General features: G+C 50.7%; 9 protein-coding genes across 17 annotated transcripts; 4 read left to right on the top strand and 5 right to left on the bottom strand.

Annotated features, from left to right (window-relative positions):
* The first annotated feature begins 3,691 nt into the window (after positions 1-3,691).
* PITPNA (phosphatidylinositol transfer protein alpha) lies at positions 3,692-21,399 on the top strand. Its single transcript, XM_033171578.1, is given in 13 exon segments — positions 3,692-3,727; positions 7,984-8,014; positions 12,209-12,354; positions 13,351-13,442; positions 15,527-15,534; positions 16,630-16,704; positions 17,574-17,594; positions 17,596-17,658; positions 18,432-18,509; positions 18,834-18,944; positions 19,480-19,602; positions 19,851-19,920; positions 20,998-21,399. Coding segments are annotated over 12 exon segments (816 nt in total). The 5' UTR covers positions 3,692-3,707; the 3' UTR covers positions 19,899-19,920; positions 20,998-21,399.
* A 3,777-nt stretch (positions 21,400-25,176) lies between these two features.
* On the top strand, positions 25,177-38,519 carry INPP5K (inositol polyphosphate-5-phosphatase K). Of its 3 annotated transcripts, none has more exons than XM_033171572.1 (13): positions 25,177-25,245; positions 26,960-27,067; positions 27,552-27,660; positions 28,638-28,754; positions 29,819-29,994; positions 31,445-31,556; positions 32,283-32,392; positions 32,628-32,654; positions 34,072-34,261; positions 35,288-35,425; positions 36,501-36,584; positions 36,670-36,774; positions 37,042-38,518. In XM_033171572.1, the coding sequence occupies exons 1-13, from the start codon at positions 25,214-25,216 to the stop codon at positions 37,141-37,143; spliced, it is 1,410 nt and encodes a 469-aa protein (XP_033027463.1). In that variant the 5' UTR covers positions 25,177-25,213; the 3' UTR covers positions 37,144-38,518. The 3 variants fall into 3 exon arrangements, with proteins under 3 accessions (XP_033027463.1, XP_033027461.1, XP_033027462.1); XM_033171570.1 differs by lacking the exon at positions 25,177-25,245 and adding an exon at positions 26,482-26,774 and having other exon boundaries at positions 37,042-38,519; XM_033171571.1 differs by lacking the exons at positions 25,177-25,245; positions 32,628-32,654 and having other exon boundaries at positions 37,042-38,517.
* Positions 38,520-47,700: 9,181 nt separating this feature from the next.
* Positions 47,701-89,053, top strand: MYO1C (myosin IC). 2 transcript variants are annotated; one of them, XM_033171468.1, is made up of 32 exons: positions 47,701-47,773; positions 72,243-72,401; positions 72,714-72,829; positions 74,513-74,711; positions 75,075-75,155; positions 75,724-75,903; positions 76,091-76,189; positions 76,327-76,440; positions 77,492-77,563; positions 77,753-77,872; positions 78,120-78,205; positions 78,468-78,573; positions 78,981-79,061; positions 79,792-79,883; positions 80,576-80,670; positions 80,824-80,870; positions 80,998-81,078; positions 81,197-81,302; positions 81,673-81,790; positions 82,024-82,137; positions 82,233-82,309; positions 82,467-82,535; positions 83,384-83,468; positions 83,625-83,784; positions 84,920-85,003; positions 85,119-85,212; positions 85,305-85,360; positions 85,540-85,675; positions 86,022-86,092; positions 86,276-86,373; positions 86,979-87,078; positions 87,413-89,053. In XM_033171468.1, the coding sequence occupies exons 1-32, from the start codon at positions 47,726-47,728 to the stop codon at positions 87,437-87,439; spliced, it is 3,171 nt and encodes a 1,056-aa protein (XP_033027359.1). In that variant the 5' UTR covers positions 47,701-47,725; the 3' UTR covers positions 87,440-89,053. The 2 variants fall into 2 exon arrangements, with proteins under 2 accessions (XP_033027359.1, XP_033027360.1); XM_033171469.1 differs by lacking the exon at positions 47,701-47,773 and adding an exon at positions 68,149-68,225.
* A 2,152-nt stretch (positions 89,054-91,205) lies between these two features.
* YWHAE (tyrosine 3-monooxygenase/tryptophan 5-monooxygenase activation protein epsilon) lies at positions 91,206-107,157 on the bottom strand. 2 transcript variants are annotated; one of them, XM_033172423.1, is made up of 7 exons: positions 106,953-107,157; positions 103,879-104,078; positions 100,707-100,813; positions 99,778-99,984; positions 98,955-99,091; positions 93,737-93,780; positions 91,206-92,705 (listed from the first exon to the last, which is right to left on the bottom strand). In XM_033172423.1, exons 1-6 carry the CDS (start codon positions 107,014-107,016, stop codon positions 93,773-93,775), a joined length of 723 nt encoding a protein of 240 aa, XP_033028314.1. In that variant the 5' UTR covers positions 107,017-107,157; the 3' UTR covers positions 91,206-92,705; positions 93,737-93,772. The 2 variants fall into 2 exon arrangements, with proteins under 2 accessions (XP_033028314.1, XP_033028313.1); XM_033172422.1 differs by lacking the exon at positions 93,737-93,780 and having other exon boundaries at positions 106,953-107,156.
* Positions 107,158-110,833: 3,676 nt separating this feature from the next.
* Positions 110,834-115,536, bottom strand: CRK (CRK proto-oncogene, adaptor protein). 2 transcript variants are annotated; one of them, XM_033171621.1, is made up of 3 exons: positions 115,280-115,531; positions 113,687-114,225; positions 110,834-111,879 (listed from the first exon to the last, which is right to left on the bottom strand). In XM_033171621.1, exons 1-3 carry the CDS (start codon positions 115,473-115,475, stop codon positions 111,742-111,744), a joined length of 873 nt encoding a protein of 290 aa, XP_033027512.1. In that variant the 5' UTR covers positions 115,476-115,531; the 3' UTR covers positions 110,834-111,741. The 2 variants fall into 2 exon arrangements, with proteins under 2 accessions (XP_033027512.1, XP_033027513.1); XM_033171622.1 differs by having other exon boundaries at positions 111,737-111,879; positions 113,857-114,225; positions 115,280-115,536.
* A 5,330-nt stretch (positions 115,537-120,866) lies between these two features.
* Positions 120,867-124,966, top strand: LOC117059791 (zinc finger protein 883-like; the record flags this gene model as incomplete). The annotated part of the gene is made up of 5 exons (XM_033171620.1): positions 120,867-121,527; positions 121,781-121,862; positions 122,143-122,222; positions 122,754-122,880; positions 123,561-124,966. Coding segments are annotated over exons 1-5 (2,106 nt in total), but the record flags the coding sequence as incomplete, so codon positions are not given.
* Positions 124,967-155,731: 30,765 nt separating this feature from the next.
* Positions 155,732-161,529, bottom strand: LOC117060063 (dehydrogenase/reductase SDR family member 13-like). The gene is made up of 5 exons (XM_033172132.1): positions 161,087-161,529; positions 159,320-159,438; positions 158,410-158,533; positions 157,072-157,383; positions 155,732-156,185 (listed from the first exon to the last, which is right to left on the bottom strand). Exons 1-5 carry the CDS (start codon positions 161,217-161,219, stop codon positions 155,923-155,925), a joined length of 951 nt encoding a protein of 316 aa, XP_033028023.1. The 5' UTR covers positions 161,220-161,529; the 3' UTR covers positions 155,732-155,922.
* A 7,116-nt stretch (positions 161,530-168,645) lies between these two features.
* LOC117060062 (dehydrogenase/reductase SDR family member 13-like) lies at positions 168,646-176,128 on the bottom strand. The gene is made up of 5 exons (XM_033172131.1): positions 175,992-176,128; positions 173,979-174,097; positions 172,476-172,599; positions 170,664-170,975; positions 168,646-169,581 (listed from the first exon to the last, which is right to left on the bottom strand). The coding sequence occupies exons 1-5, from the start codon at positions 176,122-176,124 to the stop codon at positions 169,319-169,321; spliced, it is 951 nt and encodes a 316-aa protein (XP_033028022.1). The 5' UTR covers positions 176,125-176,128; the 3' UTR covers positions 168,646-169,318.
* A 6,722-nt stretch (positions 176,129-182,850) lies between these two features.
* On the bottom strand, positions 182,851-209,609 carry PHF12 (PHD finger protein 12). Of its 4 annotated transcripts, XM_033172566.1 has the most exons (16): positions 209,417-209,609; positions 209,186-209,273; positions 208,879-208,990; positions 194,518-194,590; positions 191,527-191,923; positions 190,781-190,901; positions 190,153-190,285; positions 189,884-190,048; positions 189,443-189,604; positions 187,582-188,389; positions 187,034-187,162; positions 186,288-186,431; positions 184,978-185,076; positions 184,591-184,673; positions 184,277-184,415; positions 182,851-183,760 (listed from the first exon to the last, which is right to left on the bottom strand). In XM_033172566.1, the coding sequence occupies exons 1-16, from the start codon at positions 209,480-209,482 to the stop codon at positions 183,378-183,380; spliced, it is 3,102 nt and encodes a 1,033-aa protein (XP_033028457.1). In that variant the 5' UTR covers positions 209,483-209,609; the 3' UTR covers positions 182,851-183,377. The 4 variants fall into 4 exon arrangements, with proteins under 4 accessions (XP_033028457.1, XP_033028455.1, XP_033028456.1 ...); XM_033172564.1 differs by lacking the exons at positions 209,186-209,273; positions 209,417-209,609 and having other exon boundaries at positions 186,288-186,434; positions 187,034-187,084; positions 208,879-209,009; XM_033172565.1 differs by lacking the exons at positions 209,186-209,273; positions 209,417-209,609 and having other exon boundaries at positions 187,034-187,084; positions 208,879-209,009.
* Between the last annotated feature and the right edge of the window lie 5,075 nt (positions 209,610-214,684).

Below are 214,684 nucleotides of genomic sequence, written 5' to 3'. Positions count from 1 at the left end.
CTTGATGGCAGAAAGTGAGGAGGAATTAAAGAACCTTTTAATGAGGGTGAAAGAGGAGAGCACAAAATATGGTCTGAAGCTCAACATCAAAAAAACTAAGATCATGGACACTGGTCCCATCACCTCCTGGCAAATAGAAGGGGAAGAAATGGAGGCAGTGAGAGATTTCACTTTTTTGGGTTCCATGATCAATGCAGATGGTGACAGCAGTCACGAAATCAGAAGACACCTGCTTCTTGGGAGAAAAGCAATGACAAACCTAGACAGCATCTTAAAAAGCAAAGACATCACCTTGCCGACAAAGGTAAGTATAGTTTAAGCTATGGTTTTCCCAGTAGTAATGTACGGAAGTGAGAGCTGGACCATCAAGAAGGCTGATCGCCGAAGAATTGATGCTTTTGAATTATGGTGCTGGAGGAGACTCTTGAGAGTCCCATGGACTGCAAGAAGATCAAACCTATCCATTCTCAAAGAAATCAGCCCTGAGTGCTCACTAGAAGGACAGATCCTGAAGCTGAGGCTCCAGTACTTTGGCCACCTCATGAGAAGAGAAGAATCCCTAGAAAAGACCCTGGTGTTGGGAAAGATGGAGGGCACAAGGAGAAGGGGACGACAGAGGATGAGATGGTTGGACAGTGTTCTCGAAGCGACTAGCATGAGTTTGGCCAAACTGCGAGAGGCAGTGAAGGATAGGCATGCCTGGCGTGCTCTGGTCCATGGGGTCACGAAGAGTCGGACACGACTGAACGACTGAACAACAACAACAAGGATTGAATGCCTCCTCCTTGCACAGAAGGCGGCTGCAAAAAGTGGCATCCCTGAAGGGTCTCCTGAGATTACTTCCAGAATATTAAAATTCAAGGTAAACTCACCTACCAAATTTCTACAGAAATAACACACCCATATTGACACAAGAAATAAAATACAAACTAGGTGACTGACACCCAGATACCCTGGCTAACACACCAACAACTGCGCGCCGCCTTAAGCAAACCAAAAGTAAAACCAGCAGCCAATATGCCCTTGACCAGCTTTGAAAACCTCCTCCTGACAGCAAAAGGGCACAGCAAGGAGACATGGCATTTGCAATACACAAAATACTGCTCCAAAACCCCCACAAACCCCCCTTGACACAATAAAAAAACAATGATGATGATGACATAGACACAGGCTACGAAATTAACCCCACCCAAAGGACTAGAATGTGGTCTAAGCCATAAGGTCATAATGACACATTATACAGAGCTTACTCTCAGCAGCCAGAAACCTCATAGCCAGATGGACCTGTCAGGAGTATAAACATGGATCACTGGCATCAAATTGTATTGGGAGAAGCCTTACCAGAAAAGTTAACCAATAAACTGAAACTGACACGGGAACAAATAAACAAGGATGCCTTCATCCCAGAATGGCTCCCCTTTATTACATACACAGCTCAACAAGAACCCACCAACAGCATGCACATTAATAGGGCTAACTTGACCCAACAATCCCCCCCCCCCACATAAACAAATCTCACTGCAGCCAACTAAAGACGGCCAACCACACACTGCCCCCAGTACCTCTCACTACCAAGGAAATATAACAAATAGAAAGAGAACCTACTCAAGTGATGCTGACACAAAGTCCCCACGCATACACTTAGTAACCCCCTCTCTTCTTTCCCAACTTTATCCTGTATACAACACTGTCTCACATCGAGTCTGTAGAAAAGACTCTACAACCTGAAAAAGAGACAATGCACATATTTTTGTAAGGCAAGAAAATCTTTAGTAAAAATCATTTTTTAAAAAAGAATTCAAGATCACCTTGTGAAATTCATCAGGTAGAGCTGTGGGCAGGAACCTTAGTCTCAGGGGTCAACTTGTGCCCCCCCCAAGCCTCTCTCTCTAAACTTTCCCCAGATCACACACCCACTTCCAAGTCCACAATTCCCTGCCCTGCTTTGGGCCCTCCTTGAGTGCTTTGCCTGACTGGACTCTGCCCTTGGACTCTGGTCATGTCTCTTGCTGGCACTGGACAGGAGGGGTGCGCATATGTGCAGAAACTGTTTAGCAAGGCAAATGCCCATTTTGCTTCCGGCCCCCGCTCCCCACATGTGCGCAGCCCTTAGACTGTAAAAGGTTCCTGAGCCAGAGATTCAAAACAGACAAAAGGAAGTCCTTCACACAACATGTAACTGAACTCATCGCCACATGAAGTGGAGATGGCCACTAGCTCAGGTTGCTTTAGAAGGGGGAAATCCAAGGAGGAGGAAGAAGAAGCCTTTCGATGGCTGTGTAGGACCTCCACCTTCAAGGGCAGTCTACCTCTGAATGCCAGTTGCTGGAGGGCAGCAGGGAGGCATATAACCCATGCTTTTATTCCCTCTTTATGGGCTTCCCAGAGGCACCTGCAGGAAGTGGGAGGCTGGGCTCCATGGCCTGATCCTGCAGGGCTCCTCTTTTGCTGGAATTCCCTCCCAGGGCTGTACTGGGCCATGGAGAGGGTGACATCCTGCAAGGACGAGGAGAAACTTTCCCCACCGATTATCAGAAGCAGCTGAGGAACAACCAGTGTAACCAGCCCAGCCGGTATAAACCAGGAAACCTAGCAACACTTGAAATGAGGATGACAGCAGCAGAAGGCTATCCCAGGCTCGCTTCATTCTCAGTGGAGGGTGGAGGGACCAGATTGCCCTGCCATGCAGAAAGGGCTGTCCCAGCTCAGGGGGGGGGGGGGCAGGGATCTCCTCCTCCTCCTCCTCCTCCTCCTCCTCCTCCTGAGCAGCTGAGCCAGGCTTGGCCAAGGGGGAGGGCCAGACTCAGCTCTCCAAGCCACCTTTCAGCAGCTGAACCTTCCTTCCTGATTACATCCAAACCCTTTTAAAAAGGGTGCTTCCCCCACCCCACCCAAAATATGGAAAAATTCCCACCAACTAAGTGATGGTTTGAATAGGCAGGTGCGGGGAACGAGTGCAAGTGTTGGTGGACTACAACTCCCATCGCCCCGATCACTGACTATGCTGGTACATCCACACATGACTTCCCCCAAAGGAACCTGGGAACTATAGTTTACCCCATCACAGAACTACCCTTCTCGGGATTCTTTGGGGGAAGCCGTGGGGCCGTAGTTTACCAACATGGGGGGGGGGACACTGAGCCCCCCCCCCCGGTTAAAGAGAAGTTGTGGCAGAATGAATGTCCGCTCTCAGTCAGAGCCCCCTCTCTCAGCGGCTGCTCTGTTTCAAGACGAAACCCCCACGGGGCTCCTTTGGGCCCCCACCGCATTCCGGATGGAAACAGATGGAGCAGGACAGGGGCGCGCAGTGGGGGGGGGCGCGCGCGTCCTTATCACTGGAAGCAAGGCGGGGCCGGAGTGCCTCTGAGCATACGCAGAGAGCACCGCCTCGCCTCAACCTTCCCGCGCTCCTCCTGCGCACGCGCCGCTCGCGCGCCCAGCCCCTCCCGCTTTCCCTCCGCGGCGTGACGCCATCGCGCCGGGGACGCGGCGCAGTGACGCAGAGGCTGTTGCCGGGGAACGCTCGTTCCTTCCCTCTCCGCGCGCCGCCCCCTCCCCTCTCCCTCCCTCCCTCCCCTCCTCCCCCCTCCCTCCGGCGCTCCGTCCGGGCCGCGCGCGGAGCCCAGAAAGAGGCGGACGGCGGCGGCGGAGGAGGAGGAGAGACGGAGCGCAGCCCCGGAGGAGCCCCCCAGGAGCCACCGCCCGCCATGGTGGTCGTCAAGGAATAGTGAGTGGCCGCCTGGGGGCATGTGGGGGGGGGCGGGCGACGACGGGGGTCTCTCTCCCGGCAGCCCCCTCCCTCAGGGAGAAGGGCTTGAGGGAGGTCGCAGGGAGTTCCGCAGGCGGAGGACCCCCCCCCCCCACTGTCCGGAGGGACGGGGGCTGCGCTCCCTCCCAAGAGGGGGTCTCTCCCTCTCCCCCCCCCGTGGGAGGGATGCGGGTCCGAGGAAGAGGAGGGTGGACGAGGGCGGTGAAGGTCACCCGATGCCGGGATGGATGGGGACGAGGATGGCGGAGGCGCGCTTCTTCCCTCCTGCCCCCCCCCCTTCCCGGCGCCCGGCATCCTGTTTCGCAGGAGGACCTTGGAAGAGGAGGAGGAAGAGGAGGAGGAAGAGCGGGAGGCCGCCGCCGCCGGGAGCCCCGACGGAGAAGCGGGCCGCCCTCCTCCTCCCCCCCCCGGCCGCCTGGGTGGGCCGCCTTCCCTCTCTGGCCAAGCGGCTGCCTTGGAGGACCGGCTCGTCCGGACAGGGCAAAGCAAGGTGCGGGGTTGCCGCAAGGTTAGCCTGATACGAGTGCCTCTTTTTTGCACCGTGGGGGTGGTTGCTTTTGAGTTGTCCCCCCCCCCCGGTAAGGTCACTTGACCCTGCCTGAGGTCAGCCTGCAAAACCTGCTTGGTATGGCCCTTCCCTGGGCCTCTGGCAACAGGGTCTCCCTCTTCCTCCTCCTCCTCCTCCTGGAAGACCTGCCTTGCCAGTGCTTGGGGGGGGGGGGGGAAACGACTTTTGCTGGTGCCTTCCGGGTGCTGGGATTTGCCAGAAGATGGGACAAACCCCTTGCTCTCCCTGGCAGCCGGCTTGCCAACATGGCCACAGCCATCAGATGCTGACAGGGCTTCTGTGGAGGAGAGCTAGATGCCGGCAGCGAAGAGCAGCTGCTCCTTCCTTGACCTGCCTGGAGTTAAACTTCTGTCCTTCTGCAGCGAGCGCTGTGTATCCGCAGTGTGGGATGGAGTTTGGGATGCCCTGCTGCTCTCTTCCTGCTCCAGGGTCCTGGCCACATCTTGCGGGAATGAGGCCCCACAGCACAGCGTTCCCTTTTCTTTCCCCAGGCCGAGCGCTCTGAAAGCGCATGGAACTTCCTGAAAGAGGTTTCGGACTAGAGCCTGTTTCATATATTGCTCAAAGTCTGCCTCACCTCAGAGGCAGGCAAACCCTGCAGCACAGCTTCTTCAAAGCCTGTGGTGGGCCAGTCCTCAGCTGTGGCCCCGAGGAAAGTGAGCCACGGCTAATCAGCTATGTCTGGGTCCAAAGTCTACTCAGTTATGAAAGTATGACTTGATCATGCTCCATTATAGGTTTCTAGTTGAGAGGGCTTTGAAAGAAAGCATTTTTGTTATTAAGGTGGTTTTACCTGTTTTCTGATTCCTTGACGTGTCTGGAAAATGACAGCTAGCTATGCAGTTTGTTTCTTCTGGACAAGTTAATGCATTTTGGCAGGTTGCTTGATGATGAACCAAGATTCTCCTGCATGAAATTGCTAATTGTCTCCTGTCTGTCTCGTGCAAACAGACACACATCTTAGCCTCAGGAGTCATGCTCTGCTGGCTCATCTTCTCATGCATTGCTTTATTCCAAATGCTCATAGAATTGGAGGGTTGGAAGGTATCCCCAAGGGTCATCTAGTCCAACCCACTTGCAGTGCAGGAATCCTAGCTGAATAATCCCTAAAAGATGGCCATTCAACCTCTGCTTAGAAACCTCTAAGGAAGGAAAGACCAATACCTTCCAAGGAAATCTGTTCTCCTGTTGAATGGCTCTCTCTGTCAGAAAGTTCTTCCTGATTCCCAAATTTCTTGCAATTTGAATCCATTGGCTTGGATCCTCTCCTCTGGAGCTGGAAAAAACAAACTTGCTCCATCTTCCATGTGACAACCCTTTAGATGTTTGAAGATGGCCACCATGTCATCTCTCAGTCTCCTCTTTTCCAGGCTAAACATACGCAGCTCCTTCAACCTTTCCTCATAAGACCCTAGATCTTGGTTGTCATCCTCTGCACACATTGCAGCTTGCCAACGGTCTTCTTAAATTGTGGTGCAGGACTCCAGGTGTGGTCCAACCAAGGCACAATAGAGCGGTACTATTAATTCCCTCGTCCTGGACACAATACTTCTGTTGCTGCAGCCGAGAATAGCATTAGCTTTCCCCCCTACTGCATCACACTGTTGGCTTGAGGTCCACCAAGACCCCAAGATCCTTTTCACATGTACTACTGGCAAGCCAGGTGTCCCCCATCCTACATTTGTGTAGCTGGTTCTTCCTTCCTAAGTTTATAACCTAGCATTTGTCCCTTCTGAAATTCACTTTTTTAGCTTGGGCCCAGGTCTCCAATCTGTTAAGGTCATCTTGAATTCTGATTCCGTATTCTGTGGCCTTGGCTACCCCTTCCCGGTTTGTTGTCACCTGCTAACTTGATGAGCATCCCCTCAATTTCTTCCTCCAAGTTGTTTATAAATAACGTTGAACAATAACAGGCCCAGGACATAACCCTGTGGCACCCCACTTGTCACTTTTTTCCAAGATGAGGAGGTACCCTTAGTGAGCACTCATTTTGATTCAGTCAATCACCTACAACAAATCCACTTAACAGTTACTTTGTCCAGTCCACATTTTACTAGCTTCTCTGCAAGAGTATCATGGGGAACTTTGTCAAAAGTCTTACTGAAATCAAGATACACTATGTCCACAACATTCACCTTGTTTTTGAGAAACCCATGCTGGGTCTTAGTAATCAAAATATCCTCCCTAAGTGCTGTTTAATTATCTGTTCTAGGACTTTTCCTGGTATTGATGTCAAACTGACTGGTTGGTAGTATCCTAGGCCTTCTCCCCCCCCCTTTTTTTTTTGAAGATGGGGACAATGTTTTTGTCTCCTTGTTCCCGTCTGCTGGTCTGTTATGACCAAGTTTAGGGCTGGGTTCTAAATATTTTGGTACAGGCTCCTGCTTTTAACAGCCATTCTGGAAATTTATTTCTGGCTCTGACCAAAGACAGAGAACAAAATAAGCCATTTCTTTCTTTGCTGTCCTCCTTGCCAGAAGCACAGGAAGTTACTCATTCCTCATCTTCCATGCAGACCATTCCAGGTGACTCTCCTCCCCTTTAGCTTTCATGTTTCCCTTTAGGGCACCTTTGCCCAAGACTGATTTGGTGAGGAAGCTCACTCAGTAGGGTGTCTTGCCCTCGACCTGCTTTGTGGACCACTGTGAGCTCTGCTGTCCAACTGGTTAGTGCAGAGGGGTCTCTTTGCAGAATTCCATACATCCCTGGACTCCCAACGCCCGCCATCCCAGTCTGTTGCCAGGTTGGCTGCTGGGAGCTGGAATCCAGCTGTCCCCGAAGGGCCACAGCAAGTTCCCCTTCCCTGGAGGAAGAGGGCTGGCATCTTTCAGGGTTGCTACTGGGTGTGCCCTGCATTGCTGGGGAAGAGAGACTGCCACATTTCGTGCCTGGAGCCCTTCCCCACTTGGGAGTCATTCCTGTCCACCCTGTCTTGACTTTTCTGGAGTTCATCAGTTGGCCTTGCCAAACATCAAGAGCTTTGCCAAATATTTAAGTTGTCCTAGTGTGGAGATTAATGGCATAGTTGTCTCTTGTTTTAGTAGAGGTAGACTTTGGTGATAGCTGCTATTGTGATGCTATCATCATAACACTTTAGATAAAGCAAACATCTTTGCTTCTGACGTTAATGTTTAACTAGCCACTGCATGTGTGTGTGTGTGTGAAACATTTGGGTTGGGGGTTTACACGTGTCTTCTTTCCTGCAAGTTCCTTGGTGGGGCTTGGACAGAGTCCATCTTGCTGTTCTAGTTTTTCTGTTATGGAAGTGACAGGCACATATATTCTCTCTCTGTCTTTCTCTCTCCCCCCTGGATTTCTGTGCAACTTTTCTCTGTATCCTGCCAGACTCGTTTAGTAATGTGATGTGCTCTTTCTCCGCACAACATTTGTGAAACGGGAAACTTCATTGGTGTTCTGGGAAGTCCTTGCCTGAGTTGCCCCAGGCTGCAGAAATGAACTCCCCAGCAGAGACAGCACTGGCAATGGGGGTGGCAGGCAATAGCGGGGACGGGGGGGGGGTGTCCTAGCTCCACCAGAACCCCTTGGGCTGTAATCCTCCAGTGGGACTCTGAGTTGTTGTTGACACTGTGCAAGTGATCCTGGCTACTGGACCTTTAGTGAACTTCTTTTGTCTCTTCTCTTGCAGTCGTGTTCTTTTGCCCGTGTCTGTGGAGGAGGTAAGTGCCAACCTCTCTGTTGCTTCTTTTTCAATACCTGCCTTAAATCTAGTCTTGGCTCCATTTGTGGCCAGTGCGAAGTGTGTTGTGGCTACTTAAAGATTAGCCCATTTCTGCTTTTGTAGGGGCCACATTGCTGCAAGCGGGGAGGAGGTGGGCGCTTAGCGCTGTGGAGAGGAACTTGTCACCAGTTCTGCAAGGGGTTGAGTGACATTGGACAAGTTTCTGGGACTCTCCTTAAGGTGTGAGGGCCTGGCATTTGTCTGCAGGCTTTATAATGCTCTTCTCCCTGTTTAAACACTCGTGGTCAGAGCACCCACAAGTTTCAAGTGTGTGGCGGATCTTTCCTCCAATCCAGTTCCCTGCTCCACTCCTGGCATCAGTTCTGGGTGGCAGAGTCTATAAGGTCTATCCAGGCTCCTGGGCTCTGTTGCCTGCCTGCCCTCCTCCTTAAGACTATTTGAATTATTAGGAACAAGCTGCTGACTAAAGAATGTTCCTGCATTTGCAGCAAGATTAGTGTGTGTTGTGTGAGGGCCTAACTCCCACCGTGCCATAAACTTCAGCCTGCCTGCCTGCCTGCCAGGGGCTTTTGAGTGGAGGTGGAGACATCCCTAGGATGCATAGCTTGTTATTCCCCTTGCTCTCTCTCAGCGCTTTGCGCTCCAGGGAAGTGCCAGGCCTTCACTGGGGGCATTGCTGGGTGTCTGCGGCAAATGTGCACATTGCACAAAAGTGTGTGTCATTTCCCCCAGCTTTTTGTTTTGAAGCACAAGTGTGGAGGGGGCTGCCAGCTTGAGCAGAGCTCTGGTTGACTTTCCTTCCAGGTCCATTTTTCTGCTAAAGCCCCCCGCCCCAACCCTGGTGATGGCAGTAACAAAGGACAATGGAGGCAGAGCTAGGAGAATGTAGGTCAGCCCAAGTGGCCTGAAGCACACACGTGCGACTTCTGTATCAGCTTCGCCCACGGAAGGAGACCCGGCTGGGGAGCCTTGCTGGAAGCCCTCCTTGCTCCTGGCCAGGTCTTTGGGTGCTGCCCTTCCTGGACTGGACGGGGCTCATCCTGGTCTTCTGACCCGGCACTCCTGGGGCACTGACTCGCTCTCTGCCTGGGTTCCCCATGTGGAATATTTGGAGAGTAATGCTGGCCAACCCTGTACGGTTGCTGCAGAGGTAACTGAGACAATATGTGTGAAGTAAATATGTCTGCTTGAGATCCCCACGGCTGCCTGCTAGCCTGCTCTGGCGCCCGGGTGGCTCCTCCTGAGCAAGGGCTGGCCTGGCCGCCTCAAGGCTCTGCACCTGCTGGGGTCCTGAGTCCTGTCCGGTGCTGCCTTGTCAGAATTGGGGCAAAGCAGAGCTGGGTTCATGTTTCCCAGAGTTCGGGTTACAGAGTGCCTTGAAGGGAGGAGGAGGAGGTGCTGTTCCCGACCCCTTGCAAGTGCAGCCTGGCCTCTTTCCGCTTCCGAGGCTGTGCCCCTTGGGCAGCCTGGCTTCGTGTCTCCCAGGACGGGGCCTGACAGGGAGCCCCCTGGGTGAAGCTCTCTTGGAGACCCTCTCCCTGCCTTGTGCCTGGTCCCAAAGCACAACTCAACCAATGCAGGCAGGTGCCATTTCCATTAAAGAGACCAGAGAGCCAGAGGACCTAGAAAGGCCTTGCAGGTGCGAGCTGAGAGTGGGAGCCGGGGGGGGGGGGAGGCTGGTCAGCAGCGGGTTCTCCGGAGTTGTGTAAAGGGATGCCAAGAGGGGGCGCTGCAGTGCAGGATTTGTTCTGAGCGGGCTGGGTGCCAGCTGTGCTCTCTCTTGAGCTTACAGAACATCTCCCCCCCCCCCCAACCAAGGAAAGCAATGGGGGCAAAGGGGAGGAAAGCAGGAAACCCTTCCTCCCAATGAGGCAGCTTGTTGTTGTTCAGTCGTTCAGTCGTGTCCGACTCTTCGTGACCCTATGGACCAGAGCACGCCAGGCACGCCTATCCTTCACTGCCTCTCGCAGTTTGGCCAAACTCATGTTAGTAGCTTCGAGAACACTGTCCAACCATCTCATCCTCTGTCGTCCCCTTCTCCTTGTGCCCTCCATCTTTCCCAACATCAGGGTCTTTTCTAGGGAGTCTTCTCTTCTCATGAGGTGGCTAAAGTACTGGAGCCTCAACTTCAGGATCTGTCCTTCTAGTGAGCACTCAGGGCTGATTTCTTTGAGAATGGATAGGTTTGATCTTCTTGCAGTCCATGGGACTCTCAAGAGTCTCCTCCATCACCATAGTTCAAAAGCATCAATTCTTCGGCGATCAACCTTCTTGCAGCTTAGGCAGATTAAAAATCGAATGTATCATCTCTCAGCCTACAGTCCAGTGGCCAAAGTTGGGTGTGGGGCTTGTAGGTGTCTGTTCTCTGTATTCTGTAGAGGCATTTGCAAGAGTCTCAATGGGGGAGGGGGACCTTTGTGGAATATAAACAGGATGGCCCATCTTTAATATCCAGAGGCGATTTAGGATTGGATCTAACCCCTCCCCCCTCCCCAAATATCAGTTGCTTGATGTTTTTGGCAGGATGTGTGGGTGTGTTCTCATCTGTTACTTCTAACATGGTGCCATCATTTGTGCCCACTCTCTGTGTGCCCCCCAAAAAACCACCCCCCTTCCTGCTTGTGAGCTGGAGGATCTGCCTTTCCCAGCTGAATGCAAAGCTGCTTCTAGGAGGATGAATGGCCCCCAAGGAGCCTGGCTGAGGGTGGGAAGGAAGAGGGCTGCTTTCACTACAGGGTCATGTCTCCTTGAGCACGGCACTGAGTCTGAGGTTTTAGCCCCAGCAGAGCACAGGGCCGCTGACCGCCAGGCCTCCCAGAGCGCGGAGCTGTTCCTGCTGGACTGAGCACCTGAGCTGGGCGGCTCCTTCCAGCTGCCACCCTCCTTCCTGCTGGGCACGGGGCCTCTTGCCCTCTTGGACACTTTCTCTGGCGGATTCCCCCGGGGCCTGCTCTTATTTAACACAGCAATTTGTCTGGGCCCGCTTCCTTGTTCCAATGGGATTAGGGGATCAGAAATAACAGGAAGATTAAGGGGTGAAGATGGCAGTCCAGCAGCCTGATCCTCTTAGTGCCTGAACTCGTAACTTGTGGAGCGAGAGGATGCAGGAGAGGGAGAGTGGCCGGAGAGTGCGTCAGAGCCGAGGACACGTTGCTCTCTGTCCCCAGGGGACCCCGCCTGGGAGACCCCACCCCACCCCTTGGGACAAAGCAACTTGGTCTGCCCCAGTGCTTGTCTTCTCTGCTCTCCTCTCTCTCTCTCCTCTGTGTATGTGAATGCCAGCCCTGCACTGGAGGGGCTTCACAACCGGGCTCACAATTATGGGGGCAGATGGCCTCAAACGCCTGCACAGCGTGGAGGTTTAGTGTTGGACTAGACTGGGTAGAGCCAGGCTCAAATCCCCCTAAGCACCCGGGCTGCTTCCTCTTAGCGGCCTAATCCTTTCTAGGGTGGAATGGGGGGCGCTGGGCACTTTGGAGGGCTGGATCAACCCCTGTGCCAAGGACTCCGCAGAGCAGGCCCTGCTTCCAGCCGGCGGAATGCCCCAGGGCTCTGAGTGCAGGCTCTGCAAATGCAGCACAGGCAGAAAAACGGACAGGACTGCGTAACTTGGGGGCCAGCACCCGACCCAGGTTCAGTCCCTGTCAGCATTGCCAGTTTAAAAAAAAGAGGCTAATGGTCTGCACAGTGTAAAGCAGTCAGGAACATAGGAAGCTGCCCATAATAATATTCCAATTAATACTTTACAGCATATCTGAAAACATAAAACATCAAGCGTTAAAAGCCTTCCGATACAGGGCTGCTCAGACCTTCCTCTGTCCAGTTTTGGGTTGCCTGTAGGGCTGGGTCTTGCTTATAGCAAAGCCAGTGGTCAGGGATGATGGGAGTTGTAGTCCAGCAGCATGGGGGGCCCACAGCTAAAGAGCACTGCCCTGCGCAGGATCTCTCCAGCCTCTTCCAATCATTTGCCGCATCTTTGCTTTGCACGGTGCTCCTGCTCCTGTTGCAAGGCACCTTGGATCAGTCCTGACCCTCCAGTTGAGACCCAGTGGGGTAGGCAGTGCTGAGCTGGCTGGACCAGTGGTGTGACCCAGTCCAGGGCTGCTTCCTGTGTCCCTGCCTACCTGCTTGCTGAATCTGCAGTGATGCCGTGATCTCCCTCCTCCTCCAGTACCAAGTGGGGCAGCTGTACTCCGTGGCAGAAGCCAGCAAGAACGAAACTGGCGGTGGCGAAGGGGTGGAAGTCCTGGTGAACGAGCCCTATGAGCGCGACGGGGAACGCGGGCAGTACACACACAAGATCTACCACTTGCAGAGGTATGTGGCAGAGATGCTGTGGGCAGGGCGGGTGTTGGCCTTGCTTGGTCTTCCTGGGGAAGGGGTGAACTCCACTGCTTTGCATTCTCTTTGCCTTTGGGGAGAGGAGGGTAGTTGACCCCAGGCTCTGTCTTGGGAAGAGGAAGGAGCCAGTTCTGAGCAGCCTTCCAAGGGAGCTTAAGGGGTGGCTGGAGGAAGTGCTTGTTGGGGTGGGTGTGTGTGGGGTGGGGGTTGGATCTTGGCCTCTCAAGGTGACACACAGATTCACCCCTCTCCCTTGCAGTAAGGAAGCTCTTCTGGGTGTTTGTTCAGCCCTAGTACTTCTGCTTTCCTGCATGTTGGGCTTGTGCACAAGGAAAGCAGTGGGTCCCCTTCCTGCTTCAGCTGCTGGGCAACCTGTTCTGGTGGAACTCCTTTTTGGTGGGGTATTGCTTTGATCCCAGCTGCTGTGACCTGTTTGAGTGACCCTCAGGAAGCCGGCAGGCCACAGCCAGGCACTTGTGAGCTGAGGTTCCTCATTGAGCCTTTCTGGCCTGGTGATGAGCGACTGGGGAGACAGAGAGGAGGAGTCACAGTTGGTGGGGGGGACAACGTGGGGAGTCCACAGAGAGGGGCTCCCTCTTGATCCCTTTACAAAGCAGCTTGCTGTGCAGTGAGCCCACTGGCTTTACCTGCAGCAGGTGAGTAATGGAGGTGGGGGTCAGTCTGAGGTCCTGGGCCTGAGCACAGCTGGCTGGGGGTGGCTTCAAGTCAGCTGCCTTTTTCTGCAGGGCCGGTGGCTCTTCTCAGCTTTGTGCGACCTTCTGGGTGTTGTTTCAGCCTTTGAGTGTAGGGCAATGTGTTTGTGGCATTTGACACATGTTTGCTGGCTGTTGCAGTAGTCAGTCTGAAGACCAGAGGCCCAAGAGCACCCTGGGCTTGTCTGTCTTTGGAGCTGGGCTGTGTGTGCAGGATGCTGTTCAAAGACAGCTGTCTTCTGTTGCTTGTTTCCTGCAGCAAAGTCCCTCCCTTTGTGAAGATGCTGGCCCCAGAGGGAGCCTTGAACATCCACGAGAAAGCCTGGAATGCCTACCCTTTCTGCCGGACCGGTGAGTAGCCTTGCGCTCTGTGGGGCGGGACACACACACACACACACCCCGCTCATCTATTTGGAAAAGTGCAGGCAGGGCTTTGGGGACCATTTGCACAGACGTTCCTCAGCTGCAACTGAGATCACTTTCCCTCCCTGGGATGGGCATCTGTCTGCGAGGGCTGGCCGGAGTTCCAGGGCTTTGGTGCTGGAGAGAAGCATCTGTTCTGCTTCCTTCTATAAACCACAACAGGGCTTGTCTGATGGATACCTGGGCTGATCCTGCCCGGTTGATCAGCCAGGCAGGACTCTCCCTGCTCCAAATCAGCCCTCGAGAGGGAGATTCCTGGGGATCAGGCAGGGCTGAGCGAGCCAGTTTGGAGGAGCTTGCGGAGGGTCCTCTTTGTGCCTTGGCAGGTGAGGGCGGGGCTGGAGCACTAGGGCAGCCGCTGGCTCCCTGGTGCAGTGGCCAGGAGGAACATCTGCCTTGGCAGCCCTGGGGGAAGAGCTTGGGCCAGCTGTCCTGGCGAGGATCACAGTTTGTCTCTGGCTTATCACATTAGCACTTTGCCTGAGACAGCGGGATTCCTGCCAGGGCATGGCCAGTGTGTCCTGGCACTAATTGGTGCCCGTTTCCTGGCCAGCATTTCACGGCTGCCCGACTGGCTTTCCTCTGGGCATGGGTGAGGCCTCAAACATTCTTGGCCCTCAGGGTCCCTTGGCCTCAGGTGCTTCCCCCAAACCACGGACTAATGGGCTTCTCATGTAGGGAAAACAGCAACTCTTGTTCCTCTCCAGCAGCTGCCAAGCTATGCACATAGCTCAGCACTTCTGTTTTCCAGGCCTGCCATGTTAGCGTTTTGGGTGGGAGAACGGTGTAGCCACAAGGCTTGGTTGGTGCAGGAGCTGCAGCCGCTACTCGTGCAGGTCGCAGGGGGCCTTGCTGCCTTCGCCCGAGTTTTCCAAAGGCAGAGAAGGCACATTGGGTGGGTGCCCAGGCTGTGGCCTCTTCTGGCCATGGGCCCTTGCATTGCTCAGGCCTCCCTGGGGGAAACATCCATTGCTGCTCCTGCCCTGGAGGCAGCCTAGTTGGGAGGGGGAGCTGTACCTCCACCTGGACTTGCGGCAGTGCTGCACCCAGGGCAGTGCAGGCCACACTTTGTGGCAGCTGCGCAGGGCTAGGGATGACTTAGTGGGGATCCTGGGACACTGCAGTTCTTCATTTCCTGGAAGAAACTAGCGAATCCTTGAGAGTTGGGCGGCGGTGCTCTGATTCAGGAGCCCTGCCCTGTGAACCTCCGCTCTCTGTTCCTGGCTTTAAGTTGGGAACGACACACCCAGCATGCTCTGGGACTGTGCGCCAAGGGAACTGCCTCTTGTCACGGTACATTTCCAGGTCTTCCCTTGTGAAAACTTGTAGGGCCAAGCAACCTGGCCGATCCTGAAACGGTGGCGTTAATTCCTCAGAAGTCAGGGGCGTTGAAACCCTGGCATCTGCCATGTGAGCTTCAGCTCCTTCTCTCAGAATGCAAAGAGTGGCAGTGGCTGTGCAGATGCCCGGCCTGTCACCAGATCCACTGTGCCCTGCCTGCTCATGAATAATGGAGCTCTGATAACAGAAGCATCTGGTTACTGGCAGCCGGGCGCTGGACTTGGTGTGCTGGTTTTGGTTTCCACACGGTGGAATGTGAAGAGCTGGCCTGGCCTGGGAGGGAGCTCTTTACCCCTGTGCAGGATTGGAGCGGGGAGAGAAGAAGAACGTCCCTATGCGCAAAGTGGAGAAGGCCTGGCAGGCAGCAGTCACCTGACCAAACTTATTCCACCTTCTCATCCAACTGGAAGCAAAAGGCAGCAGAGCCTCAACCCTGGTTCACCAGGCGCCTGGGACATTTCCCCCGGGGTGGTGGGCTGTCTTCTTCCAGAGGAAGCCTCTTCCAGCCTCAACAACCTTCTGGCAATCCATTTGCCCCCCCCCCCCCCCGGGCACCACTGGGCTACATGCATGGGGATGGGGGTGCATGGCAGAGTTCCCTCTGCACCTCCAACTCTTCTCTCTCTCATGAAAGCTGTCTTTCTCTTTCCATGTGCCGATTTCTGGACCAGTTATTACGGTAAGTGTGGCTCCCTCCCTCCCTCCTTCAGAGCGGAGGTGTATGAGTGATTGGGGGGGGGTACTGGGATGTCCCAGCCAGGTGGGGTTTGCAGAGGGACTGCACCCTCGTAATGTGGAGCCCCTGTTTTGCACACAAAATGTCCCAGCTGGCAGAAGACCCTTCTCTCTTGAACCCCTTGGGTAGGTGGGTGCTGCGCTGCTAGCCAGTCAGTGTGGGCAACACTGAGCTCGAGGGACCAAAATTCTGACTCGCTTGCTCTCTGCCTGTGAGCAGCTGCTTGACCCCTTCAGGGATGAACTTTGCTTCTTTGAATTCAGCAGTTGATATCCCTCCACAGCCTCCTGCCCCAGGCCCTGTTCTCATCCTGGGCCACTTGCTCTACCGGCCCTCCCTGTCCTATGGCCTTTGCCCCTTCCTCCGCTGCTCAGCAGGGGCCATTGGGGCCCCATCCTGGCCAACTGCATCCTGTGCCCAGAGTGCTTTGCTTTATAGACTCGGTGTCTCGGCCGGTCCTGGCTGGCCTTCGATCAGCCCCTCTAGGAAGTGGCTGCCCTGGCAATGGATTCCAGGCAGGGCAAAGAGGTTGGGGTGGGCTGGCTCCCTCCAGCTCTGGCCTGCTAGCCAAACCCTGGAGAGCCTCTGCCAGCCTTTGTCCTAGGGCAGGGGACCAAGGCTCTGACTGGCAGCTCCAGGCATTCTTTGAGGGCTCCAGTCAACTACACTTCACCCCCAACAGGGACTGTTTGTCTCTTAGCTGGAAGAGCACTGCAACATCTTTAAAACTCTCCATTCTCATTTTGTGAGAGATGAAACAGTGCAGGTTAAATGTTAGCAGGCACAGAGTTGCTGAGATATTTGCCAAACAACGTAAGAGCAAGTTTTCTCGAAACGTTTCTATGGACCTGGAATTCCATTGCTGTGATGTGATCCCAGCCCGTGAGAGAAAGTTGCCTGACTCAACTTAAGGAGCCAATGGGGAAAGTAGAGGAAGCAGACAGATCCGCTGCCCTAGGGTTGAGTCTGGGAAAGGTGTATGCTCCCACTTGCATTTCCTAATTCCCAGCTGGTAACGGAGTCTTCTCTCTTTGGCAGAATGAGTACATGAAAGACGACTTCTTGATCAAAATTGAGACCTGGCACAAACCGGACCTTGGCATGCAGGAGAACGTAAGTGCCCTTGGCAGGAACGGCCCCTTGTGGCTGCCTCTTGCAAAGAGCTTGCGTTTTGGAGGTGGCCAAGTGCAAAGAAGGTTCTGGCATGTCGCTGGTGTGGGAGCAATTCTAAGCCGGAAGCGCTTGTCCCCAAGTGGCGCCTCCCCATGCGCTGCTCAGGGGCGCCTCCAGTGTGTGCTGGGGGTCCCCCAGGGAGTTTGTGTGTCCATCTAAAATTGCCCCTCCCTGGACCACACAGGCTGTGGGGTGAAGTGTCCCCTCAGCCTGCTCTTGCGGGCACGGGGGGATTCTTCACTTACTAGCTTGCTTTTGGGCAGGGGCTCCTTCCACCTGGGGCAGGGGAGAGGTTGCTTTTTGGAGCCCGAGGCTCTTCATGAGCCACCCCTCAGCTTCTCCCATGTCTTTTCTTGCTGCTGCTGTGTTTATTTGATTTGTCTTACTTACAAAACTATTAATTCCAAAGCGATGTGCAACGGGGGTTGTACAAATCACAACGTAACAGTAAGAATGTATAAAAGCAACGAGCGGTATCCAACATTAGTCGTACGTGGAGCACCAAAGGAAATGGGCATAGTTAACTTGGGTCCATTCATTTCAGTTGGTTTACTCTGAGTAGAACTTGGTTGAATATAGCTTACTATAAATATTCTGCTCTTTCATAAAAACTGTTTTCTTGGTCATGAGTTTCTGTATGTTTAAAGCTCTTTGCTGTTATGTTCTTGTCCTGGGTTGGCTGCCCTGAAAGCTCCAATGCCTGGAGGTAGGGGGAAGAGAATCAATTCAAAGAAGAGCACTAAAAACTTGGAGGGGGGGCCCCACTGAGGCATCGCGCAAACCCTCCTCCTCCTTTGTGCTGCCTGCAGGTTCACAAACTGGACCCCAAATGAATGGAAGAACGTAGAAGCCGTCTACATCGACATTGCAGACCGGAGCCAAGTGCTTTCAAGGGTACGGCAGCCGAGTGCCAGAGCTGGCTTGGGGTGGGTGTCCAGGAGAAGGGCTCCTCTTGGGCTGCAGGCGGGGGGGGGGGCTTTGGGGGGGGGCGCGTGCTTTGCTTGGCTGGAGAAAAGCAGCTGCCTCTGTCAGGGGCTGTTTCCAGTCAGCCGAACTGGGCCTGGGCATAGCCACAAATAGCCACTTCAGAGTTGTCTGGCTGCCTGTGACCTTGAGCTTTCCCTCAGAGCTCTGCAGCGGAATAGCTTACAAATGAAAGAATTGGCTAAGCCACAAAAACCCACTTTAGACTTCTGATTTCTGTGGGCATTTTGTGTAGGCTTCTAGGAGAGCAAAAGGTTCCTCCCCCCCCCCTTTTTATTTGCGGGCGCTGAGAAAGGACCATAAATCCTAGCATAAATCGCTCTGTTCCCTTGCAATTGGCAGGGAGGCTGTGACATGCGTTGAGTGGAGAGAAAAGGGAGATGCTGTCCGTCTTCCATTCCCTGGGGGCCTTTTGGGATTAGGAGCTCAGGCCAAGGTGCAAATGCCCAGCTTGGTTGGGGCTTCTTCCTCCTGGTCCCCAGTGCAGGGAGCTACAAGGCAGCCTGGGATGTCTTGCCCCTGAGCAGCTGCTGCGGCCCTCAATACTGCAGCGGAAGGGGGCAAATTGGACTCCGCTGAGCTCCTTGCTTTCCAGGAAGCAAAGGAGACTGCTTGCACCCTTTCTTTGGAGGTAGGTATTACGTTCCTTTGCTGTAACCTGCTCCCTGTTGTATCTGCTCCAGGATTACAAGCCAGAAGAAGACCCGGCAAAGTTTAAATCCACCAAAACAGGGCGTGGCCCTTTGGGGCCCAACTGGAAGGTAGGTGTGGGGCATTGCGTCGTTCTGGGTGCTGTGGCCAGATGGCAGTGGTCCTTGGAGAATAGGGGGCTTTTGTAGCTGCCAAGTGTTCAGCTGCTTCATAGGTGACAGAAGGTGGCTCAGGACTGTCTCCCTTGAGACTTAAATGAGGGGCTTCCTGGCTCACAGCCGATACTGCAGACATAGTGGACCTGCTATTGTGGGCTGGGTTGCCGGAAAGTGTAAACATTGAGTGAGCGGAGAGGAGGAGAGGGGAGGGCTGGCCGTGGGGCTGGTTTGGGGCCAAGGGCTCCATTCTGGAGGACTCCTCTCTTGTATCTGCAGAAGGAGCTGGGCACGCAAGCCGACTGTCCACACATGTGTGCTTACAAGCTAGTGACGGTCAAGTTCAAGTGGTGGGGGCTGCAGAACAAAGTCGAAAACTTTATACAGAAGGTGAGTGAAAGGGCCAGGCGTGCCGCATGATTCTCTTGGAGCTGGAGCAGCCACACACCAACTGCAGGCAGGCAAATGAAGCCCTGCCACGTTGCCCTCCTTGTCATGAGGCCAGAGCAGTCAGCTCTGTCCTGTTCATCTCTGGATTGCTGTTGCTTTGCCTTTGGCGGAGTGCACACAGCTTTCCCTTTAGGGCCAGCCAAACCTGTGCCTGCCTCAGAATAGTTACAAGCCAAGGGCTGAGATGGCCTTTTGTGCCCAGCAAGATGAACAGGGCACTGTAGGGCCATCTTCCTTCTGCTTTGTGTATCGGAGCTCTCGCATTCTTGCGCTTGCCTGCAAGAGCTCAGAACAGTCCGTCGCTGAACGAGGCCAAGAATATTGGAACTGACTTTGGCAGGGAGCAGCGTGGTGCTGCTCCCTTGAGGGGAGTGGGGAGGCATGACTCAGCTCCATGGCTCAGCATGCCCTGCTGCACGCTGGCCGTGGACGGCTCTTGCGCTGGAGCTCTGAGCTCTTCTTCCTTCTCTTGTAGCAAGAGAGGCGGCTTTTCACGAATTTCCACCGGCAGCTGTTCTGCTGGCTTGATAAATGGGTTGACCTGACCATGGAGGACATTCGCAGGATGGAGGACGAGACGAAGAGGCAGCTGGATGAGGCAAGTGGAAGGGAGTTAGTCTGCTGGGTCTCATGTCCCTCAGAGTGATCAAGGACTGGGGGCGGGCGAGTGGCCAGCAGCTCTGCTTTCCTCGCCCCAATGCCTGAAGTTCTTGCTCCTTTTTGCTGTTGTGTGTGACATGAGGCTCTGCTTGAGGTCTCTCACTTCAGGAAATCTGCCCACTTGGTTGTGCTGCTCCCTGGCCTAATTTTGCAAAAGAACAAAAATCTCCTTTTCTCCTGCTGCAGATGAGACAGAAGGACCCCTTGAAAGGAACGTCGGCTGCAGATGACTAGCGTGGATTCCTCTTTTTGCACGGTATGTCCCCATCTTTGGAGCTGCCTTCAAAGGTTAGAAAACAGGCGGCGCCACAGATATGTGGGAATGCTTAGGAGTGTGGATGAGTATATATTAACTTATATATCTCATCCCAGCTTGTATTAACAAGCTCCAAACTTAGCAGAGTTTCATTCCCTTTTAAAACACAGCAGAAAATGGTTGCATAGGCTTGCTAAAGCCTCTATAAGAAATATATATTCCTGGTATATTCCCCTTCTTCCCTCTTAAAAGTAAAGGCACAACACAGTACTGTTTATAAGATATAAAAGAGTTTACTTACAGGCATCCTGAGTTATAATACAGTCTCAGAAAGGCAGGCAGGCTTAGATAAATGTATTTACATGTAGAAGCTAACTCCAAAAAGAAGCAGGCTTCACTAGGCCTCTCTTGGCTGGAGGCCAAGAGAGCATTCTGTCCCTGAGATGCTCTTCCTTGGAGAAGCGAATCCAAAAGAGAAAGATGGGGTCTGCTTCCTGTGGCTTTGTGTAAACCTCCCCAGGTGAAACCACACCCATCTCCAGTTACATAGAGGAAGTTGTCTCAGTCCAGGTAAACAGGAAGTTAAGGCTGGAGGACTGAGACACCTTCATGTCCACTCTAGCAATGTTGAGTTTGACTGCTCTGTGTTTACATCCCACAAAATATGGGGACAGGGTGCTTCTGGCATGAGCTGTGTTGCCCCTTCTTAAGGATCCTGCATTGGCTCCAAGCATAAATATCAAGAGAAACATATGTGCCAGTCCAATAAAGTCTTGGTGCAAATGTTCTTTGTGGGCTAGGCTGCAGGAGGGTTTTGGTGTGTGCATGGGGTGTCTGAGCGGAACACGGAATAAGTCTGCTGCTGGCTCTCCAGGACTGCACAGTCAACTGTACCCTCACTGTTGAAACCGTGCAGTGCCATCCCTGACAGAAAAGGCACTCTGCGTCCCCCCTCCTTCAAAATGACTGCCAAGATACTCAGGAGTGTTTAATAAATCCAGCTACCCGGCAGAGTTGCCCCACTTGGAAGATCGCTTTCAAGCCAGTGAAGTAACCCAGTTTCTCTCTTTCCTTCAGTTTGCAAAACAGCCAGCAGGAAGGCCCAGGAACTCCACCCTCTTGACCAACGGACCATCTCTGGATCAAGCCCTCCTATATCCAGTCAGCAGGCGACTTGCAACCTCCCCTAGCTAACTCTAGTGGCCCTTACTATCGTGAGCAAATAGCGAGTCCTCTGGTCCTGAGCGCTCTGGCCTTGGCACCTGGGCTGGAGGCACTTCCTGGGGGATGGCTTCACCTGTGACACAGCCGCCTTCCCCAGAAGAGTGTTCAGCCCCATTCCCATGTGGCTCTTTGATTTCCAAGTGACCGTTTTAGCTGAAATAGTCTTGTGATGTGGTGATTTAGATTTCATATGTATGTATATATCTATATTTTTCCTTTGAAACACTGGGATAAACTGCTGCCTTTGTTTCTTCACCTTTCTTTGTCCATTTGTGGAGATGGGAACTCAGTATTAGAGGGTGCCAGGCCAGCCCTTTTGCTCCCAGAATATCGCGGTGATGGGCAGGGCTCCTGGCAACAAGGAGCAGGGAAGATTGCTTCTAGCAGCAGCCTGGTCTTGAGGTGCACCTGCATCAGCCTCTGCTCCTTGCCCAGGTTCTGCCTGCTCAGCCCCTTCCAGGGTGGTCCTCAAGGCCCACGTTGCTGCTTTTGGGGTGGTGGGAGCAGGTGACTTAGTTGGCCTGCTAAGAGAACAGTCCTGGGAATCCTCCACCTTCCCCTTTACTACAGTAGACGAGCTGAATGGTCTCTTAACCCGACCACCAAACAAACTGCACAAGCAGAATCCCGTTCTTTGGTTGTTTCATGCTCAGGCGCTGCTTGTGTTGGGCGTTTCTGCTGCTCCTGAGCAATAAGGCCCGGAGCCCGGAGCAGTGGCACTGCAGAGGGGATGATCGGTCTCTCTGGGTTGCCAGGAGCTGCAGGTCATGGCCAAAAGCTGGCTGAGCTCTCTGCTGCTGAGGAGGAGCCTGTCAGTTGTGGGCTGGCAGCTGCTTAAGACAATCACAGGAGCAAGAGCGGGTTGAACAAGCACTTCTGGCTTCACTCAGGAGCTGGTGGAAGCAGAGCTGAGGCCATGCCTTGGTGTGGCAGCCTCTGCTCCCTTTCTCCCTCCAGAGCAAGCTCTGTGCCTGAAGCAGTGGCCCTTGCCACAGAGAGGGTGGGAGACAAGCAGGGTGACGATGGGCAGCTTGGCCTTGAGAGGAGGCAGTTTATCCCTCTTGCCCTCTTGTTTTGTCCATTTTTTGCCTTATCGATGTCCAAGTGCAATAAGCAATCTTGATCCGTTCTGGTCGCGCTCTCTTGACAGGTGCCCTCTTGGTGGCTTGAGGGGGCTTTGGGGGGAAGGGCTTTTAGCAAGCCCCCCAGGCGGAGCGGGAGACACGGCTCAGCACTGGGCCTGCCTTGCCTGCCTGAGAAAGAAAGAGAAGCCCAGTGGCTGGGGCAAAGTCTGTTGGGACCAGGAAATGTGTCGGGTGCTCCCTCCTCCCTCCCCTCCAGGGCAAGGAGGCCCCCTGGTTAATCTTCCTGTACTGTAAAATACTGAGAATTGGGAATTAAAACACTGAACTTTTTTCCCCTTTTGGTAATGAAGTGTAAGAGGATTCTTACGCTTGAATGTGTTAACTGTTTCTATGGCTGTTCTTATCACTCCTGCTGCTTAAAGATTTGTTTTTTAGCTGAGAGGCTTTGTATCTGGTGACACCACATCTCTATGGAAACAGATGGTGACATTTTGAAGGGCGGGGGAGAAAATCAAGGGAAGATTGTGGTGCGAAGGTGAAAGCTCTCATTAAAACACAAAGCTTTCCTGCTTAGCAGTAAGAGCGAGAAAAATGCAGCAAACTTCCACTGTGTGTCCTTGTTCTGCTCTTTGCGTGTTGCGTTTTTTTTTTAGTTTGCCTCCTGCTGAACTGTAGCTGAGGCACATCTTCTGAGCCTTCTCCCTGCCTCCCCCCGCGACGACTGACCTCTTTGTTCCTTCTTGGGAGGAGGGGGGAGCCCAGCAATGGGAGCAGAGAGGGTGCTGCGGAGGCACTGCGTAACATGTTGGGCTTCACCACCCAGACCCCACCCCAACCTGTTGGCTTGGAGGAGGAGGGTGGGTATGGTTGCTGAGCTGAGCTGCTCTCTCCAACACCTGCCTGGGCTTCCGTCTTTGGAGCCCAGTGGGGGGAGAGAAGCCCCCCCCCCCAGCATGCTCTTGCCTTTCTGGGCTCATCCTCTGCTGGCCTCTGCAGGAACTCCCTGATCTGTTTTGGTTGGTTCCTAGTGCAACTCCTTTTTATGGCAAACACTTTGTAGACTTGATTAGATGATCTTATTGTTTCTTTAATGTGAGTTTGTGCCTTTTTTTTTTTGTCTCCCAATCTTCCAATACGGGCATATTGGAAACAAATCTAATAAAATCATAGACAGAGCACTGGCCTGCAGTCTGGCTTTTTCTTGGGTGGGTGGGAGGGAAGGAAGAATGGGGTGTGAATGACTTCTCTTTAACTGAAGCAGGCAGGAAAGCTGTGCCAGCTGCTGTGCTTACTGAGCAGCTGGATTCCAGTAACCAGGGGGAAATACCTAAGGACGACACAGCAGTGCTTGAATTAGGGAGTGGGTGGGCTTCCCTGGTTGTCCTCTTAGAAGGCTACAGCGGAGACCATGATTTCAGTAGAGTTGGTGACAGCCAGGGGTGAATGAATCCCCTCCCAGAAGACGCTGGGAAGGCGGCAGGAGCCGAAGGAGCGACGGGAGAAGCGTCTCCTAGCCTGTAGTTTCCTGGAGGCATGGGAGGAGCCCCTGATGCCTAATAATAATAATAATAATAATAATAATTTTTTATTTGTACCCTCCCCAGCCACTCTGGGCGGCTTCCATCAAATATTAAAATACATTTAAAATATCACAGATTAAAAACTTCCCTAAACAGGGCTGCCTTCAGGTGTCTTCTGAATGTGACGTAGTTTATCTCCTTGGCCTCTGCTGGGAGGGCGTTCCACAGGGCGGGCGCCACCACCGAGAAGGCCCTCCGCCTGGTTCCCTGTAGCTTGGCTTCTGCAGTGAGGGAACGGACAGAAGGCCCTCGGCGCTGGATCTCAGTGTCCGGGCTGGACGATGGGGGTGGAGACGCTCCTTCAGGTATACTGGACCGAGGCCGTGCTCTGCACATGTTCTTTGGAGTCTAGGTCTCCCTTACCCGCATTTGCACTGGCGCTTGTGTGTCCGGCCCTGATTTATATATAAAGCGGGTGCAAGGCGAGGCTCTCTGCCTTCTTGGGAGCTCCTCTGGGCTTTGAGGCCTGTCGCTTCCGCCCCCGAAAGGGAGAACATGGAGGTTTTATTTCTCGTGCGGCCTCAGCCCCGCTGCTGCGTCCCATCCTGGCCCTCTGGGACAAGCCCTGTCCCCGTCCCCCAGCCCTGCAGCTCTTCTGGAAGCGGAGCGCGAAGCCTCCCCGGCCCAGAGGCGACCCGGAAGGCACGCTCGCTCGCTCGCTCTCGGAGGGAGTCCGTCGGGACAGCTGCGCTCCCCCAGAGATAGGAAATTAGCAGAAGGGACCATTTGGATTCCGGGATGGGCCACTCCCTAGATCCAATGGAGAAGCCATGTTTGAATCTTCCTCCCTCGAGTAAGAGCAGCGCGCGGAAAACGGTGGAAGCCCGGACCGCGCGGGGCAAGCAAGCAAAAGAAACACACGCACAAAGCACCACAGGCACGCGAACGCCCCGTCAAAGTGTAGGTTTTTATTTTGAGAGAAATACGCTAATTTTACTGTGCGCATCTTTAAACTTTAAAAATACGCGTCCCTGCCAATGAAGCCGCCGACCATCATTGCAGCAGAGCGGAAAGTCCTCTGCGCGGAAGAGAGCCGCTTGTTGCAACACCTCGAAGCAGGGTAACCTCGTGCGGATGTTGCGGGTTGGGGTTCAGGCCCCGTGAACAGCAACAGGCACCAGGGTCGCATTTTCCGGCGCAGCGACCGTCCAAACCCAAACTGACTTCTCTGGGCAGCTGCTTGTTTCTATCCGGAAGTGCAAGGCATATTGACACTCTGTAATTTTTTGGATAGCTCTGCATTCGCTACCCGTTGTTTGCATCACGTGCTCAGAAGGACGCGGCCTCTTGGCATCCCAGCCAATCAGGAGGCGCGCCGACCTCGTCCCCTGCCCCAATTGGCCGGAGCGGTCACAAGAGCCGAGCGAGCTCTTCCCTCGGGTCTCGCCCGCCTCTTCTTCCGCGATGGAGCCGGAGGAAGGACCGCAGCACCTCAGGTGAGGAAGCGGAGGGGGGACGGACCCATATTGGGATGGGGAATCTCCCTTTTGGCCCACGTGCCCCCGGCGGAGTGTCGAGGAGCCCCTGGGCATGTGCAGAGTTCGCCCGATCCTTCCTGCCCCAAGTGGCGCCCCCAGCCCGGCTGTTGGGGAGGCGAGGGCTGCTTCCGCCCCCTTGGGCTCTCCTGCCAGGAGGCGGGCAGCAACCCCTCCCGAAGGATTTCGGGGCCCCGTGACCGGCCCCCACCCGCCCCTTCTTACGGCAAAGCCCCCGCGAGGCTCCGGAGCGGGAGTTATGCTAATCGCCGCGGGAAGCGCCAAAGCCGATTTCGGCTTTTGCAAAGCACCGACTGGGATTTGAGTCCTTCGTGGGCCGCTTATTTAGCAGGTGCTGCGCCTGCTGCCAAAGGGGCTCCTCCGGGGGCGGGGATCAGGTGCGCCCGCCGAAAGGCAGGCAGGATCGGGGGCTGCCGGGCTGCCCGCCTGCCGGTGGCGCTTCTCCCTCTTCCCGCGGGTCGGGGGTCTGAAGTCCCAGTCGGGTCTTCCTAACCGCGGCCCTGCGTGGCACATCCGCTTTCTGCCTTTGCGGGGAACCTCCAGTAGATGTTGGGCTCTAGTTTCCAGCAAGCAGCGGAGTCGGTGCTCAGGGGTGATGGGAGCTGTAGTCTGGCAGCACTTGGAAGGTTGTCTCTGGGCTACATCCTGTGCCCATCCGGTCATCCCCCTTCTGGAGGGCTGACTTGGGCGGGGGGGGGGAGGCCAAATGTGTTTTCCCTTCCCCACACTTCTCTGACCACAAGCTAAACTCCCACAGCCACCTCTGAACCCCCAAACCCCTTCCTAGCCAGAAGCTGTGTTAATAAAAGCCTCCTGAGGGGGGTCACTTGTCAGATTTGGTCCCTGGCTTGGCAATCCCTCCATGTGGGGCACGTGCCTCAAAACCAGTGATTATACCTCCATGACACAGTGGCAAAAACATGTGATTGGCCTCAGTTAACAATAGCTTTTCATAAATCTCCAGGCTCCAGCGGCATTAAATCTTGGCGTGTGGGGGGTGCACCTTGAGGGCTTGCAAGGAGAGGAAGAGGACACCCCTTCCTGCCTCAGAGTTGCCTTCTGGTGCAGCTGACGGCTTCCTTGCTTAGCTTGTGCCAGAAGCGAGGCTTAATTCTGCCTACACTGACACTTCTCTGGCTGGGGGGCGCCTTGGGTGGGGGGAGTGGGGCATGCCCCTCTCCTGTTGGCCCCATGGCATCTTTGCAGCCTGAAGAACCGCTTCAGGACTTGCTCTCCGTCTCTTTGCTGGACCTGGAGGGCACCCCCTCTGCCTTCCGCAGCCGCTCTGCCAGCGTGAGTAGCACGGGCTCCGGCGGGCGGCTGCAGCTGCGGCAGCGAGTGGCACAGCTCATGGCTTGCGTGGAGGACGTCAGCTCCGATGACGAGATCCACGAGGAAGTCTCACGCACCATCGACGAGGCTTTTCTGATCTGTGGGAAGATGCAGAAGCAGAAGCTTCAAGGGATCAGGTGCCCTTCCCAGGTGGACCAGGCTCTCTCCAGCGGGGCTTTGGTCTTTTCAGAGCAGGATTACAGATAATAAGGCATGAGGAGGAGGGGAGAGAGAAGTGGGATGGTGAGGTTGCTGTGCCGGACAGGAGCCTGTCCCCACCTGTTTGTACTTCAGCTGCGCTGCCTTTTGTCTGTCTCTGAAGGTTGCACTTGGTGACTTGGAACGTGGGCACAGCTTCTCCCCCTCCTGATGTCACCTCTTTGCTGCAGCTCAACTTGCAAGACCGGGAAATGGACATGTATGTCATTGGGTAGGTATTTTGGGAACCAGAGCTGGGGCTCTTCTTGGGGATATCATCCTGCTCATGCCATCTGCAGAAGCGAGGAGGTGGCCTTCGTAAGCATGGTGCTTCTTGAGATCTTTTGCAGAAGGTCTCTTGCAGGTCTCTGGACATAGGGGGAATGTGGCACAGGTGAGAGATCTCACTTAAGAAAAGGTGCAGCCATTCAGGATTGTGTGGACTTCAAGAAAGAAGGCTCTTGGTGTGTGATTTCACTGAGTAGTACTGAGTAGTCAGTACTCAGTGTGCTAAGATGGTATCCAGTGATGCACCCTTGCTTCCTCTGCTTTCACTAGGGCAGGGTGCGCATGTGGATGCAGGTGATGGGGTTAAAAGATTAACAAACATCTTATTGGACAGCAGCCGCTCCTGCTCTTAGTGTTTCCCAATAGGTCTGGGTACATTTTGTCAAAATGAGATGTAAGATTACCTGGGTTAACTCTGGAGTGTTCAGTTTACAGGAGGTGAACTCCAAGATCGTGAATTTCCTGTCCGACATGGCCTTTGATGATCCGTGGAGTATTTTCTTCATGAATGTTCTTTCTCCTCTAAGCTATGTCAAGGTAATCATATTGGTTTGTCTATTGGTGGTCTCTGGCTTACATTCTCCTGATGAATATTCTGGCATGTGAGGTGTCCTGTCATTTGGGCGTGGCCCCGCCTCCTTCCTGACCAGCTGTCAGTCATAGATCTGCTGCAAGTGCCCCAGAGTTTGCATTCAGCATAGGCACGTTTGGGGGGGGGGCATTCTCAGTGACTACCCGCTCCTCCCAGGGACCCACCAAAGCAGAAACCATTCAAGGCTGGCATTTGGAATTAGGTGTTGTAGAATTGTCTCTGATGCAAGAAGTAATGTAGTCACAGTGGCTCTGTGCTCCCTCCACTGGTCTGGAGGCAATAAGTGCCTCTGAATATGGTGACTTGCAAGTGGGGAGAGTATTTCTGCTGTTTTCAGGTCCTGCTTATGGGGATCAGGTTGGCCACTGTGGGAAACAGGGCAGTGGGCTAGATGACCCCCTTTGACCTGATCCAGTTGTGAAGGACCTTCTTATGTTCTTTTGATTTCAAGAATGTTCTAGTCTGGTTTGATTCCAAAGGGCCTGCCAACCACCTAGAATTGCAGTGGCTGTGCGTTAAAATATATAAGACAAGGCTACAATTTTGCTGTTTCCTGTGCTTGGTCCCCAGACACTACTCCACAGCCAGAGTTCTGTTGAGCATTGCACTGGCTTTGGTGAGATGCTCGCCAGTGCCTTTATCAGGGCTGGGCAGGAAGAGGTTCTTGGTACTGCCTGACTTCCATTTATCTCAAAATTCCACCAAGAATGGAGGAAGCAGCAGCTTTCCTTGGCCTTCAGGGGAGATGCAGTCTCCTTCCTTTAGCCAACTGAGCAGTGTTTGGATTCCCTTCCCAGGCCTGGGATTTCCTGGGGCATCGAGCACCATCTGCTACTGGCTTGTGGTCTGAGAGCATAGAAGATGATCCTAACTTTTTCTGGGGGTTTGCTAGTATTTGTTTTTTTAAAAAAATCTCTTGCAGATATCTTCCATACGCATGCAGGGCCTCCTCCTCCTGGTCTTTGCAAAGCAGCCTCACGTCCCCTTCATACGGGACATTCAAAGCCAGTACACTCGCACGGGTCTCTACGGATATTGGGTAAGCAGCTCACCGTGTTTTCCAGGCATTTTAACGCCTTTTCAAACTGCAACTTAGTCTTGGCTTCTGCATGTTGTCTGCAGTGGCTTCAGTGAGGAATAAAAGAATGTATATAATTTTTACTCTTTTTACTAGAGTTTTAAAACATTTTGTCTGAAGTTATAAACTTGTCAAGGGCTACAGAGATTAATCTGTATGATGATGCAGGATTGGACCACATCAGAGCAAAAAGTGCTGCCATCCCTGGGTCTGGCAAGTTTGCTCCTTGCTTCTAAACCCAAAGTACAGTCTGATTCCTGGCTACCTGTTTAACACTCATGGTGGCATACTTCTCTGTAGTCCTGAGGATTCCACTGTCCCTTTCTTGTCTTCAAACAAGTTTGGGATTGTCCCGGGCTTTTTTTAAAGCTGAAACTCACTGGAACTCAGTTCCGACACCTCTTAGGTGGGCACCATTGCCATTATAAGAGAACAAAGGAGGTGTTCCTGATAAGTTCCAACACCTCCTCTTCTAGAAAAATAGCTCTGTGGTTTGACGAATATTTATGAATGGTAGGTGTTGCTTCTGAGATGTACCTGTAAATGGAAACCAGTTCAATGGAAACAAGTCTGAAAACAGCCTCAAGCGCTGTTGTTGTGTGATCTGGGGGACCTAGAATCATAGAATCTTAGAGTTGGAAGAGACCACAAGGGCCATCCAATCCAACCCCCTGCCAAGCAGGAAACACCATCAAAGCATTCCTGACAGATGGCTGTCAAGCCTCTGCTTAAAGACCTCCAAAGAAGGAGACTCCACCACACTCCTTGGCAGCAAATTCCACTGTCCAACAGTTCTTACTGTCAGGAAGTTCTTCCTAATGTTTAGGTGGAATCTTCTTTCTTGTAGTTTGACTCCATTGCCCCGTGTCCGCTTCTCTGGAGCAGCCGAAAACAACCTTTCTACCTCCTCTATATGACATCCTTTTATATATTTGAACATGGCTATTATATCACCCCTTAACCTTCTCTTCTCCAGGCTAAACATGACCTGATCTGCCTGTGCCTTGGCTTCTTATGTCTTGTAGGGAAACAAGGGGGGCGTCACCACTCGCATGTCTGTTTATGGACATACCGTCTGTTTCCTGAACTGCCACCTGCCAGCCCACATGGAGAATGCAGGGCAGCGGCTGGATGACTTTGAGCGTATCTTGGAGATGCAGCAGTTTGAAGGCGAAAAGATTCCCAACGTCCTGGATCACGAGTGAGTGGCAACTGAATCTGGCCGAGGCTGCTTCCAGGAAAAGAGGATCCAGCTTGGCTTGGCCTCTGCCACATATGTCATGTGTCCATTTAGTTTAGGGAGCCCCTCTGATAGCTTTGAACCCAAAGTGAGAGCACCCGGAAGACGGTTGTTTCATGAAGATGGTGGTGGTGATTGATTTGTTGCTGTTTCCACAAAAGCAACTCTAAAGTGGTTTACAAAAATGAACATTAAAAACAATCTAAAATGCTCATCAATAAAATGTGGATTAAATTCAACTTCTCCCAATAAAAAGCTGAGCAGAAGGCCACAAACTTACATATTTTTCGCTCCATAGGGTGCACCGGACCATAGGGCGCACCTTGTTTTTAGAGGAGGAAACAAGAAAAAAAATATTTTTCTGGTTTTCCTCCTCTAAAAGCCCTGTTTTTTTGAGGATCAGCTAAAAGTTTTGCAGCTTTTTTTGCAAATGGAAAAGCCCTGGTTTTTTGAGGATCAGCTAAAGGTTTTGCAGCTTTTTTTGCAAAGGGGGAAAAGCAAAGAGGAAAAGCCCCATTTTTATGGGGTTCAACTTACATTTCTGCAGCTTCTAAAGGAAAGGGAGCATTTTCTACAGTTTCCAGACAGATAATCTAATCAGCTAGTCACATGTTGCTGAGGAAACAAACAACCTCCCTCTGCAGCACATTCAACAATGGAGGGTGGGGCTGAAAGGGAGCCGGGACTCTTATCTCTCCCCCAATCTCTTGCTGATCAGCTGCTGAGCGGGGTCCCTTCAACACCCCTTTTCTCTTTGTAAAACAAAAAGCATGATCCTCTTTTGGCCCCTGGGCAATTCAGCTCCAGGGACCACCATTCGCTCCATAAGACGCACAGATATTTCCCCTTACTTTTTAGGAGGAAAAAAGTGCGTCTTATGGAGCGAAAAATACAGTACTTGATGCTCCAAATTCCCAGGAAAATAACAAAAATTTTGCCCAGCTCCTAAAAAGAGATAGCGTTTGTGGAATTTTGTAGAAGTCCATTCAAGGGAACAAAATTCCTGGAGGAAGAGGAGGTCCTCGAGCAGAACAGCACTTGGTCTTACTCCCAAGCTTGGAAGTCTTCCCTTTTGCTTTGAAGCACCTGGTTCTGCAAAGGGAAGGAGGGAAGGTGCCTGGACCAGAGAGGGAGGAGTCCATTTTGAGCATTGTTCTGGCAGCTCTTTTGGGAGCCATTGTGTCACTTTCAAGACCAAGTGAAGCTTCCTAATTGGGGGGGGGGGACCATGCAGTTCAAAGTGAGTGAGAGGACAGATAACTTTGCACAGTGGTGAAAGAGAATGGAGAGCTACAGAGCAAATGTGCTCCTGAGATATCATGTGCGGATGAATCTGCTATGCCTGCTGTCTGCCTTGCAGCTTTCTCCTGTTTTTTCACAAGCAGCTATTTCTTGTTTCTTCTCTGTGAAGCATTCTCTTCTGGTTTGGCGACTTGAACTTCCGGATTGAAGATTACGGCCTGCATTTCATTCGAGAATCAATCAATAACAGCCGATTCAGTCTTTTGTGGGAAAAGGACCAGGTACTACCTCCAAGTTCTGTTCTCTTCATTCCTGTGCAGGTGCCATCAGCATGGATCTTCTGCTTCCTTCTCTCTTCTGGCTTCCCCTGATGGAAGACCCTACCATTTCTCCTGCTGATTCCACCCACCCATGACTCGGCCCCCAAATGTCACTTGGCAACACATCTGTGAATATTTACATTTTGTTCCCATAATATTTTGCCTTATTCCTGGTCCATATCTGTTTCACAGTTGGCTCTAAATTTCCTCCTGGGAAGTGGTGAAACTTGCTTGTCCCATTCCATACTGATTTCTGTGGAGTAAAATGACCTTCATATGGATCTCCTTTCCCAAAGAAAGAAAGGCGCCTCTAAGAGGAGGCTGCAGAACTTCTCCTATGTAGGAGTGTCTTTTAGTTGGGCCTGGTTGCTGCTTTGCCAGTGTGATGTAGTGGTTAAGAGCGGTAGACTCGTAATCTGGTGAACCGGGTTCGCGTCTCCGCTCCTCCACATGCAGCTGCTGGGTGACCTTGGGCTAGTCACACTTCTTTGAAGTCTCTCAGCCCCACTCGCCTCACAGAGTGTTTGTTGTGGGGGAGGAAGGGAAAGGAGAATGTGAGCCGCTTTGAGACTCCCTAGGGTAGTGATAAAGCGGGATATCAAATCCAAACTTCTTCTTCTTCTTCTTCTTCTTCTTCTTCTTCTTCTTCTTCTTCTTCTTCTTCTTCCTTTCTTTTTATTTATTCAGCTTAACATGGCTAAGAAGAAGGAACCCATTCTTCAAGAATTCATGGAGGGGCCCCTGAAGTTCAAACCCACCTACAAGTTTGACCTGTACTCAAATGACTATGACACCAGGTAAATGCTGGTTACCCCCACAACACACACATCTCGGACGTATGACCAGGCTGGTGAAGGTGAATGAGCAGCCCACCTGAGAAGAAAGGGGGAGGCAGTTTGGGGAAGGAGAGAGCTGGCCCTGGACATCTTAGTCTGAGCAGGTTCTTCCTCAGTGTCTTGGCTCAGTCCTCCAAAAGAGCTCCAGTGGAATAGGGGTTTGGGATTTTTGCACTAATGTCTGTTTCTATTTCAGGGGGCAGAAGACGCTCTTTTGGTTTAAGTAAGGAGATTTTGATGCCCTCCTTTCCAAATCTTCAGCATTTTAGACTATTAGACTATTAGCATTTCAAACTGTTGCTGCTCTTTTCTCTCCAGCTGCTGGAGGCTGATCCTAACCTGCTAATTGGCATGATGGACCTGAAATAAAAAAGAGAGCCTCTTGCATCTAGGTGCAACGGAGAGTTTCCCCCACAGTGATCAATGGGGATGAAGGAAGCAGTTGTTCCCCAGCGTGATAGCCCTTGTGGATTCAACTTCCTTGCCTGCCTGCTGGGGCTCCTCAGAAGTCAGGATAGGAAATGCTTCTGCTGCACTTGCTTCCACAAGGCACAAAAGGGCTCTGCTGCCTGGTATTTAGTCCGCTCAGCTGCTTAAAAAGGGATTTGTAGGTTGCTCAGCTGCCCCTTGGGTAGCTTAATCCCTCCAAAGAGACCCAGGTGGGGAATGGAGTGAACGGGTCAGATCTTGAGCTACTGGTAACTCCAGTGGCAAGAACAGTTTAGTGCTGCCAAGCAAACTGTCTTCTTCCCACATCTTTTTATCATAGAATTATAGAGTTGGAAGGGGTCTAAAGGGTCATCTAGCCCAACCCCTTGCAGTGCAGGAATACTTTGCCCAAAGTGGGGCTCAAATCCATGACTCTGAGATTAAAAGCCTCATGCTCTATCGCAGACACCGGCAACATCCGGCCCATGAAGGCCGTTTTACCGGCCCACGAGCTGCCCGCCAACCAAGCTGTCCGCTCGGCAAGCCCCCCGAGTGCTGCGCTAAACCAGCGTGGCGCCTTGCTGGGTGCCACCAGAAATTGCATCTGTGCATGTCCAGACGCCAAAAATCACTTCTGCGCAGGCGCGGTTTTCGGTGTCTGGGCATGCGCAGACGTGATTTCCGGCATCGCTCTGCACATGTCCAGCCCATGGACACTCTCTGTGGGCCGGATAACCTTGCCAACACCTTCTCTATTGACTGAGTCCTCTGAGAATGACCAGGCAGCCCAGGCTGTATTTGTCTCCTGGGGTTATGACCATTTCACTCCGAAGAGACAGCAGAGCTTTTGAAAAACTACCCAGGATCAGGGCCAGAGATGCAGGTGGCACAAACTTCAATGTGGGCAAACCTCTCCTGAGCACTTGACGTTCTCATGACTTACCACGTGGGCCACTGTAAATGTAAAGCTGCCTCTAGCTGATAGCAGCCTGGTTAACACTTGGTTGCTGCTAGTTCATGTTGTTTTCTGATACGAAGTTGATTAACCTCCCTCTTTCTTGGTCTGCCTTTCTTTTAGATCTGCTAACGTACAGGTGTTGTTTGATTGAGCTAGAAATAAAAATATATTGTCCCCATAATGCCTCTGCTGCTGCTGCCATGGGTAGCAGCGTTGCTTCGTTGGTGTGTCCTCACTGCCTCCCCTTTTGCAGTGGGAAGAAGCGGAAGCCTGCGTGGACGGATCGGATCCTCTGGAGGGTGAAGCACCTTTTGCAGTTGGCCTCGGAGGCAGGAGAGATGCCAGAAGAGGAGGCCATTTCTGTGTCCCTGCACAGCTACATCAGCCACATGAGTTACGGCATCAGCGACCACAAACCTGTCACCGGGACCTTTGAACTTGAGGTAATGTTCTCCTCTCCCTCTCTTGGTCACGGCTCCGGTCCCTTCCATCAGAAGAATGGCTGGACGGATGAAGCCCAGCTACAGAAGACCTGGGAAGGCTTTACAAGCTTTCCAGCTACCCAAGGTAGTCCTGCTCTGTGTCTCAAAGACAGATCACAAACCATCTCATGGTTGGTGGAGAGAGAGCCCTTGCACCCGAAGTAGATCAACAGGATTGACTCTGCCTTTGATTTCCAGGCCCATTTAAACTCTTCTCTTCTGTAGGTGCTTGCAAACGGCAACTGGGTCAGCCTACTGATTTGGGAAGGTCTCCTGCAAAGCTGCCGCCCCCCCCCCAAAAAAAATTGAGGGTCACTCTACAATCTTTTTAGGATTTTTGTTGTTGTTGTTGTTCAGTCGTTCAGTCGTGTCTGACTCTTCGTGACCCCATGGACCAGAGCACGCCAGGCACGCCTATCCTTCACTGCCTCCCGCAGTTTGGCCAAACTCATGTTAGTAGCTTCGAGAACACTGTCCAACCATCTCATCCTCTGTCGTCCCCTTCTCCTTGTGCCCTCCATCTTTCCCAACATCAGGGTCTTTTCCAGGGAGTCTTCTCTTCTCATGAGGTAGCCAAAGTACTGGAGCCTCAACTTCAGGACCTGTCCTTCTAGTGAGCACTCAGGGCCGATTTCCTTGAGAATGGATAGGTTTGATCTTCTTGCAGTCCATGGGACTCTCAAGAGTCTCCTCCAGCACCATAATTCAAAAGCATCAATTCTTCGGCGATCAGCCTTCTTTATGGTCCAGCTCTCACTTCCATACATTACTACTGGGAAAACCATAGCTTTAACTATACGGACCTTTGTCGGCAAGGTGATGTCTTTGCTTTTTAAGATGCTGTCTAGCTTTTTAGGATAGCTTATCTTTTGAATGGCAGCACTTGAGGATGATTAACATTTTCAGAGTTGGGAGCATGAAGAGCGGCTTCTGACTGCTGCTGTTGAATGGGTGGTTATGGGATACAACTTATTTCCTTTCTTCCAGATGAAGCCTCTGCCACCTGTCCCACTGGTCAGGCTGCATCCTGTGGGCAACTGGGATGCTGAGCAAGATGCCACCGTCCGCTACTCCACAGCTCCTGAATTTCCAAGCAGTGCCTGGGACTGGATTGGTCTCTACAAGGTGACATTGCCACAGATGTGTACTGAGGGGGAAGGAGTATAGCTCAGCAGCAGAGACATGCAGAAGGGTCCTCGGTTTAATTCCTGGCTTCTTGAGCTGGGAAAGACCCCTGCCTGAAACCCTGGATTGCTGTTGCAGTCAATGTAGACCAGGCATCCCCAGCCTGCGGCCCTCCAGATGTTTTGGACTACAATTCCCATCATCCCTGACCACTGGTCCTCTTAGCTAGGGATCATGGGAGTTGTAGGACAAGACACCTGGAGGGCCGCAGGTTGGGGGTGCCTGGTGTAGACAGCAAAGAGCCAACGTACCAATGGCCTGGCTTCCATTTCCTCTGCTCCTTTGAGGGTAAGGTGTGCTGTGGTCATGAGAAAAACTGTGCCATTTTCTCCTGGTGAAGGAGAGGCCCTCCTGGTCCCTCCTGAGGGATACACAGGGTCAGAGATTTCCTTCTGCCCAGAGCGCCCACAGTTCCGAGAGGATTTTTGGCATCCTGCAGCCAAGGATGACTAAAAGCAGGCAGTGGTGGGTTGTGTGAAGCTGAGGTATCAGGGTGGGAGGGGGGCACTGAGCGACCTGGGCAAAGGGTCTGGTTCCTTAGGGGAAAGAACAGGCTGCAGGCCGTGTCCCAGAAACAAAGGCAAGGCTCAGAGACAAGAGGAGGCTCGTGAGTTTGGGCAAACCTCCTTGCGCCTGAAAGTTCTCATTTTGATGGAAGCAGCCAAAAGCCAGGAGACTTGGTCTTTGGTATGGGAATCTTTTGGATTATTTAGGCCTCTTCTTCTGTCTGTGTCTCAGCCTCTAAATACCACATGTGTTGCCATAATTTCCTTAGAGAAAAGGTTACAAACTTTGTGATAAATCATTGTGCGGCCTTGGATTAATCTTGCTTTTGCTATCATATTCCCTCATTTCTAAAACCTCGTCCCGCTCTTAGCAATACTGAAGTGTGAAACAGTTCAGAGTTTGCATCCCATTTCCTTGGCTAACCAGAGCAAATACCTCTCACACATTAGACAGGTGTTCGCTCCTCTGACAACCAGGTTGTGCTCAAGGCAGCTCTCCCCCCTTGCAGGTGACCTTCAGGCATGCAAATGACTACGTGATGTATGCCTGGGTGCAGGACAACGAGATTTCCTCTGAGGAGGATGCAAAGCAGGTGAGAGGGAAGTAGCCTGAGGTTACCACTGCTGGCTGCTTCGTTCCAGATGTTTTGCTGAATGCCTTTGCTTTATTCTTCCCAGGTCTATCTCAGTGCTGAGGAGCTTCCAGCAACAGGAGGAGAGTTTCTCCTGGGTTATTACAGCAACACAATGCAATCCCTGGTTGGCATCAGTCAGCCCTTTCAGGTATGGAGCTGATGCGCTGACTCAGTACAAGCCAGCTTCCTAGGTTCCTAGAACCCCCAGGAAGCTCATCCCTAGGTTCCTCGAATCACCTGGGGAAATGGTTCTCCTCTTTGGATTACCTAGTCTACCTCACAGGGTTGTTGTGAGGACAAAATAGAGAGGGGAAGAGAACCGTTTGTGCAGCCCTGGGCTCCTTGGAGGGAAGGTGGGAGAGAGCTGTAATAAATAATAAGAAACAAAAACAAAAAGTGTGATCTCCCCTTTCAGATTCAGCCAAGGAGAATGTTAGCTGAGAAAGACCTGGCCTGGGATGGAGTCAGCAGGATGCAGGAGCAGCTTTGTGATGAGAAACCACCGTGTGACTTTTGAACTGTGCCACGTGCCCCTGCAGCGGGGTCTGTGAGGAGGGAACCTCCTTCCTCTGCCTTAGAAACAGGCCTCTCTCTGAAGAAGCCTAGAAACGCAGCTGGGCATATGAGTCTGAGCAGCCCAGAGCAGCATCATTTCCTAGGGAATAAATAGTTCTATTGCTGTCCCAGGAAGCTGGAACAAGGCTGTGCCTACCTTCAGCAACTAAAGAACCGCGACTAATTGTAGTTCTTTCCCAAGAGGATCCACCTTCCAGTGGCCTAGCACAGGGCAGGGGGCACTTATTCCTGCTGCTTCCTTTTCCTAGGGGTTATTTTAGGAACCAGGCAATACACTGCAATATTAAGTAGTCAATGGTTGGTCTGCTTTTTAAAAACCAGCATTCCAGGATTCAGCTCCGTGTTTTTATGAAATGCACTTAGAATTTACTCGGGAGCTGAAATACACTTTCTATCGTAGAGGAAGAGACTGTGCAGTCAGTTGTGACATTTTGGTTGGTTGGAAATGAGTGGTCATGACAGAGCAGTGAAGGGGGGGGGGACTTGAGCAGCTCATGGCTTCTGTTATCTTGACTTCCAGCTGCCCCACTTCCTGTGGTAGTTTTGATCTCCAAGAGTTCAGTGCTTGAAATTCTGGAGGTAAATCTACATCCATCCAACCATCCATCCAGCTGACTTTTGCTTGGAATGTGGGAGTTCTTGATGGCCTGTCGCATTAAAAAACAAAACCTCAGCCATGCTGGCGATTCCACCTGGGGTTATTTTGAGCTGTACAACAGGGGAAGCCAATGTGGTGCCGTCCAGATGATGTTGGTCCCCCAACTCCCATCAGCCACAGCCAGCATGGCCAAAGGTCAGGAAAGAACAGGGGCAGGTGTTATCTCCCCCTCCCCCTTCTGGAGCAAGCTCCACAGTAACGCAGCCTTGCTGGCACCTTCCTGGGGCCAGTCCTCATCTGGATGCATTTCCTGCACTTTTGCACAATTTCTGTGGAACTGGCCTGTCTCCTTCAGCCCATGTTTCTGCAGTTTCTGGCTCTACTCAGCACTGAAGGCCCCTGTCGGGATGGGCTGCTGTGCTGCACTCTCTGCGGCCCACATGCTCATAAAGCAAGGCCGGCTAGTTCCCTTCTGCATGCAAGTGATGTGGAGGCTGCTGTTGGCAGCATGTTGTGTGTGGATATGACTTGGCTGCTGCAGGGATTCCCTTTACTTTTCTGCTCATGCCAATCCTTTGCACTCACGAGGGAGCGAGAAAAATATGGATGCAGCTGCCCTCTGGGCACTTGTCAGCTGCTCCTGTGACTAAAAGGTTTTCCATGGAGAAAAGGTGCCAAACTGCCAAGAGAATAGGAGAAACTTGGGCTGAGAGCCAGTGTGGTGTAGTGGTTAAGAGCGGTAGACTCGTAATCTGGGGAACCGGGTTCGCGTCTCCACTCCTCCACATGCAGCTCCTGGGTGACCTTGAGCTAGTCACACTTCTCTGAAGTCTCTCAGCCCCACTCACCTCACAGAGTGTTTGTTGTGGGGGAGGAAGGGAAAGGAGAATGTGAGCCGCTATGAGACTCCTTCGGGTAGTGATAAAGCAGGATATCAAATCCAAACTCTTCTTCTTCTGAAATAATTAGTGGTGGGTGTTATTGTGGTGGGCAGCCTTTGAACTCTGAGATAAGGCAGGTGCACCCACCAAAATCCTTCTGTACAAGCACTTTCAATTTGTCTTGTCTGAATTGCTCCTGTTGCATCTGGACTAGTTTCCATTTCTCCCAATGCAATTTCTGTTTCTGAGAAGGCGGCAATCTTGCTCTCTTCTAGACCCAGACGAAGTGTAAGTATGGGAGGTTTTTGAATGGGGCAGATTTCCCCGTGCCTGTTAGCAGATGAGCTTCAGTCACTGCCTAATAGATTTAAAGTTAAATCGTGGCAGACGGACAGCAGGATTCTTATGTAAATTGGCCCACAAGAAGGGCGTCCTGTCTGGCAAAGGCTGGGGCAGGAACTGTCTTGGGAGCCAGTGGTAGCAGGTGCTTTTCTGTAAGTCACTTTGTTACATGCGTGAAGATAAATTGAGAGAGGTTTTTTATTGTCTTTTCAGTAAACACCCTCAAGATACTGTCTGGGGTCATTGCTGTGACTGACATACTTTTTGTTTTAATCCTTCTGTTCGAGAGCTCCGTCTCAGCCTGGGAAAGGACTCTCTTCAGGAAGGGCCATAGCTCAGAGCATCTGCCTTGCATGCAGAAGGCTGCTGGTTCAATCTGCAGGTAGGGCTGGGAGAGTCTGAAACCCTAGAGAACCACTGCCAGGCAGTGTAAACAGTACTAAGCTAGATGGACCAGTGGTATAAGGCAGCTTCCTCAGTGGAATTTCATTTTCTCCCCTCTTAAGCATCCTGGCCACCCACTTCCTTTATTCTTTGCTGTGCAAGTTTAGGATAGGCGTCGTATTTGTGTTGTATCATGACATCATCTTTGTGTGTGAGAGAGATTCACCCCGAAAATTGTTTGGCAGTCAAGTATGCTCTGTCAACACAGAACATGATGTGGCACAGCATGTGTTCCATCCTTCCACTGTGCCAAAGAGTCTTGTGGCATAGGGGTCACACTTCTCCATACCGAACTGGTTCACAGTTAAATCTGCCATTAAATCTAGTCCTGGTGTTGACACCCAAATGGTAGGAAACATTTTTCATCAGCTTTGATTGGTTTACCAGCTTGCATCTCCCCTTGAGTAATTACTTGGCCACGTTTGCAGTTGATAACATCCAAGGTAAGAACTGTGGGGGGAATGTCCAGGCTGCTGAATGTGTATCAGCAATACTTGCAAGACTACCACTGGGTTGCTGTTGGTTTCTGGGTGCAGTTCAAGGTGCTTCTCCTACTGTTTTTTTTAAAGCCTAATCCCTTAAAGGGTACCTGAAGGAGCTCTGCTTCCTCCCATATGAACCTGCTGGTTCCTGGAGACCACTGTCTTAAGGTCCAGCTCCTGGCACCTCACTGTCACAGGTCAGGCAGGTGGCGATTTGGGACAGGGCGTTCTCTGTGCTGGTGCCTTGCTTTTGTGATACACTTTCAAAGGAGGCATGCCTGGCATCGACACTTTTTTTAAAATCATGTTTTAGGTACCAAGTAACAAGTGTATTTCCCCCAACCCCTCGCCTGTTATTTGCTGTATTTCGTTGCTGCTGCTATTTGTCTTCACTGCTTAGTTTGTATTGTGCTTCTATACTATTTTATTTTAGATGGTAACCTGTCTTGCAGTCCTTGAGGTGAATCACAAATGGTTTAAAAGAAGAAATATTAAATAAATGTTAACTCTGATAGTTACTCTGCCTCCCAGTTGTTGTTGCTGTTGTCTCTGTGCCACAAGGGGGCACTGCAGAGGACGCAGATTCTACTGAAAACGGTTCCAGCTGTTTTTCGGGCGTGGTCTCTCCTCTGGAAGCTCTTCTGGGCGATGGCAGTACAGAAGTCTTCACCATTAGCAGGGTGCGCCTGCCTTTAAATGAGGCTAGTGTGTCCTGAACCCTGGCGCATGCCTTTGCACAAGAGGGAAGGGGGTTGCTGGGGAGACGTGGAGATTATTGGTGTGAAAAGAGGTGGTCCTGCTCACCGCCATTGGCAGGGGACACACCTCTCTGGGAAGGCCACCCCCCCCCCCCCGCTTCAAACTTGCGATGTAGTGGGAATATTTTCATGGAAAGTTTTTTCACAGCTCAAAAGAGTCTGCTATGTTTTGGCTCCTATTGGCAAAGGGAGAACAGATCCTCGAGACCTACAAAACGAGACAGGAATCGATCACTTGCTTCAGAAATGCCAGTTCATAAATGTGCCAGGGAAAACTGCTGACACTTCTGAACTGAGTGGGTGGATCTGTCTTTAGTCAGCTAATCTCTCGGCAGAACAATGCTACTACCAGCGGCTGCAGCAGCGGAAAGTCGTCTAATTAAATCTTCCCAGCTTGTGGCTTTTGCAAGCCTTTGTGGCAGAGTGCAACATGGGGTGGGGGGAGGAAGAGGGCCTGTGCTGCGGGTAGAAGGAGATAACCAGGCGGGGAGCGGCTGGCTCCACAGGGCAGGCGCAGGGAGCCTGAGAGGGAAGAGATGACTGAGCCAGAGGCGGAGGGGAGGGAGACTGGAAAGTATTTGAGGAGAGGCTTGAAACATGGAAACAACTAGGCAACTTTTTAAAAATCTGCTAGGCATACAAGAAAACTGGGAGGAGTTCTCACATCTATCCTTCCCCCTCCCAGCACCGTTGGTCACTGGTTAATGAATTGAAACAATCCTGTTCATAGTTTCCTCCAAAAGCAGTGCTACAATGATAGGAAAGATTTGCTTTGACAGCCTTCTGCAACCTGGCGCCCTCTGGATAGGATGGCCTGCAGCTCTCAGCGCCAGGCATCTGGAGGGCACCAGTTGGCAAGGGTTGCTAAAACAATTTTGTGTTCTTTTGTGATCTACTAAGATGCTGTGAACTCCTTGGCCTGGCTAAGCTCCCCCCCCCCCACCCCACCAGTAGCACAGCAGAATCGCCAATGCAAAGCAAGTGAAGTATGAGGGGGGCGAAATCACCACTGAGGTTCACAATGCTGAGAGGAACAGTTTTGATGTGCGTGTTTAAAAAAGCTGTATCTGGGTTGCTACTGAAACGAAGCATTCTTGAAACAAGCAGAAGCGTCAGGGGATAAAACCTCCAACAGGGTTGGCGTTCTGGGACAGCTGCCAAGCCCCCAAAGCCTAGCCCAATTCACCGCCCCAGAGATGCTGGAGCAGCAACCCCCACAGCCTGCCCTCTGTCCTGCGGCACCATCAGCCCCCCACCCCCTGAAGTGGTGGCCATTGATACCCACCTCTTGTGCTGCTGGGGGGGGGTGTGTGTGGCAGAAGCTGCTGCTTGTTGCTGTCCCATTGCCTTTGGTTTGTCCACCTGACTGCGTGAGGGAGCAGCACAATGGGGCTTGGGCCTGGCAGGTGGCACCAGCTGCTCTTTCATGCTGGCATTCTCTGCGAAGCAGCAGCTCCTTATTGCCCCCCCCCACTCAACACACCCTCCAGATAAAGCTGCTTCCACACTGCTTCACTTCCTCCTTCCTTGCCTGCAGAAATCTTCCTACAAAGCCCTGCCCTACAAGCCAGTTATGGCTGCCTGCCAAGAAGACGGTTGGCCCCTGACCCGATTGATTGACAGAGGACTACACATGCCCTGGAGGCAGCAAAGTGGGCCATCAGTGTTGAGAGCAGTGAGACAGTGTTTCTGCGAATTCTCTTCCGCTCACAACCCTCCTGGTTTCAGAGCCAGAGAAAGATTTTGCAGCAGGGGTGTGTGTGAAAAAGTTGCTCTGTTCTCAGCTTCCTGAACTGTCTGTGAGCAGCAGCACAGGTAAAGTTGCCTCACCTGGCTGCTGCATGTTCGAGGCATGAGAGCAGTCTATGAGGTGTCTTGTGGGGTTTTTAATTCCCAGCAGGGGCCTGGAAAGAAGCCAGAGGGTTGGGCAGGGGTGTGTGCATGTGCATGTAGAGGGGGCAGGGGGAGTCTTTCCTCTTGGGACAGAGCAGAATGTTCTTTCAAGGATTTCTTCCCAAAGTGATTCTGGTTTTCTCCCACCCAAGCTGCAGCTCCTCTGTAAACACCCAGCACCGACACCAATCCGCAACTTTTTTGCACAACTGCTTAAGGCCTAGGAGTCCTTTTCCTGGCACTGCATCAGACAACCACAGACTCATAACTGTCTTTTGTTTCAGTCTTAGGTACCAAGCTGTACTAGGGAAGTAACAAGGAGTCATGGACTGATTGTGTCCAAGGGTTTTCTTCTTTCCAATTGCCAGGGGCTTTCTTTCTGGCCTTGAACTAGCCATTTCTCCTCACTCTGATGAGAAGTAGCCGGTGTGGTTTGCTGGGAAGAGTTGGAGAAAGAACAAGCAGGGAATGGGAGCCAGAGGGTGGGGGCACCACCCACCATTGGGAATGACTTGCAACAGGAGTTTTTGCTAACTACCAGCTATTTAGTGTAATCCTCAGAACCAAAGACAGTCAAAATCATCATCATGTGGCACGGTGTGGGGAGGGGGGGAATACACCCATATTCAGCTAAGAAGCAGAAAAACTAGACTCTAAGGGAACTTTAGGGTGACCAGGACCTTCTTAGGGAAAAGTAGTGGCTTAATTGTGTTAGCAGAGTTGGGAACAACCTTTATGTTAAAGTGGGTCAAATTTGACGGTGCTGCGTTGGGAGGCTTTGACATGATTGCGGCTGTTCAAACCTTAGTTCAAAATCAGTCCCTGCTCTTTTTCTCCTCTTAGGCAAGGAGGTTGAGTCAACTGTCTTCCAACAATTCAAAATCTGCAGGCTCCTTAGAGCTTCTCCTTGCTAGGGGCTAGGCAGGCTGGGGTGCAGGAGACTCTGGCTCTACAATTAAGCCCTTGCATTCCGATTGGTGGCTTCCAAAAGTGGGTAAAATGCTATGGCAAGGGGACGCCCAGTGTGTGTGTGTATGTGTGCCCCATGCAATGGCATGGAAGAATGACAAATACCTGCTGAGGCCAGCATGCTGCAACTGCCAGTGTGGATGAGGAAGGCCAAGCTCTCTCTTGGGCAGGAACAGCTCCTGCCAAATGACCCTTCCCTGCCTTCCCCCCCCCCCTCTGCCCGCCCATTTGTCAGATACTTGGCAGCTGCTGGCTCCATCAGTCTTCCATGGGCTGTTTCTCAAAGAAAACATTTGTCTGCTTTCAAGTTGCCTAAGTGAAATCATTTGAGGACAATACAGCCAGAGGGGTAGCAAGTGAAACATTGCAGGTTTCTTCAAACAGTTTGCTCCCCCTCTCCATCCCTTAATGCAGGCAGGAGCCATCCATGGTCAACCCCCCCCCCCATCTTGGGGATAAATAGTGGACATCTGCATTTACATAGCACAGCTTTATGTAAACAGGAAATGTTTCCAAGATATTTCGCATGTTTTCTGGACCCTAAAATATCCACTGATAAGAGCCATTGTTTCTTTCCCCACTGCTTCCTGCAAACTAAATTATGATTTCCTCGAGACGGCCCAGCCCTAGAGTCCCAGAACATTGTCTCCTATCTTACCTGATTATCCCAGAACGTGGACCAAGCAAGGCAATTTCTCTGAAGGGCAGGAGACAAAGTTCACAGGAGGCTGGCGGGACTCATCACCAAGAGGCAGTTACAGCCCTTGCGGGTGAATTTTCAGAGCAATCCCCATCAGGAAGCAGTTTCAGGATAACACTGCAGCGTGGGAGGAAATCAGTAGTTTATGTCCACCAGAACATTCCTTCATTCTCTCTTCCTTCAAAACCTGAATGGGGACTGACCAGGGGACCCCATCAAGAGGTGGAGGGCGGATGCAGCATAGTAGTGACACCCTTGCATTCTCAACTGCACTGTCAGCAATAGAAGTATATTTAGCTATTTCACTGGATGCTTAACTAACTCTGATTTCTGCAAACAGGTAAGCTGTTTAAATCATGCTGATGTCAATGGGAATTTGACATTACCTCTGTACAGGTTTCCTACCTAAGTCCACCAAGTTCAAAATATTTCCTTTTCCTCCTCCTCCTCCCCACTGCCCCATTGCATTAGGGATTATGCCACTCTCCCTGTTACAGCCAGTGACGCACCACAGCCAAGGTGGCTCCATGGATAAATGTAAGATTCTTCAGAACTGTGAGACAACTTGGAAAAACATGAAGTCTTTGAAAGGAAACTGTTATTTTATACTAGAAGGCAACTTTTCTCTTCTAACACATGTTTGATACCTGGGCGAGGGTGCCTCTTCCCACCCCGGTTTGGGTAACATACATGACAGCTGAGCTTCTGATACCAGTCTATTTTTAAGAGGGGTGGCATTTTAATCTCTGATTAAGGATTCAGTTGATTAATCAGATCAATTAATCCCAACTCCACCTTGAACCCTTAGCAGGAGTGATTCTGTAATAATAATTAGGTTCAACCCCAGAACAACAATTCTAGCACTAATACAAGCTCAATTTTATCAGCAAAAGCTGCAGATGGGTAGCAAAAGCCAACAGTAACAGCTGAGAGCTTTTCTTTTTCATATACCGTATTTACTCAGGTCTAAAGCGCCATCGAATCTATTGCACACCTAATTTTCAGAATCTTGAAATGAAAAAAAGGAATTGCTGGACAATGTAAATGTGCCGTCGAATCTAATGTACCTTAATTTTTGCAACGTAATTTGGTAAAAAAAAAGGTGAGCATTGTTGTTGTTGTTCAGTCGTTCAGTCGTGTCCGACTCTTCGTGACCCCATGGACCAGAGCACGCCAGGCACGCCTATCATTCACTGCCTCCCGCAGTTTGGCCAAACTCATGTTAGTAGCTTCGAGAATACTGTCCAACCATCTCATCCTTTGTCGTCCCCTTCTCCTTGTGCCCTCCATCTTTCCCAACATCAGGGTCTTTTCCAGGGAGTCTTCTCTTCTCATGAGGTGGCCAAAGTATTAGATTCAAGTAAATACGGTACATATATATTTCTGGGCATGCTCATCACCCCTCAACATTTAAAGTTTCAGCAAATAAGTTACAGTACTTAAAAGTACATTTTCCCCAAACAAAAATAAACTAGTTTTATTTTTGGATTGCTTATCTCTGGGGAATATATTTGGAAAGCTGTGTCCCAGCCTCCCTTTCTCCTCAGTGTGCTCTTTGGCTCCTTTCCACCTTCGTTCAGTTCCTGGTCCCCCCCCTCCCCCATTTTACATCTATTTCTTAAAACCTGTTCTTATTTTTTGTTTCAGCCTGGGTCTCAAGGCACATCCATTAAACCACTTCTGAAGGAAAAGAGAGATTCAAGTCCGCTCCATGTTTTTAGGAATAGGAGCAACTCTGTTGGCAAGTACTTCCAACTAAGGAATTTGCTTTGGAAATGGGAAACTTATTCTGGAAAATACATAAGCAGACTCACAAGCGGTGACACAGCCTGTTCTGGAAGGGGTAGTGTTCCTTCTTTTGAGCCTGAATGGGTTCAGATGCTGGCAGTAGCTGGGCTTTGGCTGCTGTGTCTGTCCTGGAGAAGGCAAATCTGGCCACCTTCATCACCCATGATGTCTCGGTCACATACCCTGTATTTCAACTACTGTAAACACTCTATCTTTGACAAGGGTTTTGCAGCTGGTGGAGATTTATAGGATTTCCTCTGTTCCCCTCTCCTCCCCTGCTGCTCTCCATTTCACTGACTGAAAAGGATCCGCATTTGATGCATTGCATATTAAAATGTTAGAACTGAACAGCTTCTTGTTTGGATAACTGTGATTACAAATGAAATCTGGCATGCCACCTACTTTTCTGGCAGGGATCTCACGTGCATTTAAAAGCTTCTATCTATTTATAGATATCACTATAATGTCCTCCAGAAGAAATTCCCAAGGTGGTTTACATAAAAACAGGCAGAAATTCAAAAGGCTATTTTTTTTTTGGTTAGCATTGAGATGTGGTGGCAGGCAAAAAGCGAGCATGTAGAATTTCTGCCTGTCATGGAACGGCTGATGACATATACAACCTATCAGATAAGGAGAGGGCAAATTGTTGTTCCCTCTCAATCAGTTCCCGAATTCTTTCTGAGCCCAGTTCATAGTGCTGGTTATCATCTCTAGTCCCAAGTGTTGTTGAGCCTGGTTATCCTGCTTGCCGTTCTGAGATCTGCTGGGAAGGCCCTGCTCCACATCCCTCCTTCCCCTCCAGCAGAAACATGGTGGGGGGCATGTTATTATTATTTATCAATTTTGTCTATCACCCTTCACCCAGAGACCTCGAGGCAGTTCACATGAAGGGAGGGTCTTCTTTGGCTGTGGCACCAGTGCATACTCTGGTCCTCCTTCCTCTGGGCGCAGCCTCTCTTCTCCCTGGCCACTTCACAGACTGGTAAAGACTGTGACGCAGGTGTTCAGATCGGATCATCACTGCCATGTATTTGCCTGCTGCCATTGGTGGCCTTTTTTGTGTGTGTATGTGTGTGAGGCTCTTTTTATTATGTTTCCACTGTTTTTTATTAATAAAACAGCTTGCTGACTTCAGGAGCCTTTGGGTGAAAAGAAGCACATATAATTTACCAAATTAGCACACAAAGAAAGCTTTGCCCCTTAGGAAGAAGTCTGACGGAAAGAAAGACACACCTGGCGCCAGCTGGGCAAGGGGGACCAGGAGGGCTAATGTACCCAGAGAATGACACAGGAGGGAAAGAGCCCTTCCGCTGCACTTTCTCGGGGCAGAACAGCCAAGGTCACAAAGGTGGTGCCAAAAATTGCAGATGTCCATCCAGGTCTCCAGGGTCCCCTGGGTCTGAGAGAAGAAACATTGGAGTTAAAAGCAATAAGCAAAGACATAAATTAAAGGCTCTTGGAACAGCTGAAAGGACGTGGAAACAAGTGCTTGAACTGCATTGTTGCTTGAGCTCACACCTAGGGCTTGTACAAACACAGGCCTCCAGTTCTTCCGCTGCTTGGCCAAGGAGGCTGTTTATTGTGCTGCTGCTCCTTCAGAGAATGCCAGGACTGTTCGATGTCCGCCGGCTGCAGAGAGTTGAAGACCAGAGACCGAGCCCTGGGAGGATGGAGCTGCGGACCAAGTTTATCCCCACCGGAGAAATGATCTGCCAGGTTGGTCAGGAATCAGGATTGAGGGGCTAAGCCTGTAAGCATGACTCTTCTTGTGCTGCCTAAACCTGCTTTCCTTTTCTTGTTCTGGTAACTTGGCACAGGCAGACACGAAGAAGGAGGCACGATTCAGGAAGGATTCTATCAGTGTGAGGGAACTGCTGCATTTATGGAAAGGGACATTCTAGCATGGCTTGTGAAGAGAATGAGGACAATACCCAATGACAGCATCGAGCTTTGAGAAAACTGGCCCTTGCAAGGCCAGAGGAAGGAGGAGACAACGGTGTCCATATTCCAGACCACTGGACTGATGCTATAGCAAGTTAAAAGCACTGAACACAGTGAAATCTGTCAAGGTAGTCAAGTGTCGGGGCAGGGGCATAAGGGGAAAGGCTCCAAGAGCTGTGTGGAATTAGCTGGGCTTCAGGCCGTCTCTATGTTGGTGAATGATTGGATCTGGAATACCATACATGTGAAGAGGAGGCATTTGCTGGTTTGGGCTTTACACATCTCTCCCAATATCTGCTCTGTTGCTTTAAATTAAGGTTGCCTGCAGGTTTCCCTTTGTGCAAGTGACATAGGTAGGATTCCAAACTCGAAAGAGGTCACAAAGGTTGGAGCAGACGCTGCTGGCTTTATTGGGACCTCTGAAAGCTAGCAGCCTGCGTTGCCAAAGGATGTTGGCTCTTAGCTGAATACAGTCCAGATGAATGATTATTGTTCTGCCTGCAGTTGATCTTCTCGTGTCTATTGTGGTAGACCATGGGCTTGGCTGTGGGGCACTAGTGGCTATACCCGATGTGGGAGCCACAGGGGAAAGTCTTCCTTGCCTTGTGCTCTCTGGCTACAAGATTTGGCTCTCAAGTTACCCTGGGACTCTTTCCCCACTCTCCGGGATGATCCTAGTAGGGCCAGGCTCTGTCGTCATGGCAGGATTTCTCTCTCTCCCCGTCTCCTCTTTGTCTCTGCTGTGGTTGTTTATCTCTGCCCTCTCAGGCAGCTTCTGTGCCCATGTGGTATCAGCCAATGCGCCAATGTGAAATGACAATGGTTGTGGGGAAGAGGACTCAAGAGGGCGGGTAACATTCTGGGCTGCCACAGCCTGCTGATGGAGCATATGGTGACAGCCGCAGGGTTGGCTTGCCAGTAATGTAGTCTAATGGCAGCAGTTCCACCCATGAAGAGGGCGGAGGCTGCTGCTGCTGCTGGCAGGACACTTGTGGCAACATTGGAAGGCTTAATCTGGGAGTAGCTGGGAGAATGCCATCAGACTCCCCACTCCCATGTGCTGGAGCCTGTGCATTCTCTTTTGAGCTCCTGGTTCTCCCTTCCTGCTCCCTTCTCCGAGTCTCTTGCATTCTCCTCTAGCACCGGGCCATCTTCTATTCTGCCTCCCCCCCCCCCCCGCCCTGGCTGCCTTTATGGATTGGTTAAGTACAAGATTAACTGGGGTAAATGTTTTCTACATGCTTACTTCCTCAGCATTCCCCATCTGTAAAGTAGGCACGTTCCCTAGAATGCCTCCTATCTCCCCTTTAGCTGATATGCTGCACTAATATGCTGCACTGCACTGCTGTTTGTTACATACATGTGATCTTGTGTGTGATGTGACTTGATGTGACGGGGTTCAGAGTAATGGAGTCTACATGCACTCTTAGTTCTTGCTTCATGTAGGTCAGTGGTGTCCAAACTTTTTTCAAAAAGGGCAAATTTGATGAAGTGAAGGGCCATGGGGGTTGACCAAAGTTGCTGGCCTATTTTTAGGACTGAAGTTGTTGAGGTTTTTTTTTAGGATTTGACCCCAGGAAATAAACTGCCACAGGGGCCAAATTAAACTGACCGGCGGACCGGATTAGGCCCCTGAAACAGACTTTGGACATGCCTGATGTAGCTGACATATTGTTTTTTGGGGGGGCTGGAATTCTCTGCAAGGGTTCGAAGCAGCACGGCTTTTTTTGAGTCCATTAGGTCCTTCAAAAAATAACAGAAATGTGCAACTGTTGGTGACTTCAGGGGGGGGGGTTGAAATCCTTACTAGGCCAGCAACACAGAATTTACCTCTTAGCTGAAGTGCTGTGGGCAGCTCTGACATGGACCCGCAGACAGTCTTCTACTATTCTGAATATGACACTCGAGATTCTTGGGGAATAAGAGCTGTGTAGTTTGAAGAGCCTGCCATTGTGAGCATAAATGCACTTAGAACTTTTAAATGTCCTGTCTCCAGATGCTTCAAAATAAGAAAGTATTTTATTATTAAAATAACCCTCTACTACTCTATTAGCTGCATCTGAAAACAGGCAAGACTCAATCCTACCAGAAGCCAATCCTACCAGCTACCCTTACGTTGGAAGCTGTCTTATCCTAAGCTGGACTGTTAGTCCTTCCAGTGCAGTATTGTCCGTGCCCTCACTATATCCCCCATCATTGTTAGAAATCTGCAGAGCTTCAGGCAAAGTGAGCAAATAGGCGTTACAGGGTATACTCCCTTACAGGCTAAAGCTGCATCTGCCCCAGCACTGGGCACCTTAACTGGCAGCAATTCTCCAGACAGGTGTCTCTTACAGTTCTGTTACCTGAGACCTTTCATTGGAGAAGCCCAAGCCTTAACCCACAACCTTTTACAAACAAACTGCGGACTTGCCAACCGCCGGAGCCTGACACTTTGTAAACTGGTCAGATTTGCAAGCAGGGCTGGCTGGGCTCAGATGAACCACAAGGCAAAGGCAAAGACTGCTGGTGGCGGGCAACTGCAAAGGGCAATTTTTGCAAGGGAGTTCCCCCTTCCAGTGTATGTGCAGTGCGACCCGCAGCATATGGATAAATCCCACCGAAGGTCTCCTTGGGGCTTCTGCATGGCAGCGCCCTCATCCATTTCCTAGGTCGGAGTTTGCTCTCCTTGCAGTAGTGGGCACCCGGGAAGGGCAGTTCTCTCCTGCTTTCTTCATGTGAGCAGAGCAGGTCCCGAGCTCTCTTCCTCCTCCAAGAACTGACAAATGTTTTTGTTGTTGTTGTTGTTCAGTCGTGTCCGACTCTTCGTGACCCCCTGGACCAGAGCACGCCAGGCACGCCTATCCTCCACTGCCTCCTGCAGTTTGGCCAAACTCATGTTAGTAGCTTCGAGAACACTGTCCAACCATCTCATCCTCGGTCGTCCCCTTCTCCTTGTGCCCTCCATCTTTCCCAACATCAGGGTCTTTTCTAGGGAGTCTTCTCTTCTCGTGAGGTGGCCAAAGTACTGGAGCCTCAACTTCAGGATCTGTCCTTCTAGTGAGCACTCAGGGCTGATTTATTTGAGAATGGATAGGTTTGATCTTCTTGCAGTCCATGGGACTCTCAAGAGTCTCCTCCAGCACCATAATTCAAAAGCATCAATTCTTCGGTGATCAGCCTTCTTGGTGGTCCTGCTCTCACTTCCATACATCACTACTGGGAAAACCATAGCTTTAACTATGTGATCCATGAAGGGGGACAAATGTTAGAACCTGTATTTAGAAGCCACCGCCAGCATTCAAGGCCTGCCTCAAGTCTCAAGTCACAGGGAGAGAGCGGGCGGCCTTTCCCCACGGAGGCCCTCCGGTTAAGAGGAGGGCGAGGCGGACCGGGGCGCACGGCTGACGAGGAGGCCTTCGCCCGGGTCCCTCTCACTGCGCCCGCAGGGGGCCGCCTCGGACCCGCTCAGGCCTCGCTCCGCCGAGCCCAGCGCTGCCCACTCGCACGGGCAGCAGCGGCGGCTCTGCAGGGCAGGGCGGGTGTCAGGCGCGCGCGCCGCCGAGAGGCCCTCCAGCTTTCGGGGGGCGAGGCTGGGCCACCCCGGATGGTCCCCCGCCCCCAGGGCCCCTCGAGCGCGACCGAGGCCGGGAGGCGCCTCACACAGCGGGGCGGCGGAGGAAGTTCCCTCAGGGACACGGAGGAGATGCACTGACTGAGGGCGCTTCTTCTCGCCTTTCCCGCGCAAACGGGCCGCCCTCGGGGGCGGGGGAGGAGAGAGGGTCGCGCAGGCGCGGGGGGGCGTGGCCAGGCCGCTCTCCTACCCCCGCCCCCCCCACGTGAGGGCCCGAGCCAGGCCGGCCCGCGAGCCCCGCCGCGCAGGCGCATTCCGCCCTTGCCACGGCTCCGCCCGGACCGTGACGGGAGCCCCAATTGCCGCCGCCGCCGCCTCGGATCCGATCGAGCGGCTGGAGCGACCGTCGCCGACGGAGGGGAGCGGAGCGGGAGGGCCAGGAGGCGGCAGCAGCTCACTCACTCAGCTCCCTGCAAGGTAGGCCAGGAGGGAGGGAGGGAGCGGCGAGGCGAGGCGGAGGACGGACCTCTGAGCATGGGCAGAGCGCCTCTCCCGCCGCCGGCTGGGCTGGGTCTCCCCATGGGGGCGAAGGCAGCGTGGCGGAGCTGCGGGACCCTCTGGCGCGCGGCGACCCCCGGAAGGGCTGAGGGGGCGGGGCTCCCCGCGCAGCCCCGCCTTCTCCGACCCTGAGGAGCTAGGTTTCCACGTGCAGAGGAGGAGCCCCGTGTCCCTTGTGAATGCGGCGCCCCCTCCCAGGTGGGCTCCCCGCGGCGAGGGCTGGGCAGGTGTCCCGGGGGTGGGCTCGCTTTCTCCCGAGGAGGCCCCGCTCGGGCTCGGGCTCTGCTGCCAGCAACTTCGCTTCGGAGCCGGAGTTCGCTGCTCCGGAGCCGGCTGCCCGGGGTCGGGCGGGGCGGGTCTGCGAGGGCGGAAGGGCACCTGGGCTGCCCGCGGCGAAGCGTGGCTCTTGCTGCTTAGCCTAATCCGTCTGCTGCCAGCCAGCCAGCCGCTTCCTCGCCAGAGGCTGCTCTCCCGGAGGGAAGGCGGAGAAACTGAGGCACGCACAGGGGGGTGGGGGCCCTGGAGAAGCATGCCCCGACCACGGCTTACCCACTTGCTGCCATCCGCTCCAACCCTCCCACCCCCCCACCCCACCCCCCTTATGCCAGGCAGCAGCTATACCTGAACAAGCCTCACTCAGAGCTCAGGTGTGAAGCCCACCTCTGGCTGTGTTAAAAGGCAAGGCCAAGGCCACCTGGCACATTCAGCCTCAACTGGACTTTCTCCTGGGTAGCCACTCAGACTGCCTTCTGGATCAGGCCCATGGCCCATCTGGTCCAGCACCTTCTTCCAACCAGATGCCTGTTGGAAATGGGCAAGTGGCACTCTGATCCCAATATGTAGCATATTATGCTCCCATGTTTAACTTTCCTCTGGGCAAGTCACTTTAATAATATTTCTTTAAAAAAAACAACCTGGTTATAAGTGATTCCAAAGTAACATGCTTTTCAAAAGCCAAGCCATGGACTTTTGAAAACTTTGACACCTCTGTGGTAGTTTTTGTTATGTGAATGGAGCCAAGGACCCTCTGGGTGGGTTACATGGATCCCCTGGGGTCCACGAACCACCAACTGGGAACCACTCATATATAGTATAAGTACGTATAAGCAGTATATAACAGTGTATGGGAACATCAAATCTCAGATGCAGGCCAGGAGGATTCCTATACAGTACTGTGTTATGTTTTTGCGTTTATTTTGGGACTCACTCAACTCCAGGCGAGGTCCCATAATGGGCAGACCAGGCTTGCAGTCGCGTTGTTGAGGGAATGGAGTTTACCTGCTCCTGTGTCTGTGCGTGGCTTTCCATCGGAAGTGCCTGGGGAGAGTTGGGGTCGCTGTTCAGTGCGGTGGGAGTGAGGGCGAGGGGGTCTGCCAGAAGGGATGAAACCTCTGGTGACCCTGGGAAGGGAAATGAGTGGGACTCTCTGCCGCCTTTGTATGGGTGTCTTGCAACTTGTGTCTCTGTCGAGGTTAAAACAAAATAAAAAATATAAAAAATTCCTTCCAGTAGCACCTTAGAGACCAACTAAGTTTGTTCTTGGTATGAGCTTTCGTGTGCATGCACACGAAAGCTCATACCAAGAACAAACTTAGTTGGTCTCTAAGGTGCTACTGGAAGGAATTTTTATTTTGTTTTGACTATGGCAGACCAACACATCTACCTACTTGTATCTGTCAAGGTTGTTAGCAGGGCGACCCGTTGGAGTGAATTTGGCATTAATTAAAAGTGACCTGAGGTCAGCAAATCCACAGCTGCAAGGGCAGGCTGGATGCTTGCTTAGTGGACGTCCTGGGAGAGGGGAAGGTATTCTTGCTCTGCTCAGGGTTTAGGCGTGTATATTTTCATTTTCCATTTTGCATTACAGCGCTTGGTGATTGCAGGGAAACCCCGTGGCCTTAGTTAGGAGGAGTCACACAGACACTCTCTCCCCCCTTTCCCCAGGGTTTTGATCTGGCTGACAGAAGTAGCTGCTGGGTCAGGGAAGCTGGACTCTGAGCGGAAAGTCAAGAACTGCCCCAAAGGGGATTTTTTTTTTTTTTTTGTTCTCAGGGTGGGCTACCTAATCTTTCTGGGCTGAGCTGCTGGGCTCTTATTTCCTGTTGCTTATGAGTGTTATGGAAGCTCTTAGTCACAATCAGCATTGCCAAGAGTGGCTTGATGCAACGAGAAAAGGAAGCATAGCAGGTGACCTCTGCAGAGGTTGCTGGAAGATCTCCTGGCTCCCAGTTGCAGCGCAGTGGAACGGAGGGTCGGGGGTCTCAGCCAAGGAGCTGTGATAAGGGCATGGCAATCTGTGTCTGCGTGAGAAGCTCTTGGACATGGGTTCTCTCCACCTCCCCCCTGTCCATTTGTGCCTTGGATATCTGCAGATCCCCTTAGAAATTGGGTGGCATGGAGAGCAGTATTGGTTCATATCGCAGCTTTTGAATTCACTGCACTTAAAAAAAACCACCCCTTATCTTTCATTTGTGAGTTGGACTGGGAAAAACCCCCGCATGTGAGGTGGCCAGAACATTGGAGAAGAGAAGGTTAAGGGGTGATATGATAGCCATGTTCAAATATATCAAAGGATGTCATATAGAGGAGGGAGAAAGGTTGTTTTCTGCTGCTCCAGAGAAGCGGACACGGGGCAATGGATTCAAACTACAAGAAAGAAGATTCCACCTAAACATTAGGAAGAACTTCCTGACAGTGAGAGCTGTTGGACAGTGGAGTTTGCTGCCAAGGAGTGTGGTGGAGTCTCCTTCTTTGGAGGTCTTTGAGCGGAGGCTTGGCAGCCATCTGTCAGGAATGCTTTGATGGTGTTTCCTGCTTGGCAGGGGGTTGGACTGGATGGCCCTTGGGGTCTCTTCCAACTCTACGATTCTATGATTCTATGATTTGCAAATTGGATACTGGTGGCAGCTTGCAGGTCTGAAGCCTCTGCCAGCCTGATGGCAGAGCTGCTACCTAAACTACCATGGCTGGCTTCTCTGGATGTGGTGGCGGGGAGCAGAGTGATGGAACTCTTTTCTCAGCCCTGTCCGGAAGTGCTGGGAGAAGCGAGTTCTGCTTTCTGTGGTGCCTCTGAGGGATGGGCACCTGGGTGCAGCGCTGCTACTGCTGAGAGAGGAAGGCCGTGCCCACTTCCGTGGGGCTCGTGGATGATCCCAGGAGGACTTTGGAGCTGTGACTCTGCTAGTGAGACACAGCGGGAGGGACTGTGTCTCAGCTGCAGCCTGCTCTGCTGTGGTTCCAGGAGAGCAGGGTCCTGGCTGGATGTTTTGGGTGGGCTTCCTTCGCCAGCAATGGCTGATGTTGCTGGTGCCGTGCACTCACTCCTGAGCCCTTCTTTGTGCAGGAAAAATGCCTTTTGTTGGCCAGACTTGGTGTCCCCGAAATCATGCCTGCCGTGCACATTCTGAGCCTTTGTTTCCCTGGCTGGCCAGCTTGGTTTAATAACATAAGAGCGAGCTTACAATGCCTCTAACTCGCTTAGCTGCAGCCTGGCTAATTTCCTGGCTTCTGTCGTTTAAACAGGCAGCGCTGGCTGCCAATGTGGCCAGTTGAGCAGCTTCTGGGTGGAAGCCCTTATCCTGTTGACAGGTAAAGGGCTTCTTCCATGGGGCCTCCCAGCATCCTGGAGCCAGCCCCTCCCCTTGCCTCCCTAGAGAGCCTGGCAGGAGTCCTGCCCGGTGGCTTTTCCAAGGGAGTGGATTATTGGTTTTAGATTGAACTGCCTTTTATATCCTGGGCTGTGTGCAGCCTTTGCTCCCACACCACCTGCTGCTGCATCTCAGGTCCTTCTCGGCTTCTTGGTGGCATTTGGCTGGGGCTGGGCAGATGCCTTTCTCCTGCCCCCCTGCCATTTTGAAGGTGGGGGGATGACCTCTTTTGGAGCCCTTTGGGTCAATTGATTTTCTTCACTTGCCTGAGTCTCACCCAATGAAGAACCACAGAGAGGTCCCTGAGAGACGATGCTGAACGAAGTGTTAGCACTTCATGCAAGAGGGAAGGTGACATTCTAATCCATGGCATCTGGTGCATGTTCAGATGCAGTTCTGCAGGTCTCTCTCTGCCCTCCCAGCCTCCCTTCCTCCCCAGGTTGAGCAGATGCAGCTTAACATTTATTTGCATCCTTGTCTGGTGCTTGTCACAACAGAGCAAAAATCTCCCACAAGGAGGGGCAGCCCGCTGGCTGGTTGTGCACACAGCTTGTGGAGCACTCCCTTCCTTGAATTCAGGTGCTTTTTAATTCACCCTGTTCTTCCTCCAATAAGCGTGAGTGCGAGCAGGCAGAGGCTTATCCTGTTCTCACAACAATCCTGTGGAGTAGATTAGACTGAGAGGAGAGGAGCCTGGTTCATGCTCACTCCAGGATGTCTGCGTGGGGCTTCAATTGCAGAGCGCTTCAGCCTTCAGGTCCATCTCTCTCTATGCAGGATGTGCAAGGCAGAGTCCTGTCTCCTACTTTTCTTTCCCACCGATTCCCCCCCCCCCCGCAACTGAGCAAGTGGGAAGTAAAATGGGAAATGCAATTCTTTGTAAGCAAGTGGAAGGTGATGCATGTTGGGGCCAAGAAATGAATAAATCTAAATTTCACACCTGCACTTACGGCATCTGAACTGGCAGCGACTGACCAGCAATGAAACCTTGGGACATAGCAAATAGCTCTATGAAGATGTCGACCCAGCGCGCAGCAGCCGTGAACAAGGCAAATGCCATGCCTGGGACATTGCGAAACTCCCACTTTCACAGTACCATTATACAAAACATTTGGAATATGGTGTACAGTTCTGGTTGCCCTGCCTTAAAAAAGGGTATTTTCAAGCTGGAAAGGGTTCAGAAGAAGGCAGCCAATTTGCTGGAGAATGGTGGGGTTTATTATGGAGAACTTTTATTATGTCCTGGAAACGAGGGTCCCCCTCCCAAAGGTATCTGCCAACTTGTGGATAGTGCGACAAGTGTGTTGTTTTTTGCCTTCTGTCACAAAGCAATATGCTCCTGCGGTAAGGGAAGTGCTACCCTCGCATTGGGGTCTCCAAAACTAAAGGCCCGGGGGATGTTTTGTTGTGAAATGCCTTGGCTCAAACTGTGCTGTGCAGGACTGAAGGTAATGACAATGAATAGTGATTTTAAAAAGAGAGGGGGGCACCAAAATGAACAGGGTGTGTGTGGAGAGACTCCTCTATCAGGGCAGGTTACAACTTTTTGGGGCCTTTTTGGTTTAGGTAAGTGAGTGAGGCAGGACATGATGGGGGGGGGCGTTGTGCATATTGGCAAAAGAGGTTTTTCTCGCTAGGACTTGTGGACATCCAGTGAATTGGGGAAAACAAAAGAAAGTCCTTCGCAAGCCACATGCTTAACCTGTGGAACTCGCTGCTGCAGGAGGCAGGGGTAGCCCCCAATGTGGGTGGTTTTAAAAGAGGCTTGGACAGATGCATGGAGGAGGAGGCTATCGGCGTCTGCTAGCCAGGAGGGCTGTGTTTTTCTCCACGGTCCGAGGCAGTGATGCTTCTGAATGCCAGTTGCTAAAAATTGCAGGAGGGGAGAGGGTTTTGTGCTTGGATCCTGCTGGTGGGCTTCCCACAATGGGCATCTGGTTGGCCCCCTATGGGAGCAGTTTGTTGGACTAGATGGGCTGTTGGCCTGACCCAGAAGACTCTTCTTCTGTTCTTATCCTTTGGTGCCTTTGAGAAGTAAAACAAGACATTGTTTATAGGTGGAACTCGAAAAATTAGAATATCGTGGAAAAGTCCATTTATGTAAGCAATTGTTTTCATTAGCTACTGGAGTTTAATATATGAGATAGACTCATGACATGCAAAGCGAGATATGCCAAGCCTTTGGTTGCTATAATTGTGATGATTATGGCGTGCAGCTGATGAAAACCCCCAAGTTGAAATTGTTAATTTGGGGTTCTCATCAGCCGTACGCCATAATCATCACAATTATAACAAATAAAGGCTTGACATATCTCGCTTTGCATGTCATGAGTCTTATCTCATTTATTAGTTTCACCTTTTAAGTTGAATTACTGAACGAAATGAACCTTTCCACGATATTCTAATTTTTTGAGTTTCACCTGTACTTCAAGCGATAATCACGAATACTGTATGCTGCAATCTGAAGGTGCCTGAATGTGTCTTCTTGCCAGTTGGCAAATGGGGTGGGGGAAGCTCCCTCATGTGAGCCATCGCCATCATTATGCTCAGGATAGTTGCTGGGACCCCTGTGTGCGCTCTGTGGAGAGCAACCCTCCAGCTGGCTTGAGTGGCTCCTTAGGAAGTCGCCTGTCCCCGGCTGGCCTTGCTTGTGGGATGAGAATGCGGCATGTCGGAGAGAGAAGGACCATCTGCCCTCTGGGGTGGGGCTTGGACCCACATCTGTGGGTTGCTTGCTGGGAGTGGCAGCTGAAGGGGGCATGGGAAATTCCAGGGTGGGGGGCCGAAGTCCTCTGGAACAAGAGCACTTGAGACACTTTTATATTTGGCAAGGGAGATTCTTCTGCCGAGAGAGAAAGGCAGCTAAGAATAGAAATCATTTACATACTGGACATAAAACATCCCAGGCTCTTCCACATCCCAGCCTTTTCCAGGCCTGCAACTCAGCGCAGCCCTGGGAATTGGGTCCCACTTACTGCCCCAGAGCTTGAATTGTGGGGATTCTGGGCTTGGGACCTGTGAGGCTGGCGGGTTCCTGTGCTCTTCCTTGGACAAAGGAGGTTTGCAGACCCACTTCCCCCACCCAGGCCCTTCTCCCTGCATGTGGGGATGGCAGGAAGAACCAGCAGCTGCGTCTTGTTCCAGGAGCACCAAAGCCTGCCTCCCTGACATTTTGTCCCTCTCTCCTCTCATTGCCAGCATTGTTGAGGAGGGCCCTGCGCTCTTTCTTTCTTTCTTCCTTTCTTCCCTCCCTCGCTCCTCTCCTCTGCCTCCCTCTCCCCTACTTGGGTCCCGTGCAAGAGAGGAATTTCAGCAAGATTCTCCGCTGGCATTGCCACTCCTCCCCACTGTGGAAAGTAGGACTAAAGTCAGGCAGGCCTCTCTCCCTCTTTCCCACCCTCGCCAGATCTCGACACAAGCTGCATTCCATTCATTCCATGGGCTTGACTTGTGTGGAGGGGGGGCTTGCCATGACAGGCTGGAAGCAGAGCTGCCATCTCAGTCTGCAGCCCAGGCAGGGCCTGCCCCCCCGGCCCGTCTTGCCCCATAACGCTTCCTGGGGAAGGCGGGGCAGGGGTGCCCCACTCCCCAGCGCCTCTGTAAGGACAGCAGCAAAGGTGCTGGTGGCTGTGGCAATTGTGGGTCCAGCGTCTGGGGTCAGAAGTGTCCACAGCTCCCTGAGCCTTTCACGTGTGTGTATATTGTGGGTGTAAAGCAAATCTGTAGGGTCGGGGTGCAGTGTTAGAAACTCAGGTAGATAAGAGGATCGCCAAATGGCACCTTAAATCTAGGATACGGTCAGTGCGAGAAACTGGGATAGGAAAGCTAGGAGCCAAATGGGTTGTGGGCGTCAAGACAGAACGTCTAGTCTCCACTGGGGGGCGGGTGGGTCAGCAATATTGTCAATGCATGTTTAATTTGGTGTTGACAATATAAATATTGGTGCCATACTTCAGTTTTCAAAACACTCTACTCCAGATACATCCAACAGGTATCTGAAGAAGTTATCTGAAGAAGTGTGCATGCACACGAAAGCTCATACCAAGAACAAACTTAGTTGGTCTCTAAGGTGCCACTGGAAGGAATTTTTTATTTTATTTTGTTTTGACTATGGCAGACCAATACGGCTACCTACCTGTAATCCAACAGGTAGATCGTGATAGACCTGGTAGATCACTGGACGTCTGTGGTAGATCACTGGTAGAACACTGGATCCCCTCAAAGAAGCTCAACAACCTTGGCCCCCCCAAAAAGGTCAAAAATGTTGGCGTGAATCCCTAAAAAACGGGGCTTCCTCTTCCTTGAAAAAAAGTTCAACAACTTGACCGGAATCCAAAAGACAGGGCTTTCCACCCTAAAAAAAGCTCAACAACTTTGACCCTGAACCCCAAAAAGGGGGTAGATCGCTGCCAGTCTTTAACTCTGTGAGTAGATCACAGTCTCTTGGGAATTGGCCACCCCTGCTCTACTCTATTGTTAAACTCCTTAACATATTGTCTATTCTTAACATATGCTTCAAGGCTTCAAAGCACCTACATTTCAGGAATCCTGGAGCGTCAACCAGGAGCAAAAAAATGGCACCCAGACTTTTTGAGGTGCTTGCAAATAGAGAACCTTTAGGCACAAAATGCGCCTGGCGCTCTGCTAATTTCAAACCCTGGTTACGGTCGCCATAATGCATTGTCCAGTTGCCTTTCCCCCCAATGAAGTTTATTATAGCAACAAGACATGGCCACAGATTGGCAGGCTGGCTGGCATGCAGCAACGTCTTTTGATGCGGAAGCAGAAAGCTGCTGCACACCAGACAAGATGGTGGCAATGTCAGCCACCAAACCTGGCGCCAAGGCATCTTCACATGTTTGCAATTGGACCTGCACCAGACAGACACGAAACGCGCCTTGCGCCTGGGGAATTTTGAACACTGCCTGAGTGGTCCTCCGGATAACGTTTGACTCAGTGTTAGAAACTCAGATAAATACGCTTGGCGCCAAATGGCTCCTTAAACCAGGGTTACAGTCGCCAAACCTCAACGCCTAGTTGCCATTTGGGCACCAGACGCCTTGAAAGTCATATTTTTCAATGTGACTTTTTGGTTCCTGAAATTCATTCTGATTGTGCAGATAAAATATCACAGATAGAATCTTTTTTTTTTTTGAAGTATCTCTTTATTCTTTAAAATCATAACAAAACAACCATCATCAAACATTAACCAACATAATGCATACACTCATTACCTAATAGCATACATACATTACATTACATTCATACCTTCAACCATCATACATATACACATTTATTCCAAGAAGTTTGGAGAGAATGGAGGGTATTTAAAGAATATCTAATAGAGAGTGGTTTAACCGAAATCCTAAAAGCAGATCTAGATTGAACCTTAAGAAATCAATGGGAGAACATGAGAAGACTGTAAGAGTAAAGAAAGAGAATTACAACTGTATGTTATGCTATGTTAAAGAAATTAAGTACAAAAAATACAAAAAGGATAATTGGAAGTTTAGAGACTGCATGATATGAAGCATTGCAAGATAGGTAAGAATCACAGATAGAATCTTACAGGTTGTGTTGCTAGTGTGTGAAAACAGTCCAGATCCAAGGATCCCCGGGCACGCGCCTCCAGAGATGGTGAAGACGTCAGGTGTCATCCTGGTGCCCAGGCATCTTCACTTCATTGCAAGTGGCCAATAGCCAAGGGCAAAATGCGCCCAGCGCCTGGCAAATTTTGAATGCTGGTTGGACTACAGTTCCCATCATCTTTGGCCGTGATGTGAATTGGAGTCCAGCAACATCTGACATTTTCCCAGTAGTGATGTATGGAAGTGAGAGCTGGACCATAAAGAAGACTGATCGCCGAAGAATTGATGCTTTTGAATTATGGTGCTGGAGGACACTCTTGGGAGTCCCATGGACTGCAAAAAGATCAAACCTATCCATTCTGTGTTCTCGAAGTGACTGGCATGAGTTTGGCCAAGCTGCAGGAGGCAGTGAAGGATAGGCGTGCCTGCTGTGCCGATTTCCCATCCCTGATTTAGCAGGGGACGTGTGACAGTTGACTGACATAATTTTGGTTTCTGCATTTTGTGTAATGTGAGATAAGGCGACACACAAGCAGAATCGGAAGAGAACCTGGTTTTATTTGGCCAGACGGAGCTGGTTGGACTACAGTTCCCATCATCTTTGGCCGTGATGTGAATTGGAGTCCAGCAACATCTGACATTTTCCCAGTAGTGATGTATGGAAGTGAGAGCTGGACCATAAAGAAGACTGATCGCCGAAGAATTGATGCTTTTGAATTATGGTGCTGGAGGAGACTCTTGGGAGTCCCATGGACTGCAAAAAGATCAAACCTATCCATTCTCAAAGAAATCAGCCCTGAGTGCTCACTGGAAGGACAGATCCTGAAGCTGAGGCTCCCGTACTTGGGCCACCACATGAGAAGAGAAGACTCCCTGGAAAAGACCCTGATGTTGGGAAAGATGGAGGGCACAAGGAGAAGGGGACGACAGAGGACGAGATGGTTGGACAGTGTTCTCGAAGCTACTAACATGAGTTTGGCCAAACTGCGGGAGGCAGTGAAGGATAGGCGTGCCTGGCGTGCTCTGGTCCATGGGGTCACGAAGAGTCGGACACGACTGAACAACAACAACATCTGACAGTCTGCCGATTTCCCATCCCTGATTTAGCAGGGGACGTGTGATGGTTGACTGACATAATTTTGGTTTCTGCATTTTGTGTAATGTGAGATAAGGCGACACACAAGCAGAATCGGAAGAGAACCTGGTTTTATTTGGCCAGACAGAGCTGGCAGCAAGGCAACCGAACAGCTCAGCTTGGTTCTTCATCTGGGACTTACCGGTAAATTCAAGCAGACTCACAATCTGAAAGGAAGGGTGATGGAAAGAGGCTGGCATGGTTGAGCAGAACTGCAGCCACACCCCAGCTGCTGAGTGCAGGAAGCTGCCTTGGTCAGACCTTTGGCCCCTCTGGCTGGCCGCCTGGTGGCTCTCCGGGTTGCTAGCCGCCCTGCGCGGGACGCCATTGGGCCTGGACCTTTTGCACGGCAAGCAGACGCTTCTCGCTGAGCCACGTTGAGTAAGGAAAGCCCCTGCAGGACTTGGTGGTGTTTTCCCCCCGAGAAGGTTTCAGCATTTCAGAGTTCATGAGACGGCAGGGCAAACCTCACCTGCCCTTGTCTGGGTAGGGCACTGACTTGGCACTCTAGTCCCCAGAGACGTGTTTGTTCTGCTCCGTGTGCCTTGGCTGGGATCCTGCAATAAAGAATGAGTCACGAGTGTTTGGCCAGCAGCACCAATAAGTGGAGCCTTCCTGGGAAGAGGAATTTGGAGAGCTCTCGCAGCAGGCCTCACTTCATGGGCAGGTGCTGAGCAGTCACAGGTTGTGGGGAGAGAGAGAGACAGAGAGACAGACAGACAGACAGAGAAAGAGGAACTCCTCCAGACTTTAGTCTCCTTGGAGGAGAAGCAGCCGCAAGAGCCAGGGGCACCTGGGTGAGGCCATGCATGTTTCCAGCCTTTGCTTACCAGAAAAGGAGAAGGGGAGGAGGGCAGGGATCTGGGCTGTTTCAAGGTGCATTTTCCACACCCATCTGCTGGGAGAGGTTGGGGGCGTTTTATCCTTGGCTCCCCGGACTGTTCGTATGGGATAAACATTTCTGTAGCCTATTGTTTATTCACTTTATTACCTGCTCTTTAAGAGAGGATTAGACCCAACAGCCTTCAAGGAGGATTAGAGGAATACAAGGGGGTAAAGGCTATTGATGGCTGTGCTCTGAGTCCTACTGGCTGGAAACCTCGGCAGGGGAGGGCTCTTTGTGGGCTTCCCATTGGGGCATCCGCCCTGTTCCAGCAGGCTCTTGTGTTCTTCTTCTAAGGTCCCAGGGTGGGTTACAAGAATTTAAAACACAAGATTAAAAAACGGATTAAAACAAATTACAATCGCAAGAATAGGCCGGGTTCTAAAAATACGCATCTCGAGTGTTAAAGGCGAGGGTGAAGAGGAGCATCTTCAGCACATCTGCACCTCTGCAGGAAGGGAGCAAGGGGAGCTGGCCACCCAGCTCAGTATTACCCGCACTGACTGGTAGCCGAGACGCCATCACTAGTGCTTCAGGCAGGACTCTTCTCTCCCGGCCCTCCCTGGAGATGCCTCTGGGGGCAGAACCTGGTGCCTTCTGCGTGCAGGACTGGTCCTCTCCCCCTGGGCCACGTGGGTCCCTTCCCTAAAAGGGGCTGGCACAGAGAATGCCTTCTTCCAGCCCCCCACCCACCCACCCAACATCCAAGGGCAGTGCAGTTACCAAGAAGGCCCCCCTCCCCTGACCTTACTCCTCCCCAAGAGGGTCAGGAGGGCTAGAGGTGGCCTGTCAGATATTTAAGGCCTAAGTCTTTCACTGCTTCAAACGCCATGCAAACCCCTTGAATGGGGCCTGGGAATGCCCTGGCAATTGAGGCAATTTGAGGGGCGGCTTATCTTGGCCTCCTGGTCCCACCCCGCCCCCCTGGCTGCTCTTGGGGAAGGAGGTCCTTGGGTGCCACAGGAAGGGGAGTAGGAGCAGCTGCTGCATTTTGCCCCCTCCCTGCCTCCTTCACAGGCTTTCCCGTTCCCTTAATTCCCTGGAGCCTTGTGTGGGAATCGGCAGCAAATCAATAATTGGCCCTGGTCTGCCAGTGGCATCTCCCAGCTGCCTGCCTGCCTGCCTGCCTCTCCTCCTCCAGGAGTCCACAATGGCCCCTTGGAGCCCCTTGGAGGAGCAGGATCTGGACCTTGTTGTCGTTCCTTGCTGCAAGTAGCCAGAGAAGCAGCAGAGAAGCACGAGCCTTCCTGGGGCGCCCCTCCCTGGGCGTGAGGCTGGGGGTGGCACGACCATGCCGCCCCCCTCCTGCGTTGGGAGAGGCCTGTGTCTGGAGCTGAACAAACAAGCCATTAAGCGCCTCCTGGGGCTCGGCGTCAGGCATCAACAGGGCCGGCGGCGTGCTCAGCGCCTGGGCTCAGAGCTGGGACGTTGTGCCAACCTGCCAGGAGCCACGAGGGACGCCTGATCAGCGCTCTCTGTTCATTGTCAGGGCCCCCCCCAGGACGCGTTTGGGTGAGGGCTTTTCCCCTTCCAATTAATTAGTTCTCGCAGGCTGGCTATGAGCAGCAGCAGCAGCAGCAGCAGCAGCTGGGACTGCTCTTTTGTACAGGGTTGCAGGTACTGAGTCCCTGTCAGGGAAAAGGGTGACCTGTTATTGGGGGGGGCAACTGGTCCTCCTCCTCTGCCCCTGGGGCCCCAGGGAGGACTTCCCTGGCCCCAGTGCTCTGCGGGAGGGGCGTCCTCTTTCAGTTTTGCTGGGAGCAGGGGGGGAGAGGGGGGGCTGGCTCTGCCATTGTGGAAGAGGCCCAAGGGAAAGGTGTCAGGAAGCATCCTGGCTTTGCAGGGGGTCAGAGCAAGGTGCTTGTTGTTGTTCAGACATTCAGTCGTGTCCGACTCTTCGTGACCCCCTGGACCAGAGCACGCCAGGCACCCCTGTCCTCCACTGCCTCCCGCAGTTTGGTCAGACTCATGTTGGTAGCCTCGAGAACAGCATCCAACCACCTCATCCTCTGTCGTCCCCTTCTCCTTGTGCCCTCCATCTTCCCCAACATCAGGGTCTTTTCCAGGGAGTCTTCTCTTCTCATGAGGTGGCCAAAGTACTGGAGCCTCAGCTTCAGGATCTGTCCTTCCAGTGAGCACTCAGGGCTGATTTCTTTAAGGATGGATAAGTTTGATCTTTTTGCAGTCCATGGGACTCTCAAGACTCTCCTCCAGCACCAGAATTCGAAAGCTTAGCCCTAGACAAAAGCATTGCTGAGCGGGAGGAAAAGAGAGCCGCTACCTCCATGCCCTTGAATCTGTGCAAAGAGAAGAGGTTGCTGAAAAGTGGCTAGTTCCTCCCTCCTGGACAGATCCTGCCTCTCTCTCTGTGTGTGTGTTTGTGTTGCAGCAGCAAAGCTGCTCTGCTGCTCTCCTCACTTTCCCTCCCAAACTGCCAGGCACTCAGTGCAAATCTGCCCTTATACAGTCATTTCCTATTCTTAGAAGCTTTTTCCCTGGGATTGTGCTGGGGGAGTCATCCAGAGGAAATCCTGCTTCCTCCGTTAAAAAATGGAGGACTGCAAGTGGCACTTCTCTCACTTCCTATCTGGTGTCCCCAAGGGGACCCTGGATGGAAGGGGGCAGGCCCTGCCCGTCCTCCCCACCTTACGCCCTTTGCAGCAGCAGCCTCAGAGCAGCCAGGTAGCAGATTTGCTTTTTGACTTTGGGCAGAGGAGCAGAGCCTTCTCAGCCGTTGGGAGGCCCCGTCTGTAGGGCATTCATGCCCCACTGCTGTGGCTCAGGACCAGGGCTGGGATCAGCCCAATGCATCAAGTGGGGCAGGGTGGGGACGCAGGAGGGGACCCCAAAGTCTTTCCGCTCTCCTGAGCCTCTTGCTGGGAGGCGGCATTTCCAGCGGTGGAGGATTCCAGCAACCGCAGACTCTGGACACTGAACTTTCCCAGTGAAAACATATTTTCTCCTTAAAAGGAAAATGACGGTCTGGCTGCTGGGTGGGAGGAGGAGAGGCTTTGGCTGAGCAGAATCCAGCTCTTTCTCCTCAGTGCCACATCTGGCAGGACAGGGAGAAGCTCCGCGGGCGACTGGGCTGAGCTGGGGGGTCTGCGTGGCTGCCGCGCTCTGGGTGCTGGGGGTGGCGAGGGGGATCAAGGCACAACAACAAACAACAAAGCAGGGTCCTGTGGCAAGGGGCACCAATGTGACCTTTTGTCCTGCATGGGCTCTGGACCCCACCACCCGCCTGTCTCCTGGTCTTCCCCACCCTGAGGGCCCTTTGGCACCAGATGCTGTGCACCGCTGTTGTATTTGGAAACAGGGCTGACTTTGATCCAGATGTGTATGCCTACTCACAGGCCACAGGGAACTGGGCAGCTGAGAGCCAGCAGACCCCTTTGACTGGCCTGTTAGGGGCGCTTCTCCTTCCAAAGCTCCCTGTGGAGAGACACTCTGCCTCCACTCGCTGCCTGTACCTGCGAGCGAGGCCCAGGGTGACTGAGGGGCTCTTGCTCACCCTCCTGGGGGCTGCCTGGCTGCCTGTCCCACCCCACCTAAGGGTGCCACCCTTCCCTTCCCTTGTAGCCTCCATTTCTCAAGCAGCTGTGGGGTTAGGATACAAAGGGCTCATCCTGGCAAAGTGCGGGGATGATGACGACACCAGTTGATCTCTCAGGTGTGAGCGTGGCAATCCTGAGTCAGGACAGACAGACAGGCGAGGATCCCAAGGCCCTTCTGCCCCTTCCGAATCCTGCCCTTTGTGGCCTGCAACATGAGATGCTTGGCTGGTGGCGCAGCTGGCGGAGCCCAGCCCAGGGAGAGATTCCACCTGGTCCCTTCCAGGCCTGCTGGGAAACAGGTGCTTATCAACTGTGAGCAGAGCAAGTCTGGCCAGGAAGGCTGGGATCCGACCACTGCCAAGGGGAGCCATGCAGCTGTCCCCCCCCCCCCCCGGGCAAATAAGAGACTGCTGAAAAAGACCTTTGCTGCCCTTGCCCCCACCCACTGTTTCCCAGAGGTGTGGCCATGTGGAGATCCAGAGGGGGTTGGGCAATGGGACGGTGCTGCAGAAGAGCCAGGACAGGCCCCCATCTGGAAGCCCCCATGCAAATTCCTCTTGGCAAGGTGGGCCCCAGATCTCCCCCAGCCTCTCGTATTTTGTGTGTGTGATGCTCGCAGGGTGTTGTTGCCCAGGGGGCCAAGATGCAGGAATGTGTGTGTGGGACACTGGGGACGGCAAAGGGTCAATCGTTGCCTCACAGAAGTCTTCGAAATTCGCCAGGCACATTTTTGCTCCTTCTGCGGGTCAATTTGCGACGACGTGGAGATTTCTGGGTGCCCAGAATTCAAGGTGCCAATAGCCCCTAGCTTATATATTTGTGTTTCTCACGCTGCCCTGTGGATGTGGCTTCTCCCTCCTGGGCTACCTTGGCCGGGCATCTCCCCATTGCCGTCATCCTCTGGGAGCCAAGCTGGGCCCGCCATCCTCCCTACCTCCCCCCCCCCTCTTTGTGGCTTTTTATGAGGAGTGCTGGGCTCGGGCCCAACTTTCCCAGCCACTTGGATTCCTTTTCTCTCCCTCTTGCCTGCTGAGAGAGAGGGAACTATTCATCCAAGGCGGCCGGCAGAGGCTTTTGCTGCAGCTTGTGATTTAGGGTGTGCCCACTCTGCTGCCCATTGCTCACCGTGGAGCCGGGAGGGGGGCTGCTGCTGCTGCTGCTGGCGATGGGGGAAGGCCTTCTGGAGGGCTCGGGGCGATGCCGAGAGGGGAGAGGCGGCGGAGAGTAGCGGCAACGTCCTTGGGATCCCTGCTCTGAGAAGCGAGGCCCGTGACTCTGGCGAGGGGCAGCCATGAAGTTCAGGGCTGTGGTAAGGCTCTTCTGCGGTGGGGAGAGGGAGGAAATTCCTCCGTGGGTCTCCTGGGGGTTGATCCTGGCCTCCAGCTGATGCCGCTCTCTGTGGCCCTGTCCTGCAGGGGAAGACCTGGACTTGGGAGGAGGTGGTGGTGGTGGGGAGTCAATGTGGCCACTAAGCTCAGGAGGTTTTCTCTGTGGGGGCTCCTGGATCTGGTGTGGGGAGGGAGGGAGCCTATTTCTTGGAGGGGTCAGGACATGGGGAGGGGAGCCCACAAGTCGTGGGGCTCTGGAGTGTCCCCCCCCTCCCAGTTCTGCAGTGACCCAGGAAAGCTAGGCCTGACGTGCCTCAAGGGCCCCTCCTGGGTGAACTGGCATGGAGGGGGAGCCTTCATCATCCTCAGGTGACCCCCCCCATCCTGGGCCATGGTGAGTTTTGAAGGAGAGGAGAGGAGCTTCCCTAATCACAGGAGCCTTGTCAGGGCCGGCCAGCCCCAGAGTCTCCCCAGACACGGCCTACCTCAAAGGAAGAGCGTTGCTGCCACCGCCCTTACAAACAGGGCTGAGCCATTTGTTCAGCTGCAGCCCCTGGGACGGATCCGGGTTGCCCTGCCTCTATGCCCTGTGTGTGTTACAAATTGGGGGGGGGGTATTGGGAATCCAAGTTAAAACAGTCAAAAAAGCCTTCCGAAGGGCGTTGAAGGAGGACCCTCTGGTGGCACTAGGGCCTCCTCTCACTCTCGGGTGCCTTTGGGGGGCTGAGCCAGGCAGGGGAGCAGCTGAGCAACACCCACAGCCCCCCCCTCCGAAGTCGCAGCCCGAGGGGCAGGGCAGCAACACAAGGGAAGCTGGAAGCAGAAGCGCTCATGAGTCAATGGGGAAGCTGGCCTGCAGAAACCCCACTGCCGCTGACTTTCCTCTGTGGGCCGCGTTGCTCTCGGCCTGGGCTTGCGCACCAGGAGGAAGTCGACTCGTGAGACGTGCTCAGTCTTGCAGTCGGAACGGGAGCTTTGCCTAGTGGGCGGCCAGCGCAGCAAGCAGCCTTTGCAGGGAGCAGGGTGGCCCAGGCACCCTCTTGGCACCTAGCTTGCCCCAGCCAGGCAAGAGTGACATGGGGCCTCTTTGCCAGCCAGGGCAGGGGCCCCTGTGGCAATGGTGTCATTGCCACACCCAGTGAAATTCCTGGCAGCTGAGGGGGGGGGTGCCTGCATCTGTCTGGGTGAGGGAGGAGGGACCCTGCAGAGATTTCAAAAGGCCAGCGAATGGTTTGACTGGAGCAGTGGAGCTGGCCAGCCTGTCCTCTGAAGGGGGTGTCTTCTGGAGGGTGGGGAGAAGCTCAGCCTCCTCCATCTCTCTTGTCAATTCTGCCTCTGGAGGAAATTGCCTCTGGGGTTGGTGGAAAGCAGGACCCCTTTCTATGGGGGGGGGGTGTTGGGGAGCCAGACACAGGCAAGCTCTCTTCTGCCGGGCATCACTGCTTGTGGTCCAGCAGAGGCAGGGAGGGAAATTCTTGAGGCTGCCGCGACCTGAACTTCTTCTCTATATGCCCAAGTTCCTTCTGCTTTGGAAAGGGAAACCCGGTGTGTGTGTGTGTGTGTGTGTGTGTGTGTGTGTGTGTGTCCAAGAAGCCTTCCTTCCTTCCCCATATCTCTCTACCCCACCTCACCCCAACAAAATAATGTGCCTTTGGGCGCCCTTTGGGCCTCACGGCTCTGCCTCCAATGTTGGGAATGTTTACAATTCTTGTTTGAATAAATACTGCAGAATTTACACTTGTTTGCTTCAGAAAGACGCCTAACGGTACTATTTTTAAACGTTACGTTTATTTGCTTTTACCCAATCCAAGATGCAAGAAAGGCATGTAAGATCCTGGCAAAAAATGTGTGTGAAGGAGAGGGGGGGGGGGACAGTGAACATGTCTGCATGTTTAGCACCAGAATTGCTCCTGATTTACCTCCAAACATCACCAGGCAGTCAAAAAAACCACCCTGCCTGCATTCCACTTCCCCTGTCTAGCACTTCCCTCCAGTGGGCAGAGGCTCAGGACCCTCAGGACCACGGGCAGGTTCAGTCCCGTCTTCAGACAAGCTGCAGGTGGGCCAGCCATGCCAGCCACGTGTCCCCGGAGGAAGGGGAGGCTGCCCACTCCCAGCGCAGCCCTGGCCCTTTGCTTCCACCTCCGCATCCCGGGGAAGTCAGTCAGCCAGCGCAGAGCATTGCTGGCTCTTCCCATCAGCTGATCTGGCTGAGCAAGGGGGCTGGCTGCCAGGGATTTATGTGGGGGGTGAGGGTCCCGTGAGTTTCCTGCTTCTCCCCCTCCTTCCACCCTCCCATGGGGTGGGCATCACTGTGGCTTTGTCTCCCTTGGTTTGCAGCGAGTCCCCTCCCACCTCCCTTGAGGAGCAAATGCCTTATGGCTGTGGTGTTCAGTGGTGAGAGCACCAGAGGCAGGCTAGAAATTTCCCCAGCAGCACAGGCACTTGGGAGGCAATGCCCTCTCCTGCAGCGTTCAAAATTCCCCAGGTGCGTTTTGCTACTGACTCGGGTCCAATTGTGATTGCGTGGAGATTTTTGGGTGCCAGGTTGACAACCACAGTTGAAGAACCCCTGCCTTAATCCATAGTTTCCCCTGTGTGTGTTTCTCCTCCTTGCATAGTGGCATTAGTGAAGTGCTGTAAGAACAGGTACAATCAGGCAGTGCGGTTGAGATCATAGGATCGTAGAATTGTAGCGCTGGCTGGGGGGGGGGGCCATCTAGTCCAACCCCCTGGTGAGCAGACGTTCGGTTTTGGTGACCGTAACCCAGATTCAAGGTGCCATTTGGCACCTAGCTTGTATACCGCACTGCTCTCCTCCCCCAGAGCCACCACTTTGTCCCCCAACTGTGCCTGTGGCATCTGGGGAGACTGGGGCGGGGGGGGGGGGCTGGTGTGCTTCACTCAGAGCTCTCTGTGTCCGGCTTGGATGTGACCTGCTGCTGCTGCTGCTGCTTTCCCCTCCTTGGCCAGCCAGTGTTTTGAGGAAGACCCCTGGGGTCCCTTTGCTGCTGGTGCTGAGGGTGGTGTTCTTGGGGGGGGGGGCTGGCTAGTGCCAGGAGCCCCTGCAGGCATGGGGAGGAGAGAGAGAGAGAGAGAGAGAGAGAGAGAGAGAGAGAGAGAGAGAGAGATGCTCAGCTGTCTCTGAGGCAGCTGCCCTTCTCTCCCCACTCTGCCCCCCAAACTCCAGGTCTCACCCCCTGGCTTTCCGCCTTGGAAGAGCCCCTCCCAGCAGCCACCCCCCAAAGGCTCCCTGTGGGGCCTGAGCAGGGAGAGGTTAAGAGGGTGGCCTGAGGAGCGCAGGTGCGCCTCCTTTCTCCCTCTCCCCTCCTGGGGATTTGCTAGGGGAGGAAATGTTCCTGTTGGCATGGAAAGTTTCCTCCACGGGGTGGGGGCGCCTCTGCGCAGTGCTGGGGAGAGGCCGGCAGGCTGACTCGGCTCCACTCCCAGCAAGCGAAGGACGTGGGGGCGCTGCGTTCCCTCTCGTGGCAGCCATGAATGTCGAGGGCTTGTTGGCCCAGATCCAGCAGAAGAGGTCTCTCATCCCGATGGGGTTCCACCTGGCCAACCATGAGGTGAGCCCCCATGGCATGTGCAGGGTGTTGCTGGCAGAGGGCAGGACCAGTGGAGTGTGTGTGTTGGGGTCGGGAAGAGCCGCTCCCTTCTGCCTCACAGCCTTCCTGGGAAGGATCCTGATTTGCATTGCCGTTTGTGGCCTCGGAGACCTGGACTCATTTACTCTAGGAGATGTTAAAACTCTGGTAGTGAACCAGCTGAGCCACGTTGGCTGGGCTGGAGTGGGGCATGTGGACTTCTGCCGGTGGATTGGGGACTTCTGTCCCCTCCTTGTTGTGGAGATGCCTCTCCCTGATCCCCGCCAGTCCCTGCTCTGCCCTCCATCCTTTGGCCCTTCCTGGACAGCCAGCCCAGGCACGGCGAGGCTTCCCTGTCCACCTCCGTCCACCTGGCTCAACCTCCCCTCTTGTTGCTCCTTGCAGCCTGTCGGCAGTGACGGGGTCCGGCTAGCAGCCATGGAGAGCGCCCTGACGGCTCGCGACCGCGTGGGAGTCCAGGACTTTGTCCTGCTGGAGAACTTCACCAGCGAAGCGGCTTTCATCGAGAATCTGCGCAAGCGGTTCAAGGAGAACCTCATCTACGTAAGCGGAGCGGGTGGGGCAGCCCCCTTCGCCTAGCAGCCCCTTCCTCTTTCCCCTGCCCGGCGAGAGCTGTGGCCCCGCAGAGCCCCTGTGCTTGGGTGCTGGGCCCCAGCAGGGCGGTCCCGCTGCAGGTTCTGGAGCAGGGGGTCCAGGATGCCAGGCTGGGGTGGGGCCTGAGGTATCGAGGCAGGCAGGAAACATTTCTTGGAGGAAGAAGAAGAGTGTCACTATGAGGTGTCCTGCGACCCCAGAGGCTGCTCTCTCTCCCTCCCCCTGTGCCTCCTGACCTCCCCTCCCTCCCTCACTCTGCAGACGTACATCGGCTCTGTCCTGGTCTCTGTCAACCCCTACAAGGACCTGGAGATCTACAGCAAGCAGCACATGGAGCGCTACCGGGGCGTCAGCTTCTACGAGGTCTCTCCCCACCTGTGGGTAACGCCAGGGGTCAAGCCGGCCCCCCCTTCCCCTCTTGCTTGCCCTGGGCCTCGGGAGCCACAGGCTGCCAGCCACGCCCAAAGGATAGGAAAATCTGTGTGTTTGTGTGCATGAGAGGGCAGAGGGTGGGATTTTTCCTGCTCCCTCTGCCCAGCATTTCCCACGTTGCTAAGAGACCAGGGACCCGCCAGCGTATCTTTGTTTGCATAGCTGGGTGAACGCTCCTCATTTAGAGAACGGAGCGCTGATTCCCAGCACAATTCGTAAGGCAAAAGAGCCCTTCGTGCGCGAAACCCCCCCTAGCCGCACTGCTTGCAGGGCGTGTGTGTGTGTGCAAAATCTAGGGAGTGCCTCTGCTCCCTCCCACCCCCTTGGCTTTGGGAGATGGGAGGGAGGAAGATAGGGAAGGAGGGGATATCTCAGGTCACATTCTGCCCCCCTACCCATGTTCCCTGGGATTTGACCCAGCAGAAATGCTGAGGGGGCGGTGGGGGGGGCGCTGTCTTTTAGATGGACAGGCTGCCTCCCAACTTCCCACTTGTTGGATCTGCAAGCCTCTTGGTCACAAGCTTCAGCCTCCTTCAGATGAGGGAAAGCAAAGAAGGGAGGGAGTGGAAAAGAATACTAAATTTGGGGTTTATTCTCTACCAAACCCTATCAAATTTTTATTTATTTATTTATTTACTTAATTACCTACCTACCTACTTACTTACTTACTTACTTACTTACTTACTTACTTGCTTATTTATTAAAATAGTTTGCTCTCCGTATACCACCCAAAATCACGTTGGGATTTTAGGGCAGCATATAGCAAAAAAAACCCAACAAATTTTCTATTATGACCCAGCAGACAAAACCCTTGGAACGTGGATGAGGATTTGTAGTAGTGGAAAGTGCTACCCTGAGTGCCAAAACATTTGGCATGCGGGCCCTGGGCAAGTCTCTTCCCCAGCTGGGGTGCCACAGCCAAACAGCCCCCCCTCCTGGCTACGTCACGTGAATCAGATGCTGCCACGGCGTTTCCCTGGCCAGATGGGATCCGACCCTGTAGTTGTCCATATCGCTCTCAGTCTTGACCAGCTTTTACACTTGTTTTAATGGCAATGCATACTGGGTTTACGGTCGACATTTTGGAAATAAAGGAGGAAGGTGACTGGAGAAAGGGCCTCAGCAGAAGCTCTTTTTGGCATGGGCAGGTGAAAAGAGAAGAAGTAGAAGCAAAACTGGCACAGGCGAGTGAAGGGTGCACTTTTACCAAAGCGCCACTGGAAGGTTGGCCATCCCTGAGGGTGGGGCTGCTGTGCCCCCTCGGCAGGCATCCTCCCCCCTCCCCCGCAGGGCCTGGGAGCTCTGGCTGGTGGCGCTGGCCGGGTGGTGACGACTGTGGCCCTTCGCTTCTCTCCTCCTCCTCCAGTGTGGTGTAGTGGTTAAGAGCGATAGACTCGTAATCTGGGGAACCGGGTTCGTGTCTCCCCTCCTCCACATGCAGCTGCTGGGTGACCTTGGGCTAGTCACACTTCTTTGAAGCCTCTCAGCCCCACTCACCTCACAGAGTGTTTGTTGTGGGGGAGGAAGGGAAAGGAGAATGTGAGCCGCTTGGAGACTCCTTTCGGTAGTGATAAAGCGGGATATCAAATCGAAACTCTTCTTCTTCTTCTCCTCCTCCTCCTCCTCAGCTACGCCATTGCAGACAACGCCTACCGCTCTCTGCGCACGGAGAGGAAGGACCAGTGCATCCTCATCTCGGGGGAGAGCGGGGCTGGCAAGACAGAAGCCACCAAGAAGGTGCTGCAGTACTACGCCGTCACCTGCCCAGCCAGCGAGCAGGTGGAGACCATCAAGGACCGGCTCCTGCAGTCCAACCCAGTCCTGGAGGTAAGAGCACGAGGCCCAGTTCAGAAGGTGCCGGGGCTGCGGCTGCTGCTTCTCCTCTGTGGCTTTTGGGCCTGGAAGAGAGCTGGACACAGCACAGCACGGCCGCTCCTCCCCGGTGGACCTGCCCCATCATTGTGGCCTGCTTTGCGCTGCTGGGTGCCAGCGACCAAGGGAGCCCACCTGCCAGCCCCTGGCCCAGGATGCCTGTGTGGAAGCAGGAGAGGCCCTCCAGTGGTCAGCACTTGGGTCCGAGTCGAGGCCAGCTGGGGGCCAGGCAAGGCCTGCAGTCCGAGGGGCTGTGCCTGAGCCAGAGTCCTTTCCCCGCGTCTGGAGATCAGTTGTTGTCCTCCTCTTCCTCTCCAGGCATTTGGAAATGCCAAGACCCTTCGCAACGACAACTCCAGCCGGTTTGGGAAATACATGGATGTGCAGTTTGATTATAAGGTGAGTCCGTAGGAGGGCAAACCAAGTTAGCCTCCTGGTCTGTCCTGCTCTCCCCGCCCTGCCTGGTCATGTCGGGGCTGAAACTGGACCCTTCTGCATTGGAATGCTGACACTGAAAACCCACATCTTTTGAGCTGTTGGAGGAGTGGGGGGAGCCCCTCTCTCTGTCCTCATGTGGCGCCAGGTTTCCCCCAGCCCCCAATGCTTTTCATCATGTCCCCTGTGGAAAATGCACGCAAGCTTCTCTGAGCCACCTCCTTTGGAGCATCTCTCTTTGGAGAGGAAAGACCGGCCTGTCCCGGAAGGGGTGGGCTCCGCTCTCTGAGATGAGGAGGAGGACAGAGCTCCAGCAGCAGGGCGTTCCTATGCCCCCACCCCACTGCGGAAAGGCGGCTCTGCATGCAGGGCTGACCCCTGGTGGACGGTCTGCAGGCGCTTGGTGGGGAAACCCTGAGAGCTCCGGCAGCAGCCTTCTTGCTTGGCTCCGGGCTCCCTCTGCAAAGGGGTCCTGAGCAGCTGGCTCCCGCTCTGCCCTCGCCAGCCACACCTGCTGCCTTCTTTGCCTTAGGGGGCTCCCATTGGGGGCCACATCCTGAACTACCTCCTTGAGAAGTCGCGGGTGGTGCACCAGAACCACGGCGAGAGGAACTTCCACATCTTCTACCAGCTGCTGGAAGGGGGCGAGGAGGACCTGCTGCGGAGGCTGGGCCTGGAGAAGAGCCCCCACCAGTACCAGTTCCTGGTGAAGGTAAAGCGCTGTGCACACACACACACACAGACACACCCGGCAGAAGCCCTTCTGGGGCCTGCAGTGGGGCTGAGCGGTAGATGAAGACCGCCTGCCTGCCTGTCCATTTTGGGGGCAGCCACTGCACACACACCCCTCCGCTGCCTGCCAAGGGTGTCCTCCCCACGTTCCCCATCTCTCTTGCCAGGGCCAGTGTGCCAAAGTCAGCTCCATCAACGACAAGAGCGACTGGAAGGGCGTGCGCAGGGCCCTGTCCGTCATTAACTTCAGCGACAACGAAGTGGAGGTAAGACGCCCTTTACTCCTGCGGCTGCTGCTGCCTCCGCGTGTTTGGGAGGGAGGGGGCTGGTCCTGCGTCCCCCTCTGTGGTGCTCTTCTGCTAGTGACCCTCCCTGGCCCTCTTCCCTCCCCTCCCCTTCCCAGGACCTCCTGAGCATTGTGGCCAGCGTCTTGCACTTGGGCAACGTGCAGTTTGCTGCTGACGAAGAGGGCAGCGCTCAAGTGACCACAGAGAACCAGATCAAGTACCTGGCCAGGGTGAGTAGCAGAGCTGGTCAAGGGGGCAGGGAGGGGGCAGCGGGAGCGGGGTGTGGAGAGGAGCGAAAGGAAATGGGCCTGAGCTGCCTCACTTGGCGGCTGTTTTTTAGGGGGGGACACGTGTGTGTCATAAAGTCTAGAGAAAGGGTTATATTCTAGAAGGGATCAAAGAAATTAATGAATCTGAGAGATGGCCAAGTAACGCTGGGGGAATCAACGTCCAGTGAATATGTAGCTCTTGGAGTCAGAAGACAGGGTGCCAAGGGAAATGACTTTGGAGTACTTGAAAAGTGCAGGGGTATGCCGGGCGGGGGCTTGGGGGCCTCGGCGGGCTGCAAAGAGCCCCAAAGCCGCTGCCGTAGCGCAAAGGGGTGCCAGGCTGCGGCTTCAGGGCTCTTTGCAGCCCACCGAGGCTCCGGAAGCGGCGGCCCGGCATCCCCGGGGGCGGGGCATCGCTGCGTGTGCGTCATGACGCACGCACACGCGGCGACGCCCCGCCCCCGGGGATGCCGGGCCGCCGCTTCGGGAGCCTCGTCCGTGCAGCGCTGCTGCTCCCGGGGTGACGGAGGGAGCGGCGGCGCGTGGGGTGACAAGCGGCGGCCCCTCCCACCACTCCCACGCGCCGCCGCTCCCTCCGTCACCCCGGGAGCAGCAGCACCGCACACACCTGCCTAGGGGCGGCACGAGGGGCGGCCCGCCCCCACCGCCCCCACCCTACGACGCCCCTGGAAAAGTGTGAATAAGGCCTTCAGTATATTTTAGGGGTGAGGATTAGTCACAGCTCTTGGAAGAGAAGAGGCCAAACCGTCCCCCAGACTTCCACTCTCCTCTAACGTGAGGAGAAATAATGACACCCTTTCTCTTGATGCTAAGCGGGGGGCGAGGGGTTAGGTCGCACCTACTCTTCTCTTCTCTCCCGGCCGCATTGCGCCCATCACTCCTTCCCCGGTTTGGGTCTCTGCCTTCCTCCTCTCAGGGCTGAGAAGGACCCCTTTTCCTCTGCCATGGGCAGAGGCTCTTCAGCCGTGCCTCTCCTTTTTCTGCCTTGCAGCTCCTGGGGGTTGAAGGGTCTCTGCTTCGAGAGGCTCTGACCCACAAGAAGATTATCGCCAAGGGGGAAGAGGTAAGAGGGTTGGCTGGCTGGCTGGCTGGCTGCCGCGGAGGGTGGGGGGAGGCGGCCAGGCTAACCCGGGGGCGTTTCCTGGTGATGGTCACTGTATCCAAGGGAGGTGGTTCGGGTACCTGGTTGCCCTCCCCCCCCCTCCCGGGTCCGCTGGCCGGAGAGAGGCTGACGACGGCTCCTTCCTTGCAGCTGCTCAGCCCCCTCAACCTGGAGCAGGCGGCGTATGCGCGGGACGCCCTCGCCAAGGCCATCTACGGGCGCACCTTCTCGTGGCTCGTGGGCAAGATCAACAAGTCCCTCGCCTACAAGGTCAGCAGGCTGTTCTCCCCATGACGGCCACTGGGTCGTGGGTGGCACCCTCCGTGGAGAAGGCCTTGCTCCGGAAAAGGGGCCCGCAAGGAGCAGGCCTCCTTCTTCAAGCGTGGCTTTGTGGCGGTTCCCAGCGTTGGGACAGGAGCAAAGTCCCCACTTTCCAGGCCCCTTGACTGGGCGGGGGGGGGGCAAGGGGAGAGTGGCGTTCCCAGGGGGGCTCTGACTCCCCTGTGCCTTTTGGCAGGAGACGGAGCGCTTGGGCTGGAGAAGCAGCGCCTCCGTCCTGGGGCTGCTCGACATCTACGGCTTCGAGGTTTTCCAGCACAACAGGTGGGTTTTCCTGGCTCCTGCCCAGGTTGAGGAAGAGGAGGGGCTGCCTGTCTTGCAAGGGGCAAGGGGCTGCCTGGCACAGGGCAGGCTGCTCTCCACCAGGAAACCAGGTGGCAGGGCGGGTGGGTCTCACTCTGCCACCCATGACTGTGTCCCCCCCTTCAGTGAAAGTGGTTGCTTGGAGGGGGAGGGGGGTCAGAGTCTGTGCTGGGTCTGCCTCTGCTGGGGCCAAGAGCTCTTTTCTGCCTTCCCTCCTTTGCAGCTTCGAGCAGTTTTGCATCAATTACTGCAATGAAAAGTTGCAGCAGCTCTTCATCGAGCTCACGCTGAAATCAGAGCAGGAGGAATACGAGGCTGAGGGAATTGCGGTAAGAGCAGGCAGTGGTGATCGCGGGGGGGGGGGGGGGCTCCTCTGCTTTCCCAGCGAGGGAGGGGCTGCCATTTACACCCGAGGAGGCCGACTTACTTAGTCCAGCTGGAAATAGAGTCAGCCCTTTCGCCAGCCGGCTTCTGCCGAGCACTTGCCCTTTGGATTTCTGGCCACTTTTCTGTTGAATGAGAACGTAGCCTAAGAACGTGGCTCTGCTGTAAGCAGCCATCACTTCTCCTTTGAAGGGCAAGGAGTTGAGGCCTTAATGCCCGACTCTTGGCAATGGGGGGCTTCCCCTTGTGCCCCCTAAGGCCAAAGGGGCTGGTGCCTCCAGCTGTTCCCCCATGCAGCTCTCCTCCGGAGCGGGGCCTCTTTCACTCAGACTCTCTTGCTTCCTTTTTGCAGTGGGAGCCTGTCCAGTACTTCAACAACAAGATCATCTGTGACTTAGTGGAAGAGAAATTCAAAGGCATCATTTCAGTCTTGGTAAGTCCTCAAGGAGGCTTTGAAGAAAAGGGTGTGAGAAGATTGCGGGCAGAGGGCCTTCTCGGTAGTGGCTCCCTCCCTGTGGAACGCCCTCCCTTCAGATGTCAAGGAAATAAACAACTATCTGACTTTTGGAAGGCATCTGAAGGCAGCCTTGCACAGGGAAGTTTTTTATGTTTGATGTTTTAGTATGTTTTTATATATGCTGTGAGCTGCCCAGAGTGGCTGGGGAGATGGATGCGGTATAAATAAACATATTATTATTATTATTATTATTATTATTATTATTATTATTATTATTATTATTATTATTATTGCTGTTTTTGTTGGGGGTGGGATAGCATTTCTGTCCTGTCCTTCCCCAAAGCTCCCAGGGCTGCAAAAAGGCAAGATTTTAATCGGTGGAAACAATTTACAGTCAAAGGAATATGGAAGGTTCTGAAAACATACATTGTCTGCCTACAGCTTCTGTTGGGAGGGATCCCCACAGCACAGGAAATGCCCTCCTGGGCCCCCACCCCCACTGCTGTGCTCCCTCCTTTGGGCCCATTAGCCAAGTTGGTCAGCGGGCAGCCTCCTGGGGACACCTGCAAGCCTCTCTCCCCCCCCCCCCCGATCCTGTGGAGGCTTCCATCTGCTCTGAAAGGCTCCAGCGATGGTCTTGGGGGGAGGAGGAGGAGGGTGGTGTTGCCTGCTAGACCCCCCAAGTCCTTCCATTTCCTCCCTGCAGGATGAGGAGTGCCTGCGGCCTGGAGACGCTACTGACACGACCTTCCTGGTGAAACTGGAGGAGACGATCAAGAACCACCCCCACTTCCTCACGTGAGTCGCCTTGGGGGCCGGAGGAGCCTCTCCATCTTCAGCCCAGGACTGGAGGCTCCACAGGTTTCAGTACCTTCTTTGAGAACAGAAGCAGCCGATCTGCTCCTGCTACAGGGAACCAATCCCCTCCAGCCCAACCTTGTTGGTGTAGTGTAGTGTAGTGTAGTGTAGTGTAGTGTAGTGTAGTGTAGTGTAGTCAAGTGTAGCCAGTGTGGTGTAGTGGTTAAGAGTGGTAGACTCGTAATCTGGGGAACCGGGTTCGCGTCTCCGCTCCTCCACATGCAGCTGCTGGGTGACCTTGGGCTAGTCACACTTCCTTGAAGACTCTCAGACCCACTCACCTCACAGAGTGTTTGTTGTGGGGGAGGAAGGGAAAGGAGAATGTGAGCCGCTTGGAGACTCCTTCGGGTAGTGATAAAGCGGGGTATCAAATCCAAACTCTTCTTCTTCATCACTGCCCACCTGGGATCCTTTTGAACTGCCCACCTGGGATCTTCTTCTTCTTCTTCTTCTTCTTCTTCTTCTTCTTCTTCTTCTTCTTCTTCTTCTTCTTCTTCTTCTTCTTCTTCTTCTTCTTCTTCTTCTTCTTCTTCTTCTTCTTCTCGTCCTCTGGGACCCTGAGCCATTGGTTCTGGCTCCCTCCCTCCCTCCCTCCCATCTTCTGCCCATTTATGGGGTTTCCCTCTCCACAGACACAAGCTGGCAGATGCCAAGACCCGGAAGTCCCTGGGCCGAGAGGAGTTCCGGCTGCAGCACTACGCAGGGGACGTCACCTACCATGTGGCAGGTAGGTGGCAGCCATCTCCAGGCAGCAGTGCTGGGCAACCGGGCGGGGGGGGGGTCCTGTGCCTGTGCCTCCTGTTTCAGGAGGACACCCTCCCTCCAGCGCCTCCTGGCGGGGTCTTTTATGCTTCTGGTTTTGTGCTTCCTTCCCCCCCAGGTTTCCTGGACAAGAACAACGACCTCCTCTTCCGGAACCTCAAAGAGGTGAGTCCCGGCTGCCTGGAAGTGGGCCTGTGCCCTGGGCAGGAAGGTGCCTGTCCGTGCAAACGGCTCCTGGGGCTGAGCCAGGCCTGCTTTGCCCCGGCGTGACTCCCCCTTGCTGCCCCCACAGGCCATGTGCAACTCTGAGAACCCCATTGTCAACCAGTGCTTTGACCGGGCAGAGCTGACGGACAAGAAGAGGCCAGAGACGGTAAGAGCAGCCCCAAGTGGGTGGGAGGGTGGTGGGTGGGTGGTGGTCCCGCTACAAGGAAGGCCAGGTGGCCGTGATCCTTTCCTCTGCTCCATTCCTCTCTTCTCCTCTCCTGCAGGCAGTGACACAGTTCAAGAACAGCCTCGCAAAGCTCATGGAAATCCTGATGTCCAAGGACCCCTCCTACATCCGCTGCATCAAGCCCAACGACGCCAAGCAGGCGGGTGGGTCTGAGCCTCTGTCCCTGGTTCCTTCCCAGGGGGCGGGGAGGGGTGCTGGTGTGGGGGTCTCCGTGTCACCAGCGAAGAGCCGGGTCTGGGGGGATTATGAGCTTTGGCTGGATTCCCCTATTTCCAGGTTTCTCATCTCTGAGGTTTTCTCAAAAACTCCCAACTTACAAGCTCTGGCTGCCGCCTAGGCCTCCTCCGATGCTGCCCGGCTTGCACTGCCCTGTTCTTGAAGGGGGGTGGGGGACTGTCTGCTGTGGAAGAATAGCTCCATAAGCACCAAGAGGGCAACCCAGGTGCTGGGCAGGGCAGGGGGCCGGCTGCCCTTCTTTGCGAGTCACTCTCCTTCATTCCGATCATTTTCCAGGCCGTTTTGATGAAGTTTTGATCCGGCATCAGGTGAAGTACTTGGGCTTGATGGAGAACCTGAGAGTGCGTCGGGCTGGCTTTGCTTATCGGCGAAAATACGAAGTCTTCCTCCAGAGGTAGGTGTGCATGCAAACCCTGTGCAGGAACATTACAGTGCAGGAATGGATTCGGAGGGCGCAGGTGGCTCCGGGGGGCGAAATGAAGGGCGGTTTCTCTTCCTGCAATGTTTTGCCTCCTTGACCTGCCTGCCTGCTTGCTGTGCTGTGGCAGCTCCAGCCCCCTCACAGAAGGGCAGCTTTGGGGGGCTTTGGGGCTCATGTGACCCGGCTGCCATCCCTTCCATGGCCAGGTACAAGTCTCTGTGTCCCGAAACGTGGCCCACCTGGGACGGGAGGCCCCACGATGGCGTGGCTGTGCTTCTGAAACACCTCGGCTACAAGCAGGAGGAGTTCAAGATGGGCAGGTAGGCGGCTGAGCCCGGGGGTGCTGCCCCGGATGGGGGTGGGGGGTGGGGATAAACGTTCTCTCTCTCTCTCTTATGGATCATTTCCTTTCCAGGACAAAAATATTTATTCGTTTCCCCAAGACTCTCTTTGCAACAGAAGACAGCTTGGAGGTCCGGAAGCAGAGTCTGGGTGAGTTTGCCTATCGGGGAGTCTGGGGGCAGGGAAGGCCTGGGCCCCCCCGGGGGTCAAGGAAGGCGGGCGCTGGGCCCCAGCAACCTTTGAGGCCATCCGGAGGGGGGGGGTCCATCTCCGTGCTTCAACGTGCCTCTTCCCTCCCTGGCTTCAGCCACCAAGCTGCAGGCAGGCTGGAGAGGCTACTACCGGCGGAAGAAGTTTCGGCAGATGAAGCTGTCAGGTAGGAAGCGGCGACGGCCCTTTGCTTCTTCCCCTCTAGGGGCAGACCCTCCCTTCCCATCCAGCGCAGGAGCAGTCGTGCTCAAGATGGCACCAGTTAAGCAGCAGGACTGGCGCTCCAAGCAGCCCCCGAGGCCAGCAGGGGGGTGGGCAGGGCAAGGGCCTCCCTCTCAGGGGCATTTCTGGGCCCCGCACTCTGCTTGCTCCAGCAGCCATTTGCAGGTGGGGCAGGCAGTGGGGGCTGCTTCTGCACCTTTCCTCAGGGCACCTCCTGCCACGAGAGGCAGGCAGGCAAGCTGGCAGGGTGGGACAGGGTGGCACACCCACTGCTTTGCCGCCCATGGCTGGCCTGTGTTGAAGAGTCCATGCTCAGCCCCGTTGGCTTCTGCATCTGGAATGGCCAGCGAGCGGGCATTCGTCTCATTCACCTCAGGAAGCCCAGATGCCTTGGAGGAGACCTGCCTTGGGGGTCCAGCTAAGGCTGGCCAGCAACGTTTCAGGAGGGAAGGAAAGTTGTGAATCGCAAAATGCCCAGGGAGTGAGAGCAAGAGAGAGGTGGTTGGGTAGCCTCCTGCATCTCTGGCAAGGACCCCCCTGGCCACCTCCCGAGGCAGCCTCTTCTCCCACCGAAGAGCCCTTGCCCTTGGGGAGTTGGTCTGCTCTCCTTTTGGCCACAACCAGCCAAACCCTTGCAGGTGGGGCCCTCTGGAGCAGTGGAGAAGGAGTGGCCGCCTCTGTGCCAGGCTTCCAGGCTGCCCTTCTCCAGGCTTCTTCCACCATTCCTGCCCCCTCACCAGCACTGTCCTGCACCCCTGACCCCCATCTCCCCCCCCCCTTTGCTCCCTGCAGCCATCACTATCCAGTCCTGGTGGCGAGGGACACTGGGGCGGCGCAAGGCAGCCAAGAAGAAGCGGGCCGTGGAGACCGTCCGGCGGTGCGTCTGGGCTCCCTCTCCCCTTCCCTGGGCGGGGGGAGTGGGAAGGGGGCGCACCCTGCCCCTTGCAGGGCTTGTGAGGGGAGGTGGGGGCTGTTGGGGGGGGGAAGTGCCACTCTGCTCTTCTAAGAGGCCTTTCCCTGGGTCTCCCTGCAGGTTCATCAAGGGGTTCATTTACCGGAATTACGCTCGCTGCCCTGAGAATGAATACTTCCTTGACTACATCCGCTACTCCTTCCTGATGAACTTGAAGCGGAACCTGCCCCAGAACGTTCTGGACAAGTCCTGGCCGGTGCCTCCGCCCTCCCTGAGAGAGGTAGCCCCAGGGGCAGCGCAGTGGGTGGGTGGGTGAGGTGGGAGCCCTGTGGTGCCCAAGGAACTCCTCCTCCTGCTTCTGTCCCGGGCCTCGATCCAAGCAGGGGCCTGCATGTCCCACGTCCTGAAGCTTCGGCCTTTGTCCATCAGCAGCTGTGGGTGACAGCAAAAGAGTGTCTAGGCCACCGTCTCCTGGCTGAATGAGATGCTCTGCCTTTGAATGAACGATTCTGGATCATTGTGATAGTGCTTCCCCCTCCTTGCAGTCTGTTGAGATTTTCAAATATTAAGCATTTATATATGTAATAATAATAATAATAATAATAATAATAATAATAATAATGTTCCAAAGGGAGTCAGCAAAACAGACTCTGCAACCCAGTCTGGGAATTTTTGGACATTTGGCAGGGAGAGAAGAGGGAAGATTCTTGATGCCTTTGGCCTGGTGCCAGACACCGCCCCTCCCTCCCTCCTCTCCCTCCCTCAGATGTGAGCTGCCCCACAAGTGCCAGGCCCATCTCCTCAAGAGGTGGAGGCCTGCTTTCATTCCCCAAGTGTGATTCAGGCAGGCAAAAGCGTGAAGTGTGCAGAAAGCTCCTGCTCTGACCTCAGAATAACTAGCTCAGGAGGAGGAGGAGGAGGAAGAGATGGTCCTCTTGGCAGGGAGCTTTTGGCAGGGAGGAAACCTTTAAGTGTGAAGTTGTGCCATTGCCACCACCTCCCATTCAGGCCACAAGGCTGCCCTGAACCCTGTGCAAATGTCCAGAGGGGGCCCTTAGCAATCCTCTCAGCTTGGGTAAAAAGTTAAAGGGACCCCTGACCATTAGGTCCAGTCGTGTCCGATACTGGGGTTGCAGCGCTCATCTTGCGTTATTGGCCGAGGGAGCTGGCGTACAACTTCCGGGTCATGTGGCCAGCATGACTAAGCCATTTACCTTCCCGCTGGAGCAGTACCTATTTATCTACTTCGGTGCCGAGAGCTTAAAAGCTGCCCAAACGCTGCTGCTCCTTCCTCATATGGTGCGCTAAGGAGCAGCCCAGGGGTGGTGGTGGTGGGGGGTGTCTTTGCCCTGCTGCTGCTGCCCCTTGTGGCCTCCCTTTCCAGCTGGCAGCTGTGTTTGCTCCTTGTCCTTCAGGCATCTCAGCTGCTGAGAGACCTCTGCATGCAGAACATGGTGTGGAGCTACTGCAAGAGAATCAGCCCCGAGTGGAAGCTGCAGGTGGGTAGCGCTGGGGCTGCCTCCCCAAGGAGAATGAATGGCCCTCTGTGAGCAGCTTCCAAGCGGCTCCTCCTTTCCCTGGGGAGCTCTGTGACTCCGCCTCTCTCTTCCGCAGCTGGAGCAGAAGGTGGTGGCTAGCGAGATCTTCAAGGGGAAAAAGGACAACTACCCTCAGAGCGTCCCTCGCCTCTTCCTTAACACCCGCCTCGGTGAGTGGGGCTTCTCAGGCTGGCCAGGGGCGGGGCCGCCGTCTCCAGCTAGCTGCTTCCAACTGCCCCCCCTTCTTTCCTTTTTGCGGCAGGTAGCGAAGAGATTAATGCCAAAATCCTTCAGGTTCTGGGAAACGAGACGCTCAAGGTAAGTGAGCCACGGAGGCTCTTGGGCGCCGGCTCAGGGTGCAAGGAGGCCGAGCTGGAGGGCTGGCCGGGGTGGAAGTTGCTACTCTTCCCTGCTGCCCCCCCCCCCCAGCCTCTTGTTTGGAGGCTGCTTCGGGCACTGTGGAAATTTGCTGTTGTGATTCCCGCTGCTCCTTTCAGTATGCAGTTCCCGTGACCAAGTACGACCGAAAAGGCTACAAGGCCAGAGCCCGGCAGTTGCTGCTCACCCAGAATGCAATTCTGCTGGTTGAAGAGGCCAAGGTCAAGCAGCGGATTGACTACGGCAACCTGTCAGGTGCGGAGATGGCGGCTGAGGAGCGCTTGGCTGGCCTGGAGGCGGTGGGGGGGGAGAAGCTTCTTTTGGAGCAAGCGTTGCCTGGTCCCTGTTTGTTGTCCTCTGAGATTTTAGATGCACTTTCCAGAACCTGGCTGGCTGCTGGCATTGTGGGGCATGTTTGTGGGCCTCTCTCCCCCGCCCAGGTCCCCGACAGAGCTTCCTAGCTTGGAGCTCTGTAGGTGGCAAGAGGGGCCTGTTCTGCCTAGAGGGCTGGAGCTGCCAGTGTTGCCACAGAAGAGAAAGGTGGCCGTGCCCGAAGTGAGGCCACTTCGCCAAGCAAAATGGCCGTTTCTTGTCTCAACAGGAATCTCCGTCAGCAGCTTGAGTGACAGCCTCTTCGTTCTCCACGTGGTCCGGGAGGATAACAAGCAGAAGGTAGCTTCTCAGCTCTATTAGCTGCGGATTTGGGAAGGGAGGAAATTTGGGCGAGGGACCAGGCACATGCTGGATTTGGGGTTTGGTGGCTCAGTCCAGTGATAAGCAGCCAGATTCCCAATATATTTGTACCTTGTGGGAGTTCGGAAATCTCTCTGGAAGGAATTTGGGTTTGTTTTCCAGGGAGATGTGGTGCTACAGAGTGATTTTGTGATTGAGACTCTGACCAAAATTGCAATCTGTGCCAACAAAGTGAACAGTGTGAATATCAACCAGGGCAGGTGAGCTTGCTACACTTTTATTTTAAAATGTGCCCCCCTCTTGATTTAAAATAAGCTGAAAGACAGGTTGCCTGTCTGATGTGGGTCCTAGGAGCTACATCCTCCTGCTTCTCTTAAAGGCCTCCAGGCCTGCTTCTGCTTTATCAAGGAAAGGGGCAGTCTATAGGCCAAGCGGCTTTGCCAGAAGAATGTCCTGTGTATTTTGCGTTGCTGTGGAAAGCCAGTGCTGCATCAGGTGCCATATCAAATCCTAGCTCTGCTCCAAGCTCACAAAAGGCCAGTCTCTCGGCCTCAGATTGTTCCTCTGCAGTCCTCCATGGCCTGAATTATAGGGATGTTAGGACTGCAAAGAGAATGGACGAAAAGCATGTTGAAGATTGGGTCAGTGTACTTAAGAGAAAGTGCTAGTGACAAGCCTTGTTTGTTGGTTTTGTTTTTAATCCTGCCTTTTGTTTTCCAATTATACCCATTTTCATCTATTAATCCCACCCCTGGGTATGTGGAGACATGGATTGGACATGGCTCAGCTAGGTCCCGAGTTCCGCTTTTGTGCTTGGAGCCAAGGTGCCCCAACTCTTCTCCTTCTCCTTTCCCTTTCTCTACAGCATCAAGTTCACCGTTGGTCAAGGCAAAGAGGGCATCATTGATTTCACATCGGGATCCGAACTGCTGGTCGCCAAAGCCAAGAACGGCCATCTTGCGGTCGTAAGTAGCATTGGGCTGGCCAGGCTCAGAGTGGCTCCAGCCTCCTGCCCACCCCCAGGGGTCACTTCATGCTGCTCCCAAGCCAGTCTCTGGGAGGCGCTATGATGGCAGCTCTCCCCCTCCCCTGTAGGTGCCATAGGCTGGGCACAAAAGCCCTTATGCATCTGTTCATGCTGCATCCGGAGCATCTCATCCCTGCTGGCAGAGCCCTGCCTCAGTTCCTGCTCAGTGCTGACCAGGCTCCTTGCCAGTTCACCTTGTTCGGTTTCAAGCAGGAATAGCTGCTTTGGGCTGTTGCTCTCCTTCCACAGCTGACCTTTTGTCTCCCTCTCAGGTGGCTCCTCGTCTGAATTCTCGATGACAAAAGCTGCCCTTCCACAAGGGACCTCTTCATTGGACGACATTCTGTAATCCTGGCTGGACACTTTCCCTGCCAACCTCTTTGGGGGTGGGGGCTGCTTTGCAGACCTTCTTTCTAGCTACCAAAGACCTGCAGATCCAAAGAATTATCCTCTAATTATGTCCTTTGGTTTCCATTGTACCAGGCAGGAACCTTTTGTCACAGCAGGGGTGGCCGCTGTCCCCTGGGCATTGAATGGCTGTGTGCCACCTCAAGGCCAGACCCAGACCCAGAACAGCGGCAGCAGCAGCAGCAGAGAGAGAACCTGCAGAGCTGCCGGCCAACTAAACGAAATGCCAAATTTTATACTAAAAATATTTTATGAAGATGTTTTCTCCTAGATTTTTTGATGCTTTGTATGAAAATGTAAAAGCCATAATACATGTGTGTAATTCTGTTAGTATGCCCTAGCTCATTGTATGGGATGTTTGCACTTTGAAAACTATTTTCTTATTTTTAATTGGAAGAGATGTGATAGCAGTCTATAATTAATGCCCTTCTGCCTTGCCCCGACCGTCTCATTTCCTCAGTTCAGTCTTGTGGCATCTTGCATCAAAAACTTGGGCTGCTTTTGCTGCAAGAGGACTAGCATGTTTGCCCCTCTTATCCATTTGTACCGGGAGGGGCTTCTGATCCTTCATGGCTATTTGCCTGTCTGCCCCAGGCCTTATTGCAGCCAGCTTAGTTGGGACAGTTGGCAATGATGGCATCCTTCCCCCACATGCTACCTCTGGGGTTTCTCCCCCTGCAAATTACTGCCCTCCCTGCTATGAACTTTCCTCCTGTCTACCCCCAGCCTTTGCAGGGTATTTTATCATGAAGTGACAAGCATGGAAACAAAATCAGAGCTTTTAAAATTCCTTTTCAAATAAAGTGCAGCTTTAAGAATGCGGAGGTGCTTAATTTAGGCTCTACAGTGTTTGGCTGCTACAGTGGGAACCCCCTGGGTTTTGGAAGCAAAAGTATTGATTTTTACCACAATTAAGACACTAAACCAACCTTTTGGTTTTGGTAAGCTTTTTGTGAAACAGTTCCACCTGGTGTCCAAATAGCGTTTTTAATCTGAATATTCAAATTATATGAAAAGCCCTATTCACTGAGTCAGAACTCTCTTCATTTCTTAATTGCCATGTGGAGCCATGATTTGTCTTTTACAGGACCCACAAAAGCAGTTCTTTAATCCCGTAAAACAAAAGGAGGAGGAGCTACGATGTCTTGAAGGGAGTTACAAGTCACCAGTAACAGCAGCTGCAGTGCTTTCCAGGACAATTACTCCAGATAAAGGAAAACTTCTTTAGTGTAAAAATGTGAATACGAGTCACTCTTGTGGTTGGACTGGACAAGCTTAAAGGCACTCTTTGATTTTGCATTGCTGATGGGCAAGATGTAGAACTTGGTGTGCTTGTATCCTTAGCATCCTGCTGCTGCTGCTGCCCTTCAGAAGCCCAATTAGATTTTCTTTTCCGACGGGAATAAATGTTGCACCAGGCCTGGAATGCTGTCCATGCTATAGTGTATATAAGATTTAATGCACTATTGCTATATAAATGCCAAATAAATTTTTACTAAAATCAAGATTTTTCTTTGCATTACAAACTAGCTTTAAAGTGCACTGGGACATTGTCTATGAATGACATGACAGGTGGCAGACTGTGGCTTTAGATCTGGATATATCTTAGCCTGGGTCAGATGTAAAAGCTGCAGGGGGAGGTGTGCATTTGGCCTAGCCTTGTCCTCCTTACATTTTGAATCAATGCTTACATTAATACAAAGTTTTAAGAGAAATTACAGCTCAGTAGCAGCTACTCAATCGCAGCACTGGCAGTTTAAAAGCTGAAATCCAGAGAAGCCACTGGTAGGCAGACTGGAGTAGAGCTGCCTGACTCTTAGCCCAAGGGTTGCCTCACTCTCCCGAGGGCAGGGGCTGGGATGGATTTGCAGGTGCACACCCAGGGGACCATTTTCCTACCCAGCCTCAACTAATAAAGGAACCCCTCAGATTGTTCGATGATTTTCCTCATCACTGCAGTTCGGGGCTGGGCTACACTTAGTCCACCTAGCCCAAGGCTGCAGCATTCCCCCCCCCCCCAACCCTGCAAAACCACCATTACCTTGGCTTTGTGGGCCAGAAGCCCACCACCCCTGAAACAGACACTCTGCCAAATACTCTCACCTTACATAAGGCAGCATCCTGTGTGGCTTTAATTGGCCTGGAAAACCCTTTATTTTGTAAAATATATATACCAGTACACAATACAAGTTCAGAGGGTAGTTGAAAGTAGAAGAGGAGGAATTGGGGTGACTTTCACAGACGACCCATTTCGGGATGGACAGTGGTGGCAACTCAAATAGTGTGCTCAATTCTTGCTTTAAACTGATAACCAAAAAGTGGCAATGGTCTTTCTTTTCTGGTCCCATAAAGCAGAATTAACTCTGTGAAGAAATTAGAACCTCCCAATTCCAACCTCTTCCTAGGGAAGAGTCGATGGGGACCCAAAGCTGCAATAGAAGCCAGCAGCTGGCCACTGACAGGCTCCTACAGCACCATTTGGTTTTCCCTCTGTAACAGACTGGTGGTTGCTGCCCAGCATTGAGGGAGGTGGCAGGTCACTAAGTGACGGTGCCTGCAATGGCAGTCAGGGATGGGGTGGATGTTGAGCAGCAAATTCCTTGCCCTTGTTTCACTGCTCCTGGAGCTTGGCGTGCCAGCCTCTCCCTCTACAGATTAAGAGTCCAATATGGTTCCAGCTAGCAGCAAGGAAAGATGAAGCAAGCGGCCTCAGAATGAAGCCTAATGGCAAACTACTGCAATCCCCCTTGCTGTGCAGTCCTTGGTAGAAACCACCTGCTGTCACCTGCTCAATCAGAAAGGGGAGGGCACAATATTATGGGTGTGTGAGCGGTTTCTCCTCAGAATTGTAGCACAGTTGGTGCTGCAAAGCGGCTTCCCTCATCTTGCACCCACTAAAGGATAAATAGCTAAAAAGCATGAAGAGTCCATGCAAGTGTAAGGAACCGTTTGTACAACTGCACACCTTTCACACAACACTAGTATCATCTGCTCATTGTGTTTCTGTGGACTGGAGAGGGCTGAAGGCCACTGCCCTAGGAGCACACGAGGAAGACCAGGCTCCTGGCTCCCATCGCCAAACAGCACCCAAGATGGCCACTCCATGGCCAATACAAAGAAAAGGGGTCCTGGGACAAGTCATTTCCTCCAGACTGTATTTCAACGGACGGGTGGTTCTTGTGGCAGGCTAAATAATCCCCCTAGGAAAGGGATCCATTAGCTGCAGTTGTATGTGCAGGTAAGAGCCGTAGCAGCTGTTAGCACAAGGGCAATGCCAGAATCTCACTTGCCCCAAACAAATCCATTAATGTGCAGACTCGCCATACCACTGGCTCATTTGGCGTTTCGAGAAATTGAGGGGGAGGGAGAGAAGGGAACAGCTCTACAAAATGAAAATGGGCTGCTGAAAGGAATGGGCCCTTGAAGCAAGAGATCCAATTTAAACCTCCAGTACCAACTGCAATTCTTGGCATCATTCAAGAGGGAAACACCACTAAAAGCCCCAAGCCCCTACCCACTCCACTCACCAAGGCTACTGAAAGGCATCACTAAGCATATTACTGCAAGGGATGGAGACTGATGGGGGCCTGGCAAATGCTGGTCGAGTGCTGAAGCATTTCCTACTTTTCAGTAGAGAGCAGTCTGAGGTGCAGAATCTTGACACAGTATTTTATTTATCCAACAGACTCACTGCTCAGCCAGAGGGGAAAGCCCAGATGAAGCTAAAAGGCAGAGAGACAGTTCAGACCAGAAGGAGGGTACAAGGCATTAGCAGAAGGAGGCTGAAGCAGCCAGGGAACAGTTTTGGGGGCTGGAAGGCTTCCCCACAAGCCTTTCAGTGTTTTGTCAGCATGTGACCAAAAGGACTGAGCACAGCTAACAGCCGAGTTGAACTTTGAAAGGAAACAGAGCCGTTAAGAAATGAAAGGGAGCATGGCTTGGTTTTCAAAAAGGTGTTCTAGCTCAACCAGAGTACAAATTTTTGACCCAGTTAGGCAGGCGTCTGCCTTGCTGCTTCCCTGATAAAAACTGTTTCCTCGCAATGCAACAATTAAGCAGATCAAACCACCTCAGATTGATTCAGTGCCCAAGTTTGCGCTCTCTGGGCAGCCGCCAATTGAGACCCACAAATTCTGGTGATGGCCCTCCCCATTATGCTACAGCCAGCCTCTCTTCCATTAAGTAACACTTTTCTTCCTGCTACTTGTTCGGTCTGCAGCTCTTGCTAAACATTTACCAGGGTAAAGTAGCAGTAGTATTTGGAATCGCTTTAATTTAGGGTTGTTTTTATTTAAGTTTAATGTTAATTCCATGCTGTGTTTCAGTAAGAACAATACAGATCCTGTATCTGTGGCTCCAGTCAGATATCCAGTAGTACAAATTAGCTTCAAGTTACACATACTGAACAAAAGAGGTTGAGCTAGCGAAAAGGGAGGGGGGAGGGAGAGAAAAATATTGAACACACATGCAGGCTTTCAACGCCACCTTCAATGCTGACCTGCTTGGAGGGAAAGTAAAGAGAAGGCAAGAATGAGCAGCCACGGATTGTTGAACCGTTACCAGCACCGTCTGTTGCAGCAACATCATCTCAGCACAGTTGGGATTTTTTTTTTTGCTTTTTGTTTTTTTTTTTTCTTTTACAGCAAAACCACTACAAGAACTGTCCCAATGAAACCGGTAACTTCAAGCTAAACGCCCAATTCTAAACACTCATATAAAATTGTTTAAACAATTATAAAAAATGAAAAATGCCAACACATGCACTCTACAGTGCAAGCTTCTGCTAGAATTCTAATGGCTTCCAGATGTCACCTCCAACACTGACAGAAGACAACACAGGAATGCAGAAAAAGCCTCTATGCAGCCAGTCCGGTTAGTGTCTTAAAAGAAACTGAAAGCTGGCACCAGTAAAATCCACAGACATTCACTCTTGCCTTTTAAAGAACTTTTCAACTGTGTAAAAAAACCAACAGGGTAGGAACCTAAATTCTGGAGCCCATCACAAACGTCAGATCAGATGGTTCCCAGGGACACTGAGGGGCTTATGGGAGTGGGTGCGGTAGAAGGGGGACAAAGATGGGGGTCTCATATTGGCCTTGATGTCTCACTGGTTCTCATCTTCCACATCCTGCAGCGCTTCTTTACTCTGTTCTTCACCTGGGAAGGAAAACAAGAGAATTAGGCCATGGCTGTAGGACAGCAGATCACCCCGTCGTTGAGGCCTTTGCCTGCCAGGATTCACCTACAGAGCTTGGCCCCTCACAGCAGCGGCAGGACAAGTGGGCAGCCCAGCAAGGGGTGCCTGACAGTCACGAGAGCAGCCCCCCCCCCCGCATTGGTGAAAGCTCAAATGCTGGCCATCGAAACAAGCACCCAAAATAACCAAGTAACTTCCACAGCCAAAAGGAACTCCTTCCTCCTTTCTCTCTAGGACCATGGCTCTTTTCAGTGGCTCCTATCTCTACAGCAACACACTGTTAGTCTACCCTGCAAACCTGCTCTGCAGAAGGCAAACACTGTTTTAATGGTTACTTTTCAACTCCAACACAAGCAGCCTTGTGCCAAAGGTTACAGAAAGGGTTGTTTTGACCAAGGCTGTTCACATGCTTGGCGTTAATTCGGAGCCACCTCCTCAGACTGAAGCATGCAATGAACACAGACTGCTCCATTGCCCTCTGCCACGAACCAGTTGGTGCCTGGTCTTACACACACAAGCATGGATCCCTAAATCCAAAGGAGAACACGCCTAACATGGCATGAATCTAGCCCAAGACATGCAGGACTCAGGTCAACCAGCAGAAGAACAAGATGGCCAAAATGCCCTGTCTCTGCCCCCCCTCTCCTGGCACTCCTCTTGCAAGAGGTAGAAGGGATGTATCACTGCACGTGCCAGGCCCTTTCATTGGGGCCACTGAAATGATAAGCTCGGGGGAACCCTGGCATTGCAGAAGTTAAGCTTTGCCATTTTGAGAGGCACGGAAACGTCTTGAAAACTGCCTGAAGAGCAAGCGCTTAAGGGGGCCTGCCCAGGTCTCCAGAAACCCAATGCCAATGGGCCGTATTCAGAACCTATGGGAAGCAGGTGAGCTGGTGCACAGCCCTGAAAGAATCAAGATATGCAAGCAGGACCACGAGCGTTAGTGCCAAGGAGGAAAACAGTCACTCCCCAAGTAATCACGAAGACTTACAAAGTAGTTTTAGAAAATGAACAGGTGGAGTTCCTTTTAAGAATCTACACAACAGAAAGGGGGGGAAACAGGAGTTAGAGAGAGGTAGCTTATGAGCCCAAGTACAATGTTTATGGAAAGCAGGAGATGGGAATGTGGAAAGCCCAATTTGACTGGTTAGGAAAGAGACTGCAAAGATACCAGCACACACAAAAGTCAGGCACATCTGGGAACTGCCACTGTGCACTGATGCTCCCTTTTCACCCTTCACACTTTCTCACAACTCTGACCAATAACTTTTGAGGCATAGTCAGTCATCCTCAAGTGGATTCCTAAGCGTGCAACTTTTCCCTGGGTGTCATTTTAGCACACAGGCAGTGACCACTTTAAGTACGTCTAATTGACACACGATCACAGACGCACTGGTCGTTTTGGACCCGAAAGAAGACTGGAGTGCTTATATGCCCTCCAGTGATGTGCAAGGGGGCTGGGAAAGGACATCCCGTGTGAAATGCTTGCTGCCTGTATTTCACAATACGGATGACTACTGAATGAAAAACTAACTTCCCCCAAAAGCAGGAAAGGGGGAATGGATTACCCCTTGCTGCCCTTTTGATACTTCCTTGAGCAGCTGAAGTGGGGACAGGGCCTTCTGGAAGGTGGCAATCCACAGGACGACCTTTTGAGCGCCCAGTGAATACCTTTTGGTACTCCCAGGCATTTTCATTGTAACGGGTGAATCTATTTTAGTGATTTGAGATCTGTGCACCATGCAATCCTCCATACTGGTTTTAAAATTATTATTTTTAGTTGTTGTGCTTGCAGTGGTTTTAACTTTTTGCTTTATTATTGTTTGTTGTTGTTGTTGTTTAGTCGTGTCCGACTCTTCGTGACCCCATGTACCAGAGCACGCCAAGCACTCCTGTCTTCCACTGCCTCCCACAGTTTGGTCAAACTCATGTTGGTAGCTTCGATAACACTGTCCAACCACCTTGTCCTCTGTCCTCCCCTTCTCCTTCTGCCCTCCATCTTTCCCAACATCAGGGTCTTTTCCAGGGAGTCTTCTCTTCTCACGAGGTGGGCAGGAGAAAGAGAAGGTGGCCATTATTGTTTAACTATTCTAATTTGGATTTGTTCTGTTTTGTTTACAGTATTTATAGTCCACTCTTCACTAAAAAAAATAAAAAATCATTTCCAGAGTGGGTGACATAGAAAAATTTATGCAAAAATTTAAAAACCATGTAAACAATGGTATGTACACAATACAAAAAGCCTAAATTGATGTGTTGCATAAATACAAACATCAAGATGGAACATATAAAAATTGATTTTTTAAAAAGCCCTTCTCTCCTGCTGCCGCCTCACACTCCTGACCCAAAAGGGTACTGGACCTTTTAATACTGAGTTGAAAGAAAATGAGGGTTGACAGCAACACTTAGATTTCCCTGAGAGGAGAAATAGTGGCTTCACCAGCAAAACAATTTCTGCTAGATGAACCCCACTTTGGTGCTGAATGGCATGCCTGTGGTAAGACTCAGGGAGTGTTGCAACAGTGAAGAGCTGGGTGGAGAACCAGTACAGGGTTTTGGAGGGGGTCTGTTCTCTAGCTGGGAGTGGGGCGTCAAAGTCTGACAAAACAAAGCCCAAGGCCACCTAAAAGCGCTTTCCCTTCATTCTGCCTGGGACAGGGCCATTTGCTTGGGGCCCTTTTTTTTAACGTACCAACCGTCTAAAAAAAAATAACTGTTGGAATCCAAATCTGGACAATTTGCCGACTACCTGAGAATGTGTGTGGAAGTATCTGACACCAAATGCTACTACATTTATTGCACTGGGATCTGCAGCATGGAGTGCTCCCTGTTTGTGACGAAAAACATCTAGTCCATTTTTGGGGGGGGGGGGAATGTGGCAGAGCACATGGCCTTGAAGCAGAAGTCCCCACATTCAATCCTTGGTGTCTGCAACTAGGGCTGGAAGACTCCCTGCCTGAAACCCCGCTGAGCTTTTATGCCAGTCGGTGCAGACATTATCAAATTAGGTGGATCAATGGTTTGACGCAGCATGGAGCTTCTTTTGCTCCTCTCCCCCTCACCACCGGCCTTGGGGATTCTTTTTTTTGGGGGGGGGGTTATCAGCAACAAATGCTGCTTTGTACCCTTGAAAACTTCAGGACTCCTCTGAGCATGCTGGGTGCCACATCAGCTCCACCAGGACTGGCACTCCAAGTACTAGTGGCTAGGAGGGCCAGCTTCCTACAAGACCCAAGACAAGGTGCTCAGCTCCTTTTCACTTGTGCTGGTTCCATGCGATGCCACCCCACACCTTGTCTGGATCATGTACCAAGCACAAGTGCATTTCCCGCCTTCCAGCCACCAACGTTCTGCACTGTTACCAGTTCTGCATTTAGCAATGCCAAGTCAAGCTAGAAGAACACTTTCCCATCTCATGAGATGAAAGATCTGCCACTTGTGAATGGTGATAAATCACGATGATGCTTCTTTTTCAACAAAGAGGAAACTATCTGATCACTTTTATTTTGTTGCAGAGGACCAAACGAATAATGGCCAGCTATTCCGGATTATAAACAGCAGCCAAGTTCCAGCTGGGAAAGCGAATTTTGTCTTCTCCAAAAGACTGATCATAATTCTGAAACTAAAGGTCAGCCCCCCGTTGAGAATCTTTCTATTTTAGCATTAAATCTAAACCATTGCAACAGAGCTCAAATGAACTTCAAGAACAGTTTCTTGTAGATTATTCTGTGTGCATGGAAGGCTAGCTTGCTTAATTCTTTGGGAGAAAGAAACACTATCTGCCTAAAGGCAATAAAAAATCTTAAGCCATCTGTGCTTTCGGGCTTCAATTATGTCTGAATTTGAAAATGTGAAGCAGAATTTGAGCTTAAAACGTGAATTGGTAGATTGTTAAAAAAGTGTTGTTGGTTTTTTTAAAAAATAATAATAATATAAGACAATCAAGATTGCATCTGCCATGGATACTTTAGTTGAGATTCCTGCATTGTAGGGTGTCTAGATGATACTTGGGGCCTTTGCTTCTGGAATGTTCTGGGTAGTCGTCTCAACTCGATCCTATGCATGCTTATTTAGAAGTTCTATCCTTATTCAATGGAAATTCCAACTACATTTACCCAGATCTGCAGGCTTTGTTTCCAGTTAAGTGATCTTATATATTGACTTGACATGCATTGACAGTGAGCCAGATACACATGCCTCTTAAGCAGGCATAATTCTGAAGCAAGGTCAAAGATTTGGGACTATGATTCTTGTTCAGGGTTATATTCTGAAAATGTATCAACATCAGATTCTCCCAACCCTCCTCACTGGGAGATTTAAATCATGGCTGAAAACAATCAATTGCATCACCTCGATTTAAGTCAATCCACTCCTCTGGCAAGATTTCCTGGTCTTCCTCTCTAGCCAAGTTTTTGGCCTAGAATTGGGGGCTGCCCAAGTGCAAGTCAAACCACGTTTGGGATGCGAGAGACACAAAGAAGAATCCTCAAGCGGGGGTGGGGTGCAGAGAGGATGGGCAAGAGGAACAAGGAGGCTCTGAAAGCTGCCCTGGGTGAAAAGGAACAGTGACTGTTCCCACAGAAACAACTCTCTGCTGTGCTTGGAAGGAGGAACTCTGTGAGCTACCCAGTGGTACACTAAAGAAGAAACCATGAGGCCCTTTTAAGCCATTGTGATGCTGGTATTCCCAACAGAAACATCTCATGCGATCATGACCATCGTTTTCTTTTCCTCACTTCACTTCACACTTTGCAACTAGTCTGGGACTGGACAAGTTTCTCCCAGCATTCACAGCTAAACTGAGGGAATCAAACTGCCCGCTACGTGGAACCAAGGCTTCTCCGTGGGACCCCAGCTGACATGCAAAGTTCATAATGGCAACTGCCTGCTTTCTGCCCTCATGGCCTTTTGAACTCTTTTTACCTGTGATGTATTTTGTGGCTTGTCCTTGTTTGCTTTTTAATGCTAGGCCTGGATTCAATGTTGAAGTGACTGCATTTCTGCTGCCTTAACATTGTTTTGTACCCAATGTATTTTTGCCTAGAGAAATAATTTTTTGAGGCAATCAGCAATATACACCCCAGTTTACATGTGCTAAATATGTGTGCGATAGTAGAGCATGCCAAACCCAGAAGTGATCCAAAAGCATCACAAAGGGGGGGGGTGTTGCAGGAGTTTTCAACGGTGTTTCAAATATAAGCAATTTCACTGATGAGTGCAGTGTCTCAGAACATATCTTCTTGTTAGTGGGGGAGTGGGTTGCTTGTAATGAATTAAAAAATTGTCAAGCTAAATGCTTATGAGGTGCACAAGAAACACCCTCCTCCTGCTTGTCACCCAGAGATGACAACTCACTGCAATAGCAAATGCAGTCACTGAATGAGCCCAAGACAAGGCCACAGAATAAAGAAGAATGAGAACAGGGCTCACAGGAGTGTAGCTGAAAGGTAAAAGCAAATGCAACCCCAGAAAAAGTCTCATGAGCACATTGAAGAGCTGGAAAAGAAAATGAGGAGTGCTGAGGAAAAGCCCTGCTTGGGCCCCTGACAGTTCCGAGGGCGGAGTGGATGCATGCTTGGCACCCTGAACAAGAGCTGCCCTGCTAGAAGGGGAGGCCGCAGCAGTCACCCCTCCAATAGCAAATTCAAGTGGCTGAGCATCTATCAATGCGGTGGCTTATACATACTAGGGAGATCCTGAGGCACACATAAGTATGCAATTAAAACAAACTGTGGAGAAACTGTAAAAGAAAAAGGTAGTTTAAAAAATGCCTGCAGCTGAGCCCATGGGAAAGGGGAAAGGGTCAACATAAACCGGAAGCCAGGCTGTGTCCATTTATCAATCAATCATTTATGGTTGAAACCTGGAAAAAGACAAGAGACTATCCATGTGTCAGTTGGAAATGTGGAGAAGAAGAACTGGAACATTTCTGATGTGTTTAAATGCCAGTAAGAATCCTAGATGGGGAATCAGAACTCCATGTCCTCCAAAATGTAAGCATTAAAAGACTCAGCTCTGAGGCTGATGGTCCCAGGGTGCTCAGCTGGCAAAGAGAAAAAGGGTCCCCTATCTCTTCCCTACTTCTTAAATACCGTGCCCCACACAACGGCCTAACCCACGTGACAGACCTTCTGTTCCAGGCTGGCTGGAACCATGGGGAAGCACTCTCCCATGTTAAGATTAAGGCTGGAGAATCATCAGCTACTCACCGTCACCCTGCATGTCTGAAGTCCATAGTGTCAGGTTATCACGTAACAACTGCATGATAAGTGTAGAATCCTTATAGCTTTCTTCGCTCAGCGTATCCAGTTCTGCAATAGCATCATCAAAGGCTGCTTTTGCCAACCTACAAGGAGACGGATGACAGTGTGTTCCAAGATACCAGATCTAACAAATCAAAACAAATTCATGGAGCACAAGGCTAGCGATGGCTCCTAGCCAGAATGGTCAGAGGCAGCAAAGCTCCTCAATGCCAGTTGCTGGAAACTGTGCAAGGGGAGAGCTGTTGCACTCAAGTCCTACTCGTGGGCGTCCCTTGGGCCACTGTGAGGCTGGACTAGGTGGCCTCCCTTTGGCTGCAGGGCTCTTGTGCAAAACCACCACCGAGATACCATTGCCCACTTCTACACCACCCTCAGGATTCTCTCCACCTTTTGTCTCTCACTCAACACTAGTTCATGAGAAGAGTGTCACCATACTTATATGGCCAACCTGTCCTTTTCACATGCTGCTCTTCTGCAAAACAGCAAGCTCAAACCAGGGGAGGAAAGTTTTAACCCACAAAGATGACCAGGGGTGTATTGGGGGGGGGGGACACCACACAAGGGCGACCCTTTTGCACGCCTACCTGGCTGCACACTCCAACAGGCCCAGAGACCCAGAAGCAGTGGCAGCTGCAACACCCACCCACCTGCCCTGACATCTTCTGCTTCTCACCCCTGCTCAGAGCTGCTGGAGACAACCTTGAGAACTCTGCTTAGCAGGCAGCACCTCCCCCAAACCCTCCCATGCGGGGGTGGGGCTGCTCCTCACCTGCAGGCGCGGTCAGGAGAATTAAGGATTTCATAGTAGAAAACAGAGAAGTTGAGGGCAAGTCCTAGGCGGATGGGATGTGTTGGAGGAAGTTCTGTCATTGCAATGTCACTAGCAGCTTTGTAAGCCACCAGGCTGTTCTCGGCAGCTTCCTTCCTGTCGTTTCCTGTGGCAAACTCTGCAAGATACCTGTGGTAGTCCCCTTTCCTGGGGGCGGGTGGAAGGAAAGAAAACATTGCTTACTTCAACAGCTTACCAGCTGGCATAGCATTCCATATAGAATGTTTAAGCAGAAATTTAAATACAGTGGTGCCCCGCAAGACGAAAACGTCAATGGGGCTGCCTCGCAAGACGAATTTTAGCGAAAACCGCTATTTGCATTGGTGCTTCGCTAGATGAAAAAAATCGCTAGATGAAAATACTCGCAGAACGAATTATTTTCGTCTAGCAAGGCACCACTGTATATACATTTAATTAATTAATAAATAAATAATAAAAGAGCTATGCAAGCTGTTGACTGTGTAGATTTGTTTCTAAGCTCAAATAATATAATTTCCTTTTCTTTACTGATAGTTTTCTGCTTTAAACATAATTTCCCCTTTCCCCCCCAACAAGAAAAAAGCATGAAATGTTTGTTACATTGTGGTGAAGTAGCTAGTTTACTGCCTGAATAAAGGCAAGGCATTCATTCATGTCAGATTTAATAAATATAGTATAATTTTATATGCTGACTGATGCTTGCTATGTTGTTCACAATACATTTTATGTTCTTAACAATATTATAGAAGAACTGATGAAAAATATTACAAGCACTTCCATTTCTCTCCAAACTTCTGCTTCCTTCTAGGGAAGGATCCCGTCCCCTTTGAGAATAACCCATTCTACCCACAAGCATCATAGTTAAGGCGCCTTCCCCATTTCACACCTACATTTTATAATAGAAAACCTTGGATTCGCCAGTGTTGGCTGCTGGAATGAGGTGTTTGTCCAGTACATCCAGAATATCACAACAGATTAGTTTCAATTCAGTCTCAACCTTGGGGGAGAGGAAAAAAAGAATGGCCAGTTCAGAAAACCTGCTGCCAATGAATGAATAAATAAACAGAACTTTAACAGAATTTTTGAATAATCATCAGTCTCACTCCTGTGGAAAACAGTGTGCTGCTATGCCTTCCAATCCCTGCCTCCAGCCCAGGTGAAGTTTCTGACTCAAGGATTTACCTCCCTCCCCTACAAGCCCAAGAGGGATACAAAGTAGGAGCAGAGAGGCCACGATGCACCCCGTGCCCCACTTAAATGCACCAGGGGTCTGAAGGAAGAGGCCTGCTGGGCTAACTGTTGTTTTGCAACCAACCCCTGAGGCAGGGATTGGGGGTGGGGAGATGCACAAATTTCATCAGGTGTCCCACAGATCTCAACATGGGAGCCTGTAGAGAATTTTTTTTGCCCACTTTTTCCCCAGCTGTTGTTCACAGCTACATCCTTCCAGTACCTCACCCCATCCCAAAATCTTTGGCTTTCCAAAATACCCCCCTATCTGTGTATTGACTGTAGTGCAACTGCATCCCCAACTGATCGCTGCAATAGGGTGATCTAAGCTATGCCTAATTCCCCAGTGACCACCGAATGATTTGCTATTTGATCCAGCAACTCACCATAAACTCTAATTTGAATCCAAGGCTGAGACACTACAGTATCTACTGTTATGAACTGAATACAACACACAAAGCCCTTTAAAAACCCAGGGAACTTTTCAGAGCTTGGTTTCCCCGAGATGCAAATTCTTCACTGTGCTCCAGTGCAGACATATGGATGCCCATTATTAGGCAGCTTCATTTCCACAGCACAGAGGCACCACCGTTACTCCCTTACAATTCCAGTTCAAGCGATTCCCATCATCTTTATGCAAAGGACGGCATGCTCGATTGTAGGTATGGGTGCCAAACAAAGGATCCCACACCCCAAAGCTTGTCCACTTGGAACAAAATGAGACCATTCAGACCTGGTGCTGTGGTGGAATCCACCTGTGTACGTGTGTGTGTGTGTGTGTGTGTGTGTGCGTGCTGTTGTGCTCATGTCTTGCTTGCAGGCTTTCCATGGTTGGCCAGTGTGACAGCAGTATGCTGGACCAGATGGCCACTGTCCTGATGCAGCGGCAGGTCTCTACTAGGCTCTTATTTACTAAAAAATGAACTCAATGCTGCAGCAGTCAATGGCAAACTGAATGTTTGGCATTGTGAGGAAAGGTATGGGTATCATAAATGCCTTATATATAAATAGATGATTTGTCTGTGCTTGAAATGCAGGTACAAGGCTGGTTGTCTGGTTTCAAAAAGGATATCAAAGCACTGGAGAAGTGGGCAAATCTTCACAAGGAGGAAAGGTTCACACTCCAAGGCTGGTTAACCATTTGTGCTCTTTTACACTTGGCTCCCGCAGGGGGTTTCCATGATCAGAAGCTGATTGTTGCAATTCCCCCTTTCTCCTGCATGCCCCATACATACTGCCCCTCTGGAGAAGGAGGGTGCCGAGGGAAAGGGAACCACCCATTCCCCCCAATTCACAGAAGCCTCCATGTGCAAAGGGACACCACTGCATGCAACCTTTAGAGAGCAGGAGAAATGTAACAAGTGCTGTGAAGAGCATGGATACTTTTCTCCCCTCCTCCCAATTCCAGAACCATGATTTGCTCTTTGCTTTGACTTTGATATTGCCCATGGTTTTCATACAATCATAGACCTGTAGAGCTGAAAGGGACCCTGAGGATCATCTAGTCCAACACCCTGCAATGCAGGAATATGCAGCTGTCCCATATGGAGACTGAAACTGCAAGCTTGGTTTTATCAGTACCATGCTCCAACCAACTGAGCTATCCCTGGAGCTTATTAAAGTCTTATTTTATTGTATCAGATGCAACACAGTCTTATTTATTTATTTATTTATTTATTTATTCATTCATTCATTCATTCAATGACACACCATGTGACCTTGTTACAGGACTGAAAATACTTAACTGAAAGAGGATAGTCATGGGTTTGTTTGTCTGTTAGATTTCAGGTTTTTTTTATTCCTGGTCGAATGAACGCTTGCCTTGCAGCTGCCCTGTGCTCTAAGAATCCCATTTCCTGAATCTATTGGGGCTCCTAGAGAAGCATCCAAGGCCTTTTATTGCAATGTCCAAGAGCCAAATCCACTGTCTTCTAAAAGCAGAAAATGCATTTCACAAGCAGAGGTAGCCTTATTGTTACAGGATTCAGTCTAAGCAAGTAGGATGAGCAGCAACACGCTCCAAGGTGAGGCGATTCTCGTTTCGGGTTCTAGCCCTTTTCTAAGAAGGTCCTTTCCGCCCACCCCTGTACCTGAGCATCACTTTTTCATCTTTCCCATCCCTCAAAAAAGGTAAACAGCGACTGGGAAGTTTTTGTTCCCAATGGGCTGTTTCAGGGCTTTTTACCCTCTTTGGTAGTTCTGTAAATCTTAGAATTCCCTCAAAGCGGCTGGTATGTCCCTTCTGAGAAAGTTGCGGTTGTTAGTATAAATGCCAGCAACCCTGGTTCATCTGCTACACAGCTGAAGATGAAATGTGTGCCTGTGATGTAACCAGCAGCCCTGAAGACAGCTCCTCATTCCTCTTTCACATTTACACCCTTGACTGGGACAGAGACCAGGAACCTCAAGAAGCACCTGCCCAGGTCAAGGAAAGGTCTGAGTGCACCTTGAATGGGAATGAAGAGTACAAGCAAAACACCAGTGCAAGGTACACACAGTTTACTGGCAAAGTGCCCAACAGAACCATGCAGCTGGGATGTTGAGGGAGGGGAATCCCCAAGCTCACCCTTGCCTCAGTCTACACTGGAGAAAGTCTTGCTTAATCCCAAACACAGCCACCACAGAGAAATCATGAAGCAACCCTTACCTGGTGGCCACCCTAAACAACTTGACTGTGCAGCTGGAGAAGTTCTGTTCCACAATCCAACTCACACACTGATTCTTTGAATGACCAGAGTCTGTGAGGCCCCCCCCCACTGGACTGTGTTGCATGTAGGGTTGCAATGGCCTGTCAGCTGTGTCCCGGGGGTCCCTTCTCTCCTGAGCACTCACCATTTGCCGATACTCCCGGATCATCTTCAATTTGTCTTCTCCACCTTTGTTTTCTTCTTTCTGTTCAATGCTGCTGATTATTCTCCAAGAAGCTCTTCTAGCGCCAATTACATTTTTGTATGCAACGGACAGCAGGTTCCTTTCTTCGACGGTCAGTTCAACATCCATCCCAGCTACTTTCTTCATTGACTCAACCATTTCTAAAGAGAGAATAGGTGTGTCTGTGTGTGCTTGACCAGTTGCTCTCCAAGCCCTTCCATCTAAAACCATCACCAAGCCAGACACAAACCTGGCTTTGAATTAATGTCAGTCTGGACAAACCTGAGCAGGGGAGGCAGGAGGCACACAGCCACTTGCACAACCCAGGACAGCTTCACAGACCTACAAGAAGTCAAGTGGTGTGATTATTATCACCAAAGCACTTTAATTTTTCATCCATTATGCTATTCCAAGGAGTCAGGAAAGGGCACTGATGAGCTGCACCTTTGACATGCTGAGCTACAAACCACCAGGGCTGTGATTTCAGGTCAGCTACTCAGATTAGTTGTACATCATACAACTTTTTCAGCCCTCAAGAGTTCTCCTGTTCAGGCACATGTAGCATGAAAGCAGCAGGTGCCTACACTACTGTGGATTTATGGACATTGTAGCAAAGAACAGTAATCAGAAATGGAGCACAAATATATCAACCGACTCCAAATTGCATCCATATTAAAAGGGAAGCCCAGTTTTTTAAGTAAAGCTGCTTTAGGGCAACCATGACATATCACTGGACACCAGCTGCAGTCAAGATCTGCTCTATGATAGAAGATGAGGCCTTCCAAGCTATGCTGAGCCAGATGTGTGCTGGAGAACAGTGATGAAAATGACCGGGTTGTATTCTGATACCTGTTGTCACATGTTTACAACTGCATAATTCCTTCTGCTTCCAAAATATAAGTTTCTAAATTCGGAGGGGAAGAGGGCAGAAACAGAAGCATTAGAAAGGTTAAGAAGCAGGGGGACAAGAGGTGTTAGCTGGCTGCTGCTTTAGCAGAGGAAAGATGGGGAGGCAACAAATGCAGGAACCAAAAGGGGAGAGAGACACCAAGAACGCTCAGGAGACATTTACTCAACAGATTTTAAAGCAATACTGGTATTCAGTCGGGAGTCTTAAAAATACGCTAATAAATTATGCATGTATCATGTTTCTAGGGTTGAGTACGGGTTTTAACCTGAAGCACATTAGGCAATAACGTATATTCAGTGCACCTTCATGGTCTCCTGCCCATTCATGCTTAGAAGTCACCCAAAAATCTGGGGTTGCCAGGCCCCTGCCAAAGGCCTTTGACCTTATGCTGCACTTCTGAAGCTTAGTTTTCAAATCAGGAAAGACCTCCTGCTCTGGGAGAACCTCTTGCCTCTTGTTGTTAAGGAAGGAGAGCAGCTGTAACCTGGAAGGGGCAGGGGGAGGGAGAAGAGCACCTGTGATGTTCAGCTCCTGTGGTCTGCAGGGAGCCTTTGAAAGGCAGCCTACCATGCTTTAGATGTACCATGTGAGGTGAAATAAGAAGAAGTCAGCTCAGCCTTAACATTTCAAGCAGACCGGTGAAACGGAACCAGGTCATCACAAAAAAACACACAGGCATGCCCAAGAGTGGTAGTGACAATGACTTTCCTTTGCCCAATAAGAGGCTACCCAGGCCAGGGATGAACTACAAAGGCTCCCATGGTCTAAGAGGCGCTAAAAGGCACTTTATGCGAAGACTGCAAAAAAGCCAGCTGGGTCAAGCAAATTGCCCAGCTCCTTTTCAATAAATACAGCCTTCCTTGTATTGTAAGATCAGCCCTCATGGCCAGGATGGGATGGAAACAGGCCACCTAATAGCAAGTGGCTTTCTGCCCTGGACAGCTCCACCCTCCCCTGCTTTGGAGAGGACCTCCCTGCACTGCCATCAATGTGTGCTACCCACAGGAGCAAGGGCACCACCCCACACTCTCTGCCCGTCAATCCTCCCTGCCCCTCAGCATGGAGAAAGGATAAGGGCCAGTGTCACACGAACCCAGGTAAATGTTTACTCCCTCCCTACAGGTTGTAACGCTTAAGGAGAAACTGAGTGAAGCAGAGAGTCTACTTTTGCTTCCGGGTTTCACAGCAGCAGATGCTTTTAAATACTAGAGCAAATGAACCTGAGCAATCCCCACATGTTCAGTTCCCCAGCAAGGGACAGTGATGGCAGCTGAGCAAGTATGGCCTTCCCCAGTACAACCTCTCCCCCCCCCCCGATTATCTTCCTACGAGTCTCGGAATGGCTGTTCTCCCTGCTCAATAACGGGCAGTGGTATTCTAGAAGCCGGCCCCGCTGCTTTCATCGAGGAGAGGAAAAGAGGCTGGCCAATACCCAACAATTCCGCCGATCTTTGCAAGGGAAAGTTGGAGCGGGGGGAGTGCTCGCTTCAACTAACCAGCTGGGGGGCAAAAAAAAGAGCCACCTCGGGAGCCCGTCGCCGGCGCGGTGCGCGAACACACACACACCCCCCGCGGGAACCGGGGAAATGGGTGGAAGGAAGAGAGGGAGCCGCGTCGCCCTCCGCCCGCCACGCCCCTCTGCGCCGCCGAGACCTCCGGGAGCCGCCCAGGCCCAGCGTGGGGCTTTTGTCCTCCCGGCAGCCCCCCTCCCCGCCCAGGAGACCCTCACGCCGCCCGCCCGCCCCGCCCCGCCCGCCTCTTCAGCGCCTGTCGCGCGCGGCAGCCATTTTGTGTGCGCCCCCCACGCCCCGCCGCTTTTCCCTCTGTCGCCGCCGCCGCCGCCTCCCCGCCCGCCCCGTCTTGCCGGCCTGCCCGCCCGCCCGCCATTTTGTGCCCGGCGCTCCCCTCCGCCAGCCAGCGAGGCAGCCGCCCGCCCCTCCCTCCCTCCCTCCGCTGGCCCTTGGTCGCCGCCGCCGCCGCCGCCGCCGCCCTGTTTCGGCTCCCCGGCTGGCCGGCCTGCTGCCTCCCTCCCGCCTCCCTCCGCCCGTCTCTCCCTCCCCCCCTTCCGTCCCTCTCCGCCTCCGCCGGCCAGAGGGTCGGCGTCGTCGTCGCCCCCCGCGCGCACCATCGTAGCGTTCGGCCTGCTCGGCGAGCTTGGCCTGGTAGACGAGGTCCTCCCGGTCGTCCATGTCCGTCGGGCGAGGGCGGCGGGGGCTGCGCGGGGCGGATGGAGACCGATGGTCCGGCGGGGGGGGCTCAACCACGATCAGCTCTCGCTGCTCTCCGGGCAAAGATGGCGGCGGCGCCTCCTCCCGCTACATCCGGGCACTCCGGGCCGCGCGCGCAGGCGCACCGCTCCGCTCTGCACGCGCGCGCTCCCTCCCTCCCTCCTCCCGTCCATAGCAACAGCGGCTCCATAGCAACCGCGAGAGCCGCAGCGTCGAGCGCCGTCCTCTTCCGCCAAGGCCTCCAGCGGGCGAGGCGGGGCGGAGAGGGAGGGAGGGGGGCGGCCTCTCCGCGCCACGCAGCGGCTGGCCTGTGGCGTAACGGTTAGAGGGTCGGACTAGGACCCGGGAGAGAAGGGTTCGAATCCGTCCCTCAACCCTGAATCTCATTGCGTTGCCCGGACCCTTGTCACCCTGCTCCAACAGCAATGCAATGTCAGGGAGGAAGGCCTGATCCTGCACTTCTCAAAAGGACTCTCTCTTTTTCTGTTGGATGCAGGGCGGTATGCAAATTTATACAAATAAATACTTTGCCAAAGTAGTAAATAATTATTTCTCAAAAGATTGCTGCCCAGTTAACTGGGGACACCTTTGTAATAAATTAATAATTTTTAAATAAAAATAACCAGTTGACTAAATGTTGGCAGTCTGGTTGGCAGGATGCACACGAAAGCTCATACCAAGAACAAACTCAGTTGGTCTCTTAAGGCAGTGTTTTTCAACCTTTTTTGGGCAAAGGCACACTTGTTTCATGAAAAAAATCACGAGGCACACCACCATTAGAAAATGTTAAAAAATTTAACTCTATGCCTATATTGACTATATATAAAGTAATTTTCCCACGGCACACCAGGCAACATCTCGCGGCACACTAGTGGAAAAACACTGTCTTAAGGTGCAACTGAAAGGATTTTTTTCATTTTATTTTGTTTTGACTATGGCAGACCAACACGGCCACCTACCTGTAACTGGTTGGCAGGATGTGTGCGATGGAGAAAGCTTTCCACAAGAATTATTTGATTTCTATACTGCCCTTCATCTGAGGATCACAGGGCGATTTACACAACATAAAGAGCTCAAGAGGGTGGAGAGCCCAATGGCACAGATTTTCAGACTTCTCCGACGTGTATCTTTAAAATCCTCATCTGTAAGGCACTCAATGCCAACGCCTGCCAAGAGGCCCACAGAAACTTTGGACTAGCCCAGTGCACAAGTAGGCTGCAAACAGGTAGAAATAGCTCAGTCAACAGTGAATATTCGGCGCCGTGAGCAGCTGGCATGTCCACAGGGAGAAGTTGGTTTGAACTAGTTTATTTGTCAGCTACTGTATAGTCTCAATAGTCACAATGCAATCTAAATTTTCAAGTACATCAAAGCAGTGTGAAAACTCTTATATGCCATGTGAGTTATATACAATTTAAACTGGCAGGAAAACTGAAACTCATCCACTTTGGGGACACATCATGTCCTTTTAATAGTAATTCAATTTGCACCCCACATCTACACAGAAGTTGATCCTAATGTGCAAAGCACGTAAGAAAATATTGAGGTGCCTTTTCAATTTCGTTACAATCATCCTAGGTATCTCACATATCCCCTATGTCTATATTTTTAAAGCAATGAGTCACAAATACAGTTTTTGCAATTTTTATTTACTTCACGTATTATGCACATGTCAATTACATACTACAAAAAGTAACTGTCAAGAAAGTGTGTAGTGTTATATAATACAGTGGCACATTTTTACATGTTTTTTTAATTCTTGTTCGCTTACTTAGTATCTTTCATCCAAATGGCATGTTATTAAAGATGATTAAAATACTTGCAGTATTAGGAATTCCAACAGATTAACAAGATTAAACCACAGCAAGTTTTAGTATGAAAGGCTGGGTTTGACTTAGATGGAAGACAGGATACACAGCAGCCCATTCAGAGAGTGTTCAGTATACCAATGCAAAACTGCACCAAAGAGAATGAAGACAGGGCAGCCGATTGTGGTGCTGTAGTTAAGAAACCTTTATGAGTTACACTAGCTGTAGCACAAGTTAACCACCCAACACTGACCAACTGATGCGGTCTTAAATCTCTAGGAGTAACTAGGAAGGAAGGAGCTTCTCTGTGGCAAGGAAAAAGTAGCCTCCGGTGTTGTGCAGTTTAATGTCATCCATGATTTCCTGCCTTTCCAGCCTTACTCAGCACAAACATTGTAGCAAATCGAAGTTTGTTTTTCTGTTCCTTCTCAATCACTGTTGCATTCTTAAACACAGGGACTTTCCCCACACAACTTAAGAGAAGGGGTGGGTGGGGGTCTTCCAGATGTTGTTGGATGACCACTCCCATCACCTCTGCACCACTGGGTGGGTTTGCTGGGCTTGACTGGAACTGAATGCCAGCAACACTCGGAGGACAAAAGCTGGCTCCCTTCCTTCTGCCAAGCTGATCAATTCCAAACTGAAATGGACTGTAATGCCTGTATTTTTTATTTAAAAATGCAGCACATCAAGGTTTAATTGAAAATATTGCATTTCTCTGTAAAATACAGTTCCATGACAAAATTTAAGTGTGAAAGAGGAACTACGAAAATCAACAAAAGCAAATAAAGGTCTATGGATTTTAAGATTGTAGCATGTAGCTGTTTAATAAGGAGTTATGTTATCTTACAGGAAATGCTGTAAAAAGAAAAAGGAGGAGTTTGCTGAGGAATTGGTCAACTTCATAGAGACAGTCAGGCAGGTCTCAACTATCAAATTCCAGTTAAGGAGCAGAATTAAATAATAATAATCTGCGTTCCCCATAGAAATCCAAGAAGGTTCGTGAAGGCAACTGATTGTGTTCACGGCTTGCCCAAGAATTTGGAAGCATGATCTAGATAAAACAGGCAACCAGCACCATCAGAAGGAATATTACCTGCCAACCTGAATTATCGATCAGCAAGAGCATTTTGCTAAAACCTGTCTGGTGCCGTCACACATCTACAGCCAATTTGCATGACTCTGTAGGCACTGCCCTTTCAACATAAAGCAATTGCACTTAAGCAGAAGTGAAGAACTAACATGACCACTGCAGTGTTCCAGCTCCAAGGGCCTGGTATATTCTGCACATGGTCTCCATACTGGGATCCAGCTACTCCACTGCAACGTGTAACAAAACACTTATATGGGAGCATCCAAAGGACATTTCAGTTCTTTATCCTTTAAGAAGAAAAGCCGCCTTTACAATTGCTGCCTATTCTGGTCACAAGTCTATTGTTTTGCACATTTTGGCCAAAAAGCAAATGAGGAATTGCTGCATCTGGGTGGATTGTTGGATTGTTTTAAAAAGGATTTGTGGGGAAAGCAGCCTGGGAAATATTAGCACAAACGTTGGATGTTTAAGTAGTGAAAAAGTGAAGGGATAAAAATTAATTTTGTGAATTATGAATGTATTAGAATCAATCCCAAAGCATTTAAGTATTTCCATTAGTTTATTAAAAATAAGATCTTCATGGAGCCATCATTTGAATGCTTTACAAATGGAAACAAACAGACCTAAATAGCAGGTTTTTTTAAAAAAGCTCTTGGCATTTTGATTTCTGATGGCAATATTCAGTGCCTATTTTCTGGGGGGACACAGGGGTACGCACGCCCCTAAACATTTTGTGAATCGAACGGGAGAAGAAACAATTTCTTAATAAAAAATATTTGTTTCTTCTCTAGCACGGTGAATCGTCAGTTCCGTTGCTACCCCCAATGGTGGCCTCATTTCCTGAGTCTCAGACGGAACGAGAGTACCCCTAAACATCTTTTTTAAGGAAAAAAAGCACTGGCAATACTTATCTTACTATACTGAATGAATAAAAGCATGCAAAAACTTTGAGGCACTTCCATTTCTTCCTGCAGCGCATCAAAGGTTACATCTGGAGTGTAGTGCTCAGATCTGTAACAGATTCAGCAACTTGTATCGTTACCCATATTAGTGATTAAAGTGCAACAAACATAGTTCTCTGCACTTAGAGGAAGGCCAAACAGTCTACCTAATTTTTTAGGTTTTAATATCTACTTCTGGAATTAAATCAGTAACTTGCTATGCCTGTACTGCAGATTTGATTTCTGAAACCCCCCCCCCCCTTCTTGGGAACTCTGGAGAATAGCCAAAACGTAGAATAGTTATACAATAGCTAACCCATTCAAATGATGGTAGTTATGCAACAGCTATCCCAGTATCAAAATAGTATGTTTAAAAAGTCGCCTGCAATGTGCAAATTGTACTCATTATGCAACAAGTAGTCATGATGCAGGAGTTGCAGGTCAAATCCAAAGAGAGGAATTTTCTTGGGTTAGCAAGTTGTGAGCTTCCTACTTAACCATTCAGGTTTGCTGCCTACAGACAAAGCAATGGGACTGGTAAAGCCATACACAAGAACCCTCTTGAGGTGGCCAAATCCTACTTCCAGCAGGGGGGAGGGGAGGGGAGAGGGGAAGTGATGTCTCTGATTCACCTATCCTTATGTGCCACTTTGGCACAGAAGCCATTGAGTTTCGTACCCTGAAAACACAAGCCTCTTTTAAGTGTCGGGTCCCAGGGATATTTCAACTATATCAGTGTCTTGCAGAAGCGACACTGCTTTTGGCATCTAGGAACAGTCTATGGCAGCTGCAGCGGAACACAGTGTGTTTGTTCCCATCTGTAAGCAGAACCGTTGAGCCATACTCAGCTGAAGTCTTCCTCGGGATTCTGTTGATCGAGCAGCCGGACATGCGTGAACGGGAAGTGTCCTCTCTTGCCATTGCACTCTCCTTCCCACTGGCCACTCATGTTAATCTTGGTGACCTTGACCAGCTCACCGACCTGCAGCCAGGAATGAAAGCACCACTGTTAACAACTCCTTGGACAAGTAGAAGCCACAATTATTTGGTCAAAGTAGTCAGTCACAATAATATATTGAGCCAAGAACCCCTTTCCAAAAGCACCAAGGAGAATGGGAAGCAGTGAAATTAAGACACACAACCAGCAAAACATCAGTGGAGACTCTTGGCTTCGCACTTTCAAGACCACAGAATGGCCTTCCTGGTGCAGCCTGCACAGCTGCTTGCATGAAAAAACACAAAGCTGCACCATCTCAGGTGCTGCTCAAAAGCAAGTGAAGTCACTGGGGGGGGGGGGGAATAAAGCTCATTTAACAGGCAGCCTACAATCACAAAAGGTTTCAGGTTTGAATTGGCCCATTTTATTGCTTTCATAAAATCAAGGACCTCTCAGTCGAATGATTAACTACATGCAAAGAGCAGAAGGCAAATCCCGCTTGCTGCAGGAACTGAAGATCCCTGTGGGGCTTGAATTTAGCGCCAAATATATGATCAGGATGAAAACTACCTGGTGAGCCTAAGGAAACAGTGTAGCCTCCCAATAATATTAAGGAAGTGGAAACAGTAACACTCCCATCAGGCAGGGTCTCTACCATCAGACTCCTCCCAGGAAGCAGGACAAAGCCTTGCAAGTCACCTTCACCTGAAAGACTGAGCAAAGAGCCTCTCCCAAATCAGCTGCCCCACGAAGGTCTACTTTGCCATTTACTGCTCCAACCTCTTGCTCTTGAAGAACCGAAGTTAGGGTTTTATCACATAAGGGAAATGCTGCATACAGTGGTACCTCTGGTTTATGAACTTAATTCATTCCGGAGGTCGGTTCTTAACCTGAAACTGTTTTTAACCTGAGGTACCACTTTAGCTAATACCCCCCCCCACTGCTGCCGCCTCCGTACGATTTCTGTTCTCATCCTGAGGTAAAGTTCTTAACCAAGGTACTACTTCCGGGTTAGCGGAGTCTGTAACCCGAAGCGTTTGTAACCCGAGGTACCACTGTAGTATGAAAGCATAAACCTCTAAGGAGACAGCAGACCTTATTGAACCGCATAGCAGTGTGCTATCTGCAATATTTGGCATGGCAATCTATTTGCCAAAGCAATGTGTCTAATAAGGCCTTTCAGAAAACGGCGTGGATGTAGAGAGTCCCCTTGTCTCTGAACAACACAGAATCCTCATTCTTTTGGATGCACAAGCATACAGAATGACACAATTCTAAAGTTCCGTATAGGCTGCTCCCAGATTTCAGCATAATTAAACCTTTAAGGAAAAAACAAAAGTGGCAATCGGATGCACTAGGGACAGCAGGCAAGCACACCCTGCCTGCCCAAGGGTCCAACAAAAGACACCAGTGTCACATTTTGTAAAGGACCCCTGGATGGTTAAGTCCAGTTGAATTCGACTATGGGGCATGGCACTCATCTCTGCTTTCAGGCTGAGGGAGGCAGTGTTTGTCTGCAGACAGCTTTTCCAGGTCATCTGGCCAGCATGACTAGACCACTTCTAGCGCACGGGGCACCGTGGCAAGTGCCAGAGCACATGGAAACACCATTTACATTTAGCACTGCAGATGCGTAAGGACACAGGACAACATATTACTGCAAGGTCAGGACTGGCCCCTTAATGGTATGCCTTCACCTCCCCTTTCATATATTTTAAACAAAGAACGCATGAAAAGCATAACTACTTTTGATTAACAGCAAAAGGATTCTTAACCTCTTAGGATGCAAGGCTATTTGAAAGAGAAATTGCTTGAACCAATCTCTTTTCACTACATTTTGCCCATTATGTACCTCCAAAGCCAAGGCTGTCTTGTCGTAGGCATTAGGGACCCGCTTCTGGATAACCCGGGCAAAAATGGGGCCATTCTGGAGGTTGGGGAGCGGAGTGTTGATGCTGGGCTGGGCATAGGGACCTGGCTCCGGCCCACCCAGTGGCTGTGGGAGCGCACTATCCTGGTTACCTCCAATCGGAGCAGATACTGAAGCAGAGGCAGGTCTATACTTCTCGACGTATGGGACAGGGATCATCCCTCGCTTGCCTTCGCTGTCTTCTGCATTCCACCACTGCTCTTCAGGCTTTTCCCGGATTCTCAGTATGTCTCCTTTTTTAAACGGAAGATCTTCCTCATCGTTGCCATTAAAGTCAAAGAGAGCGCGCACATACTCAACCTCTTCCTGCCTCAGCTGCACGTCACTGTTATGTTTGGATTTTGAAACAGGTTCTATCAAGGTTGTAGTGTCCAAGTAGTGTATTTTGTAGAACTCCAGTAAAGCTGGCAGGGAGTCAAATTCTTGGTCCCCTATTCGAAACCTAGGAGGATTATTTGACCCTGGGAGTGGGAGGGGAGAAAGCAAACTACAGATTACTTACTCCAGAAACTATGAGCATGGCCAAACAGATAACTCTGACTGTAATTAGCTTTCTTTCAGTACAATCAACCATTCAATTTGTGACTGTCCTAAATATTTAGTTTATATGCAACCATCTAAAAGCACTTTTTTTTTACTAAGGTAGTAAAAATACCCCATTGTAAAAGCAAACAGAAAAACTCTCCAGTGTTATGGAGGGTCACCACACAAATGTGCCTTGTCCTGCATTCTCAAAGCGAGCATCACTTGGGCAATCTTCTCTCCATAATGGAATGAACTGCCTCCCCTCCATGCATAAAGTTGTGCGTTCAATTTACAGGTTACAATCTGAGCCCCAACCACCAAAGTAACCAAGCCAAGAGGTTTTACAGCACTGTCAACAAACACTTGATTGCAAACTCCGCAAGTGCTGCTCTTCCAAAAGATTTCAAAGGCGCTTCATGCCTTTAGAGCAGATGCAGGTGAACCTAGCAAGCAGCGACAAACACGACACTGGAACTTTGAAACAATTATAAAAAGCCAAGCGTAGGAGCAGCGCATATGTATCAGAAGCAAAATTCCAAGTATGTTGGAAAATGTACTTGGCCAATAAATTATTCCTTTTCCTATCACTCCTATCTGTTCGGTGCCAATCGCAACAGTAGAAAGGAAGGAATGAGAAACATTGCTGGCTGGAACGAGGCAGGAGCCTTTCGCGGACCGTCTGGTCGCTCCCAAAAAAATTGGGGGGGGGGGCGTAGAGAAGAGCGAAGGGCGGAGCCCGGAAGGCGAAAGTTCCCTCTCTCCCAGTATACAGCTACCCGAGGACTGGGGTCCACCCCGTCTCGGGCAAAACGCAGGCGCGGCCTAGCCCGCCAGACCCCGAGGAGGCTCCGGTCTGCCTCACCAGCCTCGTGCTGGGGCAGCCCCGGCCCCGCCCAAGGCAGCGGCGCCCGAAAAGGCCTCCCTGGGCGCCCGCGGGAGCTGCAGGCCCCTGGCCCCCACGAAGGGGCGGAGGAGGCGGCGAGGCCGCACCTTGGCTGTTGACGATGTAGTGGGAGACGCGGGAGCTCTCGGAGACGGAGAGGACGAAGTCTCCGGGGATGCTGCTGGAGTCCCGCACCAGGAAGGTGCCGTGGCGCTGCCCCTGCAGGAGCCCCACCGCCTCCACCCGGTTCAGGCGGCCCCAGTACCAGCTCGCCTGGTCCTCCGCGTCGAACTGCCCGGCCATGGGCGCCGCCTCGGCCCGCCGCCACCGCCGCACCAGCAGGAGCAGGAGGGGCCGCAAGCCCGGCCCGCCGCCGCCGCCGCTTCCCTCCCCCGCCCTCCAGCCGCCCAAGATGGCCGCCGCCGCGCCTCACCGCCCGGAAGTGACGCTGGGCTCGACCGGAAGCCCTCTGAGGGGGGGGAGAGAGAGAAAGGCGCCTGTTGAAACGTCATAGCTCTGCGCCACGGCCGGGGGCTTAGAACTAGTCAGGAGGATATCTGACAACTCGGAGAAGGAACTTCCGGAAGCAGAGTCTTGCAAGCAGAGTCACTGTCCCGAAAGCTCCTCGCCCGGCGCGCGGAAGTGGATGTTTCATAGGGGGCAACTCCGAGGGCCCGACGGGGCCGCGGCCCCCCAATAACACATTTTGGGGGGGCCGCCCCCCAAGTTGATGGGCATTACTATTCAAATAGTGTGCGTGCACCACACCCTGTGATCGATTATGCGGGACAGTGCTTACCAGACCCCCCCCCCCAATATTTTATTCAACCCTAAGATCTTTATGACGTAGCTGCCAACTATGATAGAGGAAAGTGGTGCCCCCATGGCCAGGAGCAGTCTATCTCCTGCCTGAGAGAAGGTTTTTAGTTGCTGCTTTGTGAATAGGGTTTTATGGATTGTAAATGTTTTATCAATGATTTGTTAAATTTTGGGAATTATGTATGCTGTATTTCTTATGCTCTTCTTATGCTTCATCACCCATTATTTATTGCTCGTAAGCTGCAATGGTAAACAGCACAGAAATACTGTACAATCAAACCAAGCTTCCATTGAGGCCTTTTGCCACAGGGTCCTGCTGCTGCTGCACATCTTTCCAGGCTCTTCTGTGGGAAGCAGATAGGAGGGCTCAACTGGGGTGGACGCCCCCACCCCACATTCTAGTCCAGCAGAAGCGAGCCTCTTCTCCTGTGTTGCTGCTTGGAATCTGTTGTGGCTGCAGCTTTAAATGAAGCCAATTAATATTGTCTGCACCTGCTGGCAGCCTGCCCCACGGGATTGCATGCTGCGGACATTGCCACCTCTACCGGTAGATGCTGTCCGGGACAACATGGGTATTCAGTATGCCAAGCATGGGCCCTTACCTAGAAGTTGATATGGAAAAATTAAGGGGAATGGGGCTATAAAAGCCAACCCCAAGTTCTATTTGTCAGAGAAGATAGAGATAGAGTGGAGGCAGGAACCAATGGAAAGCAAGGAATATCTTTATTTTTCTGTTGCAGCAGAATCCTCACCACCAACCTGCAAGGTGGTGAGGCCCCAGAATAAAGGTGTGCAAGTGCTTTTGAAGACTTTAGAAGTCGCCCCTTAGCCCAGAGGCTTTCAACCTTTTTGAGTCCACGGCTCCCTTGTCCAACTACAATCTTTCTGTGGCTCCCCTGAAGGGAAACACTCCAAGCCTCAGAAGCCCTTGCCTGCAAAGCTGGCAGCCCCTCAGCGTTTAACAATCTCATTTTTTGTTCCCTCAGGCTCCTCTCCTCTCCCATCTCCTTCGCAGTCCTCTGGGCAGCAGCCACCACTCCAGCCCAAAGAGAGGTGTCTTCTCATGCTGCCACCCCCCCCCCCCGGGGGGAGGAGGATGCCCCCAGCCTTAGTGTCCTGGTGGAAAAAGAGACATGAGTGGGCATCAGAGGTGGGAAAAAGGAAGGAAAGAGGGACAGAGGCCAGAGTTGCCTGTGGCACCCTGACCATCATTCAAGGCACTCCAGGGTGCCATGGCACACTACTACAGTTAAAAACCCCTGGACTAGGGGTCAGACATGGCTGCAGTCTTGCTCTCTGTCCTATCTTAGATCACTTTTACTTGGTGATATTTGACTAAGAAATTGGTGGATTCATAGAGAAACAGGGCTAAGTGAAAATATCCATTGTAAATAGGCGCATCCGGATACTTGGTTACCATTTAACTGAGTTATTATGCTGCAAAGGCCACTTACAGAAGGGCTCCTGTTGGTGTTTTGTGGACACGTGTAAGTGCAAATGCTCCCATCCCTTTGCATTTATAATGGAATATCATTCATTTCCACAACAGATTATATTCGAGGCATTTTTTGGCCACTGGTAGGTCAGGATCCTGCCCCAATCTCATATATCCTATAGTGGTGGCTGTGTGCATCCCCTGAGTTTGGTGAAAGGACAGACTCCGAGGGGATCAGTTTTCCGAAACGGAATCCAGGGAGAGAGGAATCTCCGGGAGATCCCCAACCTAAAAGTACTAAAGGAGAGCACAAAGGAACCGGAGCAGATCTAGGGCCCCCGCCCCCAGCCGTCCACGGCTCTCTAATGCAGCAAAGGCCAAGCAATAGGAACGAGAAGGGAATGGAGGCGCCACGAAATGGCCACCCTCCTCGGGCTCCGCCGGGGTCTTCTGCGCGGCCCGAAAGGGGAAGCAGCCCCGGGACCCCAACCCCAGCCCGTCTCCCCAGCTCCAGGGAGGCAGCACTTACAGAGGAGAAAGACAACCGCCGACACCGCCCGGCGCTTCCCGCCCCTGAGGGCCTCGCCAAAGTTGGCCCCTTCGGGCGCTCGACTTGCCCTTGTCCAGCATGGCGGCAGACCCACTTCCGCCCACTTGCTTGCGACAATCCCACGCCCTGAGTGCCTCTACTAAGATGACGCCCTTTGAGGCCCTGCCCTCGTCAAAGATGGCGGCGGCCCATTGGCCACTCTTTCCGCCACCTTTCCCCCGCCCCCGCCCCATCATTTTCCAGGATGGCGGTGTTCGCTTTTCCGCCTGCTTCTCGCCCTCTTCCAAGATGGTGCTTTGGCGTCACGTCGCCTCTTCCCACCCTCACCGTCTCTCCTGAAATGGCGCCAGTAGAGGACAGGAAATGAGGGTGGGCGTCACTTCCTGCCAGGGAAGAGGGGCTGTGGCCTCCGTGTATTGCAGAGCTGCGTCCTTGGTGAGATTCCTCCCTTTTGTCCCTCGCGGAGCATTGGGGAGAATTAAGAGCCTTTGTGCCTGGAGGTGGGGGACGGGGACGGGGGACGGGCTCCAAATCCAGGAGCAGAGGCTGTGGGGTCTTCTTCTTTTCTTTAGCGATCCCTCGTAGCCAAGTGAAATTGCCTTCAGGAACACATTATTGCTGTCCTTCAGTCGTGTCCGTGACCCCGTGGACCAGAGCAAGCCAGGCCCTCCTGTCTTCCACTGCCTCTCGCAGTTTGGCCAAACTCATGTTGGTAGCTTCGAGAACACTGTCCAACCATCTCATCCTCTGTCGTCCCCTTCTCCTTGTGCCCTCCATCTTTCCCAACATCAGGGTCTTTTCTAGGGAGTCTTCTCTTCTCATGAGGTGGCCAAAGTACTGGAGCCTCAACTTCAGGATCTGTCCTTCTAGTGAGTACTCAGGGCTGATTTCTTTGAGAATGGATAGGTTTGATCTTCTTGCAGTCCATGGGACTCTCAAGAGTCTCCTCCAGCACCATAGTTCAAAAGCATCAATTCTTCGGCGATCAGCCTTCTTTATGGTCCAGCTCTCACTTCCATACATCACTACTGGGAAGACCATAGCTTTAACTATACGGACCTTTGTCGGCAAGGTGATGTCTTTGCTTTTTAAGATGCTGTCTAGGTTTGTCATTGCTTTCCTCCCAAGAAGCAAGCGTCTTTTAATTTCGCGACTGCTGTCACCATCTGCTGTGATCATGGAGCCCAAGAAAGTAAAATCTCTCACTGCCTCCATTTCTTCCCCTTCTATTTGCCAGGTGGTGATGGGACCAGTGGCCATAATCTTAGTTTTTTTGATGTTGAGCTTCAGACCATATTTTGCGCTCTCCTCTTTCACCTTCATTAAAAGGTTCTTTAATTCCTCCTCACTTTCTGCCATCAAGGTTGTGTCATCAGCATATCTGAGGTTGTTGATATTCAACCTTTCTTAACAGAGGCCAATTCTGGCTCTACGCGTCTTCCACAGTGGGGACATACCGGTAGGTTTCTGGGCGGGAGTTGGTTTTGGTGAGGGTTTGCCAAAGGTGCCTTCCTCCTAGATCATTTCTCCCTTTCGTCCTGAGTTTATTTTTCTTCAAAGTACAATACGCCTTTGGTCAAGGCTGTTCTCCAACTGGAGCGCTCACAGGCCAGTGTTTCCCAGTTGTCAGTGTATATACTACATTTTTAAAGATTTGCCTTGAGAGAGTCTTTAAACCTCTTTTGCTGACCACCACCATTACACTTTCCATTTTTATGTTTGGAATAGAGTAGTTGGTTTGGAAGACGATAATCAGGCATCCGCACAACATAACCAGTCCAACAAAGTTGATGTTGAAGAATCACTGCTTCGTCACTGGTGATCGTTCCTTCTTCCAGTACACTGGCATTAGTTCACTTGTCTTCCCAGGTGATGTGTAAAAATTTTCCAAGACACCATTGATGGAATCTTTCGAGAAGTTGGAGATGGCTTTTATAAGTGGCTCATGTTTCACAAGCGTACAGTAAGGTTGGTAGTACAGTAGCTTTGTAAACAAGCATTTTGGTGGAAAAACACACACACACCCCAAACTAGTATTTTGGTTTCTCTATGAATGTCCCTGTGCTCAAACACTCTGCACTTCAATTGGGTTTCTCTTGCAGAGCTCAGGCGATGCTGGATTTCGGCATCAATGTCGTCCCTTGTGGAAAGATAACTGTCCAGGTAGGAGAAGTGATTAACACTTCCCAACATTACACCATCAAGTTGGATTTGTGGCACTGCAGAGGGGTTGTTTTACGCTTGTTGGTGCAGCACTTTGGTGTTTTTTTATGTTGAGCGATAGACCAAGCTTTTTGTAAGCTTCTGCAAAGGTATTTAGGATGGTTTAGAGGTCATCCTCTGAGTGTGCACACACATACATTGTCATGAGCATGTTGAAGCTCTGTGACAGAAGTTACGGTAATCTTACTCTTTGCTTTCAGCCTATTCAGATTAAAGAGCTTTCCATCTGTTCGATATATGATTTCTATTCCTGTATGAAATTTCCCTTCGACAAAAATGACAGTACAACTTCCTCACTCATCAGTTGCAGTTTTGACTTCATTCATTGACTAAAAACACTGAAAGGAAGCAGCAACCAGGCTGATTCATCTCACAGAAATCCCTTGAGGTGCCTGCACATTTTGAATGGTAACTTTCCTAGGGTTTTTCTTTTTTTATTTATACCTCGTCCATCTAGCTGGGTTCCCCCAGCCACTCTGGCAAGTTTACAGCATATATAAAAACATCAAATATTAAAAACTTCCAGATATACGGCTGCCTTCAGATGTCTTCTAAAAGTTACGTAGTTCTTTATCTCCTTGACATCTGAAGGGAGGACATTCCACAGGGAGGGTGCCACTACTGAGAAGGCACTAGGAGAAATAGGGGCTTCTCCTCCTCCTCCTCCTCCCTTTTTAACTTTGAAAAGAAAGTTCAAGTCAGTGCCGTGGTACAGTCCAGGCCTGGTTCCTTGCAAGGCTCATCCACGCTTGCTGAGGAAACATTTTTTCTTCTCCTGTCAGTGTATCCATTTTATAACAGAACAATGTGTTTGTGCTTTGTAGGACTTTTCTAGCACCTCTAATTTGGACAGACAGAACTTGGCGGAAGAAAAAGCAGATTATTTCTGATCCCTTAGAGGTTTGTTGGGAGCACAGATGGATGAGCAAGATTCATCTGACCCTGAAGGAGGAAGAGGGAATTTCATCCTAATGGGGAGCAGCAGGGGATTCCGGGAAAACTCTGTGCAGATTCTGGATGAGGACCACACTCTTCGCTCTGATGTGCAGAGCCAGCAGTTCAAACAGTTCTGCTACCAAGAGGTCAAGGGTCCCCGAGAGTTTTGCAGTCGACTCTACCACTTTGACCGTCAATGGCTAAAGCCAGAAAGGCACACGAAAGCTGAGGTGCTCGACCTGGTGATCTTGGAGCAGTTCCTGGCTGTCCTTCCACCGGAGATGGAGAGCTGGGTGAGGGAATGTGGAGCGAAGACCAGTGCCCAGGCAGTGGCCCTGGCCGAGGGTTTCCTCTTGAGTCAGGCAGCGGAGAGAAAGGAGGCAGAACGGCAGGTGAGACTTTGAATACTCCCAAGGTGCTCTGAACATGAGGTAGAGTGTCCTCAAATTCTCGACCAATGGCACTCCTTTTTTGGAAAGCATCCAGGGAATGCTATCTGATACCCCTAATGTTTTTGCCTCTGCCGTTCCTTTTCTAACTCTTCTCCCAGTTCTCTGTTTGGAATCCTTGTTGGGAGTTCCTGCATTGCAGAGGGTTGGACTAGATGATCCTTGGAGTCCCAACTCTATCATTCTGTGATTTCAGGGAAAATATCTGTCTGCAAAAATGGGCACGGATTCCTCTGAGGCAGAGAGGATTCTGTTGGATACCAGAGAGAGGCCACTGGGTAAGGAGCAATGAGTTATTTCTCTGTTGGGTCACATTCTGTAGATTTTGAAACATAGCAGTGGGTTATTTGAATCTTTTGGGGGAAGACACTTGGGGCTAAGGACCTCCAGGAGGGGAAAGGTATATTTACACTACTAAAATATGAAAGAGGTACAAACATCCGAATATAGTCAGTAGGTGAGGCTTTTTCAAAGGCCCATATGTAGTTAGAGATGCACTGCTTAACCTCCAAAAGAAGCAGACCCTCTTGGCTTCCCACCTACCTTTGTCTCTCGCAGGTGACAGAAATACATCAGTGAAATCTCATCCATATTTTCATGGCAGCGGAGGGGAAGCGGCAGCTGTGGAACCAGATCAGGTAGCGGGAAGGAGCATTGTGGGGAGAGAGGCTGAGGGTGGGGCAGCCAGGTGCCCCTGTGCCCAAGCTTCTGTCAAAGCTGCCCTGAACAAAGGCTAAAAAGGCCGTTTGAGAAGGTTTATTTACTAAGAATAAGGAACAGCTTCCTCACCTCAACTTCCAAATGTCACTTATATTATCCCTCAGTCATTGCCATTTTCTTTATAAAGTTATAATTGAATGCTAAAAAAGGTTTCTAAGAAGTGGACAAACCATAAAAAGAGTGGCCAGGATTCACCTATCCACCCCAATCAGTTGCACAGCAGGGCTTTCCCCCTCTAGTCTCCCCCTTCCCATGTCCCCATTCACCCCTTGAAGTGCACTTTAGGGCATTAGGAGTTTCCCCTGAAGAACAGCGCAGGAGAGGCTGCAAATGTGCAGCAAAACTATCCCATTAAAACAACGCGGGAACCAACAGGCAGAAAACAACAGAGCAATGTCTAGTAGATCATCTTTATGCTATCTAAGTGGAGGACATTTTCCTTCTTTTAGGGTCCAGTGTGCTTTGAAGATGTCGCTGTTTGTTTCACAGATGAGGAATGGGCATTGCTGGATTCTGACCAGAGAGCTTTACATAAGGAAGTCATGGAGGAGAATCGTGGGATCATGGACTCACTTGGTAAGGCTCCAATATGCTGGTTCATATTGTCTGTTTTGAAATTCAATACATACCTCTTTGTAACAAACCTCCAATATTTTGATGGAGCTTAACAGGGCTACTATAGCATGTGAGATTCTAACATCCCCACAGCTCACCTCAAATAGAGGGCTGCCTACTGTTTTGTCTGTGATTATTCTTCCTCCAGTTGTTACTATTATTATCATTCATTTCATTTTTATATCACTTTATATTTTTCAGGGGGGGATCAAAGCGGTTTACAACCTACATTAAACTGCAAATAAAACATTACAGAAGAAAGTTGGGCTCGTTTGAACTGCTCGATCCTTTTTAAATGTAGGCTTCAGAATTGTTAGACAAGTGGAAGTAGCTATTGTCAGGTTTTATGTTTTTGCTGCTGTTCATTTTCAGTTGGTCAGAGAACTTACTGACTTTTGAGATGAAGCAGATTCCATGATCGGGTCAGATCCAACCCAGAAAGGAGCCAGGCTTTTCAAATTCCAGATTCCCATAAATATGTCCATGAATGCTAGTCAACAAAGGCAGTGAACTCTGTAGGAAGACCTCACATCTGAACTCTCGTCAGTTCTCCCTCAATCACAAGCATTCGTTAGCATTGTTCAATAACTGGGGACTCAGTTTCTTCCTGTGACTCTAATTTGTTTTTCTCTTCAATGTAGGCAATGACAAATTAAAAATGATCAAGGGAGACCATGGCGGAATCCACACAATGAAGAAGCCACATAAATATTTGGAGTGTGGAGACAGATTTCATCAGAGCTCACATTCCACTTCCCATCAAATAAATCCCATTGGGAAGAAATCCTATCAGTGCTTAGAATGTGGAAAGAGCTTTGGTCGGAAACGAACTCTCACAGCCCATAACAGAGTCCACACTGGGGAGAAACCCTACCAGTGCTTGGAATGTGGAAAGAGCTTCAGTCACAACAGCAATCTCACTTCCCATCAAAGAATTCATACCGGGGAGAAACCTTATCAGTGCTTGGAATGTGGAAAGAGTTTCACTCAGTGCGCAACTTTCACTTCCCATCAAAGAATTCATACCGGAGAGAAACCCTACCAGTGCTTGGAATGTGGAAAGAGCTTCCGTCACTCCACCGCTCTCACTTCCCATCAAAGAATTCATACTGGGGAGAAGCCCTATCAGTGCTTGGAATGTGGAAAGAGCTTAAGTAAGAGCTCTGCTCTCACTTCCCATCAACGAATTCATACTGGGGAGAAACCCTACCAGTGCTTGGAATGTGGAAAGAGCTTCCGTCACAGCACCGCTCTCACTACTCATCAAGTAATTCATACCGGGAAGAAGCCCTATCAGTGCTTGGAATGTGGAAAGAGCTTTGGTCAGAAGGGAAAACTCAATTTACATCAAAGAATTCATACTGGGGAGAAACCCTTTGAATGCCAAGAGTGTGGAAAGAGCTTTAGTAAGAGCAACCATCTCACTTCCCATCAAAGAATTCATACAGGGGAGAAACCTTATGAGTGCTTGGAATGTGGAAAGAGCTTCACTCGGAAGGAAAGTCTCGCTTCCCACCAAAGAACACACAGTGAGGAGAAACCCTATCAGTGCTTGGAATGTGGAAAGGGTTTCAGTCGGAAGGAAACACTGACTTTCCATCAAAGAATTCATACTGGAGAGAAACCATATCAGTGCATGGAATGTGGAAAGAGCTTCAGTCACAGAGCTAATTTCATGGCCCATCAAAGAACTCACAGCGGGGAGAAACCGTATCAATGCTTGGAATGTGGAAAGAGCTTCCGTTACAGCAGCAATCTCACTGTCCATCAAAGAACTCACAGCATGGAGAAACCATACCAGTGCTTGCAATGTGGGAAGAGCTTCCATCAGAGCAGCGCCCTCACTTCCCATCAAACAATTCACAGTGGGGAGAAACCATATCAGTGCTTGGAATGTGGAAAGAGCTTCAATCACAGCAGCACTCTCACTTACCACCAGACAACTCACAGAAGAGAGAAACCATTTCAGTGTCAAGAGTGTGGAAAGAGTTTCAGTCATAAGGAAAGTCTCACTTCCCATCAAATAATTCATACAGCGGGGAAACCCTATCAGTGCTTGGAATGTGGGAAGAGCTTCAGCCACAGAACAACTCTCACGGCCCATCAAAGAATTCATACCGGGGAGAAACCTTTTCAGTGCCAGGAGTGTGGAAAGAGCTTCCGTCAGAGATCATCTCTCACTACCCATCAAAGAACTCACAGTGGAGAGAAACCATATCTGTGCTTGGAATGTGGGAAGAGCTTTAGACACAGTCGCACTCTCACTTCCCATCAAAGAATTCACAGTGGGGAGAAACCATATCAGTGCTTCAAATACGGAATGAGCTTCACTGGCAGTGACAATCTCACTTCCCATCAAATTCCCAATGGGGAGAAACCATAGCAGTTGCTGTTTACAAATTTAAATATATGAAACTAATTAGTAGGTGGGTGAGTATTGCTACGGTGTTCATATTATTATTATTATTATTACTATTTAATAATTAAATTTGTGCACCACCCTTCATCCGCAGATCAAAACAATAACAAAAAACAAATCAGTGACACCCCCCACCCCATTTGTCATTTGGCGACCCAGCAGAGAAGTTGACCTTGTCTCCAAGGACCATGGAGTACACACCTAACATTTCTTCATACTACGTGCCCACACCTGTGAGGTGCAAGTCATCGGCCAAGGTGTTGGAATACCTTCTTCACATCACACCTGGGGAGAGAGTCATGCATGATTTGGAGAAGGGTGTGAGTGTTACATAAAGTTAAGGGCCCACAGATGTCACTGCCAATGACTTGGATAAATTGGTTTTGGCTTCAAGCTCTCCAACCATACAATTCAAATTCTGGCTAAATTCTCACATGAAACAACCAAATTCAAATTCTGACCTTAAGCCCTATTATACCTTTGCTTGCATAACCCTTCAAATATAATTTTTTCAACAGTTGCCAACCAAAGGGAAGCATGTATCAGTTAAAACTTTCTGGAACTAAAACTTATTTATCCTTTGCGAATGGTTTGGAAACTATGGTCTGACTTATTGCAAAGAGCTTCTTTGCCAGGGGCAGCTGGGGGGGGAAGAGTAACACAGGGACACCTTTTAATTGTCAAACTAAATTTTGGATTTTAACATTAAAAGTCCAACATATGTGAGGTTAAATATGCCTTTAGCCACCCTTGCCGCCCACATTCTCCACTAGAACTGCTGCATGTGTCTGAAATCACATGCATGTCCAGCTCTCACATGTATTCACACACACAATGAAGAGGCTTGGGATCTTTTGCTAGAGTCATAACATGCATCTGTTTATGAATATGTTTGCCTTTAACCCTACACCCACAAGAAGTTATTACACAGGGCTTCAGTTTCCAGTAGTAGACACAGGATGTTCTCCGAAGGACACAGGATGTGTGTCCTTGGATGAAGATATTTGGGGGTGGGTTGGGGGCTAGAATCCCCCTTAATCCTTCTGATGGAATTGGGGAGTGTCGTGAACCTGCAGACACCTTATAATGCCTGCTTTGGTCTTGGACGGAGTTGGAAAACTTCACTGAGAAAGGAGGGGAAGGGTTCTGTCTTTTAGTGTGACTCCATTTCTGAGAAAGCCTCCATCAACCATGTTTGCTGTGAATCTCCTTTGATTTCAGACAATTGGACTAAAGTGAAGAGGCGCCCAAGCCTACATGATGTTAACCAAAGCTGCTGGGGACTATCTGACAGTTAATTGAAGGTTTGGTAAGATGCTGGTTTCTGCTGGGAGGGGTATTGGAAACAGGAGGGTGGGTGGTTTCTTCGTATAATTTTATTATTAAGGATTTTTTGCAACTACCCTCCACAGAGCAATGGAATTGTAAGAATTCAACAAGAGTGGACCTTGAATATACGGAAAATTAACTTTGCCAGCTAAAATTTGACGGATCCTGTATGCAAATGAATCATTGGATGGTGTGTGTGAAAATCTGCCTGGCTAAAGGGGGAGGAAAGGGTCATTTAAATACAAATGTTTTTAAGGGATTAGTCCTTGTCCTGTACAGGCTCACGGAACAAAAGATGTAACAGAAACTAAAGCTGGATTTAGAGATGATGGACCAAAGCATTTGGCGAGGGAGAGTATGAAGCGGTGTTTAAATCCCAAGCTGTTGTAATTTTATAAAATTGGATATACCTGGTAAAGAAGAAATAATCTGAAATTGTGAAGGATAGAAGATGGCTTATATGGACCTGACTGAGTATAAGGGAGAGGATTAAGGAAAATTTTAAATGTATTTTCATGGGAATAATGTTCACTCCCCCTCCCACCTGGTATTTGGCAAGGGTAGGGTTCACACAGACAGACCAGATGCTGAAGCCTGGGAATATGATGTCACCAATGACTCTTTTGCTATATAACAATGAGAAGTGGGAGATCCTGTGGATTGTTTGTGTGTGTGAAGCTGGAATGGAATGCTGCGGCTGAAGAGAACTTATTAACCATCACTAGTCAGACATGTGCACATGTAAAATGCCAGGAGGGATAAGTTGTATTTGTGAGATACTGATGCATAACCAGTGATTTTTGTGGGCTGACAAAGTGAAGAGTTTGGCATTTTGGGTATATGTTACAGTAAAATAAAAGTCTATGCAGGAATTTAAATATGTACAGTGGTACCTTGGTTCCTTGCCGACAAAGGTCCATATAGTTAAAGCTATGGTTTTCCCAGTAGTAATGTACGGAAGTGAGATCTGGACCATAAAGAAGACTGATCGCCAAAGAATTGATGCTTTTGAATTATGGTGCTGGAGGAGACTCTTGAGAGTCCCATGGACTGCAAGAAGATCAAACCTATCCATTCTCAAGGAAATCGAACCTGAGTGCTCACTAGAAGGACAGATCCTGAAGTTGAGGCTCCAGTACTTTGGCCACCTCATGAGAAGAGAAGACTCCCTGGAAAAGACCCTGATGTTGGGAAAGATGGAGGGCGCAAGGAGAAGGGGACGACAGAGGATGAGATGGTGGGACAGTGTTCTTGAAGCGACTGGCATGCAGGAGGCAGTGGAGGATAGGCGTGCCTGGTATGCTCTGGTCCATGGGGTCACGAAGAGTCGGACACGACTGAACAACTGAACAACAACAACCTTGGTTCCTGAACTGCTTGGTTGTTGAACAAATTGGCTCCCGTACGCCGCAAACCTGGAAGTAAGTGTTCCGGTTTGCAAATGTTTTTCAGAAGCCAAATGTGTCCAACATTGCTTCCACTTGAGTGCAGGAAGCTCCTGCAGCCAATGGGAAGCCGCACCTTGGTTTTTGGATGGTTTTGGGAGTCAAACAGACTCCCAGAACCGATTAAGTTTGAGAACCAAGGTGCCACTGTACAGCCAATGGGAAATGAAGAAAGGGAAAAAGAATTAGTGATAAAATATTTTAAGTATTGAAATGGAATGGAATAAGGAAATGTATGCTATATTGAGCAGTGAGTAAGGGAGGAAAGAGAAACATAGCTGCTGGGTGGGAAGTCAACTTTTATTTTTTATTTTTAAAAAGAATTTTATTAAACACCTTTAGCAACACAAATTGTCATATAATCAATTACATTTTTCCCTCCCCCCCCTCCGGAGACTTCCCTCAGCTCCCCTCTCTGATTTGTTTATACAGATCATTCTCTGCATGTTGGGGAAGTCAACTTTTAAATCTGTATTAAATTTGAATTGATTTGATGTCAACTTGTTGAAAACTTTGAAAAGCAATAAAAATTAATTGGACCAAAAAATGTGTAATCATTGGCAAGGAGGTGTTGAATAAGGCTGCAACCAAAGCGGCAGAAGACATTATGGAGACAAAGGGAGTTGCTGGTAAGTAACGACAGCTTTGCAGAAGGAAAAATTGGAGCACCAAGCCTGTCTAATAGATTTCCCAGAGTCCATTTCAGTCTCTGAACTTATAGATTTGATCTATTAACAGACGTGGTTTACAAAAAGAAAAAAACCCTACACTTCAATGCATGGCTGCCCTCACAAGGCAGCCTATAAGTCACATGAAAATACAACTAAATAAAAAACCACAACAGCAGTGCTACTATTCAGCCAAACACAGACTTGAATAAGTGTGCCTTCAAGCCTTTCTTCAAAGACTAGCAACAGTGAGGCCATAGATATCTCCCTGGGATGTTTAAAAAATGCTGATGTGATGGGTGCATGGATAAGGGTATACACTGAGACAACAACCAATGCCAGACAGCCGTGGTGGCCCACTGTGGCCTTCGCCAACCTGAAGATGATGGGTTGTTGAGAGTCCTACAGCTTATCTGGAGGGCACACCTGACACAAGAGGGTAAGAACAACCGGTGCAACCGTGGCTACAAATTTCTACAATCAAAGAAAACCAAAGCACCAAAATAAAAACAACAACTTTCTCATGAAAAACAAAATAAAATAAAAAATTCCTTCCAGTAGCACCTTAGAGACCAACTAAGTTTGTTCTTGGTATGAGCTTTCGTGTGCATGCACACGAAAGCTCATACCAAGAACAAACTTAGTTGGTCTCTAAGGTGCAACTGGAAGGAATTTTTTATTTTATTTTGTTTTGACTATGGCAGACCAACACGGCTACCTACCTGGAACTTTCTCATGAAAGACGGTATAGCGAAGTAGAAGCTCCTACTAATGGGTGATTCAGTATTAAAATACAGTTTTCAAACAGAAAGCGTTCTGGAAGTCCATTCGACTTCTGAAACGTTCGGAAACTAAGGCACGGCTTCCGATTGGCTGCAGGAGCATCCTGCAGCCAATTGGAAGCTGCGCCGGACGTTCGGCTTCTGAGGCCAAGTTTGCAAACTGGACCACCTACCTCTGGGTTTTGCAGCGTTCGAGTTCCAAGTTGTTCGTGAGCTAAGCTGTTTAAAAACCAAGGTACGACTGTACTATCAAAATGATTTAAAATATGGAGAGAGAAATACACCCATAACCAACCTTCTCATTTTATTTCACAGACCTTTTCAAAAAAGCACATATATTGGCTACAGCTTACCTCCCAAAACTCAAGAAATTTAAATGAAAACCAACCACTGAAAATCTAGGATTGGAGACCAGGGTTTCTATTCAGATTGGGACTGGGGAAACTTTGGCCCTCCAGATACTATTGGACTCCAGTTCCCATGAGCCATAGCCAAGTGTTAGATATGATGGGAATTGTAGTTCAGCAACATGTTGGCAGGGCCACGGGTCTCTTAGCTCAGATTCAGACTGACAGGAGTGACAGGCTTAGTTCCTTAAGGACACAATCTGGCTGTGGATGTTTTGAAGCCTTTGAATCAGAGCTGTGCTTAAAAAGCTTAGGGACTAAATTCTTGGTGACCTAGCATCTATGGTAATCTTTTGGCAGGTAACCTCTAGCTCACCTGAAAGGGAGGCTAGTCGGCCACTTGGCTGCGTTTGAAATCAGTTTCCCACTGCAATTAACAGAGCTCTTCAGACCAAGTTCAGCACAACACCTCTGTCAAATATTCCCTTCTTGCCAAATAATGACCATGAAACTACATTACTTAAGCCACTTTCCCCACAAGCAGAGGGCATTTAAGCCAAAAGTCGCACGCACTCAAAATGTCCAGTGAAATATTTAGCAGCCCTTGTTAGAGCCAGCTGTCCCAGTGTGAAGACTGGAAAAAGGACACAAGGACAACGGGAACAGCATTCTGCCCACCTGCGATTCCCAGCAACTGATATTCAGACGCATTCTGCCTCCAACAGTGGAAGGAAAATAGCCATCATGGCAAGTAGCAGCCATTGGTGGTCTTATCCTTTGCAGGAAATGCCTAGTGAATCTTCAGAAAAGGAAGGTGGCTGAAGAAGACTCCGAGATGTACAACTCTCTTTCTTCCCTCTCTCCATCTCCCCCATGACTAGCTAAATCAGAGATATGCACATGTGCTGAATTTGCATGACTGGTACAGGCAATAGAATCCTGCTCTTGGATGCCCGGGCACAGAATCCACAGAGGCAAAGCCACCTCTTTCCTTCAACTCTGTTAATAACTTGAATTTTATGTGTGGTTTTTCCCCCTTTCCAAATAAAATTGGCAAGGACTTTCTGCCATTCCTTAAAACACTTTACGCCTCTAATAATAGGTATTGTTTGGAACATAAAGATCATTTTTGGCAATACCATCATTTTAACTACATACTTTCTCCCCCATCACTCCAGTATAAATTTTATAATCTGTGTTCAACAGGGAGAGTGGTCTGTAATTTTTCATGTTTGTCAACTCCCTGTTTCGGAATTGGCGTAATCAGTGCTTCTTTCCATGCTTGTGGTGTGTCCTTTCTGTTAGGATTTTAGCCTAACCTCTGATGCTACAGCTAGTAGCAGAAGTATGTTTGTTGTATTTCACATGACTGTCTTGAGTTCAGCGTGAGAAAGGAAGTCTGTTATTATCTCTTTTATACCATGTGATGTTATTGTATTCTTTTCCTTTCGCTTCGGATTCTCAATGGATAAACAAGCAAGATGCCTAACTCTGTCCTGTTGGAGTTTCGGAACAGAGAATGGACTTTGTAGGTAGCCTTTAATGAAGTAGCCTTACACAGGGGCGTTGCTGGGGGGGGCGCTGGGGGTGGTTGCCCCGGGTGCCAGGTGAGAGGGGGTGACAAGCAGCGGCCCCTCCCGCCACTCCCCAAGGGGAGCCCCGCTGCCCGGCACCCTGTCTGCGCAGCGCTGCTGCTCCCGGGGCAATGGAGCGAATGGTGGTGGGTGGGGGCGACAAGCGGCAGCCCCTCCTGCCACTCCCACGCACCGCCGCTCCCTCCGTCACCCCGAGAGCAGCAGTGCACAGCCCAACGGAGTGCACCAGCGCAACATTTCACGCAGGTGCACTCCGTCGCCGGACCGCCATTTCCGCGACCCCCTTTTGAGCCACAGAGCGAAAAGGCGGCTCGTGGGGCTGCCGTGCACGATCGGCAGGGAGCCGCCAATAGCACTCGGCAACCCCACAAGCCGCCTTTTTGCTCTGTGGCTTAAAAGGGGGCTGCAGAAGCAGCAGCGGCCCGCCGATGGAGCGCAGAGCCTTCCTCTGCCACTGGCTTTGCACCTACTTTGGGCTGCTTCTTTCCACTGCAAAATGCAGGGATTGTGCATGGTTTTCTCATCGGAGGAGAGTCTCCTCTGGACTGTTCAGGCATCACAGCCAGGGAGTGGCCGCCCACAGAGATGTGCTTGGACTCTGAGGCAGTTTGCCCCAAGCACATTTCTAACACTTCCCCCTCCCCAACTCTACCAACTGGGCAGAGGGCCATCTCCCTGCTGGAGGAGCTGCCCAGTCTACTGGGCATGGCACAGGCAAATCAATTGAATTTATATACTGCCCTATACCCACAGGTCTCAGGGCGGTTCACTCAGCGTGGATCTCTTACCACTCACTCTGGTTGTTTCTGAGGAGCCTCTGCCACTCCCAGTCTCCCCTCCCCCATCAGTCAAGTTCCCGAGACTCTGCAGGTTACGAAATTATTACTCTCTCCTTCAGCTCAGGTGAAGAGGAGAAGAAAACCATGCTATGGTGTTCTGAACTGCAGACCCAAAGGAGGTCTTGTGGGAGTGGTTGGGTGAAGGCGTACCAAAGAAGGAAGTCAAACTCCAGAGTGATCAGTTCTAATGCTTTATTAAAAGCTTTATTACAGCAAATGAGTCTGCCAGGCCTCCCACCCTTTACAGTTGCAGGACAGACACCTCAGCAAGAGGTTGGCTTGTCTGCACCCAAGCAAATGTTCATACATCTTTATACACAAAGTGGCATACTTCACTTCGGCCAGGACTTCCCATCACTCCACTTGACCAGATGAGGGCATAGGTGGCAAATACTGAAGTCTTCTAGGTAGCTCCTCTTTCTGGACTCCATGCACCCAAAGCCCCCCTTAAGGATAACATCAAAACAAGCCAATTAGCTTTTATGAGCTCATCACTACAACAACTACCTATTAATTGTGGGGTTATCTTGACTACCAAAATGATGTTGGCAGAGCTTCCAGAACAGTTCACCTTTGGTTCAACACAACCCACCCCTTCAAGATAACCCTAACAATCTACACGCCCAATCTTCCGCAAGTTCCTCGGGGTCTAGAAGGAGTGGAGTCATGCGGTGAATCTGTTACTCAGCTTGCAAGAAAAACCCACAACAGCAATGCAAAAATATGCAATGAAGCAATCTCATAGTTATAAGTGTAACAAAAATCACCAGTAAGTGGTGCCACCCCCCACAAGTCCCTGGAACCACCCCTGGACCATGGTCCTCCACGGTTCATGTTCCAATCAGGCTACTTCGGCACAATCTTGATATAAAGCATGCACAATCTTATTTAGCTAGACTTATCTGAAATATATATTCTAGTACACAAATCATTTTTATTTAACAGCTTGAAATATTACAGAAAACCTCCATGTCCGTGTTCTGGTTATCTGTTTGCAGATCCAACATTATATGAGTCACTGTTTGCTGCCAAACAATAAGTCCAATCAAGGCAGAAACTTATGTTGCCCCAGTGAGAATTCATGACCACCAAGCTCCAGATCCACATGAGGTACAGGAACATTCTGGCACAGGTATGGAGGAACCCTAGGACCAATCCCAATATCCACTCCAGTGGCAGCCTATTAATGAACAAACAAATATTGGTTAGGTACAGTTCTGGACACACCTTTGCCTTGTCCAAGCTGGGCTCAGAACTTCCGTGGTGTGCAACTGATCTTCTCCCAGACTGGTAGGAAAATTATTGCACAGCATGGAGGATCAGATTTACTTCTCCTTGATAGCTGGGGCCAATTACCCCCCCCCCAAGTACCTGCACTCATTCCAGGGCTCACCCAGATCTTGGGGTTATTCTTCCATAAATGCCAATAGGCACCCAAAGTCCCAGTTCAGTGGGGACCACAGCAGGAGCTGTGCCTATTAATCCTTGTCTCAAGACAAATCTATCCCAACAGAACCTTCTGAGGCTCATATAGGCAGTTGTACAGCAGGCTACACTTTCCACACTCAACTGGAGCAGCACCCAGGGGTGCCTTTAGCTTTTCCACAGGGGATTCCCTTTCCAGTCTTCCAGTTGTTAGAAAGTGTATGGGAAACAATCCAGAAGATAATGTTACGAGGGAATAGAGTGGCATGTCTTGGGAGTTCTCCCCATATCCGAGCTGCGCCCCAAACTTAGCTTCTGCGTGGATGTTTAAGGAAAGAGAGCTTGGATGTTTGACCACAGATCATGTTTCTGTAGCAGCTGGTTGTAGGAGCCTGTGTGGCTTCATTTTTTTCAAAGTAATGAATCTTGTTATCAACAACGTTTTAGTTTAGCTAACCTTAGTTCAACTAACATAAAATAGTTTGGGAGTAATTTCCCCCTACTGCTCTTTATTCTTTCATTGTTTTTTGCAGCTTTGATAGCCTTGTCCCACAGTCTCTATAATCAATTTCCCTCTGAGGAAACAGACTATATCCAGTGAAACGAGAAAAGAGCCGGCATCTCCTTAGGGTTTTTGTTTTGAGGGTTTTCATTTTAGTTGGATATATTGTTGTTAAATTCCATATATAGCTGTTTAGGGGCCCTCACCCCGATTTTTGAATTTGAGTTTAGTTTATTTTGGTTTATATCTTCGCAACTTCTCCATCTCGTTTCAGGGATTGTCTTGGCTGAGTCTTTGTACTTTTGTTCTTTGGTCTCTATAAAAGGCAGGCATGTGGGATGGGAAAGAGATCCTCGTCACGGACCCAGCGTGAGGGTGCCGTGAGTCTGTTTGTGTGTCCTCGCTACCCATTTGAGGGGCTTCTGGGAGCAGATTGGGGACATTTTGGGTATGTTTTGTTTTCCTTAATAAAGCTGTTTTGGTTCCCCTTCCACCTGCTTTGTTTATTTGCCCTGGTATCCTTGGAAAGAACCGCTGCATTTGGCAGAACAGACAGCTGTAATACATCTTCCAGAATGGAAGCCACGCCTTCAGGGTTTCGGATGACCCAGTCAGAATTTGGATTTGCTGTTCCAATAATCATGAATTTCAGGGAGTTTGACTAGATGACCCCTGGTCTCTCACAACTCTACCATTCTATAATCCATATGGATCTTGTCTCCTCTTGTTGCTGGAATAAATTTAGTTTTACCCAAACCTATTACACATGGAAACAACCTCCATTGCAGGATTTACTGCCCAACCACTCGGCCCAGCAAATCTTTAGCACACTAATCTAAAGATGACAAAAGCATCAGAAATTAGAATGACACTCATTCCATGACTTACGATAAGGAAACATAGGTGACTTTGGTACAGGGCTTAGCACATTCCTTGTGTCCCCTGCCAATAAAACAAATTCACGAGCAAGCGTTTACTACTTAAAAAGGAATTAGCTGATTTAACTAAACTTTGTGAAATTTCACTGGAGGCCCCTGGCAACAGGTACTGCTTGGTTATTAAAAAGTAGGTGTGAGCAAGCAGCTCCACTTACTGCCCTTGCTTTAATGCTAGATACAGCTTCTGAGACATCCTCCCACCTTTCCCCCTCTTCAGCAGGGAGGGGAGCAGATGGCACAGGTAGAAGAAGAAGAGTTTGGATTTGATATCCCGCTTTATCACTACTCAAAGGAGTCTCAAAGCAGCTAACATTCTCCTTTCCCTTCTTCCTCCCCCACAACAAACACTGTGAGGTGAGTGGGGCTGAGAGACTTCAGAGAAGTGTGACTAGCCCAAGGTCACCCAGCAGCTGCATGTGGAGGAGCGGAGACGCGAACCCGGTTCCCCAGATTGCAAGTCTACTGCTATTAACCACTACACCACACTGGCTCTCAATGTCTTTATTACATGCTGCTTCTGCCTAGGTAAGATTTCCCACCACACAAGGCAGCTTTCATTGGGGATGTGAATGACCATAGCAGCACGACCATAATGTATGGGAGTCCAAAGTCTCACGAGATCAGACTGTTGTATGGTGTCAAACAAGGGGATCCCATGTCACCTTTTATCTTTAATATGATCACTGATCACTTGCTGCAGAAATTGGGGGCTGACCTGGGAAGCTTCAAAGTGCATGGTGAAACCTTTGCCGGTGACCTGGTGCTAGTGACATCCACTCCGGTGGGGCTGCACAACATGATCAACGTAGTGGTGGAACTATGTGGGCTTGCCATCAATACCAGTGTGATGGCCTGGGATTCAGACTCGGATGCTGAACCTGAGAGATTCCAGCCTGCACAGGATTCCCCGCCTCCAGAACCAGCAGAGCCGGGGCTAGAGCTTGAGTCTGAAGGGTCCTCACCTGTGCTGGATCCTCAGGTGCAGGCATCTGCTGAGTCTGCTCTGGCTCCTGATGGGATGGAGGACCCATTGCCTGCAGGTGCTCCACTCCCAGCCCTGTCAGGAGAAGATGAGGTGGCCTCTGGGTCAGGTAACCCTCCAGCCTCTCCTGGGCTGCAGAGGCTCAGGACAGAGAGGCGAAGGGAACTGAGTTCCCGCAGGAAGAGTGCGAGCCTCCAAGCCAGGAGAGGCGAGCCTCCAGAGGATCAGGGCTGCCCTATGCCTCAGGGCAAATAAAAGCCGGCCAGCCCCAGGTTGCAGGAGCAACATCGTTGGTGACCAGTACCTGCCGGTGTTCCTGCTTGAAACCTGTCCTACTTTCCTGCCTGAGCTCCTGACTTGCCCTGGTTCCTTGCTTGCCATCCTGTTCCTGACTTTGCCTGCCTCCCTGCCCTGCACCCAGCTTCGGATACTACGGACCGCCTTCACGCCGCACCTTTGCTCAAGGACTGGACTTAGACCTCGCCTCTCAGGTGACCCACGGGACCAGCACAACCAGAAAGTGCCTAATGGTCTCCCTGGAGAACGTCCCCAGAAAAAAAGGAAGTGGTGGTCAAGGCCAAAATGGCACTCAAGAGCCCAGGCAAATGGAAATACCTTCAGATCCCATTCACTACTGAGAGAAGAATGGCAACCCAACCCCTTGAGAGGCTGCAAGGGATATTGCAAATCTTGAGGAAGGGTTCCCTGAAACCCCAATGCAGGATGTTCAGACTACAGACACTGGTCCTACCCTACTTTTACAACCAGCTGTCGTTAGAGTCTGCAAATGCTTACCTGCATGGAGCACTGCTCAAGGACAACAATTAGAACCTGGCTTGGTCTCCTGGCATCCAGATTTGTGGCGTAGTTTCACATCAAGGTAAAAAAATGGAGGTCTCCGTGTTCAATGGCCGAGATGGAGCATACTGAGCCTGTGTAGAGGACACCTTCATAAAATGCCTTTAAGCAGGTCGGTGAGCAGTCCTTAGCTGGGAACTTCCTGGCAAAGGAACTGAAGGTAATGGAATATCACTTCAAAAACAGAGGAAGCTGCCTGCACACTACAGGGGCCACAAGTGAAAGACGGATTGATGAAGCAGGGGAGCACATTGATGGTGGGGGTTAGGAAAAGAATCAAAAACACAAGACCAACAGGCGTGGTTGCACGTTTTCTGTCAGGAAGGGATTACTTTAATTCCATAAAACTCTGGATAAATGTGCTCCCAATATGAAAACGTCTAGCCAGAGGCAGAAGACTTGACGGACTCTCTCCGAAAATATCTTCCTCCTGGATATGGTACTTCGCTACCATAAGCAATGGTCTAAACCGTTGTATATAGCCTCCCTGGATGTGGCAAAAGCGTTCGACTCTGTCGCCCATAACACCATTAAGGAGACCCTTCAAATGATGGGGATCCCTGACCCAATGACGCACTGTATCAGTGACATCTATGACTGGAGTACCACCGTACTTTCATGCGGTGGTGTGACCTCCCAGGAATTTCACCCCAGGTGTGGGGTGAAGCAGGGTGACCCAATGTCGCCCTGCATATTTAATATGATCATGGACCGCCTCCTTTGGAAGATACCGAAGGAGGTAGGGGCCGACCAGGGAGAGGGCGTGACAGTGAACGGCGTAGCCTTTGCTGACAATCTGGTGCTGTTGGCATTTACGCCAGTAGGGCTACAAACTACTATTGGCATAGGGGCTGACCACCTTGCACTATGCGGCCTCACTCTTAACTCCAGCAAGAGCTTGACAGTATCCCTGGAAACTGTTCCCAGGGAGAAGAAAACGGTGGTGAACCTGCGACGGGTATTCACCTGTAACAGACCGTTGCAAGCTGTTAAGCGGTCAGACCAGTAGCGCTACCTTGGCATGCCCTTCACGCCAGATGGACGTATGTCAACCCGGCCTCTAGACCGTCTTAGGGAGCTTCCGGACACCATCGGCAAAGCACCCCTTAAACCTCAGCAGCGGATGTTTGGCTTGTGGACCGTCCTCCTGCCGTCACTTTACCACCAGCTCTCTATGGGCTCCACTACGGTGGGTCTACTTAAAGTAGACCGCGTTGCGAGGACAGCAGTGAGAAAGTGGCTAGGTCTCCCGGAGAGTACGCCTGTGGCGTACTTCCACGCTAAGGTCGGCGACGGAGGCCTAGGAATTCCGGCGATGCGCTGGATGATGCCACGACTTCGTAGGGATCAGCTCCTACGACTGCCACTACAACAGACGGAGCAGTCTACATCTGGGACCTTTCTGAGGCGGGAGCTCTCTCTGGTAGAAGGGCAGCTACTGGAGAGGGGGAACAGCCTGTTTACATCTCAAGCTCAAGATCGGCGATGGACCAGTCTCCTGTACCAGTCGGTGGATGGCTGTGCATTGAAGGAGTCGGGGAAAAACCGTAGCCAGCATGACTAGGTCTACGGCTGCACGAAGTTCCTGTCAGGCAAGGATTACCGAAATTCCATCCAGATGCGCATTAATGCGCTTCCAACCAGGTCCCGCTTGGCCAGGGGATGGAGAGCTGACCGGCTATGTCGTGGCGGGTGTCAGATCCCTGAAACTCTGAACCACGTCCTCCAAGTCTGCTACAGGTCTCATGTGGCAAGGGTCCGCCAGCATGATGCTGTAGTGAAGTTACATCTTGAAAGGACTTCGGAGGCAAGGGTATCACGTGGATCTGGAGCCTCACTTCATTTTTTTTCCCCAGAAGGTTTGAGGAAACCCAATATAGTGGTGAGTATTGGACGGACCGCTCGAATCATCAATGCCCAGGTGGTGGGCGAACAGGCGGACCTGCGGAGGGCTCATGCCCAGAAGGTCCAATACTTCGCAGGGAACAGCAGTCTCCTGGAGATGGTCAAACAACGCTACCAAGTGGGAGACCTGAGCACCACATCTGCAACGCTCTCCTGCAGAGGGGTGTGGAGTGATCGCTCGGCAGAGGACCTGCTAGCCATGGGTATTGTCCGGAAACAAGACCTCAAGGTCCTCTCGTCATGAGTGGTTATAGGAGGCATCTATGCACACTCAATATTTAATAAAACTACTGCCTCCCTTGGTGCTGGGTGGTGAGCGCCCAGGAAATTGCCCAGGTTTAGCACGGGACTGCTAGTAAATATTCCGTATGTCTGCGGATATACAGACGTAATTTCTGAGGGGCGTGGCGCCCCGATGATGACGAAAAAAAATAGCCAAATGCCTCGTCATCTAATTAGTGACGCGCATGAATGGATGAATGAGATTCCCACTGTCCCTACCTACTATTGGAACCCAAAACCCCTTGGTGGTTGTCACTGGCAGAGGCAACAGCAGTGAAAAATAAAAACATGGACAGTACATGACTCTCTTAAGGAAAATGGCAGCTGATGATCTGTGATTTATTACTGATCGATCTTTGGAGGTCTTTTCCACGTACCTATCCCTACCTCCTCGTGGTGAGTCAGGCAACGTCTTTAGCCAGTAATGTCTTTTAGGTGGCCAACCGAGAAGGCTTATCTGAGACTCTGGGTGAGAACCAGAGAGTCTCAGTCCAGCCTCACCCAGATTCGGTTTTTACCGAAATGAATCGTTGCGGTGATGCGAAGAAAGGTGTCAGGTCCCCTGACCGAACCACCCGGGTGAGGAGCAGCTCCTGTGCTGCTGGGCCTGGTGTAGTTCCTGCGGTGGAACTCCCAGTTTTTTTTGTGTGAACACCCAGGGTGCGAGAGAACTTTTAACACCAAGACCGGACGCGATGTTCATCAGCGACGGGCCCACCCAGATTGGTATGACGCGCAACAAAATATAAATCGGGTGAAGAGGAGATGGACCCCCAAGGAAACATCATGCTGGTGAGAAAGGAGGCTAGGCTCCTAACCTCGGGGGAATGCTATATGAACCTAGCCCTGATGGAAAAAATTCCCTGAGAGAACAGCAGAGGCAATAAAAGCTTATAGGTGCCGGCGGGCCTATCGGAAATTGGTTGTGACGTACACCCAGGAACATCTGGAGGTGGCAGAAGGACCAGCCCCTCAATCTGAGGTGGAAGCTACGAATACCCAGAAGAAAAAAACTAATTAAAAATTAAAGAATACGAAGAACTAAAGCAGGCAGGCAGGTGTGAACTGTTAAACGGAATTTTTAAATCTGATAAATAAATGGATTTGACACAAAGATATTGGATTTAGAAAAAAAGATTAAAAAGATTATTAAAAACATACGGATTATTACTGGGTTGGAACCTTGAGGATGAGGAGGTGAAGGAAGTGATGGTTAAGTGGGCACACAATTTCGGCTAGTCAGTTGAGATGGAAAAAATGGGGGAAATTATGGGGGGAAAGACTTAAAATTCACTCTGTGCTATCCATTAAAGTAAAAGTTTATGGAAATGATTTACAGATGGTACCTGACCCCATCCAAATTAGCAAAAATAAACGTAACAGCAATATGTGTTGGAGATGTAAACAAAATGAAGGAACATTATTCCACATGTGGTGGACATGTCCCCAAATTTTAAAAAAGGGGGGCATGATCTATGAGGAACTAAAAAACTATATGCTAAAATACACATTTTTAAAGAAACCTGAAGCTTTCCTATTAGGCATTCTAATGATAAGCATCCCAAATGAAAATGAAAGGGTGTTTCTTTATGTGACAACAGCAGCTAGAACGCCAATAGTGAAATACTAGAAAAGTGAGCTAATACGAACAACAGGCGAGTGGCAATTAAAGTTGTGCGAGTACCTCGAACTAGCCAAAATGACAGAACTAAAGGAATGGAATTGCTTTAAAAACTACCTGACAAAATATGGTTCCAAAGACAATACATAGTTGTGCTTAGATTAACCTCACTGATATAATGGAAACCTGCAAAGAGATAGAGGGAAGTCAACTAATAAAGCGGGGATTCAAACTAGTTTTCTGGAAAAGAAAGTGACTGCAAAGAAAGTAAAGAAAATAAGGATTACAAACGTATTACTTTCCTGGCGTATAGAATATGACAATTTCTGTTTGTATCCTTTGAACAATTTTGTGTACTTGACTAATTTTTCGTTTTTTTAAAAAAAATATTTATCATTTATCATTTTTCCTTTTTAAAAAATATTTCTACTTTGTATTTTTTCTTTTTGAATTTTTGAATAATGTTTAATTCCTGCGTTCTCTGTAGTTTTTAAAAAATACAATAAAGATAATAATAAAAAAAGGAATTCTGGCTATGCGCTGGATACCACAACTTCATAGGGATCGGCCCCTTCAACTACTCCTAGTAAGGATGGAGCCGTCTATGTCTGGGACCTTTATGAGGAAAGAACTTTCTATCAGGAGTGGCTACTAGAAAGAGGAAATAGCAAATGAAAATAATTTGAAAAAAGAAAGTGGAAATATCCTGTATACAGCTCAGGCTCATTATAATGGATGAGCCAGTCGCCTGTACCAATTGTGCATTAAGGGAGTCTGGGGAAATCTATAGCCAGCACAACTGGGTCTACGGCTGCACTAAGTTTCTGTCGGGCAGGGACTATCGGAACTCCATTAGGATGCGGATTCATGCATTTCCTACCAGGTGGTCCTGCTTGGCCAGGAGAAGGAGAGCCGATCGACTATGTCGAGGGGGCTGTCAAGTGTCCGAAACTCAGTCTGAACCCACCTTTCTGCTGCGCGCCCTCCTGCCCATTCATTCCCTCGCCAGCTGCGCAAGCAACAAGAAGAGGCTCCCGCCGCACGCGCAAGTTCTCCTGCTCAAGGCAGGGGGCGGCCTCTGGTGGCGCACGGAGCGGATTTGGCGGGGGCCTTCCTCACCACGCCCTACCTACTGCCTTGGGCACGACCCAGGCGCCCCACGCCGGCGCCCCCTCAAAACCAGGGCCAGCACCCAACATGTGATGCTACACCCCTGGGTGTGTATCTTACGTTCAGATTTCTGATCCCCTGCTGCTTTTGGTGGGGTGGGAAGAGAGAAATTAGATATTGAGGACTCAAGACAGATGTAAATAACCCTGTGCTGTGGCAAAGGAAGGGAAACAACTGCTTATATTCCTGGTAAAGGATTTGCAGGATGTAACAACTTTTAAAGACTTTAAACACACACCACACACACAAACGCTTAAAAAAATTATTACCTGTACTATTTTCCTAGTCACCCTAGATATGTAACAGAACCTTAAGAAAACAGGGCAAGTTAGGCAAAAGACAGCCAGGTATTTTAAAGTGGTTGCTCCAAGCCCACAAAACCTTTGTCTGCCGCCATACAAACATGTATACACACCCAACTGGGAAAGGACACACAATCTGACACCATACACAGGCGTGCACACCATGCAACAGCATGGGCAACTCAAAAGTTAAAAGGAGTGTGAGCGTTTTCCCTGCCACATGCAGCTCCCCGTCAAGCACTGTCCACTCAGGCGGCATTAGGATTGCAACAGGAGGTCACTTTCTACTTGAAATTAGACTGGCAAGAAACGGTTTTCCATCCCTTCTTGCCAGCTGTTTCTGTAGCCCTTGCCAAGAGCAAACATACGCTTATGTCAAGTCCCACCTCTGGCCAGAAACGCTGAGTGATGGCCTGACCCAGTGGCTTGTTGCAGAGAAAGTTCCTCTGCTATATTTCAAGATGTACTGAGGAAGAAAGCAAACGGAGTCAGCCTGCCACCCTTCATAGCACCTTAGTTATCCCTTGCATAGCACGCACCTTAGTTGGGTCACCTTCCTGTATGCAGCTGGCAAGGGGCAGGTGTGTGTAGCAACTAACGCCAGTCGTCTTCACTCCGAAACCCACTGCATCGTATCTCTAAAGCCTTACTTAGGACTAGCCGAGTGCCCAGCCCCCTTTCTCCTACCTGATCTTTAATGAAGCATTACCAGTCTAAGGTGGATAATCTATTTTGTTGTGCTTTTTTTGTACCTGTTTTAAATAAATCAATTTGTACAAAAAGAAAAAAAGAAACTACCTTACACCTTACATGGAACCTAAAATGACCACAAATGTATTTCCTGAAATGAGTAACGAAACAAAAATTGAAAGGAACCTCGTTGAAGGAAACTTACTTGGGAGTAAATTTACCCAAGGATTTCAAAACTCAAAAGGGGTGGGGAAAAGGGCCAAAGACTTCTTAAAAAAACTTGAAACCTGGCAGTCTAGGCATGGGCGTAGCCAAGAAAAGGGGGAAGAGGGGCAGCTGACCCCTCCCAGATCAAATAAAACAATAAAAAATACTTAACTGACCAATCAGGTTGGTTCTGCCCCCCAACAAAACTCCTGCTCCCCCCCAAAAAAGACCTGGCTACGCCCATGGGTCTTGACTGATCTTAGGAAATGCAGCCCTTTAACCATCCTTTAACCGAATAAATCCAACTTCAGATAGTCTCTACACATGGAAGCTCTGCTGTTAACAAGCAATTTACTTCTACCGGGAGGGGCACTAATTTTCCCTTTGGTCATACAATGTCTTGGTAATAGATCATTTGAGGAATCCTATCTGCAGAGAGCTACTGAAAGTTGAATGAAAGCCAGATACACACATACAAAAAAATATTTCACACACACCCAAAATATTTTCGTATTTGGAGAAACTTTTCTCCAGCCTTTTTCAAACACTTCTAGTTTCTCCTTTCTCCAAATTGGCCGTGTTTTAGATCGATCAAGTCCAATACACAGCTTCTTTTAGAAAGTGTGTGTCTTAGGAAAGATAAATTACCTGGGGATTTCTGTTTTTCCTTTTAAAAAAATAATGAAGCAAGCTTGCCTTTAAAACTGCACATTTATGGTAAGCAGCAGCAGCTGAAGTCAGGATGTTACCTTTAAAGCCAAATTAAACTCAGGGAAACTTCAGACTCCAAAACTTATGGCAAAAGTTTTCCTTAACATTTCTAAACCTTACAAGAGTGCAAATCCTGAGTTAGCCGAAGCCTCTGAAAACTCCTATTAACAAGCACAGTGTCAAATAATACATGCTACCTATTTTTATGCCATGTAATAACAAATGTGTTGAGCTTTTTGTGTGCGCGTGCAAACGTGCGTCGAGTGTGCATGGACCAAACTGTATTAAGACACTGACCCGAGTGAAAGAAAGCCTAGGTTGCCCCTTTTGCCACTAGCGACCACTCTGGGTTTAGTCAGTCAACCACCTGCAAGCCCACCTTGTCCAGCCCACAATTGTTATATCCCACCTTGTTATATCCAAGGAGCTGAAGGTGGTGTGAGGCGCAGGAGGCGGCGGCTCCGGGCGCAGAGCGGCATGGCACCCCCTCCTTCCCAATCTTCTCTCTGCAAAGCTGGAGTGCTTTAACTGCCGCGTTACAGCCAGGCTTCACCTGTTGAATTACTGGAGGCTGCTCTGCCGTCCTCTCTCACTCACACACAAAGGTCGCTGTGCGAAACCCTGAAACCCAGCCAGGCGCAATCAGGATATAGCTGCCTCCCGCCCATTTCCTCTCCCACCCTCCTTAAGGTGTGAGGGTGTGGGCACGCGCGGGCACGGAGAATAGGTGCCGGGACTGATCTCGGCTGGCGTTCAGCGTGGATCCCTTCCACGGGGACCCCTCGGGCTCCTTCCCGCCCCGCGCCCTCCTCCAGACCAGTCCTACGCAGTGGCAGGCTGGGGAAGCGCTCCGGCGACCCATTGCGGCGCCGAGAGGAGGGGCGGCCGCCGGGGATCGCGACCGCCTCCTGGGCGCCGCGCACACCAGGTGGAGAGGGATGGACGGAGGGAGGGATGGATGGAGGCGTGTACCAAACTAAGACTTTGATCCGAGTGAAAGAAAGCCTAGGTTCGTTGCCCCTTCTGCCACTAGCGAGCACTCTGGCTTTAGAGACCAACTGAGTTTGTTCCTGGTATGAGCTTTCGTGTGCATGCACACTTCTTCAGATACACGAAAGCTCATACCAGGAACAAACTCAATTGGTCTCTAAGGTGCTACTAGAAAGAATTTTCGATTTTGTTTTGACTATGGCAGACCAACACGGCTACCCACCTGTAACTGGAACTCTGGCTTTAGTCAGTCAACCAGCTGCAAATCCACCTTGTCCAGCCCACATTTGTATTCATATCCCAGCTTTTCTCCAAGGAGCTAAAGGTGGTGTGAGGCGAGATAAAAGCTGGGTTGTTGTTTTTAACAAAAGAAACAATCCCGAATCTGCATTTTTAAATCCTTTCTCCCAGAAGTCCCAACTCCCCCCCCCCAGCACCTGTCCTGGATCCGGCTGTTCTTTGCAGAAGTTGCCCCCTCTTCTCCGCTGCTTCCTCTCAGCATGCGACAGTCCCACCGCACACCTCGCTCCAGGCATTTCTGCAACACCTTCACCCAGCGCGCATTACGCCCTCCGCATACGCACAACTCCTTGGTCTTCCTCACAGCTGCTCCGGGGAGAGTTGCGTCCACACTTGGCGCTCTCCTCGCCCGTCCTTAAGTAGGAGAGGCTATTAGGGCAGGCTCCAATCTGAATCAGTTACAGGTGCAGGGATAACGTGCTCTGTACTTCCAGCCCTGGCTAGGCACAGCTGTGAGCGTTTCCTCGGGCGTTCCCCACCTGTGTTTAATTCCCTCCAGACTGCTGATCAAAGTGCACACAGCTGCTGGCAGGGAAATTAGGCTTTCTTAAAAAAATAGGCATATTATTTGAATGCAAGGTTTTGTTTATAGCTAATATTTCACTGATTCCCAACATAATTTACACAACAAAAAGTGCAACATAACTTATAACTGCAAGAGGGAAAAGAGGGGAAGAAAACTTTTTTACAGTATTAGGAATCATAGAATCATAGAGTTGGAAGAGACCCCAAGGGCCATCCAGTCCAACCCCCTGCCAAGCAGGAAACACCATCAAAGCATTCCTGACAGATGGCTGTCAAGCCTCCGCTTAAAGACCTCCAAAGAAGGAGACTCCACCACACTCCTTGGCAGCAAATTCCACTGCCGAACAGCTCTCACTGTCAGGAAGTTCTTCCTAATGTTTAGGTGGAATCTTCTTTCTTGTAGTTTGAATCCATTGCCCCGTGTCCGCTTCTCTGGAGCAGCAGAAAACAACCTTTCTCCCTCCTCTATATGACATCCTTTTATATATTTGAACATGGCTATCATATCACCCCTTAACCTTCTCTTCTCCAGGCTAAACCTACCCAGCTCCCTAAGCCGTTCCTCATAAGGCATTGTTTCCAGGCCTTTGACCATTTTGGTTGCCCTTCTCTGGACACGTTACAGCTTGTCAGTATCCTTCTTGAACTGTGGTGCCCAGAACTGGACACAGTATTCCAGGTGAGGTCTGACCAGAGCGAAATACAGTGGCACTATTACTTCCCTTGATCTAGATGCTATACTCCTATTGATGCAGCCCAGAATTGCATTGGCTTTTTTAGCTGCTGCATCACACTGTTGACTCATGTCAAGTCTGTGGTCTACCAAGACTCCCAGATCCTTTTCACATGTACTGCTCTCAAGCCAGGTGTCACCCATCCTGTATTTGTGCCTTTCATTTTTTTTGCCCAAGTGTAGTTAATGTATATCATTAGGAGATGTAATGTATATCAATTTATAACATTATTATTATTATCATTATTATTTTGCTTTAGGTTAGATAAATAAATTACAGTTATATATTAAAGGCCAGACTCAGGCTCACTGAGGACCGGGCAGTGCAGAGGGAAATAAAAATATAAAAGGACAGTATACACCGTGTCCCAGACATGACAACAACACCATAAAGCTTCACGCCAACCAGATATTCCTGTTCACTTCAGGCGCTAAGTCGCTTAAATTATTATTAAGCATTCCTTGTTGCTCCACCACCAGGACCTGGGGTCTAAGTCCATGTCTTCTCTGTCTGGGCAGACGGCTGCCCCCCCCCCCTCCATGACAGGTGCTCTGTTTTGGTACTTAGCAAAGGAATCCTTCAAATGGAGAAATGACTAGAGCCTGACATGCTTGTATGTTTGGTGGTATTTTATGCATTGTGACTTGCTGTCATTGTTATTGATTTGTTGTTGTTCAGTCGTTCAGTCGTGTCCGACTCTTCGTGACCCCCTGCACCAGAGCATGCCAGGCACCCCTGTCCTCCACTGCCTCCCGCAGTTTGGCCAAACTCATGCCAGTCGCTTCAAGAACACTGTCCAACCATCTCATCCTCTGTCATCCCCTTCTCCTTGTGCCCTCCATCTTTCCTGTCATCTTCTCTTCTCATGAGGTGGCCAAAGTCTTGGAGCCTCAGCTTCAGGATCTGTCCTTCCAGTGAGCACTCAGGGCTGATTTCTTTAAGGATGGATAAGTTTGATCTTTTTGCAGTCCATGGGACTCTCAAGAGTCTTCAGCACCATAATTCAAAAGCATCAATTTTATTGATTACAGCTTAGTAATTCTTTACTGTAATTGTTTTTTTTTTTATAAGATTTTATTATTTTCTATTAAAACAAAAGGAAAACATAGCATAAACAACAACATTAACAATACAAAAATACAATACATAAACACAGCACAAAAACACAATCAAACAATCACAATAAAAAGAAACATATACAAACCTTTAAACTAACACTTATCCTCTTACTTTTCTTATTACTATCTTCTCTGTTTTGGGGGACTTCCCCCATTCCCTCCACTGTCTTCAAAATCATATATATATTCTAGGTAGCTTTGTATCTTATTCTGTTCACATTTACTCCATTTTTAATGCACTTTACTTTACTTACTCATATCTTAACTTAAAAATCAAATCATAACACATTTTCTAACAATTAAATCTTTCACACTAAAATATCTTACTAACAATTTTATCTAACATGTACCTGCTAAAGCCGCTGTTCTATTTAATTCTGCTCAAATATTCAATTTTACTGATTTAACTAGATAATCTTTAAATTTCTTCCAATCCCGTGACACCTTCTCCTCCCTCTGGTCCCGGATTCTGGCAGTCAGTTCTGCGAGTTCCATATATTCCATCATCTTCATCTGCCATTCTTCCACCGTTGGTATCTCTTCGCCTTTCCATGTTCTTGCCAATAAGATTCTGGCTGCTGTTGTGGCATACATAAAAAACACTCTATCCTGACTGGGTATCTCTTCATTGGTTATGCTCAGAAGGAATGCCTCTGGTTTCTTACAAAAGGTAACCTTCATTACCTTCTTGAGTTCATTATAAATCTTATCCCAGAAAGCATTTACCGCTGGGCACAACCACCACATATGAAAAAAGGTACCTTTCGCATGTTTACATTTCCAACATACATCTGACATTTTGGTATTCATCCTAGCTATCTTAACTGGTGTCAAATACCATCTGTAGACCATTTTCATTATATTTTCTCTTAAGCTATGACAAGCAGTGAATTTAATACCTTTTTGCCACAATCCCTCCCAGTCGTCCATCATAATATCATGTCCTATATCTTTCGCCCAGTTTATCATTGACGATTTAACCAATTCATCTTTCGTATGCCACTCTAGCAATAGATTGTACATTTTGGAAAGGTTTTTAAAGTTCGATTCTATCAATTCTGTTTCCAGTTTTGATTTTTCTACTTGAAAACCAACTTTTTTGTCCATTTTGAATGTTTCATATACCTGATGATAATGCAGCCAGTCGGGGACCTGGCTTTTCACTTGATCGTAGCTTTTTAGCTTAAAAAGGTCCCCTTCCTGCTGCAATATGTCCATATATCTTAACCAGTTTGCAGACATGTTCGGTCTCTTATAGGCTTTGGCCTCCACTGGAGAAATCCATCTAGGGGTCTTTCTCTCTAACAAGTCTTTATATCTAGTCCAAACCTGGTACAAGGATTTTCTAACTATATGAGACTTAAAAGTTCTGTGGATCTTAACCTTGTCATACCAAAGGTATGCATGCCAACCGAACATGTTATCATATCCTTCCAAGTCCAATACATCAACGTTCTCTAGTTTGAACCAGTCCTTTAGCCAGCAAAAGGCCGCTGCTTCAAAGTAAAGTCTTAAGTCCGGCAGGGCAAAGCCTCCTCTCTCTTTAGAGTCTGTTAGAATCTTAAACTTGATTCTTGGCTTTTTGCCCTGCCATATAAACCTTGATAAGTCCTTTTGCCATTTCTTAAAACAATCCAGTTTGTCCAAAATTGGTATGGCTTGGAATAAAAACAGCATCCTTGGTAGGACATTCATTTTTATCACTGCAATTCTTCCCATTAACGACAATTTCAATCTTGTCCATATCTCCATGTCTTTCTTTATTTCCATCCACAGTTTTTCGTAATTGTCCTTGTACAGGTTCAAATTCTTGGTTGTGAGATTGATACCTAGATATTTTACTGTTTTAACAAAATTGAGGCCAGTGCCTTCCTGTATTCTTTGAGTTTGTTCTGCACTCAAATTTTTCCCTAAAACTTTGGTTTTCTGCTTGTTTAATTTGAAACCAGCTACAAGTCCAAATTGTTCAATTATTTCCAAGGCTCTGGGGACACTGCTTTCCAGTTCCTGCAGGGATAACATCAGATCGTCTGCGAAGGCGCGTAGTTTGTATTCCTTCTCTCCCACGCGAATTCCTTTTATCTGTTTGTCCTTTCGTATCATATTTAGGAGGACTTCCAGGACCGTAATAAAAAGTAAAGGGGAGATAGGGCACCCTTGTCTTGTTCCCTTTTCAACTTCAAACTCCTCCGATATCACACTGTTTACTATTACTTTAGCTCTTTGTTCTGTGTAAATGGCCTTAATGCCATTCAAGAATTTTTCACCAACTCCCATCCTTTCCAAATTCTTTTTCATAAATGTCCAAGAAACTTTATCAAATGCTTTCTCTGCATCAACAAACAGTAGTGCCGCATCTGTGTTTATGTTTCTCTCCAGTTTTTCTAAAATGTCCACAATAATTCTCGTATTATTACTAATTTGTCTTCCTGGCAAGAAACCTGCTTGGTCTCTGTGTATATAGTCTTTCAACACTCTTTTCAACCTTGTAGCCAATACATTTGCAAAGATTTTATAATCCACATTCAAAAGGGATATTGGACGATAATTTTTCATTTGAGTCTTATCAGTATCTGGTTTTGGAATCAGTGTGATAAAGGCTTCCTTCCACGTCTCTGGTGCCCTATCTCCTTCTAATATTTTGTTGCAAATTTCTCTTAGCGGCTGCGATAGCCAGTCTTTCAATGTCTTATAATATTTTGCTGTTAATCCATCCGGTCCTGGAGCCTTCCCTAATTGCATGTTGTTTATTGCATCTTCTATCTCCTGTGTCGATATTGGGTGGTTGAGAGTAACTAATTTTTCCTCTGGGACTTTTTGCAATCCGTTCTTTTCCAGAAATCGGTCTATTTCTGCTTCATCTATCTTCTCCTCCTTGTACAGTTGCTTGTAGAATCTTTGAAAACACCATCTGATTTCCTCCGGTTTCTCCACATTTTTTCCATTAACTACCAAAGTATTGATGACATTTGCCTTTTGTCTTTTCTTCAATTGCCAAGCTAGTAGTTTTCCACACTTATTAGCCGATTCAAATGTTCTTTGTTTCATCATTTTCACTTTCCATTCAATGTCCTGATTCATTATATTGGCATATTGGGATTGCAAGTATTTAATTTCTTTTTGAATTTTAACACATCTAGGATGTCCTCTTAATTCTTTTTCCTTTTCTTTGATTGATTTCAACAATCTCTCCATTTCTGCATTTTGTTGTCTCTTCTTTTTTGCTTTTTCACTAATGAGAAATCCTCTCATTACAGCTTTACTTGCATCCCAGGCAATTCTTTTCTCCACTTCGGAACTCCAATTCATCTGAAAGTATTCTTTCATCTTTTTCGCCGCTCTTTCTACTAGCTTGGTGTCTCTCATCAAAGCGTCATCCATTCTCCATCTAAAAGAATCCTTGGAAATCATTTTTAAATTTAACTGTACCGGATTGTGGTCTGAAAGAGTTTTAGGGCCAATTTCTGCCTTTTGTATTTTTGGAGCCAATTCATTCGAAATCCAAATATAATCTATCCTCGACCATGACTGCTGAGGTTCACTGAAGTAAGTTGCCTCTGTATCTGTAGGGTTTTTTAGTCTCCAAGAGTCCACCAAATTCAAATTATCCACCATTTCGAAAAAAGTCTTTGGGAGTTTCCCATCATTCGTTAATTTAGTTCTTTGAGATCTGTCCATTAATGTGGAAACTGCACCATTGAAATCTCCAAGGCAAACTAATTTGTAATCCAAATAGTCCAACAGCAGATCATGTATTTTCTTATAAAAGATTGACTTTCCATCATTTGGTGCATACAGTCCCAGAATCAAAAGTTTTTCGCCTTGTATATTGATTTCAATTGCGATGTATCTCCCTTCTTCATCTTTAAAAAGCTGTCTTGGGCTATATTTCTCCTTTACGTATATCACTACTCCTCTCTTCTTGACCTTGTCCGATGATATAAACTCTTGGCCTAATTTTTTGTTCTGTAGTAATCTTCTATGACGTCGGGCTATGTGGGTTTCCTGTAAACATATTATATCCAAATTCTTCTTTTCTATGCTATAAAACACTCTGCGTCTCTTTGGTCTCTGATTCAATCCCCGGACATCTTTACTGTAATTGTTAAGTGTAAACTGTTCAATTATTATGCGCAGATACTTAATTTTAATATTCTAATGAATTATTGAGTATTATTGGATATTGCTTTAATTTGTATGTTGTTTATTTTAAAGTTATGTTTTTATATTATGACTTCTTTGTATTGGATCACATTGTTGTTAGGGGTGTGATCTTTGCCAAGGAAGGGCCCACACTTGGCATGCAGAAGGTCCCAGGTTGTGTCTGGCAGCATCTCCAGGTAGAGCTGGGAACATGCCTACCTGGTCTGGAATCCTGGGGGGTTGCTGCCAGCCAGTGTAGACAATACAGCTTCCTAGACAACTTCTGAGATATGCTAGGATCTTGCACCATTTAAAGTTTGGTCTACAGCCACAGCAGATTCCAAGAAGCAAAGCGAAGGAAATACACCCCTCTCTCTGTTAGGCCAGAATGTGTGTGTGACCGTTGAACCCTCCAATCTACTTTCCACAGAGGGGCCCACAAGGGACCCAGCAGCAGGACACAAGGCAATGGGTTTATTCTGTAGTTTGTTCCTTGTCTCAGAGAACTAGCAAGCAGAGGCAGGTAGACTGCCCCTGGGCATGGAGGCACCATGCTCAGCTCTCATAGTTAACAGCTGCACTGCAAATCCACACAAACGTTGGGCAGGTGGGAGGTTAGAAGGAGCCATGAGGGGATATGGGGTGTAAAATAAACTTGCAGCCCCCAGTGGGGTGGTAGATGAACCCTGGGGGTCCCCTCCAGCTCTAAAATTATATGGTTCTATGCAGTGCTTTTTTTTTTTAATGTTTAGGGGTACTCTCATTTTTCCTACGCATATTGAAATACAGCCGCTCAATGAGGCCAAACTTAGATTCACAAAATGTTTAGGGATATGCATCTCCCTGCATCCCCCCCAAAAAAGCACTGGTTCTATCACACTACTGTACATCAAAAGATAGAAGGTGGCGTCCCCAAACGACCTGGCTGGTGATGCCATTTCTGAAATGCGTAGACACACACGCACAGAGGCAGGGCCGGATTTAGGTTTGAGGAAGCCCTAAGCTACTGAAGGTAATGGGGCCCCCTTTGTCAACAACAAATTGTCGCTGTTTTTTGTGTTGAATATATGTTGTTGTTCAGCCGTTCAGTCGTGTCCGCCTCTTCGTGACCCCATGGACCAGAGCATGCCAGACACCCCTATCCTCCACTGCCTCCCGCAGTTTGGCCAAACTCATGCCAGTCGCTTCGAGAACACTGTCCAACCATCTCATCCTCTGAATATATGCTATATGGTAATTTAACAGGTCCATACACAACACAGAACACTGTTGCTGTATGTAGGTTTTATTTTAACTGTTTTTTCATCTTATATTTTGGAAATGTACATCTGGGTTGTTTTTCCCCTTTAGTTTTTTTGGGGGGCCCCAAGAGAATAGGGCCCTAAGCTACAGTTTGTTTAGCTTATATGTAAATCCGGCACTGCGACATAGGACTGCCATTCGCCTTTTCATAGGAGAAAGCCACCTGGCATGTTTCGTCACAGCTGTTGGATGTGGACCTTTAGAGGTGAGGCCTGGCTATAAGTTCCTGATGTTGCAAAAATGGACTTTGATGGAGGCTGAGGCGTTCCACATACGTTTTGTCTCCTTTCACACCAAATGCTCATTGGCTTCCTCTGCCTCCAGAGTAAGAGAGGTGTCTCTCAGCTGAGGAGGACAACGAAGACTAGGAACATGAGGGCACGTAGAGCTGTTTTCCCGGGGGCTCCAAATGCATTTCCGAGGATTCATTTTTAATTTGCCCCTGTTTTTTTTAAATTAAGGTGAAGTGCTTGCTGCAAAGGGCTTTCAGAGCCATCTGCTGTAAAGTGATGTGCGCCTTTCACTCTTCCCTCCTACAGTCTAGGGCAAGGGTCTGCAACCTTTAAGACAAAAAGAGCCACTTGGACTCGTTTCCGAAGGGAAAATAAAACCTGGGAGCCGCAAAACCATTGCGACATTTAAAACAAATATATCACTGCATACATTGTTTCTTACCTTAATGCTATATATACAGGATTATAGGAAGAATGAAAAGCACAGAATTTGAAATTGTTTATTTATTTATTTTTAAATTGTGAAAACAAGTCATAAAACAATTTCTGATTTATTTTCTCAAACAGAGCACGCGTTACCCCGGCTTTGCTCCAAACAAATCCACCCCCTCCCCCCCAAAGTTGTCATTTTACAAGCACCTGAAATCAGGTTTTGTTTTCGTTTTTTTAAGAGAAACCTCTTAAATCGCCAGGGGTTTTTTCTTTGTGGGGTGGGGGGTGGGAGGCAGATGTGGGGAGGAGTTTGCAAAAGAGAAAATTGGGAAAGTTGCCATTTGGGGATCAAGAGGGAACAGAAGCATGTAAAAGTAAAAAGACAGCAGCTTTGGGAGGAGAAACCTTCGAAATCTTTTTTTAAAAAAAGGTTTGTGCGTGTTTCCTTTAAAGAAAGCCGGACCGGGGGGGGGGGGGAGGCAACAGAAGAACCTACATTCAGAGAGAAAAGGCAGGAAAGAAGTTGGATCTCTCTCACAATGTTGCACAGAATGTTACCGAACAAAAGATCCTCTTCCCTGACTCCCTCGCCTCTCGCTGGCTTTTGCATAGCTGAGTGCCTGGAAGGCATTTCTCATGCTTTTTTTCTCCCTCTTCTCTCCCCCCCTCCCCAGTAGACTCCCCCCTCCCAAAGTTGAAGACTCTTTGCAAACACCAATCGGATACTCTCCATGCACACGAAAACACACACACACACACAAACCACCCGGTTCTCCACGATGGCGCTCCATTCTCTGTTCGCCCACGAAAACTTTCCTCCACCACCGCCGCCCCCCTCTCCTGCCTGCGCTCTGCCTTTGAGAAAACAGACGGCAGTTTTGCAAAAGAAAAAACCAAACCCCCGAGCAAAAAGAAAGAGAGGTTGGGTGGGGGTGAGCCTGAGCACATATGTACCCCAGCAACTTCCCAGAGTTACTTTTCCTGATCGGTTTCATTTTCTTCCTCGCAGCTTCGGCAGCGTCAGAAGAAGAAAAAATACAAAAGAAAGCTGCAGGGACGCCGGACGAGGGGCGGGGCCGAACCAAGCGAGATTTTGGCCTCAGCTTTTGAGGTGCCCTCGATTTGCCTGAGAGCAAAAAGCTGAGGCTGAGCAAGGTTTTGAGCTGGCTCTGGCTGCGTCGCTGATCGCGGGGGTGGGGCCAGCTCCGAGAGTGTCACCCCCCCTCCCAGGGGAAAGCTAGCTGAGCCGGCTGAGAGCCTGAGAGAGCAGCGGCCGCCGGCCAATATAAAGCTACCCACCGGTCGCACATTGGGCTCATGGATTGCGGCGCAGGCGGGCCACGGGCGCAGCGCCCCCCACCATTTCCCTGCCCCAGAGCCGTGGCAAAGGTGTAAAAGAGCCACATGCGGCTCCAGAGCCGCGGGTTGCCGACTCCTGGTCTAGGGCAACGAAATTCCACATCGCCCTCTGCTGCCCAGTTCAAGAAGGCTTCAAAGCTCATCCCCCAATCAGGGACTTTCTGAGATCAGTTACAGGTAGGTAGCCGTGTTGGTCTGCCATAGTTAAAATAAAATAAAAAATTCCTTAGAGACCAACTAAGTTTGTTCTTGGTATGAGCTTTCGTGCGCACGCACACTTCTTCAGATAGAAGTAGTATCTGAAGTATCTGAAGAAGTGTGCATGCACACGAAAGCTCCTACCAAGAACAAACTTAGTTGGTCTCTAAGGTGCTACTGGAAGGAATTTTTTATTTTATTTCTGAGATCAGAATGTGTCGAAATTAAGATGGAAGGGGGCACTAAAATGCAGCTTTCCAAAGATATTAAAGGAGCCCAAATGCCTTTTCCATTCATGCAATTAGTGTTTTGCGCACGATCCAGAGACTCGAAGAATTGCTTTACTTTCATGCTGCATTTGTTGTTTCTCAGGAAGGAGGAGGAGGGACCCAGAGCCATGTGTGCAAGCCCTTACATAGACATTTTAAATTGCCTGCCCTGGAGTCCAAGACCACCCCCAAAAACATCACACATACATCACAGAAGAGGCAATCTACAACACAACAGAAATCTGAGTGCCTTGTTTACCTCCTGTCCAGCAAGTTATCTGATTTCATTATCTGGGTTTTTGCCACTCTTTTGTTATTAATGCCTGCCTTTCACCCTAAGATCCTTTCCATGGTGACGAGCCCTTTTTGAAAAACACTGCCGCCTAGTTCGCCAGCCCCACCATCCTCTCGCTGACCTCCCAAAGTTTCTTGGCCACGGCATCATCCTGGGCATGTGGCTTGGGGTCCTGCAGGCTGCAATTGGCAAAATAGCGCCCGCTGTACTTCTCGATGCCTTCCTGAGTGGCACAGTAGATGGACGTCTGAGCTCCATTGATCGTGTCTCGGGAGAAGAGCCACAAGATGGGGAGGAAAAGAGGCTTCAGCCAAACTGGAATGTGACGGAAAATATCTGATTTAACTAGCCCTGAAAGCAGAAAGATAGGAAAACATCAGTTGCCAGAACTGGATAGAAGAAGACCAGACTTCAGAGGGGGTCCATCTAATTTAGTATTCACTTTTCCACTGTGTCACACCAGATGCCCCTTTTTGCAGAACGGAACAGTCAACTATCAGGAAAAATGGGAGCTGGAGTCTAATAACATCTAGAGGACCAATGGAAGCTGGTTCATTAGGGCAACCTCAGTGCTTCTCAGAAAGTCCCCATTGTAGGAAGGGCGTGGGAAGGGCGGGGTGTAGGGGGCGGGGCGGCCCAGGTTCCAGGGGAGGGGGGTGACACTCGGCGGCCCCTCCCCAAACTGAGGAGGGGCGGCCCGGCATCCGTCCGTACTGCTTTACAGACAGCCGGGGCAGCCCCACAACACGCCACTCGCTCAGCGGCTCGCCCGGTCGCCGCAGGAGCAGCAGCGCCGGCCCGGATGGACTGGGCATGCACGCCATTTCCACGCATGCGCAGTGCGTCCGACATTGTGACATCACAACGCCCCAGCCCCCAGGGGGGGTTCCTCTGCGCTGCCATCCCGGGCAGCCAAAAGGCTTCCTCAGCCACTGGTCCCCATCTGCCACCCTTCCTGCTTACAACCAGCCCAGGGGGTGGTCCTGCCCATCAGCTTCCTTCTCTTCCATAGTCTCAGTGTTGCCCCCTTGTCAATCTCTGCAGGGATAAGGATGAGGATGGGACAGAATGAGGAGGAGTTGGCTCCACCTGCAATTGACTCTGTGTCTGCCCTTCACTGCCCCTGGCTCTGTCTATTGCTGGGCTCCCTGCTTTCTGCCCCTCTAGTCGCCCAAGGGCACCTGCCACCACTATACAGGGTCCCAGGTTGAGGAGCTGAGCTGGACCTGCCACCCACCTGGATGGACCGCGTAGCAGGTAATGTTCGTCCCTTCCAGTCGATTGGCGAGCTCCCGGGTGTACAGCATATTGGCCAGTTTGCTGTTGCAGTACGAATGTAACCCTGCCATCTGCCCATCCACTGGCTTGTGGATGTTCTGGAAGTCAATCTTCCCCCTTTCATGTCCACTGGAAGCCACCACCACCACACGGCTGGGCGCACACTGCTTCATCCGCTCCAGGAGGAGGTGGGTCAGAAGGAAATGACTCAAGTGATTCACCTGGAACGCCAAATTGAAGCCATCCTCACTTCGGCTTCCAAACCCGACACCTGCCAGAACATGAAGCTGGATTAGACAGGTGCAACGTGGAGGCAGGCCTTTTCACTGGTGACGCCAGCCCTTTTGAAATTTGAGGGGGCCCCATCACTATCATCTGCTGGCTCTTGAAGACACACCTGTTTAGGCAAGCCTAGTCTATAGAAGTTGATTGTTCTAACCATACATAGTTTCCAACTTTACATGTAAGCTGACCAAAGCAAAACAGTTTGAGAATATAACAACAATCCTAGCCCAACGGCACGGGCTGCAGATTAGTTTCCAGGCCCAATTCAAAATGCTGGTTTTCACCTATAAAGCCTTAAGCAGCTCAGGGCCACCTCTCCCCCATATGACACAACCTGGATCCTGTGATCGTCACCAGACGCCCTTTGTTTGCCGCCTCTGCCGGAAGTCTGGAGAGTGGCAGTACCAGAACGGGGCCCTTTCTGCTGTGGTTCCCTGCTGGGGATGTTCTCCCCAGGGAGGCCCAGCTGACTTCATCTTTATATATCTTTAGGCAAAAACTTTCCTCTCTAGCCGGACCTTGGGACTTTCATCATCTGTGGTCTTTTAGAAGAGGGTGGGATGTTTTAAATGTATTTCTTTCACCTTTCGGATTTAATGACAGGGGGAAGGGGATTTCTTGACTGTCATTTCCTTTGGGTGTCCCTGGGCAAGATAAAGCAACTAACAAATTTAGTAAAAGTGGCATACAGGTTCATAATAAATGGGTTGTAGCCAACTAAGTGCTGCTTCAAGTAGACTCACTGAAATTAATATACCCATGTTAAACGTGTCCATTAAATTGAATATGACTACCAGCACCGAATTATAATCAGTCTACAGCACTGGTTGGGAACAGGTGTGGCAAACCAATGTTGTAGGCTGACTAGCAGTGGGTCTCCAGAGTTTCAGGCAGAGGACATTCCCAGCCCCACCTGGGGAGATGCCATTGGGGACTGAAAACCTTGGACCTTCTGCATGCAAAGCAGCTATGCCCCTTCCTCAAATCTCCGCCCTCGGGGCTGCGTCCTCACCTGCATTGTTGATGAGAATGTCAAGGCGGGGCTCAGATCTCAAGAAAGCCGTTGCAAAAGCCCTCACTGACTTGAAGCTGGCCAAGTCCAGGCTCATGAAGAGAACTTCATTGTTCCCACTTTCCTGCAAACATTAAGAGGGGGAGAGAATATGGTCTGGAACAGCATAAAGAATAAGCAATAAAACTACTGTATGTTCGTAAAACAAACACAATATACATAAATCAGTGGATTTGATTAGCAGATCAACGGAGCTTGTTCACCCTCCCATCCGAGAAAAAAACTCCTTCGGGTAGTGATAAAGCGGGATATCAAAACCAAACTCCTCCTCCTCCTCCTCCACTATTGTTTGGACAAGACTACCCTGAGGTTTCTCCTGCCCACCTAGCGGTTCGAAAGCACGTCAAAGTGCAAGTAGACAAATAGGTACCGCTCCGGCGGGAAGGTAAATGACGTTTCCGTGCGCTGCTCTGGTTCGCCAGAAGCGGCTTAGTCATGCCGGCCACATGACCCGGAAGCTGTACGCCGGCTCCCTCGGCCAGTAAAGAGAAAAATGAGCCCCGTAACCCCAGAGTCGTCTGCGACTGGACCTAAGAGGGCCTTTAGCTTTACCTTACCCTGATGTTTAGAAAGTTGATGTGAGTCCCCGCCCCCAACCACTCTGATTTTTTTTTTTGGAAGTTTTACATTGTTACATTTTCCTTGCTAATAATGTTATTGATTCAGTTTTCTTTGTAAACCGCTTTGAGGGTGTGTTTATTTGTTTTTTTTTACAATCAAGTGGGGTATAAATTTTATGAAGCGAACGTATTAGGCCATGTTTTTACAGTGAAATGGCTTGGAGAAGTGATTTTAAAATGGAATCCCATAAAGGCTGCCCTTTCGAAGGAGGCAGGTGGCCGGTGCTCACCCTCCTGATGTCATAGGCGGCGGATTCTCCTCGTCCTCTGTCGCGGCAAGCCAGGATGACGCGGGCTCCCCTCCGGGCCAGATCCAGGGCCGTTGTCTTCCCGATCCCAGTGTTTGCACCTGGAAAAGTTGAAGGGGGAAAGTATAATTCGCTGGGGGTCTTGGCGGACGACAGGATGGTTTTTCTGGCAATTGTAATGAGCTGTGCTAGATGTTGTATGGTTTTAACAGCATTTCCACCATAACCTTTATTTCTTACAGGTTGCATTATAATATGAATTCCAGAGAGTTTGTGGTCAGAGGCAGTACATGCTTCTGAAGGCCAGTTGCTGGAAACATTAGGCGGGGAGAGTGGTGGTTGTGCTTAGTGTCAGGGTTGGGCCAGATGAGGAGGAGTGGTGGCAAGCCCCCCGCCCCCCCGGCAAGCCCCCCCCTGCACCCACGGAAGAACCTGGGGAAATGGAGGAGTTCATGCCTGGAGAAGACTGGTGGCGGCACTCCTCGGAAGAGGAAGAGTCAGATGGAGAGGGGGAAAGACCAGAACAGGAGGAGGAGGAAGTCGAGCCAGAATCAGGCCCTTGTGAGGAGAGAAACCGGCAGGGCCCCTCCCCTCCTCCCTTCTCAGTGCGTCCTGTTCCTGTGTTCCTGGCTTGTTCCTGACTTGGGACTGTTCCAGACCTGTGGGGGTGGGGGTGGTGCGTGCCAATCAGGGCGAGGGTGGTGGCAGCGGAGCCATGGGGCTTGGTGGCTCATTGCGCCCCATTGGCCATCTGATGGCATGCAGGGAGGGGGGAGGCCACCGGTGGGGCTGTGCGGCTCCCCCGCTCGCTGCACTCACGGGGGCGCCCCTGGGGGGCCGGTGCCCTTGTGCCCTGTGCCAGTAGGACCAGTGGATAAGACAGGCCTGGCCCTAACACTCAGGCCCTTCTTGCCAGTTTCCTACAGGGACCTTGATGCTGAACTAAGTGGGTCCCTGGCCTGATCCAGCTGAAGGCTCTCCTTAAGAGAACTCAGAATGCAATGCAATACCTACATATTGAATGCAATGGATGTGCTGTCTCTCATCTTCCACTGCAAACACTCAGACACTTCACACAGCACCTGAATAAAGCTCGGGAGCCCTCTGCCAGACGCTCTTGGACTACATTTCCCACCATTCCTGAGGAAACACCAGGGGGTTGGGCGGCACACTTGGAGAAAGGTCACCACCGGTGCAACCCTATACTGTAATACAGTGTTTTTCAACCACTGTTCCGCGGCACACTAGTGTGTCGCGAGATGTTACCTGGTGTGCCGTGGGAAAAATTCCAGCCAGAATATCAGCTTTGTGTTCAGCCCAACAGGCCCTGGTTGCGCACTGAATAAAGTATTTTATAATTTTTCATATTTCTGTTTACTTACTATTTCATAATAAAGTAATTATAAAATACTTTTTTGTGTTTATTTGATTCCTATTCAAGAGAATTACTTTATATATAGTCAATATAGGCACAGAGTTAATTTTTTTAACATTTTCTAATGGTGGTGTGCCTCGTGATTTTTTTCATGAAACAAGTGTGCCTTTGCCCAAAAAAGGTTGAAAAACACTGCTGTAATAAGTCAGCCTGCTCAAGAGCGCAGCCAGGGAAACGCGCTCAGACTCGTCTGAAGTTGTTTTTCCGGGGATCCCGAAGCAGGAAACCCAAAAGCAGGAGCTCCTGCAGACCGGACGCTCCAACCACTGCACCACGCTGCCCCCTGTCTTCCGGGGCCTGGGGGCGATTCTCACCTGTGATCAGCACCGTCTTGCCCCGCAGGCTGGTCTCGTTCTTGCACGAGGCCCCTTTGATGAAGTTGTAATAGAGCAAGGCGTAGAGGCCCATCGCCAGCGCCAGTCCCGCCAGCGCCTCCGCGGCGACCATCGCGCGCTTCTTGCGCCCGGAGCGCAAAACAGGGGGAGGAGGCGGCAGCAGCAGCAGCAGGCTAGGCGCGCACCTTGCGCCCGCGATCGCCGGCTCCTCGCACTGCTGGTCGGAGGAAGAGGCGGACGCTGCTGCTGCTGCTGCTCCTCCTCGGGAGGCAGGTTCCCAGTAGGCAGACGCGCCCCGGATCCTTCCTCTTTTTCCCGCGAACCCTTGCTGCGCGCCTGCCGCCACTTGCGCTCCAAGGCAGAACGGAGCCGGATCCCTTGGCCGCTTGCAGAGATGTGCGTCACGGTCAGCGGTATCCCGCACCATGGGGGAGGAGGTCAGAGCCCCGCCCCGTGGCAAAGTCCGTGTCCTCCGCCCCGCCCCGCCAGGAGGATCCAAAAAATGCTGGCCGATCGCCCTGATCCGTTACTGTCCTTCGTTATGCGCGCACGTCCCATCCTCGGATAGATGGCACCCGCATGGGTGCAATCCTGCGCTCAGTTTCAGGGGCGCCCACTTGAACAAAATATCGAGGGTGGGGGCGCATAATCGAGCGCAAGACGTGACGCACCGTGCAGTGCCGCATTTACATATAAGCTAAACAAGCTATTGCTTAGGGCCCCACTCTCTTGGGGGCCCCCAAAAAAATTAAAGGAAAAAAACCTGGATATACATTTCCAAAATATAAGATAAAAAGCAAATAAAATAAAACCTACATGCAGCAACAGTGTTTTGTGTTGTGTAGGCTCCCATGATGTAAGCAATGGGCCCCGCCTGCTAGCCTGCTCTGTTACGGAAATTACGAGGGGGGGGCATTTAAGCAAAGTAGTATCCTCCCGAGTAAACTCGTTGGGGTACGGAGCGATGCCCTTAAGGGAACCCATCAGGGAAATGCATTGTCTGTAGCCTCTGCAGGACCAGCTCAGCTCAGCCTCCTTTTGCACGCTCCATTACCCACAGGCAGCTCCTACTGACGTCACAACGGAATGGAAACCTCTCACTAGATACATTGGAACAAGAGTCAACAACCTAGACTGCTTCCGAATTGAATTAAACAATAGAATAAGCCTCAAATGTTTGGAAAATCGTATAAAATCGATACTTTCATGGGCTCTCTTCAACCCAAAGCCATTTTCTAACTCTGGTCAAGGACCCGCAAACGCTTGGCTCCTTCATAATCCAGCAAGCGAGGGATCACGTTTACAGGAGGGGGACCCCGAGAGAGAATCTCTGAGCAAATGCTTTCCTCCGGACTTTGCTGTGTGACAGACTATGCAGACCAACAAGAGCCCATCGTTCTCTCCCAGTGGGTGCTCAAGATGGTCCTTCCACCACTTGACACCCATTCACACGATCATTACCCTTATGTTAATCTTGTTTACCACTATTTTAATCATTTATAACCCTCCCCTTTTCTGACGTTTGACCTATGTAATAGTGATGTATGAATGATGTGTAACGAACTGTATTCTGGGAGAACGAGGGAACTTTTAAAAGTTCTTGCAACCCCTTTCCCGTGGTTCAATCTTGGCTTGAACCTGTCACGCAATAAACTTTTTGATGACGCTCTTTGCATCGGTTGGTGGCTGGTCTCCTCCTCTCTCCTGTAAAGAACCCACAGGCTTTGCCTGACTGGCCAGGTGGTTGAGTAGCCTCACTCGCACCGGGATTTCCGTAACAGCTCTCATAAAATGCCACTGGTTTGCTCATTTCTATATCAATTACTTTGATAAAAATACATATTTTGTTATGTGCAAATGGCTTTAGATCCCTATTAGGTCCATAAATTACCATATAGCATTTATTCAACACAAAAAAACAGTGACAATTTGTTGTTGACAAAGGACAGCTGGACATATAAAGGGCCCCATTACCTTCAGGAGCTTTGTTGTTGTTGTTGTTGTTGTTCAGTCGTTCAGTCGTGTCCGACTCTTCGTGACCCCATGGACCAGAGCACGCCAGGCACGCCTATCCTTCACTGCCTCTCGCAGTTTGGCCAAACTCATGTTAGTAGCTTCGAGAACACTGTCCAGCCATCTCATCCTCTGTCGTCCCCTTCTCCTTGTGCCCTCCATCTTTCCCAACATCAGGGTCTTTTCCAGGGAGTCTTCTCTTCTCATGAGGTGGCCAAAGTACTGGAGCCTCAACTTCAGGATCTGTCCTTCTAGTGAGCACTCAGGGCTGATTTCTTTGAGAATGGATAGGTTTGATCTTCTTGAAGTCCATGGGACTCTCAAGAGTCTCCTCCAGCACCATAATTCAAAAGCATCAATTCTTCGGCGATCAGCCTTCTTGATGGTCCAGCTCTCACTTCCGTACATTACTACTGGGAAGACCATAGCTTTAACTATACGGACCTTTGTCGGCATGGTGATGTCTTTGCTTTTTAAGATGCTGTCTAGGTTTGTCATTGCTTTTCTCCCAAGAAGCAGGGCCTCATCAAACCTAAGTCTGGCCCTGGACACATGCACAAATTTGAACGGCAATGATGTGATGACTATCACCTTTTGGGGGGGCAGCCAGACTCCTCAAATATTTTATTGGGGGGGCCAAGCCCTAGAAGCTGGCTCCTATGCTCAGTTTTCTTTTTTCCTTATTATTTATCAAAGCTGTATGCTGCGCTATACTGTTGTAAGAAATCAGGGTTTGTGTACCCCATAAGGGAATAAGGGCAGATTTTTGATTATAACACTACCCACCGGTCTCAGGGCAGTTGATAGGAGAAAACCACAAAATACATAATCAAAAGGAAAACAACCCCATAACACCCCCTCCAAAAAATTAAAATAAAATCCCCACATTTTAGAAGGGCATTGTTTTGTGAGAGCCAGCTCTGTTCAACTCAGGCGTGCTTGCTTCAGGCCGGTTGCAAAAGCTTGGCAAAGGTTTGTTCCTAGTTAAGCTTGATCTTTATTAAAAGCTGTTGCAACAGGGTGCTCCCCACACACACACCGGAGTGGGGAGGAGGGACCCAGAGCCATGTGTGCAAGCCCTTATATTTTTATATGCCTGTTGTCTTTGTCCATGGTGTTTTCTTGGCAGGGATACTGGAGTGGCTTGCCAGTTCCTACTCCAGGTGGATCACGTTTGGTCCAAACTCTCCACTATGACCTGTCCATCTTGGGTGGCCCTGCACGGCATAGCTCATAGCTTCCCTGAGTAATTCAAGCCCCTTCGCCACGACAAGGCAGTGATCCATGAAGGAGAGCCCTTATATAGACATTTTAAATTGCCTGCCCTGGAGTCCAAGACCACCCCCAAAAACATCACACATACATCACAGAAGAGGCGGTCTACAACAGAAACCTGAGTGCCTTGTTTTGGCAAGTTACCTGATTGCATTATCTGGGTTTTGGCCACTCTTTTGTTATTATAACTACTTATTGCCTGAATCAAGGTCACAGGCCACAGGATCACACCCTGTTCATATCTTGAATGTGCCCTTAAGACAGGATTTGTCAGAAACCTGAGTGCCTTGTTTTGGCAAGTTACCTGATTGCATTATCTGGGTTTTGGCAACTCTTTTGTTATTATAACTACTTAATTCCCGAATCAAGGTAACAGGCTCACACCCTGTTCATATCTTGAATGCGCCCTTAAGACAGGATTTGTGAGGAAAGAGACAACGCGGAGATTTCCCAATTTGACATGTCAGAGAAATATTTGAGGTCAATTTGTTCAGAGCCTAATCTGTGGTGTTTCAGACATGTGGTATATATATACAGTTATGAAAATTTAATTTTCTATATAGGAACTTAAAATTCTTCTAACAATACATAATCAAAAGGAAAACAACCCCATATCCCCCTCCAAAAAAATTAAAATAAAACCCCCACATTTTAGAAGGGCATTGTTTTGTGAGGGCGTGCTTGCTCCAGTAGTAATGTACGGAAGTGAGAGCTGGACCATCAAGAAGGCTGATCGCCGAAGAATTGATGCTTTTGAATTATGGTGCTGGAGGAGACTCTTGAGAGTCCCATGGACTGCAAGAAGATCAAACCTATCCATTCTCAAAGAAATCAGCCCTGAGTGCTCACTAGAAGGACAGATCCTGAAGTTGAGGCTCCAGTACTTTGGCCACCTCATGAGAAGAGAAGACTCCCTAGAAAAGACCCTGATGTTGGGAAAGATGGAGGGCACAAGGAGAAGGGGACGACAGAGGATGAGATGGTGGGACAGTGTTCTCGAAGCTACTAACATGAGTTTGGCCAAACTGCGAGAGGCAGTGAAGGATAGGCGTGCCTGGCGTGCTCTGGTCCATGGGGTCACGAAGAGTCGGACACGACTGAACGACTGAACAACAAAGCTTGCTCCAGGCCGGTTGCAAAGGCTTGGCAAAGGTTTGACAAAAGGCTTTCTGCCCCTTGAAACGCCGCCTTCCATTGGAAAGAATCCTGCAAAGAATTTCAGCTGCTGGCAAGGACCAGGAACCCCACTGAAGGAAAGCAAAGAAGTCTCACCTCCTTAGGGAGAGAGAGATTGGCAGCTCTCGGAAAGGAACCATATTTTGAGCATGAAATTCCAGTTCCACCATGGGGGGTGGGGTGGGGAAGGAAAAAGGCAGGAAAATTACCCACCTCAAGGACAACTCGCAACCCACAGAATTATCATTATTAAATTTTAAAACCACCTTTCATCAAGAGACCATAGAGCGGTTTATAACGCAGAACACAAAATCAATAATGACAAAAATATTATAACAGGCAGTACCCCCCCCCCACCCTGCCACCACATTTTAAAAGGCCATAAATTGATTAACAGCCAAAAGTCCAATGCCAAGGGCCATCTGGCGGTTACCTCACTGCGAGAAACAAAGCTACAGGGAACCAGGCAGAGGGCCTTCTCGGTAGTGGCGCCCTCCCATCTCAGGTCAAAGAGATGAACAACTACCTTACATTCAGAAGACATCTGAAGGCAGCCCTGTTTAGGGAAGTTTTTAATGTGTGATATTTTCCTGTATTTTCATCTCTATTGGAAGCCACCCAGAGTGGCTGGGGAAACCCAGCCAGATGGGCGGGGTACAAATATATTATTATTATTATTATTATTATTATTATTATTATTATTATTATTATTATTATGATGCCTGGTTGACAAGGAATGTTTTCGCCTGACGCTTCACCCATAGGTGGTTGTGGGTTGTGTGGGGATTATTCATTTTCTTATTAATGCCTGCTTCTCACCCTAAGATCCTAGGGTGGGGTCACAGCATTAAAACACATCGTTCTTTTCTAAAAAAAACAAAACAAAACCACACACCTCAAAACAACTTAATTCATTCTTTATTATTGATTTCATAAAAATTATATACCCCTTCGAGTGCAGAAAAAAAACATCCAAGCAGTTAAAAACAGCCGTGACACCCATGTGGCTTCTCTTGCCTTAAAATGATCCGCTTTTAAAAAGAAAAAGAGCAGGAAAATGAAAAAGGAGAGGGGGTGGGAATGGCGGCCTGCAAAGTGACAACAGCAAATATTACACCGGACACCTGGTACCACTCACCTTCGAATATTGATAAAATGGAGAAAATGACACATCATTTGAGACTTCAGCAGGGACTTAGAGCCTCCAGGCACTTTCTGTAAGATTTGGCATTCCTTTGTGACATTTGCAACGGGCACCTTTCAAGGCAACCCTCCTCACAGGCTTGCCAAGTCTGGAACCAGACCTGATGATCTGACGACACCAATAGTTTCCACTGTTCTTTCTTCTTTGTATACATTGTAAAATGGGGGAGTGGGGACCCTTTGCCAAAAGAAAAAGAGAGAGACACCTGCAAAGATGGCCTGCTGATGCCCAACCCGCTGGGATCATCGGGGAACAAAAAACAAAAGAGAAACCGTAGAGAGCTCAGGGGAACATGGCTCAGAGATGAGGGGGTCCCACTAGACGGATATTGTGGGACCCATCAGAAAAGCTCGGATGCTCTGCTTTCCCCACTGCAAACCAAAAACCGGCCAGCAGTACGCAAGGGAGAGGCATGGGTATGTCCCCTGAGTGGCAAAGGTGCTGCTGCTCAATGGGTGCTGCGGGTCCCAGGGCACAAAGAAAGGTAAGTTACAAGGGGGGTTAAGAATTCGGCACCTCCAGATTCCCAGTCTCTCCAGACATCTTTAAGCTCTTGAGCTGACCTCTCTCTCTCTCTCTCTCTCTCTCTCATTTGATATTAGACTGATATTCTCAGGCTTTATCCTACCCTCCACTTCCTGCTCTCGCTCACACTTGGCTCTCGGACCCCAAGATGAGAGGTTGCCCTGAAATTTAACCCTCTGCAAGGAGCCAGTGTGAGATGCCTTGCTCCACTCCAGACTAGAACTAGGAAGTTTTCTATCCAAGTTATAGATTTCCTGCGATAAGCTGCTTTGTAATTTTTCTTACCTGCAAACATCTCTCTCTCTCTCTCTCTCTCTCTCTCTGTTTGTGTGTAACAGGTAAAATCCTGCTCTCTAACCAAGATTCTCATCCTTAACGCTGCATTACTCGGCTTACTAACAGGGTTTTAAGCAGGTGCTTGGAACCAAACGACCCTAGCAGCTTGCCTGGACTGCTCTGTTGGTGTTGTGACGTTAAGGACTATTCTGATGGTGGTTGCTGCCCTGCGGACTCTGCTGCAGAACCATTAAGGCCAAGATCACCATGCCTTCCACACACTGTCGTCCTCCAGCTGTTTGGGACTAGAACTTCCATCAGCCCCAGCCAGCATGGATGAAAAGAGGGGAAATGGCACCACCTCCACCTTGGGGCAGATCTAGGAATCCCTCCATGACACACCTGTCCAAAGGGCAGGTGCTGTCTAAAACCTGCTTTCCCCCCCTCTGAAGTCCCACTGTCAGCTCCTGGGTCTGCCTGATTAAAAGGATCAGAGAGCAAACAGTGGGAAGGAAGTGTCTCTCAGATCCTGTAGAGTTGTTGCTGGCCAGAGCGGACAACGCTGCTAGACTGGCCAAGGTCTGGTCTAAAGCAGCTTCTGATGTGCCTCATGAGGAGAGCAGCATTTCCCGCAACTTGCATTTCAGACCCTGGATCCCCAACCACATGGCTAAATAGAATGTGGCTTTCTTCAGGGCAGGAGTGAGGAACCTCTGGCCCACAGGCCAAATACAGCCCTATAGAGCCAGTGTGGTGTAGTGGTTAAGAGTGGTAGACTCGTAATCTGGTGAACCGGGTTCGCGTCTCCGCTCCTCCACATGCAGCTGCTAGGTGACCTTGGGCTAGTCACACTTCTCTGAAGTCTCTCAGCCCCACTCACCTCACAGAGTGTTTGTTGTGGGGGAGGAAGAAGGGAAAGGAGAATGTGAGCCGCTTTGAGACTCCTTCGGGTAGTGATAAAGCGGGATATCAAATCCAAACTCTTCTTCTTCTTCTTCTTCTTCTTCTTCTTAATGTCGTCAGTTGATCTCTATCGATCTCATTTCAGTCTCAGCCAGACAACGTTCTGATACAGAAGGCCTGGCTGACGGGTGTTGTTCCCGTCATCATGGACTGCGAGGACTCGGTGAGGGGGAAAGCCTTGGATATCAAATCCAAACTCTTCTTCTTCTTATAGCCTTCTTCCAGCCAGTCCTAAGGACTCTCCCCAGGCACTGGCATGCAGACCCGAGAAGATTGCCTGTGATGATGAAACGCAGCCCCCTGGCTGAAAACAGTTCCTCACCCTGGCTCTAGAGACAATTCAAGGTATGGGAGACAGCTTGCAATGGAGGAAAGAGCAAAGAAGTCTGTACATTTTATTGCAAAACTCCGTTGCTTGGAGACCCACAAGGTCTCGTTGCGGATAAAGTACACCAAGCAGAAAAAGTAACATCCCAGAGCTCACCAGACCCACAGCCTTTTCACATTATGAGAGGCATCTATCTCCATCTGATGCCCTAAGACACCATCCAAGCCCTATCCACCAGCCGGCTATTATTCAAAGATGCCCCCATTTTACGAAATTGAGAAGTGCTGCTTTGGGTCGGTGTTATTTCCCCCGTAGAACCCTGCCGTTTGACGCCACACTTTGAATAAAAAACTTTCCTCAGTTTGAATTAAAAACTTTCCTCAGTTTCACGGATGGTTCTGCACAGGCACCTGTTCCATGGAGACGAACCCTCTTTGAAAAACACCGCAGCCTAGTTCGCCAGCCCCACCATCCTCTCGCTGACCTCCCAAAGTTTCTTGGCCACGGCATCATCCTGGGCATGTGGCTTGGGGTCCTGCAGGCTGCAATTGGCAAAATAGCGCCCGCTGTACTTCTCGATGCCTTCCTGAGTGGCACAGTAGATGGACGTCTGAGCTCCATTGATCGTGTCTCGGGAGAAGAGCCAGAAGATGGGGTGGAAAAGAGGCTTCAGCCAGATTGAAGTGTGACGGAATAATTCCGTGTTAACAAGCCCTGAAAGAAAAAAAAACCAGAAGCAAGAACTGAATGGAGGTCTATCTTGTTTAACATCCTTTTTTCCTCTTGGGCCAACCAAATGCCCCATCTGGGAAGCCTAACATGAGCAGAACAGCACTTCCTCAGCAGCAGCTGGTGTTTAGAGGTCAACTTCCTTTGATACTGGTCTAGTTGCAGATGGCATTGACGACCAAGAAATTTGCAAAAGGAATGTATGTTCTAGGACAGGGCTGGCCAACTTCCAAGAGACTGTGGTCTACTCACAGAGTTAAAAACTGGCAGTGATCTACCCCCTTTTGGGGGGCTCAGGTCAAAGTTGTTGAGCATTTTTTAGGAAGGAAAGTCCTGTTTTTTGGGGTTCACATAAATGTTGTTGAGCTTCTTTAGGGAGGAGGAAAGTGACACTGAGCTTTTTTTAAGAAGGAGAGCCCTGTTTTTGGTGGTTTAGGTCATTTTAGGGGTGCAGGGCAAAGATGTTGAGTTTTTTTTTAGGGAAGACAATGTTTTTTAGCTTCTTTGGGGTGATCTACCACAGACGTCCAGTGATCTACCGGTAGATCACAATCTACCTGTTGGACATGCTTGTTCTAGGACGATGAATGAAAAGGGTGAGCTGCACAGGAATCTCTGGAATTATTGGCCCTCCAGATAGCAAAGACCCTAACTGGTGTCCTGCAGGTGTTGTAGGACCCCAGTTAGCACAGTCAACGGTCAGGAATGATGGGAGTCCAACTGCATCTAGAGGACCAATGGAAGCTGGTCCATTAGGGCAACCTCAGTCTGTTTCACAGACAGTCCCCACCTGCCACCCTTCCTACTTACAACCAGCCCAGGGGGTGGTCCTGCCCGTCAGCTTCCTTCTCTTCCATAGTCTCAGTGTTGCCCCTTGTCAATCTCTGCGGGGATAAGGATGAGGAGGAGTTGGCTCCACCTGCAATTGACTCTGTGTCTGCCCTTCAGTGCTCCTGGCTCTGTCTATTGCTGGGCTCCCTGCTTTTTGCCCCTCTAGTCGCCCAAGGCCACCTGCCACCACTATACAGGGTCCCAGGTTGAGGAGCTGAGCTGGACCTGCCACCCACCTGGATGGACCGCGTAGCAGGTAACGTTCGTCCCTTCCAGTCGATTGGCGAGCTCCCGGGTGTACAGCATATTGGCCAGTTTGCTGTTGCAGTAGGACTGGATCCCTGCCATCTGCCCATCCACTGGCTTGTGGATGTTCTGGAAGTCAATCTTCCCCCTTCGATGTGCACTGGAAGCCAGCACCACCACACGGCTGGCTGCACACTGCTTCATCCGCTCCAGGAGGAGGTGGGTCAGAAGGAAATGACTCAAGTGATTCACCTGGAACGCCAAATTGAAGCCATCCTCACTTCGGCTTCCAGTCCTGACACCTGCCAGAAGATGAAGCTGGATTAGACAGGTGCAACGTGGAGGCAGGGTTTTTCTCTGGTGGCCCCATTTCTGTGGGAGACTCACCCTGCTGAAATATGAGAGGCCCCCGTCACTACTGCCGGCTCTTGGAGACACACCTGTTTAGCAAGAAGACCCAGATAACTACCGGCCATGCCAGGGCCCATTGTATTTCAGTGTCTTTATAAATGACTTGGATGAAGGAATTGAGGGGATGCTCAACAAATTTGCAGATGACGCCAAAGTGGATGGGCAGTGAATGCTGCGGAAGACAGAACCAGGGTTCAAGATGACCTTAGCAGATTGGAGAACTGGGCCCAAGCTAACAATATGAATTTCAAAAAGGACAAATGTAGGGTTCTGCACAATTATATGATGGGGACACTTGGCTTGCCAGTGGTATACTTGAGAAAGGATCTAGGGGTCTTAGCAGATCACAAGCTGAACCTGAGTCAACCGTGTGATACAGCAGCAGAAAGAGCTAATGCTATTTGAGGCTGCATCAAGAGAAGTGTAGTGTCCCGATGAAAGGAAGTAATAGCCCCGCTCTATTCTGCCTTGGTCAGCCCTACTTAGAGATGCTGTTGGGAACAGAAGTTTGGACCTTCTGCATGCAAAGCAGGTGCTCTAACACAGAGCTATGGCCAGGGGCGTACCCAGGATCAAAACTAGGGGGGGGGCCAAGCCATGGTCGTTCAGGTTCAAAAACATAAACAGCTTCAAAAAACAGAAAAACTCCCCCCCCCCAAAACAGAAAGCCCCAAATGGCTGAAAAACTCAGTTTCCCAGGATCCTCAGTCCTCGCAAAGGAACTACTCACCATGCAAGGGAACTCAGTTTGCCAAGCTCCCTTGCAACGATGAATTCGCCCCCTGACACTGCCCAAGTCTCAGCCTGCATCCCCATTTGACCAAGCAGGGTGCAGGCTAGGATCCGGTCTCTGATAGGCACGCCAGCTCTTTGTCGGCATGAGGGAGGGGGAAACAGCCGGCGCAACACACACACACACACACACACACAGTGGCCAACTGCCTTGGCAAGAGCGGAAGAGCTCAATTGTTATTGAGATTTTGGGAGGGGGAGAAAGACCAGTCTTGAGCTTTATTTTCTTCCTTTTAGGCTGCCGATAACCATTTAATTTTTTTTTGCTTCTGGGGGGGCAGCTGCCCCCTGCCCCCCCTGGGTACGCCCATGGCTATGGCCCTTCCCCTAAAAGTAAAGCAGGATTTCAGCCCTCATGGTATGGAAGAAAAAGATGATTTAAACAGGAACAAAGGAAGCAGTCATAATAACACACAATCAGATCTAACTAGTTCAGTATTGGCTACACTGACTAGAGGTGGGTCTCCAGAGTTTCAGGCAGAGGACATTCCCAGCCCCACCTGGGGAGATGCCATTGGGGATTGAACACCTTGGACCTTCTGCATGCGAAGCAGCCATGCCCCTTCCCCAAATCTCTGCCCTCGGGGCTGCGTCCTCACCTGCATTGTTGATGAGAATGTCAAGGCGGGGCTCAGATCTCAAGAAAGCCGTTGCAAAAGCCCTCACTGACTTGAAGCTGGCCAAGTCCAGGCTCATGAAGAGAACTTCATTGTTCCCACTTTCCTGAGCAGGGGAAAAGAACACAAGGAGCGTTTCGCCCCAGCAAGAAAGTTTTGCCCCTGTCCCGCTCCCAGAGCCAGGTCACAACCAGGTTCCTTTTGCTGTGCCACACCGTGGTCTTGCTAAGGATCTAGGCTCATAGCTGTCAAGTATCACGTATTTGCCGGGATTCCCCCGTTTTTGAACGCCTTTCCTGCTGTAATCCCGGGTTAATCAAAAACCCGTATATTCCCTTCCTTCCCCATCTCCCCCGTTCTTTGCCTGCTGTCACTAAGAGCCAGACTATCTGCAGACAGGCAGCAGCTGGAGGAGGGGGGAGAAGGAGGAGGAGGAGGGGAAAGGAGGAGGAGAACTTGTAAGCACCGAGGGGAGGGACTCGCAGCCTCGCTTCGTCCTGCTTCTTTCTTTGCGCGCAGGCTCCACGCACTCCATGGGACTCGGCTGAGGCGTGACTATCATAGGTGAGGCTGCTGATCCCTTATTTTGAAATCCGAAAGTTGACAGCTATGTCTAGGCTGGAAGAGGGGCCCCGTTTCTCGGAGCTGCAGGAGAGTTGCGCTTGTGCTCAGGTTCTGCTTGCGGGTCTCCCATACATAGCATGCACCAGATTGGCCAGTGTGAGGAGTGGAGGCTGGGCTAGAAGGGCCTCTTGGGCCTGATCCAGCAGCCTGTCTCTTATGCTCAGGTTATCTGAAGATTCACATGCCAATTAAGCTCTGGGAAAATATTACGGCCACAGATCCAGCCTTCAGATTCATTTTCTTATTTCATTTGCAATTTCCTTTCCCCTCCAGACGACCAACATTAAGGGGGGAAATGTGATGCTGGTGAATGGCATAAAGCATGAACAATAAAACTACATTCCAAAAACATCATAAATCTGTAGATGAGATGAGTGCATCAAAAGAGCATTTGCTTCAACACCACCCCATCCCAGAAAAAGCCGGGTGAGGAGGTGAGTTTTAACCTGGCTCCTAAATGCCAATGCTGTACGGGGCAGCTGGATATTATTCCCTGCAGGTGCGTTGTGGGAAAACACCCTCCAAGCACCCCCACCTCACTGTCATAATACCACTGGGGTAGACTTTTCTAACCTGGTGCCTTCCCAGATCTTTTGAGCTACAACTCTCATCAGCCCCAGGCAGCTGTGTGATGCTGGTGGGAGATGAGGCCCAAAACATCTGGAGAGCGCCAGGTTGGTGAATTCTCCTAGAAAGCTAGACCTCCCAGCTTCTTAGAAGAAGGGCCTGGCTGTTCAGATTCCATTATGACATGCTTTTACTGTGAAATCGCTTCAATATAGCTCAAGGGAAGCGATTTCTAAGTGGAGCCAAAGAAATGAAGGCTGCCCTTTGTTTCGGAGGCAGGTGGCCGGTGCTCACCCTCCTGATGTCATAGACGGCGGATTCTCCTCGCCCTCTGTCCCGGCAAGCCAGAATGACGCGGGCTCCCCTCCGGGCCAGATCCAAGGCCGTTGTCTTCCCGATCCCAGTGTTTCCACCTGGAAAAGTCCAGGGAAAAGAATGATCTAGAGCAGTGGTTCCCAAAATGTCTGTTCGGTGGTGGTGGTGGTGGGGGTTACCGTGCCCTGGCGGCTGCTTGAAATTGACCACAGAATGTTTTTTTCTGGCAATTGTAATGAGCTGCTCTAGGTGCTGTACGGTTTTAACTGCACTTTCACCATATCCTTTATTTCTTACAGGTTGCATTTTGTTCCATTATAATGTGAATTCCAAAGAGCTATGGGCTAGAGGCAGTACATGCTTCTGAAGGCCAGTTGCTGGAAACAGCAGGAGAGGGGAGTGGCTCCTGGGCTCAGGCCCTGCTTGTGGGCTTCCCGTGGGGGCAGCTGGGTTTCCACCAGAACAGAGGAACCAGATGCGCCATTGGTCTTATCCAGCAGCCAGGCTCTTTCCTTACATTCTTTAAAAAAAGGTAAAGGACCCCTGGCAGTTAAGTCCAGACGCAGACAACCTTGGGGTTGTGGCGCTCATCTAGCTTTACTAGCCATGGGAGCTGGTGTTTGTCCGCAGACAGCTTTTCTGGGTTGTGGCCAGCATGACTAAGCTGCTTCTGGCAAAACCAGAACGGCACGGAAACGCTGTCTACTTTCCCGCCAGAGCGGTACCTATTTATCTACTTGCACTTTCATAGTTCCAGTTACAGGTGGGTAGCCGTGTTGGTCTGCCATAGTCGAAACAAAATAGAAAATTCTTTCCAGTAGCACCTTAGAGACCAACTGAGTTTCATGCACACGAAAGCTCATACCAAGAACAAACTCAGTTGGTCTCTAAGGTGCTACTGGAAAGAATTTTCTATTTTACTTGTACTTTGATGTTCTTTTGAACTGGTAGGTTGGCAGGAGCAGGGACCGAGCAACGGGAGCTCACCCCGTCGCGGGGATTCGAACCGCCGACCTTCCGATCGGCAAGCCCTAGGCTCAGTGGTTTAGACCACATTGCCACCCGCATCCCTTACATTCCTAGGAGAGCTCAAATTGTAGCAGAATACAATACAATATATACGAATATTGCATGCTATGGATTTGCCGTCTCTCATCTTCCACTACAAACCCTCAGGCACGTCACAGACCCCCTGAATAAAGCTCTGGAGCCCTCTGCCAGATGCTTTTAGACTACAATTCCCATCATCCCTAAATACAGGCCACGCTGCCTGATGGGAGCAGTAGTTCAACAGAGGGCCGCCATCTCAGGGCCAGCTGCCAGGGCACCATTATCAGCGCCCTTCGCGGCATTTATTCATCTCTTTAGAATATATTATATATAATAAATTTATATATAACCGACCAGTCACATCCGTGGGGCGCCTCTTAAACGCCACCCCTCTTCTATCTCATTTCCAGGTTGGGCTGGAAATGGAGCAGCAGTAATCTCTCATTTGCTATCAAGTGTCAGGCTCCTCCTAGCTGAGCAGAGATTGGGGGGGGGGGAGACACCTGTGGGACTCCAGTTCCCTTCATCCCGACTGAGCTGCCTGGGGCTTCTGTGAGTTGCAGAACGGGAAAAGCGCCACAGGTTTCTCCATCCCTGGGTGTGTAGCCTTACTCAACACATCACCATTACCCAAGCCCTCCTCTGCACATCTCTGCTTGGCAACAGGAGGGCAGGTTTGGCCCAGCAGCCATCAGCTGCTCACCCCTCTTGTCAAACCTGAGAACTTTGTTGCCACTGACCTGATCCACTTTGCCTCTAGTGTGTTTTTGACACAGGGAGTGCCCTCCTATATATCTCTGCTTCATGTTGCTCAGGCTGATCTGGAGTTATTTTTTTCCTAGGGATCAAGGGCCAGGAAACCCCCGAAGGGGGAGTTCCCGCAGACTCTAACCACTGCACCACGCTGCCCCCTGTCTTCCGGGGCCTGGGGGCGATTCTCACCTGTGATCAGCACCGTCCTGCCCCGCAGGCTGGTCTCGTTCTTGCACGTGGCCCCTTTGATAAAGTTGTAATACAGCAAGGCGTAGAGGCCCATCGCCAGCGCCACTCCCGCCAGCGCCTCCGCGGCGACCATCGCGCGCTTCTTGCGCACGGAGCGCAAAACAGGGGGAGGAGGCGGCAGCAGCAGCAGCAGGCTAGGCGCGCACCTTACGCCCGCGATCGCCGCCTCCTCGCACTGCTGGTCGGAGGAAGAGGCGGACGCTGCTGCTCCGCCTCCTCGGGAGGCAGGTTCCCAGCAGCCAGACGCTGCCGGATTCCTCCTCCCCGGGCGGGCCCTTGCGCAACGCTGCGCGCTCGCTGCTGCACTTCCTGCAGACGCGCTATAGCCAGAGAAGCAGTCATCTCTTTGACGACCAGCAGGAGACTCCTTCCCACGGAGCAGAGATAGATGGGGAACAGATCTGTGACCCCCTTGCAGATGCTGTCGGACTCTGAAGAAGTGTGCATGCACACGAAAGCTCATACCAAGAACAAACTCAGTTGGTCTCTAAGGTGCTACTGGAAAGAATTTCCTATTTTGTGTCGGACTCCAGTTCCCTTCATCATTGTCCGTGGACCATGCTAGCTACAGGCAGAGCGCCTCAGATTTCCTCCTCGCGGGCGACTTTGCAGCCACCCACAGCCCATCGTCTTCTGGGAAGCCCAGTTGCCCAAGCTCTCCCTCGCCCATCACTGAAGGCCACACCTGTCGCGTAGGCCACCAGCTGCGGGTTTACGCCTCCTTCAGCCACGGAAGCGATTCCCTTTTGCCTCTAGGCCAAGCAGGTGCTGTCAACTAGCAAGCTCTTTTCCACGCGGGGCTGCGGCAACTGCATCGTGAACTTCCAAGAGCCTCACCTTAACACGGAGAACTTGTATCTTTTCACGTGGCTGCGTGTGGAGAGTCTTGCGTCCCCCCCCCCAGCATCTCTAGAAGGGGACACGTGTCCCAAGGACCGTACAGAGCTCAAGCCAGGCTTTGCGACCAGCTCTGCTAAATCTGGAAGCTACTACAGGTGAAACTCGAAAAATTAGAATATCGTGGAAAAGTTCATTTCTTTCAGTAATTCAACTTTAAAGGTGAAACTAATATATGAGATAGACTCATGACATGCAAAGCGAGATATGTCAAGCCTCTATTTGTTACAACTGTGATGATTATGGCGTACAGCTGATGAGAACCCCAAATTCACAATTTCAACTTTGGGGTTTTCATCAGCTGCATGCCATAATCATCACAATTGTAACAAGCAAAGGCTTGACATATCTCACTTTGCATGTCTTGAGTCTATCTCGTATATTAAACTCCAATAGCTAATGAAAACAATTGCTTACATAAATTGACTTTTGAGTTTCACCTGTGCAGAGGTGCAGTTCTCTTGCAGACTCACTACAGAACAGCTCAGGCCCTCCTGCCAATATCTCAAGGCAAAGAGTATTTGCTCTGCTTGCAGAAGGCCCCAGCTTCTATATCCAGACAAGGCTGGCAAAGGAAACCTCCCGGCCCCCCTGCCCCCATCTGAACCCCTGCCAGTCAGTGTAGACAGTGCTGAGTTTGATGGAGCAATGGTTTAACATGGTATAAGGCAGTGTTCCTATTTAAGCTGGCCCTTTGTTTCATGACTAAAAATCTCAGGGAAACCGCCCTAGGAAGCTCAGTGGTGGGACAACTGCTTTGCAAGCAGGAGGTCTCAGATTTGAAACCCTGGAATTGCCAGGATGCTACGTCACCCGACAACTTAAAAATGGAAGGCTGTCAGAGGTGGATTTAGGGAAGTGCAACCAGTTCGTCCACACTGGATGCTGAGCAGCAACAATGACAAACAACAGAAGGCGGTGGCGCCGGGGGGGGGGGGAAGCAGCAAATTTTGGCGTTGCACATGGAAATTTGAAAGCACAAAGTCTGCCACTGAGGCTGCATCCAGCCAGTGTAGACCAGGGTTTCGCAAACTTGGGACTCCAGCTGCCTCCCATCATCCCTAACTAGCAGGACCAGGGATGATGGGAATTGTAGCTGCAGACTCAAGGCTGGGAAACCCTGGTGTTGACAGTGGTGAGCTGGATTGGACCAAGGATCTGACTTTGCATCAAGGCAAAGATGGTCCCATCTAGCTCATGGGTGGGCAAACTAAGGCCTGGGGGCCGGATGCAGCCCAATTGCCTTCTCAATCCGGTCCGGGAATCCAGCCCACGGACAGTCCGGGAATCAGCGTGTTTTTACATGAGTAGAATGTGTGCTTTTATTTAAAATGCATACAGGTATCTGGGTTATTTGTGGGGCATAGGAATTCGTTAACCCCCCCCCCCATATACTCCGGCCCACCACATGGTCTGAGGGACAGTGGACTGGCCCATGGCTGAAAAAGGTTGCTGACCCCTGATCTAGCTCATGGGTGGGCAAACTAAGGCCCGGGGGCCTGATTCGGCCCAATCGCCTCCTAAATCCGGCCCGCGGATGGTCCGGGAATCAGCATGTTCTTACATGAGTAGAATGTGCCCTTTTATTTAAAATGCATCTCTGGGTTATTTGTGGGGCATAATAATTCGTTTATCCCCCCCCAAAAAAATATAATCCGCCCCCCCAAGGTCTGAGGGACAGTGGACCGGCCCCCTGCTGAAAAAGTTTGCTGACCCCTGATCTAGCTCATCGGACCCAGCCAGCCAGCCAGCCAGGCAGGCTTTCCCCCTTCAGCATTTTACCTCAACAACAGCAGACCCCATGGAGCTGTTCTGAACTGGCGAAGGCTCTTGGAAAAGTGGACATGGAAGGAAATGGGTCGCAACTGGCTTTTAGAATCGTAGCGCTGGGAGGGACCCCAAGGGTCATCCAACCCAACCTCCTGCAAGGCACCAAGAAGCTCCCGAAAGCTCTTTAAGGCCAGCCACTACCAAGGATTCATAGGAAACAAAAACACCAGAGGTCTAGGAACTCCAGTGGAAGCCTTGCTATCAACCAGGTATGGAGAACAGTTGGCCCTTCGGATGCTGCTTAGCTACAATGCCTGTCACTCAGCCCTAGCATTGCAAGAGGTGATGGGAGTTGTAGTTCAGCACCATCTGAAGGGCCAAAGGTTCCCTGCACCTGGTTTAAGTGAAGGCCCTGGGAAGACCCTCACATTGCACTGAATGGTTTCCCAACTCCCATCACGCCTGGCTCTTGGGCATCCCTGACTCTAAGGCTCATGGGAGTTGGAGGCACCAGTCCCTGAAATCATTCTCCAGGGTCAAACAGAAATGGAAGTTGTGCAACTGGTTTTCCTCGTTGCTCTGCCCTCCCCTTCTCCTTTGTTTCACTCCTTGTTGCCAACATTTAGATTAAGTTATTGAGGACAGAAACTTGTCTTTCGCAAAAGAAAATTCGTTTGCAAAGTACACCATGCATAGGTTGAGAAATTTTAAATTAACTTGCTTTCTCCACCTTTGATTTTATCAGTATTTTTAAAAGGAACATTGTGTGATCCAACGTTAAACTTGATTAGAAGTTATGAATGATCAAAGCAGTATTATAAATGTATTTAAATAATGTTGGGAAAGATGGAGGGCACAAGGAGAAGGGGACGACAGAGGATGAGATGGTTGGACAGTGTTCTCAAAGCTACTAACATGAGTTTGGCCAAACTGCGAGAGGCAGTGAAGGATAGGCGTGCCTGGCGTGCTCTGGTCCATGGGGTCACGAAGAGGCGGACACGACTGAACGACTGAACAACAGCAATAGTGATTGAGGCTGGCTGCGGCAATCTAAAGGTAAAAGGGACCCCTGACTGTTAGGTCCAGTCGTGGACGACTCTGGAGTTGAGGCGCTCATCTTGTTTTACTGGCTGAGGGAGCTGGTGTACAGCTTCCGGGTCATGTGGCCAGCATGACTAAGCCGCTTCTGGCGAACCAGAACAGCGCACGGAAACACCGTTTACCTTCCCACCGGAGCGGTACCTATTTATCTACTTGCACTTTGATGTGCTTTTGAACTGCTAAGTTGGCAGGAGCAGGGACCGAGCAACGGGCGCTCACCCCATTGAGGGGATTCGACCAGTGCCACCCGTGTCCCCTAGACACCCTTTAGATAAGCAGAGCATCTCAACTCAACAGGGAAGGCTGGAATGAAGATGTTATTGGGGAGGGTGGAGGGAGGAAAGTTATTTAACTGATTTCCGCTGAAGAATGAACAGGCGGCTGGCCAATAGGAGAAGTTCAGCTGACCAACAAATGCAGGAAGCTTCTGCAGAATTTGACCCTTTCTCAGCTGGTGGGCTTAAGAGGCAGTGATTCTCCAGGGCAGGGTGGAGACTGTGGTCTCCACATGTTGCTGGATTAGACAGATTCATGGAGGAGAGGACTATATCAATGGCTATGTTCTTCCTCCACATTTGGCAGGCAGTGCTGCTTCTGAATGCTACTTGCTGGAAAACGGAGGGAGGGAGAGGGCTGTGCTCAGGGCCAGCTTGTGGGCTTTCCATTGGGGCATCTTGGCCACTTTGTGAACAGGATGCGGGCCTAGATAGGCCATTGGCCTGATCCAGTGGGCTCTTCTTCCAGGTGCGAATCCAGCAACACGTGGAGAACAGCAGATGTTCCCCATCCCTGCTGGCAGCTTTGGGAAGGCCACCGACTGAACCAGCCATCTGCTCCATGAAAAGCAGGAGTTCCTGGGGGGGGGGGGGAGATAGGAAGTGTCTGGTGCACATGGTGGTGGTAAGGGACAGGTGAGGCAAGAAACTCAATGGTAGAGTTTCTATCTGTGTGGGCTTATAGCCGAAATAAAGATTTATCTTATCTTATCTATGGTAGAGCCAATTCATTCCAGTTTGGCCTCTGCTCTCCATTTCTCCTGAGTTTTACAAGGGGCAAGATCAAGACTTAGGAGGGGGAAGCTGAGGGGAAGAACCACCCACCCCACTGGCTGGTTCTAAGGAAGGTGGCAGGCAGGTGGTGCAGGCTGAGGGAGGGGGCCAGTGCCCCACATGTCCTAATGCATTGCCGGGAGTGGGGGGGTGGGTGGGTGGGTTGGGTGATTTTTTGGATCACTACCAACCCAGTTGTCCTGCGACCGGCCTCTGCTAGTGGGAGGGAGGAGAGAGACCTGGCTTCCCGGGGAAGGAGCCCAGCTCCATCTAGGAAGGGAACGTGGTCGATGACAAGAATGAGAGCAAAATAATTCTAATAGCTAGGATGACAACGAGAGTCAGGCAACAAGGGGAGGAAACATACAGAAAAGAATGGGGAAAATATATTGAATATTTGGATAAGATATGTAAATTGTGAAATATTGACGTGTAACTCATGGTGTACAGAGACAATGGAAAATGTATGTGTAAATTCTTGTTAATAACGGGAACTATTACAACGTGAGAGGAGCTATAGACTCTAAAAGCGAATTTGGAAAAAAAGAAAATAGGAAGTATTGTATTAATGTATTGAACGGAATGTGAATTTACGTGCGAAATTTAGAGGTAAGATATAAGGAAGACATAATATGGAAGAAGGGAAGTCTACGGTGGAAGTAGTGAATGTTTAGAACGACATAAACTTTATAAGTTATACTTTACATTATTACTATTGTTTATAATGTCATTGTATGTTTAAGTTTTATGTTGGCCTTGTATTAAAACTAATAAAAATTATATATTAAAAAAAAAAATAATTCTTTAAAAAGAATTGGCACGGCTTGGCACAGCCCTATGATTTTTAAATAGTAGTATGTGAGTTTATTAATACAGACTTAATGCCATTGGAACAGTCATGAAATCTCAGTTTTATACAAAAAAAAAAGGTTAAGAATTTTTCCAGATCCAACCGCCCCCCCTCCCCAAGCATTAAAAACATTTTAAAGAACTCAGCAGATCTCACCTCCAGGATGGAGTGAGTCGAGGCCAACCGGCGGGAATAATTCCCCCCCCCCCAATACCTCCCCAATATAGCCTCTGGGTGCCAGAGGTAATGTTTTTGCTCCACAATGCCCTACAAGTACATACCCTGTTGTGTGTGGGGGGGGGGGAGGGAAGGGGCACCCTAAGTTGGCACCCTGTGCACAACCAGGAAGGGGGAGACAGTCCTCAGATCCCACTTTTGGCTGAATCTTCACACGGTGAAGGAGAAGCGGTTGGCTTCCGTCTGACAGCGCTGGCGCAAAGGGAGGCCCACCTTGTGACCCGGGGGTAGGGGGGGAAGGAAGGAAACCACCCCCCCACAGGGGCATTTGCCTACAGGAACCCCAAAAAGCCGACGGAACTTTTCTTGCTGATGGCAGGGAATTTCCAGAGACAGGCAGACAGCGACGAGTGCCATAGTTTTTGTTTTATATACAGAATACAGGAGAGAGGAAAAAAAGTTTCCGTAAAGCCTAAAACATAGCAATTTACTTCTGTACATCAGAACTTAGCTGCGTGGGGGGGGGGGGGGGGGGGGCGGGAGGGAAGTTTCTGGAACAAAAGGGAGGAAAAAGGAGGCTTACGACAAAGAAACGCTTTGCTACAATTAAGACAACTGGAGGAAAAACGTCATAACCCACACGTACACAGCTTAAAAAACACAGTGGGGGTGGGGGGTGGGGTGGGGAGAAAAACGCTGTCAGTGGATGTATTTACACAGAACCCCAAATACTTCTCCATCATCTAAAAGGGGGGCGGGATCGAAACAGGGTGGGCAGCAGGAAATTGGAACTCGCTTCCTGCCACACACACAACACGCAGAATTGCAACTGCAGCAGGAAGGGGGAGAGAAGGGGGGGGGCACAGGAGGTTGGAAAGGGTGTGTGGGGGGGGAGAAAATAAATCTGGCAGGACGATAGCGCACCTTTACATTAAATAAAACAATGATAATTGAATAGATTTTTGCTGTATGAAAACTGTATTTCTCTTTTTCTCTTTAATATAAAAACTATTGTCACTGGCACAAAATAGAACAGGTTTTTTTGGGAGGATTATTTTACAACTGCAAAGGGGAGCAGGCTTGCCTGGGTGGCAACGTCAACGACCCCCTCCCCTCCCCTCCCGGCCCCCTCTTGCTGGCTTTGCCCCAGCACGGCCTCCCAACACGCTGCAGTTTTCCTTTTCTTCTCTTTTTTAAATGAAATGTATAGTACAAATATATGTGCAAATGCCCCTAAAAACTTGAGCAAACAATAGTAATAATAATAATAATAATAATTAATAATAATAATAAAAATTAAAAGTTCTTCATCTCATGCAAAGGGCGTCAACAGTCTGTGGCCCATGTTGAGGGTTGGGAATCCGGACAAGACATGGTTCGTGTACATCAAAGGGGTGTGTCTGTGCAAGAGTCTCTTCATCTTGGGAGGGAGGGTTTATTTTTCCTTGTCCGACCCCCCCCCCCCCCGGTCGCTGCCTCCTCCTAGGGCACTGAATTGGAGCGCAGCACAGGGACCTGCTGGGCCTTTGGGGACAGCTTCTCCTCCAAGTCCCTCTCTTGTGCTAAGGCCGCGCCGGCATCTCCTCCCCTGGGCTGTTTGGTCGCGAACTCTGTGATGCTGAAGACGAACTGCAGGCAGCCCAGCTTGATGTAGCTGCCGTGGTGCAGGAGGGCCGTCCCCTCCCAGCCAGCCCCGCTGCCCCCAATGAGGCTGGAGCTGCTGGCTTTGCAGTTGCAGGGCTTGGGGGACAGGCCCTGGGCCTGGGACCGCATCACTGCCGCCTCTTCGCTTGGTGGCTGCTCCTCTTCAGGGGGGGGCGGCTGCAGCTGTTGCTGCTGCTGCTGCTTTCGGCTCTTGTGCCGCTCTGGAATGCAGGAAGAGAGGCACAGTGGGCAAAGGTGGAAAGGGGCATGCGAGAGATTGAAAACAAAACTGCCGGCACCGTAATGCCATTGCACAAATATGTGGTGTGATCGCGTTGGGAACCCTGTGCACAATCCTGGGTGCCTTGCTTCAAAAAGGGGCTGAACCTCCCACCCCCCTCACACCTCAACATCCGATTTAACCATCTGATTTTTAAGCAGAGCACTGTCCGCACACTCACACCAGTGCAGCCGTCTAAGGACTAGAACAAGCTTCCTCAACCTTGGCCCTCCAGATGTTTTTAGCTAGCAGGACCAGTGGTCGGGGATGATTGGAATTGTAGTCTTAAAACATCTGGAGGGCCGAGGTTGAGGAAGCCTGGACTAGAAGCAATGCTTGTGTAAGACAGACAGAGAAATGCATGCAGAGTGGGGGCTCTCCTGCCTATCCAAGTTGCCCTTGTGCAGGATTCCGGTGCTGCTTTGTCTCTGGCGCTCAGGAGAGGCTGCCAACTTACTGATCACACTCTGTACTTTGGCAACCATGCTGCTGGCCGGGACGAGCGCCGTCTTCTCGGAGAAGTCGCATGAATACAGGACGTTGTCCACCGTTGTGCCGTGCTCGCTGTAGTTGAGCAGCTCGTAGTGCTTGGTGTTCTGGGGCAGAGGGAAAGCGAGACAGAGTCACACCCTGGGCGGGAGGTGTTGGTGGCAAGGACGCCCAGAAGGCTGATTCCTTCCTCCCTTCCTTCCTCTCTCTGCTCTTTCAGAAGCAGATCTACCTGCCTCCAAATCAAGCCACTCTCCCGGGCTGCAGCACTGCGCGACTCACCTCGTCGTAGAAGATGCAGGCATGCTTGCCCGAGACGTAGTTGCAGTGACCGTAGTTTGTAAGGCACACGTCCATGTCAGCTCCTGCACAAAGGAAGGAGGGAGACAGAAACTCTCTTGAGCACAGGCGGCTCGGATGCAGCCAGACCTCCACCAAAAGCCACATGAAGCAGGAAAGGACCATGGCAGAAGCCGAGATGAAAGCACACCCATTCCCAGAAGGCTCAGGGTTCCCCCACCACCCCAGTTACTAGCTTCCGGTGAGAGCAGCTGCAGCAACTTGCAAGCAGACCCCGCTTCCCCAGCCAATTGGGCAGCCAGGAGGCTGCTGAGCTGCTCCCCTCCCTTGGTGGGAGGCCAGCTAGTCCCCCAGAGAGTTAGCCCTTGCCTGTCCCAATGTAGAGGGTCCTGTAGCACATGTTCACCGCACTGCCCATCCCCAGCAGAGGGTAGAAGACGGCTCGGGCCTGCACCTCCTTCCTCTGCCCTGGAAGACAGAAAGACGGAATTCATCGAATTGTAGAGTTGGAAGGGATCCCACAAGGGCCGCCTAGCCCAACCCCTCCTCAGTGCAGGATTCACAGCTAAAGAATCCCCGACAGGTGGTCTCAAGAACCAAGCGCTGCCAAGAGGAGAGAAGCCCCCTGGATTTGAACACACCCATTCTCCCTCCCCCCGAAAAACTCCACCAGCCATTTTTCATTTTGCCTTGAGGCCCATAACCAAAGGAGGAGGAGGAGAGGCAGGTTGAAGGTTGCCATTTGCCTTCTCACTCCCCATCCCACCAAGGCTCATCTTTCGGCCAACACCTCTTGAACAAAGCATCGCAGGGCCTGGGTCAGCACCTGAGCAGGCGTGTCACTGAAAGCGAGGCAGCGAGGAGGCCTCTGTGCCCCCAATGCCAGTGGGAAGGAGGTCCCAGGCTCAAACCCCGGGCAAAGGGCAGCAGGGGGACCCCAGAGACCTTGGAGAGCTGCTGCCAGGCAGAGTGGACAACACAGGGCTACGTTAGCTCCCCTTGGCTGCAGATCTGCCCCATTATTCCAGATGTTTTCTACTGGGGGGAGGGCTGCAGCTCAGTGGTTGGCCACTTGCTCAGGGTTCAACCCCTGACAACATCTCCAGGAAGGACCGGCAATGTCCGGTCAGAAACTATGGAGAGCCACTGCTGCCAGTGTGGACAATACTGAACTAGTTGGACCGGCGACCTGATTCGGTATAAGGCAGCTTCCTGTGCTCCTATTTCAAACCTTTATTCAGAACCACGAGGACTAGAATCTTACTTTATTTTTAGGCTGTAGAAGGTCCCAGGGTTGTCCTGGGGGAGTTCCCTGCCCAAACCCTGAGAACCGCTACCAGTGAATGCAAACAATACTGAGTAAAATGGACCAACCATCTAACTTTCAATGATCAGGCCAATGATGCTTCTGTGTTCTGCCAATGCCTAGAGGAAACTTTCTTCTCTGGTGCAGCAGGAAAAACTTGGGGCTTTCTTCCTCTGGTGCAGGCCCTTCCCAAGGAGCCCACTGCTGGCGCCGTCACTTGTTTGCCCCCCTCTCTTTTTCTGCATTTCAACTATTGGGGAGTGTGTAGCAGAAAGGCGACTTACAATTTTAAGACTGTTGTACCCCCAAGAGTAGCGGAGGAAAAGAGGAAGAGGAGGAGAGAGTGCCCGAGTCAACATGGGCACGGGCCTACCTTCTGCATGATTCCCCCCAGGACTGGGCTGGTGGGGACCAGCGTTGCCTGCAAAGGGCTGGACCCTGGAAGCAAACAGCTGATGTATTCTTTGCAAGGCCAGGAACTTGATCAGTTTCTCATCCAGCATGTTTATCTCAATCTCTGCTGACATAAAAGAAGAAGAGACGGTGCTGTTAAGGTGAGGTGCCCTGGGGGGATCAATGAATTAGAATCATAGAATCATAGAGTTGGAAGAGACCACAAGGGCCATCCAGTCCAACCCCTTGCCAAGCAGGAAACACCATCAAAGCATTCCTGACAGATGGCTGTCAGGAATTCAACCTTGTGGAATTGTCAGGAGCAAGACACCCTTTCTAACGGTGCTTTCCTGATAGGCCTAGGGCCACAGAGACACGATACAAGCATTTACCGCGGGTCCAGCTGGGTCACGATCCTGCCTTCCACACCTGGGGGTGGAGGCAAGAGGCAGGCAGGCGATCTAAATGCACCTCTGGCATCACCAGCCGGTGCAGGTGCCTTCATCAAGAGGGTGGGCAAGCAGCAGGCTGGCCCACCCACCCACAGCCTGTGCAAAGGGGGGGGGGGGCAGAGCAGCTTGGCCAGAGAGAATTGGAAGGGCCATGCAGGAGGAGCTCTGCTGAGTTAGGAGGCCCCCTGGGGACGCCTGCAGATGTCGTCACCCCAAGAACAACAAGGAGCTCCCTGCCTGCTTACCCCCCCCCCCCCTTTGTGCAAGGACTCACCTCCGCTGCTGTCCATTAATGCTTTCAGGGAACTTGCGAGGTCCAGCGTGGCTGAAGAGTTGGGAGGGAGCAACGAGGGGGTGGTTAAGATACTTCCTATGGATAAGGTGCTCGGGCTGACCTTACCGTCTAGAGGGAGGAGCAAAAAAGAACTGCTGGGTCAGGATTTACAGGCACACACCCCCTCCCCATATCTCTATCTATTTATCTATATTGTGCAGAGTCAAAACACACTGGCTTCAACGGTGGGTGGGATTTGTCAGAAAGCTGGTGGAAGTTTTGCTTTCAGTCTATTGTTATAGCTTCTTGGAAGTTTTAAATTTATTGTTGTTAAATTTTCTTATAATTTCAGCTTTTTATATTTCTGCAAACCGCAGTGAAGATTTTTGGTTTTTAACCATCAGGCGGTGTATAAATTTTATGAGTAAAAATAAATGAAAGCGGCGGCAGCGTCCCCCAGGACTCAGTCATCCCCGCTGCCCCTTTTAAGGCAGGGCTCCCAGAGACCCCCACCCCCCGTTGCATTGAAGGCCCCCCCCCACTCTCACCTGGAGGCGGTGCTGGTGAGCAAAAGCCATGAGCAGCTCCGATGGCAGAGACCCCGTCACCCACCGCTGCCGCTTGGGGAGGGGTGAGCGCCCGGGTGGCAGTGAGAGGAGAGTCCATCGCCCCCAGGTCCGAGGCCAGCAGAGGCCCAACCTGCGTCTGCACATTCTTCCTCTGCAGAGTGCTGGCAGCTTCCAGGCTGACGCAAGTTGGGATGGAGGCCGGCATGCCTGCCGTTGGCACGGAGCCCCTGTGTGTGCACGAGACTGGCCCCACCGCGTTCTCAGTCTTCACGACAGCCCCCGCCACCATGTGATTGAGGAGCCCGCAGGCTACCGGTGGGGTGGCAGGCCGGGGCCACGGCTGCTGCCGCTGGGACAACCCTGGGAGGGCACCGCTGCCCTGGCCACCAAGCCTCGGGGAGTCAGTCAAGTTGGCGGAAGCAGCATCGCCATATAAATGCGGCCCGTTGATTTTCACCTCTGCGGGGGCGTTGGGGCCATTGGACGTCCCGCTGCAGGGAGACACTTTCTTGGGCCTGTCCGTACACGAGGGGTAGTGGGCATCCTCCTGCAGGGAAGACCCCAAGGAGTTCTGGGGGGCAATGCCAGGTGGGCAGGGCGCCGAATAGAGGGGAGGGAGGCTGGCTTTGTCCGCCACCTGGTAAGGGCCGGCCAGGGAGCCGTCGGCCACGATCACCGGCTTGACGTCCGCCTTGTCCACCTGCTCAGAGTCCCAGAGCGAGGGCATCTGCTTGGCAGATAAGTGTCTCAATATGCTGCACTGCAGAGCGACGACGCTGCACAGCCACTGGAAGGAGAAAGGAATACAGAGTGAGACACTTAGGAGAGGAAGTCTGCAATGAGCGCAACACAAGGTCCTGAAAAAGGGCACCTGAATAGCCCGGCTGATATGGCTTTTTCTTTTTTCTTAAATGTCTGTTTTTTATGTATGTTTACGTTATCTTTTTATATCTTACAAAATGAATATATTTTTTTTATTTTTAAAAATGATATGGCTAGTAGCCCAGCCTAGTCCAACCTGATGCCCCAAGGGAAACCTGCAAGCAGGCCCCGAGCACAAGAGCAGCACTGTCTCTTCCTGCAACTTCCAGCACCTGCTGTTCAGAAGCATTGTTGCCTCTGGAGGCAGAGTATAGCCATTGTGGCTAGCAGCAATTGATAAGCCTCCTTCTCCATAAGAGTATCAGAATGGCCCCACCAGGTCAGGCCAATGGCCCCTCTGAGTCAAGACCCTGTTCTCTAAGGGGCTCCCAAGATGCGTGTAGCAAACGCACAGGGCTAAGGTCTAAGGCAGGCAAGGAAGATGAGCCAACGAAAGCTTGCGGCAGGGCACAACAACCCCAAGGGGAATCCTGGAACTGTCCTGTGTATTCCAAGCAGGCTGCTCGCATCCAGCAAAGTCCCCCCAGGCTCCTCTGTCTACTGGAAGGATGGCCAACCCACAGCTCCAGAGGGAAACAAAAGGGCTTTGCTATGGGAGAAAGACTGAATCTGCAACAGATCTTTTAGCTGCAGAGCACGGATGTGAGACTAGTTTCCCAAAGAGGTGATCTGCCCCGCTTCCAACCCAGATGCCAGCTTGGAGACATCTAAACAGGCAAGGGAGGAGGAAGAATGCCTAACAGACCACCAGGTGCCTGATGGAGAGGTGCTCAGGGCTGGTCGCCCTGCGGCTTGAGAGGCTGCTGTCAGCAGGGCCAGGGCCAAGCGCAGCTGTGCTGAGAGTCTGCTGGCCTCGAAAAGCAGCATCCCTCTAATTCGAAGCTGGGGACGGGACGGGACCCCCCTTTGGCAGGAGTGCAGCCCGTCCTGGAGAGAGGAATCCACCCCGGCCCTTTACCTCTTGCTGCTCTGACTGGGTGGCTAAGTGCTCCGGGCTGCAAAGGTGCTTCAGCGAGGGCTCCTCAGGGACCCCGTTGCAGATGAGCTCCCCGTCTCTGATCGCCGCAGGGGCCAGCAGCGAGGGCGGGATCCGATACTGGGACTTGATGGCATCAGGAACCTGAGGGAGGGCATCGCAGAGAGAGGAGGGGCAGTTAAATCTTCCCAGCCTTGCCTCTCGGCCAAGCCTGGTTGAAGAGCAAGCCAAGACCTGCAAGCTTCAAGGGGAAAAGCTGTCTTCTCCGCAGGCAAGGCTGCCACCTGCTGGTGGACTCATGCAAGGCAGCTTCGCCAAGGAAAGAGCCTGGCGCCTGGAAGCCCGGAGGAAGCTCAGAGGCCGGCCCACCCTCCCCCTCTGCCTTTCATTCAGAGAGACAAACGCAACCCCTTCCCCACTGACCTTCAGCCCCTTCCTCTTCATGGACTGCACCACGCGGCGGTTGGGGGGGTGCTTCTTGTGGACCCGGTTGAGGAAGTCCACCTTGACCACATGCTGGGAGATGGTGTCCTGGAAGCGGTCAAACACTCGGCACCGGTTGCTCAGGGTCATGTTCTTCTGGTTCAGCTGGAAGAGAGGGGAGGGCGCTCATTACAATGCCCCCAGCAACATGGGACAGCACAGCGGGAGGGGAGAGACTCTGCAGACCCAGGAGGGGAAGGTCAACTTACCACCACGTGCTCAATGTGGTTGGGACACATCCACCTGCCCAGGGGCATGGCCGTGAGAGGAGGCTCCAGGCAGTCCATGTGGAAGAGCAGCGGGCAGTAGTCGCACTGGATGAGCGGGGCCACGCGGCAACTCCTGGAAGGGGGAGGGAAAAGCGCCATCACTACACAGAGGAGGGAAGAGAAAGGGAACTTGCGCACTACAACTACCATCTGCCCAACAGCACCGTATGGCTGTGCTGGCATGACGGCTCCAGGCGAGGGAGTCAGCAGCTCTCCAGGGTCTTGGGCAGGAAGAGGTTATCTCCCATTGCCCTTTCAACTGAAGATGAAGGGCGGGGACTGAGCCTGGGGCCTTCTGCATGCAAAGCAGGTGCCTGGCCCCCTGAGAAGCAGGATGTGCCCATGACCCAAACCCACGACCTCCAAATGCCTTAAGTGGGAATCGTGCCGCACCCTGCCCACAGCTGGGGAAAGAGTCAGAGTTCCATGTGAGGCCTTGGGCATAGCCAGGCCAAGAGGGAGTGCAAGGAAGTCCCACAGGCCTGCTGTGACTCCCATCCTCGGCCAAGAAAGATGGCACAGAATGCCATTACAGCCCCCTGCCCAGCCCTGCTCGCCACACCCATACCTGCTGCACGTGAAGCAGACTTTGACCGGGAGGGGGACCAACCCGTTGTGGTCCAATTCGTGCTGTGCTTTCTTGACGTTCTTCCCAGTCGTCTCCTCCTTCCTCCTCCTCTTACTAGTACCTGGGTGGGGGGCGTGAAGACAGATGGAAACGGCCCTGTTATGCCTCAAACGGCTACACCAGTGGTTTCCAAACATCCTTGTTGCATCCCTGCCCCCTTGGTTCCATAAACTGATTCCCATTGTCCCACGCTACCCTACTAAAAATAATTACTCAGAACAGCCACTCAACTAAGGAAGATTAACAATTGACTACACTTTTATTCAAAGTCCAATCAAAACTATTTAGTTTAATTAATTTTAAAAAAACCTGATGAACTTGATCTAGTGATACTAGCTTTTCAACATCTCAAGGGTCATTTACACCTCGCTTGCCTCTTAAAGTCCCCCTGCGCAATCCCACCTGCCCACTTTGGGAAACACTGAGCCAAACTCCCAGTCATGGAGGGACATGAGAGTCTTGATAGGAAGAATCCCTGCCCAAAGGGGAGATGGGCCCCAACCTGTGCTGCGCTACCCATGCAACCAGGCATAGAGTTGCAAGGCCGCCCCCTTCGCAATGGCAATGCCCACAAGCTAAGCCAAGCAGCCCAGGCTGGCCCAGCCTCTTCTGGAGCCCCCGGCGCCAGCTTCTCCCTTCTACTGGCGCCTGTGAAGAAGAAGGGGGGGGGGGGTCCTGGCGCTCACCTGGAAGTGCGGTGGTGCAGGTCAGTTCGTTGGGCAGCTGGAACTGGGTGGGGTTCCTCTCCATGGCGGCGGCGATGAGCAGCTCAAAGGGCCGCTTCAGATGGGTCTGCCCACCGTCTGCCTCTGCTGCGGTGGCAGAGTCATCGTCCACGTCGATGATGTCCTCGTCCACGTCGTTCTGCTCTGAGTTGGGGGTCTCAGTGCTGGCGCTGGAGGTGGGCGTGCCGGGCCGGCTGGCCCTCCGCTCTAGGAGCCGGGTGTGGGAGAGGGTCCGGAGGACGCCGCCGCTTGCCCGGTCCAAGAAGTCCGCTGTGTCGCTGGTGGGGGACGTGGTCCTCTTGCCGGATTTCTCCACCAAGCCATTGACATGGCCCAGCTCCTTCTTCTGCTCCCGCTTCTGCAAGGCACAAAGCAGGCAGGCAGTCTTAACTCAGCAGCCCCAGAGCAGCCGGAGGAAGGGGAAGCATCATCTTCACTGGACAGTCTAAATCAGCGGTCAGTGGCCAAACAACACCCCCCGACTCTCTTATCTGGTCCCTGCAACTCACTTGGGGCCACACCCCAAGCACCTGCCTGGAGATGTCACTGAACTCTGATCGTGCCTCTTGCTTGCTTGGATGGAGGACAGAGAGGGGTACTGTACAAAGGTACGTAGAATTTATATTTGATCTTCCCCTTGCTTTTGCCCTTGGTCCTGCCCAGGACTGGAATCTGGCGCTGGGAAGGTGGTCCGGAAGGCAATGGGACCCCTCAGGCTGAAGAATGACATGTCTTTTATTGGCTTACAGTGGGGGGGGGGGCGGAATCCAAAGTTGGGCCTACTCAGACTCGGGTCCACTGAAATTAACAGATGTGACTGACTTGGGCCTATTCTTCTCAGTGGGTCTCTCAGGAGCAGAACTTGAATGCAACCCATTATTTCTGCTTGTGTCCAACTGATTGGGGTTCAGTGTGGGGAGAAGCCTTGCAGGAATAAAACTGCTTTGACTGCTTGAGATTTATCTCATTGGCGGCATTTATATGCCACTTTCCCCTCCAAGGAGCTCAAGGCAATGCACACAGTTCTCCTCCTCATTTAACCTCCCCACAACAACCCTGGGAGATAGGTTAGGCTGAGAGTCAGTGACTGACTTCCAAGGCCACCTTGATCCCTTGTCCTGACAAAAGGATTCAAGTCATTTAAAGGGGAAAAGGGTCCGTGCTATTCCTGCCTCAACCAAATTCCCTGAAGTGGCCCGGCCCTGCCATTTGGGGAGTTGCAAGCTTGGCCATTCTGAGCTGCCTGCTGGGCTCAGCAGCCAACCAAGTGGGCCGAGGTATGAAAGGACGGCAGGCAGGCAGGGGAGGCAGGTCAAAAGGAACCCCCTAAGGGAAGCATTGGGTGGCCACCTAGGCCCCGAGGAACACACAGCAAAAGATCGAGCCTAAGAACCATAGGAAGCTGTCTCCAATCAGGTCAGGCTCTTTGCCCATCTAGCCTGGCGTGGTCTCCTTTGACTGGCAGCAGCTCTCCTGGGCCTCAGGCAGAGGTCAGCAACTGCTACTTTGGGGGTGGCGATTATGCGGCTGCCCAGACATTGCAGCTCCCAGCTCCCTGCATCGCCAGCCATCATGGCCAATGGACAGGGAAGATGGGAGTCCCACGTTTGAAGGGCCAGGGCGATCCCTGCATTACCTGATCTTTTTAATGGGAGATGCCAGCGCTTCTGCCATGCGTAAGAACATAAGAAGAGCCCCCTGCTGGATCAGGCCCATGGCCAACCTGGTCCAGCACCGTGTTCTCGCAGTGGCCCTCCAGATGCCTATGGGAAACCTGCAAGCAGGACTCAAGTGCAAGAGCACCCTCCTTTCCCGTGGTTTCAGCAACTGGGATTCAGAAGCATTGCTGTCTCCAACTGTGAAGGCAGAGCACAGCCATCATGGCTAGTAGCCATTGATAGCCCTCTCCGTCTTAAATCTGTGCAGTCCACTTTTAAAGTCAACTAGGCTGGTGGTCATTACTGCTTCCTTTTACCACACTGGTTATTTTCTTTTCTTTTTCTTTTAAGAACAGAAAAAAGGCAGAAGCTGGAAATTCTACACTTGGGGAGGGGGGGGGGAGAAGCCAGAAAATCCCTGGACTCTGAATTTCTCTCTCTCTCTCTCTCTTTCACCCAGCCCTGCCAGCAGCTCTTTCCCTCTTCAAGCACACCCTGAAAGCTGGCAGCCCCAGGAGTCAATATTTGCATTCAGCTGGGACGCCCTGCTAGCTGCAGGAAAGGGCAGGCATCTCTGATGACAAGTTGGAGCCTGGCCCAATAACCGCCTCCCTAGCTCTGGCGGCAGGAGGGGGGGCCAGCGTAACTCATCACTGCCCCCCCTCCCGCTGCTATGGAAACAACAGGTCATTCCATTCTCTCCTCTCCCAAGCTAGCCGGAAGGAACTGGGGAGGCTTGGCAATGGGAGCAGCTGGCCTGAAAGAGGGAGAGGCCTGTGCCGTCACAGCCAGCTCCCCCCCCCCCCTGCAAGCAAGCAAGCAAGCAAGCACACACACACGCACACGCACACACACATAACCTGCAATTGGCTGAGCAAGGCAGGGAATGTGGTGGCTCCACCAAATTAGCCTGTCACAGCTATGCTGATCAAGCCAGCGACTTGCACATTTGGCCACATTCTGGAGAAGCAGGTAAAGAAAGGAACGGTTTTCTCATCACCTTCCCTGCCAGGATCAAAGCATGAATTAATTTATCTAGCTTTCCCCGAAGATTTGTGAAGCATTCCCCCCAGCCCTGCTTGAGAAAGACGGGTGTTCGTAATGTGTTGGGAAATATAAAAGCTATTTTTTGGTCTGTGGCAGCCGTATGTCCTCACACCCGCCCCTCCTGAACAAATCTTTCCCCACAGCTGTTTGCAACCCTTTTGTTCTTTCCAGAGAAGGAAGAGGAGGAGAAGAGATTACATCCGAATGCCCAGAAGGTCCGTTCATTCATGGGTGGAGGCGTCTTTACCTTCCGGCGCACGGTACAGCGATGGCACATCCACTCCCCGGGAGGCAACATCTCCTCGCTCAGCGGAGGATTACTGGGAGGAGAGAGGGAAGAAAAGGAGGCCATTATATTTCCAAATGGCAAGGACATGCAAGCCACACCTTCCTTCCATTTAGGCCTGTGCTGGTGAGAGCCTAGGGCCCTACAGATGTTGCTGGACTGCAGTGACCAGGAGCCGGCCATGGCCAAGGACCAAGCATGAGGAGGGGAGTTGGGAGTCCAGCAGCACCTGCAGGAAGGACACAGGTTCCTCAGCCACCAGTTTCTTTTACTTATTAATTAGTAAAAATTATATACTGCTTGCTTGTTAAGGAAAACAACACACCTCTAAGTGGTTAAACATTAAGATGCTTGATTAAAAACAGATATTTTAAAGCATTCGAAAGATGATTTGAAATCAACAGGAGTTAAAAAGAGATACATGCAGTTTTGACATATCTGGGTCGGCTTTGCTAAGCAAAAATGTTTTGAACAGGTACCAAAGAGTGAATGTCAATAGGCAGGGAGTTCCAAAGGACTGGCACCGCCACACTAAAATATTGATGGTTTTAGGGTTTGTTTGTTTTTAAACCACAATAGTGCCAATTGTGCAGATGAAAGCAGCCGAGTGGGTATTTTGAGGTATGGCAATCCCACAAGCAGTGACCCCACCTTGAACTTGGTTTGGCAGCAAATGAGCAACCAGTGCAGATCCCTGAGCAGAGGTGTTCTATATGCTAGCTGGGTCTCCCTCCCGTCAGCAACTCTGCTGCAGCATTCTGCACCAGCTGACCCACCACACTGGCCCCTTTCCCCAGTTACTGCTAGAGCAAAGGACATTTTGTTGTCTGTGACAGCCTTGAACACTTTGCCACATAGCTGACCAATGCAGAAGTGCACCCTAGGATGATGAAGGCAGTCAGACATTGACAAGTTGCACCAAGGATGCATTTCCAGCACCGTGCTTGGAAAGGAAGGCCAGCCTTTGCAATGTGGAACCTCCTCCTTTGTGTGAGGTCTATTTGCATGTGCAGCATGCACACACAGTAATGACAGGTTGTGATCAGGCCGCATTTGGGGGTGGGGAGTCATGCATGAAGTGGGGTAGGGAGAGAGAGATGAAGAAGTTCAGTGCAGGAGAAGATGCAACAGTGCAGGAGGCCCCTCCAGCAGCTCCTTGCTCCCTCTGTGCTTCAGGGCTGAAGAGCTGCTCCATGAAGAGCTGGCTGGCAGCCACCCACCATCCTGACATATATCTAGGTTTCAAAAGGAGTGAATTTCAAATACCACGTTCTGGAATTCTCTGCCACCATAAGTGACTTTAGTTGGGGACTTTGCAAAAGATAGCTGTACTTGCCTTTCACCACCCAAAACAGGGAGCCTTGGAAACACTGCCACCACCTTGAAGGAAGAACAGAGCACACACCACAAACTCAAACACGCACCGCAACGCATTCTATTGGTCACAACAGAATGCTACTTCCAAGCCTAATTCTGGCAGGGCGAGACAACGCTGTGGGCACCAGAGAAGGCCTCTGTGGGCACGACTGTGCTCAAGGGCACCACGCTGGCGACTCCTGCTGTAATCACACATTGTTTCTGTTCTCGATCGTTGCGATTTGATCACAATAATGTTTGAGTACCCTACAAGTGCTCAGTGCCCTTTGACAACAGTTCTTGGCTCCCGATAAAAAGGTTGCCACTCTGCCTCAACGCAGGCAAAGGGAGATGCTAGGCAGGGATCTTGGCTTACCCCAAGACAAAGAAAGAAAGAAAGAAAGAAAGAAAGAAAGAAAGAAAGAAAGAAGCCACCAGGTTCGTTGCAACAGCAAAAGGCGAAGGAGCAGCTGAGCTTCCTGAGTCCCCAACTTCAAAGATCACCACAGCCACAGATCATAATGCTGGCCTCCTATACAGGGCTGCTGTTCTAAAACGACAAGTGAAGCTCTCTGAAATGCAATGAAGTGCTCTGTAAATGCTGAGAATTAGGGCTGCTCCATTTGTTATTGGCTGGAAATATCTACATCCAGGCTTTCCACCGCTAAGGGTCTCCAAGGAGGCACATGCAGCCGGCTCTCATTTCACTATCTTCCTTTTGAACCCTTTCCTACCAGGGAAACCTGTCCAACAAACTACAGTTCCAGGCTGGGGCCAGGCCTTCCCTCATTTGAGCCACGTGCCCAAGTCCTTTCTCCACCAGTGACCATCTCTTTCCCCTCTGCAATGGATCCAAGTGGCAGAAAGAGCGGGGGGGGGGGGTTCACTCCTGGTAGGCACACCACCTAGGCCGGGCTACTATTTGTGGTTCTGCTGCCAGTTGCAAAGGAAGGTGAGAGACGGGACTGAGAGGACACTGAGCAGGAAAAAGTCAAGCCGGGTTTGTGGAGCGTTTGCCTTCTGTATCAAGGCTGTACCGGAAAGCTTTATAGTCTTAAAAACTCACAGATATGCTTCTCTGGAAACTGGTCAATGGATACAGAGACACCTACGACAGGAACCTGGACCCCGAGTACCTCCTGCCTACACCAGATCTCCCAGAAACTTCCTGCTCAGAAATCAAGACACATGAACGAGGCAGGCAGCCATTTTGAGAGCACAGCTCAGGAATCAGGGAGGCGGCAAGTGGACTCTGGAGTGTGTGATTGAGGCAGTCTCAAGAGCACAGTGGAAAATCCACACATCAAACCATTTCTTGAAAGAAAAAACCAAAACCTATACACCACAGCCTGAAGGCTGGAAGCAGTCACAGATGGCCATGCCTGGCTACCTAACCTCCCATGTTCAAGTTTCAAGCAAAGATGCAACAAAACCCCTTGCCCCAATAAGCCTGGTAGGGAGGGCGCTGGGAACACAATAGTAGAGAGTGAGCTGCTTTTAAAAAATAAGTTTCAAAAGACAACTGTAGTAGTACCAGTGAGCAGCTGCCCCCTGGGGCTTGAAGGGCTTGCCAGTTTATCTGTGGGCCTCAGGCAGATTTGGGTGGTTGGGAGGGGGCAGCCAGTCATGATCTGACTGAAGGTTGCCAGCAGCACTGAAGCTGTTGCATCCACCCGCTTGGAGGTATGGCATTGACATTCCAGAGCACGGGGGAATAAAATGCAGCCAGGTAAGAACAGGATCCAGCTTGCAGGAATTAGGGGAAACATCATGCGCCAACACACCTGACCTCAGCGGCTGCAGGCACGCACCCCCCCCCCCAATGCACAGAATAAAAAGGGGTCTGCTGGGAGAGATCAGCTGAAGGCGGTCCAGCTGCAGGGTTACCAGCAGCAAATAATCCCATACTCCCAAGGGCCAGTGGTCAGGCACCATCACCCCACAAAGACCCACAACGGAGGAGATTTTCAAGTTGTCTGCATAGGTGAACTTTATTACAGCAAGCACCTGAGCTACCCCAACATCTCTGCTGTTTGGGGATGGGAGAATGGGAAATGGCTCAGTCGGTTCCGTTTCAAGATTTAGGAAGCTGTGGTGCATTTTGCAGGCCTGCCACCAATAACATCAGGGGAAAAGTGGAAAGGCTCATTCAGACCTCTCATTTCTAAGCCAGGCTACAGCACAAGAGGCCTCGGGGGGCATTCCTGGCTCTGTCAGCGAGTTGCAAACTCAGCGCCTTGCAACTGAGACCCACTGAGAAACACGCAGATATTGGCAAAGTCTCCGTTCTGCAAAACAGCTGTGTGGCACCCGAACCTCTCTCTGCAGCTGCTCCTCAGAGCCTTCTGGGGGGGGGTGTGTGGAAACACCTGCAGGCAAGCTAAACTGGCCACAATCGATCCCTACCGCGAAGCAGCCACCATCAAAACACAGCCACTCCGCCAGTTTTGCTGGCAGACATTTTTCCAAGCTGCAGCTCCCTGCTGCTGGCTGTGACCAGAGAAATGGAGAAGGCCCATCTTTTTTCCGAGAGTCAGATTAATGATCAGGAAACGGCTCCCTTCCCTCCACACAGTGGTGCTCTTTGTCAGGATCCTGCCGGCACAGGGGGGTGGGGAGCCAAGGGAGGAGGAAGCAGCGGTTGTGAGACCTACTGCCTCTCCAGTTTGGTCCCTGAAAAATCCACCTGCCCTTTTAAGAACAACGCCACAATTATGGTGTGCTGGAGTCAGGGCTTTCAAAAGCTTCAAAGTGGTCCCTGGAGCAAAAGCAAAGAAAATAAGAAAGGGGGACACCACTGGAAATCAAATGCAGCTGACAAGACGTTCTTGCATGGAGGCCAAGCAGTTCAGTCTTCTCAAAGTTCAGCTCTTCAAGAAGGCCTCCATGCAGAAAACCACCTTATCCCTATGCCTCATCTCAGGGGAATCCCAGTGCTGGTAATTAGCAGCAGCTTGACTTAAGCTGGCCTGCCCGCACACCTTTGCCCTCTGGCCTAACTGGCTGAGGTGTTCCTGAAAGCTAGCAAGGGTGGCTGTGCTTCACCTCCTCTGATATGGCCATCCTCCAAAGGCTAAATATAGGCTGCAAACCAATACTGGGGGCGGGCGGATGAAAGGCAATATTTAAATGAAATGCAATATGCCATTGCTGCCTGTGCGTACTGAAAAACCACAAACCTTTCAGAAGCATGCTGAAAACAAGAAGGCCGGTACATCAGATACCTTCCCACAACAAACCACTACCTAACAAGCAAGCATGCTACTAGCCACCCTGGGTTTCATGCTGCCAGTGCCCTGGCATTTACTAACAATGTGCTCCTATCTCTCTCTCTTGCGTCCAGCCTGCTTTCAAGTAAGGCACAGAACTCCCCAGGGCAATCCAACCAAGCTGGTGATTCTTCATACTGCTAGGCCGCCTTTTTTACTACTTCCCAGGAAGCAAGCCTTTCCTCTTCCCGGCTGGACACAAAGGAGTTCCTGAAAGAGCTGCCCAATACTAAGCGCCTGCTTTGCAACCAGACCACAGCAGGATGCCACCTGCCAGGCAACCCAGGAAGTACTGTTCTGCTCTCAGGCTCCACACACATACCCCTACCACAGCAATTTCCAGCTCACTCTCAACAACTGGGAAAAGGGCAGTACAGGATACCTGACTTCCAATCTGCAGCTGGAAGATTTGCATTCTTTTTTTTTTAATGGCATGATTAACATGTGCTGAATGCTTCCTGGGAAGTCCAATGTTCCCTCTTCTGGCACCTCCTTTGGCAAACTTTTTACCAACAAGAACTATTTGCACAGCACAGCACAGCACAGCCACACACGCACACACACACTATCACACACCCGGCCCCAAACATCCATCCACATTTGCTCCAAGCCCTACAAACCATAGGTTCCAAGCAGGCCGTCCCATTCTGCCCTCGGATCTGCGACAGGCCCGTTTGCCACAGAGGAATCAGTCCATGGGCAGCACAGAGGATCTTCAGCAGGAAGCAAAAGTGGCTGTGCTGTGCTGGCCATGCCAAGTTACCAAGTCAAGAGCACAGATTCCAGAGCCTCCACTCAACAGAGATGCATACAGCCAAGCCAAGAGCTCAACGTGGCAAGACTCTGCTGCTCAAGGGAGGCTTCCACCCTGGGATCCAATATCCTCACTCAGTCCCAGAACAAAAAAGTGTTGTTATATGCTCTCAATTAACTGAACCTTTTGCCAAGCCCAGTTTGGCCTTTGTGGTCAGGGAGCCTGCCAAGACTGATGCCTCAGTTTGTGTCCTCCTTTTTTGCCATCGTTAAATTCACAAAAATCTTCTTGGGGGCTATTGCTTGTCTCTTCCCTGAAGGCTTCCATTATTCTACACTGGGTGGGTTATAACAGAGGACCACGGAGCAGTCTGCATTCTGAATGGTGTCCAGCACACCCATGAGGCTCACCAGCCCAGCTCCTGTGGGCTAAGGGACTATATTAAACTTGGAGAAGTGCCATAGCTCAGCAGCAGAGCATTTGCTTTGTGTGCACAAGCAGTGTTCGAAACTCTCGTTGTTCTAGGCGCATTTTGTGACAGGCAATTGCATTAGTGCGAGCAGTTTCAGAGCTCTGGGTGTAGTACTTTCAGATTAAAACTGCGGAGTGGAAGGATTTTCTGCCTCCCCACTTCCAGTTACTCTCTGAAGACTGGAGATGAGACCCTCATAAGAATATTAGGGGTGGGCGGACAGGGGAAGGACTAACCATGTGAAAAATGAACACAATATTTTAGCTGCAGTTCATTTTCAGCTTTGTATTCTTGTTATAAAAAGTGCTCCGAGACATTCCGTTGCTGTGCCCATAGGTTTAAGGTGCCATTTAGCTCCTAGCTTTCGTATCTCTTTTCAATCCCCGACAGCTATCCAGGTAGCGCTGGTGAAAGTTCCCATGCTCCCAGATTGAAGATATTTCTGAGCTAGATGGGCCATGGGTCTGATTCAGTGTAAGGCAGCTGCCAAGGTTCCCAACACCAAATGAGACAGACAACTCACCTAACACAATATGGGGTGCCCTGCACAGAAGCAGCTCTTTGGGGGCTTCCACGCTGAAATGTTTGTCAGCTGAGATCCTTTAACTACGAGTATTGGGAGCTGAGCCTATACCAATGATGGAGAAACTGTGGCTCTTCCAGGGGCTACTGGCCTCCATCTCCCAGTAGCCAGCAGGGCCAATGGCCAGGAATGATTGTGGAGTTGTAGTCCAGTAACATGTGCGGGGAGGGGCCCACAGGCCCTCTACCTCTGTTTAATAGGCAGAGCATGTGCTTTACCACTGAACGCCAGCCGCGCCACAGATACTGTTCCCTGACAGATGTGCCTGTATGTGCTTTGGACTAATTTTCGGGGGAGCTTGTGAGGAAAAGGGGGCTCTTGAGAGCTGCAAGAGGTCGTCCGATGAAGCACCAGGCACGGTGGACTCCTGCCCCTGCCCCCCAAAGGCAGCGGCTGAGGGCAAAGAAAACCCGGTTCAAGTTACAATGAGCCTGGATTCTTAATTGCAACCACTCGCTTCCAGAGGCCCAAGATGCATGCCGGCGCCAACAGACCGACCTGGGTGCTTATCCGATTGCCCAGCCTCAGACAGGGCCCTTTTGTGCTAAGTTCCGCTTCTATAAAAGGCTTCTGAAGTTACACATTTTGCTTTTAGCTGCAGCTAAATGATGCAGCTCTCAGTCTGTTTGATTCCTTTTTCCCACAGCCTGTAAACAAGGGTCAAAACCCACCCTTCCTTATTATTTTTAAACCAGAGTTTATGACACCTGGAAGCTACAGAATCCTTGGTCTTTCACCTGCCTTGGACTGATTTAATCAGTTAGTCCTCCAAGGGCTTCAAGTATGATAGGATCCACTCCTACCCTGAAGCACTATGGGAACAGAACCCACAAAATGAAGACACATGCTAGTAAACAAAGGCAGTTTTCAAACATGGCTCTTCTCCTTTACCACAGCAAACTTCAGAGAAGGGAGCTTGCTTCTGTAACATTCACGTAGAATAACTTTGCTCAGTCTGCCCACGAAAACATTTCATTTTTGCACACACTGTCTTCTGCAATCAATAAATGGCCCACACATCTTTTGATCAATGACCAGCTGAATATGTCAACTTGGTTCACTGAAAACCATCACGGGAAGGAAAAACGGAAGTCGCCACTCAATAGTCACGGTGATGACCATCACCAGCCGAGTCTGTTCATGACCAAGTAAATTTCCAGGCTTCATTACTGTAGCACACTCTTTACCTGGGCTGCCCTTGAAGAGCCTGCAAACATTCAGCTGGTGCAAAATGCAGGTACCAGATACTGGCTGTGATTGGATGCTCAGGAGCATATGACTCTAGAAATGATGTGAGCTGCACTGGTTGTTGCTTTGTTACCAGACTCAATTCAAAGTGCTGCTCCTTGCTTATAAAGACCTAAATGGCTTGGGGCCTAGCTGCTGGAAAAACACTCTGTCCTCCAACACAGCCATCACATTTAACAAACAGGGGCTGCTCTAGGTGCCCTCATCTGCTGATTTCTGGCATGAATTTACCAGGAGAAGGGTCTTTTCAGAGGTGACACCAGCTCTGTGGAATGCCCCCCCCCAAGGGAGGCTTGCCTAGCTCCTTCAGGTGTCAGGTGGGAAACCTGGCATTTTCCAATACGTTTTGAGATTGGCCGAGATTGCGATTGCTATTACAGTAACTTCTTTCTGTGTTGCCGAGTACTGCTTCTTCTTTTCCGATTATTTATTTTGTTTAATTTTGCTTCTGGCTGTGTTGTTAATTGATGTGCAGAGTTCATTTATGAAGAAAGGGTGGAGTATTCTTTTTATAACTTACACTGATGTAACAGAGTATGTGAAAGGGAAAAGCTGCATTTGAAAAAGATACTTGATGAAACTCTGTCTCTTTAAGGTGATATAACAGCAGACGGTACTGTGAACCCAGAAGGTTATCCTTGTTCAAAACTGTTCCCTTTAATGCTGTGTGTGTATAACTAATAGCTGGCTCTTTGCAGTAATGATTCTGAATGAAGGCTTGATCGCTATAGGAGAAAATGCAACATCACTGATAGGAATGATATAGAGACTATGAAACCAGAGACTTGGTTCATTACATGAAATCAATGTGCATTTCCTGCCACCCATAACTCCTATGCACAACTTCTCCTTTCCAAAGGCATCTTGCCATCACCGGTAGCCAATCACAAAAGCCTTCCCAGATCTTTCTACTTCCTTCAGCCTCCCTTCTGCCCCCTTTGTTTCTCTATGGGCCCTCCAGGCAGGCTTGCCCTTTTCCTGGGATTCTAACAGCTCACTCAGCGCCTGCCAAGGAATCTGACTGGCTTGGCCAGGGACCCTCCTGCCTGCCACAACAAGCTGTGACATTAGGCAGCCCAGCCAACCGCTTCCAGCTTCAAAGACATAAAACCCCCTCAGTGCACTCGCCATAGATATTACTGGTGTTAACAAAGAGGAAAACTGAGGATGCAAAGCTTCTACCTACCACAGGTCCATTCAGTCCACAACTATCTATTCTGATGGGCTCCTGCTCTCCAGGGTCTCTGGCAGAGAACTTTCTCAACACCTGCTGTCACAATCCAGGAGCCGAATATTTGCTCCACAACCAAGCATACAGCCCCTCCTAGCAAGCTGAAAACCATAAGGAGTCATTAGCTGACAGCCGCTGATGTTAAAGGAATCTGCACACTGAAGAGCCTCAAGCAGGCACCAGAAAACCATTTGGGAAATTCTTTCTCCTATACACACCTGGAGCAATGCCCTGTGTGCCACACTACACATTTGAAACAAGGAGGAGGAGGAGGAGGAGAGCAATAAAATATTCAGGCAAGTCTGCTGGATCAGGCCAATGAATCCTACGTTCACAAACAGTTGCCAACCAGATGCCCCAATGGAGCACAACAACACTCGCCTTTCCTGCTGTTTCCAGCAACTGGTATTCAGAACCATTGCTGCCTCCAACCAAGGTGGCAAAGCAGAGCCATCACGCCTGTTAACCATCATAGCCCTCTCCTCCATGCATTTCTCTAATCTTCTTTGGTATTAGGTAGGGCTGGGAAATCAGAAGACAGCCACTGCCAGTCAGTGCAGACAAGGGGTGGGAAACCTTTCTGGCCTGGTAGGCCAGATCCTCATCTTCCCCTGCAGGGCAACCCCCCTATCAGTCACCTGACGTCATAATGGCATCAGGTGATTGACACTTGTCAAAGTCCCCTGGGCAGCACTTCCCAAATGCCTGATAACCAGACGATATGATGTCAGGTGTAGGGCAAGCAACTGTGGCTTGCCTGAAATGGCTTGATGGGCCAAGTGCCGAGGCCTGGCAAGCAGGATTAGGCCTGTGGGATGAAGGCTCCGTGCCCCTGGTGTAGACAATGATGAGCTAGATGAACCAATGGCTCAGCATAAGGCAGCTTTCTATGTTCCTAGGGCCAAATGACAGGTTGAAAAAATAAAAACAAATCAGAACCATAAAGTATTAATAAACCTGTCAACACTGCTTCTATGTGACGACAGGAGGAAGCGAAGACCTTCTTCCAGGTTTGTATAAAGAATGGAATGGAGACAGGCAGAGTGAACAGTAAAGGCAGAGGCAATGAACTCACATGAAGGCAGTGAACACCCAAAGGCTGCCCTAGGGAAGCAAGGAGAATGCCCAGTCCGTGTGAGGCAAGGAAGTAAGTTATGCTATTTCAAACCACTGCAGATGGCACAAACAAAATAAGAGCACGCTGGACTCTGCAGTTGCTTTGCCAGGTCTTCATTTTGAGAGAAGCTCACTCTAGCTCTTTAAAAATGACAGCCCGATAATGAGGCGCTGAGTCAAAAAACCAGACAGAGGAGGCTGATCCAGTGCCCTCCAAGCAGTAACCTGAGAAGCTAGCAAGCAGTCCCCAGAAAGGAGACAGAATCACAGAAATAATTTGGAATGGAGACACATTTAAGTTGGTGGGGGAGGAACCTGGGCATGACCATTTAAATTATCTTACATTATATTCACTTTCACCATAGGCCTTGCATTGCTACAGCGATCCTTACTTGAGAGCCAAACAGGAAGCTATAAATGGGATTTGACCCAGATGGATGGCATGGTTCACTAAGTTCGGAGGAGGCTTTTACATCCTGGAGAAAAGCCAGTTCACCTGCCCCGCATTCTGCAACTGCCACTGATTTATTTGTTTGCTAGTTACCTGTTTTACACAGTAAACCACCTCCCCTTCACCGACATTCTTGTAATTCCTCAGTGAAATCACAGTTGGTGGTCATGAGGGGGACGTGGCCTTTGGTGAGCTGAGCTCCACCGCAAGATTATAAATTCACTTGGGAGCACAGGGAGGGAAAGGAGGTGTGTATGTGAGAGAGAGGGGGGGGGGAGGGAGGGAGGGAGGGAGGGAGAGAGATGATCTAAGAGGGGAAAAGGAGACTAGATGTGTATAAGCAAAGGTCTGAGTGGGGGAATCAAAATAAAGTTCCAGATAAACAGCTCCTACTTGGCATTTTCAAAATATGCTACTTGTACCTCCAGATGCAGTTCACCTGAGGGCCACGAAAGCATGCATGTACTGCACTGTTTACTAGACCCCACTAGCTATTTGCAAGCAGGCTGGCCCAGGCATGCACAAAAAGCTTAAGATTAAACAGCAGCAGCAGCAGCAGCAGCATGCTCTCAATATATAAGAGAATATTTTAACTTGCTTGAACTAAGAGTGGAGTGAATACAAAGGAGACAACAGATGGGATGGAGATGTGGGAAAGTCTTTGGTTCAGATTTCCAAGAACCACAAAACAAGCTGGGTTCCCTCTCTTTTTCATCCTGGTCTACCTCACAGGGTTATTGTGAAGATAAAAAAGGCAAAACAATCAGTGCACTAAGCAGCTCACTGCAGTCTCCTGACGTTTTTGCATAGAAAGCCTTGAGTACCTAACACAAGCAGAACACAGCCTGAGCCGAAGGGGAGAACTATCAGTGCCAGAGCTCATTCCCAACTGTAACCCTTCTGGTACAAATTAAACCACAGAGGACAAGCCAGACCCCACAGCTCAACTCCAGCTGGAAAGAGCAAAGAACGACAGACAGTCCCTATCTCTCTCTGACTGGCACTCCTAATGCTTAGAGCTGCCTTTGACAACCTGGTGCCCTCCAGATGTTTTGTTGGACTACAGCTCCCATCAGCCACAGCCATCCTGGCCAGGCCAAAAGGCACCAGCTTGGCAAAGGTTGCGTTCAAATGCCATTTATGTTGCATAAGGGGCAAGACAGACTCTGAGACAAAACAAAACACGTATGCCCTCATTTTCCAGATGGTGCAGCTATCCCCTCCCTTCCATCCAGAGTCCACAAGTTTGCTCACCCTGGTGCCTTTCTTCTTTTTCTGGAAATCAGCCATAGACTTCCTCCTGAGCTTGGAACTGGAGAGGGGGATTACCCTGTCCTCCCAGGCTGCAGAAACACTCCAAGCCCCTCCCAGCCTCAACATGATGTCCGCTTCTCCCTTCAATTTATTTATTTTCGAAGGAGTGGGTGAGCATAGAATCAAAACGACCTCAAATTTTGACTAGTTAGAGAGAACATATTTTCCCCAAATCCATTACTGCACCTCTCTCTCCCTCTCTCTCCCACCCTTTCCAAATTTGGGTAAGGTTCTGAAGTCCAGCTGCCTACTGCTCTTTGCTACAAGAGGATACCCAAAAGGAACTGTGTGATTCAATGGCAATGGCTCAGTTATTTCCAGTGCTTTAAATGCAAAAATGTTTGCTTGAACCTGAAATCCTAATCCATTTGCATCTGAGCATGGAGGGAAACAGGCTCAATACCCATGAATGCAGGAAGTTTAATGCCACAGCAACCAGACAAACTGCAAAAAAATCCAGTGCATAAAATCGGGGGGGGGGGGAGGAATAAACAAAAGCGTATGATAAAGATGGCTGCACCCACCCACCCCCAATTCAGTGTAAGAGCCACACACTTTCAGCAGGGGAAGCTCACAGCAGTCTTTAACCATCCCTAGTGAAGTGACCATGATGGAGACAGACATGGATGCAAAGCCTCAAGCATCTTGCTTGCCAGGAGGCAAAATGGCTGATGCACACGCAAAAGCACAGGGCAAACCAGTCTCTGTTCACCAACAGGAAGGCCGCCTGTGCTCTGCTGATGGTGTGTGTGTGTGTGTGAATATTCCAATGAGGAACCAAAAGAATCCACACCACTGCTATTAATTGTAGAGCTGTCTTCCTCAACCAGAGTAGCCTATCAGCAGAATAAACAGGAGAATTTGTCCTAAGATGCCTTGCCCCCTTCCCTCTCAGTTGAAGGGTGGGGACAGGCTGCCATACCAGGGCAACATACTCACACGCTCCCCCAGAAACCTCCAGTCTGGATAAGGGCATGGTTTTCCCCTTGTTTAGGAGCTCAATAACTCTGCCACATCCGCTTAAGAACCTCACAAACAGCTTTCTCCCCCTCCTTGATCATTAAGTCAAGATTGTGTATATAGACACAACAGCCCCACAATACAGAACCAGGCAACTAATTCAGTTCCAGCAGTGAACCATTAAAACAAACGGAAAAAGCAAAATGCAGCAAGAGTTAAGGATTCCCCTTTGCCAGCCTCTGCGTTTCCCCAAGCGCTTTCAAGGTTTTGCCAACAAGTGAGATCCTGAAGAGTCTGGCCAATAAGACCGGCTTCCTTTTATGGACACCCACTTCCCTTTCCTTACGCAACAGAGGGGGAGAGAATAATAATAAAGGTTAGCTTGCCCGTGGCAAGCTCCCCAGGGCCTAAACATGCTAGCCCAGAAGTTAACAGCTAACCAAACAGACCACAAACACACCGTCCTTCCCTGGGCCTCGATTATCAAGGGCTCAGGCCTAGCAGCCACTGAGAACACGGAGGGGGCTCCCCAGGGCCGGAACAATGGGCTCGGAAACCTGCAAACCAGCTCTCCCCACAAGCATCCCAACAATTTGGCAAATCAACAAAAGATGCGGAAGGAGGGAGGGAAGGAGCAGCCCGATCCTGAGGGCCCCCAATGCCTGTTTCCTCGGGAGGAAGCTTGCACGGAACTGCAGCAGGCACGGAGCCCTGCCCTCTCCAGGGTGGCCTTGGTAGCCTGCCCCCCCCCCCCCCGCTTTGCTGCAAGGCAGCGATCGCCCCAAAGTCTGGGCGGGAGCCAGGCGGAGAGAGCGAGCGAGCGAGCGGTCGGCTGGGGGCCGGCCGGGAAAAGGGGGCTCGGGCACCGATCGCAGCATGCAAAGGGGGCGGGGCGGGGGACGGACGGCGGCGGCACCCGAGGAGACCAGATGGGCAAAATGGCGCTGGGAATAAAATGCAACAATTTCAGGCAGGTCGCCATGTTGTCAGGAGCGAAGCGGGGCCCGGCTGGGAGAAAAAGAAAGCCGCGAGCGAGCGAGCGAGCGAGTCAGCGAGGGCGGAGCGCCGGAGCGCGTCGCCTGTGGCCGGCGGGGAGGGAAAAACAACCACCACCCAGCAACAAACACCAGGAGCCGGTCGGGCCCGACGAGTTTCCGCCCGCCCGCGCAAAACACAGAGAAACTGCCCGCAGCGCCGCGCGAGAGATTATAACGGGAACTTTCCGCGGGGGTGGGGAGAAAGCGGAGCACGAAAGACGCGGCAAGCCGGAGCGACCCCGAATTGGCGCAGAGGAGGAGGAGGAGACTCCGAAATCGGCAAGAAACAGCAGGGCATGGATACTACGGGAGGTGGAGGGAAGGGAGATTTGGAATGACTCCGGATCGGCAAAAAAAGGAAAGAAAAGTAAGCGGGGTTTGCAGGGAAGCTGGCATGCAAATGGATGGAAGGAAGGAAGCGGCAAGGGGGAAGGGATGGATCATGCGAAGGCGGGGATGGGTGGAAGGAGGACCCGGAGTGACTCCAAATCGGAGGGGGGGGCGCGTTTCTCTCTCCTCTCTGTCTCTCACCAGCATTGGAGGTGGAAGGCGGCGGGGCAGTGGTCGCAGCAGAGCAGGTCGCCGCCTTCCTTGCAGCTGTCGCAGCTGTCGTGGTTGGTGGCGCGGCCGCTCCGGCGCTGCTGCTGGGCCGAGTGGTGGTGCTGATGGGCCGGGTGGTGGTGCTGCTGCTGCCGGTCTCCGCCGTGCGAGGGGTGGTGGTGCTGCTGCTGCTGCTGGTGGTGCGCCGGGTGGTGGTGGTGGTGGTGCGGCGACGCGTGGTGCTGCTGGTGGTGGTGGTGCTGCTGCGGGTGGTGGTGGTGCTGGTGGTGGTCCCCGCCGCGGTCCGGCCGGCGGCTCCGCTTCTCGCTGCCTCCCGCGCCGGCGCCGTCGTCGCTCCGGGGAGGCGCCAGCAGCGCCTGGATTTGCTGCCATGTCGGGGAAAGAGGAAGAAAGGGGTGAGCGGGATGGAGACCGGAGGAAGGGGAGCAAGAGGGGGCCATGGGGGGAAGGGGCCCCTCCCGCCGCCGCCGCCGCCGCGCGCCCTCGCCCTCCCCCCCCCTCCGCTCACCTCCATCAGCCCCCCGGACGTGTCCAGGTCGTAAACCACCGTCTTGGCCTCCATCCTCTCCCACATCCAACAACGGCGCCGCGCAGGGCCGGCGGCGGCCCCGGCGGAGGGCGGGCGGGAACCGGGGCGGGGGAAGGGAGCGCCGCTGCCGCCGCCGCCCCTGGCGCTGCTCCTCCGGCTCCTCCCGGTCGCTGACAGGCCGCCCTTCGTCCCCTCCGCCGCCGCCGCCGCCTCCTGCTCCTGCTCCTGGCGCCGGGTCTCCGGTATCGCCGCCGCCGCGAGGGAGGCTGCTGCTGCCCTGCTGGGCCTCGTCCCGCGGCCTCCTACCCGACGGGCCTGGCCGCCGCCACCGCTGCCTCCGCCGCCAGCGCTGCTGCCCGGAGCGGCCCCGGGAAGGCTGAGGGGACGGCTGCCATGACAGGGGGCGGGGCCCGCGCTGCTCCCGCCGCCGCCGTTGCCTCCTCGGGCTCCTCCTCTTGCTCCTCGCCGCCGGCTCCTGAGGGAAAAGGCGAGCGGGATCTGACGGGCGCCGCCGCCGCCGCCTCCTCACTCGCAGGGCCCCGCCGCCGTAGTCGCCGCTGCCGCCGTAGCCACAGCGCTCGTCGCGCAGGCGCACAGCGCCCTCCCCGAAGCCCCGGGAGCATGCGCGCGGAGGAGGGTGCTATCTGCGCAGACGCAGGGAATGGTGGCGGGGGGGGGTGAACGACACTTTGGATGCCTTTATTTATTTATTTATCCCCCCCTTTCAGGCTTTCGACAGCCCGTCCTTTGCGCACGCGCAGTTTTGCCCTTCTTTTTGTGCACATGCGCAGTTCTCGCTCCCCTTTTCTACGTACTGTATAGGCCAGGCATAGGCAACCTTCGGCTCTCCAGATGTTTCGGACTACAATTCCCATCATCTCTGACCACTGGTCCTGTTAGCTAGGGATCATGGGAGTTGTAGGCCAAAACATCTGGAGAGCCGAAGGTTGCCTATGCCTGGTATAGGCAATCGGTTCTCCATTTCTAAACACGCAGTCCCCGCTCCCTTTCGTACGCATGCGTAGTCCTCGCTCCATAACCCCCCCGTTTTTTTCTGCGCGTGTGCAACCTTGCTCCGTGTTTCCTTTTTGTACGCATGCCTAGTGCTAAATACGTTTCCTTTCTACGCATGCGCAATCCAGCTCTTGAGTTGCCCTTTCTACGCATGCGTACTTAGTCGTGGGTGGGTTTTTGCACTCTACTTTCTGCGCACGCTCAATAACCGCTTTCTTCCCTCTGTTTACAGTGTTGAACTTCACGAAATCAAATGAAGCAACATTTTTCTAACAGTTATGAAACTGATTGTACACAGCGGTTTCTAAAAAAGGAATACTGTACAGTAGCTGTTCTTTTCTACGCAGCCGCAGTTCCGCCTCTCTCCCCCCCCCCTTGCTTCGACGCAGCGGCGGTCAAGCTCGGACGACCGCTCTCGCGCATGCGCAAAGCATGGACTGCCTGACGAGCGATCGCCGCCACTGCTAGCGCGTGCGCACAAGAGGCCGAAAGCGGCGGACTGAGATTGCGCGTGCGCGTTGGAAAGGGCGCTCTGCAAGTGGGCGGGGTCCTGCCTCCTTTGCCAAGTGGTAGGTACAGCGAGGCTCAGTTCTTTTGTCCGTAGCCCGGATTTCGCGGTTCTTTTTGAAGCTTTGTTTTTAAGCCCTCTCGCGGGAGTTGCAAAAGATCCTCATTAAGAGACACTAGAAAGTTATGGCTTAATTGACCCGGGAATCCTAGTATAGCTGGTTCTCTGCCTCTCCTCATTTAATCCCAACAACAACCCTGCAAAGTCGCCTAAGAGACCCCAGGTCACCCAGTGAGTGTCATGGTCGAGTAGGGATTTGAACCCAGGCCCAAGTCCTCCAGCACGCGAATTCCCCCAACCCCATGCATGGGCTCCCCTGCCCCTGCTCCTTGGCCACCTGCCAAGCACCCAAGGGCGAACGGACAGGAACGTGGGAATCTGCCTTGCGCTGCGCCAGCCCCTTGGTCCGTCCAGCTCAGTAGTGCTGGCACTGACTGGCAGCAGAACCTCCCCAGGGTTCCAGACACCTAGAGATGCCCCCGGGGATTGAACTTGACTTGAGACCTCCTGCCTGCAAAGGAGATGCCCTGCCCCTGAGCCATGGCCCTTTCTCTGAAAATAAAGTTAAGATTGTAGTCCTCATGTTTTTGAATCAAGGCCAGTCACTGCCTCTCAGCTTAACCTACCTCACAGGGTTGTTGTGGGGCTGATTGGAGAGGGAGAGAACTCTGTAGGCCAGCTTGAGCTCCTTGGCGAAGAAAGGGCGATATAAACGCCATAGATAAATATCTTACACGGCAGTGTTCAGAACTGCAAAGGGTCGCTTCCGGATACTTACACACACACCCTCTCACAAACACACCCCTTTCTATGATTATACAACCTCCCTAGATTATAGAATAATCTCATAGTTGTACAATGTTCTCATAATTATACAATAGGAATAATTGGGGCTGCATTGCACTAATCAGTGCAATTCGGATCTTTATCTTGGCGGTTGAATAGGAGGCAATCAACTGAATGGCACCTTTTATTGTGATTATTGTGATTCTTGTTTTTTCCTTAATTAGTTTGCATAATAAATAAATAACTATCTGACATTCAGAAAATACCTGAAGGCACCCCTGTTTAGGGAAGTTTTTAACCTGTGATATTTTAATGTATTTTAATATCTGTTGGAGGCCACCCAGAGTGGCTGGGGGGACCCAAACAGATGGGCGGGGTGCAAATAATAAATTATTATTGTTATTATTAGCAAAATGGCTTTTATACAATCCTTTTCTACACCATGGTAAGTAAACACGCTGGTTGGCAATGGTGCTTATTGTAATGAGGCTGTTTGAAAGATGATCGGTTGTTCTTGTTTTGATTTTTTGATGAATTCTGTGTTTTTATATTGTGATTTTATGCTGCGAACCGCCGGGAGACCTACGGGTATAGGGCGGTATGCAAATTGAATAAACAACAACAACAATAATAATCTGTTGTGTGTTGCCTTTCAGCTAGATATCTCATTCTCTGCACACCTAAGTTGTGTTTTCCTTGAAGTTCCAGCGCATGTGTGCCCCTTGTGTTTTCAGTGTTCCTAAATGCTTAGGTTTGGTGCATGTGAGAGCCTGCGTGGGGTAGTGGCTCGGGTGTCAGACCAGAGCCTGGGGAAAAGGCCAGGGTTCAAATCTGCCACTCAGCCATGAGGCTCTCACCTTGGGCCAGTTGCTGCCTCTGCTAGCCTCACCTATCTCACAAAGTTGTTGTGGGGCCAGAACTGGGTGTGCCACATTGAACTCCTTGGAGGGAAAATGTGGGATAGCTATGCATCCTCCCCTCCTCATTTTTCCTGCATTCCTTCTCCAGAATGACCCTAGGAGCCTATCCTCACCTCCTTTCACAGAGGTGGGCTCCGATCAGCACAAAGGGCAAGACGACTTCATTTTATTGGCTAAAAAGCCCCCCTTCCATGCCGACTGGGCAGCTCCAGGACGCTGGAGACAACCCTGCTGCAGAAAGTCATGGGTCTCCGAAACACCCCCCCCCCACAACCCCAAACCATTGCACCTCTGATCTTGTACCATTTACCTATTTTAGCATTTTGAAACTGAAAACTACTTTGGCTCTGTATAGGCATGCTAAAGAAATAAACAGCAAGGAGGATGAACAGCAGGACATGGGCTCCCTCTTGGGGCAGGGGCTTCTGCAGGGGTCCAATCCCCAGATTGCTCCTGCCAGTCAGTGTAGGTCTCCTTACAACTCTCAGCACTCTGAACAGACTACAGCTCCCAGAATTCTTTGGAGGAAGTGCTATCATAGTGCTTTAATTGTATTGTGTAGACACGGCTATAGATTCCATGGGGGAAGGATCCCATAGAAAAACTCTGTTTTTATGGAGAGTACACTGCCTTGGCCCATATGCACCCACTTGGCTGCTTCGATCAGCGAAACCCGTCCCTCATTTGTACAAGCTCAGCTTTGTGTGTGGAACTTTGGAACTCCCTGCCTATTGACACCGGGCAGGTTCCTTCACTGCACTCTTTCCAGCACCTGCTAAAAACATCTTTCCTTAGGCAGTCCTACCCAGAGGTTTGGAAAACGTATGGGAGTTTTCACTTGTTTTTAGTCTGTTGTTTTAACTTTTCAAGTCTCAAATTAATTGTGTTTAATATTTCTTCGCGATAGTTCTGTTTTCTGTAAACCGTTTTTGTTTTGTTTTTGCAATTCAGCGGTGTATAGATTTTATGAAATAAATAGTAAACTAACTAACTAACTGGGGATAATAAGTTGAAGGTATTCTATCTGGAGGGGGACCCAGGCGGCGCTGTGGGTTAAACCACAGAGTCTAGGGCTTGCTGATCAGAAGGTCGGCGGTTCGAATCCCCGCAATGACGGGGCGAGCTCCCGTTGCTCGGTCCCAGCTCCTGCCCACCTAGCAGTTCGAAAGCACGTCATAGTGCAAGTAGATAAATAGGTACCACTCTGGCGGGAAGGTAAACGGCGTTTCCATGTGCTGCTCTGGTTCGCCAGAAGTGGCTTTGCCATGCTGGCCACATGACCCGGAAGCTGTCTGCGGACAAACGCTGGCTCCCTCGGCCTATAGAGCGAGATGAGCGCCGCAACCCCAGAGTCGGACACGACTGGACCTGATGGTCAGGGGTCCCTTTACCTTTACCTATTCTGGAACCCTCTGCTTAATCTGGAACCAGCATTGACCCCCCTCACCCCCAAGAAAGGATCGTCCAAGAACACCAGGGCTGCCCACCCTCAACAACTGAAGATAGCACATCTATTTTTTCAGCTCGTTTTAACAGCAACACCTCTGTCCTCTCGTAATCTTCATTTACCCCAATTGCAACACTTGAGATGGCCGGCTGCTGGCGCGAGGGCCTGTAGGACGCAATTCAACCACAGCACACCGGATTCTTCCAAAACACCAGTTTTATTCATTAAACAATCCAAAAGGTCGGTTCTTTCCCCTCGCCCCCACCCGTTTCCCCTCCCCACCCCCCAAAAAACAGGCTGAACAACTGAAAATTTTACTCTATTTTACACTCTACAGGTAAAAATCTTCCCGCATGGCTAGGGCGAGGGGAGCGAGACAAGACCCCTCCTCCCCAAACAGATGCCTAGTCCACCCTCCCACCCCCAAAAGCCCAGCTGGAGAGGCCACTTCTCATAGAGAAGGGGTCCAGACATACCTGGTTGGCTAAGCAGACGAGGGAAGGTGAGGAGGG

Source organism: Lacerta agilis, chromosome 15 (assembly GCF_009819535.1).
Source record: "Lacerta agilis isolate rLacAgi1 chromosome 15, rLacAgi1.pri, whole genome shotgun sequence".
In the NCBI taxonomy this organism is placed as follows: domain Eukaryota; kingdom Metazoa; phylum Chordata; class Lepidosauria; order Squamata; family Lacertidae; genus Lacerta; species Lacerta agilis.
This window is presented reverse-complemented; position numbering and strand designations above follow the sequence as displayed.

Excerpts from the sequence above, each read along its gene's own strand:
- INPP5K (XM_033171570.1), top strand. The coding sequence starts at position 26,497 with ATGGCATCTTTGCAGCCTGAAGAACCGCTTCAGGACTTGCTCTCCGTC. Across the intron at positions 26,775-26,959 it reads CAGAAGCTTCAAGGGATCAG|GTTGCACTTGGTGACTTGGA; the intron begins GTGCCCTTCCCA and ends CTGTCTCTGAAG. Across the intron at positions 36,585-36,669 it reads CTGAGGAGGATGCAAAGCAG|GTCTATCTCAGTGCTGAGGA; the intron begins GTGAGAGGGAAG and ends TATTCTTCCCAG.
- MYO1C (XM_033171468.1), top strand. The coding sequence starts at position 47,726 with ATGGAGCTGCGGACCAAGTTTATCCCCACCGGAGAAATGATCTGCCAG. Across the intron at positions 75,904-76,090 it reads AGTACCAGTTCCTGGTGAAG|GGCCAGTGTGCCAAAGTCAG; the intron begins GTAAAGCGCTGT and ends CTCTCTTGCCAG. Across the intron at positions 85,361-85,539 it reads TGGGAAACGAGACGCTCAAG|TATGCAGTTCCCGTGACCAA; the intron begins GTAAGTGAGCCA and ends TGCTCCTTTCAG.
- YWHAE (XM_033172422.1), bottom strand. The coding sequence starts at position 107,016 with ATGGACGACCGGGAGGACCTCGTCTACCAGGCCAAGCTCGCCGAGCAG. Across the intron at positions 100,814-103,878 it reads TCCGGGAGTATCGGCAAATG|GTTGAGACTGAATTGAAACT; the intron begins GTGAGTGCTCAG and ends CTCTCCCCCAAG. Across the intron at positions 99,985-100,706 it reads AAGGTTTTCTATTATAAAAT|GAAAGGGGACTACCACAGGT; the intron begins GTAGGTGTGAAA and ends ACCCGCCCCCAG.
- CRK (XM_033171621.1), bottom strand. The coding sequence starts at position 115,475 with ATGGCCGGGCAGTTCGACGCGGAGGACCAGGCGAGCTGGTACTGGGGC. Across the intron at positions 114,226-115,279 it reads CTACATCGTCAACAGCCAAG|GGTCAAATAATCCTCCTAGG; the intron begins GTGCGGCCTCGC and ends TCCCACTCCCAG. Across the intron at positions 111,880-113,686 it reads AGACAGCCTTGGCTTTGGAG|GTCGGTGAGCTGGTCAAGGT; the intron begins GTACATAATGGG and ends TCCTGGCTGCAG.
- LOC117060063 (XM_033172132.1), bottom strand. The coding sequence starts at position 161,219 with ATGGTCGCCGCGGAGGCGCTGGCGGGACTGGCGCTGGCGATGGGCCTC. Across the intron at positions 159,439-161,086 it reads CAAGACGGTGCTGATCACAG|GTGCAAACACTGGGATCGGG; the intron begins GTGAGAATCGCC and ends CAACTTTTCCAG. Across the intron at positions 156,186-157,071 it reads CTGCTACGCGGTCCATCCAG|GGCTAGTTAAATCAGATATT; the intron begins GTGGGTGGCAGG and ends TTCTGCTTTCAG.
- LOC117060062 (XM_033172131.1), bottom strand. The coding sequence starts at position 176,124 with ATGGTCGCCGCGGAGGCGCTGGCGGGAGTGGCGCTGGCGATGGGCCTC. Across the intron at positions 174,098-175,991 it reads CAGGACGGTGCTGATCACAG|GTGGAAACACTGGGATCGGG; the intron begins GTGAGAATCGCC and ends GGACTTTTCCAG. Across the intron at positions 170,976-172,475 it reads CATTCTCATCAACAATGCAG|GTGTCAGGACTGGAAGCCGA; the intron begins GTGAGGACGCAG and ends ATCTTCTGGCAG.
- PHF12 (XM_033172566.1), bottom strand. The coding sequence starts at position 209,482 with ATGTGGGAGAGGATGGAGGCCAAGACGGTGGTTTACGACCTGGACACG. Across the intron at positions 190,286-190,780 it reads GTCTGCTTCACGTGCAGCAG|GAGTTGCCGCGTGGCCCCGC; the intron begins GTATGGGTGTGG and ends TCCCCCTTCCAG. Across the intron at positions 189,605-189,883 it reads TGAAGAGGAAGGGGCTGAAG|GTTCCTGATGCCATCAAGTC; the intron begins GTCAGTGGGGAA and ends GCCCTCCCTCAG.